General features: G+C 39.2%; 8 protein-coding genes across 12 annotated transcripts in view; 2 read left to right on the forward strand and 6 right to left on the reverse strand.

Moving 5' to 3' along the window:
* Positions 1-10070: 10070 nt before the first annotated feature.
* plxna3 (plexin A3) lies at positions 10071-135879 on the forward strand. Its single transcript, XM_057356344.1, is given in 32 exon segments — positions 10071-10250; positions 17170-18449; positions 23020-23202; positions 56715-56855; positions 63098-63198; positions 74202-74325; positions 74630-74786; positions 78042-78141; positions 85381-85495; positions 100282-100482; positions 110440-110536; positions 112689-112879; positions 113229-113377; positions 114359-114479; positions 115332-115468; positions 115741-115908; positions 116005-116098; positions 116179-116418; positions 117069-117212; positions 119044-119278; positions 120889-121031; positions 121869-122125; positions 122202-122268; positions 125158-125304; positions 127989-128148; positions 128396-128499; positions 128605-128701; positions 129158-129348; positions 130167-130336; positions 130528-130740; positions 131237-131387; positions 131969-135879. Coding segments are annotated over 31 exon segments (5679 nt in total). The 5' UTR covers positions 10071-10250; positions 17170-17264; the 3' UTR covers positions 132065-135879.
* Positions 135880-154352: 18473 nt separating this feature from the next.
* Positions 154353-161474, reverse strand: pnck (pregnancy up-regulated nonubiquitous CaM kinase). Of its 3 annotated transcripts, XM_057356941.1 has the most exons (12): positions 161278-161474; positions 160698-160792; positions 160271-160402; positions 160067-160141; positions 159379-159517; positions 159059-159182; positions 158304-158379; positions 158110-158222; positions 157015-157093; positions 155672-155759; positions 155029-155110; positions 154353-154891 (listed from the first exon to the last, which is right to left on the reverse strand). In XM_057356941.1, the coding sequence occupies exons 2-12, from the start codon at positions 160772-160774 to the stop codon at positions 154881-154883; spliced, it is 996 nt and encodes a 331-aa protein (XP_057212924.1). In that variant the 5' UTR covers positions 160775-160792; positions 161278-161474; the 3' UTR covers positions 154353-154880. The 3 variants fall into 3 exon arrangements, with proteins under 3 accessions (XP_057212924.1, XP_057212926.1, XP_057212925.1); XM_057356943.1 differs by lacking the exon at positions 160698-160792; XM_057356942.1 differs by lacking the exon at positions 160067-160141.
* A 9064-nt stretch (positions 161475-170538) lies between these two features.
* On the forward strand, positions 170539-198798 carry slc6a8 (solute carrier family 6 member 8). The gene is given in 13 exon segments (XM_057355976.1): positions 170539-171520; positions 178742-178873; positions 179736-180000; positions 180613-180745; positions 184155-184289; positions 185114-185217; positions 186119-186243; positions 191510-191622; positions 191754-191891; positions 193008-193110; positions 193229-193329; positions 193634-193804; positions 195034-198798. Coding segments are annotated over 13 exon segments (1965 nt in total). The 5' UTR covers positions 170539-171216; the 3' UTR covers positions 195175-198798.
* Positions 198799-203509: 4711 nt separating this feature from the next.
* Positions 203510-218869, reverse strand: bcap31 (B cell receptor associated protein 31). Its single transcript, XM_057357166.1, has 8 exons — positions 218755-218869; positions 217913-218021; positions 217120-217220; positions 216601-216745; positions 213139-213274; positions 207021-207150; positions 205795-205895; positions 203510-203795 (listed from the first exon to the last, which is right to left on the reverse strand). Exons 2-8 carry the CDS (start codon positions 218002-218004, stop codon positions 203757-203759), a joined length of 744 nt encoding a protein of 247 aa, XP_057213149.1. The 5' UTR covers positions 218005-218021; positions 218755-218869; the 3' UTR covers positions 203510-203756.
* A 348-nt stretch (positions 218870-219217) lies between these two features.
* On the reverse strand, positions 219218-228790 carry slc35a2 (solute carrier family 35 member 2). Of its 2 annotated transcripts, none has more exons than XM_057357273.1 (5): positions 228545-228788; positions 226380-226562; positions 225840-225991; positions 224975-225669; positions 219218-220084 (listed from the first exon to the last, which is right to left on the reverse strand). In XM_057357273.1, the coding sequence occupies exons 1-5, from the start codon at positions 228609-228611 to the stop codon at positions 220051-220053; spliced, it is 1131 nt and encodes a 376-aa protein (XP_057213256.1). In that variant the 5' UTR covers positions 228612-228788; the 3' UTR covers positions 219218-220050. The 2 variants fall into 2 exon arrangements, with proteins under 2 accessions (XP_057213256.1, XP_057213255.1); XM_057357272.1 differs by lacking the exon at positions 219218-220084 and adding an exon at positions 220097-220432 and having other exon boundaries at positions 228545-228790.
* A 3642-nt stretch (positions 228791-232432) lies between these two features.
* pim2 (Pim-2 proto-oncogene, serine/threonine kinase) lies at positions 232433-235971 on the reverse strand. Its single transcript, XM_057356581.1, has 7 exons — positions 235726-235971; positions 235363-235463; positions 235220-235270; positions 234423-234649; positions 234159-234328; positions 233891-234067; positions 232433-233798 (listed from the first exon to the last, which is right to left on the reverse strand). The coding sequence occupies exons 1-7, from the start codon at positions 235787-235789 to the stop codon at positions 233650-233652; spliced, it is 939 nt and encodes a 312-aa protein (XP_057212564.1). The 5' UTR covers positions 235790-235971; the 3' UTR covers positions 232433-233649.
* Positions 235972-236639: 668 nt separating this feature from the next.
* Positions 236640-258638, reverse strand: otud5a (OTU deubiquitinase 5a). 2 transcript variants are annotated; one of them, XM_057356580.1, is made up of 9 exons: positions 257632-258638; positions 256972-257062; positions 243492-243556; positions 243238-243394; positions 242816-242964; positions 240615-240800; positions 239337-239544; positions 238988-239104; positions 236640-237175 (listed from the first exon to the last, which is right to left on the reverse strand). In XM_057356580.1, the coding sequence occupies exons 1-9, from the start codon at positions 258208-258210 to the stop codon at positions 237054-237056; spliced, it is 1674 nt and encodes a 557-aa protein (XP_057212563.1). In that variant the 5' UTR covers positions 258211-258638; the 3' UTR covers positions 236640-237053. The 2 variants fall into 2 exon arrangements, with proteins under 2 accessions (XP_057212563.1, XP_057212560.1); XM_057356577.1 differs by having other exon boundaries at positions 236644-237175; positions 256972-257065; positions 257632-258614.
* An 814-nt stretch (positions 258639-259452) lies between these two features.
* Positions 259453-267500, reverse strand: part of si:ch211-180f4.1 (uncharacterized protein LOC100144405 homolog) — a 19902-nt gene continuing 11854 nt past the window's right edge. The window contains exon 2 of the mRNA XM_057357120.1: positions 259453-263728. Within this exon, the coding sequence (XP_057213103.1) occupies positions 261412-263646 (2235 nt within the window). The 5' untranslated portion in view covers positions 263647-263728 and the 3' untranslated portion in view covers positions 259453-261411. The remainder of the gene's footprint in view (positions 263729-267500) is intronic.

Raw genomic sequence — 267500 nt, forward strand, 5'->3', positions numbered from 1 at the left:
TCTCTCTGTCTGTCTGTCTGTCTCTCTCTCTCTCTCTCTCTCTCTCTCTCTCTCTCTCTCTCTGTCTGTCTGTCTGTCTGTCTGTCTGTCTGTCTGTCTCTCTGTCTGTCTCTCTGACCTGTCTGTCTGTCTGTCTCTCTGTCTGTCTCGCTGACCTGTCTGTCTGTCTGTCTGTCTGCTCTGTCTGTCTACAGTTCTGTCTGCTCTGTCTGTCTGTCTGTCTGTCTGTCTCGTCTCCTGTCTGTCTTCTGTCTGTCTGTCTGCTCCGTCTGACTGTCTGTCCTGTCTGTCTATCTAGTTTATCTCGCTGACTCTGTCTGTCTCCTGTCTGTCGTTGTCTCTGTCGTCTCTTGTCTATGCTTGCTCTCTGTCTGTCTGTCTGTCTCATCTGTCTGTCTGTCTGTCTCTCTGCCTGTCTGTCTGTCTGTCTATGCTGTCTGTCTGTCTGTCTGTCTGTCTACTGACTCTGTCTGTCTGTTCTGCTACTGTCTGATTCTGTCTGTACTGTCTGCTCTGTCTGTCTGTCTTCTGTATGTCCTGTCTGTCTGTCTGTCTGTCTGTTGACTGTCTGTCTGTCTGTCTGTCGCATGTATCGTCTTCTGTCTTGTATCTGTCTGTCTCTCTGACCTGTCTGTCTGTCTCTCTGTCTGACCTGTCTCTCTGTCTGTCTGTCTCTCTGACCTGTCTGTCTGTCTGTCTGTCTCTCTGATCTCTCTGTCTGTCTGTCTGTCTCTCTCTCTCTCTCTCTCTCTCTCTCTCTCTCTCTCTCTCTGTCTGTCTGTCTGTCTGTCTGTCTATCTATCAGTATCTACAATCCATAGATTGTAATGTCACAGGCTGCTTTTCTTGTGCTTTTTTTGTAGATGTTGAAAATCAAGCCCTTCCCTCGTGCTGTTTGGGCCGAAGTGTGTACTGTGAGTCAGAGATGGGCTGTTATGAGAGTATGGAGAGAGTGTTCAGACCTGTGGTTAACTACAGGTTATACTCCCCTAGGGATGCCAAGCGGCATACTGTGCAGCCCGTTTACCTCATATGTCTCTCTCTCCTCTCTCTCTCTCTCTCTCTCTCTCTCTCTCTCATTGGGAGGGCTGCCGGCGGTAAGCGTGAAAGCTGCGTGGCGTAGGCTGAGCTCTGGGTGTTGGCTGAATGGGGTGGAAGACAGACCACAAGCCTGAGCGCTTATGTGTGTGTTTGTGGGAACAGCAGCTGGTGTTGAAGTTGAGATCTCTAAACTCACTCAGCTCTTGTCTTACTTTTTGGGGGGCTGTGTTATATGATGTTAAAATACGTAATCCCAGTTTAAAATGCAGATAACTTGAAGTTTAGTCATTAGGGGAAATGTGAGCGTTTCATTCTCACTTGTGTTTCGTTTCAAGAGATGAAAATTCTGTCATCATTTACTCGCCCTCTTGTCATTTCAAACCTTTATGACTTTCTTTCTTCCGCAGAACACAAAAAAAGATATTTTGAAGAAAGTTGGTAACCGGACAGCACTGGAACCATTCACTTATATTGTATGGACACAAAAACCAATGCAAGTGAATGGGGTCCAGTTTAGAACATTTTTTGAAATATCTTCTTTTGTGTTCTGCGGAAGAAAGAAAGTCATGCGGGTTTGAAATGAGGGTGAGTAAATGATGACAGGATTTTTCATTTTTGGGTCAACTATCCCTTTAACAATCAACTTTGTTTCAGTTCTCCTGAAAACACATGAAGGGTATGGAGGTGTGAAACGAATGTAGATTGGAGAGGTAAAATAATCTGGTTATATTGAGTTCATATAGAGATCTTCAATCATATTGACTTTTGATTGCAGACTTGACAAATCTGAGCTCAGTTTGTGACATTCTTGAGATCTCTTCTGAAACCAAAGGAGATGTTTGAGAGATTTGGAGCAAAAAAAAGTTTCCATTTGCTCTCCATTTAATCTCATTGATGTCTAGTAGAAATAATTGAGATATTAAAGAGACCTCATCTGTTGTTTTTCTTAAAAATTAGGGGATTGTTGAAATCAAACAGCAGTAATAAAACGGTGTTTTCAGTCCAGAGGGCCTTCTGGTGATCTCAGGGTTTTAAGCAATGCTTCATTCAGTTCCAGCAGGCAGCTTGTTCTTATTGAGACGCTCTCAGAGAAGCCCAAGCGTCAGGCCAGACTCAACAGAGTGATGCCAGGACCTGGCACTGCCAACCCTTTCTCTCTCTCTCTCTCTCTCTCTCTCTCTCTCTCTCTGCCTTACAGATGTCCACGGCTCCAGAAACAGACATCTGTACTCATCCACACTGACAGAAGTGCAAACGACTTCATTACCGCACACTTTCACACTCACATCGTCTCCTGTTTATCTGACGGAGTGTGATTTTAACAGGCTGCTCGGAGGACGGGAAGAAAAACCCGGTTTGAAAACCACATTAGGAGCAAAAGCATGCGCTTAAGGCCACGACCCCTTCTGCAAGTCATTTTACATCAACACAAACATGAGTTTGCTCAATAGTTTTGTAACGCTTCGTTTTTCGGGACCTCAAACGAAAAACAGCATGCAGCATTTTAAAAAGGAAAATTCCAATTAGAAATGGGCTTTATGGCCTGATGTCATACCAGAAACATTTCTGAGTTTCACAATGAACTTTTTATTCTTTTTTTTTTTTTAAGAAAACCATGTACTGATGTATTGAAAATGTGGTTGTCAATTGAACACAGACTTTACATGAAAGTAACAGCACAGTATTAAAAGTGTTTATGGTACAAAAGTCAGCAAAAAAGTTCTTTCAATTGTAGTAATAACCCAGCTGTGTCGTCAAGTGTCTCATTTGTTTAGTTTCAAGAAACTGAGGAAGATTTTATTGAAGGTTTCTCTACTTCAGAACATGTTTGTTTCATGTATCAACTTAGAGATGTTTCTCCTAAAATTACCTTGGAGAATTAAATTACAAATTACACAATTGTAATAAAATCCGTGAAGAGTATGGAGGTGTAAAATGAATGTAGATTGTAGAGGTAAAATTTGATAAGAAATGTTTGAGTTCATACTGAGATCTTCAATCATATTGACTTTTCATTGCAGACTTGACAAATCCGAGCTCAGTTTGTGACATTGTCGAGATCTCCTCTGAAACTAATGGAGTTTCTCAAGAGAAACATCTGAGACAGGAGACTTGAGCAAAAGTTTTCATTTATTTTCCATTTATTCTCATGGGATTTATCATTGTTTATTCTCTCTAATCCTCAACCTTTGCGTTGCTAATGCAGTGTTAACCAGTTGAGTTACATGAACACAGAGAAACAACTTTGGCGATCTAAAGATGCTGCCAGCATCACTGAAGAACTTTTATTTGTGAGACTGCACATTTGCAGTGCATCTTCTCGTTTTCAATTGTATTTGTCCTCTCTTATTATGCTGTTACTGGTGGAATCAATAACTGCAGTGGATTCTGCTGACACTGTTTACTCCGTGTGTGCGTTCCAATCACTTCTGCCACGCCGCAGTTCTCTGCATTTGGCACTGTTGCGCGCTCCACCTGTGACACTGCGAGATTTAGAGATGGTGACTGACGTGTCATTTCTCTGCATGTCACATGAGCTGATTACCCACACACCCCCAAGACGGCCCTCTTATCTGGCATTATTTATTTTCACTTCATTGAATACAGACTTCCTGGTGGTTGCTAGGTGACAGGTAATTTTCAGCATGTGTTTTAATTAACAAGGGCGCAGAGAAGCCACATAAAACAGTTGTTCCAATTCTACAACAAGCAGGATATTATATTATGTCTCTGCTTTCAGCTTGTATCCGTCTCATGGCAGGTGCTCAAGATCTACAGTAGAAGTGCTAGTGTGCCATGAGATGAATTTCAGGAATGTTTGATATAAAAGCAATGCGGATAGAAATCATATATTAGAAAAGAGATATAGTTTCAATGGGAACAGCATAAACAAATGTTATGTGGCCCAAAGTTAACTTCCGGTAGACCTCCACGAAGAACCAATAACTGCTGATTAGTTTTAATGTAATTTAATGCAATTAGTACACAATAAAATATTAATATGAATATAAATTAAACATAAAATAAATTGTTATATTAGGCCTATAACCAAACACTCTTTGGGCCAGCGCGTGTGTCCGATGAAAGCGTCTATATCTCAAGTTGCTTTTAGGAATTTTTCAAATTCTTGTGCATTGTTGCGATTCACAATGCGTTGCATTATATGCATTCAATATTTATGAAAGTTCTATCCCTGTTAAATTAGAAACATACATTTGAATTACAAAGGAAAAATGACCTGTAACAGAAACGGAACTATAGACTGTATTCTTACATGTAAACATAGTTTCGTATTCTACATCTGCTAAATGAATAAATATAAATATACTTATATTATAATACACTATTGATGGTATTCCTTTTTTCATAAAAACCTCTTTAAAATTAACATAAACACATTTTCTGTCACTAAATTTATACAAATTTTGACCTACTGTCCTGTTAATGAAAAAAGGATGAACATGTGGTTTATGTGTAAATGCAGCAAATTCATAGTGGGGTCTAATCTTCACGGACCCCATCGAGACTATTGCTGTATTTTTTGGGGGAATGTTCTGTGGAATATTGAGCTCCCGAGTAATTCCCAGAGGACTACCCCACTGACAACAATGCTGTGCAACCTGCTGTTCGGGTACTGTACAAAAAGAATTGTTGCTTGGCAACTGTTTGAGCAGCACTTTGAAGTTTTACAAATGTTTTCCGCAGGATGGCAAAAAGCCATAAAGCGATGCATGAAAATACAGGCCTAATAAACCAGCAACGATACGCCATCCAATGTCTGATTTCACATTCTGCTCTTTATTAGTACTCGCGTGGTTACGGCTAGAGATTTGTTCATGATCCCTGAAACCGTGTGGCTTGTTGAGGGAAGTGATCACAATTATCATTTTCACCGGGTGCAAAATGTGCATTCAATCCCATTGAATGTAGGATTGCAACATCTTGGAATCACAATGGCTAGTTTTGAATGAGTGATAACCACTCTTGTTCCAATTGACAACAATCTTTTTTTAATTATCCCTGGCACGTTGTTCTGTGTTTAGATATACAACGACACAAAATGACTTGAAAGCAGAAGATGAAAGGAGGAATAATATACAAATAAAGCGACAGAGGCAAATGAAGGTCGTTTAATAAGATCCTTCATCAGACACGAGGCCAGGAGAGACCGCCGGTTCCTTGCGGTTCGGACCCTCCAAAGTGCACACATCATTTAGCTAACAGCTGCAGTGGCTTATAGGGGCCAGATGTGCATTCTAAGAGGGTGGAGAGGAAGCCGAGTGGAGCGGTTTGGGGTGAAAAAGGCGTCCCTTGTCAGGGGGCCCGAGTGGCCTGCAGTAAAATGAGAGAGAGAGAGCTATTGTCATGCATGCTGCCTGCTTTTTATGGTGACTTCTGCAAATTACAAGGACGTAGGCATCAATTTTCACATCGGGGTTCACCGCGACTGAATATCTCCATGTGAGGCTGGGTATGTGTGTTGGCTTGTGTGTCGTTCCCGGAAACTTCTTCAAATTTACACTTGCTTTATGAGACCTGGTACGGTGTTTTGTACTTTCACCCCCAGAATTCTTTGGGCCTATTTGGTGGGAATGTGGAAGGCACTTAGACGACGGTATCTTTTAAAGAGGGGCGGCATAAAAATAGCAGAAGGGGACGTTGTTTAAACTTGGAATCTGAAATTAATCCAAAAATAAACCGTCCGACACTGGACTAGAGTAAAAGTGTGTTATTATAGTACTTAGAATGTATACACAGAGTGTTGTTTGAAAATGTCAGTGCAATAGAAGAATATCACAATCTCTACTTTGCTATAATGGGTTTATCAGAGATCAAGAATACTTTGAAGCTAAATTTAGATTAGTGTTGCATTTTTTATTTTTTACAAATAGGGGAACATTAAACATTTTGTCCTAAAGAGCCAACAAAGCTACGTTTACGTAGAAATAAATTAAGAGTTTATTTGCATAAATCACATTTTTTATTATGTTTTATTGAGTAAGCATTTTTGGAGTTATTATTACTTAATCAAAACAACTCAACTGCTGTTTATTTATATTAATCGGAATGCACAAAAAAACAGTTAGAGTTGTCTGTTTTTGCAAATGAACTCGTCAAATAAATATAGCTATAAAAACGACAGTTAGAATAAAACACAAATAGTGTAAACAAGCCAACATGAAAATGCAAACTTTCAATAAAGTAAAAATATGTTATTATTGTTGACATGCCAACAGTGTGATAGAATTATCATTTTTATGTGCAGTTCTATGTAATTATTGCATGATACAGTATGTTTGCATGGTATGTAAGAACCAGAAATTAATTTACATGTCACCAGCTTGTACATGTAAGTGCTATTGTGTCATTTTTTCTTGTTGGGAAAAACCCGAGACACAAGATGATTTTTATTTTGCTTGACAAAATGCAATAAATATCATCCCTGCATGGAGCTTGTATAGAACGTGAAACAATTCTATTAAATGATAGAGAGTTGTATGTATTAAAGCACTGATTAAACCTCTTTATGTTTACATTTCAGTTTACAATGTGATACACTCATAAATTCATGACCTGAGATGCTCATTTCACATACAATGTCTATTAGCTCTCTGACAGGGATGAAGTATTGCAAGCTCTGCTGTTTAACATGAAAAACAAACAAACTCAGGCAGAAACATTATACTGTGATTAGTAATCTATGTCTAAATCTACGTTACCATGACAACCACAAGGCCCTGCTTCTTCCCAGCCATATGCACTCGGTACATTAATGCTACAGCATGAGCGAGAGTAATGAAATAATGCTCCTCCAGCCAGCAGGGGGCAGTGATGGGCACAAATGTGTGCACACGTATGACTGATATGACTTCATTCAAGGCATGCAACTTGCAAAAGTGGCACTGCTGTGTGCCAGAAATGTGAAGAATCTCTCATCCGTGGTTTTACTAGTACCAAACACAGAACACAGCACATAAAACAAAGAGTTACTGCAGCATTTAAGACTTTGCCAGAGTTCAAATCGACTCGCATAAATTAACACTTTAAACCGAGACACAACAATGCTTGCCCATAGCATTAGGATTCCCTCTCAAGGTTAATGAAGTTTGAATGAGACCCGGGCGAGCTCATAAATAGACTGTAAGTGTGGCATCTCTCCGCTGTTATCTTTTAAATATGCTTCACCAGTCTCCCATCTCGACCTTCAGATGCAGCGTGACCTTCTGCAAAAACGTTTTACTGGGAAAATCAAATAACCGAGGAGTTGTAATAAATCAGGTTTCACTGTGGGACTGTATGACATGATAAAAAGGGAGCAGACATCACATTTGATGAAAAAGTTGTTTTATTCCCCCTGATACCGCCGTGCCGCTTGAAATGAGAGGTCATCGCACAAATTAATTAATTCAATTGAAACCCAAGATCAGAACTAGTTTCAAAAAGGGGTTTTGATTCGTTCATTTTCTTTGTTTAAATGTATTGAAGTGTTTTTGAAGTGCGTCTCAAATGGGGGTCCTGTTCTGTTATGATGCAAATAATACACTGCAATTGGCCATATAATCACGTATAGTCAGGATGGCAAAGTAATTACGCATATAAACATTTGAAAGGGTGTAGAAAACGCTTCCCATATGTTTTGTTGTTGACTTCAAAGGCAGTACGGCGAACCACAATCTGTATTTTGGTGAAAATTCATCGGGCACATGATGGAGCCAGCCAAATGCTGGAGCTGCCAACATGGACAGATTGCATGACCTGGTCTTACCCTTGAAAACTGTCATATTTAGAAATGCCGAAATGCCAATGTGTGATGTTAAGGACATTTTTGTTTAGTTTTGTTTTTCGCTTCTGCGTGTGATATCCAAGGTAAAATCTGGGTCTTAAAATGAAGTCTGTTCAGAAGCACTGTTGCAGAACGTGTTAACATGACCAAACTTGGAAGAAATGAGTCACACGAATGACACTGTTAGAAGATAAAAACCTGATAATAAATCAGATTTCCCAATTAAACTAACAGTTAAACATTAAAGGCGTACAGGACACACCCGGAGGAAAATGTAATAGCTCTGTGGTCGCTCTTTTTGGAGAAATGAAAAAAAGGGTTTATTAAAGTATCAAACTCGTGTGTTTTGTCCTTTAAATTCTCAAGAAGAAATTAGAAATGAACACAAATGAGACAACTGTGTTGACATGTGTTGCTCTATCATAAAGTTGGTTTAATAGTTCATTGACTTATAGTTCTGTTCCTTTGCGTTTTCTAAAACCCACGACTTTCTTTATGTCATCTCTTGAAATATCCAAGATTTTTCTTTAAAACGTCATCTTTCAGGAAGCACATGATCACATTATGGGATGTGACAACGCTCTGCTCTGATGGGGTTTAAGTTTTCATGGAAAAGCCACGATCTTCCCTCTCTCCGCTCTCGTGTATTTCTCAGATAGTTCTCCATTTTTGTCTTTTTTTCCGGCTGTGCGATGCAGCTCCGAGCAGCACAGTTCCTCCATGAGCCCGATGTGGTTGAAGAACTGAGGACTACGGGCGGCTGAGCTCAACTGGCTTCAATTACAGATGCTCACAATTACAGAGTGAAGGAACGGGGCCGGGCAGAACGTGCCAAGTACAAACACTGCCTGGATCACAGGAGGAGAAGGAGGGGTAGAGAAGAGAAGTCAAAACGCTACCATCCTCTCCCACCCAACCGCTGTTATTTTGGGTCCTCTGTAGTTTCAGCATTTGGATACTAACTGGAATTTAGGAACTGTAGGGTATCACTACATTCAAGCTTTGTCTTTAAATCTGACATATGTGAGTTTTCCGTCTCTCCTTCAGCTAAATCCGCTGAAAATGTTTCCCTCCAGAGTTGTAAAATGCATATTAGCGAAGTCATTCTAAAGGCTATTAGCGCTTATGATTAAAAGCGCCATTGGCACGGATTGGTAGATTTGCTGTGTTTACATCGGGACGTTTTGTGTTTGTTTACCGCCGAGTGTCATTTTCCCTAAACAGCCATTTGCTGGGCCACATGATTTGAATAAGTGGATTGCGTAGCTATTTGCTTGCAGATTACATCAAACTTCATTAAAGGCAAAAAGCATAGGACAAATCTAATGCAGGCTAGTCTCTCCTACAGAGATGGTAGAGAAGACAGTCTACATGCTCTGAACCACATCATAGACACCCGATGTGACAATATGATTACTGGAAATCTAATGTTAGAAAGCTTTTGACATGTCCAGAATTTAAAAAAAAATGTCACAGCTCAGAGGTTTGTTTTTCACGGCTCCAGAGGCCCATATGGTGTTCTCAGTTTTGCTTCATTGAAATATCAACATTGCCTTGAAAAATTCCTTGGGAGACATAGAAACGGTTGACGCAGAACCTACAGTTCTAAAATAAATGAGGTAAAAGCTCTGATACTTTGGTCTCACTTTAGTATTCAAATATATGCACGATTTTAGTTTTCTGTCTCTGTAAGAGGAAAATGAGATATTAAAGAAGTATTGTTTTCATTACACTTTATAACAAACCTGCCTCTTAATACAATCTGGTCTCCTGAATGCCTATATTATGAAAAGCATTTTTATTACCGTTGAATCCTCATTTTGGGTGGGGATCAGACTGCATTCATAAGCAAAAGCATCCAAACAATATCTGATCTCCCAGTGTCATGACCTTAATTATTCTAATCCAGACACATCAGTCTGTCTTCGTGGTCTGCCTTCACTACTCAACATCTGGGTTGGTGGGAATCCTAAATGAAGGGCGGGGCGATACCACTCATTACGACAGGCGTGATTGACAACTACCCATAAACCACATTTACTGATTCCCGACAAATCCCGTGACATATCGCACAGACCTTAAACACACGAATTTCAAAATACAAAGAATAGTCGATTAGATTATTCTAAGCCCTCGCATATGTTTTATTTTTCACTGAAGTGTCCAAGCGCACCCCTAGTATGAGAGTGGTACGGTCCATTTTAAAGCGATATCAGCCGACTCCACGCTTCCAAAGTAAAGCGAGGCGCTTTCCTGAGGTCGAGATCGGAGAATAACATGCCATCGACGCGGTGAGCGCATTTACGGCGTCGACTGGGTGTTTTGCGCACGAAAACGATACGGTATCTCTTCACTTGCTTGGGAAAACACCGGGCGGCTCTTGAAAAACACGAGCGTGGATGTAACTGTTGCACTTTGAATACAGGTAGGTGTGCGGTGATACATTGTAACGCAGATACATTGAGTGATCCGCAAATAGTCGTGCGAGATCTGGACGTGCGTGATGCATTTTACTAACATCGTGAATGCGTGGACTGGAGGTGTGATGCGTGCTTATTTTGTGGTAAAAAAAATAACAACGCAGTCTCGTAGATGAGAGAACGAACGGTTGTTGTGGAAAAGATTGTATTGGATGTGGTCGTAAAGCAAGCAAGCGAAGCATGCAAGAAAGAACAAAGGAGGCATTAAAACGAGTGTTGTGTTAAATTGTGATGAAATCTCCATGCATTTGTGTTGTGCTTTGAGGAATGCGTTTAAAATTGCCAAACCCTCTCCGTTTCTCGTGCCCAATACACAATAGATGATTATTACGGTCTCGCCTGTTGGTGGTTGGGGATGCGTGGATGTTTCAGCTTCACACATGCAGATTTGTCATTTCTAATGCAAAGTTCATTTGATCAAAGACTGTAGATGCAACGATGGCTTGTGGTGAAAGACAACGTGATCTAGATCTTTTGTGAGACATATCATGTGGGATAGAAAGGTGATGATATGCGGTATACACGAGCTCTGTCACATCTGTAACCAACCCAGTCACATGACTCAAATATTGTTTTCCTCAAGGCAAATGACCCAAATGTTGCATCTCTGACTATTAATGTCTACGGTAAACATCAACCGTACTGGCCCATTACGCGTTTTAACATCGATTGCGTTTATTTCCCATAGCTGGTTTCCGTTGCGTGGGTGATTTGCGCGTGGAGATCCCACGTAAAGGATGCAACTGATGAGTTTGAATCAAATCGGACCATTTCAAGCATTTGGAGCCGGTGTGTTTGATACGCGTGATGGGGAGGATAAGAGGGGCTGTGGCTGCCTGGCAGCGGGTTCAGGGGTGTTGTCACCCGGGCTGAGATTGCCGGTGATTGTGAGATGCCGTGGAGGAGGGAACCGTCAGCAAACGGGCAACACGCTGTTTTTAACACTTTGCCGAAAACAAATGTGCGACGAAATGCCAGACCCAAACATTCTGATCCCCGTAAAGCCATCAGTTTTGTATTCGCACATGCATTACTAAAATAAAAGGTAATGTATGAATAAATGTATGAACAACGCTCATACCCTGCAGTTTATTGTATACACAAATCGTATATAATAATATTTAGTAGAATGCGTAGTTTTAGTTGTGTATTATGCAAATGTATGTGTTCAAATAAGCATTTTGACATGATCAATATTTTTCCCTCTGTATGTGTATACTGCCAAGTGCCATTATTTTGGATTTCTATAATTCTGTGCATCGGAGAAAAGAACTGAAGAAAATCGAGATCTCATATCCATTTGGTGTGTTGCTCCATTGGCTTCTACGTGATTTTCTTCAGGCTAGATGAAACTTCAGCGTAGCAAAACTAAATGGATTCATTTAGGCTGGGAAAACCTTCCCGGATGATTAAATCTGTGCATTAACCGACAAACTGTATAGAAAATTGTATTAAAATGTGAAGACCGTCTGCTGTTATGTTTAGATGGTGTTGTTGACGTATGCATTGCAAGTTATCTGATTTACCCCTCGCCTAAAAAACAGATAACTCGCAGGCACGTTTCCTATGTTTCACCCCAGCACTAAAGCTACATGCACTGAATTCAAAACAACATCGCTGTGTGCACGAGACGTAAATGTGTGCGCCTTTAAAAACAATAGAAAGCCGTAAGTACTGTTCAAGTAGTGCACATGAAGCAGATGAGTCTTTTAGAATTGTGGCATTATTAGATGATGACGGTTTGATTAGATCAGTGCTGGCTTATGAATAACCCGTCTTCATCAATAGAAGCACAGTTCCTCTGACCTTGCTGTGATCATCTCTATATCAACACACACACAGCGTCTGTCGTCTTTCATCAGGGCTCGTGCTTGTTTGAGTGCAAATCTCAGCTGTGATTTGCTGGTCAAAGGTTTTGTTTATTGTCCTGCGCGGTCCGGCCTTGCGGTGTGAAAAATAGTCCCTGTATCCTTGAATGGGATCGTAGTGCCGAATCTCATCCTGTGAGTAAACCATGACTACAACTGCCATGTGGAGTCACTATGGCTGCTAATCGGTGAACAGTTTCTCTCTCTCTAGCGACCACCGCGGTAACAAGACCATCCTGGCGTGTGAGGTCACAGTGGTGTAATCTAGTACTCCTAATTCAGGCAACTGCCCAAAACACCTTAGCAACGCCCTAGCAACCACCCAGAACGCCTTAGCATCACAGTGCGAACCTCTTCATGGGCAGATACTAAACAAATATTTGTTTGTTTGTTGCATGTTTACAGTGGTGATGTCGTTTTGCACGCGTGTTCGCTACACTTTGCCGCCCTAAAAGTCGTTTAAGGTCTGAAAAAGAGAGCGTCAACGGACAATCTGACCCTGACCTCACAGGATGAGATTGGCAACTAAAACAACAGAAAGAGGAAGTTATCAGAGGACACACGCTGGTTCCTAAACTGTCTCGTATGACCCTGAAAGCTCATATAGCTTAGAGTTACGATCTCTAGAACTGAATTGCACAATATTTATGTTGCTGAACTGTATGGAGGATTTGGTCTTTTGTTAACTCTGTAGATCTGTGGTCACTTGAAGACGGAATCGCTTATACACACGGCTGCATGTTGCCAACAGATACAGCATACGATATTTGCCTGGAGGTCTGTCTGTTGGATCGAATTCTCTTATTTCGTTTAAAACAATATTTTTGAAGAGAAGGAACAGGCATGGAATGAATTTTTGAGAGTTCACGCCAGTTTAAAAGCATTTGGTTGGCTAATTGTTTTTAGTGCTGCAGTCTATTAATTGAAACATCCTGATTCAATTAATAATGTCTGTTAAATGCGTTACTGAATAATAATTGTTTATTTGGATGCACCGATACCAAGCTCATGTACTCATACTCGTACACACCGATACCAAAGACCGATACCTCACGTGACATACATAGAGCCCTATGATTTCCGCAATGCGGAAAACGCGGACGGAATCGAGGAATCCAGTCATTTCCTAACAAGAAATTAGCGCTGAACAGCTTACGTAACAGTTAACAAAATATTCCGATACTGTTTAAATATGTATTCTGCTTGTTTTGCGTTACCGTGTGTGAAAGAGTGGTGAGGTTGCGTGTACTGAACGCATTGTGCTTGTGGAGCTTTCAGCGCCAGCGTTTCACTGCACGAGGACACGAACACATAAACAAACACCATTTGCGGCGATCCGTCAAAATAAAAGTCCGGTTGACTTGAGCAAGTTATAATACACTCACATTTTACCACACCACCCCTCTTAAATTTTTTATAATTTGACCACAGAGTATATTGTTTACTTTAGTAAACTGAAGTAAATGTGCCAGTAAAATTGTGCTACTTATCATAAAAAATAGAACTTGATTAAAAAATAGTACTTAAATTTAAGTAGACCTAAAAACAAAAGGAAAAAAGAAAATGTACCAGTAAGATACTGGTTTATTAACATTATTGTACATTATACAGGCATCGGTTATAGGTATCGGTATCGGCGAGTACCAGAAAAAAATATCGGTACTCGTACTCGGTCTTTAAAACATGGTATCGGTGCATCCCTATTTCTATAGCGCTTTTAAAAATGAGTGTTTTACAAAAAGAGCAAAAACAGCACGAGGACAGACATACAATTTACATCCAAAAAAACATCCAGACATCTAAATAACCTCACAGGGTAAAACAAAGTTGGTAACCAAGCAACATTAGTTTCCATTGTATGGACACAAAACCACTGAGACATTTCTCAAAATATCTTCTTTTGTGTTCCACAGGAAAGAGTCATATACAGGTTTTGAACGATGTGAGGGTGAATGTTTAGAGGCGTGGAAATGTCCCCGCAGTAACAGACCGGTGTACATTCACGAACGTGTCAAAAGTTAACAGAAACAAAATGATTATACGTTTATGCAAATTATGCAACGGTCCGTGGGCATGACGTCTGAGGCTGAGACTACGGATGTCCTAACTTACATTTCGTATTTGCAGTTGTTTAATGTATAGCTTCATAGGTCAAAGCCTACAGTTTCCCATGCGTTTCCCTTGTTTATGCAAATGGGATGTGGTCAGCGTGTCCCTTCACATGGAAACCTGAAAAAATGAATGTTTATATGATCTGGGAAACACCGCAGGTCACTGCAGTCCCGAACGGATGAGGAAGCACTGTTATGATGTTTACTGTTGCCTTATGATATTTATTATTTTGCTGTTGGGCTGATGCGTGTCAGTGTGTTATTGTGTGAGGGATAGGGCGAAAAGATTTTGATTGTTTCATCTTTCTAATCGAGAGCTGTTGACCTTCATTACAGACGTGTGCAGGAGAGCAATATTGTGAGTCCTTCATTAGATGGCTAGTGACCTAGTGATGGTCTCTCTCTCGCTCGCTCTCCCACTCACACAAATAAAAGAAACTTCAGCAGTTTCTCTTCCCTTACAAAAGTGTATCATTGTAACCATAATTTCTCACATGTTAACGTGTTTTTTATTAGTGGCATTTTGATGCAGCCCGTGCTTACCGTGGTAAAATGTTATATGGGTATTTTTTACCAGGCTTAGACGTTCAGAATCTTTTAGTGAATTCACAGCAGACAGGTTTTAAAAAACAACTTTCACGGCATAGCTATTAAAATGTGGACAGAAATAAATGGATATTTTGTGCGTTATTGATATTTCATGGCATTTGATTCACCCGACTGTAGCTTTCTCACTTCAGAACCGCCAACCACAAGAGCATTCCTTTGCCTTTCTTTTTCCTTTCTTTTTTAATGTGTCCCATGGTCTAGGTCTGATGGGTGTGCTCATTCAGCAGTGATTAACAGACAAGCTCAAATTAGTGCTATATTAGTCTGGGTGCTGTAAACCCGTACGGGTGCGGTTGTGCATGCGAATCGGCCGCTGGGTTGCTTTATGGGCACGACAGAGCTTGTCTCAATCTTCTTGTTTACAGTTGGGCCGGGCAGAAAGGGCAGGGCGTTTGTCAAAAATATTGATGTTTCTGAAAAATTGCAGAGTGGCAAATCGTCGGTCATGTTCCCAAATAAATATTTGTTTCAAATGGGAAAGGGCACAAGTCTGTGCCGTCCCCGCGACTGCAGGCAGCTTTGATGTGTCGAATGACGTTATTGCTTTAGTTTTGCCTGGTTATCTGATCGCTCTGTGTGTTGATAGGAAATTTAGTAAGAATGATTTCGCATTTGATTTCATTTTGATATTGCTTGGTTCTGGCCCAGATCTGTGACCACCCATTGAGTGGGTCTCTCTCTCTCTCTCTCTCTCTCTCTCTCTCTCTCTCTCTCTCTCTCTCTCTCTCATTCTGCTAGCTAAGGCATTCAGATTTTTCCACTGGCACCAGCCGGCTTCCACTGTGCTAATGAAATTACAGTGATTGCTGTTCAATAGCTTCTCCTGCGTATCAGGGAATATATTACAATACATCATTATAATACAATGAGCAAGGATTTTTGGATTTTAGAAATCTGAAGGCAGCAATGATTTTCCAGCATTGTTTGCCATGTTGAATTACCGGAATCTGAGATTTTAAAGGCGTCAGTTATTAAATAGCCGCTGTGTAATTGACGTCTTTCTTGCTTGAGATTACGGTTGAATTAATGAACAGCTTGTGAATGATTCCACTGCTTATTTAGATACTTTAATGTGTGATTCATATATGATCGAGGATGTGTTTTGAGCACAGACACAAATTTGATGGTGTGAATGCAAAAATAACGACTCGCTGAGGGTTCTCCCCTCCCTGCAATTGGTCACTGAGCTACAGGAAAGCAGCAAAGAAATAGGAAGTCCTACCCCACATTTATATATACAGTATGTATATATATAAATAAATATAGTTTCATAACTTTTTCCGGTATGCTTGCAGACTTGTAGTTGTTTCTGTTAGAACAGAAGAACATTAGACTTGGCGAACATTTGAAAACATCTCGAAATGACTAACTTATCTAAAGGCTTTAAGCTCCAAACCATTGACCTCTTCTTGCGATTTTGCTAAAACCAGTGTGTTCAATTTTCCCTTTCCCTAACCTTTCCATAGGTGGACAGATGGATGGATTTGTAGATGGATAGATGAAAATAGATTATTAAAAATGAATATTGAAGAGATCAAGATTATATTTTAAGCCAATGTTCTTTACATGGTAGTATGAATTTTTTCGTTTTTATTACATGATTATACTATTTATTTGTTTGTTGTGTGATACAATATTTATGGTCTGTTGGTCTGAAATCTGAGAAAAAATCGTAGCATTCGACATGATCGTGTTCATCATACAATAAGAATAGTTTCCAAGCGTTGTCCACTTCTCCCTTTCGTGTTTGTTTGTTTTTTTCATTTCTTTCAAGTTGGTGTTGGTGTAGAACCCCAACTGGAACCAGAAATGTTAAATTGCTTAAATTCTCATTCCTGCTCCTCTTCTTAATTAACAAATGTGCTCAGGATTAGTGCTCGCAATGGCCATAAAGGTTTATTAGCAATTCCATTGAGTGAAAGCATAGGGAGTGACAAGGATTGGCACCAACAGAAGCCACTCGATCAATACGTACCCCTAAAATCCCTTCACCCTGCTATCACACACTGGCTCATGAGTCACTCGTGCTTTCAGATACAGTCCAGGCAGGCGGTGGATTGAGTCCAATGCAAAAATGGGTTTTAAATGGTCGTTGTCTGCATGACGCGTGGAATCAAATTTTCCTTCTAACAACTTTAACTTTTTTGGTTCCAAAACTTCCTTAACATGACATGAAATCTATTTCAGTTAAACTTTTGAAGATAAGAAATTGCTTTCTTTCTCTCTACATAATCTATTCCCAAACTTACTCAAGTGTTTTTTTTCTCTTCTTGCAGACATGAACCACTGAGACGGCAAAAGACAAAAAGCCTGGGATACACTTGAGGGAAGAGCACCGTCTCATCCCCTCCACAACAGAAGGTTTGGAATCATGAAGTCATTGTGGCTGCTGGTATTTTTCTTCTCTGTTTTGACCAGGACCAACATGGCGTTTCCCATGTCACCCACTGAACCCCCTGAAGTCAGCGGGACCTTCGGGGTTAAAGACACGAGCCTCACGCACCTCACAGTGCACCGCAAGACGGGCGAGGTCTTCGTGGGAGCCATAAACCGGGTCTACAAGCTCTCTGCCAATCTAACCGAACTGCGTTCGCATCAGACGGGACCGGAGAATGACAACGCCAAATGCTACCCGCCTCCCAGTGTGCGGACCTGCGCGCAGAAACTGGAGTCCACAGATAATGTCAACAAGTTGCTGCTGGTCGATTATGCTGGCAACCGTCTGGTAGCGTGCGGAAGCGTCTTGCAGGGAGTGTGCAAGTTCCTGCGGCTAGACGATCTCTTCAAGCTTGGTGAACCACATCACCGTAAGGAACACTACCTCTCCGGAGCCAAAGAGCCAGATGGGATGGCTGGAGTCGTGGTGGGCGACGACGACGGTGATCTGAAGAAGAAAAAGGAAGGTGCCAGTCGCCTCTTTATTGGCGCAGCCATTGATGGCAAATCGGAGTATTTTCCCACTTTATCCAGCCGTAAACTGGTGGCCAATGAGGAGAGCCTAGATATGTTTAGCCTGGTCTACCAAGATGAGTTTGTGTCCTCTCAGATCAAGATCCCGTCAGACACCTTGTCTCAATATCCAGCGTTCGATATCTATTAAGTCTATGGGTTCTCCAGTCGCACCTACATCTATTTCCTCACTTTACAACTAGATACTCAGCTTACCCAAGTGGACGCCACCGGCGAGAAGTTTTTCACTTCGAAGATCGTCCGCATGTGCTCCAACGACACCGAGTTCTACTCCTACGTAGAGTTCCCGCTCGGTTGCACCAAGGACGGGGTGGAATACCGACTCATCCAAGCTGCATACAAGCACCGTCCGGGGAAGATTCTGGCCCAGAGTCTCGGCCTGTCTGAAGACGAGGATGTCCTGTTTGTGATCTTCTCACAAGGTCAGAAGAACAGGGCTAACCCACCCAGAGAAACGGTACTGTGTCTGTTCACACTGCGCCAGATCAACCTGGCCATGCGAGAGAGGATCAAGTCGTGTTACCGCGGCGAAGGAAAGCTATCTTTACCGTGGTTGCTGAACAAGGAGCTACCTTGCATTAATACAGTAAGTTCAAATTCATTTTTCAAATATGGCTACACCTTTCCTCTTGACATAAAGATCCTAGTTTGTTCTGTCGTCCAACTCTTATCAACCAATCCGATTGTAGGGGTGGGTTTAGCTGGGCTACAATGGTTATGAAGAATCTGGAAATAGCAGAAAATTGTCAAATTTTGTTTTTCTGGCCTGAAAGAGTCATTTGAAATTCTTGAAACCTTACCACATAGATTTTTATTAATGATCTTTAAACTATATACATTATTTTTGTAATCCATATATCTTTTAAATAAAAGACGTGTTTATCCATGAACATGTAGTCTATTGGTGAAATCAATCTTTGATTTTATTTAGTTTTATTTGTAGCAAACCCACATGAAAAATATTATAGTTCTTACAATACTTGACTGTAGTATACTTTCATATTTACTATGGTAAGATTAGAAAAACACTAGTCTCTTGGAATTTTACTTCAGTTTACTATAGTAATTACTAAAGTATGCTAGAATTTTTTTCAAGAGGGAACCATAGTAACCACAAAATAACCATGGTTTTAGTACAGTAACCACAGTATAACCATGGTATTTGTAGCAAAACAAGGTTATGAGAACCAATTCGCCCAATGTTACTTCACTTTTACTATAGTAAAACTGTAGTTAACTTTCCTACGGGATGCCCAACATCATCAAACAAGCAAAGGTGTTATTCCTGACTCTAGCCAAATCTTGATTGATAGTTTTTAAAATAAGAAAGCTCCAAAACCCCAGCCCTCTTATTTCTGATTTGTTGATGTGAAATTTATAAAAGGATGTTGTTCATCCAGAAAGTTGTTCTGCTAAGTTACTATAACAAAGGGCAATTTAACTCTTGTTTTTGTTGTCGGATGTGTACAACTGATTTGAGGATGCTACACACGATAGCCATCGACCTAATTGTGACGTGTTGCAGACTCTTCAGGAATGCCTGCGCAGGAGAAACTGTCTAACATGATTACACATCTTAATCTGATGTAATGTATCTTTGATGAAAAATCTATTCAAACCAGACAGGGTGGGAAGCAATCGCTTATTACCAAAGAGATGAAGAAGGTGGCTAGACGTCAAAATCAATACGACTCTGACATTTTAAACCAGTCAAGCGTAGCACATGACCTGCCTCTGGTTACACTCTTACACACTTTCTTTAGCACTTTGAATTTGGTGGGCAAAGACGAAGAACAATTATGATATAATAACAATTATGATTTTTTATTATTTATCTGCCTTGAAGCTGGCCAGCGGCTGCTTTGACATTTTGCATAACCCGTTAAAAAGAGTCTGTTGGCAACAAAGAGGTCCAGGGGTTATTTTTTAATAATCCTCTATGTTTAGGAAAGTTTAAGCATCCTTAACATTTTAAAAGATAATTACTGTCCAGTTTGAATTTTAAATGTTTAATGTTTCGTGTTGATAATTTTACCTGCTTTAACTTTTAGTCTTTTGGTTTTTAGTTTTTTTCTGTTAGTTTAAATATTTTAGGGCTAGTATTATTGCATTAAGCAATATTAAAATGTTTAACACTGTTCAATTTCTCAGAACCATCTAATGCTGACTTTACGATAGTTTATATAATCATTTCTATTTTAAAATATAGTGCCTGTCAAAAACGTAAAGCTGCAACCCGTAACTTTTGTCTGTATCACCTTCTGTAGTTAATGTAGTTTTCTTTACATGTGTCAAGAAGTCCTGACTGCTCAAGTTTTAAATCATTATTATAAACTTGCTGTTGTGAATCAAGATAATAAAAGCAGTTTTTATGTTCTTGCTTAAATGTGGTTTTTTTTGTAAATTTTTTTATTAAACTAAAATGAATTCATGGTCATTTTAATCAGTTTAGAGTCATGGAAATATGTTTTTAAGTATAATTTTTGTTTATGTGCAACTGTTGGCAATACAGTAGCTTTTTACCCCATAATATAACCGACATCAGCAGCACAATAAACGTTAATTTTAGGTTGGCTGGAGGACAGATGAGAGGACGGGATTGTGTATGTAATTGCGACGGGAACAATAGCACAGCACCTCGCGGCCCGAGCAGAGCAGATGGGGTGAAGATGGCGTGGTTCGATGACCTCGTTCCTTCGGGGGGGGAGTGGCTGCGGTTGTTTTTATGAGCAGCAACAGGGTTCCCCGTGACTGATGCAAATCTGCTTCTGATTCCAGCTACGGGCTGCTAGGGTGTTATTAGCTTTTCCTCATGCGCGGCGACGGACCTCCGCCTTATAATGAGAGCATGCGTGTCCGCCGCAAGCTCATGCTTCGTTTAATACATTTACCCTTCATAAGCATGCAAAAAAACAAGCCGTTCATCCCCCACCTCCATCATCATTCAGCACCACGCTCACAAGATGCTTCTAAGAATTTGGGCGGAAGGTGCCAAAAGATTTAGGCTGTTATTAGCGCCACAAATTGTCTTTGCTTTGACTCGATAGCTGCTATAGATGGCAAATTGAAACTCATTGGCTGGTAAAGGAAGCGCAAAATAAAAAAGTGCTCCCAAGCAATAATTCTGTCATCATTTATTCACCCTCATGGAGATCAAAATCTGTACACGACTCTTCTGTGGAGCACAAGAGAAGATATTTTGAAAGGTTTTGAGTCCATACAACGGGAGTCAATGAGATCCAATGTTGTTTGGTTACCAATGTTCTTCAAAATAGTTCTTTTTTGTTCTGCAGAAGAAAGAAAGTCCTACAGGTTTGGAATGACACGAGGATACGTATAAACGATATAAAAAATGTCATTTTTGGGTGAAATATCCCACCCAAAATGTTTGTGACAGGTGCAGTTTTACAGAGAAAATATTTACGGCCAATCGATTCCCTCAGCTCTCCATTGGCTGGTGCTTATAAACCCTGAGCTCGGGCACACATCTTGCTGATGTCATACACATTTAAAGGGGAGGTGTGCCCCCTCCCTGCACTTTACAGAGGTGAAAGGATTTTTGTGAGAGGTTGGAGGGCGAGGGTCCAGAGAAAGGCGGGATTGAAAAGCTCTGTGTTTTAACAGCCCAGTTCTGAGACGCCTGGTAATGACTCAATAGTTCACCTCCGGGATGAACCGGGGACTAGGTGGACGCTTGGTGACATCATCATTAGTCAGATTGATATGCTGCAGATGTTACAAAATTGCTAACACAATTGATTTTTTAATAACTCTTCCGACATCTTGAGGAAAATGACATTTTAATATTTTTTTTCTCCCTTCGTGTCAGTGGACACCCATTAAAATGCACTGAAATGATGCTTTGCGGAGACGTTCGGAGGGTAAATTGCGCCTCGATCAGGATAGAGCACATCTATAGTGATAAAGCACTGACGCTAAAGCAAATTGCAGGATGATGTCATGTCTCACCGAACGGTGTGCGTTTAATCCCCCCGAGCTCACTTTCGCAGCCCCTGTTTAGGTGGCTTTTCTCTGCCCGATCTATTAGCTGGCGCTTCCTGTCAGCGATACCGTGATTGGAAGATAGCCGGAGAAAGCTATCTTCAGGGTATTTTTTTGCTTCAGTGGATGTGTTTTTATTTTGGTGATGCATTGAACATGCATAATGCAGGTAAATGCATTGTTCAAAAAGTGCCATTCGCACAGGATGCATTCTTGAATTTTGTCTTTTGAAAGTAGGTAGGCCTACATGTGCTATTTTTGTGCATTTTTTTCCAGCCATTATATTATGAGTGCAAAGTGAAATATATAGAAGTTCAAATAGTTGAACTCTGAACGTACATGTGCAAGTGCTGTATGTGTTTATATTAACAACAGTGTTTGGAACAAAAGTTGTCACAATATCAGATTTTCACCACACTGTTATCATAGCCAAAAAAATGAACAATTATGATATTATCACGGTATCTAAAGAATTTAATAAATTCATATTTGTGACGGATTATGTGCAAAATAAAGTTTTGTTTACATACTACATGTCTGTGCTGTGTATAATAATTATGCATGTATAAATCCACACACCTACATGTATATATTAAAGAGTTATGTAAATGTGTTTGTACGTTTTATATTTATAATTTATATTTCTATATAAATATTTCATATATAAATATATCTTTTTCTTAAAATTATACTTGCATGTGTGTGGATCTGTATACATAATTATTATGTTCACGCACGCGCAATGCAAACAAAAACTTTTTTTTTGCATACGATTAGTCACGAATAATCGTTTGACGGCGCTAAAATCAATGAATAAGTTCATTTTTCATCTTCGTGTTTTCTAGACCATACACGGTATTATTTGCCATATTATCATAAGTGGTAAATCACAATATCATCATTAATAGTTTTATTTATATAACAATATTGTCAGTATCGGTACATTTCGCAAGCCTTTACCAATTTAAGATGCTTATAAATTTGTCCTCTGTAAACATGATTCTGTTGTGTCCTGTGTGAAGAGTCTGTAAATTTATCTAACAGTCTATAAAAATATAATTCATATAAATGACATACAAATATTTAAAACGTACGCCTCTCCATCTTACAAATATTAACCAATACACTTCGTTTTCTCTTGTGTTGTCCTGTAGCCCAAGCAGATTGGTGATGATTTCTGCGGCCTGGTTCTGAATCAGCCTCTCGGGGGGCTGAAGGTCATCGAAGGCACTCCTCTGTTTGACGATCGGACCGACGGTATGGCATCCGTGGCTGCGTACACCTACGGCGATCACACCGTGGTCTTCGTGGGCACACGCAGCGGCCACCTAAAGAAGGTAAGAACGGTTTAATCTCATTAAATTTCTTTTACAGCATATGTGCGTGATCCATGAGTTGTTGGTTGTGTTTTTTTTTTTTTTGATGGTTGGGAATCCACATTGACGTGATTATGCTTTGTATGACTGAGTTTTGTTATGATTGAAGCGCAGTGATGGAAGGCAGAACTGTCGAAAAATAAATCCACAAGGAATTCTACTAATCCCTCAATGATGCGATTTAACCGAAGCTTAGCAATTACCGTACGGGATAATAAACACTAGAGAGACCCTTTTTCCCTTCCCGATTCCGATACCTCGGCTCAGGGTATCGAGTACTGATCCGATACCTGGGTGTGTATCTGTATACTGCTGTATATACATTTATATATACATATATTAATAAAACATGAACAAATACATAAAGTAAACTAGAGTATTTCTATTATCTGACAGACGGTACTGTTTAGCGTGTTGACAAAATGTTTATATGCTCTCCTACTTGTAAGTCGCTTTGGATAAAAGCGTCTGCCAAATGAATAAATGTAAATGTCTCAAATATTTCTGAACGTATGCTAGGCTACAATCGAAGGCTAGTCCGGATTAAACGCTTTCAATTTTGTATATTTTATGTATTGTGAAGTGAATCGGGAAGAAAAACGAAGGCAGGACTAAATGTTTAGATCAGGAGATGTGGGCTGTGTATGACGTGTTGGGGGCGGTTGAACGAGGCATTTATGATGTCAGCCCAGAAAATAGGTTTTCTTAAGCGGGGCGAGCTTTTACTACCCGATTTGATGAAAGATTACAAAGACAAACATGTTGGAATAACATGCACAGTGACTAGGAATGTGCATTAGCTCAAATCTGGACTCCATGTTGATTTTAAAGGGACATCTCGCCCAAAAATGTCATTCATTTACCCTCATGTTGTTCTAAACTTGCTTGACCTTTTATCTGTAGATCACAAACGACAGTCACCATTCACTTTCATCTTTTTCTGTACAACGAAAGTGAACGGTGACTGTGGTTGTCATTGAACCATTCCTTATGTCATACAAGTTTGCGCTTATGAAATATTAACCATGATTTACTATAGTACAAGTGTAGTGACCATGTTTTTTTTGTCTGATTCTTTACTACTTGTATTAGCATAGCTTTACTATAAACATCATGGTTATGATTGTTGTAGTAAGACGATGTACATTTGTGCTTAGTATGGATTTACTCAAAATAAACCTAAAGTTATTATAGTTAAACCACGGTTAAAGGTTGAGCAACATGAGGGTGAATTGCAATTTTTGGGTGAGCTGTCTCTTTAAATTCCTGCATGCACCTTTTCCTTTTTTCCTCGCACACATATAAACCACCAACAAAGCAACAATAAAAGCTCACCACCTTGTGTCTCATTCCATTCAGGCAACAGCTGTGGATGTTTAGAGAATAATGTGCCCACTGGTGAGTTTAAGCAAATTCTCCACAGAAGTTATAATCTTTCTACCTCAAACAACAGCTAACAGCTTCAGTTAGTTGGCTCACATTTAAGCCCATATATGCACATTAAACCTCAAGGGAACCAAAGTGAGAGGGTGGAGTTGTAGGTTTTTTTTAGTCTGTCTGTCGTAAATGGTTCAAGCTGTGAATGAAAAGAGAGAGAGACGGTGCATTTAAAGTTAACATTAGTCAGCAAGCGGCCCTGTAATACGAGACCTATATGAGGTCATCGCAGGGAACGCGCATTCGCCATGATTTCACGATACAGTGGAATCTCGCATTAAAGAAATGAAATTAGGTTCGACGTGGCACAAATCGTTCTGAGAAGACGACTTGGCTCTTTCTCAGCAGACATCATAATTAAAATGAGGTAGAAGGGAGGAAGTACGATACAGTTTTGTGAGCGCGCCCGGTTTTGTCCAAGCACGCAGCTGGAGAATATAAATGCGATCGCATCCATTCCGCAGTCAGAATAGGGGGCCGGGGGTCAGTCCTGTGGGAGCCGTCCTGTTTTGTTTCTGGTTAGGATTATGTACGGGAGTTCGTGTGTAAACATGTTCGGATATACCTCCCATCCCCGGTACATTCGCTGGTGATCAAACTGTTTGGAAATACGGACGCGTTCGGATATTGAATTTTGAGTTGTTGGCAGGCTGTGGTAGTCGTTCTATTGTCTGATGTTAATAAACAGAATAAAGAGTTTATGGTTTTTCTGATAATAACCAGCTCTGTTTGTTGATCGAGATTATATGATGTTACGAAGAAGCTCTATATCCACATGGTGTTCGTATTGACCGCAAATCACAATAAACACGCTGTGAGGGGAAAAGCTTCATGTTTGTATTTCTCGCAAACATTCTGTCAGGATGAAATGCCGAACGGTTTGTGTGCGAATCTGGACAGTGTTAGGCGGAGACTGGATCTGGGTTTGAGGGATGCCGGGAGTTATTTTGTAAATGGGTGTTTTATTAACTTTGGCCACTTTTGTCCTTGTGGACTTTTAAAAGATAAACTGTTGGTTTGTTTAACTTGTCCACTATTTCCAGTGAGTTATATACGTACGTCATGGGAGAAATTAATCATGTTTCGTTTTTTTTCATGTTTTTCACATCACATGTCAACATGTCTGCGGTTTAATATCCGAACATTTTGAAATACGTTTTAAAATGTTTTTAGAATAAAATAGGAGACTTCTTTTTCTTGAACTTGTTTATTTTTTTAGCTCACATTTTATGTATCGTAAAAAGTGTACAAATATTATTAACCATGTATGTTTGTATATTTGTGTTATTTGGCACAGTTATGGCTTGATTTAAAAAAAAAGAATTATTTTTCTTGCCCCTAGTTTTTTTAAGGGATTGTTCACCTTCCGTAACGTCGGATGTCCAAATCAGGAAATAAAAAAAAAAAAACACTGTACTTTTTAAACGATTAAATACTGTGTCGTCAAATTTGACAAGCACTTTTTAATACTTTTATTGTTTAGATATATGTGCTAAACCCATGACAAACATAAAGGGTTACTTATAATAATGATTCATTACAAAAATAAAAATCACAAAATATGGACATAAAATTATATCAGAAAAATGCATGTCGCTATATCTAAAGTGTCTACCAAATGCGTAAATGTAATGTAAGTGCCCACAGGAAAATCTTGACGTTTCTTTTTTTGATGACAGTTTCAGTCAATAAAAGAATGATATCGTTTCTAACAGTTGCCCTTGTTAATTTTCTTTCGCAGATTGTTTTGCCAAGCAATTTTGTGTAACCTGTGTTTTCTATGGTAGAAATATGGTTAGATAATTAATACGCTAACTCGCTCAGCCGCAAGAAAGGGCATTTAGTTGTTGTGTAATGGTGTGCTGTTTGTTGTGGTTGTGTAGAGTGGTTTCGGAGTGTTGAGTACCTGCTATAATGTGTGCGAGAGAATACAGGAGGAGGCTGGGTAATTACCCCCTATCTCCCCTCGCAATAGCTTGTTTGTTTTGGCAGGAGAAGAGAGACAGAAAGCCGCTTTTCTCAAGCTGTACGGAAATCACCCAGGAGTCTTTAGTACTTCCTGCCCCCAGTTGGCTGCGAGTCGAGTCTGCCGGGATGTAGTTTTGACTGCATGAGTCAAAATACTGGAGAGTTTCGTTACAACTCATTTTTCTCTGTCCTACGTAGATTTTTCCCCTTGAATTAATGGTGTTTGTTGAGGCGGGCATTACTTTTATAATCGCTCATATTTAGTAATAGTTAACAGTATCAACTTTCTGAACCTAAATAGTCTTGCATTGTTTGTGCTACAGATACCAAAGCATCTGGCTTTGTGCGGAGAGCTGTTTCATTCCCAAGCAATTTGATTGCTTGGTAGACCATAAAACAGGTGAACCAATCAAATAAACTTATATTGAATGAGGATCCACCTAACAACCGCACAAAACCCCCTAGCAACTGCATAGCAATGGCTTGGCAACCACCCAGAACGCCCCCTGCACATGCACCCGCTCACGTTTCCTTCATAAAACGTACCGATCTAGTTTTACACCCTACACGTACGAAACAGACAGAACGGTATTTTTGCCCGATAATCTACGTCTGGTCTTTGAGGAATTCTGTCCCTCCTGTTGTACTTTTACAAGCCAGCGTTTAACCGGTAGCCTGGCGCTGCTTTCTGGCAGCCGAGATATTAAGCAGCCAGCGCAAAGCCAAATGAAAATAAATACGGCAAGTTATTTTCCCCAGCACCTGTGCTGTTCTCATGCCGGTCACAGAAGCGCCGGGCTGCTTGTGGATTCTGCAGTCTGAGCCGGAGAGGCGGTGCAGTAGAGACGGGCAGGAGATAATCTGACCACTGGGAAATAAACCCAAGGTTGTCAGGTTTTTTATGGAATGCTTTACCAAGCGGGCGGCACGGATGAGTGTCTGTATATCATTGGGGTACACACACAAATGGCTGCCATTGAATCCTTAATCAGGTGCTTTTATGTTGGTTTATTGTAAAGTCTATTTAGCAGCTAAAGGATCTCAAGGTAGCTGTAGTATGTCATCAGAACGGCCCCTTATGCGCTGACCTCCTCGTCTCCATGACCTTCTTTTCTCTGTAGAGAATGGAGGTGGAAATCATCGGCTGTGTTCAGAAGCGGTCTGAAATGTAGTCTTAATTATGTTTTCGAGTGTTTGTGCGGCCCTGAGTTGAACATTGTGCTATTCTACAGTAAATGTTTTGAACGGTAGGCCTAACATGTGACTTCGTCACGTGATCTTGTTGCATTGTGGGTTCTTGGGTTTCGGATATTATCCAAATGTTTTTTTTTGTTGCATTTTTAAAGGGAATGTTCAACCAAAAATGCAAATTCTCCTATCTATTCATTCTCATGACTCTTTCTTCAGAAGAAAGCAAACGAAGATATTTTGAGAAATGTCTCAGTGGCTTTGTCGTCATACAATGGAATTCAATTGGGGTCAATGTTGTTTGGTTACCAACATTCTTCAAAAGACCTTTTTTCGGCGGTAGAAAGTCAAACGGGTTTAGAATGACATGAGGGCGAGTAAATCATGAAACAAGTGTGTTTGCATTTAGGGAAACATCATACTGTACGATATAATACTACGCATACTATATAATGCTGAAATGATAGTAGTTTGCTATTCTACGCATAACAGTTGTGCAATTTCGTATGAAGAAATGGATCCTATTCCGCATGCCGCCGTGATCCGGTGAGATCATGTTTATGTTTTATAAAGATAAATGCGCCTATAGGGTGGAATTTCTCATTCCGTGCCCAGACGCAGACGCATGATACACGATTGAATCCAGCAGATTAGTTTCCCTGTCTCAGTGTTCAAATTGATTAATGCCTCTCAAAATGCGTCAAATCCCTGCGCTTCGCCAGAAACCGCGCAACGCTCCGTTCACAATAAAGGAGGTTTTCTTATGAACATGTTCAGGTGAGTCACCATAATCCTCATAGTTGCACACGAGCTGCGAGAATTTTAATTTCTTTCTCATCACCTGTGTTTTTTATCCCCTGGTTTTTATTATCGGCGTGTTCACGTCTTTGTCTCCAGCCCACGGAAACTCCAGAGCGGAGCTGAACCTTCAAGCGTCTAATGGATTCACTCAAAAGAGGTCAAAGCTGACCACTTGAGCGGCCATTTTGCGCCTGATTTTCGCTCTATTCAAATCCGAGTGCGATTGGCCTGGAAATTGGAGCTAATTTAGTGGCGTAAATCAGCTCGCGGCGAGCGGAAGAGCGAGGCGCGGGCGTGCAAATGGCCGGGAGGCTGATTTACGAGCAGGCTCGGCCCGGAGCCACGTTTGATCATGGCTAAATCTGTTTGCCGTAAATCTGCTAGAACAAGTCGGGGAAGGAAGCGTGTCTTGGGCCGGGCGGCACCGCATGAGTGTCATCCTGCCCGTGACTCATTACGAGCGCTTGATAATGAAGCCCCTTGATCAGCGCTCGCCCCGTGTCGGTAAGAACGATGGCGGGAGCGCGCAGCTCAAGGCATAGAAGTTGGAGTCCTGCCCGAGGTTTTCGCTGTATTACTTTAATTAGATGACTGACTTCTACCTGCGAATCTGATGTGTTTCTGTCGGCGGTGGTGTGATGACATACAGTGGCTAGGAGATGACTTCTGGCAGGGCGCTTGACACCTCTGAGCTGTCGTGATGTGCGGGCCATCTGAGTACTTGTTGAATTTATTTTTGGTGCAGTTTTATTGGGCTACCATGAGTACAAATCATCATTTATAATAACCCTTATTTCACAAAAAGAGCTTTGACTAGTAACACTTTACGAAAAGGTTGTATTTGCTAACATTGGTTTTGTATGTTTGTAAGAAGGCTATATGACATTATATGAATGGGTGAACAGCTTTTGCTTATAGAGATTTATTTATGTAATTATTCTCTTGAAAAAATGTTCAAAAGCCACTGTAACCATCGCGTACAATATTATCCTACCTACAAATAATAAAAGCACCATATACTGTATTTATCTATTTGAAAGCGTTTAAGATGTTACATAGTCAGGTTCCTAGTCAGACAAACAGTAACTGCTTTGTAGGTCTTAAACGTACATATTTATTTGCAAGATATGCTGAAAAACCTTGACCGCATTCACTTGCATTCTTTTACAGTTTTATATTTTTTTTATATTTCAGGCTTTCTTCTAATGAATCGATATAAACTGATTTTCCTTCAATTTCACCTCGCTCAAGATATCACAGAAATGTCATTGGATTTTGTAGAAACCTCTATAATTTTACCTCGTTTAATTTTGACCAAGACCGGGTCAGTTGTACACTGTAATTGTGTCTGGCATTATAATGACATGTACAGGATCACGTCCAGGCGTGAGGTGAACCGTCAAATTTAGACTTTCCAACATGGCTGCCTTTGATCTTTCTGAGGCGTTTGGTTCAATGTGCGTAATGGAAACTTGTCGTAAATGGAAACTTGCCTGTAAATACTAATTTATACTTTCATTAAAATGGCACCCATAGAATGTTCAGATTTTTAACTCTTATTGTGTTTCGTAAAGATGTTTGGTTTTGCGTGCTTCTGCTACCCTTGTTTATGTTAATGCATATCTTTTGACACGGGTTTGCCTGTTTTTCAGTGAGTTTATTGGGAAAATATGGGGAAAGAAACCAGGACACGTTGCAAGCCAGACTCAAACCACAACCACCTGAGCTGCAATTTGCAATCAGCACATTTAACCTCTGGATCCGGAGAGTCTTTGCCTGCCGTTCCAGGCATTCGCAGTAATGGCTTTACCATCTGGCTTGGCTGTCGCAGGTTCAAGCTAATAAACACGAGCGCTTACGTGTGTCGTATTGTAAGATTAAGGGCAGACTGGACCACCTTCTGTGATGCTCCGGCTCTTATCTTGCCTCTTTGTGTCATAATTTAATGGGATGCTTGATCATTTCATTAAAGGTCAAGACAGATGCATCTCATAAACGGATGCTCTGCGTTTAGGAGAGCAGCTCTTAAGCACCTGTCTGCCGGTAAGAGCCCTGGGCATGTGCCCACCTTCCTTCGGATTCATAAACTGGGCTGTGCAGACCCGGCACGTGCTCTCAGAATAGGAAACATTCTATAAACATTAAATGAAACTGAAACGTGAAAAAGACGTTCGCCTCACAGCACCGGTGTAGATGTTTCACTTTTTTCTAACCGCTGTACACGAGGCTCCCATGGGAACACGAAGGGCCATTTTTTTCCTCACGTACCCACCTCAAGTTTGACAGAAAATAACGCGTCGCGTTTCAGTCAGCTGCAGTCTGCCCGCTAGCAGGTCGACGCTTCTTATCATTCAGTTCCCATCCTGCCGTGTCTCAATTTCCGCCCGGCCTCACCCCGTGCCGGAGCTAACCTTGGAGCCGCGTGCTGAAAATGAGCCATAAGATTTGCCATTTGTTTCTCGTCCTCGAGCTACCGCAACCTCGACGGCATTTATTACATCGCCGCTGCCCAGGAGGAAACGACCCTGTTTTCCTGGATGCAGACGCATTAAAACGGCTCATAATAACGCCAGTGGCGTATCATCACTGGAGATTTAAATCCACATTTGGTAGCTTGAGAAGAGGCTGTTATTAGTAACTAATGTTTGTCAGTGTAAATAGTGTTTTATATTCGCAATCTTATGCGTCTCTGTGTGAAATGTTAGTCAACATGTAATTTTATAAGCAGATTGATTCTATTAACGAATTTTGGATTATAAACGTTGGATTGACATAATTATATAGCGATAGATGGATAAAATGAAGATTTTTTTTAGCATTTTGGTTTGCTTTGGAATAATATGCACAGGTGAATCGATAAGACCGGGAACATGAACTGAAGTGTCTTGAAATGCAGTGCTGATGTCATGACCACTATTTGGGTGGGACGTTGAGTGGCACCTCCCACTTTCAAAATGGCAAATAGCGTTTAGTTTACCTCGCAGGCTGAAATCAGACGAGAAGCTAAAGTGCAGGATGATGTCATAAAAATATTTGATTCGTTTGGTAGATGTGAGAGACTTAAAGGGGTAGTTCACCCAAAAATAATAATTCTGTCATCATTTACACCCCAACGTGTATGACTTTCTTTCTTCCGCAGGACACAAAAGAAGATATTTGGAAGAAAGTTGGTAACCGAACAGCGCCGGCAGCCATTCACTTCTATTGTATGGACACAAAACCAATGCAAGTGAATGGGGGCCAGTTACCATCATTCTTTAAAAAATCTTTGTTGGAAATGACAAGAGGGTGGGTAAATGATCACAGAAGTTGTGAATGCTGATGTCTTCTAAATGCAAATTTGTCATTTTGTCAACATTTTCATACGAAACGCCAAAAACCGTTCATGATATTTTTTATGTGTTTCAAATAATTTGGATTTTATGTTGTATTTCAGTGTGGTTTATATTTTCAGCCATACAGTGTTGCGGATGTATTGTATGAGTGAGTGTGGCTGTTGTGGTTTTGGCAGGCAGAGAGTAAATGTCTCTTTCTAACCAGCCGTCTGAATTGAGATAGTGGCACTGTGTACAGTCATCTGAATGCAGACTCTGTCCTGGTAAACAGATCAAGTAGATTGGGTCTCCAAAAACTCCCCTTACAAATAGTCTGCTTGTCACATGATTCGAGGTCAGTTATTTAATAAGGCATTTCACAAAGGAGAGCTCTGTGGTTGACCTGCGTGCTACCATCACACACGCTGCTCTCATTCTCTCGCTCACCAGCTCTGTTCACTTCCCATCCGCTTCTGTAGAGAAATCAGCCACAGACCTGCTGAAGTAGAGAATACAGAGGCGTCTGCGTTTAATGCCAGATAATGTGGTGTTGAGGGGAAAAAAAGAAAAAAAAAATCATATTGCATTTGGTTAGGGGATGTTCACATCTTTAGACGGATCTTTAGGTTTCTGCACCACTGTTAAAGTTCAGCAGTTCACCTAAAATAAAAATGTCATTCTTTAAATCTTAAGTTGTTGACTTTCTCTGTAGCACAAAAATAAGGAAGAATGTGCTGTTTTTTGTTTTCTATGCAATTGCAATGAACTAAAAATAATATTTTCATTTTAGGTCGAACGGTTTCTTGAATGTTTTTACAGCCTGTGGCTCTCTCATCTGAGGCCGCGTTACGAACGACACGTTAAGATCTGCGCTCATACGCCAGCCGAAGTTGCAGATTTTGTTTTTGTTTGCACAGGTTGCATTTCCATCTGCTGGTTCGGAGCTTCTGACTTGACAGCATAACACAGAACATCTGTTATTTTGAAGAAAGTCCTGAGAACGAAGAACTTCCATTTGTTAACGTTTGACAAATAGACACCACCGTAGTTCTGGACAGTCGGCTGTTCATTAGGTTTTCTTTAGTGGACCCTTGAGTATGTGTGATGTGTCCGGACGACTGTAGTTTATCCCGGTGGTTTTTCACTGCTGGTTTGTGGACGGAAGAAAAAAAGCTGTGTTTTGAAGATATTTCGAGAAATGTCTCTGTGGTTTTGTGTCTATACGATGGGGCTCATGTTGTTTGGTTACCAACATTCTTCAAAATATCTTCTTTTCTGTTTGCAGAAGAAAGCAAGTCATACAGGTTTGAAATGTCACGAGGGTGAGGTAATGATATAACGAATAAAAATCTGTTAATAGGTTTACATTTAACACAGTTTGCCCAAATAAATATTGCGTTTAGGTCATGTTGCTAATATTAAAGCATTTTACCCGGTGTTTTTATGTTTATCCTTTATGCTTTTGTTGCATATCCACAATAGCGTTCGTATGTTGTTGATCCTACACAGTTTGTTGAAATGTGCATAAATGTGTTTGTTTTAAAATCTCGGAGCAGCACCAGTGGTTTAGTCTTACTGGTTGCCTCCGGATCCGGTTGTTTACGCTTCCCTCTGTCCCTCTGTGTTGATAGAAGCTTTTCTGCCTGTCCGGCAAGCCAATAATGGAAAGCAATCCGCTGTGAGTATTTAGATATGGATATGGTTTGTCCAAGGTAATTAGCTTTGGCCAACTCAAGGGATCAGATCTGATGCCGTGGAATAACTGGAACAGACAGATGGTGCAAAGACGCGTCATCCTGCCGTGCCCCCCCGCTTGACAGCGGCCCCTTCCAATTCAGTCTTGGTTAGAACCTTATTGAAACGGTACACAAGAAAAACGTTCGGATGTAAATATGCTTTAGTAAGCCGAGAGAACACAATACGCTAAATAACCCCACGTCAAAACAAACCGACCCGCTGCGTCTGATTTCACATCGATTTCGACCGCAGCGCTTTTTCCTTACGGTGGCGCAGATATGAATGTCGTAGATGGCTTCGCTGGAAATATTTCATTTGGTTTTCTCTGTGTTGAATTTTCAGCTTCCAAATGCATTGGTCACGGCAGCTGCCAGACCGAAGTGAGTGTTTAGGTAAAACAAGAAGCCTCGCTCTGCTTTCCAGATCCTGAATGATCAATGGTAGATATTTCTCTGCCTTTTGGAAAAGAGAGACGGGCAGAAAAGGTGAGCGAGGATTCGCAGCGTGCAGGCCGGAGATGTGTTTGTTCTCGGGGGAGAACGATTCTCCTCCATTTTGTTGGGCTGGAGGAAAGCGTTCCGGCTTCTTGTTTGATGGCAGGGCTGAAAACTGTGCGACTCGTATCTGAAGACTAAAACGTCAGGAGGGGTGAAAGTGGATTTTTTCGCACCGTGTGTCAGAGCCAGGCACCTGGAACTAGGTCATTTCTCCAGAAGAGCGCGAGAGAGAGAGAGAGAGAGAGAGAGAGAGATTGAAATGGGGGTTGTGAGGGGGTTCTGCTCGCTCATGCGGTGCATCTCTGGATCTGTCTGTTTATCACTGTAGTTGCTGCTAAAATTGCACTGTATTGGACGGCCTTTATTGGTTTTGCATAACATATTTGCATGAATAAATCCTGTTTGCACTGTGAACAGTTAATCGGTTCACTTTTTTTCAGAAAGTTTTTCTTTGTCAATCATGATTTGCTCCATCTGAATGATTTCCCCTTTAAGGTGATGTCACCAATGGCTGCATAGATTTCGACCAATGGGACCAATGTTTGTTTCAGGAGGGGAGCAGCCCTCAACAATTTGACTTTAAACTGATGTATATAACAAATTCAAGTAATGAATAAAACCTTACCAACATTTTATCTTTTTAATATCCTGGTTTACTCTGTAATGCAACACATTGGAAGTAAAATGGGTTTGTGGTTTTAATTTCATCTTGATCTAAAAAGAAGATGTTTTGGCTGGCTAATATATACTATATATACAGTATATATATATATATATATTTGGCTGATATCTGAAAACATTGCAAATATGATCAAATGGCTCCCATTATGGCGTGCGTTCCATATTTTATTTTCCATAAGCGGCCTCTCATCTGCTCTGAGTCATATACTCTTTATGAATCTATTTAAAGTGTCTTAGTCAAAACCACAACCAAATAATTCATGTCTCAGCACCACCGCAGGTCTGCGTCTGAGAGAATTACAGATTGAGAAACAAATTGGGAGCAAACGTAGAAGAAATGCATCCTTGCTGGGAAAAGCGTCCTGGAAATTGACTGCTTTTGATAATCTTATGAGAGATTGAACTAGAAAATGATTCTCTGTCAAATGATGCGGAGTTGAGGCATTGTGTCTTGCACTGCGCTGTAATTCTATGATTACAGGACATTGTTCTCAGCATCGTCTTGCAGGAAGTGGAAGGCAGGAAAAGGTTCTCAAAAGAACATAATACTGCAGAGTGACAGGACACACAAAGGCCGAGGCGCTTTCCTTTGCCTTCATTAACAGCCGTCGCATAAAACCTGCTTAATGAACTTGTTCTCATGCGGCCTGTTTAGCAACTACGTTGAACCCTCCACCAATAAGAAACTCGCGTTTTATTTGCAGAATTAAGAACCGGCCTGGACCCGTTTTATTTAAGAGGCCACCAGTGGCAGACCTGATGGATGAATAGTGGACAGGTCAATTTATAAATTACTATTATGAGTTTAAGAACCGAATATATATATAAATATAAATTTCGATATTATGTTGATTCTGCACATATTGTAAATTATTCAGAGCCTGCTGAACTGGACTGATAGCAGTGTATATAAAAAAATGCAACCGATATTGCGATAATATCGCTACAGCGGATTAGTCCAGTCGCAATAACCGTGTAGTGAAAATCTGTTATTGTGACAACCTGGATCAGCGTATACGACCGCGTGTTCCAGTTCCTGCCAATATCCAGCAACTTCGCCCAGCCATTGAAGAGGAGTGGACCAGCATTCCACAGCCCAAACTCAACAACCTGATCAACTCTATGCGAAGGAGATGCGTTGCACTGCGTGAGGCAAATGGTGGTCACACCAGATACTGACTGGTTTTCGGACCCCCCAATACAGTAAAACTGCACATTTTAGAGTGGCCTTTTATTGTGGCCAGCCTAAGGCACACCTGTGCAATAATCATGCCGTCTAATCAGCATCTTGATATGCCACACCTGTGAGGTGGATGGATTATCTCGGCAAAGGAGAAGTGCTCACTAACACAGATTTAGACAGATTTCTGAACAATATTTGAGAGAAATAGGCCTTTTGTGTACATAGAAAAAGTCTTCGATCTTTGAATTCAGCTCATGAAAAATCAAAAACAAAACAAAAGTGTTGCATTTATAATTTTGGTCGGTGTATAATATAAAATACTATTACGAGCTACTATTAGGAATACATATGTTGAACTGCCTGTAAACTTTCTCAAGCTGAAACCAAATCTATTTTCTTTTAATTGGATATAAATACTTTTCATCTGCTCAGACCTGGCAAGCTTCAAGTATGACAAGTTATCAAGAACAACTCTGTTACTAGTGTTTGTGTGCTACATGATATACTTTCAAAGCGTTCACAGGGACTTTGTGAGATTGCATCCATCCAGAATAGGAACGAAGTGAATAAACAGAATCTCTTTCTCTCTTTCAGGCGCGTTCATTCTCTCCAGATGCGACCGTGCTCATCTTGCCAGCTGTATTTGGTGGCTGTGCCTCGTTTGTGTCTACAGTATATTGAAATCCACGTTGAGTGACAATGACTTCCTTCCCCGAAAGATAATTAATTACTCTCCTCCTAACCGTGCTCGCGCTCTTTCCGAGGTGTTTAGCATTCCCGCTGCCGGGAAGTGACGGATGCCGTCGCGATTGTCTCCCTATATGGATTTGTAAATGAATTGTGGCCGTTTTCAATAGAATGCATCTGAATGGCAGTTTGCACTGTATCCGAGGGTCCCTCGAGTCGGTTTGTAACAATGCACATTTTGTATACCCCGCCAGCTAAACACAAAGTGCATGTTTAACGTGAGCTGATGAGCTGCCGTCGCACATTTGAGCGCGCGGGCGGAACGAAAATCGCTGCGTGCACCGTTTGCGAATTTTGGTGCGTCCATTTATACTGTTAATGATTTGCGCAGGGATGTTGGAGGCTGTACGTTTATTCTTTGTTGACTTAATCGACGCAGAGACTCACGCAAACCCGTTTTGTTGCGCTGAGATTTGGACCTATTGTTTTTTTGCTGGCAGTGGCCCAGTGCTGTGTACTGGTGAGGTTTTATCTGAGCTGACCAGACGTAGCGAACGCGGCTGCGGAGGGACGTCGACGCGACTCTTTCGCAGCTATTGCGGCAAACCGGCGTGGCCTCTCGTGTTTGCCTGCGTTCTAATCGTTTGTTTGCTCACATGGCCGCTAGTTCCTCTTCGCCTCGGTCGTCTAATGAAATGTTATGGTGTGACCTTGGGGTTTTAATTGCTATATTCAATGATGGGAAAGTTTCACTTCGACCGTGGTGAAGTTCTTTGTTTCGATTTGCTTTTATCCGTGACATCCGCATATCAGCATCAAGCGTTTCTCGCTACGGTTGGTCGATTGTTTGCCGTTTCTTTGCATAGTAATTATGAATGTTAGTTATGGTTTGTTTTCAGGCGAGATGGCAGATGCTACTTTAAAGTGTGCAGGGGGTGATATTCCAAGTTTTGTTATAAAAAGCATCTCTCTCTCGCGAGCGAGAGCGCTCTCGCTCTATTTTCCCCCATCATCCTTGAGTTTAATCAGCCTTGACTGACTGGCAGTCCCTAAGAGTCCATTCTCAGGCACCAGTTCCCAAAGGAGGAAGCCATCAGACCCCCCCCTCACTGTCTCTTATATACAGGCATCAGCCACTGTGCCTATAGATGTTACGTATTCATTTACTTTGAAGACAACTCGTGGATTTACAAAGCTTATGTCATGAAAGGAATATTCTAAATGAATGGCACACAGGGTGTGTACCCGTATTCTGTCGTGTTTTTTAAATAGTCCACACACAGACTATTTTCATCATTGTTTTGCATGATCATAACTGTCTAAGAAGGTATACGTTAAAAATATTTTTTTAGAAACTGACCGGAACATAATGCCAAGCAGTTCAGTGTAAATCAACTGTCAAATGTATAAATGTAAGAGAAATAAATGAACCTGCGGGTGAGATGAACATAGTGTATTTGCATTTAAGTGAATTGATTGTTTACGTTAGCGATGGTGTAAAAGAGTTCATGCGAATTGAACGTTTTTCTTTGTTCAATGCTGATGTTTTTATTGCAAGGACGCCTTCAAATGTGTGGTTTTAAGTATTTATGCTTGCCTGCTATATGTTTATATTATATTTATATTTTAAGCGCATCACTTTAAGGTTAGTTAGTTGTTTTCCGTTTGATGTTCATGAAGCTTAAATTGAATTTAAAGGGATGGTTCATCCCAAAATGGAAATTGTCCTCATTTACTCTCCATCTTGTCGAACCTGTATGACTTTCTTTCTTCTGCAGAACACAAAAGAAGATATTGTGAAGAATGTAGGTAACCGAACAATGGCGGTACCCATTTACTTCTATTGTACAGACACGTAACCGATGTTTGTCAATGGGTAAAAATATCAAACATTCTTCATAATATCGTCTTTTGTGTTCCTTGGAAGGAACAAAGTCATGCAGGTTTGAATTAACTAGAGAGTAAGTGATGACCGAATTTGCCTTCATTTAAGATTGAATGAATACATTTAAGGGTATTCATTTAAGATATTAATATAATATTTTAATATTCTCCCCAAAACAGCGTTTTAGATGTTAGTCTTCATACTGAATTGACTGTGAACATCTCTCTTAATCCAAAAGACTGAAGACAGACACCATGCGACTCGTAAAGCTGTTAGCACGACTGCCTGTTTGTTTTACATCATCGCTGTGTTCTCGAGGCATTCAGACACGGTCCTTCCTGAAGTGTTTGCGTTGCGTCCAATCTTTTTTTTCCAAAAGACCTTCGAAGTGTTTTACGGTTTGTGTATCAGGCTGGAGGACAGATGTACCGGCGAACACATGTCAGTACGTCTGTGAATCAGAGTCTGGTTCTCCTCACGCTGAGATGTTTCAAACCAGACCGAGACGTCCTCAATTAAATGTCCTGTTAACCTAAACAAGCCTTATCAGTGGAATGTTTCGGTCGTAAAAAAAGGATTTGTGAAGGATGACTAAAAAAACTGCCTTGTTCAACAAATGGCTTTTTGTTGGTTTAGTAGTATGGACATTCTTGGCGTTTTCTTCAGATCTGATTGGTTCACAGAAACGCATCTTTTTATTTTGGATAAGGGTTATGCAAAGATCGCCTCCTCACACAGAATGTGTGTATTTACACAGGCTTTGATTTGTCCCTTTCAAAATTCAATAAAAATGAAATAACCCACTCTTTTTTTGACATCAGACACACCTTATTCCCATCATGCCATGCTTCTGATTACACACCGGTGTGAGTTCCACATTCCCCACCAAATCCAGTTACACCCCCCCCCAGACATTTACAGTTCCCCCGAGCCCAACTGCCCCGTGCACCTTCCTCCTGCTCATCTTGATGAAGTGATGGAGGGTCTGGAATCCACATTGACCCCCACAAAAGGCCAGGGCAGCAGTATAAAGATGAAGGAAACTAATAAAAATCAGACAGAAATGTCAAAGGAATATTAAAAGTGTCATAGCTGCTCGGAGTGAAAAGGTGATCGGAAAGGAAATATGTGTCAGATGAGCTCAGGGCAGGTTGCTTTCTGGACATATCCAGGTCACTGATGATTTTGGGAGAGAAATAAGAGCTTTGTGTTTTGCAATAGGATTTATTTCATTGTGTCAAACCCCACCCCCTTTATTTTCATTACCTTAATGCATCCGAATGACTTTTGATGTATTCTTCTTATTTATCGTTTCTTATTTATTGTATTCCTTGTTATGTAAAAATGACTAGTAACTTTTTTTGCATTACCATAACGAGAATTTGGGGAAATAAAGATATTCATAAAATTAATATTCTAAAGATTGACTTTCTTTTAAAGCTGCAGTTTGTGACTTTTGCCTCTTTATCACTATATCCGTTTTTGTTTGTTAAAATCAGACGACGTCAAACTGACATATTCTGCAAAAACCTCTCCTATGTTTTAAACAAAGATTTTTAATGTACTTTCTCAATGGATTATATTGAATTAGTTTAACCAACAACAAAAATACAGATTGCAGCTTGAAATAAACTCAAGTGTCTTATTTTTCTATTGATATTGCGGTGAAATGTGACTTTGATATGTTCTTGACACATTTAGTGAAATCTCCCTTGGGGTTCCGGACATGTGTGTGTCTTCCTCCAACTGTACCATCATGTTTGGTTCGGCACGCCGCCAAGCTCGCTGCCAGTTTGGGAAAATGAAGACCTCGTTGCGTTCTGCTACACAGAGCCTGTTTTACTGTCTCGTTTGGTAAATTGTGGAATCAGCAGTGTCACTCGGCTGCGTTCTCAATTAGCCTCTGGAACGGGGACCAGATAGTTGCCAGCGTCGAGCCTTTTGTTAACAAAAGCGGAATTGAATGTAGCTCATGCTAACCCGAGCGCATAGGCGTTTGAGCACATTTGAATTGATAATGCATTTTCCTCTTTCTGGTGGATTATGAAGATGCGTACGTTCTGTTTGGTCAGCACATTCGAAAACGGCCCGCACCGTAATACGGTTTAAGCTCGTCTTTTCTTGGTATTAATCTGTGTCCGACAGGCAGTTTATCCTCTCGCAATTATAAAAGACAGATTGGAAAATATCTTAATCGATCGGCAAAGTTCTTCTTTGAAATATAGCCCTGCCATCAGGGAGAGAGTCTCAGCCACACGTGTGCGTGTTTATTTGTGCCGAGTTATATAGTAAACATCGCAGGGCTAGTAAATCGTTTCCAGGTTCGGGAAAGCGAAAGCTGTTGTTTAAAATACGACACAGTCATTCTCAGGGGCAGGAAATCTGATATGGGAGGCTGGATGTTGGGCGGTAAATCAATTATTATTCTGTCGTCAAGGAGACGGAAAAACGCAAAAACTGTCGCTCTCCCAGGAGAGAGACTTGTTTCCATTCATCTCGCTGCCGTCTCTCTCTCTTTGAGATTAGATTAGTATTGTCGCGAGGAATGCTCTTAGAATTCTCCCAGAATGCTCTGGGGTGTCTGAAGCAGGATTTGGTGGTAAGGCCTGGGAGTGTCCCAGGCTTTGTTGCACGGCTGAAGTGCGCCTGTTTGGGCTCATCTCCTGGGCCCGGAATAAAACAGGGGACGAAAGCGCCGAGAGCTCCTCATTAAATTATTTAAAGCCCCCGTGAGGGGAAAATGCATCTTCAACACTCTATGAAATCGCACGAATGTGACGCTTCCCGTCACGTTTGAGAAATTAACGAAAACTAAAGGTGCCTAAGCCTTTAGTAGAACCACTAGTCCGTACAAATGCTTCAGAAATCTAAATCGGCAGTGGGTGTGGAGTCAACCAAAACAATACAATGCTGCTTATGTTTTCGTGATTGCTTGTTTTGCTAAAATAGAGATCTGTAATTTAGTTCTGGCGTATTCGGCGAGCTCATTGAAAGAACGAATCATTAGATTCAAACCATTAGCTTGAATGATTCATTCAAAGATTTATTTGCTCTTTAATCTGACAGCAGCGGTCGCACGCTGTGTTTGTTTTTAGTGCCGGAGACGACAGCGCTATTGAAAGACTTGGTTTTTCTAAGCGTGTTATTTTACAGTACCAAGTTTTTAATCTCATCACACTCGATTCTAGAAGCTCGCAAAAGGTAAAAAATTGATATAAATTCTATTCAGAAATCCAATTGGCAAACGCAGTCCCTCCATCAATTATTCTCCACAAAACACGGTGGTATTGATGGCGAGATTAAGCATCTCCCTATCAATCCTTTTATTCATGCAGCCATTGTCTTCGTCGGGTCACGTGACTGATAACATCGCTGGATTTGCAGTCAGGTCACCGCATGTGTTTAACACACTGATAGCGGCCCCGCCGAATGATAGATAAGGCGCCGAGATGGGCGCGAGGGGCTGTGCAAGGTTGAAAGGGGGTCGGGGTACTTGCGTTGATTTCAAGAAAATTCACGAGCCCCCTCCCGGCTCCCATTTCTCACCTACCTCTGTCTCTATCAATTTGGCCCGATGCGGAACCGCGGACGAGACGAGATCATCTCTCCCTGGGTGGGGAGGTGAAGAAAGATGTGGCGAGGGGGAGGGAGGTTGCAGGCATGACTGCGTGCCTCGGAGGCAACTCGCGGTGGTCCCTTCTTTCTGTACCTTGGGTTTTTGCGGAGCATCTTGTGTCTGTGGCGAGGAGGGGGTCGGATGCAATTAATGAGCTTTAAACCTCCCCGGCACGTCAGTGTCTGTCCTCGAGGGTTAATGCTCCACTGAACAGTTCCCTCAGGTCCTGTGATAACACACATATACACACACACTGTGATTTGAGATGAGCAGACAGGATGACTGCCCACAGACACTAGAGTCCTGTTGGCTCTCATTGTTGTGTACATCTATTGTAGTGGTCCTGAGGACAATGGCTTCATTACTGCCGCCCATTCGGTGGTGTTCTGGGTAATATGTAATACAGATAAGCACCCGGGCACCATAATAGCTACCAGAAAGTTCTTAAATGATGCTCTGAAGGAAGTGGGTCAGCGAGAGGTAAAATCCTTAGCGGTTTGTTCCTGTTTTCTTTTTTTTTTAACAGGCCGTTTCATCCAAAAAATGGGGTTTATCCCACATGTTGCCTGGAGCATTGATAGATACATACAAAGCGCTTACATAGAAGTACCGCAGTGGGTACAGCAATCATAGTTTCATTAATAGATGCTTTAATTTCAATTGAAAAGAAAATTGCAATATTTTTATAAATTCTGTTTTCTATATTTTTTAAAAGCTGCTTTGCACAATGCAGAACTGTGAAAAGTGCTCTATACAGCCGTGGAAAAAATTAAGTGAACGTTCAAAATTTTTATTTAATCTGGATTTCTAGATGTATTGTGGCCATGAAAGATATGAAAACTGTGATAAAATCAATGCTATCACATAAAAAACAAGTGTTTAACTTTTCCTAAATACAAATGCAAATATGTATTGCTCGAAAGGGAGTATGATTTTGTTTTCTTCGCAGTATTTGAGGTCTGAAAAAATACAGAGCATCTTTTCTGTCGTGACTCGTGACCTGTTTATCCAGTTTTCATTTTCTGCAAATGAATGCAAACAGAAACAATATTTTTATTTAAAATTTGGTAGAAAAAAAATAACAGTCCACAGAATGAAACAAAAATGATCATTTGACCTAAACGCATACCTATAAGTATTCAATTACATTTTTAAATAAAAAAAAAATATTAAATTAAAATAATTTTGAAATGCTCTCTTAATTTTCTCCACGGCTGAATTTTAAACATGAAATGTATTTTATATGTCATAGTACTGAATCTTTACCATATTCTATATAGTTCTGCCATGAAAACATAAAATGTCTTTTAATGCCAAAAAATCTTTTCTCAACAGGTCTCTTGATTTTGTCATCTTGACCCATGTAGCTCAGGTTCCAACGCAACGGTCGTGAATCAACTATTTAAGTTATTTCTTTTTATAATTGGTACAGTCATTGTGGGATTACAGGGACATGTGTTTGGGAAGCGTTGAATGAGTTGTGTGTAACTGAAGTGTTGTGTAGCTCCAGGGCCGGCGGTCAGCCCCGAAAATAGGCCTCATGTGGAGCGAGCACCTGTTCGGTGGAAATACGATAGGAGCCCGACCGCTGCTCGCAGAGCGACTCGATGTGCTAATAATCAACAATCACACTTCCGTCATAATAATAACAGTTATTAAAATTAATGTTTGGATACGAGCGAGTGTTGCTCTCTCATAAAGGTTTGCCCTTGGACTGAGAGAGATCGAATGAGATTTTCTTGTGTAAATGAATGTTACAGGAATTCCACAGCTGTGTGCGGCTCGACGTTGCTGTGATGCTGAATGAAGTCTCTCGCAGATCCGATGTTGCCCATTTTGTGAGGTTTTCTTTGAGAAAGAAGCCTGTCATTCTGTCTCTTTATCTCAGCTCTCATGTAAAACCTTGTTGGCGGTCAGTGAGGCTTTTGTGTCAGTCTAACGTCGAAGTCAAAGACTTTCAGAAAAGCTAAATGTGTTGACCTTTTAATCCGAGAGAAAGGATGGCGCACGGGAACACACACACCGTGGTTTTAAATCGGATTTGTGAGGGAGTTTGGTGTTGTTTCCTAACTCGTCTGGACTTTTCGGTTCTCAAGTAAAAACATTCATAGTCAGTCAACGTATTTGATTTTTATTGTTTATCAATATGGAATGTGGTTTTGGATCAGTAAGATTTCACCGTGTACATTTTTTTTTTAGCGTTTCAGCTTTGGAGAGGATTGGTTTAGTTCCTAACTTTAAACTAGATTTGTACAAAAAGGAATAAGAAAATGCTTAAGGCTTCCCAGAGGAAAATGTTATTGCTCAGATGTTGCTCTTATGTAGCTCAGGAGATGTGACGGAGTTCTCAGCTGTGTTTCATTTAAGTATCAACTTAAAATTAAACAAAAATAGAAACAATTGTTGAAATCCACAAGGAGCATGGAGCTAACGTAGAGGTTAAATAATCTGGATTTGGGTAAATTTGATGAGAAATGTTTGAATCCATATTGAGATCTTCAATAATATTGACTTTTGATTGCAGACAAATCTGAGGTTAGTTTGTGACATTGTTGAGATCTCTACTGAAACTCTAATGGAGATATTTGTTAGATTTCTGTCTTTTTCTCAAGAAGAGACACAGATGAGACATTTCCATTTGCTCTCCATTTAATCTCATTGATATCTAGGACGAATAACTGTGATGATAAAGACATCTCATCTGTGATCTGTCTTGTGATGTGTAGCAGTTCAGTGATTGTGTAGGTCTCAGTGGAAGCTCTTAGTGAGAGATTGAAGTGTGTAGTATTTTAAGTGTGTAATTAGGGGCTCTGGACCCCTGATGAGGCGCAGCTATTATCACCTTTAGCTAACAGAGCCTGTCTTCATCTGCGCTTGAAGGGTGGGGGTGCTTGGGTTTCTGGGTATGGTTGTTTGAACATTTTCCTTCTCTTACATTTATAGATGGTTTGTTGTGAGTCATTCATAATGTAATCCGTTGTGATGCATTACTTGCACGCTGATTGTTTTTGTCTTTCTTGCACATCTTCAACTATTATTAGCCGTTTTAACACAGTTTATGTGTTGATTCTTTTGTACAGCTGATAGAAAACAGGACATGCTGGCCGTCATGACAACAGCCAAGCGCCGTTTATTCACAAAGAACTTAAGGTTAAAACTTGGCAAGCACTTCTGGTAAATGCAGGGAAACAGAATTACATCAATATTAACAATGGCAAAGTGCAAAATATATATAATGTGCATATCGCTGTGGTTTGCGGTACATTTTGTGATGGCTGAACAATTTTAACACTTAATTACGTGTAGTCAATGTTTTAGGTTGATGCAGATAGTATTTACAGGAAGCAGATTTTTGATTGTGTGTTTGTTTGTTTGTTTGTTTACATCAGTGGTTCTCAAACTGGGGGCCCCCCAGATAGATCCAGGGGGGCCACAGATTTCATGGCATTTTATGAAAAATAGAAATTTATTATACATTTTATGCAATCAAACATCAGAAAAAAATACCACCAACCAAAGGAATTGATTTTCCCGGATTGATTAAATGAATATGCTTTACAATGAAAAAAATTGAGAACCACTGGTTTACATTAAAATGACATTTTCGGGTTTTTTATAAACTGCAAACATGGCTGTTCAGTTTTAGAAGTTGCAGTGATGTTTTCTTTTCCAAGAGAGAATGTGAAGTATGTGTTAGTTACAGTATATAATTTTCAGTTTTTTAATTTTGCATAACGCCTTATTCAATTGAATTCAAGTTCATTTTTATAGCACCTTTTACAACGTTGCATTGTTTTAAAGCGACAGGTTATCGTAGCACATTTTCATATATTTCACATTGATATCAGATATCAGATGTGTGCCATCTTTAAATTCAAGCTACCTCAAAAATACTATGGTTTTACCATAGTAGATAGCCCTCAACTTTTGTTTGTATTTTTGTTTGTTTTTCTTCTTCCTAAACTCTACTACTACCTCTCTCTCTCTCTCTCTCTCTCTCTCTCTCTCACACATGTGGACTTTAATGGACTCTGTACTTAGAAAGTCTGTTGACAAAGCATGTTTTGGGTGGAAGCGGGCCACAGTGTGAAGCTCTTCCGGCCAGATGTCAGTCAGGAGTGCGGCTGCTGTCTAAACTGTGAGCTGATAGAAGGTGTGTGTCGATATTAAGCTTTCTCTAGCTCACAGATCCACCGAGAGCGAGTAAACCCGTCGCGCAGATAACAGTTTCGCTTTTTATTTAAAGGTGCGAGTCATCCGCAAACAAGAGTCTGTCTTTCACATTTCTCTCACCTCTGCGCTTCTTTGGACTTTAAGTGATATAAACCGCTTTCCTAATACCGCTTTTCCATTTCTGTAGGTCCTTCAAAGATGTTGCGGAAGCCGTGGGCATAGCAGCCCGGCCTGCAGAGAAAGGTCTGAATTAGATCACAAAGGTTCCAGATGGCTCAAATTTAATTATTTAGCACACAGAAAACCAATTCGGGTCAGCCGCAAATATATAGGAAGACTTGAAATGGGTTCCATATCGGTGTGCGCTTTTATTAGGGCCAGGAGGCAGTAAAAGTGTTAGCCGGCCACGTTGTAAACGCATGTTCTGAGGGGTTACTGTGTTTTCTCATGTGGGGTTGCAGAGATGGAGACCTGTAACAATGGGGCCAATCATTTGCTCTGCCCGCTTCCCTGTCTGCTCGACAAAGCGGCATAAACAAAAGCCAACCACACTTAGGTGCCAATTTCATTGTGCAGAAATGAAAAACGCTTGGCGCGGTTTTTCTTTTTTCCTTTCAAGGCATAGTCCGTACGGATAGACGAGGAATGACTTGGAAGCAAAATTGTGCCTTGTTCTTCGCAAATCCTAGCGTTCCGCGTTGAAAGCTAATAGAAAGTTTAAGTTGAGCTTAGGTTAGGTTTAAAGCCGCAGGTTTTAGTCCCAGATGGGGACAGCGACAATTTAGTACCTTAAGACACTTTTTAAGATGTATGCGATGTCCTCTCTCAGCCTTTAAGAGCTGTGAGTGATATTTCAGAGGTGCTCAGCTTTACAACTTGAGTGCGAGGAATGTCATCATGTCATTTTATATGTCTGTCGGAGAGCGAGAAACACAGCCACCTGGACACTTTCAGTCTCGCACTAATGGTTTGTCAACGGTTTGGGTTTCAGGGCTACACTAAGCATAACAAAGAGGAAAATCATACGTTTGAATTTGTTTCGAGAAACCAATATGGGACCTAAACGCTGATTTACATGTCTAAGCAACAGTATTTTAATTTGCTTATCGTAAACGGTGATAAATCAAGCTCTGCGTTTCCCGTTATGGTGATCGATGTGCTGTTTGTGACTCGTGCTGAAGGCTTTTTCGTAAAGCTTGAGAAAGAGCATTGAAATATTTTGAATAGATAAGCTAATGCCCATTGTTCATATCTGACGGCGTAAAAGAGGAGCTAGCCAACACGCTACAAGGCTCGTCTGCGTCTTGTTAACCCGAAGGGCACTTCAGCAGGGAGAGAGAGCTATTAATTGTGTTTGCGCTCAAACATGGCGACATGATTATTGTTTGTCCTTCTTGATTCCAAACACTGTTTCGGCACATAATAAGTAGGGCGAGCTGCTGACTTAATGATGTGCGGAAAAAGAAATCGTATACCATTGGATAAACACGGACGTTGAAAGTGAGGTACCAAAATGCGTAAAATACTGTATGTAATATACTTGCTGTCTACTTGTGTAGTACAGTGTGGTCATCTAAGGAAAACCGTTTCATTATTTCATATATAAGGTTTTTTCGATTGTCTGCATGTGCCAATACCTTTCTAGGGTGGTTTTTAGGGCATTCTGTGGTGGTTACTAGGTGTTCTGAGTGGCTAATAGAACGTTCTTCATGGTTACTGGGGCATTCTGGGTTGTTACTGGGATGTTCTGGGTGGTTTCTAGGGCATTCTGTGGTGGTTACTAAGGTGTTCTGAGTGGCTAATAGAACATTCTTCATGGTTACTAGGGAATTCTGGGTTGTTACTGGGATGTTCTGGGTGGTTACTAGGGCATTCTGAGCGGTTTCTAGGGCATTCCGTGTTTGTTACTAAGGTGTTCCGAGTGGCTAATAGAACATTCTTCATGGTTACTAGGGCATTCTGGGGGTTGTGGCTAGAAGGTATACAGCTATGGCCAAAATCTCGCTGGATGAGTGCTGTTTTCATCATAAGTCTACCCCCAAGTGAGATTTTGGCCTTAACCTGTTCTGGCTGGTAACTAGTGCATTCTGGGTGGTTACTGTGACATTCGGGGCTGTTGCTGGGATGTTTGGGGTGGTTTCTAGGGCAATCCGGGATTCTAGGGTCCTGTGGGGGGTTGCTAATGGGTAGGGATTTGAAAGAACCACTGACTCCCAAAGTAACCATTAGCATTGGTGATGCTTTATTACTAAAATATTGGCCACATTGTGATGGTAAGACATTTAGGCTGGGTATTAGCCGCACAGTTGCATTTAAATGAAATGTGAAATGGTTGTATTTCCAAACCACCTTTCACGATAATTGTCTCAGACAACAATTACTTAAGTGACCTGCAGAGAAGAGTACGCTCACATCACACGCACATTTAAACAAGCCTGTCCGTCTTTACAGGAATGTGTGGAATAACAAAACTCCTGTAAGCCCCCTAAACTAAATCACAGTTGCGTTAATGTCAATTTCCTCTTTAAATCTCCTGCGCTTCGGGCTGACGCGTATTCAACGTAGATTTGCATCGTCATCCATCAGCCCTGGATTTTAAAAATTCATACATTTCTTCTCGCCCTGACAAAGCAGCGACTCTGTAATTGACTTCCATCTTTGACTGAAGTTGCTCTCTGATGAGTTGCAGAGAAGAATGGATGTCGCCTTTTAACTTTCACTCTTTTAAATTTTAGGGTAGAAAGGGAAGTCAAACCGGGTTAACACCATGGAAACACTGTTTTATATTGCCCAGGAGTTCCTGGATTTTTCCCTGCTAGCACAAGCCTTCTATTCCAAACAAATCTCTGATAGTGTGACGGCACGTATAGAAAAGGTTTGTGTGCTGTGCGTGTTACAGCGAGGATGTGCAATACCAACACGCAATTTCCTGCACAATTAATTCCGGGATTAAGTTTGGTTTCATGTCGGCTTCTCCTCTGTCTGGATCCGGCCAGGAGGGGTTAATAAGCTTACGTTGGAATTCCAGGCATCTCCAAGGGGTCATTGGCAAACTTTTTGTCTGTGTTTTTCTTTCTTTTTTCACCCCCATGAAATGTCAGTGTAAAACAACAGTAGCCAGAGAGAGGGAGAGTGGGGTCAATTCTACAATACATTCTATATACATTTTCTTTGGTTTGAGCTGAAGAACAATTTACCTCAACTTATAAAGTTTTATAAATTGTATTATTTATATTTTATACAAAGTACATTTTCCAGAGAGCACACATTATGTTAAAATTTCTTTTTTTCAGTGTCTAAAACTATTTTAATAATATTCCTAAAGAAGAATTCCTTAAAAAGGCATTATTCCCCAAACGGTAGCTGGGTTTTATGGTATCATTTCTCAGATGCAGAAATCTTGCAGGCGAAACAGTTTTAAATTACTATTCCATTTTTGATGAAGTCCTTTTTTCATGTTGGTATGTTACAGACTCTTATCTTTTCATTTCAGTAGATAGCAGACATCCTGAAATGTAATTAAGTACTGTATATTAGTTTTACCTCTATCTCATTTCTCCTTGCCTAGAGGACGACTTAAGGACGGACATAAGACCAGTCCTTGAGATGTGTTCTCCTCTAGGATGAGTTGTGAGTTTGCAGACGTTGCCTTGGCCGTGATCCAGCACCTGAGCGGCAGGTCTGTAGCGATCAGAGAAGCCTGGCTGGTCTCTGGCCTGTGACAAGCGTGTGAGAAAAGTAACATTCCTGTCTACACACGTTCTGCTCTGTGTGACAGCCCATGAGATACCTGAAGTCAAATCCCTTCCAGCAGCCGCTCCACCTGTGCACATGCAGGGATTTACAATTTATCCCTCCATTTAAAATGGCCTCTTTTCCTTCCGTCCTTCCTTCCTTTTTTTCTTCTGTTTATTGTTGTTGAAGAGAGGAATGGGCTATACGGCTCATGGCAATGGCAAGTGAATTCAGCCATCGATATTTCTTAATGGTCATATTCAGTTTTTTTATGTGTTTGGTCCTGATGACGATGAAGAAGAAGGAGGGTCAGATTATAGTGTTTAGGATTTAATCCATGTGTTACAGTGTTGCACTTCCTAGCGAAAAATATTTTTGCAAAGAGGTTCAGAAGATTTGGATTTGGAGTTGTGGCTCATTTAATAAAATTAAATTGCTTTAGAGAAATAAAAGCAAAATACAAAATATTCGTGCAAATTGTTATGAGGATTTGATTAAGTAAAACGTGCTGCTATACTTTAAGTACAATTTACTAACCAGAATAAAGTAAATTCTACTTATTAAATACATTTAGTATTTGTTAAAATATTAAGTAAATATTCCTTAAAGTAAACAAAAAAGAAGATTAAGTTGAACAAAAACATGTGTCGAGCTCAAACTTCACGGTTCACTTACTTTCATTTTAAAATATACAATGTTTTACAACATACTGTAGATGGTCGTGGTCTCTTTTCACTGAAAAACACTTAAAACCATTAATCTGGAAAGTTTATCTCCTAATGCAGTCAGATGCAAAGCATGATGGGAACTACAGATCAACTGCCAAGGTAGTAATATCTACAAAAATTATTTATGTAGTCTCAAGTAAACTTAATTTTACCAATTTAAATGGGTTTAACGTGGTAAAATTGAATTGAATTTACTTAATAATTTGTTCAAGTAAAATTACTCTACTACAAAATAATTAAAATCTTAACAACCAAAATGTGTATATTTTATTCCCAAAAATTTACGTTATGTTAACTCAATTTTTTTGTTAAAAACAGTATATAACCGTATATATTTTAATAATTTCTTTTCACAAAATCTACTAAGGCACATAATCATTTTTTTCAGTGCACAAAAGATACATATGGAGTATGAAGCTAAAAAATGTATGTAGATTGCTAAAATTATGGATAAATGTGTTGATTTTCTTTCTTTTTTTTAAATTGAAGATGTGGTTTTTCTGTTTTTTTTCTCCCGGGGTCTTTTGAATAGGGTGTGTTTTTGCTCAATGGCCATTTTCAGTTGGTTCAGTTTTGCTCCTAAATTAAGATTCAGCATTTGCTAAAATTCGCAAATTAAGAAAAACCCCCAAACTGTGCCACTGCCATTTGAACCTTCTCAAAATGTGGGTGTTTTTTGGGCGAGGGGGCTGTAATTTCCTCCATACGGATATTCAGTACCAACAGAAAATGATAATTGAAAGGTTGTTCCCGAAAAAAGCATTCCGGCGATGGAGAGCTTGTAATTTGGGCATTATACAGTGGCGGTTTACATGACTGACTCTGAGTAATTGCTGTTTAGTGAAACTAGGCGCTGGTGGAGGGTGAAGGGCACGGGAGGATGTGCGGCGGAGGCTGTCGCTTGGTCTACACACTAAACGAAAGAGATCTTTGACTTCACCGCCCAGGAAAGCCCTCAACCATATAGGGCGAACAAGTGAACAAGTTATGCAGTAGTGGATAAATCACGGTTTGCGTCAGATGTTTGCGTAACCTTGTTTTAACTTGACATAAGAGAGAGTTGTCTCTTTGTAAAGAACGCATTTGCATTGAGTGGATTTGGAGATTTGGATGAATAAAATGTACATTTTTAGTAATGTGTTTGCTTTGTGAAGTATGTGTGCCTTGTGATGCTGACACGAGCAACCCCCAGAACACCTTAGCAACCGTACCCTAGCAACAGTCTGTTTTCATTCCTTATAATTGATATCTTTTTTTACTAAACCCTGTTAGTGAATTGCATGCATTTCTGAAAGCTTTAAGCCCTCAGAGTCATGTGACCCCCACACCCTGAAAACCAAACCATGTGCAGACGCTCAACGGACCTCCACGACACGAGAGTTCAGAGGTGAGGCCCGGTCAAAGGTCACGGATACCATCGAAAGTGCCCACGGCGGTAGAGGAAGAGGGTGTTGATGGTTTAGCTGGTCGTGTTTGTTAGGTTAAAGTGAGACAAAGCAGGTGTTTATGGTGTGTAGTCTGGACAAACTCCGTCGCTGACGTCCATCTCTCAAGCTTGATCTGAGAAAATGGGATGAAGGCTGTAATTGAATTACACACCCTTTGTTCGGTTCCCAGGGTGCGAAGCCTTTGTCTTCTTTACTCTCCTAAGAGGATGATTTTGCGGCTTGAGGATTTTGACCTCATTTTAGAATCGGTGGAGGGCTTTTTTCATTACTGGGGTCCTCATGTAAAATACGCAGAATGAAAGACCTCTTTAAGGGCTCTGATGTACCCGAAGAGGTTCAAGAATCCACGATGGGATGGATGTAATGTAAATCAACGGAGTGATATTCCACCGTGCCGCTCTTGACAAAATATATCTCATTTACCCATAATCCCTTTTCAGTGTGGAGGGCTGCTGAGGGCGGTAGTTACCACTGATCTACGGGGACCCCAATATTCAGTAGAAGTGGCGTTTTGCACAAGGTGAAGAGCTCAAAGCGGATCATTTTGAAAAGTACAACATCGGCCCTCATTGACTTCCATTAAATGAACACAAAACCACTGAGACATTTCTCCAAATATCTTCTGTTGTGTTCTACAGAAAAAGTCGTTCATATATTATATGACTCTTTTATAGTAGTTTAATAAGTTATTAGGCACAGTGTTTGTATTTTAGTTTGTTAGTTTGTTTCACTTTTATATTTGTCTTTTAGCATCTGCTCTGAAATGCAGTTCTTTACAGAGATAAATCAATAGTTGCGGTTGTCACATGGTCTTGTGTTGTCATGATAGAATAATTGAGATTTCAGAATGCCCTCCTGTTTTATGCCCACAGAATCCTGTTTTATCCCTCGATCCATCACTCCTCCAGCACGCTGCCGTGTCTTTCACACTTTTCCTCCACTATTTTTCTTCCTTTTCTCCTCGCTTTGATCTGAGTGATAAATGAGTCTCTGGTGGGCCGCCCCTCCCTCACATATGTCAGTGTTGTTAGTCAACACTAGTCTCTCTCACTTTCTGTGTCTCATTCATATTCATTCATACACTCATAGGTTTCCGCTTTTTGTTTGAGTGCCTTTTTCTTATATCAGGAGTTTTTTATTTATATGATAATAATGGATTCTTTTGTCATAAATTAATCGAAATGTAAAAGATTAACATGACATGCATATGAAAATATATATGACAAAAATAGAATAAATTGTTATAAGATAAACTTGAAAAACTAGCATGACAATAATTAATGTATACACACATTTCTTTTCTTAAAACTAAGATTTATACAAGTAAAAATATAAAAAAAACATGACACAAATATTTATGTATATATTTTCATATTATTTTCTAAGATTTATATATATGTACACATTTATTGTCATTCTAGTTTTTAAAGTTGATATTCAATTTTTGTCATATAAATATTCAAAATTAACATTGAAAAAAAGAATAAAATATTTGTTTGTCATATATTTTTATTGTCATGGTAGTTTATCTGATTTAATTTATTTTTATTATTAATATCCTTTTGTGCCGTGTTCCAATAAAAGAGAGCTTCCAATTTTTTATCACTTAGTTTGGAAGGTCAACAATAAATGTTATACGTATATGAATCTTAGTTTAAATAAAAATATTAAAAATGAACATGACAAAACATATGTTTATATTTTTATATATTTTTATGTAAAACTAAGATTCATATATGTATACATTTATTGTCATGATAGTTTTGAAAGTTTGTGATAATAATTCACACTATTTTTTGTCATGTTAATTTTTAATATGAATATTTATTTATTTTATTTCAATTTTGTATTTTTTGTCATATTTGTTGTCATGGTAATTTTATTTATTTCGTTTTTATTATTAAAATCCGGCTCTGTTGTGTTTCTATTACTAGTAGTTTGGAAGGTCGAGTTTGAGAAAGAGAGGCAAAAAATGAAGCCAGCTACACTTAAGAGTTCCTTTCAGCTGCTCACATGCACTTCAAATCAATAAAAAGCCCCCAAAGGAGAAAACCCACCCCCCCATTCCATTTTCTCCAGCCGTAGTCATTTCCCCATTCTCTTTGCACCCTCCGTGATCGATGAAGGAAAGATTGGGCTATGATCAAACCCGTCAGTCTTCTGTCAGCTCTCCACAGCTTACAGGTTACAACTCCACGGCAGGTTAATTAATAGATGGATAGGCGGTCGACGCCACCCGGCATCATTTGAGTGGCAGAGAGGCAGAGGGGGGGAAGGTAATATTTATCTAAATTCCAATTACCCTCATCGGAGCTATTTGATGTTGTCGTCGGGTCAGGTCGAGCAAGCACTTTGAATTTCAAACACTCGAGCGTGCCGTGAGGACATCCCAGCCTGGAGAAAAGAGTACACATCTTCAGCGTGCCCTCCTGAAAGCCATTTAAGTTCACCACTGATGTTTTTTCTTTTTTTAGGCTGGCAGAAAAGTGCAAGTGATTACAGGGGAGCAATCGCCCGACAGACCGCTGCTGGGGTTTTTGGACTCCATAGTCCCCATTTATTGAGCAAGAGATTGTCACAATTAGAATGACAGAAGTTCACTTTTCCTCACTGTGTCAATTAAAAATTGTGAACGCGATAAACCAATAAAATTTCGAGTTGATTGTATAGAATCAGCATTTGGATTTGTAGTAAATTCACATGAATCTTTCTTAAATTCTATTTTGATGTGACGACGCCATCCTCAAAGAAACTGTCCCGTAAACAAAATACAGCCGAAGCTTTTCATCAGATTGCCAGCGTATTTTATTGAAGCAAATCGTGCCACAGCAAGCTGTTTTGTTTAAACCGGGACGCACTTTGTGTCATTCTGTTCTGTAAATTTCAACAAGTGCCTGTTTAGTCTCGTCACCGTCTCCGCGCAAATGGACGACCATTCTCCAGGAATTACGTTTGCGTACTGTAAGCGTTCGATTAAAAGAGCCGTGACACAGTGGCACTGCTGGCAGGGGTGTAGGATTGTTTTCCAAGGTACGATACTCAAATTTCCCCACATTCTGACGGGCTTGCGTAACCAAAACGAGAAACAACGTGTATCGTTTACAACTGAACGGCCTGGAATTTATTTAGCAAATTGATCAGATTGTGCAGTTGGCGTCAAACCGATCCACTTAAAGTGACGGGAGCGTGTAGACGAAGACTGCGAAACGTGACACTACAGCTGGTGGCGCATGAATTGACGAAGTGCAGACGCAGTCCGTCTCGTCTCGAACCCTTCTGTCCTGCTGCCCGGAGACACGTGGGCTTTGACTTGGCCGGCAGTACGTGACACCCAATATGGCAGACTTCGACTAATTGATGCCACCTTGTCAACCCTAATTACTGCAACTGCTGCAATGAGAAAGCAGCTAATTAACAGACTAACGATGTTTGTCACTTCAGACCGACCCAGATATTTAGGAGACGGCCCAAGTCCGCTGCCAACGCATCTGCTTGTGTGCTTGTTTTTCTCTCCTTCCTTTTCGTTTGGTTCTCATCATTTTGATCTATCTGCATACCTTTTCCGTGCGAAATGAGTTTACTTACGCCCTTATTTCGCTCTTCTATCACGTTTGCCTCAGAATTGATTAGGACGGAAGCGCCGGCTTGCGGTTTTCAGGTGAGCTCTCTGCCTTTAAATGGGGTTGTCAGGAGCTCTCTGTATTTTTTTTCTCCGTCGTCACTTCAAAGATGTTTGGGATTTTGACACATCTAGAACTCTGTTCCTACCCGGCGAGCTCAACTGCTCTAATTATCAGTGTGAGGAAACAAGAATCATTGGTAATGATGAAGCTGCATGGGGTTCGTGTGTGTGTGTGTGTGTGTGTGTGTGTGCGTGTGTGTGTGTGTGTGTGCGTGTGCGTGTGCGTGTGCGTGTGCGTGTGCGTGTTCGAGTGTAATTGATTTTTATCACACATCTGATCATATACTGTAATCTTTTTTCTCTGATCTCCGCTGCTGGTTTGCGTACGTTAGGCGTTTGTTTTCTAGGTCAGCTGAAGATTTCTGCATTCGTGAGGAAAATGATATAATCCTGCGTGTGTCAGGAAGAATTTCAGATGTGTAAACGTTGATGTGCGGAGCTTGCTGCCAAACAGAAACGCCTTTATGATCTCCATTAGGCTAAAAGTGGCTATAATTTAAAGTCGTACACTGCTAAACGCCCTACTTTTGCTTTTAGAAATTGATGCATTTTCAAGTGAAATAAAAACTATTAGGCGACTATTACCTTCATTGTATCTCTTGGGATTGTTAAAAGAGGCTGTTGCATATTAGAGTAAAGTGTGATTTGTGCTGATTTAAAGTGGCTTTAAAGTATTTTTTAATTTCTTATTGAATTTTTGTGTTTCTTCTCAGATTCGAGTAGATGACACACCACCTTCGCCCGAGAGTGCACTGCTGTACGAGACTGTGAGTGTCGTAGAAGGAAACCCGATCCTACGTGACATGGTGTTCAGTCCGGAGTACCAGTTCATCTACCTGCTGAGCGAGAAACAGGTAAAATGATGGCGCTTTTCCACTGTATGTGGAAAACCGTATACCGTCAGGTTTAGTACGACTCGGCTCACTTCACTTCGGCTTAGTTTGCTTTTCCACTGCAGTTTAATGAGCTTATCGTCATAGTTGCGCCACCTCTACTGCCGTAGCATCATTGTAAACGCGACACAAACAAACGCACAACACAGGATTAATGGAGCGTATCGATGGCGGAAAGGAGCAAAACAAAATACTGCTAGAAACACCAGAGAGTTTGAGAAATCTTACAGCAAAGAGCAGACAACGGTCATTTGGTTTGCTCGACGGCGCACGAGGGTAAGCTTATCTTGCATTTAGCATTGCGTTAAGGGTCTCAATCTCTTTATTACAGTCTATAGGATATATTATTTATTTATTTTAAGGTTTTACCTAATTAATATTACATATAGGAATTTATAGTCCGTTTAATATTTGAACTGTGTTTCTCTCTCCCTTATCTTAAATGTGTGCTTTAAATGTTTTGCTTATAGTCAATGTGTTTTATGTACAGCTGCTTTGTAACAATAAAAACAGTAAAAAGCGCTATAGAAATAAAGTTGACTTGACTTGACTTGACTACACACGAAGTAACAAAATGCCAATATTACGTATTAAAATGCGTATTCTTGTGTTGCAAATCCAATGATGCTGGTAATGATTCTCTCTGCCAAATCAGGGATCTGTTCACATTTTGGTATCGGTACGGTACCTCAACCGAGGTGGTACTACAAAAGTACAGTATCAGGTACTAGGTACTTTACCCAATGGAAAACCCCCAAAAAGTGACCTGTACCGCGCCGTACTGTGCAGTGGAAAAGTGACATTTGAGGACTATTTTACGCGTGTTAGCTTGTCCATTATGTCACTAGTACCAAGAAAATGATGATACATCTTTTCAGTCATTTGTATAGATCTAAATGACTGTATAGAAAATATATTAATATAAATATTTTGCTGGATATTTTTATGGCGGGTAACTGATATGTTATGGCCAGTGTTGGTATTATAAATGTGAAGGTATTAATTCAGATTGATCATTTTTTAGTTCTTTATGAATCTGGGGAACAGAAAAGGTTTAATGCCGATAATGCTATTGCTTTTTTACAGTATCATAGTGACTTATAAATATGTATAGAAAAGATGTAGAATCCTAAATATTTCTTTTCCTTTTACTCAGTTGTAGAATTAAAATTTCTTTAAGATTTGGTAATCCAGCTGTATCACTTTTGTTTTTGATTCACCAGTTGTTGTTTGTCACAAATTTAATCGCCATTAATAACGCCAGCGAGAACATTCACACCACACAGCGAGAAAACGAATAAAGACCCATTTGTGAGGAATGAGTGAGCGACACCCGGGCCCTGTCTCCAAACTGCTTTTGTTTCAAGACCCCGACCAGAATCTCAAATATGTTGTTTTAACATCTGCGAGACAGGAAAACAGAATATGAAACGCTGGTTCACGACTGTGAATGAGAGCCCCAGCTGCTCGACCCTAATAAGAAATGGCGGGGAAGCGTTTCCATCCAGAGCCGTGCGGAATAACAGCCTTCCCATAATGCTCCATTATGCAGCTGAAGGAAAGGAAGGATAAATGGAAGTTCCTCCGCTGAACAGACGCAGACACTCTCTCTCATACAGTACAGCTGTAGACAGAATAAAGCTCTCTCTTCTTGTTCCTTTTCCTTCCTCTCAATGCTCATTTATTTCTCGCAGGAAAAAAGAGACGAGCAGAAATTTGTTGTCCTTGTGTATTTTTTGAATGGCCTCATTTTTGAGCGTTTCGGTTCGAGTGACGCAAAGCTTCAATCTTTTAGCGCAGGGGTATTTTAAATCCTTATCAGTGTGATTCAGTGGAAAAACTGATAGAAATTGTAATGCGCTCCAGGCTTCAGAGGAGTGTGGGCAGGAATTAGACATGCAGATAGTGGTATTAATTTCATGAGCGTTTACGCTTGAAGGTACAACTGTTCCATAATGTGTACTGTAACAAAGATCTGGGACATATAGCTTAAAAAAAGGAATCAGATTTTTTTAGCCTTTTGAAGATATTAGATATTAGATGGAATTAGGTGCTTAATCGCCAGCAGCTCAATTGTAGAACATTGCGCTGGCAACGCAACGGTCATTGGTTCGAATTCCAGGGATCACACGTGGGTAGTTGACAAATAAACCGTTAATTTGTCCTATATGAAAATTTATTTTTTTATATTATAATTTATAATTGTATTATATATTAAGAGAGATTTGTTTTCATTGTTTTATTGATGTCACACCATAGGACACATTTACGGTTCATTTGTCAACTATACCTAAATACAGCTTGAACGCAAATTTCTCATATTGAAAAATCACCATTTTGTCTTGATTTCAAGTTCAAATATCTAAAAATGTTCAAACAAAATGACCCAAGATTTGAAGTCTTGTTTTCTAAAAAAAGGTCTACATTAAATGAAATATAAATTTGTTTATGCTTGAAAACAATCTCTCAATAGGGTAAGAAAAAAATATTATTCAGTAAATGTAATTTTGTAATTCTCTTGTTAATGTCATTTTCTTGTTTTAGGCACACATTTTGACCATCCTTTTTTTTTAGAAAACAAGACTAAACATATTAAGTCATCTTGCTTCTCAAATAAAGGAATCTTGAATCAAGTACTTTTATTTGCACTGTAAAAAACAAGAGAAAAATACCAAGAAAGTAATACATTTCGCAGTGCTATTACAATATTGTTACAATAAGTTTCAAACGTTCATTATATCTCCTAGATACTATAGAAACATGTACATTAGCATGATGTGAACAGAGGGGCCATCGCTCAAGAGAACGGCCGAGTTCAGAGAGGTTCCCGATTTCTCATGGATACACTGCAAACATAAGTGAGAAACTAGATGAATGTTCTCTCTCTCGGTCTCACAAAAGCATCACTCGTGTGTTAAAGTGCCATCGTTGAGCACCACGCATCCAGATTTGTGTTGAGAAGTGAAAGAGATGTTCATGTTCAAACATCAGACAGCTCTGAACTGATCGCTCCATGATCTCATAGCCGATTAAGAGCTTTTCTTTGCATTATGGATCATAAGCGAATAGATTCAGAGTATTTATCTGGAAACACGAGACAAAGGGCTGAACTCGACTGGACCTCCTGAGAAAGATTACCTCTCATCCTGTGGTGTCAAAGGTTGCTATTTATGGGAGAAAAAGTTGATATCAGCAGAAAGAAAAGAGAATTATATTCATATTTGTTGGCTTATAAGCACATTCCTGTCGACACGGCATAAAATTTTCATTTTGTCATAAGCCCGAAAAGCTTCTTGCGTTTGTCAGTAAGTGGAAAAGAAAGATATTATACTGAATAATATATTATACTGAGTTTTTTATGTTCAAAATTACTTGAACATGCATCACGTTGTGATGACTTCTAGGTTTGTAGTTGAACATTTACATTTATGCATTTGGGAGACGCTTTTGTCCAAACTAATGTGAATGGAACCCATGATTTTTTTTGTGTTATTTCCAGGAGGAACAGAAGGCAACATAAACCCATGTGTGCTAGAAACTAAAATGTTTTTTCTTCCAAAATTCTGTTTTGTAGAAACACATTCTAGATGCATTTCATCCGTTGTTATCTGTCACACATGGGGATGTTTCGGTGCAGCCTGTTCTTCCGCTAACTGTTCCAAGGGTCGTCCCGATCACCTCACTTCACAAGGAAGGTTTTCTCTGCCGCTCCGAATAGATGCACAATGCCCCGCGCACTTTATGAAACATGAACTGTGAAGAAACGGCCGTGAGTCAATAATTCATATCTTACACTGACCACTGGAGTTGCCGCATTTGAATATTTCATTTGCCGCAGGTGCACGGAGAGGTGAGAGAGTGTGTTTGCTCAGAAAATGGCCCGCTGCCACTCCGAGCCTTTAGATGGGTGTCAGTAAAAAGGTCCGTGAATGCCAAGTTTTCCGAGCGGCGTCATTATTTACCATCCCGCTCCTCGAATCACATCTGTAATTCAGCCATTTCTTTGGAGAGAGAGAGAGTGAAAGAGATAAAACCTTTCATTTATCTAACATTGTGCTCATCCATCAGAACGCGGCGGTGCGAGTTGCGGCGCTCCTGGCTGTGTTTACCGAAGAGTCATTTTGCTTTATGATTATACGGTAACCAATAAGAGCAGACCCAATGGACTCTTCCTGCACGTATACGTCGGTGTATGTACATGTGTATTTCTGTTCGTGTGTTGGGATCTGATGACTGTGTTATTTAACATTGACACTTGACAAATGCATTTAAAGGGCTAGTGCATCCAAAAATACTTTTTTAAACAAGCCATTTTAGGGGTTAAAAATAAACACAAGACAGTTATTGAGCAAGTACATAACAATATCAGTGTTTAAAACTATCTCACTACTTTAGTTGAAATGGTATAATAATGATAATTTACTTTTACGTTTGTCCATTTTGCAGATGCTTTTATCCAAATGAGGATGCACGCACCTGGTTAACTTCCGGTCTGTGATTGTATATAATATAATTTAATATTTATAATTATTAATAAAATAAATATAATAAAATAACGATATAATATTTTTTGTTTCATTTAAATTATTATTAATTAATATTAATATTTTATCGTATATTAATTGTTTTATATTAAATCTAAAAGGGTAGTTCTTTGCCGAGGTCTACCGGAAGTTAAGTTTGGGTCACATAACGTTTGTTTATGTTGTTTCCGCTGAAACCGTCTATATAGTTAAAGTAACGTGCAATGTTATGTTTCAAACAGAGATGGCGATAAAGTGGCAAAAGTTACGGATTGCACCTTGAAGTTTCTCAAAAATGATGCAGTGAATGTACAGTAAATGGGGACTGAACACCAAAAATAGCGTAAAGTAGTCAGTATGCGTCCTGCATCACACAAAGACATGAGAGTAAATAAAAGATGACAGCATTTTGACGTCATGTTGACTTTAAGTGCCATCAGACGGCTACATTCGATTACAAAACCGTACATTTATGCATAGCAATGTGGCGGAATATATTAGCATGGACTAAACAGACTGCGCCTCACCCACCCGGCCTGACTTGCTGACGCAACACACACACGCGTACACACGCACGCACACACACACACACACACACACACACACACACACACACACACACACACACACACACACACACACACAGAGTGGTGAAGAGCCAGCAGCTACTCACTTGCAAGGCTGAGCTGTGTCCCTTTTGGGTGGGGGTGTTTTTTTGTGCCTCTTGTTTTTCTCACTCTCAACTCTAATCTTGCCAGCGATCAAAGGCGATTACAACTCCGTGGAATGAGCGTTTATAGAACTTCGGCAGTGAAGGCGGTTTTCAAAAACAACTACTTTTGGGTTTCACCTTCTTTTCGAGCTTTAAGTAAGCCAGTCGTCAGGCCCGCCGACAGCCCACACCAACTTTGATCCGAAAACCTCCCTTTAAGGTTTAATATATTCATGTTATTTTTGTCTTAGACCTCCCACTCTCTCAGTCTCCCCATAATCATTTATATAAGCTTGTGTTGTTTTCTAAGCAAGGATGAGATGATTTCTTTTTTAACGTGCCATCCTGTTTGGCGACGCCGCACGGCCACATCTGCAGCGATTATAATGTTACCGTCCTCAGGACGTGCGGTTTTACGAGTCTCCTCTGCATTGTTGTGTAATATTTTCTTTTCTCTGCATGAGTTGACTCCGATATTATAGCAGTCTGGGCATATGAATGTGCCTGGGAATGTTTTTCTCTGTACCGGCAATCCTGACTGTTTGAAAGTGTTTACAAACAACTGAAATTGTTTGCTGCTGAATTCTGGACATGTGCGGTTCAGATGGATGACGGGAGCTTTGAATGAAGACGCGTGTCGAGATGAACTACTGTTTGCTGCGTCATGTGACTTTCAGACGCTCTGATTGGACCTTTGGGGATTATAGCCAAGGGGATAGCAATGTTTTGATATTACACAGATGCACTGTATATTCTTGGAGGAAAATTGTCGTATAAATGACATAACTCCAGTTGTCTGCACATGTTAATCTGAAATACGAGAATGCGTTTAAATGATGGCACAATGATGTACTTCCCCTTTAAAAAGAGCGTCCATTTTAAATCCGTTCCATAAGGCATGACTAGTAGAGAAAGATGTTTGTGTGTGATTATATTAGTGTGACATGAGTTGTATTAATGCGTTACAGGTGAGCCGTCTGTCGGTGGAGAGCTGTTCTCAGTACAGCACCTGTAAGACGTGTCTGGGCTCCGGGGACCCTCACTGCGGCTGGTGTGTCCTGCATAACAAGTGAGTCAATGTCATCTCTCTTTCACAGGTTCCAGCTTGTGCTTTACAATATGTTTGAATAGAGGAGTGGAAGGAGTTTTTTGTGTGTGTGAATCTCATTCATCCTGGTACTGTTGAATACAAATTCTAGTGAGATTTGTTTTTATATACATAAGCTTTCGCGTGCATATTGTAACGCAAAGTTGGGATGTTGAGTGTAGAGAGGGACTATTATTAGGGAAAATAATAGTCGAGAAGCAAAGGCCGTTGTACTTTCCGCAGGTTTAATAAAGATCCCTGATAGCACACATACATCTGGCTTACGTCTGTTTGACGTCTGCAAGACATCTGCAATACATAGTTTGCTCATCTGCAATACGTCTCGGAGACGTCTGCTGTCAGACCTCATATAGACATCTAGAAGATGTCTGTAAGATGTTTATTATTTAGAATGGATGTAAAGCTGCTCTTTCGAAGATGGTTAGCAGATGTTTTTACACAGCAGATGTTTTCCAGATCTTTAGCAGACGTATTACAGACGATGAGACGTCTCCGAGACGTATTGCAGATGTCTTGCAGATGTAAATGCAGACGTCAAATAGACGTAAGCCAGATGTATTGTGCTATCTGGGCTGCTCGCATCATCATACTCATCAGCATACATGCAGACTGAATGACAAAAACATAAGACGTCCCACGGTGGTCACAAAAACAAATAGAAGGAAAATAAAGGACAGAAGTCGACAGAGCTGTTATCTCGTCTCTCGTTCGTTCACTCTCTCGTTAAGTCCATACATGCCGCCATGCGCATGCCCAGTTCTCCCAGACTGTTACAGTATGCGTGGATGGGCAGGTAGGTAGATACATAGGTAGATAAAGGTGCATAGAGGTAGATCAGAGACATAGATGGAGACATATAGAATCTAGATGTAAAATTAGAAACATAGATGTAGATAGACATAGATGTAGACATAGATCCATAGATGTGGATGCACATACATATAGAAAGACATTTGTGTAAATATAGATGCATAGAATATTGATGTGTAGGTTGATATAGACACATAGATATAGATGTATAGAATCTATATGTGGAATTAAAAAACATAGATGTAGATAGACATAGATGTAGAAATAGATGCATAGCTTGGTATAGATGCATAGATGTAGACATAGACAATCTAGATGTAGAAATAGAAACATAGATCAAGATATAGATGCATGTAGATAGACATAGATGTAGATATATAGAAAGAGAGAAATCTAGATGTAGATATAGAAACATACATGTAGATAGACATAGATGTAGATACCGAAACATAGATGTAGATGGACATAGATGTAGACATAGATAAATGGAATATTCAGAATCTGGATCTAGAAATAGATACATATATGTAAGTATAGAGAAATGTTGATGGATCAGTGGATGTGTCCGTTTCTAATATATAATGATTGTATAATGATAAAGATTTCATTTAAAGAGTTCACATTTCAACTATTTTCACAGTCATGATGAATTTGACGTGTCAAATTGTAAAGCTTTGATATGCAATCTGCTTTCGTGCGAGCCATAGCTGTACTTTAGCCATCCCATGAAAACGTGCTCCGAATTCATTCATTAACTTTTCAAGACACCTCTGAGAATTCTGGAGCGCAGCCAGCCAATCGGAACGCGGCGTCGCTGGTGACTGCCATTTCGACTACCTCATGCAGGACTTGGCAGGTGACAGCTTTCCCCGCATGTTTGCTTCTCGTCTCTTTCCTCCGGTTGATCCCCAGGCAGCAGCTGGTCAGGGGGGCTGGTGACGGCCGTCAGGGGAAACAGGAAGCGTCTGGCTATTGCTGGCTTACCGCCACCCCACGTTGCCTATCGCCTGTCATCAGAACGCTGGGCTCTCAACCTGTAATGAAGGAATGCCGTTAGAAAGTGGGCTGTGTTTAGTCCGAGCCGGGGAAGAAGAACATGTGTGATCGTAGAACACGGCGGTTAATTTACGGAGTGTTTGCTGGAATGAAATGAGAAAGGTTTTGACTTAAGTGTGTGCGGGGCCAAGGGGCGGCGGTTAGGCCTTCGTTTAAGAAATAAAAAAAGTTGATGTCTTTTCATCTGTAAAATCTGTACAGTGTCTGGCTTTGGTTTCCTTTGTGTTGCGCAAATTGGAAGCAGAGTCGCAGCATTTCCGAACGGTTTGACAGCGGCGTATAGACACAGATAAAGTTATCCAGAGGTAAATGATAGAACAGCTTTGTTCTGCCTTCCTGTACGGCTTTAAAGACCATTGTTTAGTTTTAGAAGTCAGAAAAAACCCCTCGATCTGATCTGCTTTTGTTTCACGGCTATACGTTCAGCGAGATAAAAATCTTTAATTAAGATGTAAATCTGGAATTGATGGAATAATTAGCGCGAGCCTTTCCTGCGCACGATGGAAAATGACATTTGTTTGCATATTAATAGCGTATCCCCAGACTTTACATGACCTTGTGACAGCCGCTGCACGTCGCAATTAGCAACACGATTTTAATGTCGTACCCGGGATCCCGTCGGTTGCTTTAATAGGCCGTGACCTTCCACCTTAACGTGAGGTCGTCCGGGTGCTTGCGTGTCTATTTTTATCCAAGTTCAGGAGAAACTGTGATGATCTGGGAGTGTAGACGTTCATCAGCGAGCGGTCCGGTCACATGCAGTCTGCCATGCGTCTCCGTGTCGTTCGGACCGCTGAGACCGCGAGTGGATGGAAACTGTTTGCTTTGACAGTGAAAAGACGACCTTGAGACAAACCAGCACAGAAGTGTCTCCGCTGTTCAGGGCCGTCAAGCCGTTTTATTAAAGTGAAGCTCGGAGTATTTGAGTATATCAGCTGAGGTTGGGTATTACGCTGGACGTTTAACTCCCAAGGCTTAACGGAACAAAAAGTGACATTTTATGAGTTCCTGTTTTAACATAATAAAATAAAATACTGGCTCAAAAATGACTCGTGCACGGTTGCATTAGTAGTATAATTGGGATGGCAGGTCGCACGTTTTCTATGCAAAACAATTTAGCAATCTTTGAAATCCTGAATGTAACTCAATGTCACTTATTCACAGACGTTTAAGTGTTTTTTGTTGTTGTTGTTTTTATTAAGACTACGGCTTTGTGACTGAGTTAAATAGAGAGTTTGATATGCAATTGCTGTGGCGTTTTGCTTTGAATGGAATTATACGGATGTTCTTTAGCAAATATGTTTTTAACTAGATTTATTGCTTTTTGTAGACGATGTGAGTGTTGCTTGTGCTGAACTGACCACAAGGGTTTTATGTGTAGGGACCATTAAGTTCACCCAAAAAGAACATTTGTGAATAAATGTTAGCATTCTCATGTCACTCAACCTGTTTAAGAAGATATTTTGAAAAACGTCTCAGTGGTTTGTGTCCATACAATGGAAGTCAATGATGGCCTCTGATGTTAGATTACCAACATTCAAAATATCTTCTTTTGTGTTCTGCAGAAGACATGAGGGTGAGTAAAATGATAAAAGGGATTACATTTTTGATTGATTTGTAACGTTGTATTTGTATTTTGTACATTGTTGCTGGAATGTTTTAGACTACAGGAAACTAGATTGCACATACTTGGACTGGAAATCGGTGAGAGATTGTGCGTCCTGTATTGCACACATTTAATCCTCCTGTGATTTTCATAATGCAAGCATTTATTCTCTATGACATGTAGGTTGAAAGTCTGTAATTTTGTAATTGGGGGAATTAGAGGCATCTATTAGCACGTTATCTTATGACATCTTCAGTGCATTTAAAGGGATGGTTTACTCAAAAATGAAAATTCTGTCATCGTTAACACAACCTCAAGTTGTTTTAAACCTTGATACATTTCTTTGTTCTGTTGAACACAACGAAAGATATTTGGAAGAATGTAGCAACTGAGATTTCTGGTGGCACCACTGACTACCATAGTAGGAAAAATTAAAATGGTAGTCAAAGGTGCCCAAGAACTGTGTGTTCAACAGAACTAAAACAATGATACAATAATTATTTCTACTATGGTAGTCAATGTTGCCCTAGAAATCTCATTCTTCCAAGTATCTTTCATTGTGTTCAACAGAACAAAGAAATGTCTACAGGTTTGAAACAACTTTGTGAGTGAATAAATAATGATGGAATTTTATTTTTTGCGTAAACTATCCCTTTAAACTTTAAACTTGATATTTTACTTTCGCACCCAGTACATTTTGTACAACTATGGTGAGCATAGACTTAAAATGCTGAAAAATGAGAATATGAATGTATGACAACATGCTGGGAAACGAGTTGCTCAGAGTCGGCTCATAATGTACACAGTCACATATGGCTCGCTGTTCTTAGCATTTTTTGAGAATGGTCAGAAAGGGAATATTTAAATGCGTGAATCAATCCTGTGAGGAAATACTTTGCAGGAATTGTTTCCTGTTGTAAGGCGATAAAGCTATATTCTCATTACTTTCGCCTCACTTAGTAGTTTCCAATTACAGTCGGCATTATCAAGTTAAAATTCTGCTGAGAATAATGACATTGAATAGTGTTAGTCTACAGACGGATGAGTTTAAACAGACTGTTTCACAGCTCTGTGTGTTTTAAAGGAAAGATTGAAGTGGAATGAAATGGTGTGGGACGTACGCTGGCAATCCCACAGTGCTCATCGTGTACTTGTGTGTGTGTGTGTGCTGACAGACTAAAGAAAGCACCATGTTTTTTTCTCACGTCTTGTATAAATGGAATAGGTTGAAAAAATGTTTTTATGACTTCATCTCTTTTCCATTGCGTGTAAACTGTTTTAATGAAATCTCTCGTCGTAACATGGAACAAAAGCTTTGAACCTTTTTGTGTTTGCTTGTTTTTTCAGCTTCGCAAATCAAGATAGCCTCCGTCGTAAGTGGCCTGTTATCTTTTATCAACGCACATAATGCAGAATAATGACGGGCACGCCCATGGTTTTGTTCAATGGTTATTATTATGTGCCTTTGTTGACAAAACGGAACCGCTGTGAATAATAATAATAATATTTGGACATGTACACACACTATCTCGACGCCTCCTGTTTTCACCGTGATATAAAAGCTGTGTCAAGCAGATGTATTACAGCCATCGTAATTTCAGCTTTTTGTCAAAAACCAAATAGCGATTTGTTTCGAAACCTGCCTACTGATACAATTATGAGCATTAATGCTTCGGGCGTGTTGGTGAAATTTCTGACGTCGGTCAGGGTTGAGCGACGGGCCAGACGGCCATTCGCGGCGCGTGGCCCACTTTCATTAAACACACATGCACACCCATATTTTCGCATGCTTTCATTGCGTTCCCGGCATTTTTGTTTGCCAGCACCTTCTCTCCTCAGGGAAGGGCGCCGAGCACCGTTGCCATGAGAGAGAGCTTTTCACAAACGAGCATTGCCAAACACATACTTCTTTTTTTGGCTAGGGCAACTCTGACCTGCATCTCTTCTTGTTTTTCTCTTGGCTTTGTGCTCGATTCTCAGAAGGGTCTTTAGCCTCTAGCCACTGACACGGCCGAGCCAAAGAGGGAGAGAGAGAGTCCGTGTGGAAGAAGCAGGTGGAGGGGTGGGGGCAACAGAGAAACGCGAAAAAAGTGTACCTCTGGAAATGGTTTGTGTCCATGGCAACCAGGGGAAGCTGGAAGATGGATTTGCAGTGTAATTCAAATCAGCCCCATTTGTTGATGGAGGTTGTATTGTATTACCGCTCCTGCGGAGGGGCTCTTGTGGATGCTGGAAAATTAGTAGTAGTGTGTGGGGTAAAAGGACTGTGGTTAAAAGCTTTAGCGGGGCTGTTATTGTTCGGGCTTGTCGTGGTTTGGTTCTTCTGAATCTGGCGTGGCGTCCCTGTAGACGGCGGCTCTCGTCCCTCAGCGTGCATTAATGTTCTATTCATAGTTCAGGTTTTTTTTATGCTGTTTACACCGGTTGACCTCAGTGACTGGAAGCAGTATGCTAATGGTAAATTTGGCATGTGTTAATTATGCCGGTGGTTTGCAAGCTTCTGTCCGGATTGCCAAGATGTCTATGTGTGCATTTTCATCCAGGAGATGCCATATTCAGATTGTTTACTCATCAGCAGTGCTAAAATGCTCATGGGCAGATGTTCAAATGACATTTGCAGACATTTTTGTTTATTTCGATTTTTGTGTGATTAGATGTTTTTACATCTGGAACGTCTCATACGCATGTCTATTGGATATGTCTAAAACGTTTATTCATTATATACTGTACATGTTATTTTTTTTAGAGAGTTTCAATATGCGTCACTGAAACATTTCCAGTCGATAAATTTATAATGACATTCAGCAATTTTGTTTCTAGTTCTAAACATTTATGAATTACAATGTTTGTGGTCCTTTTTTTTTAAAAAGCACATAATAAAAATTACAAATGAGATCTTTTTAATGTCTCAATTATTTATCTTAGACATCAGGTTGTTGATGGAGATGGACAGTAAATACAAGTCTGCATTATAGTCTCCTTCATCTCAGAAATCTCACAAAAGTCTCCTTTAAAGTTTCAGAAGAGATTTCCTCAACTATTGTTGTTTCCAGAAGTAAGAGTGGAAATGTGTAAAGTAAAAAGTCTTTTAAGTCCCCGATGATGTCTGAGAAGCTGTAAAGGTCATGTACCAGACAGACATCCTGAAAGAAAAGCAGTCGTCTTGTCGATAGGTTTCCTCTTAAACAGGTGGATGGTTCCTCCATTGTTTCTTTTGTTAATCAAAGTCAAAGACACAATTGACCCAGACTCTTAGAGCACTTAGTCTTTTACGTATATCAATTAATGCACGACATCGATTTCTCTACCTCCGTCTTTTACCCCCTCACTCAATTTCAACAATCTGTCCAGCCTCTTGGAGTCACCAGAACACCGCTATCTGACATCTCCATTATGAAAGGAGTTTTTTAGATTTTACTGCCCTAGTTCATCATTTACAAACACTTCACCAAGCGGGTTTCCATCACTCTGGCTTTATTTGCATTTTGAAGTTCCGCATCAGAAATGGAAATGCTAAGTTTGGAATTAAAAACCCTTAATTTGCAAAAAAGTTTTTACGCTCGCTTGAGGGGTTTTTTCATTTCTGCAAAAAAGGGTTTATGTGAATAATGGAAGATGGAAACGCAATTCCTTCAAAAAGTCACGTAACTGCACTATGAGCAGTGTTGGGTAAGTTACTCTTGAAAAAGTAATTAATTACCAGTTACTAATTACATATTCAATAGTGTAATTAGATTACTGTACAAATTACTCTCTCCAAAAAGTATTTAGTTACTAATTACTAATTACTTTCTATATCCTATATCCATCCTGATTAGATAAGTGATTCAAGGATAGACATGAAACGGCTTATTTAATTCATTCAAATAAATAATATTAAACTTAAATACTTAAAAAAAGTATTACAAATGTGAGAATTATACATTAAAGCACGGATTTTAAAGTTAGACTTGAATTTTGATGTCAATTCCACTATTGCACACACATATATTACACAGAGTATTTAGTTTAATTACATCAGAAGTAACTGTAATTAAATTACAGGAAAAATAAGAGTAATCCCTTACTTTACTTTTTCAAGGGAGAAGTAATTAAAATACAGTAACTAATTACTTAGTAACTAGTTACACGCAACACTGACTATGAGACGGCGTAACCTGACTAACCAGAGGACTGCTCTTGTTACACAGCATCAGAAATGTTATTATGGTCATTCTTAAATGCCTGAGCAAAGTCATTCAAGTAGTTCTGTAATTGCCTCTTAGAACTGTCAAGACAGCAGGCATCCACAAAAGCACCGCATTTATTGTGTTTCGTAATCGTCTGCTTGCGCAAGTATTATTATTTATGAAAATTATTGTATTCAGTGGCTTCTCTTACTTTTCTTACTGATATTTAGTGGCAGTTTCTTAGGGATAGTTCACACACAAAAAAAAATATTCAAAAAACAGTATACGAAACACAAAAGAAGATATTTTGAGAGATGTCTCAGTGGTTTTCTGTTCACACAAAGGAAGTCAATGGGGGCCAGTGTTTTTTCAAAAAATCTTTGTTTGTGTTCTGCAGAAGAAAGTCATACAAGAATAACATGACGGAGAGTAAATATGAAAGAATTTTCATTTTTGGCTAAAACATCCCTTTGAAATATCCTTTGAAATATTACTTGAACTGGAAAGAAGAGATGGAAAACCACTGGAAACTCGCTCTGGAATTATTCTTAGAAGAAAGACACCAAATATGGAGTCATAATGGATTTCTTGGAAATGGAATGGCTAAGCTGGTTCATTCAGTGTGGAGCTCTCAACTGGAGAGAAATGAGTCCATTCAAATTTGGTTTCATAACCCAGTTCAGATGGAGATGCTGGAAACACACAGAGGTTATAGAAGACTGAACTGAATAGAGATGTAGGTGAAGAAGAAATAGTTCACCCTAAAAATTACAGTTCTGTCCTCATTTACTCGAGACATTCTGTACCTGTATGAACATCTCAGAACTGCTGCTTTTCTTACAGTGAAAGTACTTTGTTGTGGTGCTTTGTTTGTTTTGAATGCGTTTATATTTACTGTATATATACACCATGGTCTGTTTGAATACTCGATTCTGATTGGCTGGAAGATGTGCATTAAAAGCCTTTAACGCCCAGGTAGCTCCAGTCAGTTTGATTACATTTGAAATTTAATTTTTTAATTGTTTGCTCTAAAAATTCACTTCGCGTCGAGTGGTTCTTGGCCTCCACGTCGTGCATTAAAACCCTTTAACGCACGGCTAGCTGTGGATTATCCCTTACTTATCTATCTTTATCAATAAACACATCTGTTTCTATGTACAGAACTGGCCAAAAGTGATGCCTGGATTGGGTAGTTGATAAATGCCCTCTCAGGATAGATTAAACCATGAAAATATAAAAAATATGGTACTTATTGAGAAAATACAATTTAAGATTAAGATTAAGAATACTTAAATAATAATATATATTCATATAAATGTACATCTTTCCCCCTTATTCAAAGTTGCACATCTTTTACTATTGTATATTGTTTTTTAAATGTTGTTTTATATAATCAACATCAATATCTTTTTTTAAACTTAATGCCGGAGGTTTTGATGATGTGAGGGTGAGTAAATGATGACGGAATTTACATTTCATCACACCAGAGTTATTATAGTTTTGATTTTAGTTTTTATATTTTTATAATATTTAAAATCGGCTTTTATTTTTAGAATTTTCGTTTTCATGCTAATTTTAGGCACATTAATATTATGTACAGTATTTGTTCATTTTTTATGTTGCTATGAGATTAATTTATTTTTATTTTAATGTAGTTTTTGTTTATTATTACAATGTTAGTGCCTTAAACTTATTTTAGTTTATCTCCCAGGCAACCTTTCAATTCTCGTTTAGTTTAAGGGTTTCAAATAATTTTTAGGCCAATATTTTATATGATTTCAAACAGAACCGTTTTCATAGTTTTCATTTTCGTAAACTAAAATAATCTTTCATCGCGGCCCTTTCCTGTTCCTCCAGGTAGATTGTTCTTGTAAAATGTACTACAAGTCATAAGTACTTGTACTGAGCATTGTTTCTCTTCTGCATGTTTCCTGTCACAGGCGATTTACAGCCTTCCCGTCCCACATTCTGCTCGCTCTACATGACGCGTGTTGACTGGAATCAATACGTTCTTAACAGAAACATCCCCATAGTCTCCCAGCATCGGGCCGCCTTGATATCGCCGAATTGTTGTCACCAGAGTATTTATGTCCTAGTCTATAGTTAAGACCACCCTACCTAGGTAAAGTGGCAACGTATCATAAATCACATTAGTTCCAGTTCACCAGAAAGACAAGCGCGGTGTAATTGGACAAAATCTCATTTCACAAACCGAGGAAAGGGAAGAAAAAAAACCAACGGTGAAAGGCGACGGCGAGTCCTTGAAGGTGCATGTACCGAGAGAGATTTTGTCTTTTTCTGTCTGTTTAATTAAGACTGCTCCATTTTTTTGTCCTTTAAGATATATGGGCATAATTAAGGGAAAACAAATCATTACTGCTGTGTGCATTGCTGGTGAATAATGGCTCCTTGCGTATCGACTGCACTTTCTTCATTTAACAGACAGACGAGCGTGCCGGAGGTAAAAATGCGACGTTTTGCCATCGCTGATGGAAAATAATGCGATCTTGGACGTCATGATAAATTAGGCGCCTGATCCTTCCGCAAATATTTGCCTTGCCCGCACGCACCTGATTTTGAGGCGTTTGATGTAATCCGGTCGGCTGGATGTGTAGTGTGCTTTTAGAAGCTTGTTCTTTCTCTCTTCTGTGCGCGTTTTTCATTAGTCTCTCTGCGGAGCGGCCTTAAAATTAAAACGCGTTTAATTTACTGAACCTCGCTGCGCATCATTGGCTTATACTGTACCGCTCGCTTTTTTCATAAAACTGTAATCAACAATAGCTGCATTTAGGGGCGAAGTTGCAAAATATGAATTTACTCTCAGCGGAGATGACAAGGAATACGTATTTTAATGTGCCGTGTCACGGCTGTTGCGCAAACGTAGTTACTGTCATTATGATAGATGATGTAGTTCGACCACGGGTCGGGTTATGCGTAAAGGTTTGCATTCTCCATGTTTGCAACATTTAACTCCTAAAATGTCTAACAAACATGCCAGTTTAATAAATGTTAATAAAATAATATATAATATTCATCTTACCGGTTCTCTCACACATGGCCATACAGTGGCATTATCATAGCGACACATTCTGTCTGTATCCGATGTTTTTGTGACGGTTTCTGTTGTTGAAAGGGACTCTGGGTAGACATGCACCGGCTTGAGTGAGCAGGGAAAAGCAAAATCTTGCTCACTGAAGCTTGAAGGAGATGCAGCTCTCGCCTCTTATCAGCCGAGCACCGCCAGCCGTGAGCCATTGTGGTGCCAGGATCTTTCCATTTACTCATCCGTTTGTTTGTTTGTTTGTTTGCGTGTTTATTTCCAGGTGCTCCAGAAAGGAGGCGTGTGAGAAGTGGGTGGAGCCTCTGCACTTCAGCTCTGACCTGAAACAGTGCGTTGAAATCACCGTCACTCCTAATAACATGTCCGTGACCTCGGCTTCTACGCAGGTGAGCAGATTTTACATCCCACTCGAGACGCATAAAAATCACAGCAGCGTGTAGCCGTCTTTTATCGTGTTTTTATATCACACATCCACAGCACAGTCTTTACAAGACTATAAATGTTTTGATGGACAAAATTAGGTGTAAAATGTGAATATCAAGGGGCTGAAATGTTTTAATAGTGAACGGTCGGATACGTGACACAACAGAGCAGTGATGAAATCTGTTTCATGTTGAAAAATACAGGCGGCTAATTTTCTAGCATGTCTCATGTCAAAACATGCGGTGGTGTATTTGCTTTCTGCTTCAGCTGAGTGTGAAGGTAGCGAACGTCCCGAGCCTCTCCGCGGGAGTCACGTGTGTGTTTGAAGAGCTGACGGAGAGTCCAGGTGAAGTGTTGGCTAAAGGACAAATCCTCTGTATGTCCCCGTCTCTGAGGGACGTCCCATCTGTCACCCAAAGTTATGGTAAGATACGATGCATCACAGTCATTTCAAATGCATTTCACCTCTGTAATGTAATGGATTTTGAGTGAAATAATCATTTAGCTGTGAACAATGTATTTTAATTTGTCAGTTGGGCCTTTAATGGATCATAAAAGATCAGATTGGGATATTATTGTTTTTAGAGTTGACTTCTGAACTAACGTAATTTACACTTCCATAAAAACAGTAACTTTAATAAGATCACTGCTTGAACTGTTATGTCATGACACAAAAGAAAATTGTACCTGGGATTGAATAAACCAAATGTGCAATTGAACGAGTGTCCACAAAAGTAAAACCACTGTAAATATTGTACGTCCATCTCTCATAGCGTCATCAGGGCTCTAGAGTGCGACCAATTTGGTCGCACATGCGACCTAATTTCTCAATGGTGCGACTAAAAAAAATCCCCAGCCATTCGAGGGAAAAAAAGTCTCTGCGAAAGTCTCCCTGTGGTTCAACAACAGACACATTAGGCCCATATCGTGGTCTAAACCAATCAGAGATAGTGAAGGGCGGACCCTCCTCTGATTGGCCGTCGTCCAGATATTCCTGTACTTGTGTGTACGTTTGAAAATGCTGTGCTGCAGTCCGACAGAGAGGTGAGGAGCCTATAGACCCGTCAGATAAACAGAGTGGATGTAGCCGCGGATGATGAGAGAAGATGAAAAGAACGATTGACAACTTTTTCGTTAAGAATGTTAAGTTAAGGCCTGATCCGTCCGAAAATCATAACCAATGCTCTGACACGCTAGACTGCAACTAAATGGTCTCATTTTGCGATAAATTATGTAGTATGTTATATTGCGCAAGCTGCGCATTCAGTCACTCATTTTCGTCTCCCCTCCTTCAACCATTCGCTTATCTATACAGTGCCCCGCCCCCAAAGACGTAATTCGCGGGTTACGGGTAAGAAGGACCAAAAGAGCAGACGAGTGAAGAGCTCAATCTTGCAATTTAAATAAATATGCAGAATATAAGAATTTCCCCGGCTAAGGTACAAAACAGCAAAGATAACGAAATGTGTTGCAAGTATTGTATGCATGTGAAGCTAATGCAGGAAACATGTATTTAAACTTTATGCACTAAACTATTGTATAAAGATCTCTAACAATACTGCAAAGCATACAAAACGTTATACATCACGCTAAATACTATTTATTTGTAAGTCACTATTGATAGAAGCCAAACGTGTATCAATGCAGCTTTCATGAAGAATAATCACTAAAAGCCTTCCGGTATCGCGGGTTGTTTGAAATATGCGCGCGCCCAGAGAGTCAGAGCACAAAATACTAAACGGAGTTCTCTTTCACGCCTTCTTACTCTGAAACGGACATATTAACACAAAATAACCTAAAAATTCCCATATTAACAAGAAACCTTGTAAAGGTATTCAGTTTGTTTCATGACCAAACAGTTGGGAAACAAAACACGTGTTCCAGTATATTGCGCGAGCTCTTAAAGGGGCAGCAGCATAATAAAGATCTCTGTTTATATTGTTCATCAAACAACAACGGACGGGCCCAAAAACACTCACTGATATTAAAGGAATTGTGTTCTCTTATAGGAGTCGTTCACAACAAATAAAGGAAGAAAGTAGCTTTAAGAAAGATGTGCTTTAAATATGGTAAAGTGTTGAAAGAGAGTTTACATATACAATAAAAATAATTCAATCATAAACAATGATTTGTATTAATTTCTAATTTATTTATTAATGTATTAAACACATTTTAATGAAGTTTTAGTGATTCTTTTTTCTTACCTCACCCCACGACTCTGGTGCTATCAAATTAAGGGCTGGTGCCACCAACTGAATAACTTGGTAGCACCAGTGCCACCTCTCTCAAGTGTTAGTCTAGAGCCCTGCTTTCTTGCAGAATTGTGCTTCAAATAAAGAACTTTATGTTGACCAGATTGTTAGTTAATCATTTACAAGTCAATATTGCCTATATGGACAGCGATTAAAAAAAAAAAGTGAACTTGTAAAACTGCGGTGTTAAATGCGATGCGGTCGAAAATTTGGGTGCACCTAACTTTTGTGCTGGTGCACCTGAGAAAAAAAGTTAGGCGCACCAGTGCAACCGTGCAAAAAGTTAGTCTAGAGCCCTGGTCATTCTTGTTCATGCCAGATTAAATATGCTTTCTACCCTCAGAGGGAATTCTTTCTCGGCGACCTCCTCATGTTATTACTTTAGTCTCTGGACAGAATCAAATCTTTAAGTTTATCTCTTTTGGTTGCGTGCTAAACTGCCAGCTCTAATAAGTTCTTCAATCATCATAATGTCATACGGCTAATATTATACATAATTTAGGGCTAGCATCAGCTCCCCCGCCTGGTTCTCAATGTTTTTACTTAATCTGGTCTCAATATTTCCATCACAGGCCATTTTGTTTTACCACCGTCGACTTTAGACCTTCAGATTTGACTGATTTTTTATTTCGATGTGAACAAAATCAAGACGGTGTTAAATAATAAATTGTCCAATATTTCTTACTGCCTTAATTCTTTTTATTGAAAATTTCTTACGTTTTGGTCCACATTTTCCCTTTTTGGTCGACTAGTTAAATAGACTTTTTTTGTCATTTTCATTACCACCGAATTCTATTCCTCGTCCGCTCTTACGACAGTCTTTTAAGTAAGTTTACTTTTCTGTAAAGCTGCTTTGAAACAATTTGCGCTTTAGAAATAAATTTAATTAATTCAATTTGTTTTCCGTTCTCCTCATTTTGTTCTTGTGCTTTTGCGATGACTGATAATGACATGAATCTTGTCTATATCCGAGTCTCTGAAGCTTCAGGAACGACTTCATTTTCCTTTTTGATTTTTCTCTGTTTTTACGTACTCTTAAGAACCCGAATTCACCGCTGCTAACTTTTAGACTCCGGATGCCTGGTATTCCCATTAATAACAATTATTGCATCTACAAATGGAAATATTATGTCAATTATAGTGAAGTGAGGCCCACGAGTATAATTTGATGGGCAGAGATGTAGTCATTATGGAACTGGAAAGGGTTGCCGAGTTTGAAACCTAAGTGCATTTCTCTCGCAGATGGAAGAAGTGGATAAATGGTCTCGCAATCAAATATATTAGAAAGAATGAACATTGCGGAGTATACATGAGGAGAGGAGGACATCAGGGAGATGGGTTCAAACAGCCCTGGTCACGCTAACCTCATTTCTCTTGCATTTTCACTCTCTTTCACTTCATTACAGTCTCTTTCGCTTCTCTTGCAGGCGATAAACGAGTCGTGAAGCTCTCTCTGAAGTCCAAAGAGACGGGTCTCAAATTCATCACCACTGATTTCATCTTCTACAACTGCAGCATCTTGCAGTCGTAAGTATGACGGTCGAAAATGTGTTTCTGACCTCCTTGCAGGGTTTGATTGGATTGGTTGGCAGGGTTTGAAGTGCTTCCTTAAAGATTCCCTTGCAAACTCCGCTTGGCCGCTTTGTCAGCGTTTTCTCTCTGGATTCAGCACTTTTTGCCCATCCTGACATACTTGCTTTTACAACAGCGAAGCTGAACTTTTCAGCCAAACTATGAGTGATTATATCGAAGAAAAGTTGATTGATAAGAATTTCTGTTAAGGTTCACATTGGATGTTCCAGGTTGTGTCAGTTTAGAAGTTAATGCTTTGAAGAACCCATTACATTGTTTGAGGAGCTTTCCTTCCTGTATTTGAAGTATTTAAAAATAGAGTCGAAATATAGACCGTTTCATTCGCGCCGGGACTGCAGTTAACTTCCGGCCTGTGTTTGGCTCGTGACTAATAATATAACTATTTATATTTTAATTTATATTAATATTCATTTATATTACTATTTTATTGTATAATAATTGTATTAAATAAATGTTCATTTAATAAATAAACAATTTGTGGAATGGGTCCTATAGTTTGGTCGCATTTAAAGAAACCGTATTGTACATTGACATCTAGTGGTCGAGCTTGGTATCGCAGTATAAATTCTAAATATTGGAGAGACAAGTTTAGCAAAGTAACGGTTCTTCTTGGTTTCTTTTGATAGTTATCAGAAATAATCTAATGGCACTTCATTGTTTGTGAATGTGTACCGAAAGTTAAGGGCAGTCCACAAATGTGCGCATGCGCAGTAACGTTTGTTTATGTTATCACTTTGAAACCGTCTATAGTTGTTAGCTGTTAAAGGCAAATGTTTAACGTTATTTGATAGCATAATTTATCTGATAACGTTGTCATATTTTATTGCCAACACAATCTCACTGGAATTCGTAACTTTTTTACGAGGTGGCTAATTCTTATGAATTCATTTGATCTTATTCGTACGTTAGTACAACTTGTTTTCACTCCAGTGACGTTAGGTTAGGTGTGGGGTTAGGGGAGGAGCTCAAGGCTTTTTTCTTATTATCGTACGTTATTGTAAGATTCATATCGTGCAAATTCATACGTATTAGCCACCTCGTAAAATAGTTAAGAATTCCTGTGAGATCAGATTGTTTATTGCCGATATGAAATGTTCTTTAAATGTAATCTTGACAAATGATTTTGAAGAGTTTTGTAACTGAGACTGTTGCTGTCCACGTGTATTACCAAGATGGCCGCCAACCCTACTGAAAAAACAGCTGAAACCAGCCTAAGATGGATGACTGATTTTAGCTGGTTTAGCAGGCTGTTTTTAGAGAGGTTTTGGCTACTGTTTAGCTGGTCAAGCTGGTTTTAGCTGGTCACACTAGAACCCGCCAGCTAAAACCATCTGAACACCAGGCTAGAAACGTGCTGATCTTAGCTGGTTTAAGATGGAAGTTGCTGGTTTAAGCTAGTTTTTAAAAAGTCTGGCTACTTTTTTTTGCTGGTCAAGCTGGTTTTTAGCTGGTTTTAGCCTTTGGGTTGCCTGTCCAGCTAAAATCATCTTTAAAAGTGTGCAGTACCTCTCTAAAACCAGCGTGCTTAACCAGCTGAAACCAGCCAACCAGCTTAGGCTGGTTTTAGATGTTGTTTTCAGTAGGGAAGTGAATCTTCCATGCAACTCATTTTTTCAAATCAAATATCTAAATGTTTTGGCAAAAGTTAGAGGTTTATTGCTATAGCATCAAAGATGCAGAATGTGTAACTTGTTTTGTTTAAAAAAATCTAATTTAAACAAACGGGAATGTCTAGAAGTCTTTCTACGTTAATCGTAATTTTGTCCAGAGAAACTTAATAACTTTCCTCTTTTCTAAAAAGAGAATTCTGGCTGTGTCTGTGGTCAGTAAATGAGTGTTATTACTCCAGAGGTGTGAGTGGGTGCTGATATGTAATTGCTGTGAGGTTCAGTCTTCAGGTGGCTGGATAATATCAGAACTCTGATGGAGTCAAGGGTTCAGGTTTTATTTGTGCTGGAGTTCATGTGTTCTGAACACCCAGATTTACAGTGTGCAGATGGTCGATTCACTTTTTATTCTTGATCCGGTACGAAGTTCTATTAAGGCCAATATATTGCTTATGTTCATACTTCATACCAATACAGAAAGCATTAAGTTGGGTTGAAAATAAAAAAACAAACAGTTATTGGAGTTAGGCTTCTGAGATTAAGTGGGTACAAGATGCAAGGTGTAGTTGACAATTGTATGCCTTAACGGCAAATGATCAGATTTACATTTTTGCTTGTTGTATAACAGTACAGTCCATTCAAACTTCAAACTTGTGTATATATATGTGTGTTCATTTGCACTTCAATCACTGAGGAGTCAATATAGTGAGTGAAGACAAGTCTGTTCGTCCCAGAGGCCAAGCACCCCCATGTTTATTTCCTCCGGCCACTCCCCCATTGAGCCGGGTGCTTTACATCACTTAACCCAGTCAGCGAGCACAATCACGCATTGTTAGCGCCTCCTTTGTTTTTCCGACCAATTTCGGCTGTGATTTGCATCGGAGCAGGAGTGAAATGTGAATTGGCTTTTCAATGGCAGCTAAACAAAGAAAAAGGGCCGAAATACAGCGGTAATTGGAAGGAAAGCACCACGTGGTAAACAGTTCACACCTAGAAATTTTGGACTACACAACGTTTTTTTACGCGAACCCGACAATCTGCTCTCCTGCGTGCGTGCGAGTACAAGGGCCCGTGCTGATGCACCGAGCTGGGCTCGGCAGTTGCCATGGCAACCCACGTCCGAGCGAGGCCTGCTACCTTGCCAGTGGAACTCATGCCAGATTTCCTGTTTCCACAAAAGCCCTGTGGGAATGTTTAGCCCTGCAATTGTTTTCGCCTCTGGTGAAGCCGGTGAGCAGCACTCGCAGGGCTCTGTCTTCCATCTTCATTTCCCACAATTCTTCGGCCACCCTGGCCTGCAGAAACCCAACCCTCGACCTCATGTCCCCCTGTGGGATAATAAGCACCTGTGAAACAAGTGCAAGGGATCTGAGAGCGGGGGCAGGTCTGGCCGCTTGACTTTTGTGCTGTTTGGTCTTGGAAAACCGAAGTGCGTTTTAGGATGATTGTTATGAAATAGCTTATATAAACCTTTGGAAAACAAATGTAGTCCATTTCATCTTCTCATGCATCTGTTTACGGAGATTTCTGTGTACTAGTTAGTTTTGGCTCCGTGTTTGGTCATTCATGAAACATGCAATGTTCTTTTGTGTTTTATTACTTAACCTAGATGTCAGCGTAGCAGGACGGGCTTATCAAAGGACAGTTGTTTGGTTAGCCTTTTTGTTACAGGTTGGATGGGTTTCAAGGGGGAATTGTTGATCATGGGGTTAGATTCTCTGGAGTATAAAATTGAATGAAGAAAACTTTTTGGGAAAAAGATTCACGGCTGAAGCATTAAGTCCAGGTTAGTTTATTAAAGGGACAGTTTTATTTAATGTGCTGTATTTTATTTTTTGGCCAGGGCTGAAGCAGGGTTTGAATTTTAGCGCAGGGTTGCGCATAATTTATATCATCCCCTCAAATCTATCTTTAATAATGTGGGAAATTTCTGCATCGTTTGTATTCGCATTATCTCTGATCAAATAATAAACTAAACTCACTGACGCGAACAAAATGAAATCAAAAGCGAAACAGTGCCCCCTCTGACCATGTCTACAAAATACGTTGTGACAAGGGAGGAGTGACGAGAGCCGTGGGAGGAGCAAGCGAGGCCGGTGATGCGATTGATAATGAGCGTCAGCTGGGCGCCACCGGCCTCGTATCTCCCACGGAGGAGATCGGAAGCATAAAGGGCCGAGCGGCATGAGCATACGGCGAGAGAGGACCGGGCCCGGACATTTAAGTTTTGTTTATGTACGTGTGGCAGTTGTCGGTGAGGGGCTGCCGGCCTTTTTACTGCTGGATTTATTGTTTATTTATTGTGATTAAAGTCTTTGGATTGTTCGCCGGTTCCCGCCTCCTTCCTTCCCGTTTGTTGAGTTTATTACATACGTTTTCACTTAAATCTTTCGCTGAGCCCTGTTGAGCACCTCGGTGTTTCTCGCGGTCAGTGTGGTCTGTGCAGCGCTGCGCACTCGTGCTGATCTCGTCACACACCGAAATTTACCAAAGTGCCGAAGAGTTTATTTATGGATTCAAATTCAAAGGCCTCATGTTTTACAAGCAATACAGAATAAAAATAGTTAAAAGTGGCGGAGTAAACTCTGACCTTCAGCTCACGCATGCAGAATTTATGCGTCCGCCGGTGCGCAATACCTGTGTCGAGAGTTGTAGACGCGACGCGGTGCGTTTAAGATACAGCATACAGAACAAACATAAATAAATGTTATATGTATGCGGCTATAGTCAAAGCACAATCTGCTGTACGAAACTACAAGCTGCGCGGCGGCAGTTTAACATCAACCTGAAATAAACCATTGGCAAACCATTCACGTGATTAAACAAAACTGCACGCTGCACGGCCACAGCACATAGAAATCAACCCGTACACGTATTGACTGTAGACCTCTCAGCCACAATCTCAAATAAATAAATATATAATTGTCTTAATGCTGGCCTGCATGCAAAACTCCAAACGTGGCCTTTCTCTTTCGGGGTTGACTGTGATAAAGTTCCGGCATTAGTGTCCAAGCTGTCCAGTACAAAAACTCTGAAATTTGTTTTTGCACCATGTGGAAAACAAGACCGCTCGTGACACTCGATCTTCACAAACGAATGCCATGTGGCTTACCATTTACAGTGAATTGATTCATATTTTTAATTAATATTAGTGAATAGGCAAATTATTAATAAAAAAAAAATTGCAGCCCCCTCAGCACCCCAACTTCCCACGGCTACTCCCAAAAATAAAAAATCTGTCATGTATTCACACTCATTCAAGACCTGCATGGCTTTCTTTCATTTACAGAACGCAAAAGATATTTTGAAGAATGTTTGTAACTAAAGACATTTATACAGGTTTGAAACAACTCGAGGGCGAGTAAATCATGACAGATTTCTTATTTTTGTGTGAACTGTCACTTTAAGTGAAAGTCGTAACGCACAAACTCATGATTTGATTCTCCACCCCATACTTTTCATCCAGCCATCGATGTTAAAAAACTCACTTCATCAGAGTGTCGCCATTTGGCCGCGCAGTGTTTTCAGCCCACGCTCAAATTAAAGCCGAGTGAATTGATGGGCCTTAAACCCCTGACACAGCATATTGCATATTTCAGGCAAGACTTGCAGGTCCGTTTGCAGTATTTACAGCGTGTTTCAGCACCGCCGCCTCCTCCACCGGCTCCGGTTTGCGTCTTTACCGTGCATCTCATTGAAGAGCGCACCCACGCTGCATGCCTCACGGGCTGTGGTATTAGATTTAATGCCGCCCTCTAACCGAGTTAAAATGCATCCATACAGCAAAGAAACCGCATTAACTTGTTTAAAATGACCCATGATAATACATGCGCTATTTGTGTGGGTGAATTGTATGAAACTATCAAATAAATGTATTTTATATTTCACTACAAAATCAAAGAAAGTCCATTTCTTTAAGCGTGAAAATTAAGCGTGCTTTTTAGGTTAATGCATTTTGTTGGCATTGTGATGCTATAATTGTGACATTTAAAGGGACGGTATTTTTTTTTTTATAATTTGAGAGGGATGTAATGTTGTCATTTAGTGTTGTATGACTGTCTATCTTATGTGAAGCATAATGTTAGTGACTGAAAGCCTCAGTCACCATTCACTTTCATAGTTTTTTTCATACAACGGAAGTAAATAGAGACTGAGGCCGCCAGCGACTAACGTTATCTCTTTTTGTGCTCCACAACGATAGAAAGTCATACAACGCAACCCTATCCAATTTTCTTTCAATCTTCAATTTTCATTGATTATTTCTAGATTATTTTCTTATTATAAATGTATGTACATTATGATATGATTTGATGCACTGCCTTTAATGTATAGTTATTTTAATAAATAAAGTTTAGCAGCGTTGTTTTACTTTAAAGGGATAGTTCACCCAAAAATGAAAGTACGTTGTTCCAAATATTTGTACCAAACAGGAACAAAATGACAGTTTGGTTTCCCACATTCTTCCTTTGTGTTCAACAGGTTATAAACAGCTTGACGTTGAGTAAACGATGACAGTTTTCATTTTTGTGTGAACTATTCCTTTAAAAAAATATTGGCTGCAGTGTATGCACAATATCATTTTATTTTTCATACTCCTTATGTTTTAAGGGTCAAATATGACCCGGACATTTCTTTGAAAGATTTTCTTAAGATTAACTGCGATATTTTTCTAACAGACATCGCTCTGTGAGAAATTGGAGAAGAAAAGTGGCCGCTACCATTTTGCACCGACCAGGAAGCCTGCGAATACTCGCGGCAAACGTCTCGGATGTTTCAAACGTGACCACCAGACCTTCTTTTCTCCTCCCGCGGGTGTTGCAAGAGAGTGAAAGAGATTATAGCGAGCAGTGCACCTCCGGGTCTGGTGTGCCTAGACTGTTGAGTGCTCTCTGAAGGCGATTTAAAGCGTGCCTCTGGAGACACGGATGTGATTAGTATGAGATATGGCGCAGGCTCCCCGCTCACACCCCGGCCTCTGTGTGCCGGTGCGACAGCAGACGAGAGTCAGCGTGTGGCGAAATAACTCACGTCCGCAAAAGGTTGTGCGTTTATGTCACAGCGTGTGCTTCGTGTTGTGATCTGCGCTTCGTCCTGCGAGATCACAGGTGTCGTCCGCTCGCGTTGCTCCGCAGGACGTGACCGTTTAATTGGGAATGTCATTAGGGCCGACGTCTGAAAGGCCTTTTCAGGGTTGAGTTAATGACTAATTGAGAAGCGGCGAGAACGTTTCGGGTGTTCAATGGCCCTCAAGGATTAATTGTGCGTGTTGTTGTGAAAGAGGGGATTTGTGACATATTGACCACTCAGATTTCCACAGCAGCGTCTTCATTCACGCCAAGAGTTCAAATCTGACCCGGGGCTTCTTCAAGAAGTTTCAAAGGACAATGATGGGATTTGTAGGAATGTATTTTACTGTAAGGTTTGAAGTGAAGTAATGAGTCAAATAGTGACAGAATTTTATTTTGGGTGAGCTGTCCCTTTAAATGTCATTCACAAATTTTGCTGACATGTCCTGTCTATGTTCTGGTGGGTTGCGATGTAACTCTTTATTGTTTCTCCTCTTCAGGTGTTCGTCGTGTGTAAGCAGTCCATTCCCCTGTAACTGGTGTAAATACCGTCACATCTGCACTAATAATGTGGCCGAGTGCTCCTTCCAGGAGGGCCGAGTGAGCAGCGCTGAGGTAAGAAGAAACAAAACTTTTGCAAAATGCATGTACAAAGTTGGAGCGGGTGGTAGGACTGAAATCTTAGTAACTTGTATAATAAATATTATATATCTAAGCATAAAATATAAACATAAATATTTATGTTCTGCAATTAACTTTTGACCAAATGCAACCCAAAAATCTGTGTTTGAAACGATGAGATCCAGGCAAGTGAATAATTTGGCATGAAAAATATGGTTCATTTGCAAACAGTTAATTCAGTAATAGAATTTTAATGCATGGTTGCTTAGCAACCGTAAACGTCTTGCTGCACATACAGTTATCACTGTGCAAGCAGCATTGTTTGTTGTTGGGAAAACTCAATTAAATTATAATTATATTCATATTGTAACAATTATTTAACGTTTACTCTTGCAATAGACTTTGTAGCATAGTCTGTTTTAAGTGATTTGACTCGATAAAAATGTCATACCAACATCAGTTGACATAGTTTATAGTGTTGCTTCATATATACTGTAATACCGCCCAGCCCTGGTACCAACCTTTGGTCTCTAGTGATCCAGTAGTAAACTGATCATGTTGTTTAATCAAATCCAGATGTATTATGTCTCGATTTTCATTGTTAGTCATTCAGTGTGTCTCAGATGACTCATTAGCTCACTGTCTCAGATGTGAGATACATTCACATGTTCTAAACGGATCTCCTGTTCTCAGTTTCCTGCATTACTGTGTGATTTCCCCTGAAGGATTGGCATTCTTTTAAGCAAAGCATGCACGCTATTGTACCTCACAGGAAAATTAAGTGAACACAACAGAACCGTTTGTGCATCCGTCTGAAATCCACAATACCCCTTCAGACCTGGAGCCAAACCAAACTCACATCTGTATCTGTCAATCACACAATCGGTTCTTTCAGTCAGAAGGAAGCACGCTGTCCGTGGAACACTGGGAACTTTCTCACACGCTTCATTGTTTGTCTCGCTTGACACTTGCTTGAGATTTCCAGCCAAGACATTTTTCCTCGATGAATGTTTACACTGGACGATAAGGGGAAGAATTGTTGCAAATGTCACTGTGGTTTGGAATAGAAATTCCGTTTTTACAGGCTATTATTTGCAAGAACATTTAACATACCGTGACAGTAGAGTGTTCCTCAGAGACCGTAGGCTTTGTTGCGTTACTTCAGGTGGTCAAAGTTATTTTTTTACGTTTGGCTGTTAAGAAAGGGACTTGGCTTTTTTGACTTTGGCCAGTAAGCAACCACCTAGCAACACCCTAGCAACCACAAAGAAGACCCCTAGCATCATGAGCAACACTCTTTTTCCCCCCTCAAGTTAGAAAGCGCATTTAAAGTCCCCGTGCATCCCCGAAGTTGCGATGGTTTTTACTTCCGTATTGTGACGCATTTCCGAGTGAAATGGAATTTCTAATGAGAAAAATAGTGGGCGTGGCTTTCGTCTGTCTCTGCGATTTGATCGAATGTATAAAAACAGCCGTTGCATTTTGAAATGGAACTGGCAGCAGACTGACAGTTGAAGGGGAGGAGTTAACGGATGCTCCGCCCAAGCCGTCTAACATGCGTCATTTAAGATGGATAGACATTACAGGAAGGAAGTGCATTTTCAGATTTTAACTAAAGATTATGAGGGCACACGCATTTTATGAAGAGAATGACTCACATTGATAAACTATTTACAATAAACGCCGCAATATTTCATGAAAAAACAGGCGTCGTAATGTTTAATTTCACTTGGACTTGAAAAGTGCCGCCTAGGCGATTTCTTTTCACCGTGCACCTCTAGTATCAGTCAATCATGCTTTGTGGTGCAGTATTATGGATGAACAAGCGTTTTCAGGGTTTCGGCTGCGTAATTTCTTTCAGAGTCTCAGGTGCTAATGGCTATCGAGCCAAATAACTTGGCCAACTTTTTGTTGCTGCCTTTTGTTTGTGGTTACTGCTGCTTGAAATTGGCCCAAGTGCTTAAGTCTAGGTTGGTGTCACGTTGCCAGCCAAGATTCCGTTGCGGTGAGGAAAATAATAGTCTTCGCACAGATTTGGCCCAATCTGTGAATAGATTTACATCTTGTATACCCGCCTTCTACCGTCTCTTTCTCTCTTTCTTTCTCCACTGTGCTTTTCATCTCCTTGACTATTTGTGTGAGCACATTACTGCACACTCGACTGAGCCGTGGACCGCTGGCTTTTGAGGGTTGAGAAGTTACTCCTGCGCCTTGTCGGAGTTTTATTGCACCTGATGATTGAGGGGAATGAAAAGAAAACAGCATGTGTGATTTTTAGCTGCGTGGAAACCAGATGCTGGATGCATTTGGTTTATTTATATCTCTTGCGTTTCTTTGCTTCGTGATTACAATTTGCAGTTTTAGTTTGCACGTACGAATCGAAGTGTGAGCGTTAGACCATGTATCATTTTAAAGGGATAGAATAATGAAGACTCATCATTTAATCACCCTCTTGTCATTTTAAACCTGTATAACTTTGTTTCTTCTGCAGAACACAAAAGAAGATTTTTTGAAGAACAACATCGGTACCCATTCACTTGCATTGGTTTTGTGTCCATACAATAGAAGTCAAGGGGCGCCGCCGTTGTTTGGTTACCACCAGCATTCTTCAAAAGATATATTTTTGTGTGTTCTGCGGAAAAAAAGAAATTCAAACAGGTTTGAACTGACAAGAGGATGAGTAAATGATGACGGAAAGTTCATTTTTGGGTGAACTATCCCTTTAAGCAAAATTTGTTGTATAGGAAAGTTGTATCAATCTATACATTCTGTTAATATACATTATTACAAACGAATTGTGTTCCAAAAAACGCTTTTCTTGCAGTGTAAATGAGAACTTTTGCAAGAGGCATCGACCGACATAAAAGTGAACGCTTAGAGAAAGAAATTGTTGTTTTGAAATGTCTTTTCTTTAAATTGGCTGGTCTGTTTGGTGACGCAGCTTTCACATGCGCTCCCAAACACATGAATATTTCGTCGGGTCAGTGCCGCTGTTTCACGCCACCATTACAGCAACAGAAGCTGCCGGGCAACTAAGTGTTTCATATCTGTAATCCTGACATTAGCGTTTTTCAATTAGAGAAATGATTAACCGCGCGTCCTCCAACCGAGGAATGGCTCGGAGAAAACCAGGTTAACTGGATCTGCAATCAGGCCGTGTAGATAATAAGCTTTAATGATAGCCAGATGAAAGATTATTTGATATATGATTTGGACTTTAAATAAGCACAACTGGACAGACAGCCATATAATTAACACCTGCCTCATTTCACAGAGCGAGAGAGAAAGAGAGATGCACAAAAAGCCAAGGCGGAGCTAAAGAGAAAAGAGGCGGTGCTTCCTGTTTTTTGTTGCAGAGCGGGTGAATTCCACACGCCCCTCGGCTTTTGGCACATTTTAATTTTACACTTGCATCAAAGAGATGCGTTATCGGTCCTTATCAGAGCCAGGCAGCAGCACCACGATATGCCCATCTCTATCGGTCGCCTGCTTTCTCTAACTTCCCCTGCAACTGTAGGTCTGACAATCTTCTTATCAAACCCGCTCTCCTCGGTTTGTGAAAAGACTTAGTCAGCGAAACGTGGTGAGTTCACGTACTGTTGATGCTGGAGGGTCGCGTGGTGGAATATCGGGGCGATTGTTTTGAAACACACGCAACGCACGTGCAGACCAACTTATGAAAGTTGCATCTGTGAAAAAATATTTCAAGAGACCGTTCACCCAAAAATGAAAATTCTTTCATCGCCCTTATGTCATTCTAAGACTGTATGACTTTCTTCTGCAGAGCTCAAAAGAAGATATTTTGAAGAATGTTGGTAACCAAACAACATTGACCCTGATTGACTTCCACTGTATGGACACGAAACCGCTGAGACATTTCTCAAAATACCTTCTTTTGTGTTCCACAGAAGAAAGAGTCATATTTAGGTTTCGAACATCGTCAGATGGCATTTCTGGAACCGTTTCTTGGTTTAGAAACACAGTCTTAAGGATTTGCGGGCCTGTTTGGAAACAAGCGTGCTGTCATTTTTCATCGGAAGCATTTGCCGTTGGGCAGAAGCTGGTGTTGATGTGGGTTGAGAGCATATGTGGGCTTTGCTCTGATTATTGCACAAGCTCATTTTGACATGTACAATGCGCAGGAGTTGTGTGATGGGTGCGAGTCAGTGATTCAGACCCTTGTGTGTGTGTAAGAGACAAGCTCAGTGGAGTGTACCTTCTCCAGTGTAAGCTCTGCCCCAGTGCTTTGGCCTCGGCCTTTGAGAGGTGCTTAAAAAAAACAGACATGAAAACACTTTTCACACTGTAAACAGTGCGAGTGTGACGGGTCTCTCCAGATCCCAGCGGCCTCCAGAGCCGTGGGCCTAATCCACTGAACAGCAACCAGCTCTCTCTCTCTCTATTTTTATGAATATAAAAATAGAAATAAACAAGAGAAATAAGAGAGAAATAGAAATAAAAAATAGTAAACATATTTGCAAATTTAAATAACACAATAAAGAAACATTCAAGTCCTTTTTCTCTCTTCTTTTCTCTCTTTCTGTCTCTTCTCCATCTTTCTCTAGTGTCTTCCTTTTAGTGTTTTATGGGAGTATTTTTGAGTGTTCTCCAAAGTCATACTGATTGTAGGTCTTTTCGACCCCAAAATGACATAAGGCTCCCTTTCTGTTGGCGATTGGGTCATTATTGTACGCTTAAATGTAGAATATAACGCTTTAATCTGGTTCAGAGTTCAGTTCTCGTTTAGTTGTTGCACAGAGGTTTCCCAGGAGGTCAAAGCGTGCAACACAAGTGCATTTAAAGGGACGGTTCACAAGAAAAATGGAAATTCTGTCGTCTTCTCATGCAGTTTTTGAACGGTATCATTTTATTCTTCGGTGAAACACAGACAGCAAAATGATGTGACCGAGTGTTCACTATTTTCTTCTATACATTAAAAGTGAATGTTTAATGTACAATAACATTTTTCAGGGCAGTTGTGGCCTAATGGTTAGAGAGTCGGACTCGTGACCAGAAGGTTGCCGGTTCGATTCCCAGGGCCGGCGGGTACCAACTGAGGTGCCCTTGAGCAAGGCACCTTACCCCTACTTGCTCCCCGGGCGCTGCAGTGATAGCTGCCCACTGCTCCGGGGGTACGTGTGTTCACTACTCTCTGGATGGGTTAAATGCAGAGGTCACATTTCGTTGCCTTGTACATGTGCAATGACAATAAAAATTGAATCTAAATCTAAATCTAAAAAAAAAAAAAAACTCAAAATGACAAAAAAAGCGTAATAAATCTAGTCCACGTGACTGGTGCACTGCAATCCAAATCTTGTGAAGTCATAAATTGTGTCCCAAATCATACTACACACTACGCGCTTAAACTATGCACTATGCACTCGACCATCTAGTGCATGAATTTAAGAGGATTAGTGTCGTCCCAAACGGAACACTAAACTGTTTTATACTAACCGGAAGTGTGTGCGGTTTCCAAGACGAGGGCAAATGACGTCAATCTCACAACACAATGCATGTCAATAAAACTCTATTTGTACATCGTACATTTAATGTCACTTTAATCTGTTTTGCTCAGCTTGACTTCTTTCAGCATTAAATTAAATGTTTTTAGAAAACAAGTTAATGTTTAAGAAAACAGGTAAGAAATATTAGTACAATAGTAGACGTGTGAGAGACGTGATGCGAAAGAGCGTAAATGAGCAGCGTTGGGGGAGAAATAATTACGACAAAACAAAAGACTCAATCACAGTGCAGATATTACAGTGTAACAAATACAAACACAAACAGGTGTAAACATTCCAGCAGATGTTTTACCGCGCTGAGGAATATTCCAGTCTCTCAGTCGGTATCTATGACTTAGAATACGATGGTTAGAGAGTTTGATGGCAGATCTGTTTTTGAGAAGAATCGTTGTACTGTAACCTTTTGAGAATCTATCCCAAAAATCTGTTGTTACTGGGATTTAAATATTCAGTCAATTTAAATATGTTGTTTACAGTAAAGATGCAAAATTATAACAACCTAGTCCAGTGTCTGACATTCTCACCAGTCACATTTAAAAATTCCTCGTCTGTTCGTTTAAATGCGCGTTCTTTAACCTTCAGCCAATTAAAACAGCCGTAAATTTGTCCATTCCGGTTTCAACCTGTTCTGAATGCAGTTTGCTGGCGTGTGTTCTAATAAGGGTCTCATTTTCCTGATCCGTTGTATTAAAATGCGTTTCATTATGCCTGTACATCAGCCGCGGATATCCTCCTACACGACGCGTCTGTTTGGCAGTTTTGTCTAGTTGATGAGGCTGCGGCGTGTTTGTTAAGCACATGGTCGGTGACCTCTGGGAACAGATGATCCGCGGACCCCTAATTACAGCCCACCCTCCCGCCCCGCGCTCCTCGGCGCCTAAAACAAAGCATTCCTGCCATCTGTAACCGGCTCTCCATCTGATTGTGTGGTCTCGGAGATGGAACGTTTTTTGAGCTCTTGGGTCAAGCAGGAGCCATAAAACCGCCTCTCTTTTAAAGGAGAAACAGAGCGGTAGAGTAAATATGATGTTCCTTTGGTCATCAAATATAAAACTTTATGACAAAAGTAAGTACTGTGTATATACACAGATTGACATAGAAACAGCTTGTTTTAGGGGATTGTTTTGAGACAGTCTAGTAAAGAATGTAAATATTTTGCTTAAATGTATCTGTTTAGCAGAAAAGTGCACAGTGATTATGATTTTTTATATATATATTTCCATTTATATAGCATGACAAATAGTGCTTGTTTTTAACCATTAAACTTTCTTTTGCTGAGAGATGTGCTGTCACTTTCTAAACAACGCAATTTAAAACTTTGTTGTGTGTTTAAGGGTAAGATTTCTGTTTGGCTGATGCCCTAGACATTCATTCATGGAGGGACCCGAGGCATGTCAAGAGACCAGAATATCATAGAGGCTTGTGTATGGGCTCTTTCGACTTAAGCCTGTAAGCTCCCACCATAGCAACAGCATAGGAATGCCCTGGCAACCACCCATAATACTGTCACTCACCTCCTATATTTGTAGAGTGTTTGTGCATAAACATTTTTACGTTCCACAATATTTGACAGATTTCAAATTAAAGACTTCTATATTAAACATGTTTTTTAAGCCCAAGCCTAAAAGCCCGTTTTAGGAATTATGAATTATATAGTTGGAATCACTTTTAGAACACTTTTTTTCCAGCGCATGAACGATAAAACATTGAGCCAAAGAGGTCACACGTTTAAAATGTGAAACTGCACGCTTACAATACATTATCGTCCTTTGGCTTGAATGCTAATATAGTTATGATTTTAGTTATTTTTATAATTATTATTATTGTTGTTGTGAACGGGTCTTAAAGGACCAGTTCACCCAAAAATCTTCATTTACTCGCCCTCAAGTTCAAATCTGTACAAATGTCTTTGTTCTGATGAACGCAAAGAACGATATTTGGACGAATGCTTGTAACCAAACAGTTCTTGGCCACCATTGACTACCATAGTAGGAAAATTGCTTTATACATTTCTCTGTTGAACACAAAAGAAGATATTTTGAAGAATGTAGGAAAGCAAACAGTTCTGGGCCACTTTCCACTACCGTTGTCATTTTTCCTTCTATGGTAGTCAACGGTGGCCAAGAACTGTTTGGTTACAAGCATTCGCCCAAATATCGTTCTTTGCGTTCATCAGAACAAAGACATTTATACAAATTTGGAACAACTCGAGGGTGAGTAACTGTCCCTTTAAGGTCATTTGAGTCTGATTTTCTGACTCCCTGGAAAGCGGTGTCATTGATTGACAGCTGGCCTGTTATGCTGTAATGTCTCTCTCCCTCCGTAACATTCATCATTACAGAAAGCTTAATTAGCTTATGTATGTATTTAACCTTAAAGAGCAGCACAGCGGGGACACGATTCACCCAAACTAATGACCACAGAGAGCTCGCACACGTTTTCAAACTGTCCCAATTTCCCAACGGGACCCCGGCGCCTCCCCGCTCCTCTTTTCCTTCACAGCTTCCTCTCTCATCCTCACTTTGATGCTCTCCATTCCTCTCTTTCTCCTTGTCTCGATCTTATTTCCAAGATAGCATCTTTCCTTCTCTCTCTCTCGTTCCGTCCGAAGTCTCATCTCGGTGGGGGCGAGTCTTTTATTAAGGAGCCGCGGGCGGAGGTAATTAATTGTCAGATGAGTGACAGTGACGCCATTAGCTCAGCAGGAAGCACGCTGGCTGCCACGGACCTTCAAGCCGGACCCCTTGGCTGCGCAGGAAGTGACACGGGGGTCGTCTGTCAGCAGCTAGGCATTACATAGCTAGCTTGTTCTCCAGGCCGTTGCTGAAGCGCCCCGTGGTGAACGGGCTGGCACGGAGATGCCACTTTCACGGACTGGCCCCGGTTCTTTCTTGTCTTGTGCCAAAAGCTAGTGATAAGCTTTCTTGTTTTGACATTAGCAGACACTTTAGTGTTAAACCGAGAAGGCCAGAAGTGATGTTGAGATCGGATGTTGTTCATCTGATAAGAGACTTAGACTAATAATAGACAGTGAGAGTGCTGATCAAGTGCTTTCTGCATGTTTTGAGTCGTATGTGCCAAAAAAAACAGTTGGTCCACTAAATAGGGTAGTATTTTGCGTGCATCTTTTGTATACCTACGAATACCACGGTGATATAAAAAAATGCTTAATATTACCATGGGTTTTCCGTCGTATACCTTACGTATAAACATGGTATTTTTAGTAAAGTTACTTGTCAACGTGGAAAGACAACATTAATTCGGGGGAGCGGGGAATTCAAGTAAATTACATTTCTATTTTTGGGGGGATTGTTAATTTGGCCCTGTAAAGATCAGTTATAAACAATACTTTGTAGTTTATTTTTTTGCAAATCAGCTAAATTATACTTAGATTTTTTTGTAAAATATGATGTTGATTTAGTAATTTGTCCTCTGTAAAGCTCTGATATGGACAATAAATTGTAGTTTATTTTTTACATGTCAATAAAATTCTGTTTTTTGTATAAACTATGATGTCGGATTATTATTTCGGCCCATGTAAAAATATAATGTGAACTATAATTTGTAGTTTATTTACAAGTCACATAATGATATTTCTTGTATAAACACAACGATCCTGAAATATTAATGCGGCCCCTGTAAAGATCTGATATGCACAATCATTTTTAGTTTATTTATTTACATGTCAACTAAATCATATTTCAATTTTTTTGCGTGTGTAATCTATGATGTTCGATGATTAATTGAACCCATGTGAAGCTCTGACATGGACAATAATTTGTAGTTTATGTATTTACAAGTCACCACTTGAGCAAATTCAAGCAATCGGAGCTTTCAAAACTCACCCGACATCTCAAATCATGCATGCCATTTAAAAACCAGCAGAAGAATAAGGTCAAAAAATATCATGTAACGTTTAATTGGAACGGCTCCCAAGTGATCCGCAGTCTGATTTATTTTCCTCTCTCCCCGCACGGAGGCAAGGAAGCATATTTCATGGATTATGGTTTATGAAGACCGAAAATGGGATTAACAGGGTAGAGGAATGGAAAAACGAGAAATAGGGAGCGAGTGAGTGAGAAACCCACTGCTTGGGAAATTATATATGTAAGCAACAATTCATTTTTTCCTGCAGTAAAAGATTGGATTTCTCCTGCTCTCCGTGTGTGTGTGTCTGAATGTGCGGCATGAATTTCTCAGCCTCGCCCCGCTCGGGCTTTTTATGTTTCAACAGAGAAAAGTGCTTAGCTCTGTGATAAGCTAGATATGCACAATAAGGTTAATGGAGAGACTGTCAACAGGCAGTAAGATGCCAGGCCTCCCCTAATGGGGTGCTAATCAGTGCGAGGGAAAAACCCTACTGGGGAAACAAGCAGCTGCTCGGGTGGCTGGGTAGAGTTACCGTCGCAGCGTACGAGCGAAAAAACAAGGCGTTATGATGTCACGCAGGAAGCTGGCGAACATTGCTTGGAAGCTAAACCTTGAGTAATCCGTGGTGCCAAAGGCATTTAAGTCGCTGCGAACGTAAACATGTGTGCTGTTTCTATTGGCCAATGTTTCGTTTTGAAGTGCATAATTGCGGGTTGCCCTTTTCTGTTTATTTAGGCAATAAGACATGAGAGGCGTTTGAGAGATTTGATCGCGGTTAAAGGTAAAGTGTCTCTATCACATCTGCTCATACGCGTGTGAATGAGACTGGGGAACGTGAGCAATGAAGTTTGGTAGTCAGACCTAAGAAGTTGTATAGCAATTTCTTTGCTTTTAAAGGGATAGATCACCCAAGAATGAAAATTCTGTCATTATTTATTCACCCTCAGATTCCTCCAAACCTGTATACATTTCTTTGTTCTGCTAAACACACAGGGGGATATTTGGAAGAATGTCAGTAACCAAACAGATCTCATCCCCCATTGACTCCCATAGTATTTATTTTCCCTACTATGGCGGTAAATGGGGGATGAGATCTGTTTGGTTACTGACATTCTTTCAAATATCTTCCTTTTATACAGGTTTGAAACAATCTGAGGGTGAGTAAATGATGACAGAATTGTCATTTTTACGTAATCTTTCCCTTTAAGGCCACCCCTATTGTTCACAAGAATATTTGACAGTATACCAAATAAAGTTCTAGAGCTTTGTATAACTTCAAGGCTCAGTTATTGCTATAAAAATAACACTAAATTATCTTGATTTTTTTGTTGTTGTTGTCTTACTTTAAATAAATGCATGATAAATATAAAACGATTTATTTTTTAAACTATTTATTAGATTTTTTATTTGATTTTAATATAAAATAAAATTGTCCAATGTAATATACTTTAATATAAAATTAAATTAATATAAAAGAATTGTATATTAATTCAATTTTGCTGAGGCCCCCTGGTTTAAAAATATTACAATAGAATTTAAAATAGTAGCTCCCGGGTGTGACGTCATATCTTGTTGCCTTAAAAGCAAGGATCGCCCTAAAATAAGCGTCGTCCTTTATTCACCCTCATGTTATTCAAAACCTGTATATGACTCTTTCCTCTGTGGAACACAAGAGAAGATATTTTGAAAAATGTCTCAGTGGTTTTGTGTTCATACAGTGGACGTCAATGGGGGCCAATGTTGTTTGGCAACCAGCGTTCTTCAGATTATCTTCTTTTGCGTTCTGCTAAAGAAAGTCATACAGGTTTAGAATGACATCATTTTCTTTTTTAGTTGTACTGTCTGTTTACAGTTGATAAGCGAGATGGGATTCATGGTTGTTATTGCGTCTGCCATTGTGGCCTCATTGCATGTAGAGTTATGTGCTGGTAAATGCTGGTATTACCTGTCTGCTCTTTAGTTAACAAGCTCTTGGGCCTATCTGTAACCTTTAAGCAACGTTGAGCAAACACTTCATCCCTGGCTTGTTTAATTCATAATGAAGTCGTGATTGGAGCTTGTTAATGAGAACAAGCAAACTGACATTAAGAGAGAGAGAGTGCACGAAATGTCTTCCATTTAAACACCGTATATACTGTATGGGGAATGGCTGTCATTAGTGGCTTCATGAGAATATGGGGTGGGTTATAATGCATGTTAGTCATAGCAGAAAACAATCTGTCAAACAATTATGTTGTGTTTATGTTTGTGCAAGTATAGGACCAATTTGAGTTGGTTTTGTTTTATTTTATATCCCATCCGTCTGTCTGTTTATAAACATATGCATAACTATTCAGCTACATCATCTGTTCTCTTTCCTCAATGAATTGCATTTGAAAAGTGCTGCTTCGGTTCCAGGCGACAGTGTGAGATTATTAGTTATGGTCAGAGGAATTATCAAGAGAGGTTGTTTTTGCCAACGATGGTTTTGGATGGAACTAATGATGTAATCTGCTGAAACTTCTGAGTGCGCACACATGATGGAGCAGCTGCGGCCCGATTGTAAACGGCAAAATCTTGATGAAAAGCCCATTACAGTCCATTAGCAGAATCACCTGTGCTAAATATCTATGACTGCAATCTGTTAGCGCTCCTCCATGGGCTGTAATGCCTCCCTCTTGTTTTCAGCATCTTGAATCAGCCTCTCGTGGAGGTGCTTTGAAACTTTTAAAGAGATGGATTTTTGCCGGAAAGCTCTTGTGTTATCTGATGGAAGTAGTGTCAGGGTCAGGTAATCATGAGAAATGAACGCAGCGCTGGAAATTTCTTCTGTATTTGCCAAAGTTTTCATTGAACTTTTGTAGTTGTGCATATCCGTGTGCAAAACAGTAAACCTCTTCTGTGTTTTCTCCATTCAGGGTTAACGCTAATGTCGATTTGTTACATCTGTTGTGTTGTGTAGACGTATTGGGTAGCTCCGCCCTCAATTCAATCTTATTGGTGCAAAATCCTGTTCCACTTAGCTGTATATTAAACATCAATTGACTGTGATTTTTTAACTTCACGTTACCAATTAATTGCTGACTAGAATGTCATGTAAACGATTAATTTAGACATGCGCAGTTGCGTTGCAACCCTGAGGCATGTGCCACTCATGACGATTCAACAGCCGATGACTACACCCAGATCTCATCAGATACGTCTTCACATTCACTCCGGTGGAAGTGATACAGGACGGTGTGATTTCACAGGCCTCCAGTTGTGCGTCGTCGTTTATCATTAGCGGTTCTACGTTGTCATCGTTTGCCGAACTAAAGGTGATTCATGGCTCTCATTTCGCAACGTGAATGCATGCTACACTTCCCCTGCTGCTGTGCCACCTGTGCACCCTCTGTGCCTCCGCCAGGAGTAAATCCTTCTTTACAAACACCCAATATGAAAATGAGATTTATTGTTGCACTGATACGCAAACCTGTGCAGATGGATGGAGGTTCGGGTTAAGGAGTTGCATCATTGTTAAGCGTGCAGGGTTTTTGGCGCCGGCAGACAGTGAGCTGGGCGGCAGCCACTAGCCGTCCAGCCGCTTTGATTTATGTTTGTTCTGCCTGCAAATTGCTTTTACTGCTACCCTGATTATTGTTTGGTGTTAAATAGATTGCACATCGCTTTGAATATTCTTTAATGCACAGCTGAGGAGGAGAGGACTTCGTAGTTTTTAAATACACTTTTTTTTGCCTGTCCATCAAGAGTTTGGCTCATTTATAATGCCCCCCAACTTTATTGTGTATCTTAAATATTTTCCCAAATATTTAAGAGCATTAAAAGAGTCAAATTTTCTTAATTTGCTTTTTCTTTTTCTTTTTATAATAACATTTTTTGCAATTTACTAAATATTTTTTCACTTCTTTATATTTTTAAATTATATTAATTGTATACATTTTTCTAATATTCAAGCTGCAATCCATAAGTTTTGCCTCTTTGTCGCTATCTCGGTTTTGAAACATAAATTGCAGGTTACTTTACAAATTTTTCTCAACGTGGGTTGATATCAAGTGATGCCAAACTTTACTTTTCATTTTTGTAATAAAATGTATTTAATTTATATATTTTTTTATTCTTACATTTTTTTAATTTTTGTAATATTCAAGCTACAATTCATAATTTTCATCTGTCTATCCCTATTTCATAAAATTGCAGGTAACTTCACGTACTTAGCTTTACATTGGTTGATGTCGGGTGATTTTTCAAATAGAATATTTGTATTTAAAATATTTATAATAAAATAAATGAAATATTAATAATAATAAAACAGTTCGTTTTTATACCATGGTCTGTTTGAATACTCGATTCTGATTTGGCTGGAAGGTGCAAACCATTTAATGCACAGGTAGCTTCAGTCAGTTTGATCAATATTTGCAATTAACTGACAAAAACAACTGGCATTTTCACCTGTCTGATCAAAAATTGCACTGTAAACATCAATAACAGCTTTAACTTGGCAAATGACCATGGTATAAGCGGGATAACCCACGGCTAGCCTTGCTTTAAAAGATTTTAATGCACTTTGCGGAGGGTGGTTCATGGCCTCCACGTCGTGCATTAATATCCTTTACATAATTTATTCAATATGTAATTTATTAAATATTTTTTGTTTTCTTTATATTTTTTATTTTTCATTTTATACTTGGACTTCAACTGATTTAATTTTTACCAAAAAAATGTATGGGTTTCAGTTTTAAAATATTTTATATTTTTAGTTCATTTTTAGTTCATCATATATTTTTTGTCATTGCCAAATAAAAAAAATCTTAATTTCATTACTTGTAAGTTAATAGAGTGATAGCAGACGTGTTAGCAAGCCAAGGCTTAACCAAGGCTACTTCCATATAATAGTAGTTTTATGTTACTGTAGCTTAACTTTTTTCTTTATCAGGTGTCATGTCAATATGAGTGTCTGTGATAAATGCTGCAGTCGGTTTCAGGCAGAGTACACCGTAATGAGCTCTTCTAGCTCGGGCCGACGCGCAGGACTAAAGAAGATATTCATTTAGCGCTTCATCAGTGTGAGAATTTGCCGTGACAATTTGCGCTTCGTAAAACTGAAGATGAATGCAGCTGCTGTGTAACGGGTTTTTAGCTTCAGATTGCTGGAGTTTAAGTTATTTCTTGCAGAATAGCCTCTATTTCCCATCCTGCCATTTCTGGCTTGCGAGCGTCGGGATGAGTATGACATCTGTAGGCGAAGTTTCAGATGAACGGAGGTTAATAACTCAATAAGCTCAATAAGCTGGAATCAGTGTTGTCTTTGAGTGAAAGTAGTGAAAGTTTAAATATTCACGAGCCGGGATTGTTCTTTTCCTAAACCTGTGGATGAATCATAATTTTAACGTTTACATTCTTTTTTTTCAGGGCTGCCCACAAGTTCTACCCAGCAGCGACATCCTGGTACCGGCAGGAATCATTCGACCAATCACGCTGCGAGCTCGGAACCTGCCCCAGCCTCAGTCGGGTCAAAAGAACTATGAGTGTGTCTTTAATATCCAGGGCAAGATCCAACGCATTCCTGCGGTCCGTTTCAACAGCTCCTGTATCCAGTGCCAAAACACTTCAGTAAGAACAACATTCATTTCTCAGACAGTGTTTCTCTGACACATCATAAATAGTGATTATAAATGATACGGCTTCATTTTAAAGGAACAAGCATGGATTTTCTTCATGAAAGAGCTCAATTTGAAGGTTAAGGATCATTTTGTTCTTAAAGGAATAGGCCCTCTTTTTTTTTTAGTCATGTGGATGACTTTTATAGGGTTTTTATGCTTTTGAAAGCTTGACAGTCGCTATGTGAGGAAAAATAATAGCGTTTAAATAATTTTAGTTTTGGCTGAACCGTCTCTTTAAATATATCATTGCTGTCCTTCTGAAACCTTGTATGTCAAAATTTGCTGTTTTTCAAGAACACTGAACTTTTTCAACGATTGCATCCTGTGTTGTCAAAGTTGACAAGCAGTTTTTAATACTTTCTGTTGGTTAGATATTTGCAGAACCCAGCGACAAACATAAAGGTTGACTAATAACAATGATTTATGGCAAAAAAATTAAAATGACGAAATATGGAGATACAAGTTTTTAGAAGGTCAGTTGCGATATCCCTGATATCCGTATTATTTCATGTCTAGCTTCACCCCTGATCATTATTAATATTATTAGATGCATTGTTTTGTCTGATTATATTTAGCCTTGTGACTTTGTTTCATTGTGAAACATTAGCATAAGTCTACGATTGTTGGTTGTAAGACAAAGAGAGACAATGATGAAAAAAGACAAGGTGACTTTTTTAGGGAATCACCGATCATAAAAAACAAGAATCATTATCCAGGAAATCAGAAACGACATCAATTTATAACAGTGAAGATCTTGTTTTCCCCTCGTGAAAAATGGTGCATGTCAACATGTTGACATTGAAAATGTCTCTCTCTCTGTGTCCTTCACTTTCATATGCGGGTGGTGCAGACTGTTGCCGTCTGTGACCCATCTGGTTGTCACGGTAACCTCAGGGAAGCTTGTAAGATAATTAGCTAGGCGCTCATAATTTGGCACAACTGTGTGACCGGGTAAAAAGGAATGCGGTGATCTCGATTTGCATCGGGGGAGGTGGAGTGTGTGACCTTTGACCCCGTACTCTGACGGGGGTCAAAGGTCATTCCACTCGCCCCAACCCCGCGACAAGACAATCGATGTCCCGTTGCAATTTAATAATGAGGATTACGTCCGTAGGCACACCCTGGACAGAATTGATTGTCACCCTTTCAAACACTGACACATGCTCACGTGCAGTTCACGAGCCCCCCCTTCCCAGACCCCGGCGCGCAGAGCAACTGTTGTCCTTCCATCTGTTTTGACTCATCTCCTCCTGTTCATCTCTCTCTCTCCGTCTCTGACCTCCGCCTCGCTCTCTATGCATTTAAATTGGAATTGAAGCGTAGCTGCGCCGGGCGACGTCCGCAGACTCGGACGTGAAGGCATTTAGATGCAAAGCGAATTCACCAACTGCCTGTCAGTGATTATGCTGGTGCATATTGACTGTATAGAGGGCAACAGGTATTTTATTTATTTATCACAGATCAATATTGCCATAGAGATTTATGCGTGTATGTTTTATTTCTAGTCTTGAAAAACCTGCAAATTTTCAGCAGAAACGAAAAAAAACCTGTGACGTGATGTATTTGCATCACCTCTAAAAAATCTATCCGTATGTAAATAGAAACAGCTCATTCTAAGGCAATAAAAACATAACGCTTCATTATGTAAGGTCTTCATATACCTCTGAAGACATAGTTGTGTATATTATATTGCATTTCTGTCAAAACCCCTAAAAAATTACAAACTGGACCTTAAAAAAAAAAAGAAAATGTACGGAATGAATATACTCCAGCATTTACATCTCACAGATAAACGCTTGTTTTAAATCATGAATTGTCTTCTGACAGAACGTAGAAGCATGTTAAATAGAGGATGCATAGCTAAAGTGTGTGCATACATGTGTCAAAATGAGACGATGCGAAACGTTCCGTTTCTCTCAATGATCTCCTCCCTGTTTCTTATGTTGAAGTCTCTTCGTCTCTCACTTCATTGCTCTCTCTCTGGCGGTGAGGGAGGCTGTACAGATTAACTGATAGTATGAGTACCGGTGACACAACATAGAAATTGCACATCATCTCCGGCATGTCCCGCATCTTTTCTGAATAGCAATCGAGCATCTGCGACGGCCTGATACAGATTACACTCAATCCCCGGAGAGCCTGTCATCGGCCACTCCCTCTCCCCGCGCACACGCTCACGCGTGTCCATCGGCCCACTCCCTCTCCCCGCGCACACGCTCACGCTCAATCGATCAATGTGGCCGTCCGGGCGAACGGCACGGAGTCGTCTTCTGGGACCCGACGGCAGGTGACTTTGAGATGACCAGGTCCATGCTAATGAAATTGTGAGCGCCCTTAGATGGGCGACAGCGGATCAATCCGATTCGTTTTCGGTTCTCATGTTGACAGAGAGCATGTATGAAGCGGTCCTCTGTGTTTTTTGTTGTCGCAGTACTGTACTCCAGGAAGCAAGAGGGTCGCTAGGTAGCTAATGTTATTTTATGACCGCTGTAGGTGAGGCAAATGGAAAAACAGATGCGGCTTTAGAGGTCATACTGACTCGAGTATTTTTTTCAGGGTCATCACAACATCGGGTGCCTTTTGTGTCCTTCATTTAGCAGACTCCATCTTTGAGTATGTGTTTTACAATTTCTAAATACTAGATTTGCATGGACGCAAAGGTTTTACTATATTATTTTCTTGTCTCGGTTCTGACGCGAAGGTGGTGAGATGAGATCTGCGTGTGGGTCCAACCATCTGTTGCTGGACATCTTGTTCATACAGTAATTGTACTTAATTATTACAGTTAATGGCTAAAAGTTAGTTTGGAAGTCTTTCTACAGATACACTATCAAGCAAAAAATATAAATGAACTTAAAAAAAAAGGTAAAGCATTTGATGCATCAGACTTAAAAAACTGTTTTTGGAATGACCCCCTTGTGATTTCTGTTACATGTTTAACATTGAGCGTTGCGTTGCTGACATAAGAATCTATATGTTTTTGTGTTGTCGTGGTCCGTGTTGAAGCCTCTGGTGTTGTATTACAGCTAGTTAATCAGCTCTTATCTGATATAACCGCTGTCCCTTAGGGTCCCAGGCTCATGCTGGGATTGAGCGGTCATTATTTGTGACAAAAATCAAGTTAGCCGCTCCAGCATTATCCCCAATTTCTCAGCTGTGTCTCCTTCCTGCCTCTCCCCAGAATTTAGACAGCTGCCCTTTCAGCGTGTCACAATGCTGCTATTGTGTGTCTGACATCTTTTACGTTATAATGGATTTTACTGTACTCAGCTAGTCGAGTAGCGTGAAGTACAGTCTAACAGGAGAATCAGTTCAATAATGCATTGACATGCTAATAAAAGAGCCGCTTCAGTAGACGTGTAGAGGTGGGATTTCGTGGTAAAAGATCAGGGCTGATGATCAAAAGACAGCCAAAGCATCTAAAAACAAAACTAAGACGGTAACCTAGAAAGTTATACTACAGGTGGATTGTCTTGGACCATGTGCTTTTGCACAAGTTTCGTTGTTTATTGAATACATGTTATTTACGCCAAAAACGTTCCCAAATTACAACTTATTTTCTCACCTTAATGTTGTTCTAAACCTGTACGCATTTATTTCTTATGTGGAACACAGAATAATACATTTTTGGAAAATAAAGTATACCGTCACTCTTGTTTTGGACTCCATAGATTTCCATTATTTGGACAAACAAGTCACGCAGGTTTGAAATCAAATGATGACCTAACTTTCATTTTTGGGCCGCCTTTCCCTTTAATATACACTCTTAAAAATAAAGGTGCTACAAAAGTTAGATTGCAGAAGAACGTTTTTGGTTCCCTATGAAAACGTTTGGTCAAAGGACCATTTTTTTTCTAACATTTGTATAGTCTTGTGCAACACAAAGGTTCTATGGATGTTCTTTATGGAACCATACAGCCCAAAATGGTTCTTCTATGGCATTGTGTAGCATCTTTATAAAAAGATTAATGTCAAAAGAAACTAATTAATCGTCAAAAAAATTAATCGCGATCAATCGCATCCAGAACAAAAGTTTGCGTTTACATGATACTGTATATGTCTGCGTACTGTGCATATTAATTTAGCATTTATAAAAACATACACATACATGTATATATTTTTAGGAAATATTTAGTTGTATTTATTTATATTTACCAATAATTGAAATGATACATAAACGCTTATTCATTTTTATATTTTTCTTGCGTGTATACAAGCATGTGTATGTGTTTATAAATCCAAAATTGAAAGTCTTGTGCAACAGAAAGGTTTATAAATCCAAAATCCTTGATTCTGGATCGCGATTAATCATTTGACGGCCCAAATCTTTATTTTTATGAGTGTATCTCCTCAGTTGCGTGTATGCAGTACACCCCACTTCTTTACTCATTGAATCCGCACAGCGCTGTGATATTGCACGCTGCTCGCATTTGACAAGAAGAACAGATGTCGAGTCATAAGATACTCATCTGATACTTGACTTGCAAATATCTCAGAAGATTGATTTGTGGCCGTGTCAGCGGAGTAAATGAGAATTCTAATCCAGGTTAAAAGGCAGACGGGCGATATACACAGCTATAGTCTGAAAAGTTGAGTTTGATGCATAACCTGCTCATTCCTCGCCCTTTTAAACAAAAGATTAATGTGTTGTTCTGTGCTGGAACATGTTCACGGTGGAACACAATGAGGACTTTCTGTCTGTGCGTACTTTTAGGCATGAAATACGTCTGCACAAGGTGTGCCGAGATGAAATCCAAAGTAATTCATCCTTTTTCCTAAGAACACTGGCGTGCAAAAAACTCCAAATGAGTCTGCGAGCGTAAGCGTTGCTAAGCGCCGCTGACCCCTTAGCGACAGGCACCGGCCGTGTTACCGGGGAAACGTACAGCGAAGGCCTTTATTTCACAATGGCCAAGTTCTGAACCAGGCTCTTGATGGAGAGCATCCAAAGGAACCCATTATCCTCCGCGCAGGGTAGCGGAAGCTTTTTGAATAAAACACTTACGTGTTATTTTTGTCAGGCATTTTTTAAAACCTTACCCTCATTATTCTATTATTCTCATCAAGTGCTCAATCAGGCATTAGCCGTTGTCTGCCGCGTTACCGAGAAAAACCTGTTTTAACCATCAGCTGGGTGGCAGGCGAACAGACGAAAACGGAAAGTTCCTGATGTTAGTGTGATGAAAAAATGATTTTGGTTATTTGTTGCCACATCAGCAGAGATTGAGATTTGGGTGCGGGTCGCCCTCTGCCCCTCATGCACACTTGGCAACAGGTGTGCCTTTTACCACATAAGTTATTAACTATTCATTTGTGTCACAATGTAGCATTAACTGCGATCCGACCTTTTTTCATGCATTAAGAATCTCATCTGTGCTCAAAAACGAGACGTTCGAATGTTCTGCTAGAGATCGACGCAGTCCTCACAGGGAAAGAATGCTTTGGTTTGCCTTGGATCGGTGCGCCCGCCGTACACGCGTCTCTAGATTTGTTGCATATGTGTCCACGTGGTGAGCTCACATCATAGTTGGAGTGATGGACATCGACAGCATGCGCCGCGGCAGCTTTTTTTATCACGACCCAGAATTCCCCTCTCCAACCTAGAAATGAAGCAATGACGTACCGTATGGAGAAGTGAATTATGTAGTGTTATTGCTGGGCTGTCTTTAGTAATAAGATAGCCGTGATTCAATAATTAGGTTACCGTAATGTGCCCGCACACACACCGGGCTCATTTTACGTGTAACGTTGATGCCGTTGTGTCTTTCTGCGGAGTCTGGTCCAGTTCGTAACTTAATTAAATGTACGGGACCTCCATCATTAAGTTCTATTGATTTTCATTTTGTCATGTGAAAGAGGCGCCATCGACGGAGCCGAGCGCGCACGGAGACGAAAACCTTGTTTTAAAACAATATAATCCTGCGAAACAGTTGGAACGCAGTTCCGGCGAGTTGCACTCGAATTAATTGCAATCACTTAATTTCGAGAGAAGGCTCGGTTTTTAAGAAGCAGCAATTTCCCCCCCGAGTCAATATCTGCGTGCGGTTATTCATCATAGGCAGGCCCGTAAACGCTGCGCTGTATCAACTTTGCTGCAATAAGTGGATTATTGAGCGCACCCATATTTAAGAGTGGTTTCTTTAAAAAGCCACGTGTGGCCAGTCTGCATTACACTCTTTGAATAAACACGCAGACAAGATGGAAATACACCCCGGGGATGTGCGTCAAGCTAAATCAAATCTCTGGAAATGGTTGTTATTCCCGTTTGATGGGAGCTTTCTTGCGTCGCGTTTGGGCTGCCGATAAATTGAGGACGGGTTTTAGAGGTAAGATTACCGCTTTGTCGCTTGCCAGTCGTTTCCAATGCGGCCTCTGACAGAACCAGGCCAGCCCGTCTGCACATACAGCAAGGAAAATCAATTCACTACTGGCAGAGATGAGCGGTGTTGTTTGGACAAACACAAAGCCTTCCACCCATTACACATGCAGGCTAATCTCCTCAATGCTCAGACCTTCACCGGAGGAAAGAAAACGCATCACGCTATTGTTCCAAAATACACCAGCGTATGACCGCCGTGCGTCGATTTATTTCACGTCATATGTTTTCAAGTGGTTGTGGGACTTTCTATAAAAGTCCAATTGGAATGCAAAAACGTTGAAGCTCAATTTCTCAAAAATATGCAGATAGAACATTATAATGGACTCTGTGCACAAGCGTAGTGCGATGTTGTCAGAGGTCAGGATATCATTTTCCGGTTTAAAACGACTTAACATAGCTAAACAACGACTGGGGAATGCCACATTACTGTCAAATTTGACATGTAATAAACACTAGCTGTTGTGTAAAGAACGAGCCGTTATTCCACCGATTAGATGAATAATCTCACATTACACGTTTTCTTCTCCATATAGACGTCCATTATAAGGAAACAGCTCAGCTCAAGGCAGCGCAAACTCAGTACATAAAACTTTTCTGAGATCATGCTGATCTTTGATATCAGTGGTAAAAAAAATTATACTTTGGTTTTCCCTGGTCGTTGTTCAGCTACGTAAAGCCTTAAGCAATCTCTTATAATGGACTCATGTGGGAGAAAAGGCGCAACGTGAGATTATTTATTTTATCCGTGGAATGACAGCGGTTAGTGTTTATTAGAAGTACATTTTGACAAAAATGTGGTTTCCCCACTCATTGTTTAGGTACGTTAAGTAGTTTTAGAAATTAAACCGGAAACTGATATCCCGACCTCTGACAACACCGGAAGTCCGTCACAACACTTATGCACCATTCCAAGGCAGCAAAATAATAAAATAACTTAAAATAACTTTTTAGATGTTATTTATCCATGCTACTACTTTTTTACAGTTTTTTGCTTTTTATTTTGTTGTAAGCATGGTTAAATTGTTTCATATAACATTTTTATTCATAGTGTATTATGTTTAGTCTAAGTTATAATATTGTGAGTTTGCTATAAATATAGTCTTTGTTGCTGATATGGCATTAAAGATAAAATAATTATATAAATCTATTAACTTTATGAAACACAGGAAAACTCATTTATTTGAATCCTTTATTAACCATTTTTCGTTGTGAAACATTTCTTTGTACAGCTCTTTGAATTACCTTGTGTATGAAACGTGTTATAGAAATAAACTTGCCTTGCCTATTTGATAACCTAAATAGTTGGCTTCTTATGCAAATTAAGCCATTGACAATTGAAAATCATTCTTACAAACTGTTGCACTGAATGTATATGAAGGTAATCAGCAAGATTGTTGCATTTTCTACATTTACAACGAATTTACGTTAGTTTGTGTTTTGTGAATAAAAGCCCATTGTGTGAATTTAACTAGAAATAAGAAAGACATTTTTGGGTCCCTCTGCTGTACCATTTGCCCATTCCCATAGTCGTTCTTCCAAAAGACACATTTCACAAAATGCATTCGTAAACCCAGCCACCTTATAGCTCGGGTTCAAAATTGCCCTACAAATTCCAAGATAACGTAATGATGTTACAGCCGTGACCTCTCTGACCCAAACGGGCACCCAGGACATCCACAATCGACCCCAATTAAGTTGCCGTGGAGCCCAGCTGCTGTGTCACAGAGATGTGTGGCTGTTGTGTGCCTGGCGTCAGCAGGTTGACCGAGGTTTAGTGCGGCCTTTCACCGCTTATTTTCCACAGCCAAGCACGCTGGAGTTCCTCCTGGACATTTCCCCGCGAACAGCTGCGAAAGATTCCAGCTCGCCACACGCACGGCCGTTTTCCACTCTTCAGGGCCTCTCGGACTGCCAGCGAATGACTGTGGCTGCGCTTGTTTTTCCCTCCCGTGATTTAGCCGGCCTGTGCGGATGAATAAACGCTGATGTAACAGCTGACGTTTGAGTTAAAGCTGATGACTGGCTGAGGATGGGGGTTTTGTCAGGTCAGGGTGTTCGTTTGCCTGCTTTTAAAATAGATGTCGCTTTGGCCGTAAATGGAAGTAGATGCGGCAGTTTGACTGCTGTGAATTTGTTAAGAATGATGCTGCGGTTTATTTGCGAGCATCGTCTCATTGATTCGTTTTTGCAGACCTTTGGAGGATCGAAAACACAATGGGTTAAATGATGAGAATGTGCTCATTTGTCCTGGTTTTTCGTCGACGTGATGCTGTGTATTTTGTGAACGTAACCTCAAGGTGCAGTCGCGGCAGTTTGTACTGCTGAATCCGGAGCCGTTTCCTCTCCTTCTCTTTACTTTCTCATCTCACCTTGAAGTCTCTTAAGCAAGTGGCCTGCGATCGATGAGCCCGATCAGCGATATTCTCTCAGGGTTGCGTCGGCTAAGTACTCGCAGTGTTGTTGCTAATTAAAACCCAGACAGTCAAAACCACCGTCACCTGCTTTCTGCTCCACCTGACCAACAGCGGCCGCATGCTTGGTGAGATGCCATACTGTATGTGCTGTCTGTATCCGACTGTGTGCTTTTGTCTTTCTCTCCGGCAGGGCGTCTCTGTGTTGGGCATAGTCGTCGTATTGGTCCTGCGCTGTGTTGTGTCTGTGTTATTTGTTGATAGATCGGGCGCATTTATTTTCGTGCAAACGTAAACAATTGGGTTGGTGAGATTTACTGTGTGCTGTTGTTTTGAATTCTGCTGATGTAAATGTCACCAGGTCAATATTATTCTGACTGTGAAGAACGGATTTGGTTTTGGGGAAATTACAAGACTGATTGTAATTCTGTTAATCGGTCATGGATTGTGTCATATGCCATTGTTTTACTGCAAAAATATAGCAGTAAAAACAAAATATTTTGTGTGTGTATAAACGTTTTTTTAAGTAATCTGTTTCTTTATATGATGTAAACACAGGAAATAATTTCTAGTAATATCTAGTGTTTAAACAACGTTGAACTTTTTTGCATTAAAACCACGGTTAAATTTAGTAAGATACTGCTTACGATGAGCATGAGTAAGGTCGTGACTTTAATTCCATCCCGTCTGTCAAATATTTAAATGTAAATTTAAGTATATTTTCGCGTATGCACAGTACACTTTTGATGCTAAAAATGTATGTAATAGGGCAAGTAAATATGTATCCAGATTCTCTATATGTCTGTCAAGTTCCTAGTAAAATAATTGCTTGTAAAGCGAACAAGACGCTTGCGTAGTCGTCATCGCCGCTCATGCATTTGTTCACTGATGTTCGGATGATGTCAGTTGTGATCGGACATGCGTTTTCAAGAGCGCCGTTGTGTTCAGCATCATTTTCTTGGGTCAGGAAAGATGTCATCATCACTGTTGAGGAATGTGCGATGACATCATCGTGTGCTCACGACTGTCGTGCTCAGATGATGTCGAGTTTCAAATCAACCGTTCCGCGTCAGAGACCTGTGAAAAGTAATTCATGTTTTTTGGTTGTTTCCTGCAGTACTGGTACGAGGGGAATGAGATGGGTGACCTGCCTGTGGATTTCTCCATCGTGTGGGACGGTGACTTTCCTATCGACAAGCCGCCCTCCATGAGAGGTGAGGGTCACCACCTCCATTTTGTAACTTTGTAACATGTCTGTTTTCCATTTTAGCCATAAGTATACATAAAAACATATAAAATACTGTGAGTTTATTGTTAAATATTTGGACTAATATGAATGTGTGAATTGTTTAAAAGTATATGGAGACCGTCTCGATTATGTGAAGTTCTCTAGCTGTGATTTTCCTTTCCACGGTAGCAGTAATTAACAGAGAACAGACGTATGGCTTCTACAGATGCCTATGTCATCACATTACTATTTCAGGGTTTATGCTAGATCCGTCTTGATACGCTCATACATTATCAGTCTCGTTTTTGAAAATGAATGGAGTTTATTTTCGTCCCCGAACCCGGCGGTTTAGCAGAACAAGTGACATGCATGTGCATCAGATTTCCGAGAAGAGCAGATTGTCGCCGTCCCTTTAAGAACAGATTTTCGTAAAGACCTCTAGTGATGTGTGAATAGCGGCCCTCAAAGAAAGATTGAGGTTATCCTCTCCGCATTCATATTTTATAACCGTGTCCCCTTCATGTTGGAGAGCATTACCTTTGCATAAAGTGGAACTTAATACGTCTTTTATTTGATTTCGTCTGGATTTCGCGATCCGTTCAAACACACTCAGTCTGTCGGGTGTTCAGTCAGTATGAGCTACATATTTTATTGAGAACAAGACGTCTGTCTGTTTCAGACTTATATAACAGCGCATTAGTGCAGAGGAAACGCTCCACAAAACATCCGTTTATATTTACCTTCACCACTTTAAGAAAGAACCCAATGATCTCCAGGAGTCCATATATCTCTGGAGAAGTTTATTAAGCGTTCTATTATCCAGAGTTTCAGACGATTGAAGCGGATAGAGAAGCTCAAAGCGTACATTGTGTCTGCAGATACCATCTCTGTGGTAAATGATTGGTTTTGTGTGTATATTAGACCACGATGGTGTTTTCAATGGCCTTTCATTTGAAGCTCAGACGGGCAATTCGTTCTCTAACCCGTCGACACAGAATTGCTTGATTCTCAAGATCGGTTTCAAACCTCAGTGAGCGACCTACCTACACTTTTTAAAAGAAAAATATTTTTGTTGTCTTACGTTTTTAAGCACCATCAAATTGGCTTTTGGTCAATCGTGAGATGCTGTAACTTTTAAAAACAAGTTAAAATTGCTTAATTTGATGAATAATTACTGTCTAAAGTCAATTTTGTACTTCAAATTTATAATTCCAGTGATTACAATTCCAATCATTTCCAATGTAGAATTCATTTTAGTTGTCAAAGGTCCAGAAAAGTATGCTGCTTTGTCTTTAAATCTAAACCTTTGTACTAAAGGTACAAAGGTTTTTGCAACAAAGTCCAGGAATGCATTGCAATGGCAAGAAAAGCTTTATGAGCATTTTTTATTTTGCATTTAAATATATCAGTGGCTTCCTAATAGACGGTTTCCCTTATTTTTCTGCTCCGTGAATTTTTATGCTTATTGAATCATTGATGTTATGGAAGTGAGTGACCGTGGACAATAACTAGAACTATGAAAATCAAGTTTTAAACGCTTGTAAAAATGTACTTTGAAAAGAATAGTCACGTTCTACACCACAAATACAACAATAAAGATGCAGAACTATATTGCTGTGATTATTTTGAGATGATGAACGCAAAAACATTGGTAGACAATCAAAATATTTTCTCATTTAAAATGTGAAACTGCAGCACATGAACTTAGAATAAACAATGTTATCATCCATTGGTTTGGACGCTAATATAGTTATCGTTATAGTTTTTAATATAAACGGCCCTTCGAAAGCGTTTCATATCATTTACTGTACGAGCCTCCGCTTTCATTAGGATGTAGATGTTTAACAGCGAGGCAGCTCACTAGCTTTTTATGTAAAGAATTTGACCTGTACACCCACACCAGAACCGCCTTGATTCCTCTCATCTGCATGGCCAGGGTCACAAGGGTGGGAAGCGTACCGGATCACGGTACAGTAAACGCTGGCGTGGGTTTCTCATCCGCTCCCTCTCCCTTACAGTTCAATTATGGATTGGCACCGTTCAGTTGGCTTCGGTTCAGACATGTCCTGTGTTTAACTGACCAGCTGAGGGTGTCTCACTATCATTGTGTGTGTGTGTGTGTGTGTGTGTGTGTGTAGCTCTCTTATATAAGTGTGAAGCGCAGAGAGACAGCTGTGGACTGTGTCTGAAGGCAGACAGCACGTTTGAATGCGGCTGGTGTTTGGCTGAAAAGAAGTGTCTCTTAAAGCAACACTGTTCCGCACCTGAAAACAACTGGATGCATCAGGGACGACGTAACATACGCTGCAGTCATCCTCGCATTATTTCGGTAACACACACACACACACCACACCACACCTGTTTATCTACCAGAGTGTTTTCTTTATTTGCTTTATTTTACTTTATACAAAATTTTATTTTATTTAATAAATAAAATAAAATTATATAATACTCATTTTTAATTTAATGTTTTTTTATTTATTTATTTTATTTAATAAATAAATATTAATTAAATGATATGATACTATTTTTTATTTTATTTTAACAGAAGATGATGAAATTATACATTACATACACTATTACTCGATATCATTTTATGCACATTTAGGACCAGGAGCGTTGACTTAAAGTGAAAGTCGTTTAAATCTAACTGTACCTGTTCTTGTCTGTTCCTGTAGATCCGTCCACTGACAGGTCCGAAAGAGGGCGGCACACGTGTGACCATTGAGGGAGAGAATCTGGGGCTGCAGGTTCGAGAGATCACGCATGTGCGTGTGGCGGGGGTCCGCTGCAACCCTGCTGCTTCTGAATATGTCAGTGCTGAGAGGTGGGAGTAACATGAATTGCGGTTTCATCTTAACAACATAAACAAACGTTACTGCGCATGCGCACTTTATAAAGTGATCAAATGAAAACCTTGAATGCGCAAGATCAAAGTGTCTGCCAAGTGCAACAATCACATTTGATTGGTTGGCACAAACGGCATGAAAACAAAATCCTTGCATAAAATACAAGTATAAAATTGTATAAAGATTGTATAAAATGTGACCCCAACTTAACTTCCGGTACACATTCACAAACAATAGAGGCCCTGTAGATTATTTCAGATAACAATCAAAAGAACCGTTACTTGGCTAAACTTGTCTCTCCAATACCCATTCAATCCATTCAACAAATTGTCTATTTAATAAAATGAACATAAAACAAAATTGAACAAATCGTTTATTTAATACAATTATTATTCAGTAAAATAATAATACAAATTAATATTAACATAATTTTAATAAAATATAAATATTTATATTATTAGACATTAGCCAAACCGGAAGTTAACTGGGGGTAAGGCGCGCGCGTGTCCGATGAAACGGTCTGTAGAAGTACCAGAGTATACCCTCTGATGCCATTATCACCGCAGTACTTTTTTGTATGTACTTCTAAGAACCATGGTTTTCCAAAGTGCCATATCCGAATCATGACCAGAGTTTTTTGTAGTTCTTAACGGTCCAGTGTATACAATTTTGCAGCATCTAGTGGTGAGGTCGTGAATTGCAACCAACGGCTCGCTCCCTTTCGAAGCACTATGACGGCTGACACAGGGCTAAGATGTCGTCACGTTTTCGCTTCTTTACTGAAGAAGATAACGTATTTACACAACGTGACATTTCTGTCAATAGATCCTCACCAAAAAAAACACACTGGACCTTTACAAGACCCCACATGTTGGTGGTCGGTTTGCACAAGGGTGATTCGTTTTTTATGTTTGGGGGCTTTTTTCATCATTCGTATTTTTTGTTTTCACATTCTACAGGATTGTGTGTGATATGGAAGAATCACTGATGTCCAGCCCACCCGGTGGCCCGGTGGAGTTGTGTATTGGCGACTGCAGCGCCGAGTATCGCACGCAGTCTTCTCAGACATACTCTTTCGTGGTAAGTCCTCTCTTATTTCAAAAAGAAGCGATTAAAAAGCACATTATTAAAAAAACGAACATGTATACGTAGGCAACCTTATACTAAAATCCCATCTGCTTAGTCATCGACTGACCGCCCATCGATGTATACGTCTTCGGTTTTGGACACATCCATTATATCATTATTGTATCGATTTTTTTCTCTCTGTTAACATTTTGTTGGTGGTGATTTAGGCACAGCTGATCAATAAGCGTCCATCCTTTGAGACTCGCAGCCAATCAGACTTTGCACTCCAAACCGTTCGAATCGTTAAAAGCCCACTTCTACTACCTGTTAGCCAATCAAATCGTCTCTAGGTCCCCATGTGTTTACATGGTTCACTTTAGGGAAAAGGGATGTAAAGAATGACACAATTACCTCCTCCTCCCTGCTGAATTTTAAGCGGTGCCCAGCATGAATAGGGCATTAGTCTATTATCTTGAGCTCAGGGATGTGCACGTGTACACACACACACACACACACTTAAATAATAACCCTGCTCGTATTCCCTGAACATCTAATCAATAGCGTCCAGGCAGCTTCAGTCAGGCAGAAGGCTAAAGCGAATGAAATCACGCACCCCGACCAATTACATCCATATGCAACTAATTACTGTGAAAGGACAGTAGCGCAGCGACGCTTGACACGACCTGCGCCGAAACAAACGAGCCCTGAGCGCGTGCACACCCAACAGGACATTTCTATTACAGTGCTGTGTAATCTCTCCGTGTAGTAGCGGAATAGAAAAAACAAGCGCGCCGAAGTGTTTGCATCACGCTGCAGCGAGCTCCATCTGTTCGGAAGTAACCGCGCTGTCTCTCGTCCCTCCAGACTCCCAGTTTCAGCCGGGTGCGGCCGGATAAAGGACCCGTGTCAGGTGGGACCAGGCTGACTATCTCAGGCCGACATCTGGACGCCGGCAGCGCCGTGACTGTGTTTTTGGGCCAGGAGGAGTGTCTGTTTGTCAGGTGAGCAGCTTTTCGTTGGGCGTCTGCCAGCGCCGGATCTTCATGTGTCCCGTGACATCTGTTGGATGCGGTTGGACTTCAGGGGAAGCAAAATGTGTCATTTCCGCATCGGATGAAATGAGTACACTCGAAATGTCCACATGCTGAAACTCGCAGTGATTTCTCATGCTGGTGGAGCCAAGAAACACGACGCACGTCTAGTCAGAGCAGATGGGTTGGAATGAACAAAATGATATCAACATATCTTAACGTCCCGTGTTTTTGGGTGACAGGAGAACGGTGCGTGAGATCGTGTGCGTGACCCCGCCGTCAGCATCAGGCTCCGGGGCTTCATCAGTTAAGCTGCTGGTGGACAAAGCGGAAGTCACCGGCGATACACGTTACATTTACACCGAAGATCCAACCATCTCCAACGTAGAGCCCAACTGGAGCATCATAAAGTATGAAAACAAACACACACGTTTACTCTGTTTCCAACCCCTAGTAATGTTTTTTTTGTTTTGTTATTAAAAAAGTTGTTGATTTTTATCTAATAGTGGAAGCACCACCCTCACGGTCACAGGAACCAATCTTCTAACCATCCAGGAGCCTAAAGTCAGAGCCAAGTATGGAGGAGTGGAGACCACAAATGTAAGTTCTCAGCCAGATGTCCTCTTACGAGACCTTGGTTTCTCCACATCTCCAACACATGTCTCAATGTACCTCTACAGGTTTGTACTGTGGTGAATGACTCTGTGATGACATGTCTGGCTCCGGGCATCATCTACACCAAACGGCAGGCTCCCGAGAGCGGTATCCACCCGGATGAGTTCGGCTTCATCCTGGACCACGTTTCTGCCCTCCTTATACTTAACGGAACCCCTTTCACGTACTACCCCAACCCGACCTTTGACCCCCTGGGGAATGCTGGGATACTGGAGGTCAAACCAGGATCACCAATAGTTCTAAAGGCACGACCTCTCTCTTTTGATCTCATTATCTTTAGGTTTGAGTTGACATTTGACATTTTGTATAATTTGCTTGTGGGTGAATCTAATGAAGAAATGTACAGATTATATTTCACCTCAAAATCAAAAGAATAAAAACTGCATTCTATATATATATATATGTACATATATTTTTATATATGTAAAATAAATAATTTTTTTAATGACTATTAGCCTTAGGAACATTGCTACTCAAAAATCGTATTATCATAATTCATAAAAAAAAATTTCTTTTTATCTTTTTTCATTTGTATTTAAAATACATCTTTATTAAAAAAAAACATTTAAAAGAAAAATATAAAAAAATCTATTTTTTAGATATTTTAAAAATACATATTATTCTTCGTTAGTATTTGGAAAAAAATCCATACTGGATTACTTTTTTGCATTACTGTATGCTACTGATAATTAACGAAGGGTGGTTTGAATATTTTTATTTTAATATACATTGTATATATGTATATATCTTTTTTGTATTAACATTTTTAAAATTAGGCTTAATTTTCTTAGTTTAATAAAAAACGTAATATGAAATTTTTATGTATTTTTTTCTTTTTTTATACTAAATTATACAAAAATTACCCCTAAATGTCTATGGCTTTATCTCACAACAGGGAAAGAATATCATCCCTCCCGCCCCTGGAAACGCCCGGCTCAATTACAGCGTCATGATTGGAGAAACGCCCTGTCTGTTGACGGTCTCTGAATCTCAGCTGCTCTGTGATTCGCCGGATCTGACAGGAGAACAGCGAGTGATGGTGAGCTTCCCTCAACTGTGACATTTCCCATCATGCATTATAAACAGCCTAATCCATAACAAACCTCTCTTTCCAGTGAACCTTGCCTTTCCATACAGCGACTCAGACTTACGACCCTTCATTTATCTCAACATATATCAGCTAATGAACGTGCCACTAAATGAAAAGCTGGCCATAAACTCGGCAAAAATGCTGAATGTTTCACGTGGGCTATGCGTGCATTATGCGCCTTATTTAATCAATCTGGTAATAAATCGCTGGCACGCGCGGGACCGTTTTGCCTCACGCTGAAACAGAAAGCATAAAGGTCAACTGGAGGAGGCCTGTCATACATTTAAGTGCTTATTAGGATTATAGGGCCGAGCTGATACAAGCAATTTTCCACGTAATCTAGGTCTCGGCTCTTCTGGCGTCTCAGAAAATTATAACACGCAGCCTACAGAAATCCTTCATAACCTTCATGAGCCCCGACACACGCTTTGAACGTCTGAGAGATGCGTTCAGCCTCCTTCATTGATGATGATTACTATTATTAGTGCATCTTGCGAAGGCAAACATCACTTTTTATTGCTCAGAGTTAGGGTTAGAGATTTAAACAGACCCCTGTCTTTGTGTATTAAACCTAAGCACAAAATCGCACATCATTCATGTGCCAGATGGGATTGATACCACAATCGTGCGACTCGCTGAGGAAAGACGACATGTTATTTATGAATGAGATTTTGATTATTTAATTGCTTCATATTTTTATTAGCATTTCCCAAACGGAAATATATCTATATGTACAGTTCAGCGTTGTGGTAATTTTCTTCTGCCGAACACAAAGGAAGATATTTTAATTAATTAATTTTGGTAACTGAACCACGGCGGTACCCAATGACTTTTGGTAAATGGTCATTTGTGTGAGTAAATGACGACAAGAGTTTTCATTTTTGGTGGTGAAAGTCTCGTCTGGACGCGTTGAAATGAGGTCTACGAAGTTGGACTCTTACGCCACCAATCCAGTTAAATACATTTTCCAGACCGTATAAAATGATCAAATGAAAACCTTGAAATGCGCAAGATCAAAGTGTCTGCCACGTGCAAAAATGTAAATGTGAGCACCATCACATTTGATTGGTTGGCGCAAACGGCATGAAAACAAAATCCTTGTATAAAATACTTTGGGGTTTTTTGTAATTGTAAACGTTGAGTTGGATGATACTAGTCGAGCATTATGGCATCCTCAACCAATATAGAAAAACCAAAAGAATGAAAAGCCGAGGTGAAACTGGGAATGCTGGGACATCTCCGATAGTAATAATAACACATATCGACAGCTCTCCAGGTTTTACTTTGTTCCCCTCTGTTGCCGAGCCTCAATAATTCATGCATCCATGCAGGGCCGATCAGCTCCGGAAAGGTGAAACTCGTTAGGACGGACGGCAGGACGCCGCACTTAATTGGTCCGCGAATACGGTACAAGGCCAAGCTTGCGGTACCACGCCTGACTCGAACCAAATCTCTAAGCAGACCTCTGTTACCTGCTGATTTCAAAGTAATTGCCGTCACACCTGTGCCAAAGTGACTTTTCAAGTAATTTGATGAGGATTAGCGGTCACGGAGGCCCGGCGGAGGTACTCGACGTGAAAGTGTCAGACGAGCGCATAATTCTCAAGTAATTCTAATTGCGATCTGATTTCATCCAAGAGGAAACAGTGTGAGTGCCCTTAGCCAATCAAAAGCCCTCATTATGACCCTCTGAAGCCAGCGGGATTCGGAGACTGGAGGGCGCGTGCTTGTAAAGAAAATGCTTTGTGGAGCTCTAATGGTGTCTTTTGTCGTTGTGTAGATTCTGGTGGGAGGTCTGGAGTATTCTCCTGGAACACTTCACATTTATTCCGACAGCACCCTCACGCTGCCCGCCATCATCGGGATCGGGGCGGGCGGAGGCGTCCTTCTCATCGCAATCATCGCCGTGCTCATCGCGTACAAACGTAAGACGAGGGACGCCGACCGAACGCTCAAACGCCTGCAGCTCCAGATGGACAACCTGGAGTCCCGGGTCGCGCTGGAGTGCAAGGAAGGTAAGAGTTGGAGTCCGAACCAACTTGCTGTCGAGTGATGTTAAAGTCCCAGTGAAATTCCTATTTTTTCATGAAATATTGCAGCGTTTATTGTAAATAGTTTATCAATGTGTGTCATTCTCTTTTTACAATTTGTGTGCCCTCATAATCTTTAGTTAAAATCTGAAAATGCACTTCCTTCCTGTAATGACTGCATCTTAAATAACGTACTGTATGTTAGACGGATGGGGCGGAGCATCTGTTGACTCCTCCCCATCAACTGTCAGTCTGCTGCCAGTTCCATTTAAAAATACAACAGCGGTTTTTATACATCCAATCAAATAGCAGAAAAAGACGATAGCCACACCCACAATTTTTTCTCATTAGAAATTCCATTTCACTCGGAAATGCGTCAAAATACGGAAGTAAAAACGATCGCAACTTCCAGTTCACGGGGACATTTAGAATTGAAGCTGAAATTTTTGCCTCTCTATCGCCATCTCTGTTTGAAACATGAACTTACAGGTTACTTTACGTATTTATCTGGTCAATCGAATGGCCAATTGAATTCTAATTCTAACTCTAGAATTTATGGTGGCATTTTCTTAAACTCAAAAGTTCACCTACCCCTGCCCTGCATGGCCGGCTGTTTTATAGTTCAGCATCTGCTGTACATATGGCCGTGCCAGGCTGTTTCCGACAGGTGTGTAACGTGCTTTAATTGGCTACTAATGGTTTTTAACCCGTAGGATAAGTCAAATGGCACTGTAATGTATTACTTTATTGTACGCGAGGTTCCTGCGGGCACCCGGCCTGAGGTGTTGAGTTAGATGTTCTGTAACACTGCAGATCCGAGACTCTTGCGAAGTTTGACGCAGTGTGTGTGGAGAGACTGAACTGGGTCATGACATCATCACATCCTCATCCTTTGATGCCGGATCCGGAGCTCCGGCAGAAACAGTGCTGTTATTCTTGCATTCGTTAATAAGATGACATGTGAAACTGGGAAGAAATGCAACTTTTCTGCTTGGTTATGTGATCTTGTGTCAAGTTCATGTTTCATATGGAATTCACATGCCCTTAGGGCCATTTTCACTGGAAATGTGCAGCAAGGTCTGTAGGGATCATTGTTATGATGTCAATTTTAAATCGCATTATGAGTCATTTTTATACTGATGTATATAAATCACAGTGTGGTTACTTTTATGTCAATTTAACAAGAAATGGTTTGCACCGCAATGGCAATGTTTACATGAAACATTCAAGTTAAAAGTACTTTTTTTTATAATATTTTGTATTTATATTTTATACAATGATTATTTATACTGTATGACTTTCTTTCATCTGCAGAACACAAAAGAAGATATTTTAAAGAAAGTTGGCGCCTCAACCGCATTGGCCCTCATTGACTTCCATTGTATGGACACAAAACCACAGAGACATTTCTCAAAATATCTTCTTTTGTGTTCCACAAATGAAAGAGTCATATACAGGTTTTGAATGACATGAGGGTGAATAAAATGATTAAAATGGTGTCATTTTTGGATGAACTATCCCTTTGCACGACGTATAGAAATGTAGATACCACGTTTTATATCTGATGGTCGTCTGTCGATATTATTTCTTCTCAGCGTTTGCCGAGCTCCAAACAGACATCCAAGAGCTGACCAACGACATGGACGGCGTAAAGATCCCCTTCCTGGAGTATCGTACCTACACCATGCGTGTGATGTTCCCCGGCATCGAGGAGCACCCCGTTCTTAAGGAGTTAGATGTAAGGGGGCTTTAGAACCCACTGGTTCACTTTCTCCGTCTCCAGGTGCTTTCTGTCACTCGCAAGTGGCAATAAGTAGGTTGCCATAACTCGCAGACCGTTTTCTTTTAATCCGTCTGCCAAAAAAAGAAAGCAAAATATCCCATAGAAGTGCTCGAAAAAGCTCTGTAGCTCCCGTCTCAGTAGTGTGCTTCAAACCATACGTCCCTCTTTCAGCACGCTTTTTAATTAAAACCTCAGGCAGAGTGAAATCAGCAGCCCTGCCAGGCCCCGGTGGAATAGCCGTCTGCAGACGTGCCGTACTAAAAATGTTTTGAAAATAGTCAGCAAGAAAGAACAATCCCTTCAACAATTACATTTTACAGCTACTGTTTTTTCCAAGCGTGCGTTCGGGGCAAATTTGTTGTGCGCGTTTCTTTCATCTCCTGTCTCCTGTCTGCTTTTTTCATTCTCATTTTGTTCTGTGCGTTTAAAAGGAAAGCTCATCCAGAAATAAAACTTCTGTCATCATTTACTCCATCATTTTCCAAACCCATGACTTTCTTTCTACTAGGAAACGTAGATGTCTAGCAGAATGCCCAAGGTTTTCTTTTCCATGCGATAAAAACGATTTTCTCTTTTGCGTATTTGCATATGCAACGTTTTTCTGTATTTCTTTCGAACACGTAAAATAGTCTGAAAATCGCGCGGAATGCTTCTACGATGCTTTTCGTAGCTTAAAAGGTCAAGTCAACATTCATTTTAATAGCCTGAGAAAGCGTGAACATTTGACAAAATTCTGTTTTGGCATTTGGAGCAACGTGAGGGATAAAAGAAGTCTTAAATCTCTCTTCTCAGTCTCCGGCTAATGTGGAGAAAGCGCTGCGTTTGTTCAGTCAACTTCTGAACAACAAGATGTTCCTGCTGACCTTCATTCACACGCTGGAGGCTCAGAGGTCGTTCTCCATGCGGGACCGCGGTAACGTGGCCTCCCTCCTCATGGCGGCGCTGCAGGGACGGATGGAATACGCCACCGTGGTGCTCAAACAGCTGCTGGCCGACCTGATCGAGAAGAACCTGGAGAACCGGAACCACCCCAAACTTCTGCTTAGACGGTGAGAGACGCTTGATCTGATCGTGTATAGCATTTATCGATCACATTTGTACGAATCATCTCGTATGTTTTGGCAGAACTGAATCTGTGGCCGAGAAGATGCTCACCAACTGGTTCACCTTCCTCCTCCACCGGTTCCTAAAGGTTAGTTCATCGTTTCTCATTTAATACATTCATAAAAACACACCGTCTTGATTTGTGAGAAGATTTCGGCGTGCTGACGTTTTTGCCTGTTGACTCTCGCTAATAAATCCCTCCGAAGCCCACGCTCCAGATAGCGACTGTGGAACGCCGTGGCTTGCACCCAGCCCTGACATCACTCTCCTCGCGAGGCCACGACGGCCCCTGCTCAAACCCACATCCTGTCAGGTGTTCAGGATCCGACCGAGATAACCAGCTTGTGTCGCTCAGGCCTGCGTTGTGTATTCTGGGCTGGAATCGTCCCACAGAACGTTGCCCTGGCCAGCCGCCCGGTGTCTTTAAGTCCCATCGGTGCAGATGTTAAAGCATTTTGGCCACCACACAGAAGTAATTACTGTGAAACGCTTGCTCGGGCTTATGGCTCTATTGCACAGCCCGCTGTGGATACTTAATAATGCTTTTCATATTATGTAAGCCAAAGCGTTCGCTATGTCTATATTCGTTGCATATAATATAGCCGTACTGTATATATTGATATGTACTGTAGAGCTTTACTCTGAAACGTGAGGTGATTTTGACCAAATATGAAGGCGTTTGGGTCTTTTTGGGATGCTATTTGTAGATTCACAGTGTTCACCTCATGGTTCATAGTGTATGTCGATTTTAGGAGATATTTAAAGGGATACTCCACCCAAAAATGAAAATTCTGTCATCATTTACTCGCCCTCGAGTTGTTCCGAACCTGTATAAATTTCTTTATTCTGTTGAACACGAAGAAAGATATTTGGAAACAGGTTAGCAACTGACATTTCTTGGACCATAGTAGGAAAAAGTATTGTTTCATTTTTTGTTCTGTTGAACAAAAAAAGAGATATTTTGAAGAATGTAGGAAAGCAAACCGTTCTGGGGCACCTTTGACTACCATTCAATTTTTTTTACTAGTCAATGATGTCCCAGAAATGTCAGTTGCTAACATTTTTCAAAATCTCTTTCTTTGTTTAACAGAACAAAGACATTTACAAAGGTTTGGAACGACTTGGGGGGAGTAATTCATGACAGAATTTTCATTTTTGGGTGAAGTGTCCCTTTAAGTCTGTCTTGACCTGTGCTTGCCAAGTTATTTGCATTGCTTTCTTAACTATAACTATATAGTTAATGGGATAATTTACCCAAAAATGAAAATTCTTGCATCATTTACTTGTGTCATTCCAAACATGTATGACTTTCTTTGTTCTAAAGTACACAGAAGAAGATATTTTTAAGAACGCTGGTAACCAAACAACATTGGCCCACATTGACTTCCATTGTATGTACACAAAACCACGGAGACATTTCTCAAAATATCTTCTTCAGTGTTCCACAGAAAAAGAAGTGTCATATACAGGTTTTAAATCATGAATCTTGATCAATTTTGGACCTTTAAATAAAATTTAAAAATCTATATTTGGATATTAGAATTTAAAGGGCTCACACATTTAAAATGTGAATCTTCATTGCACAAGCTTAGAATAAACGCAACCTTGTCATCTGTTGGCGTGGACGTTAATATAGTTATCGTTTTTGGTTTGAGCCGGCGTTAATGCACAACCTGTGAATCCCACCAAATCGACAAGCACTGGAAAGATTGAACGACTGTAAGATGCCGCTTGTTTAGAATGACTTGCTGTCCGTCAGTAGTGCTATGAATGCTGGGTAACCCGCTCCTCTTGTGTTAGAAGAGCACAAATCAGGATGTCACGCTGTAATTAATAATGTCAAGCAGATCTCGCCTAAGAACTAAATAATAGCCTCCCCTCTGTATCGCTGTTTAGTCATCAAACGCTTTTAAATGGGTAATTGGAGACTTCTGCACACTTCACAAATGCCGTCTGAAAAGAGGCGCAATCGGCCTTCTCGCTGCCGCACTTACTTTCTCCGTATCGCTTTCTCGCGGTCCGAACGTGTCTTTTTCCTCTGCTTTTCACGGACACGTTTCGTCGGTTGTTAAAGGTGCAATTAAGCGTTTTCGAAGTACATGAAAATTACAGCTCGGTGTTATTTATTGAATTGCCATTCTGTGGTATTTGCCGCAGGAAGCGGGCTGGAGTTCTTTCATGTGTTTTTTAAAGGTAAAAGGTTTTCAAGGAGACGTATAAATGGACAACTAGATTGTCTTGCTCTTTTGAAATGAGAGAGATTCGCAGTGCAAATTCCGTTTGTTGAAATCAAGATGCAAAACCGGGTTGAAAATCTTCACAATAATTTAACGCCAACCACAAAACCTTAAAGAAAGCGATTTTTAACAAACAACAAAACAAAACTCCAACAAAACTGCTGGATGTTGCACCTTTAAAACCTCTCTCTCTCTCTCTCTCTCTCTCTCTCTCCTCTCTCTCTCTCTCTCTCTCTTCTCTCTCTCTTCTTCTCTCTTCCCTCTCCCTCCTCCCTCCCCTCTCCTCTCGCTCCCTCTCCCTACCCCTCTCTCCCTCTCCCCTCCTCCCTCATCCCTCTCCCTCTCTCCCTCTCCCGTCTCTCCTCTCCCCCTCTTCCCTCTCCTCCTCTCTCCTCTCTCCCTCTCCCTCTCCTCTCCCTCTCCTCTCTCCTCTCTCCCCTCTCTCCTTCTCCCTCTCCCTTCCTCTCCCTCTCCCTCTCCCTCTCCCTCTCCTCTCTTCTCTCCTCTCCCTCTCTCTCTCTCTTCTCTCTCTCTCTCTCTCTCTCCCTCTCCTCTCATCGCCTCCCTTCGCCCTCTCCTCCCCCTCGCCCTCTCCCTCGCTCTCGCTCTCTCTCCTCCTCTCTCTCTCTCGCTCTCTCGCTCTCCTCTCTCTCTCGTCCCTCTCGCTCTGTTCTCTCTCTCGCTCTCTCTCTCTCTCCCTCTCTCTCTCTCGCTCTCACTCTCTCTCTCTCTCTCTGCAGGAGTGTGCTGGGGAGCCTCTCTTCATGCTTTACTGTGCTATAAAACAGCAAATGGAAAAAGGGCCCATAGATGCCATCACAGGAGAGGCGAGATACTCCCTGAGCGAAGACAAGCTCATCCGGCAACAGATCGACTACAAGCAGCTGGTCAGTGTCCCCACGGTTACGCTCTCTAACATATCCCATAATCCCTCTTCCAGCCTCCCAGGACTCATTGAAGAGCACTTGGCAGACCCAGTGTTTAAATATAAAAGTTACAAATATTTCACCCTGTCCAATGTGTCCTGCTAATATTAAGACACCAATCACAGATGATCTAATCTGCCCTTCGGCCAAGATTGGATGCAATTTAACGTTTTAAATGCAATACATGTGTGAATGCTTTCTTTTGAGCCATATGGTATGAATTATGGTATGTTTAGTCACTTTGGATAAAGTATTTTGGGGGAATGTGCTGACGCGTTTTTTTGATAATGATGGAAACAAATCGGATCATTTGTCACGACACAAATTCAGACAACCTCAAAGCTCCCCATTTATCCACCAGACAGCACAGAAACAGCTCCAGATCTACACTGATTTATCTTTTGTCCGTACACGCGCATTTAAAAACATCCACACAAAAGAGCGGTTAATGCACAGCCACCTGTTACGCCCAGAACAGAAATACTGACACAAATCAGAGGCAGCGCTCGGGCCATATTTACTGTCTGTACCGCCAGAGCATTGATTTTGAATAGAACAATACGAGCCGACCGATGAATGAGCTTTAATTTATTGCTCCTCGATGGTAGTTAAAGCTACAGTATAAGACAGGCCATCAATTCCACGGTGTTCAGAATAGTTTAGCTCAAAGAGATCAATACGTGGCACAGTTATTCGGCTGTCAAGCCTCCACCTGGAAAGGTCAGACTCACCTGTGTGCACATATGGGTTAATGTGTAGTTTACGGGTTTATTAGGGGTGTAAATGTTTGCTCTCCCTGTGATTTGATTGTGATTGTTTACTAAATGTTGCAAAGCTTTATGAATTATAAAGATCCTGTCCTGGATGCTGATTGGTCGAAATGAGGGTTCTTAAAGGGACAGTACACCCAAAAAAGAAAATTTGTGTATCGTTTACCCGCCCTCATGTCATTGCAAACCTCTATGACTTTTTTCATCTGGAGAACACAAAAGACGATATTTTAAAGAAAGCTGCTAACCAAACAACACTGGTCCCCATTGACTTCCATTGTATGGACACAAAATCACAGAGACATTTCTCAAAATATCTTCCACAGAAGAAAGACTCGCATACAGGTTTTGAATAACATGGGAGTGAATAAGTGATGGCAAAATAATGCAACTGAGCGCTCAGAGAACTTGCATACAGTAGTGTGTGTGCGCGTGAATGTGCTAAAGTCACCTTTACACCCTCCACCTCCTTTCCTCACACAGCCAGCAGGCGATGAGCTCCGGTTCTTATGCTGTTAATCGTTCATAAACCCTCATTTCCTCTGTGCTCAGAGTTTCAGCCTGATCCAGTTCCTAAACCAGCGCCGGGCGTCCTAAATATAGCTCGATAATTTACTGTGTAATTGGGTTTTAATCGCAAATTCCTCGCATGATTCTCACTGGTGGGAGAATCGGCGTGAGTTCGCGATCGGCGAATTACCATGATCGAATATGCACAGACCCGCAGCAGCTGCATTGTTTTAATCACACAATTAGCGCACAAAGGGTCGCCTCATGAATTTATAGAATACATGAAGATGTATTGAACTATTTATTCATCCTCATGTCATTCCAAACCTATATGGCTTTTTTCTTCTGCAGAATGAAAAATATATATATTTTGATGAATGTCGATAACCAAACGACACTGACCCCCATTGACTTCTGTTGTGTAAACCTACTTCTGTTGATATTTCTCAAAATATCTTCTTTTGTGTTCCGCAAATGAATGAGTCATATGCGGGTTTTAAAAGACATGAGGTGGAATAAATGGTGCCAGGTTAAAAAAAAGGATCCCTTCAAGTTTCTCAGTTACATTCAGAAGTGTCACATGATACCGGTCGGATCAATCGCTTGTTTGTTTTTATGGACCGTTTTATCAAAACCACCACATTTCACATATTTTGAGCATCGCTTTGCAGGGGGATAAATATCTCACCATCGACCGAACAGTTAAACGTGAAAGCCAAAGCAGGGAACAAGATCCAGATTAATCTTTGATACGCTGGCATATCAGGGTGAAATAGAGCTTCCAATCTGACGGTGTATAATAAAAATGTGTCTCTCGATCCTTCCACACCATTTTAAGTGTAGTTGTACGTTTATACTGTATGTGTGGGCTGCGTATGAGATTTAAAGTGTATGAAATTTAGCGGCATCTAGTGGTGAGGTTGTGAATTGCAACCAATGGCTCACTCTACCGCTCAACCTCCCTTTTCGAAGCACTACAGTGGCTGACACAGGGCTAAGATGTCGTCACGTTTTCGCTTCTTTGCCGAAGATGACGACGTATTTACGAAACTCTGTAGAGCAGTTTGTCCATTTAGGGCCACTGTAGAAACAACATGGAGAATTCCATGCAAGGGGACCCGCGGTGTATGTAGATAGAACTAGCTCATTCTAAGGTAATAAAAACACAACGCTTCATTATGTAAGGTCTTTATACACCTCTGAAGACACAGTTAGGTTTATTATATTGCATTTCTGTCAAAAGATCCTCCAAAAAATTACACATTGGACCTTTTATGAGACATTTTGATTTGACAGGGATGGTTTGTTTCGATTGGAGATTACATTTTCTCTCTCTCTCTCTCTCTCTCTCTCTCGCTCGCTCAGACACTCATGTGCATTCCTCCAGAGGGCGATGCAGGTACGGAGGTTCCTGTTAAGGTGTTGAACTGCGACACAATCACTCAGGTTAAGGACAAGCTGCTAGACGCAGTGTACAAGGGCATCCCGTACTCACAGCGACCGCAGGCCGATGACATGGACCTCGGTAAATAACTCATATCAACGACGACTGGTTTTGGAAAATGCACGATTCATAAATGCAACATGAAATCAAAATGGATCCCTTTACCTTCCTTAATAAAGGCGATTAAAAAAAATAGAATTTAGAAAAATTGTATTGCATAATAATATTTGTTTTAAAAGTTACTTGATGCTTGTTATGGAAGAGTACCCAAGACATTACAAAAGGAGTGAAAATCACATGAACTCAGACCGTCATGTTTATTGTCCAGAATGGCGGCAGGGTCGACTGACCAGAATCATCCTCCAAGACGAAGACGTCACCACAAAGATCGAGAGCGACTGGAAGAGATTAAACACGCTGGCACACTATCAGGTTGGACAACATTTCCCGGCAGCTGCTCTGTTACACAAATATCATCATCATAATATTCACAGAGGAATGAAGATGTTTTTAATAGTTCTGCTTTTTTCGTCTCAGGTGACAGATGGTACTTTGGTGGCTCTGGTTCAGAAGCAAGTATCTGCTTACAACATCGCCAACTCCTTCACGTTCACCCGCTCGCTCAGTCGATACGGTAAGCCACGCGATCCTCGGCTTTAGCTGTGTTTGTTGAGCGTATCATGGTGACTTAGAGTGTTTTGTGTCATCTGAATCTGTCGTGTTCTGTCATCGGTTGTGTTACAAACCCTAGTGAGCGAAGGATGCATTTAAGTTAGGATGCTGTTTATGTAGACAAGTACACTTGTGCGTAGTATGCATCAGTTCTGTTCAAGAAGGTTCGAATACCTGGAGTTTTAACTTCGAAGGTGGCACACAGGAACAATTTAATATTTCATTTCAAGTCCATTAGTTTCATCAGAAGTCACAGCGGCTTTTGAACACATGTCAGCAGAGGCTTCTTGTTGCCCTCAGAATCGGATTTGTTTAAGCATTAGTCTGATAACTCTGCATATACTGCCAAGACAATCTAAGCTGTGTTTATGTAAGTAATGGGTTGATAATGAATCTTGATTGTGTCGCTCTGGTTTAGAGAGCCTCTTGAGGACATCCAGCAGTCCAGACAGCCTGCGGTCCAGAGCTCCCATGATCACGCCGGACCAGGAGACGGGCACTAAACTCTGGCACCTGGTGAAGAACCACGAGCACGCGGACCAGCGTGAGGGCGACCGCGGGAGCAAGATGGTGTCAGAGATTTACCTCACACGCTTGCTGGCTACCAAGGTATATCATAAAGTTTTCTTTTTATTAAAACCTACTGTAATGCACGGCTTCAGGTGGATTCTTGTTTTTAATGATAATTTAAGGTTTTATTTATTGGCTCCTTTTACAGCACTCAAGGACGCCGTAAAGCTAAAAATGGAAAACGCAATACGTACACAAAAAATATAAAAAATAGGGGAAAAATAGGAGTTCAGTTTTTCTGAATTGACTATTTATAGGTGTGTGTTTAGGTAAAGTGATCGTTTTCGGTTTCATTCTGTGAACTGCTAACAATATTTCTAACAAATTTCAAGTAAAATATTGCTTCTATTTGCGTTTATTTGTAGAAAATGAAAAATGGTGCTCTGGAAAAGATGCTCTGTATTTTTTCCGACCTCAAAAACTGCAAAGAAACAAATTCATATTCGCTTTTAAGCAATACAACAGTCATATTTGTATGTGTATTTAGGAAAATGTTCAAGTATTTTTTTATGTGATAACCTGGATTTGTATCACAGTTTTTATGTGCCTTGTCATGCTGTCCGTCATTTACATTGCTGTCGGGTGACTTTTTGTCACTCCTGAGGTTTGATTCCGTTGAAATTCAACAAACACTTGACTGGAATGGCCACAATACATCTAGAAATGCTGATTAAATGAACATTTGAAATGGTCTCTTCATTTTACGATAGTAAAAATGGCTCATCGAATTGGATTTTAGAATCTGAAAGGTATATGAATGATTTTAAAAACTTTTCTCAGTGCCCAATAAAAGCAGAAATCTATGAGAAAACTATGTAGTGCCTTAAAACAGACATTTGATTTGTGTGTTTTTGCAGGGCACGCTGCAGAAGTTTGTGGACGATCTGTTTGAGACGGTGTTCAGCACGGCACATCGCGGCAGCGCTCTTCCACTGGCCATCAAATACATGTTTGATTTCCTGGACGAGCAGGCAGATAAACGACAGATCACCGACCCGGACGTACGGCACACCTGGAAGAGCAACTGGTGAGATGCTCAACACTTCCTGTCTTTGACCTCATTTCCTGTAATGTCCATGTTTTGAAGCGCTGCTGGATCGGCAGCTCAGTTCTAGTTTGATAAATGCAGGAAGCTCTCGGTGCAAACATTGCGTTTCCCTAAAAGCTTTTCGTTTTATTTTGGATGTGATCACATTTCTCTCTCTGTCTCTCTCACAGCCTTCCTCTGCGGTTTTGGGTCAATGTGATTAAAAACCCGCAGTTTGTCTTTGACATCCATAAGAACAGCATTACAGATGCCTGTCTGTCTGTGGTAGCGCAGACCTTCATGGACTCGTGTTCGACGTCTGAACATCGCCTGGGCAAAGACTCTCCATCCAACAAACTCCTCTACGCTAAAGACATCCCCAACTACAAGAGCTGGGTGGAGAGGTGAGAGAGAGAGAGAGAGAGAGAGAGAGAGAGAGAGAGCGAGAGAGCTCTGTGCTGAGCATCTGTCATCACAATCTGTCAGAGATTTGGTGTTTGAATCCTTCAAGGATCGTAACCCTAAAAGAATAGTTTACACAATAATACATCATTTATTTACCCTCCTGACATTCCCCTGAGTGACTTTTACTTCTGTGGAACACAAAAGAAGATATTTTGAGAAACGTCTATGTTGTTTTGTGTTCGTACAATGGAAGTCAATGAGGTCCAATGTTGTTTGGTTACCAACGTTCTTAAAAATATCTTATTTCGTGTTCTGCGGAAGAAACAAAGTCATACAGGTTTGAAATGACATGATGATGGAATTTTCATGTTCGGGTGAACTATCCCTTTAAACCCAGCTTACACCAAATCAATTAGCTTGGCATTATGATGTACTGTATTGTTTTGCATTATTTCTCTTATTATTATAACCGGGATGTCTCTGTCTGTTTTCAAGATATTACCGAGACATCAGTAAGATGCCTAGTATTAGCGATCAGGATATGGATGCCTATCTGGTAGAACAGTCTCGTCTCCATGGCAACGAGTTCAACACGCTGAGTGCGCTCAGTGAACTGTACTTCTACATCAACAAGTACAAGGAAGAGGTGAGACATGTGACCGTTGTTCGTTGACCGTTTTGGCCAACGTCCATGTCGGCAAATGTTTGATACAGGCTCGTTCGAATATAGTTTGAATTAAAACTAGTAACTTGGTATTAGCACGTTATCGTTTCCTAAATTCTCTGTAAGTCGCTTTGAATAAAAGAGTGTGCTAAATAACTAAATGTAAATGATTATATATATATTTTTTAAATAAAATGTAACTAAATTTCATGCAGTTCAACTACGATGAATCAAACTCGCTCACAAAATACGTATGCAAGTATTGAAGCCATAAATCCAGCAGTGTTTGGACTCGTGACCGGTAGCGTATATCAGACCATCACTGAGATCTGAATTGAATTGCAAATGTTGTTTCTGTATTAGTGGTTTTGATCTTGATGAATGTGTAGCGCTGTATCTGATGAGGTCATTTATCATTGTCATTATGAGCTCTACTGAGCGTCTCCAACTCTCATGCTCCGAAAGATGGAGAATATTGAATTATTACACGGGTTCAGCCCTCACTTAATGGCCTCTCTCTCTCTCTCTCTCTCTCTCTCTCTCTCTCTCTCTCTCTCGTACAGATTCTGACAGCACTGGACAGAGACGGCTACTGCCGCAAACACAAGCTGCGACACAAACTGGAACAAGCCATTAACCTGATGTCTGGCAGCAGTTGAGGGCAGTGAATGATTGGACAGGAGGGGAGGTCGAGCGGTCCGGGGTTGGGGAGGGTCGACACGCCATCCGACGGACTGATTCACGGCAGAACATCCGCAGCTTGTGCTAGCATGAGGCGAAGCTAAAACACTGGACAATCAAAAAGGAACCACAGCACAGCATATGAAGCCCAATGTTTTTCCGGACCACAACCTGTACGCCCGAACGCCCTCGCTCCCTAATGCCCGAACCTCTCTTCTGCGCTGACCTCTCCTCACACGCCCCTCGCATCGACGCAACTGCCTAACAAACTTTATCAGATCGGACTACTGTGGATCAGACACATTCCAATGAGAAAGGTGCACGTGCCAAGATGGCGCCATGGAGAAAAATGACCGGCCTTGATTCTGGGAAAGAAACGATTCACATTGACCCGCAAGATTTCAGGAACGGACGCGTGCATGGACGGCGAGCTCTGTTCATAGCAAAAAAAGACCAAATGTTGGGGAGAACTGCATTGTGGGTAGTGTTGAGGCTGGGCAGAATGGGTGGAACCTTCACCTCCTCGTCTTGAAAATGCCATAGACGTATAAAGAGCGCCTTTTCTGTCGTTTATTCTTTCTCTCTTTTTGTCATTCTGGGGCCAAATGGACCTCTTCTGGAGAAGAGGGTGTGGATCGGCATCTTTTGACCCGATGGGAAAGGTGATACCTGAAATCCTGATTCGGGACTCCTTGTACCCTCCTGCGCTCTTTGCTTTTTTGTACACCGCTGTGTTACTGTGAGGTTTGGAGCGTTGACTCCGTTTTCTGTGCGTCGGCGAGGACCAGTCGCTGTCCCTTGGTCAGGCATCTTTACTGTAGTAAATCCATCTAGAGCAATAACTCTCCGATTTTCCTGCAAGCCATGAGTTTTAAGTTCCCCGTGTGTTCCAATTCTCCGTCGAAATTCCCGACGTTTGTTAGCCGAATCGTTCTCATGTTCCTGTTGTTCTGTCAGATGGACAGCCAAACACGTTCAAGATGCCAAGCACAATGAAGGGGCGACTGTTCAACTGGCTGATCGTTTTAGCGCCGTTTCATGAGGCCGATGCAATTTTTGACATTGTAGAGTAACTGCAGGAGTTCACAAATCTCGTCCGCACTGTTGTTGAAACGTTTCTCAGTCATCCGCATGAACCTTACCGTGAACCCAGAGGTTCTCGCTTCATTGAATATGAAGATTGTGTCAAATCTGTCTGTATACACAAACAACAAGGCCTTAACTCATTTCCTCTTATCCGAGTTTCGTCGTCTTTGCGACGGCAGCGTTGCCCCCTGCTGCCCCGACGGTGAACTGCTATCAGTTTTATTCCAGGTACTCTAGGTGGGCGCTCCAATCGCGATACGTCGTTTGAAAAATTTCTCAGCTGTTTTCTATTTCTTGCTGTATGTGGTTCTGAGTTCTGCCCCGACTAACTGCGTGTCGATTGCGTTTTTGAGTAAATCCACACCACGGAGAATGTACAGCATGTTCCGCTTTTAAACACGAAATAACTTCAGATCACAGGCAGGACTACAGGGAGATCTATTTGTTGTCAACACAGTTTTAAAAACATATCCTAATTTAGACTCAAGCGAGGTCAGTCCAGGCAAATAAACACCCACCAAAGCATTGATAATGTGGGTTGATGAACAGTAGGGAAATCCATTGGGGCCTTATTAGTTATGCTTTGAGTTTACATGTAGATATTTAATGATCATTACGCTTCGATTAGTAACCCAATAAGTGTGTATTGTTCTGAACATTTTTCAAGTATTCATACTTTTAAGTACAGTATGTCGGTAGATTTTGCCCTTTTTCCTCCTGAAGTTCATGTCAAAGGATTTAATGTTTGCCTTTATTTTATTCATGAAGAAAAAATGATGCTTTTATAACAAGGATAGATTTTTAAACATTTGGAAACGCATTAGCTAACATAAACAAACAACCAGTAATATATATATTTTTCTTTGTTAGTTAATGCCAACACAATTGTTCATGTTAGTTCATTGTGCAATGAATAAATTGAACATTACAATTTTTGAAAGATATATTAGTAAATACTTAAATGAACATGAACTAAGATTAATAAATGCTGTAGAAGTATTGTTGATTGTTAGCGCATGTTAACTAATACAACCTTATTGTTAAATGTTACCCAAAGTCACTAAAAGGGGTCAATTTCAGAAGCGTAAAGGGAGTCTAAAAACTTGATCTGGATATAATATACTACAACGGTTCATTGAATGTAATCCATTCTGCCTTTAAATTTAGATTTTTTTTTTTTTTTAAGTTAATACTACTAGATGATAAAGCAAAAGTTTTCGCTCGGATTAGCTCTAGATGTGGCATCAACAAAAGGTTTTTTTTAAGTCATGTTTTTGTTCGTCTCAAGGCTAAAAGTGTTGAATTATGAGGGCTGGTTGTTCTAAACTAAATGTGGGACTCATTTACATATGAAAAAAGTTTAGGATGTTAATGAAGCCGTATCCTTTTGAACATTTGTTTGTGTTTTTATGTCGCTGTGTTTTGGGTGGGGGGCAGATAGGGTCACCTCGGCTCATCTTTGGCGTTTCAGCCTCGATACAACACGATACGTATCCATTAGGAATTACTCACGGCCTGTTTGCCAAAGCTGCGCAGTCAGCAGCGCAGGTGTGGTCTGGACAAACCACTCTGAAAAATTGAACACAATCATAAATCTACATAAAACATGGAAAAATAAACATTGGCGGTTTAATTTTGATTTAGCACCTCTTGGTTGAAACCACGCCGTCAGGTTTACAACAGATTTTTCTATACTACTGTGAGTTAAGCCAAACGTACTGTGGGGAAATGAATTTAGCTCGGTTGCGAACATACTGCCTGTAAGAGAACTTTACTATTGTTAAGTGCAACTGCCCACCGGGGTGTATTCAGATCAGACCGGTCGAGAGAGAGAGAGAGAGAGAGAGAGAGCTAATGATGCCTCGGCCGATAGCCATATATCAGAAATCATACAGCAGAACTCAGAGCCAAATGAGGCGCTTTGCGGTTTGTTTTCGTCGTGTGGTGAAACGGTATATTATTAAAAGCACCTGTTACTTGTGAGAAAGAGAAAGGAGCGAGTGGAAAATTACTGTGGTGTTTTTTCAGTAGATACAGTAGAAGAAAATGTCTGTTTTAGATCCATAACTACATTTCAGTCAGTGTTGTACTTATAAAAGAAGAAAAAACGTTGTCTCAGATGAATTACTTCTAATTTATTTGTCGGTTTGTCTCTTTATCCCAAATGTTTTAATCGATTTTATTGTAACAGACTTGTTTACAGTTTCAGAAATATATGAAGTTTATTAACGCGTCTGAAGAGCTTTGTGACTGACTGAATGACTGGTCATTGGGCAAACGCTTTGCCTAGTCCTTAATTCTATATAAATATATAAATATATTTTGTATAATTATTGGACTGAAATGTTTTTTTGTTTTTTTGTTTAAATTATTGTTTTAAAATGTGTTTATTTGTTGGAGGTGTGCGAATGAGTCTGAAACGCTGGCTGCAATGAAGTGTTTTGTATATATTTGCATCTTTTTTTTACTCAGTGCGAGGTTTTTGAAAGTATGGATTCTAACTTAACGTTCAAAGGACAAGCATGGTGATTTTATTTGGATTTTTATTTAGTTTTTTGATTTTGCTGATTAAAGTGTATGTGGATGATGCTGTATATTTCTTGAATGTTTTTTTTGTTTTTTTTTGTATATATAATCATCTGCAAGGCATATTTTGTCTCAAGAGCTTGATGTTTTCATTCAAATAAAGACAAGTGTCTTGGTGAAATCTACGCAAATCGCACATGTGGTGAGACCAAACACTTTTATTTATTTTTTTGATAGTGTGCCTGCAAACAAGATGGGAATATACTGGCTCGGAAACAAATAGAGCTAACTCTTATGTGTGTTGTTAATGATGTGCAAGACAATATTTTGTCTGTGGAATCACTTTGTGATTGTTAATTTCCTTTTAAGTACTTTCAATTGTTCCCTAATGAAAAGAAGATGTGAAGCGCAACAACTGAATTTGATTTCCACCTACAGATATCACATCATATATATCACCTCAGAGTAGGCTTGTTCAACGTCTAATCGCGTTGTAAATCGCACCCAGAATAAAAGTTTGTGTTGGCATAATATATGTCTGTGCACTGTGCGTATTTATTTTGTATTTATAAACACGTACACATACACATACAGTACAAGTAAATATTTAGGAAATATCTGCATGTATTTATATATGATTTAAATTGTATGTAAACATTTATTCATTTTTATTTTTTTCTTAAATATATACAGTATGTGTGTGTGTTTATAAATACAAAATTAATATGCACAGTGCACAAACATATACTGTATAATTGATGTGATTAATCGCGATTAATCGTTGAACAGACCTACATCACAGCAACAGAAATGCAAACTAAGTTATTGACAGTGACTTAGTTGTTACGTCGCATTTCTGTTGGTTTAAAGTTAAACCGTTCTGGTTGGCAGCGGTCACTATCACTTTATTGCGTAACATGCCACCTCTCATTGAAAATGAAAGACATCCTGTGGTTTTGTCACTGCTAATTGCTGTCATTGTAAATATGTCTAGCGCAGGGGTGAACGTGGCGCGTAACCTTACGCGATGCATGCTAACAGACCTGCGCTGAAGTCGTCTTGTTTTCAGCTCAGTTAATCGGAACTGATTAAATCAAAGACGTTTCGCCATCGGGCAAAGTCTTAAAAGGTACAGACAGAGTTCTCAGTCTTCAGGTAATTACAAAATGACAGTTAGAGTGTTATAAATATTAATACAGTCATTTACATTTTACAGGCTTATAGGCAGCCCTAATTTTGGGGGGGGGGTGAGGAGTTAAGAACCAGTTCACCCAAAAAGAAAAATTCTGTCATCATTTAGTCACCCTCGAGTTGTTCCAAGTCCAAAATGTATTTGTTCTGATGAACACAGAGAAAGATATTTGGAAGAATGCTTGTAACCAAACAGTTCTTGGCCACCATTGTTTACCATGGTAAAAAAAATGATAATGGTAGTCAAAAGTGCCCCAGAACGGTTCTTCAAAATACCTTCTTTTGTGTTCAACAGAACAAAGAAATTTACAAAGCATTTTTTCCTACTATGGTAATCAATGGTGGCCAAGAAGTGTTTGGTTACAAGCATTTTTCCAAATATCTCACTCTGTGTTCATCAAAACAAGGAAATTTACACAGATTTGGAGAACCTTGAGGATGAGTAAATGGTGACAGAAATTTCATTTTTGGGCGAACTGTTCCTTTAACAGTTTTTGGTGGCCTGGTCAAGTTGAGCACTAATGTGCACTCTAAAAACTGCAGGGTTATTTTCAATCCAGCGTTGGGTCAAAAAGGGACAAGCAGCCATTGGGTACAATTAACCTATGGTTTAAGTTTGACCTATGTGTTAAAACAAGACAGCATAGGTTAATTTGTTGGGTTCGTCCTTATTTGACCCAACAGTGGCTTGAAAGTAACTACACTTGAAAAAAAAGATGGTTGTTTCAACCCACGGCTGGGTCAAATATAGACCCAACCGTTGGATTAAATTAACCTAGACATGTCTGAGGTGTAATGATTTAACCTAGCATTTTTGTAAAAATGTCTAGGTTAATTTAACCCAACGTTTGAGTTTGTCTTAATTTGACACTCACCTTTTTTTCACGATGACTCTGATGTGTGTTTAGTTTTACTGGTTGTTATTGGGGATAACAAATTTTAGAATGGCATGACTAACCAATCGGAATCGAGTATTCCAGAGAACATGTTAAAATCGTAGCCTTGCTTTGACATTACACTTTTTTTTATTTCAACCCAACGCTGGGTCAAACATGGAACTGAACTGTTGGGTTAAATTAACCCAGAATATGGTTCTATCTGACCCAACAACCCAGAATAGGTTCATTTGTAACCCAACAGTTGGGTTTGTCTATTTTTGACTCGACGTCGGGTTAAAATAACCCAACAATTTTTTAGAGTGTAACGTGTATGAGAGTGAATGTAATTGTGCTATTATATGTATTACGTCTGTAAGATCACAAAATTCTGTGACATTGGTGATCGTTTGCAAGAGTTCGAGAAAAAAGTAACCTAAAGTTACAGCGAAGTTCTCTAAATGAAAGACTCCAGCAGAATGGCCGAGCGGATGACGTAATTTCATTCCTTTTAGTGAAACTCGAGTTCCAAGCCTTAATTAAAAAGAACATGTCGTTCTTGGAAGCATGAGTAACGTCCATTTATTCCACCAATACCACAGTCTCCTGTTGGTAAAATACATCAATCTGTCCGCTCATCTGCTATATGAACCCGTTCCATCATTTGTTTGCAAATCTCTCTTTATCTTTTAGCTGGCTGCTATTTTGGGAAGACAAAGCAGCAGTGGTAGAATATTGATGCCGTAGAGAGGTGCAGCATCTGAAGGGGATAAACAGGGAGAGAGATCGGAAACGCTGTTCCCCGCAAACAAAAAAGAAGGATTACAAAAACAGAGAGAGGGGGAAAGCGCGCAGGCAAAAGGCAGGACGCCTCTGGGGTGTGAAGCTTATAAATAAATAATACATACTGATGGAGGGGGGATGCTCATTAACACGGCTCTCTCTATTCTAAAGGGACGTGAAATGTGTTCTTGCATTGCGTGACTCGCAACTGCTGTATGACACACACTTTGTCTGAAAAATACATACAGTATACCTACAGCATGCAAATGACTTTTCGTGTGTTTCCTGTTGAAGCGTAAAGTTTGGGTGGTATATCGACTTTTTAAACATACGTACATAGCAGACATTACCCAATGTTTTCTGTTTGCAGGTGGTTTTAGGAGGAAGGCCATTCTCGTTCTAGAGAGCATTTGATTGGACAAAATCTGTGTAGTGCAACATGAGTCATCTCTGGGTCCATTTTCGTAGAAGACTGTGTATATGTGCTAAATGTCCATTTTGACGTGACTGTTGCTTTCAATAATTCGTCTTATTGAGGAGAGGTGTGCTGTTACTCCCTTTTTCACTTAGTGGATAAAAGAGGAAAGAATCCCTTTGGATTTGAATTGAAAGAGGGACCTGAGCCATATCCTGAATATCAGAGACTTGGTTGAGTTCCAGCACAACAAACCCAGAACACTTCAGCAAAATAATGGACTGGCATCATGACCGTTTTTGCACAGGCAAGCACTCGTGGTTTCTTCATTTAGAAAATATATACAGTTTGCACTGAAAGTGAAAAGAAGACCTGGAGATTCAATTCTCAAGGAATTGTGGGAGATGCTGAAATCTGTAAAAACAAAATTATATTTTGTCTCTGGCCTCTCAAAAAGCTTTTCATTTGACCCTTTCCACGACCTGCTTTCCCTAAGTGTTTAAAAGCAAATCTTCAGAGTTCACAGAAGTAGATATAATATTGGTAAATTATTTTTTTTAAAACATTCGCAGCAATGTATATTGCTGCGAATGCAAAGGAAGTGAATTGACCAGGAAAAAAATCATGACCCCATTTATAATCTCCAAAAATATCTACCATTGCTCATACAGGGTTGAAGGGGCTGTTTTTTTCCAAACGCACGTTACAAATATACCGTATTTCCTGTATTTCTTTCTCAGCAAAATTTAAAACCAGCGATCAGAATAGAAGGGGGGTCAGAGACTTTCTACCAAAGCACTCCATCATTGCGATATAATTTAATCCCAATCCGAAGGCGTCAGACACTGCTTTGGAACCACTTTGGAAAATTAAAAACTGCCTCTTCCAGTAATATCTCTTTGCCAACCTTTTGCCTCGGACGCAAGCATCAGCCGTTTCAAATATTTTGCATTTCATTGATTTAGCTCGAGTTTCCATCTCTCTCCCATCTCCTTGAGATTCTCGCTCCATTGATTTTCTGATTAATGAAAGTCGACCCTTATGAGCGGCACATAGAAGAGGAGCCCGAAATGGAACCCCCCAAAAACCAGGACATGTCTGTTAACAGATTTGCCTATCATATTACGTTTAGAGGACGGTTGCATCCATTTAGGTAATTGCATTTTTAAAAGTCACTTGTCACAGGTATTCTTGCTCACTCTTAATACGCGCATATGATTCTGTCCACCATCAAAGACATTCCCGGCTAATTCATGAAATGAGCTTCACAGACAATTAGTGCAAATTGCATAAAGGGAAATGAAAGTTAAATTATGTGTGTGCTGACAATATCCAAAATAAGTTCTCTTCAGGTCGTGCAGGTAAGCTTTCTGCTGGTCTCACAAACAATATAGTACATCAGCATGTTTCACAATTTCCATTTGTACAACTTCACTGATTTATAGAACATTAATATTTGTTTTTCCTCTTTTTTTCTTTGGAGATAACCCAACCCTGAGAGACATCGGAAATAATAATGAAACTCCAAGAACAATCTTAGAAAAAGAGGTACAGAATTTAATATTCATCATCAGAGGGATAAACATATTTTCTTTGCATAATTTAGTAAGTGTGTAAGCATGTATTTAAAACCAAAAAGGAGTATGCTGTCAGTCTACTTTTTTATGTACTTTATACTTTTAATTTACACTTAAGTATCCTTAACCTCTACTGATAGAAACTTGGAAGTATTTACTTCTGTTCAATCCTTTGTTCAAGATAATGTACACATAATATACTGTAATATTCAAATCGTTTTCAATGTTATCTTAAAAATGTACAAGTTCAAGTCAGCTTTAGGGCACAGTTAAGCGTATTAAACAATAGTATACTTAAAGTGCAAAAATAATAGTAAACTATGTAAGTATGATGTCAAGCAGAGTTATTATAGTTTTGTTTATTAATTTTATAAATTAGCTTTTATTTTGAGATATTTCATTTTTATGTTATTTTTTGTGAAATTTGTATGCTTTTTATTATTTATTTGTTTATTTTGTTTGCATTTATGTTTCTATATAAGAATATATATTATTTTAATTTTAGTTTTATATTAGTTTTTGTTTATCATTTTAATTTTAGTGCCTTAAACATATTCTAGTTTATTTCTGAGGCAACATTTCAATTTTTCGTTTATATCAAGTTTTTCCAAAAAAAATGTAACCCAACATTTTATTTGATTTCAATAAACAGAAACGTTTTCAAATCTTTCACTTTAGTAAATAACAGTGCAGTTAAAGGAAACTTGCAGTCTGAAAGAAGTAGGTACTTGAAAGTGTTCATTTAAAGAAAATGTAACATACTTTTAAGTTTAACATTTACAGAAAATGTCATTCATAGTATAATATTGATTGACAGAGAACATCATTTCTACCCATCTATCAGTTTACATAGTCATTCTTAAATTGCAGCTACAGTAATCTTGCAATGGAAATAGGACATAATAATTCGGACTGGAATATCAAAGGGTTTCAAAACTAAAACATGAAGCTTGTGAAAGCACATCTTTTTGGGTATTGCTGTAGGTGCAGGTTGCTTCATGTACACATTGCTGTGAGTACTGTGGGACTTTGACCTCTAAATGCTGGATTGGGTTACTGAGTACATGAGTTTCTTAAACACTGGATGCAGTTGAGAGAGCAGCGCTGGGCTCTAGGGTCTTTAAGACTCCAACGCTCTTATCGCTCTCCAAGTTCTGCCACGGTGGAGTCAATGAACCGTAGCTGGAAGAAACCGCTGCCAAATCTCCCCCACGTGGTCCTTAAGCTACGTGTCACCACAACTAGAGGTGCCATCGAAGGACCTGAACCATCCCAACACACCAACTGGCCCACAGCCATGAAATAAATGGAAGTCAATGTGAATGCTTCTTTGGTCTAGCTAACACGTGAGGAGATTTCAATTTAAAAAGATTTTGTGCCGATTCTTTGTAAGTTTGCAGTTTCTTATGAAAGTGATCAGCATGTGTAACTCGTGTCTTATGGATGAGGATAAATGTGTCATTTCGGTTGTGGTACCAAAGAATTAAGAGTTAGATCGAATTGAAAATGCAGTCTGTTTTCATCAATTAAAATTGTTTCTTGTTTTAATATAAAAAATAATGGTGCATTTAATATTATTCATTTATTTATATAATTTACATAAAAAATGTTTCATGTCCAATTTACAAAGACATTTGTTCTGCTTATTGTCTCATAAGACCATTTAGTGTTTCTCAAAATGTAAATAAACGCAAACAATTCTTGTCATTTTTGACCCTGGCAAACACGGTCACTGGATTTTCATGCAACTGTTTTACTTCTCATTTTTCTAACAAGCTCCAGTGATTAATTATTTTGTCGTTTTAATACTGAATGATAAATATCTTTGGGTATATTTGTGCTCCAATAACCTCGGCGCTGAAAGCATAAAATTGCCAAGGAGATAGATCTCATTTATCAATTAATGTCTTCTTGTAGGGCAGTAGGAAAAAATCATTATCTCCACACACTTGGATAATGTACCTTCCAGTAAGTGTCCAGTTCCTCATAGGCCTTCGACGTAATAAGCAAAAGGGCAAAATATAACCGTAGGACAGTATAAAACATTAGCACACACAGTCTTTAAATGACACAGGGAAAAAAACATTTATCAGAGGGTAAAGGGTGTAATTGGCCTTTCTACCAAATCTCTCACCGTTTGATAAATGATGTGCTTCGTATTGTGGGAGTTGGGTGTGCGTTGATATTTTGGGGTTGGCTGATCTTTAGGCCACTTTTTAAATGGCTTTATTGGTGTTATTTTATTATTATTAAAAGTTTTGATAGTGGCACTGGTGCCTTTATTTCACCCGTTTATGCTACGGCTCAAACTCCACAAAACTTTCATCGTTACGTTTGAATGTCCCTCGAATGTGAAAATACACTGTTAAACATTCCAAGTTAGTTCACATGCTGCCTTTATACCGTGAGTATACTGAACTTAAACATATGATTTGTTTCAACTTAAAATGATGATTAAATAATGATCATTCGTTGTTCCAAACATCTTGCTATGTTACATTATTATTACATTACTGCCGGCTCTTCCTCCTCGGACGGGTTACCGGGACTGTTGACTGGTGGTGTGGCTGCTGTAGGGAGCGTGGTAGGTCCAGAAGTGGAAGCGTCGGATGCCGACTCCTACGACTCCCTTCGCCCTTGCTTGCCACACCGCGTCACTGGCAGGGCTGAGATGATGGAGGCGGGAGGTACTGTGTCCGTCAGCCTGGTGACTGCCACAACGCGCCCTTCTGGAATAGGGGACAATGAGGTGGATGGTGCCACTCTAGCTGAGGCCCCAGACTCCTCCCGGTTCATGGTGAACCTAAGCATGTCAATGAAGTCCAGGGGCCTGAGCATCCTCATCTCCCGGGGATCAAGGGGCTCGTTGAGGCAGCTGTTGAACAGCACCTTTACCTCCGCCTTGCAGAACTCTGTCTCCCGTGCCGCCATCAAGAATTCCACGGCGAAAGCAACTCCCTCTGACGAAGCCCCAGGAGCATGCAGGCTTGACGGCTTCGCACGGCATTGCCGTCTGCTGGGTTCTCGAGAAGGCTGGTTCGTTCTGTCATGGGGCGGACAGGAGAACCCAATTGCAGGATGGCGGTGGAGGAAAACAAAACTTTATTTTAACAAGAAACACAAAACAAAAACCAACGATGGGGTGAAACAAGGACAGGACTAAATGACAAAACAGAAAATAAACACTTCCCTCGAGGGGGATAAAACAATGGAACAGAATAAACTAAGACTTACTGAATCAACAAGAACCAAAACTAAATAACAGCTGTAACGTAACGTAGAGAACAGACAAGGTAAGACAGTTCAACGGGGCAAGGTATCCAATGGGTTTAGACAGCAAGGCGATGAACAAGGCAAGGCAAACAAGACATGTAAGCAAAACGAATGAGCACAGGACAGCAAACACAAGGGCATTAAACAGGGAGACTAACAAAGGATAATAAACAAGGGACAGGTGTCGGGAATGAAACACTAATGGAAGGCTAAACAAGGAAACGAGAGGGGCGGGGCCAAAGACGAGACCGGAGAGAGAGCATGTTATGTCAGAACCAACAATAACATGCCTCTCTCCACACAAAACATGAGGCTCTGTCATGATTCTGCCACAAGACCAAGAAAGACATGACATGATGAGGCAGAATCATGACAATTCACACTGAATCATTTAAAAAATATACAATTTATTTTCTTTTTTAAATTTTATTCTGTATAATTGGATGAAATTAGTGGATGAGGTAGAACAGATTGACAAGAAAATGGTTGGAAAGAAAGAAATCACACATGTAATTTACAGTATGTACAGAACACAACTTTAAAGCTTCAAGAAGTGTTAACCGTTTTTAAAACCGATTAGAAATCCCAGGGGGAAACCCATGGCTCAAAATGCTAATGCACTTTCATGTTTAGGTCTACAAACTGATCATCTCTATTTCCACAGGCCATTGCCTTCTCCCTCTACAAAAGGCCCTCACGACCCGAGCATCAGTTCATCCGTCAGTCTACAAAAGAGTGTCAATGGTGTAATGGAAGCATAAATCACAAAATAAAGGTGTGTCTACTGAGGCCTTTCACCCCTCCCACATTCTTCAGTGTGAATGCGTCGCCACTGAAGGTTGTGGGTCTAATTAACCTAGCGGATGCGCCCTGACATGACTGAATCCGGATTGGAGTGCCAACAATATGTTTGGTGTCACCTTAAAGATTAGCGGGCGTCTGCCTGGAAGTTAGCAGTGTGCTAATCGCCCACACCCTTTGATGTCGCCCTCCTCGGCGTGTGCAAACTCTGGGTAATAATTGAAACCATCAAAGGCTTTCACAAGTAATCCCTCACTATGGCAAATCCCCTACTCTACATCCCTCTCTCTCTCTCTCTCTCTCTCCCGCTCTTCAAACCACACAGAAAAAATAGGAAAGTCTTAAATGAATGTGCTTATAGCTTTTCCATCAAGACATGACAGATCTTTGCAAATTATTCCTTTGAATAGGTCACGGTTTCACAGTTTTTCCCAGCTGCATTTCTTCCACTCCTCCCCATCTTCTTTTCTTTTTTTCTGCGTTCCTCTTTTCATATTTTCTGGGGTTTCACTTGAACATTGATTTGAGTGCAATCCATTTTTGTTTCTCTAGAAGCATTAATACTCTCTGGATTTGTCGGAGAGGAGACGACGGCACTGTCTAATTAACGTCTTTTGTGAGTGGCAAATTTTGCATGATTAATGACCTAACAAGTGAAATGTGCTTTGACAGGCACAATCCTTCTGTTTGATCTCGGCCGAATTATATGTTCGTCGACACACGTCAATCATTGTCAGTTTTATGCTAACGTGTCCGCCGCATGTTCATTTGTAAATTCTTTGGCATGGATTAATTTCAAACTGGTTGTTGATTTTTGAAGACCTTTAATGTAAAGAATCCTTAAAAGAGAATGATGATATCAAACTTTTGTAGTAGACATTCTTGTGTCTATGACTTGTATGACTTTATTCTGTAAAAAATAAACAAAGATATTTGGAAGAAATGTGTTGGTAACTAAACGTCATTGAACAGCCTATACGTCCATTGTATGAACTACTGGGCTGACGCGATACGATATGCTACACGGTTATTGTTGCCAACGTAATTACCGATACCAGTATTATCACGATAATGGCATTTTCGGGTTTTTTTGTTTAATGATGCCATCACCCAAATTTGTTTTTATTTTGTGTTCTTTTTTTATTTGGTCAATTTACACACTTAATATACAAGTGTAAGGAGAAAGAGAGAATTTGTTGCCACTCTTAAAAGAAAATGTGCTAACAGTTTAGAATATTACGATATGTGTAGAATTCACACGGTATCGATGAACGTTGCTTGTTGCGGTTATTGGCAATACCGGTACAGTGTATTGTGACATCCCCAGTATGAACACATGAGACACAACCGAGTCATTTCTCCAGATATCTTCTTTTGGACAGGTTTTGAATGACGCGAGGGTAAATAAATGATGACCGAATTTTATTTTTAGGTGAACTGTCCCTTTAAGGCAGATGTTCACACTGCCTAGATATAGTATATCCTGTTGTATTTGATGAAGGAAAAACGTTTGAATGAACCAAACTGATTTTTTTGGGGGGTGGGGGGTGAATAAACCCTTTAAGTAAAACATATGAGTAATATATCCTTCAAAATACATTTGTTATTGTATCATCCAACACAAGCACCTTTAATATGTGTTCCAAGCATATGCTCAGGATTAACCTCTTAAACCTGGATTAAACAGGTCGCACTATTAATAAACTAAAACCCAAAATTACACCGACACTGTTGTCACACGTCACCCATGTGACTCATTTATCTCACAGCCGCCCGGCGTCATGTCACACCGGCGTGCGTTCTGAAATTGCATTTTCCTAATCCTTCATTTCGAAAGCTATTCCCCCAAAACCACAAGCAATTATGATAATATCGGGTGAATTTATCATGGTTTTCAGCTTGAATATCTTACAGTGAAATGTGAAGTAATGATGCTGATTATTCATGAAAAGCTCGTTGTAAATTGGATCTCCGTGTGTTTCTTCAGCATTTTCCATCAGATCTGCTTAGAGGATTATGGCCATATGGTCAAAATCAGAAACGCATCATACTGTATTAACTCAAAACACAATTGGCTCCAAACGACCCCACTGAAAATCTGGGATTGAGAATCTAATTTTTGGCATATTTCACTCACCTTTGTATTATTTGTAATGATCAAAGTGTATAATAACAGTGTAAAATAGAAGATTTTTGAAACTGAACTAGGATTTAAAATCTGAAAATACAGGGTGAGAAGCGAATCTATGGTGTTCAATTACCCAGTCTTGCTGTGTTTATACTTCCTAACCTTAAATTGTTACCCAATTATACTGTTTGATTAAATGAGTCGATGTATTTGTTCATATTGCTAAAGTGCCATTCCCAAATGTCAATCACGTGCTTGGACACATAAGTGCATCGATCGCACGTCGACAAAAAGAAAACCCACAGGCGCGCCGTTTGATAGACTCGAGGCTCTGAATGGACCTGATCGATAAATGGGCAGAAAAATATCCAGTTCAGTTTTCCCACAACAGGACATCGCAGTTGCGCGTCTGCCTCGGCATAAAAACAGACAAAACCTTCTTTATCATCCTAACTCGACGACACAATGGCCCTGCTCTCTGCTCTCCTCGCTGGAGACTCGATGTCAGCTCCCTCCCCCCCAACAAAAGCTGTCTCCAACACCTCCCAGACATTTCCATAATCACTTCATCCGCGCGATGTGATCGGATTCGGGTACAGAAAGGAAGACATTACCCCCGTTTTGAAGCGCTAAAGCTTTGCCAGAGTGGAGGGCCTGTTTGGGGCAGATAAGAGGTTTTGGCAGGACAGGGACGGTTGAAAGTGTTGAAAACTCAACCAGCTGATTCTTACAGCTTCTGTGAGACGGGTCTTTCTGTTTGTATGATGTGATTGTGCAAAACGGTGGGGTGCGCTTTTGTTTCGTTGTATTAATTCAAACCGCGCGACTTGCGTTGATGTGGAAGTCAAAACACGTGATTTTGTGTGATCATAACTCGATGTGCGTTTATTGTTGCTTTTGTTGTTTTGAATGAGTCAGTCTGTGTAGATTCTCTTCGGTGTTAAATCTCTGGATCTCGAGCGTTAAATGCCGAACACACGCTGCTCGCCTTGAGCTGTGCAGTACGTATTCTGTCGTAATATCACAAAAACATGCTGAGCTCTTATTGTCTTTGCTAATGTTTTCAGTTTGTTGAATTCGATGGAGTATTGTTGTTGCGTCTTCAACATAACATTGTTTTTCTTACTGTTCTTCCTTCCTTCCTTACTTTCTTTTATCATTTATGACCCTTGTGTCATACCAAATATGTATGACATTCTTTCTTCTGCAGAACACAAAAGATATTCTTCAAAATATCGTCTTTTGTGTTCTGCAGAAGAAAGAGTCAAATGCAAGTTTTGAACGACATGAGGGTCAGTTTTATTTTGGGGGGAACTATTTTTTTTAAGGTTTTTAACACTTGATTTGAATTTTAGTTTGATTTCATGCCTTTAACCCTTATAGCCCCCCCCCTTCCCTTAACGTTTTAGCACTGTAAGTAGGCAACAACTCAGATGATGCTTTACTTTAGGATGTATTACTCATGTTTTTGTCATTTTTCTTTAACTAACAAAATGTAAAGATGTTGTAAGCTTAAGTTCAACCTAACACCGCCTCTCCAAAAGTATGCCCCCAAAGACAGAGAGTATTTCTGATTGGCTAAGTTTTGAATTGCTAAATAATTATTAATATAATACGTAACAATTCGTAGTTTTTTATTATATTATAACTGTGGTATACTTAAGTATTTTCTATAATAAACGGTTGTACAATTTTTGGATACTAAAGACCACTTTGCAAGATGTAAACACTGGTCCAGAAGCACTTCTGGTTTCATTTTGTATTAATTCAATTCAATTTTATTTATATAGCGCTTTTCACAATGTGCATTGTTCCAAAGCAGCTTTACAAGAGAAAATAAGAAAAACAGAAAAACACAGAAAAGGTAAAACACTGCTGGTGTTTATAGAACAAGCAAGATCATTCTAGTAAATAATATCTAATAAAAGCAGTCTCCCGGTGAGCAAGCCAACACTGCCCTGTGGCGAGGAACCCAAACTCCAATGATGAATAAATGGGGAATAAAAACCTCGGGAGAAACCAGTCTCAGCCGGGAGGGCCAGATCTCCTCTGACGTGTCACAGCTGCACTCAGTGACTTTGATTAAAAGTTACTGAGTAAATGTTTATGAAAAATAGGGAGAGCTTATTAGTTGAAAAAACAAATAAGCTCTCTCCTCCGTTTTTTTTAAACTTTTTTTCGTTAAAAAAATGTTTCATGTTATATATATTAAAATCTTGAAGATGTTTATTTAACATTTTGATTCAGTTATAAGTGTTTTGTTGTTTTCTGTTCAAACGTGTTTAAAAAATGAAACAGGAAGTTCTTCTGGACCAGCGTTGTTTTTTCTGAAGTGGTCTATAGTGTTAAAGTATTAAATAAGTAATCAAATTAAGAGTTCATTTGAAAAAATAGATTTTTTAAATCATGTTTTTATTGTGTTTTCTTGTGTTAGCTGTATTTTTTTATATATTAGTACTTGATCAAAACAACCCAACTGCAGTTTGATATTTTTTTGGAATGCACAATAAAAAACATGATTTTTGAAGTTTTTTGCAAATAAATTCTTCAAATATTAAAGTATTCTGCAGTATTTACCACAGTGTATCAATTTACTGTACTTCAGTATGCATCTACAGTATAGTATACTACAAAATACTATACATAATACTATATATACATACTATATTCAATGTAATTACGAAAGTATAGGACAGTATATCTTTTCATTTGAGTATCATTGTTATTATAACTGGATTGTTTAAGGACTATGCCAGAAACAGGTGTGGTCTATTTTTTCTGTATTCTATATCTGTCAGGTACATTAGACATTTTAAAATCAAAACCCATTAGGGCCTATAGATGCATTAAAGCTTCTAATTCTCTAATTTGGCTTAAAAAAGCAATTACAACACAATTCATTCTCATGCTTTTTCTTTTTGGCACAAATGTGTCATTTTTGCCACTTTGTGACTTGTAGCTACAAATGAGTTGTCCACCTACAGTATTTATTCATACATCTATTTAATTATTAGTCAGATTATTAATCTACATAATAATATTAAATGGCGTTCATAAGAACACATTTCCGGTTCGGCTACATGCCTGATGTGTCTTTGACAAGAGATGTTTTTGGAAAATGTTCACCATGTTTTCATTCCCGTGTCACTTTCTCTCTTTCATCAGTGATTATTAAGAACAACTTGGGAAAGATTTTGCAATTGGTTGCATCAGATGAGCCTGTGTTCCAGCAAGACGCCGGTGCATTCGGTCAAGTCAAAGTGTGTTTTCACACTCTTCCCTGCTCTAGAATAAGTGGATTGTTATCCGCCAAAGTGGCCACTCCAGAGAGATTACCTGAGCACCGTCTCTGAGACCTCTGATGTGAGATTTCAGAGGCCAAGGAGGACAGAGCAAGCGCTGTTTTTCTCTATTGTTTCGAGCATTAATGGATTTTTCTGTTCGCGCTGTCATGTTAGAAACATCTGGCTCTGTTGCAGGGCAGTGAAGCATTATAGCGGCTACGGCGGGCTGTCAGAATCGAGTAACGAAGCGGCGTGGCCTGCTGGAAGTAGTCATGAAGATGGACAGTGGCAGGTGTTCTCAAACACACCTCAGTTGCAGTTTCCATTGTCATCCACATCCAGAAACATGAACTGAACATGACTAAGATCTCCCCCAACTTTTCTCTCCGCTCTTTTTTTTCTTAGGAAACTCACCAGCATCTTAATTAAACTGAGTTATGCAAGATGGGTAACAGATTGTGGTATGGAAGTGGGCCAAGATAGCAGTAAACACGGATCTGTTAACCAGACTGAACGTTTATGACTAACATCTACTGCTGTATGAGCCCAAAATAGGGCGTCATGGTGGTGTTTTAAGACCTTGTCTCGGGTTATGCGTCTGAGATTCTGTGGTTTCGCATACAAGATCTCTTTAATCTCAATTATTTCTCCTAGACATCAATGAGATTAAATGTTTGGTTAAATCTAATATGTGTCTCAGACATTTCTCCTGAGAAAAAGACAAAGAAATCTTACAAATGTCTCTTTGTTTCAGACAAGATCTCAGCAATGGCACAAACTGAGCTCAGATATGTCAAGTCCACAATCAAAAGTCAATATTAGTGAAGGTCTCAATATGAACTCAAACATTTCTCATCAAATTTACCCAAATCCAGATTATTATATACAATCAACAAACATTACACCGCCAGACTATACTTAAAGTCACCATGAAATGAAACAGGGAAATTGGAAGTGTTTTACACAGTGTTGCAGTGATTATTATAAATGATTTATCCGTGCTACACACCATTATATATTTTTTATATTAATTTGCACTCGTAATCTTTAATCAAAAACGTTAAACTCCTCTCCCCCTTTCAACAACAACTCTTCACCACATGACGTCAGCAACTAAAAAGAGGTAGGACTATACTGATTGTCCAATGGCCAGGCTTTTTTAGCCCTCTCCTCCAGGCCCAACTTACAACAAACCAATCAAAAGGGAAGGGCGAAATAAAGCCCCGCCCTACATTCCTTTCTCATTTCAGAAGCCGTTTCACTCGGATACACGTCACGATACGGAAAAGAAGTCAATCGCAACTTCCGTTTCATGGTGACTAAATAAAACACAATTCAGAACTCCATCAAATCTATCAAAGAGAAATCGCTGAGCAATAACAATTTCTAGAATAGAATCAAAATTGGACTTCATCTTATTTTTCTTTTTCGAGGTTATTTTAGACTCGCACAGACTTCTGGTAAAACAGACAAAGCTGTGAACCACGTTTAAGTGGACTAGACCGTTTAGGTGTCTAAAGCTGTTAGTGGTAATCCAGGTCACACGCCACTTTCCGTATTTCCATTCCTCTCAGACTAATGAAAATCCTCTACATTAGATATTTATTCACTGCATTAGCTGTGGCTCTTCTGGTCGTATGCATGCAGTTTAAATCACATTTCCCGTGCGCTGCGTTCCCATTGGCCAGGAACAAATTTCCTCCCACCAATCAGAGAGATCGCCCACATTCTCTGCCGTTGTAAGACCTGACAACACATCCTGACTGGAAGAGCGTTTTAAAATGGTTTTAATATATAATTGCCTGCGGTGCTTCCACACATCTAAATTGCTTCCACATGCTTTCTGCAAAACCAAAATACCTTAAGATGTATTATGCTCAACCGGGAGCTGTTTTATTAAACTGCTGTCCCTTGATAAATACGGAATTTGTTGATTTATATGCTTTCCATTTCATAAAAGTCATTTTCACTAGGTAAAAGAAGTGCGATTAGGAATATGTGTGCACTCTCTGAGGACCACAGCTGCTAAAGTTCACGGGGGCATTTTTCCTTTATATTTTGTGTAAAGTATAAAGCTTTTAGGGAGCTGTTTTGTTAGAACCAGGATGGATGACTTGTATATGGCATCTGTTTTTTGTGTGCTTAGGTTGATTGTTTTATATTCTCATGGTGTGAAATAGTTGGTCTGTCTGTTTGACGTGTATAGTAAATCATGCTGATCTCATTCAATATAAATAAAGCATTAATCTCTAATCACTTTCCATTCATCTGACAATTGGGTCAGACATCCTTAAATGGCAGTAACATCACATATAGGAAGTGGACTGTAATTGTTGAATACTTGCTGAAGTTTAAATATGAATTTAGGTTTAAGCAAAGCATTACAATAATGACGTTTTTTCAAAACAATAATGTGTATATTTGACAATATTTGCCATCAAAGTTTATCATGTAAACCAAGTTTTAAATTTGCATAATTATGTTACCTACACAGCAAAATCGCCAGTGTTAAAAACGGTCAAATAATCTCTCACAGTGTTTATATAATCCACACTTTGAGAGTGTGGATTAGGCTATATATACACTGTGAGTGTTAATTTGACTTATTTTAACACTGGCGATTTTACTGTGTATTAAAACACTAATTGTTATTCTTTTACTTTTAATTATTTAAAAAAAACATGCGTTTTATAATGTTTGGAAATTTGCTTATTACATATCTACTAAAAAGAGACCTACAGTGCCTCCTATTGGACTAAAGCGTTCCAGCTTTTTTAAATAGCACAAACATACAGTACATTAATGCAAAAAAATGAAACTCTATTTGGCAAATTTGAAGGTGAAACAATCTATTACGTTTGGGTTATAATGGGTTATACTGAAAGAATAAAAATAGTCTGAGGTTCAGTGTCAGCTTTGGTTAACTAACAACTGTACATGAAGGATGTGGTGTAAAACATGAACAGTAACCTTTTCAAATCATTTGCTATTTGCAAAAGGCATTTATTAGCGGTTTATGATAAGGCAAGTGAAACTTTTACTGTTGCTCATACTTTTGGGATGCGTGAATTTTGTAAAACCCTAGGCAAAAAACTTAAACTTTAGCATGTAACTCACCCTTTTGTGTGCTTAGATTGTGAAGCTTGTTGAGAAAAAATTCGTTTTTATTTTGCCTAGTGAACTATTACAAATGCCACTTTGAAGAAATGAAGGAGGGACTTAAAACATCAACTGATGATAACATGATAGCAGTCACATGGCATCACTCGCATCTTTACAGTAAAAATCCAGTCGACTGTTTCTTTATACAGTGTTGGGTGTAACTAGTTACTAAGTAATTAGTTACTGTAATTTAATTACTTTTCCCTTGAAAAAGTAAAGTAAGGGATTACTCTTATTTTTTCTGTAATTTAATTACAGTTACTTGATGTAATTAAACTAAATACTTTGTGTAATATATGTGTGTGTAATAGTGGAATTGACCTCAAAATTCAGAGTCTAACTTTAAAATCTGTGCTTTAATGTATAATTCTCACATTTGTAATACTTTGGTCAGTTAATAATACTACTTTATGTAGTTTAATATTATTTATTTAAATGAATTAAAAGAGCCCTTTCATGCCTATCCTTGAATCACTTAACTAATCAAGGTTGATGTAGGATATAGAAAGTAATTAGTAATAAGTAATTAAATACTTTTTGGAGAGAGTAATGTGTACAGTAATCGAATTACACTATTGAATATGTAATTAGTAACTAGTAATTAATTACTTTTTCAGAGTAACTTACCCAACACTGGCTATATATACACAAACATCATTTGCATGATGTTAAGATCATTTTCAAAGAGAATGAATTGAATTATCAGCCTAGAAAATATTTCATTATGTTGATGGCTGGTCTATGTCCATGAATAAGAGGGGGCGGCATATCTGTTGTATGAGCCTGTAATTATAGTCAGTGCTGGATGTCCTCAGTTGATCTTAATTAATGCAGTGTGTATATTTCTGTACATTTACATTTATGCATTTGGCGGACGCTTTTATCCAAAGCGACTTGCATTGCATTATACAATACATTTGTTTTTGAGTATGTGGATCGAACCCATGCTCTAACCACTGAGCTACATCAAAGCTGTTTCTGTAAGTTTGCTTAAAGTCAACGTGATATCAAAACTGATCCTATTCTTACTGTAAGCATTGTTTTTGTAATGGAAATGCAATATTCTGTGCGGTAGGTATACATCAAAATATGATCTTTTCCTTTGGCTTGCTCTTATTCTCCTCAGCACCTTTCCAAATAACAGAATCAGAGCCCATCAGCCACATCTGTGTATTTATTTATCATGAACACAAAACAACAATGACTTCTTATTTACTTCATTTATAAACTATATGTTCTCATGCTGTGGAGTATTTTTTCCTGTAAAGGCGCTTGATACGCTCGAAGGTGACAGCACTTGACAATACTACATGACTAAATATTCAGTTCCGTCAAATAGCAGCATGCTGTTATACGTCAAATACAAGCGCATGGGGAGCAGAACACGTATGGAAACACGAGTTGTGATGGAACGGTTCTCCACGGAGGATATTTCTACAGTGGCAGCTCAGCGAAGTGCAACAGAATGATCACGGGCAGCGTTTCATTTAAAGCTCAGGTGCGTTTCAAAATCCTGTTTCTGTCTTTTATGATCAGAGATGGATATTTGCTGCGAACAACTTTAATTTCGTTCTGTTCCACACAGCTATCATATGGCTTCAGGACACTTGGACCAAGTTGGATGGGTTTGGAACATGAGGGTGAGTAAATAATGACAGAATTAACATTTTTGGGTGAACTCCCAAATGGAACGTCAGATGGTCCCTTAAGAAAAAGCAAAGGAAAAAACATTTTCAGCAATAATTTATGTACAAAGATGAAACATTTGGGCATGACATACAGTATGCTGTCATGCATATGTCAATACAAACACATAAACAGTGACCTTTCCTCACGTATACCTGTGGATTGATCTCCTTCATCATCCTCCGGGTGGGTTTTCTTGGTTAAATGACGGACGATGATTGTGGCATTAAAGGCTCTCTGAAACACAGGACAGATTTAACTTTATTGTTGTGGTCTTTACTGGATCTAGTGAAACTAAGCAAATATCATGAGCAAAGGACTCAATGTAATGTTTATGAGTCATTTATTGTACAAGCGCTAAAAGCCTGATCGCAACATTAATTACGGTTTTGCCCTTAAAGATACAATCCATAATCACAGGCAGAGCTGTTATTAGGAGCGACACAACAACCGCCGTCAAAGAATAACAAAACATGTTTACATTAGTAATTCTATCCTTACATGCAAAGTGCTGTATCAGAGATCATTGACTGCAAAAAAATCATTTTTTTATTTAATATTTCTGTCTTGTTTCCAAGCACAAATATCTAAATTCTTAAATTATACATATTTTTTCAAAGCTAGTTTTGCCAATGCTTTATGAGTATAAGAGGATGTCACACAACTTGCCTATGTTGACATTTTGGCTATTTTCTACCCCCCGGGGAAATTTGTGCCAAAATATGTTTGTTTGGACACATGTCATTTCAACAGCAGAAGAAATGCAAACTGTTTTTGTTACATTAAAGTTAAACTAACCTTCCACTGACTCTTGGCAAAGATCTTCTGGATCTGTGCTGACACTGAGCCATGAATGTTCTTGTCCAAAGCCGCGCCCCCTGATATCCTACCACCACAAAACATAAAACTTTCAGGAGAGATCTGAATAATACAACAAAATGCCTATCTGCCAAGAAACCAAAGAAGATTTAAATATTAACTTAAAGGGATAGTTTACCCAAAAATGTAAACTTTTTTTATCATTTTCTCACCCTAATGTCATTTCAAATCTGCAGAACACAAAGAAGATATTTTGAAGAATGTTCAAAATAACCAAACAACATTGACCCCCATTGACTTCCATTGTACGGACACAAAACCACTGAGACATTTCTCAAAATATCTTATTTTGTGTTCCACAGAAGAAAGATTCACATACAGGTTTTGACTGACATGAGGGTGAATAAATGATGATGATGAAATGATTTTTTTTGATGAACTATCCCTTTAAACCTTTATTCAACAATACTTAAACAGAGAGTTCACCCGAAAAAGAAAATTCTGTCAACGTTTACTCACCTTCGAGTTGTTCCCAATCTGTATAAATGTATTTGTTCTGATGAACACAGAGAAAGATATTTGGAAGAATGTTTGTAACCAAACAGTTTTGGGCCACCATTGACTACCATAGTAGGAAAAATAACAATGGTAGTCAAAAGTGCCCCAGAACGGTTCTTCAAAATATCTTCTTTTGTGTTCAACAGAACAAAGGAATTTACAAAAACAAGAACTGTTTGGTTACAAGCATTCTTCCAAATATCTTTCTCTGTTTTAATCAAAACAAAGAAATGTATACAGATTTACACAAACTTGAGTGTGAGAAAATGAAGATTTTCATTTTTGGGTGAACTGTTCCTTATTATGTCTATGGTTCCAATAAAATAGCTAAGCTATCCACATTCAGTTTAGGAGTTATGCAATCTGAAATTGCATAATTTGTGATTCACTTGATGTCGTTTTAGGGTGTTTAGGATGAAACAAGTCTTGTGTATAAAAGAACAACCTCGGAGCAATACAAAGCTTCCGTGAGTATACCACAGAAAATCAATGCCTCAATTATTTATCTGCGTTTCTCCTGTATTGTTGTTCTCAGAATATGTTCCAATCAATTCCTGCCCAGAAACACAATTGTTATGCTTTTTTCAATCCCACAATCGCAAACTGTTTTGCAGGTGAAGAGACATCTGTTTATCCTGCATTTCATAATCCAGTTTCTGTCTGCGCACATCCTCCTACACACAGCTGCGACGCCGCTCTTCATCTGTTTATCAAGGTCATCTTCAGTTCTGCGGCTGCCTCTCTGCTGCTATTTATGGACTCACCAAGGATGCTGCAAGGCCTGGTCACCATCGAACCTCTCGGCCGGATCTTTCTGCAGTAAGTGAAGTATGAAGTCTTTCGCTGAAGCATTAGTGGGCAGGAGAAAGCAGAGAACACAGAGATCAATACCACTTAATGTGCCTGGCATGTGGCGTGTTTAGGGCTGCATTATAAAACACTGCGTTTTAATTCAATGGGTGAAGTTTTCAAACCACTCCTGAAAGCAGCTGTGCACCAGTTGCTCCACTTAGCATCTCGGCAGCGTATCTCAGCATATAAAATGATTTTTAAATAATGATATAAGTAAATGGATCAGAAGGGTGTGTAGATGTAAATATACTGTATGTAGTGTATAGTAGATATCTCATATTATTGATGGAACATACAGTAGTGCCAAAAGTGATTTATTTAATTGACATCTTTGCTCTTCATTTAAATATTACTTTATTAAAAATTATTATTAAATATTATAAACTGAAGCTCAGCTTTAAGAAGAATTTAGGGAGGATGGCCACAAATGACACATTTGCAAAGTTTAAGTCAAGGCCTAGGAGAATGACTAATGAAGTCGAAAACAAGATGATCAAAAAAAATATGAATAACTGATCAAATTATAGTCATATTCTGTGTACATCCGTGGAAAAATTATTCCGTATTTAATTTAATCACCATTTCTATAGATGACAGCATGACAAGACACATGAAAACTGTGATAAAAGTTATCTCATATTTTTTTTTACTTTTCCTAAATACATGTCCAAATATTACTGTTGTATATTGCTTATACGTGAACATGAACTTGTTTTCTTTGCAGTATTTGAGGTCTGTACAAATACAGAGCATCTTTTCTGTTATTTTGACCTGTTTCTCCAGTTTTCATTTTCTGCAAATGAATGCAAATAGAAACACTATTTTTATTTGAAATTTGGGAGAAATATCGCTAGTAGTTCACAGAATGAAACAAAAAAATGATCATTTTACCTAAATAGTACAGTCAGAAAAACTGAAAATAATTCTGAAATGGTCTCTTAATTTTTTTCTGCGGCTATATTTTGGGTTTTGGAAACAGCAGGAGTCAAATGTGGTTGTGGTCATACCTGAATCTGAAATGTCATCCCAATACGGCGAATCAAATTCATATTCAGCCTTCATGATCAGTTTGTAGAGTTGTGTGTCATTATCGTCGTAGAACGGAGGATAGCCACACAATCTGTCAGACACATCACACCACTGATAGACAGTGTATTCTGAGCAGTGTGTATTTTATTCAGACTGATGTATAAATACTCACAGAATGAAGGTAATCACCCCGATGGCCCAGATATCCACCTCTTTACTGTATGTCTTCTGCTGTAGAAGTTCAGGAGCTGTGATCACATGACTGGCATCACAATCAGCGCTAAAGTAAAGACTTTTATAAACAAAACGTTTTTTGGTGGAGCTTTGTGGCAGTTTGGGTTCAACAAAGAATCTTCTTGAGTTGCTACATGATTCTTTGAGATTCAAGAAAAAAACATCCTTGATTTTACATTAGTGTTCTTCAGATAGGGGTCTTGGTTTCTTATCGATCATCATGCTGTTGATTTACTGCATGTTTTATATACATATATCAGATAAAATGAGTTTTAATAGCATGAACTTAGACCATAATTATGACGTCATGGCGACCCCGAAAGCCACCAAATTATTTTTTAATGGTGTATTTATAAGTGCACTGCTCTTTTTTTTTGCTCATATTTTTTCTAAATGTTGGGTTATTTGAACCCACCGTTGGGTCAAAAATGGACAAACCAAACCGTTGGGTTAAAAATTAGCATGCCGGGTTGGTTCATATAACCATATCCTGGGTTAATTTAACCCAACTGTTGGGTTTGCCCATTTTTAACCCAACGATGGGTTCAAAAAACCCAACATCTTTAAGAGTGTATATTGCTTGACTTTGGTCAAACTAATTTGCTTATAGTTGTGTTTTGGCCACACAAGTAAGATACAGTATGTTATTAACAGTGTATATACAATAGTATTAGTAAAAGATTTTACTCTTACCAACGTATGCTGGTGTCCCACAAGCAGTGGACAGAGCTCCTTGATCTTCCATTTTAGACAAACCAAAGTCACTGATGACAATTTTGGAGTCTTCTAATGGAGTCTCATACAACAGGTTCTCTGGCTGATGGAAAGAGAACTAGCTACGGTTATAATAGACTCTTATCTGCAAACCACCCACATTGAGAAGCATTTTAGTCGATGTTTTATTCAAAATGTTCCCAAGGACAGTCACTACATCACCAGAAAATGTTTTTCAGCAGGAGAGCTCTTTAACGTAAGCGTAAAAAATTAAAGTGATAATGTTTTTTCTCGGGTACCTTTAGATCCCGATGCACGATGCCCAGCTGGTGGAGATATTTCACTGCATTCAGCACCTGGAATATCACCCGACTGGCATCTTTCTCAGTGTAACTGCCTCTCTCCAAAATCCTGTCCAAGAGCTCTCCACCTGTCAAACTACATCACACATGACAAAATAATCAATCATCTAATACATGATCTGTCTGTTTCTCTGTCTGTCTATGTCCAGTCAAACAGCAATTCTTTAGATGAAATACATTTTATAATTATATCTTATACACTATATTCACAAACACTATATAATAGAATGTTCTTAATATTGCACACATTATACATATGCATTACATAATAAATAATTTTCACTATACAACATAAGTAGCCTACACTTGAATATTTTCAGTATACATACACACACACACACACGCACACACACACACACACACACACGTCTGGTTTATTATCTATGTGTGGGGACAGTCCATAGGCGTAATGATATTTATACTGTACAAAATCTATATTTTATCCCCTAAACCTAACCATCATAGAAAGCTTTTTGCATTTTCAGATTTTCAAAAAATTCCCATGGGGAACTCAATTTTGGTCCCCATAAATTGGTGTCCCCACCGGGATATAAAAAACAAGGGCACACACACACACACACACACAAACAGTATTTTACATTATTCTCATTAACATTTCACTCACAGTGTCATTACCAAATACAGTTTTGTAGGCGTCTCAAAAGTTTCCTCCAAAGAAACTATATTTTCATGGTTTATTCTGTGCAAAAAAAAAGAAATAGAAAAACATTATGCTGTTTGGATCATTGACATACCATGCCTGCAAACTGTCCACCTAACCAAGAAAAAACCTGCTATAAAGTCAAATAATCAATCAAAAAGGGCTGACCTGCGTAAAACAGCGATCTCATTCTCCAGCATTGATTCTTTGCCCTTCAGCGCCCTCTTGCGGATACACTTGACAGCTACAAGCTTGTGGCTGAACTTATGCTGAGCTACTCGAACCTCAGAAAATGATCCCCTAAGACATTATAAATTCATGTTATTCATAATTTACTGTTTTCATATCAGTGTTAAAAATGTGGATAATCATAAGAATAATTAGGCTATGCTTGAAAGCCACGATACTTAGTCTTTTAAAAGCAATTTATATTTGAAGCATTTAAGTTTCTAGAGTGTCAAATATGTTTGGTTTCCACTAGACAAGTCTTTAAATTAGCTTGATAACGTAAATTGTTACGATTTATTCTGTGGTGTTTAGAATATTTTGAGATAGGCCTATTGAATGTAAAAGTCTATATAAATGAAATACTAACTCTCCCAGTTTCTCTCTGAGCTCATAAACAGCATTGATGTCATCTGATTTTCTCCGAGGGTCTTTCAATAGTGGCATTCTGACGCAGGGTGAGAGCTGCACATTACACACAAACACACACACGCACACACGCACACACACGCACACACACACACACACACACACACACACACACACACACACACACACACACACACATATGAGCTGCAAACAAGCACCTAAAATCATCAGCACTTTCATTTTTCTAAAGTATAGTGACACATTTTGCCCTCTTTCAGCAACAAGCACTCAAGAATGTTTTGACATGCAAATGATGCAAAATCTGTTCTTTCCAGGTTTGAATGGCTCACAAAAAGGTATGATCGATTTTCTTTTCCCTTGCAAAATTTCTCTCAGAGAACACACCTGATGCTTCATATTTGCTGCCAAAATGAGCTTCACTTTTCACATGCATAATCAAAGCAATTCAGTTGTGTATGAATGAAGGAATAAGTGACACATCTCTAACTCCAATATTTATCGTTACAGTTAGATCAATAACAAGTAAACACTTTAGAAAGGGTGTCAAAGGAGAAGCATACCTGATAAAATCACCTGCCGACTGCTGCTGTAAAAACTAAAAATCTTCTGCAGCAAACTCCCAACAGTCTCTCTGCTCTTCAATCAAACATCACATTCATTTTACACCGACTACAGAGAGGAGAAATGATTTCTGAAAAAAGGGACAACAAGCAAGTATAGCACAAAAAAAGAAAGGCAGATGTGAGCAGAGAGTTACACAAATAAGTCAATCTGTGAGAATACGAAGAGAGGAGAGAGAAAAGGAAAGGATGAGAGAGAGAGAGAGAGAGAGAGAGAGAGCTGGTCAAGCTAAGACTCACGTCGACTTTCTCAATGTGATGCTGTTGCATGATAAGGAGATATATACTGTACACTGTTTCAATTAAAGGAAGAGTTCTCACATCATTTATTCCTTTAGCACATTAAATAGGTATTCTTCATCATTACAATGACTGTTTGCAGAAAGCGCTACTGTTTAGAAATACCTTCAGATTGCAGAGACCAGAAGCTACAGTCTCTGTTTATATTATTGAATCTGTTTTCAGTAGTGTGACAGTGGCAGTGATCCAGAATTCTCTCAGACTTCCTTGTACGGGCAAAGGAATATTCTTCATGAGTATTACATTCCACTGCTTTGCCATGTAAACACTGCGCATCGTAAACCACAGACTTTCTCATGTGTTGTAAACCGGCTAACATCAATGTAACAAAACATCAGAAGTACATTGTTTCAATTTATTTTATTACATCTTGGCTGTTCTTTTTGTGGTGGCTGAATGTTACGTTACTTATATATAATGTGACATCAAGTAAGGCGTTAACATTAAAAAGTATAATCAGAATATGATTGGTATTAAACGGGGTTGATAAGCTTGATACAGCTTGATGTGATCAATAGTGATGAAGTGTAAATCATTTAGGATTTGATGGTACAAAACAAGTTAACAAGCCTGCCATAGATTTGTAACAAATTTCTGCTGATGTTTTTTCTCTGACCTTGATGACACACGTGTTGTAATGAAGAATCGCCACTAGAGGGAAGCCTTGATTTACTTTTGTTTCCCAGTAACAAAACACTTAGAGAAAACATTAAAAAAGATATATCATGGTTTTAGTATTTCATATTATTAGTATTATTATTTAATAATAATAAAATGTAATGCATTATTATAATATATAATATAATATTAATATATATTTTTATGTTGTTTACACTTTATGAGTCATTTTTAGTTATGTTTTTGTTGTTGTTTATGTCTTAGATGACGATTTTTATGCTGTGAATGTTTGTGTTTATTCATTTTGTTTATCATTGCTGGCTAATTTTAATGTTCTCGGCAAAGCATTTTTTTGTGACTGCAGGGTTTAGATTTTAACAGACGGCTTTTGCTGCTGTGTTTTGTAGGATTCGTATATTTTAATTACCATTACTTTATTGACTAACGTCGACATATGCTGGTTTAAATTAACTTTGGTTGTATGGTTCCATAAATAACCTTAACATCCGAAGAACTTTGTTGTGGAGAAAGAAAGAAAGAAAGAAAAAGAAAGAAAGAAAGAAAGAAAGAAAGAAAGAAAGAAAGAAAGAAAGAAAGAAAGAAAGAAAGAAAGAAAGAAAGAAAGAAAGAAAGAAAGAAGGAAAGAAAGAAAGAAAGAAAGAAAGAAAGAAAGAAAGAAAGAAAGAAAGAAAGAAAGAAGTGGTTCTTGGGGGGTTCTTCTATGTCATCGCTTTGAGGTACATTACAAATCACCTTGTGTTGCTCACCAGAGAATCAGAAAAATCCTGATGACATACATTGCCCCTCTCAAGTCACAATCATTTGGGTTTTTAGTTGAGTGATGCCTCATTTATTGACATCCCATAATTCAAATGTAGCTGCAAGTCGTTTAACCTTCGAACGGAGTGTTATGTTCACACAAAGTTCTGGCATGATGAAAGTTTTTAGTGTCGCATGACATGACCGATATGATGAACAAGATGTTCATGGTCTGTCGCCAGTCACTAGGCAATAATGTGAACGAGGATGATAAGGTCAGATGGTAGAATGGACTGCTGTCTATTGGGGCCTATAGACAACGCTTTAGATTTAGATAAGAAATCTAGTTGTTATGATGCACAAATTGATGTCTTCAGAACAGTTCATGATGCATAACAGGCTTCAATTAAAATGATCCGACAGATACAGGCGGATATGGAGGAGATGGGGATGGAGGTGGGTTTAGAGTATGGCACGATTAAGCAGCTTAAGGCAACTTAAATAGGACGCAGTATGTGTTGTATATTGTATTAGCTGCACATGACGTGATCGGCTGATGCAAGCTTGACTCACGTGACCTGCAAGAACTGACGCTACGCTTGATTTCTCAAACGTTTTCGTTGTAAGGCCCCCTTTTTGTAGAGAGCATGAAATCCACGGCCCCCAGTTTGAGAACCGCTGGTTTAAACAGTTACTGCATCCATATGAGCTAAATAAATAATGGAATTGGCCATTGAGGAACAGAATCTCACGTCATCCAAATCCTTTCTGCATCTGCTGGGTGTTATCCCTCCCCGGCAGGGCCAGCTGTCATCGCTATCACCCTCTCATTACACACACACAACACATACTGTATACAGCCCATAATGAGACTATTACAATTGTCCATATGGAACACCATCATGCGACCATAAAGAACTTCTACGGTGACTATTAACAGCAAATAATAGAAGAACTCTTTCTTGCGAACAAAAAGCGGCATCTAGCCGTCAAAGTTTTTGTCTTATTAAATCTTGTACTGCATGCGGATCCGTTTCCTGCCTGGTTACTCTGACTATTTGTTACACTTTCGAAGCACTACGGCGACACAGGACTAAGATGTCGTCACGTTTTTACTTCTTTGCCGAAGGAGATAACGTATTTACAAAATGCGCTCTGTAGAGCAGTTTGTCCATTTAGGGCCACTGTAGAAACAACATGGAGAACTCCATGTAAGGGGACCCACGGTGTATGTAGATAGAAATAGCTCATTCTAAGGAAATACAAACAAAACGCATTACGTAAGATCTTTATACACCTCTGAAGACATAGTCATGTACTGTATATCATATTGCATTTCTGTTAAAGATCCTCCAAAAATGACCCACAGCACCTTTAACCTTTGTGGCCTTTTCTAGTTACAAGAATGTATATTTGAAACACATAAAATCACAACTTTACAGAAACTAGTCTTGGCTCCTTAGAGGCTGTTCAGAAGGGCAAGTGGGATTTCAGTAAACTGCAAAGGTCAAAGGGTGAAATATATGAGAAGTGTGCTGGTAAACATCTTACTGTAGAATAAATGACCCTCTGTACTGTTCAGGGTGTGACTGTACACTTGTGAATGGCAGTATTGGTCATTTGCCAGCTCTTATCTGTAGCACACTAAACGTGTGACCTAGATTGAAACAAGTTGTTCCCCCACCTGTTTGCTCAAATAAAACCACACAGCAACCTCTGCATTGCTCTGTAACTGCAAAATGATTTTCTAAGTGATTCTCTACGACTAGTTTAGATTCAAGTGAAGTCCTGCTGCTGTCGGATTGACTCGGAATGCATGAATATGCATGAATCTATGGACGGTCAGCTGGCACTTGACTGACAGGTCAACTCTTGTGACATGTGATGCGAAGCGTATGACTTCATCTCACGTTGTGAGAGTTAGTCATATGGTAAAGTCCTCAAAGAATGTTCAGCATATGGCAAGTAAAATTATAGGCGACTAAACATACACCCATATCAACGTTCATCCTTGAAGTCTCAGAAAAGTACTGTACTTTAGTCACTGCACCAAAGATGCAAAGTGCATTAGCTGTCATTTGTGCCAAATGCAATAAGATATAAACTTCCTTTACTATTATTAGGATTATTAAAGTACTGTATCAGCACTCAGTATTGACAAACGTACTGTACTGTGAGGGGTGTTGGGGGTAAGAGTTATGCTCGGGTTATGACTCGACGCAGCTGCTGTTTCGGAGGCGCTATAAAAAAGGGATGTAACCTTTGGAGGGCAGCTGCTCCTGAAGTCACGGGGTCTATTCTAAACTAAACTTAGATTGATAGAAACGTGAAAGTGCAGTCGTAGCAGGGCTGTCCCGTATGCTCTGACGTCTCACATTAGAGTCATATACATTGACTTTAACAAAGACTTCAAAGGGCGATGACGGCCCCTGTGTGCAGGCCATATGTTTCTTTCTCTCTGCGCATTTACACGTAATGCTTCTGGCCATTAACAAAAGAGAACAGTCAGCTGTTCTGGGAAAAGAATCAGAATCAGATGAAAAGTACAAAAAAATACATTCATAAGGCTAAATGGTGCACTGACTGAGCAAAGATGACTAAACTAAAACAGATTTAGTCAACCCCATTAGATCCATTGAGTCCATTAGAATATTTATCGCAAACAAATTCAGTGTAGTGATAACACGCCCTGTCTGAGTTTATTTTGTGATAATGACCAGCTGACTGACTGACAAATGCATAAATGTACATTTAACATTGATTGGAGTTTAAATGGTTTTGTTATGTGAGGAAAGTAATGTCAGAAACTGAACAAAACTGAACACCCTCTCTATTTTTTGTATAGTTCTTTTCAGTTTTGTTTTATAGTATAAAAGCTAAAACTCTCCTTAGCATTTTAAAATCTAACCTAAAAACGAGTTTTCTTGATAGTTTGTGTATTTGTCATGTTTCTTCTTGTTTTTTTATTGTGCAACGTGTCTTGAGAAGCTTGCTTTAAAGGGATACTCCACCCAAAAATGACAATTCTGTCATGAATTACTTCCAAATCTTTGTTCTGTTGAACACAAAGAAAGATATTTGGAAGAATGTTAGCAACTGACAGTTTTGGGCCACCATTAGTAGAAAAAACGAAAATGGTAGTCAAAGGTGCCCCCGAACTGTTCGCTTTACATTCTTCAAAATACCTAATTTTGTGTTCAACAGAACAAAAAAATGATACAATCATTTTTTCCTACTATGGTAGTCAATGATGTTCCAGAAATGTCAGTTGCTAACGTTTTCGAAAGATTTTTTCTTTGTGACTTCACTTATCACTTTCTTTGTGTTCATCAGAACAAAGAGATTTATACAGGTTTGGAACAACTTGAGGGCGAGTAAACGAGGACAGAATTTTCATTTTTAGGTGGAGTATCCCTTTAACACTATATACAAAATTGAGTTCAACTCTAGCTATATTTGCAGTATGCAAGGAGCAATGATGCTGTCTAACTTTAACACATGTGAGGCTTGTATTTCACCTTGACCTGTGAGTTAACAGAACCCTGTAAATTATATTTATGACCAGGCCTCTTTATTTCATTTCTCAGCTTCTGAGATCAACATTTACAGTTGTGTTATAAGGTTGTGTTATAAGATTTAGGATGTCATAATTCCAGTATATCCATGTCTGGAAAATTAACATGTTACATAATTTAATTCCAACAAATGAATAATATCTATTCACCTGAAGTTAAAATAAGTCTTATTTGCATCATGTTCAAGCTCATCGTGTAGATGTGTGTTTTTTCCCCGAACCCATACAGGCTTCCATGAACATTCACACCCATCTGGCATTTCGCAGAAAATATACTGTAATGTGCAGTGATTTTATTGGCAATAAGATTTACAGGTGTTGTTGAGGTCACCTTGTAAAGGACTACTGATTAAATATACTTGTCGGTTTCAAAGAATGTGAGTTCCAAATTTGATGGACAAAAACTGTTTGTACACATTTTGGGTTGTGTTGGTGGTACAGACCCCAGACCAAGACAAGATGAGCCCAGTTATACCTTAAACAAACCTAAGGTGCTCACCCTCATGTCCTTTCATTCCTGTATGAAGAACGCAAAAGAAGATATTTTGAAGGGAGAGAGATTTCATTTGATACTCCATGTAAAATGAAAATGTTCATATACTGTAAGTTTTCCAGAAGGGAAAACAGCATCTCCTGTGGTCAGATTGGGGAAGGACTTTGATATGCAAAAAAAAGCCACGAGTGAGCTTTATGACTAATAGACCTCACGGCTCTACATACCCTGAGAGGATATGTTTGGAATAACATACCATAATACTCATACTACCCAGCCCATCACGTGCTTTACTGGCCCTCCCCCCTTTCCTATTATCTGCTTTTCTATTGCCAAAAACAAAATATGTTTGAGACGTGGACGTTTTTAGCGCTGTACATATACAGTTCAAGTCTGTATAATTGTACAATTAAAAATGTATTAATTTAATGTAGCAAATATGTGAAGGGTGACGCCAGAAGAATACCCGAAAATTAAAATAAATGGCCTAAATTTTGCATGACGCAAGCTTTAACAACCCCTCATAAGAATAAACAGGCCTACTATACAGTACTATACTAAACTTTACTGCACGCTACATTATAGCAATCATAGTTACTGCTTATATTAGTTGTACTAGTGGTGGTTACTATATAATACTCATTAACTAAAAAACTGCTGTAAATGCTGTATTTTAATATTTACAATAGTAAGGTTCTGAAAGAAAAGTAGAACGTTGGATTTTTACCACAGTTTACCATAGTGTTTATTTTTCATGTTTTAACCGTAATACAAAAAACGTAAAAAAAAATGTATACGTAATGCTAGTGCTTTTGAATACAGAATTTTATTTATGCTGATTTTAAAAGTTAAACGTTTTCGTTTCAGAACCCAAAAAACACTAATTAACTTTTAATTTCGTTTTCGATTTCGCAAGAATTGGGGAGAAAACATGTCCATGGCTGCATCCGAAATGGCATACTTCCTTAATATATAGTAGGCGAAAAGCAGTAGGCGAATAAATAGTGTGTCCGAATCGTCAGTATTCATAAAAGAGTAGGCGAGAAATACCCGGGTGGTGGACTATTTCTCGCGAGATTTAGACGTGCGTATACTGATGTTGCGTCCGAATACCTACTACGTATGAGAAAACAGTACTTGCACAGAGTAGGCTAGTATGTCCGAATCGTCAGTATTAAATAAAGAGTATGCGAGAAATTCCAGGATGGCTTACTGGTTACGCCCACAGTCTGAAGCACTCAGCGATGGATACTTGAGATGCTCTATATCCCATGAGCCCATGGGACCGAAAACCGCCCACAGCCCGCAAAACAGTCTCAGCCGACTTTCATGTACAATTAAACATGTTGTTAATTATTGTAAAGCTAATGTAACAATAACATTCACCTTGCTTTGTTCTTAAATTGACCGTGTTTTATATTGTGCATATAGTTTTAATTCATAGAATTGAAATACGAAGCAATAATATTGACTTTATTTTCAGCAGTTTATTTACGTTTGAGTTTTATATGTATATTTGCCCGTTACAATATTATATATTGCTTAAATGTTTTTGTTTAACTCGCAGATATAACAAAATAAATGATAATTATTCACAATATCATTTTAATCAGGTGGTTTTACACTTTGGCGCATTTCAACGTTCTAATCACCTTTCATGAACGAATAATTACAAAACACAAATAAACCCTAAACCAATTAATTACTAAAATTAAATTACTTATTTATCCAAACGGAAAATGAAGAGACGTGTAAAAATGGTGTAGTTTTATGGACAAGGAAAGAAAAGAACAGATGAGGAGAAAGTGTAAGTAAAACGAGAGCGTGGTCGGATAAAATTTGGATAAGGTCCATTTTAAAACATACTTGGCACATAAAAAACATCACAGAAGAGATTTTCTCAGGTTGGTTTTAATACTACAATAGAATGTATATTAGAGCCACATGGGTGTACAGTATCTACGTGAGAGACATCAACCGATAGGCAGAAAACAGACAAAAGAATAATTAGCAGCAGTTTACAGTCAATAAGCATTTTTTCTGTTACAAAAAGAACATTTCATTGGCATAATCATTCTTCACAATGGGAAGTGTGAATGGGTCTGTTATTGCCGAAATTTAACTGAGAAAACACATCGCAAAATCACAATGCTGCTGTATTCCTTTTAATTTTTTACTTTTATCAAAAGCATGTAGCCCTACAAGATAAAAAAAAACTAAAAAGCTCTGAATGTGCTGTACTTGGAGAAAATTGAAATCTTTGTTTCATGTGTTGTTTACTTGTACAAAACCCATAGTAGGTAAGGTTATTAATGCAAACTGTATCTCATAACTTAAATTGTTGCGATTGTCATTACATCACATGGCTAATCTCTGGCCCACACTCCAGTAAAGTAGGTGGCGGATATGCAGATAAAACGTATGTTGCCACCCACCGTTAAAAAGGGAAAGAAGAAGAATTACGTCACATAATCACGTCAATATGGTGGACAACGGCCGAGCGCATTCATGCTACGGCACTCCACTTCACATTTAGACAGACCCTAGCAACTTCCCTAAGCACTTCCCCTCGGGTTAGTCCCCGCCGCCATTTTGAAGTGCGTTCCACTTCGTGAAGTGAACAAGGGACGTTTATATGGATAGACCCTCGTTCCCTCGATTTTCACCGAGGGAGCGATTCTACTTCACATGTACACTTCAAGCTGCTCCATATCCCACAATTCAACTTGATGTGACGTCACAGCAGATCGCTCAATTGTAGTCTACGTGTATTCATTTTTTGTGAATGAAACGCATAATAACGTGTATTACAGATATTGTGAGATTTAATTGCATAATACGTCTAGCTAGCTTTGCCTATGTTTACAGTCAAAGTTTATACTAATGATGTTATGAATGTGTAATTCATACATAGAGGATATTTTTATATTTTCTATAACAACTGACGTGAATTTATTTCATGCACCATTCTATATACATAAGCGCGGGTTTATTTAATAATTCAGCTTCAAAATGAATACCAAGTGATCAAGGGCTTAGTGCGTTCCATTTAAACCTTATTCACGAGTTCCGCCTGTAGTGGGCACTCGTGCACCGTAAGCAATGACGCACATCCGAGTCAACGAGACTGAGGGAAATTTGCGGCATAAAATTTTGGACTGGAACGCACCCCAATTCAGGCAAAACAGTACGTACCCATTTAGCCCTCGTAAAGTACATATTTACTTGTATTAAGTACGTACTCATTGAGTATGCCATTTCGGATGCAGCCCATCTCTTCTAGGGGAAGTACTTGAGGCAGAAGCGCCCTTGTTGTCTAGTATACATTGTGTAGTATGCAGGAAGCAGCGAGTATGTACGTGAGCGTTTCGTTCACTGTTTCCAATAACGGGACGGAGGGGGTGGGATGAGCCGCACGTGACGTTAACGATCCTGTTAAAACGCAGAGCTTCTGCGCACCGCTACAGACAGTCCGTCCGCGCTCACAGAGTCAGAACCGCTACCGCCGCACCTCCTGCATACATCGAAACCCGTCTCTCATTAATCTCATATTCCGAGTGTGTAATACCGGAGAGAACAATGATCTGAAGACATCTAGACGAAAGATTCGTGAATGTAATTCCATTACATTCATCTATTAAGCGCGCGTCAACGTCCGCTTTGGTTTTCTCGTCTCCGCAGTCGTCTTCTCTTTAAGAGATATACGTGCTCATGCGATTCTTCAGACTCACATTTAAGTGTTTCGTGGATTGTTTTTGAAGGTGCTGTTTAAATCCAGTGTCTTTTTTCGTTTGCGACCTATTATTTATTTCTCAAACGCGCATTTTGATTAATAGACCCCAATACCGTTGCCAAATTCGCCGAGAAAATCTCACTGCCATCCGCTATAAAGGCTTGACATTGAGAAGAGGAAAAATCATTCTTAAAGAATAACACTGTTGATTTTTTATTATTATTAAAAAGGGTAAAGGACCAGATCCTAACAGGATCGTCTGACGAACAAAACGGACATCTTGGTGTGAATAAGAGACTTAAGATAAAATAATAAGTCAGAGATATCAAATATTTATTTTTTGACTGCTGGTTAAAATCCTTCTGGTGACAAGGTTGAGGGTTGCTTTTGTTTACAAGTGTGATGGAGAAGACCTCCTTAGACGCAGACTGCTGCGCCCTGAGCGTGGTCCTGGTGGAGGAGAAAAAGGGTCATCTCATTCCCAATGGAAACGCGCATCAAGGCGTCAATGGGAACCTCATCGGAGGGGCCAACGGGGTGCCTATCTCAGCGTCCACTGGAGTCATAACAGCTGCGGAGAAAGCAGGTTACCCCGAGCGAGAGACATGGACCAGACAGATGGACTTCATGATGTCCTGCGTGGGGTTTGCCGTGGGGCTGGGGAACGTCTGGCGCTTCCCGTACCTATGCTACAAAAATGGTGGAGGTAAGACATACACATCGCTCTCCCGTACATTAAGATACCTCAAGATCGCCCCCCCTCCCCCATATCTGACGTCACTACACGGTGGAGGACACCTCCTGGCTGTCTGACTTGAATCATTCGTTCATTCATTCATGCCATTTTCAAGCATTGTCTATCTATTGACATGTAAAAGTCGTTTTTTAAAACTCAATGTAATTGATTAAATCACATTATGTAATGCTGCTTTATACATAGTTAAAAACATATTTAAATATGAATCCATGAAGAACTGCGTAAAAACAATGGATATTTATTTTAAAGAAAGATAGCACAAGCACAATAATCAAAATATGTCACTCTTTATGTTTTAGTTTAAATGATAAAACAGTAGATGCTATGTAAAGACAAAAAAGCATTACTGGTACATTGTGGCCAATGTGATGAAATGCTTACTCTCCCACGAAGCCAGTGTGAACTTGGTAATACATTTTTGGTAATACAGTCCAAATGCCGTCTACGAAAATAAATATATTATAAATGTACATTATATATCTTATATTGACGTTTTGTGATGTTTCCAAATGTAAAATCATAGTATAGTTTATGATTGTATACTTTGTAGTTTTAAATGGCATTCCTATATAGAAGGAAGCCTTGAGCTACGTGCTGTATGGCAGGTTCTTAAAGTGATCTCCAATGTTTAGGTTTTTTCCTTTAAACTCGGGAGGCGTGTCTTAATCCAGCGGTCATTTATTGCTGCGTACTGAGTGCGCAACGGCATTGCGCAACACCATGTGCGCGCTCCCCTTTTATATCACAGCATCAAATACGTGGATAAAATGAAATGCATGGACACAGAAGAGGAACTGCGACGCTGTTCTAATCTTAAATGCGTCGAATGCAGTTCACGATAGCACATGTAGAGGTCACACATTCCCGTGCCACCCTTAGAGGTCATACATTCCCATACAAAACGGCTTTGAGATGAAACCATTTTAATGTTATATCTAGGCAGCAATTGTTCAAAGTTACATTAATGGTCAATGTTTGATGATTCTTGATGTGCGTGAACACATCTACCTAAATAATGGGATATACAACTACACAGTTCAAATGACTCCTTCACATCCTAGCTCACACTTTATAGGACGCAATTACAAATGATTGTATCTAATGACAAAAAAGTGCTCTTTATGTAGGCAGCTCACTAGGTTTTGTGTCTGACAGCTGATTCCAGTATAGCATTCTAAAAGCCTGGTGCACCTCTCATCATCAGCCTAGCTGTTTCAACACTCTTGTGCTGTATGAGTCATCCTTTGATGGCTATAAAATGAGGCCATGTCTGCCTTACACTTTAAGACCCCATTAAAAAGAGATCCATTGTATTTGCCTGAATGACAAGGCTGTCTCCCAGTGTCCTCCGAACCCTGGATGCTGTCCAGAATTTGCTGAATGAATGGCCATACGTTAGCAGTGCAGTTTGTTAAAAGAGTTTTTGTCATCACGTCTGGAGGTACACTATGGGGATATAAGCAGACCCCGATAGAATCTGTAGACTTTTTTCTGTGATATCTGGAACACTTGTGGAGTGGATTTAAACTTAGTGTAGTAATAACTTACAGAATGCATAACAGTATTCAAATGAAAATTGAATGTAGTCTCCCACAAAATTAGAACTTTATTTTCCTGCCTAATTCAATTACATGTCAGGTCATAAATACAGTATAACGGAAGACGGACATCTTTTCTTATGTTATGTAACATACACAGAACGTGTGAACTGTAACCGTGATCCTCGTACCTTGTCTAAAAACAGTATTTGTCTTTGGCACCTGCTGGGTCCCCGCAGTGAGTGAAATGTCAAGACTTGGTCAATGTTGTGTTAGGTTTCATTTCCATTCACACTTGATGGCTAACTTGATTTAATTCCCTCCGGTTATTTAGACAGAGAAGATGTCCGTGTGTTTTGGACCTAAAGACTCACCCACCTGTGGTAGGGTCATGGAAACAAGCCGATGGGAACGTTTCACGAAAAACATCAATTCTTCTGAAAACAAAAAGCGATTCAAATGGGACAAGAAAAATGAGACGCATGAGCGTCTAGAGAGAATTGGCTGAGCCTTTGAGCTCCCCTTCACCAAATACTTGCTTTACCCCCAACAAGGAGCTCTAAGGTAACAAAATGACTCGTCTCCTGGTGGGTCGCCAAACTCTATGTGCCGTCTTTGTGTGTAATACTGATAGGCCGCCTGAATTGTTTTGCCAAATAAAATCAGGGCTCTCAAAGACGCAAAAGGTCTCGCTGGCAGGCGAAGAGTAAATACGTATCATGTCTCACATTCTTGTACTCTGCGCTCGCGGTGTGTGAGACACTTGTGATATTTACCTTTCCATTTCAGGAGACGAGTTTAGATGCAGACAAATTCTTACTTATTCAGACACAGAAGCTTTTGTTTGTGGCTTTGTGCATTAGCAGGCTTTCTTTGTCGTGTTTCTCAATATATCTCAGTGACAGCTAAAGGAGCTATATTTTTTCTAAATTCCTCCAACAGTGTTTTTATATGAGATTACTAAAAGTGAAGTTCACCCAAAAAATTCTGTCATCATTTATTCACCCTCGTGTTATTAAAAACCTCTATATATGACTCTTTCAAACCCAAAGAAGATATTTTGAGAAATGTCTCTGTGGTTTTGTGTCCACGCAACGGAAGTCAAAAGACATGTTGTTCTTCGAAATATCTTCTTTTGTGTTTTTCAGACGAAGAAAGAAACGCCATGATGAGTAAATGAGTTTTCATTTTTGGTTGAACTATCCCTCTTAAAGGAAGACTCGAGCAATATCATAGCGCTAATCTGTACTTTATTAGGGTTTATGGTGGGGTGAAAGGTCACATTATCTGTTCTTTATACAGCTTTGCCGTCACAAAGACCTGCTCTGCTCTTGCTGTGCAATCTGGGGTCACAAAACCTACATTGAGATGCGTTGACTGACACGCTGTGGCATCAGTAAGACAGAGTCTACCTGTGAGACAGTTAACAGTCTGGTCTCTCTGTTGCCGGGTTACCGCCTCTTCACAGCATTAGTGGTACATCAGTGTTGAAACAATCCAAGCTGAACGGAATGGCCACATAGTCTGTAGATTTATGATCTCTGCAGTCCTCTTCCTGCCCTTGGCTGTTGGGTCCGCAGTATTATATCGCATCTGGGCTATAGGTCGCCCATCCAAACGAAATCTCTGTATACTGAAGCATTGTGTTGCGACACATCTTTATAATACCGTCTGGTATTGCGCTTCCAGTAAGCGTATGGACAAAACTTTTCTGCAGTAATTTGCAAATTTACAATGCGAAGCAATGCATTGAATTTAACCGTCACTTTCTATCTGAAGAATGAACAAGAATGAATATTAGCTATGACCAAGAATTTTACACAAAATGGCAACTTTCTCTTCCAAGATGAGTTAATACTACTACAACTCATTTTAAAAGCTGTAATGATCACAATGTGCTCCATTGTTGTCTAAATAAAATGTGTGGAGGTAACTGCTCAATGTTGATTTTCAACGGTTAAGGCGTGAGAATGTATGTGAGGCCAATACAGTGATGTAAATGTTGGTATTTTGCCCTGACTGACATCAGTTTCTCGCTCCACGTGGACTAGAGATTAAGAAGAGCGTCTGTTAATCTTTTAATCCCTTTTTTCTGACTGCAACCCAACACCGGGCCTTTTACGGTTCACCCATTTGAATGTAACTTTACCTTACAGTATATGTTGACAAAAGTAACAGTTTTTGTAGCATATTTCAGTGGTGCTTGCTTATAAACATAATCACTTCAATTTTTGCAACAGAGGTTTGGATTAAACGTTGCCACGTAACTGTCCTGTAGATTTGAATGACATCATGTGACCTGGTTTAGGTATTTTGTGACCATCAGAGCATCAAAAAGACTTTGGGGGTGGACACTGTTAAATCAGGCAAGTAAGCTACCGACAAACATGTTGACAAGTCTCTGAGGTAGAGTCTGAGTCAAGTTTTAAGTCAAGTCTTTGGTCCCAAGTCTAAATAAAATCACACATTTTTCTTTATCATTTTTATATCTCGGTTGTCCGCTGCTTTTGTAAACAAAGTACAAATCCATTCTTAAACTGTGTTGTACGAAAAATCTTCAAATGTGGGAATGTAAGAAACCAGTTACCTTTTCATATTCATGTTACCATTCTGGGGCAGATTCACAAAACTGTTCTTAAGACAAATGATAGGAAGCTCATATAGAATGCTCCTTCTTAAGACGTTCTCAAATATTTTCTTAAGAACATCTTTATTTTTTCATAGGAATAAAATGACAAATGCGTTGTAAATCGATCTTGAGAAAAAAATGTAAGAACAGTTTTTTCGGGAATACGAAATATTCCTAACTTTTTTCTTAAATCAGAATTTAAGAAGAAAGTAAGGCAGTTAAGAAGAATTTTCTTTCTTAAGAATGATCTGTGAATCCCCCAGAGATTTATAAATCCAAATGTTAATAAAACGAAGACAGCACTATCGCATGGTACTGACGATTTCATGAATAAATACTTTTTTAGGGTTCGTCCTTTGGAATTCAAACCTGTTCACAGAGACTGATCTCATGGTTTCGTAATATTTTCCTTGTGGTTATGGTTGATCAACTTGAGGGAATTTTCTTTCAGTTAAATGTATATCTTCCTTTCGAATGGGCGTTGCAGTAATTACAGGTATAACCACATCTTTTCTTTGTATCACTAAGGTCAACTGATTTTCCTAATCCACATGATTGATATAATATTTTGAATAATATAATAATCATGCTGACCAATATTCAGAGATTCGACTTGCAAGGAATAAAGTGAGCAATTGTTCTGAAATGTCAATCAATGTCGTCACTATGTGATTCATCGCATGACATGTACAGCGGGTGCGATTGGCTTCAAAAGTTCAAAGTGGCTGGTTTCAAATCACATTTTCCAAGAGGTCCTGTGGCAAAAACGAAAATAAATAGGTATCTGTTATGTCCAAGATTACGCTAGGAACATTTTCCTTCAATGAAGTGCATGTGGTCATCTTCATTTTCACCTGCTAATACATGAAAAATGTCTTTGGCTCATGAGCTGAGCGCCATATGTGTTCACAGAGCGTCTACGTCCATCTGCGGTGTTGGGGGAGGAGTGGGAATCTATATTTAAATGATTGGTCCTCTCATCACCCGAGGAGCCAATCAGATCTGTCTGTGTTTTGTGGTTTTAGACGGCTCTTCAGACAGGAATAAAGATGCTGCTGGGATTGTGTTAAAGGATGCTGTAAATTGCTCAGCCGGTCTTCACATGTCAATTTCGCTGACTGGAAAACCGGTTTCATCACCCTCGTACTGTTTTTAGCCCATCCAGAGTTGAAAGCTCGGACAAACTTGAGATAGCTGTCTTGTCGGTTAAAACTGTATATTGGCTTGACTTTGTGCTAAATTAAATCAGAGGTACACATGAGACAGCTCAGCTAATGTTACAATTTTGAGTTACTGTATGTGTGCCTTGATGCATTTTATATTGAATTTCATCGGAAAATGTGATGTACGATAAAGTGTAAGCATGTTCAAAGTCAAGTTTTTTCATCTTTTTTAAAGACAATTCAAAACCAATTTGACCGATACCATCTATTTACTTAAAAAAGAAAAAATGTCAACGAGACGGTGAAAATGTGGTTATCGTGAAGTCTTGTGTCCACGATAACCGCGTAGTAAAAATGATACCGCGACAGCCGTTGTATACTGTGCACAGATCAGCGCAAATTAGCTTTTGTGTTTGAAGTGAGTCGGGTGAGATTTTTCATCTCTTGCGCAGTCACGACATCAACCGCTGCAGTACGTGCCGGACGTGCATGTGTGTATGAGTCACTCTCGCTCTTATTCCGCGCTCTCGCGTTGACCCGCAGTCACATTCTCATGCACCATCCGTTTGCAGGCACTGCTGCGGCGTCCTCCCTTTTGTTTGCAAATCCGCACAACCCACGTTTGCATATTTCCTAGCTGGCTTTACTCAGTGAAACAGACTCACGTCAGGATGCATTTCCAGACATGTCCGTTGTTTCCCAACGCACCAGAGATGCGTGTTGTGCAATGTGTTTGGTGTAGGCGGTTCATCAAAAGTCTTCTTTCTGTACAACGACAAAAGCTCTTTTATTGTGGAATAGAGAACCGGCAAAGCTCCAAAAGACATAATCATTTTTTAAAAAGGTTTTAAAGCGAGAAGTGGACATTTAATATATAGATTTATTGTTATTACTGTTTTTTTCTGTAAGGGACATTTAGGCCGTGTTTCAACTCGCCTGCATAGTTTGTATTGCGTAACAATGTCACTTTGTATAACGACTCGCTCTCCATCACCATCGCTGTCACTTCTCTTTACTCTTTGCTCTTTTTTCATTCGCGCTCTCTAATCTCCCACAGTCAGCCTGGCCTTTGTGTGACAGGTGACATCATCAAGAGTTTCATTGAGCACGGTTTTTAGCAGAGGCTAGGAAACCCGTCCACCTCCATCCCCATCAGTCGGCTTAGCTGCTACCGCAGATGTCAATCTCAGATCTGTCGGGCGAAGCTTCATTGCCACCGACGCGTCTGTGGGCTGCCGCGCAGAGCGTATGATGAATAATAATGCGGCCAGCAGCAGTCAAATCTTAAGTGGCACGCCAACGTGTGATAGTGTTAGTGCACAAAAAGCAGATAAATCCCTGGGAGACAACACCTACGGTGCATTAAAACGCTCTCTTGCATTTGTTTTTTGTTGGGTTAATGTGCAAAATATACATCATGAGACCTCGGTTTATATCGTCAGTGGATTATTTTATTGGACAATGATACATTATGATGCCTCGTGACTCGTTTGCAGTTATGTTATTGACCCTATTTACTCTCTTGACCCTGATGGTAAATCTGGCTTAAGCTGGTTAGCTGTGTTTTTAAACATGGTTTTCATGCTGGTCTGGGCTCGTATGAGCAACGTGTGGATGGTTTGTTGTTGGTCTGAGATCACCAGCCAGTTCTTGCATCAGCTACCGTTTTACAAAATAAAGCTGCAATCTTTGGTCAACATCATCAAACCCCTCCCGCCAACCACCTGCCATAACTTGAGAGACCACTTATCAGCATCCGATCAATTCCCATCTTATCGCAATAAAATGCCCTGAATATGTGTTTTGTAACATTTGTCATTGTGTTTTCATGTGTTTGCAGGGGTGTTTCTCATTCCATATGTGTTGTTCATATTTCTGGGCGGCATTCCGATATTCTTCCTGGAGATTGCGCTGGGTCAGTTCATGAAAGCTGGAAGCATCAACGTGTGGAACATCGCTCCACTTTTTAAAGGTTTGTTCTGTTTTAACACACTTTGACGCTTTTTTAAGCTGTTCTGCTCATCAGCTGGACTAGATTGTATTCTAACCAACTGCATTTGCATTTCTTATTCATAATTGCAGAGCAATTGATGTCAAATGTCCTTTATGTTTTTGATTTGTGACGATGTTTTCTGGTCTTACCAACTTATATAATTCTACAGTATACGCCGGAAATTGTCTTGTTTTCCAGTACAAATATCTAGACTTCTTAAATTGAGATAAATTTATACTGTATGAGAAGCAAAATTACAAATTAAGTCTTATTTTCAGAAAAATGTAAGTTCATGCTTAAAATTAGAAAAAATATTTGCCACTGGGGTAGGAAAAACAAAAAAGAATAATTTTAGGGGGAAATAATATTCTTTTTTAACCTCATTGGCAGATATTTTTTTCTTGTTTTAAGCATAAATTCTCTTAATTTTGATACAGTTTGCATAAAACAACACCTAATCTCTTACGTCATTCTGCTTCTTAAGTAAATGTACCTAATAGATATTTTTAGATAGTTTTACTGTGAAGACGACAAAATACTAAGAAATTAATTTTCGCAGTGTGCCCAACTTCTGTAGGTCATTATTTACAAATCATTGCAACGATATCTGACAGCAGAACATCAAGTATCCCCAAGCGATATTTCATTTAATACAAACACAATTTCATCACAATGTAATATAATAAATTACTTTTTCTTGTTACGTAACCAAGGCCATTTGGACAGAGAAACATAATATTAACCATACATCAAGAATAATACCGAGGCCAAACTACATTTTACAATCAAATCCCGATTTAATGCGTCACATTACTGAAGTTAAACACATGATTTCTTCTAGGACTTGGTTACGCCTCCATGGTGATTGTGTTCTTCTGTAACACGTACTACATCATGGTCCTGGCCTGGGGTTTCTATTACTTCATAAAGTCCTTCAACGGTACGCTGCCCTGGTCCACCTGCAACAACCCGTGGAACACAGAACATTGCATTGAGATCTTCCACCATGGCGACTGCCATAACGGAACCATTGGCAACTCCTCATTTGGCAACCTGACATGCGAGGAGCTCGCAGCGGGCCGTTCGCCTATCATTGAATTTTGGGAGTGAGTGTTTGATTTGCTTCAATCATTTTATATTAAATGCGAAGTGCTTTAGAAGAGTATACTGTAAAATATAAAGTCCTGTAGCATACTGTACTTTCATTTATTATAGTAAAGCTCAAACACTATATTATTTAGGAACTTTACTTGAGTTTACTTTACTTTACTTGACTTTTTTTGAGTTTACTGAAAAAAGTACTATAGTATACTACAGTATTTTTTTGTGTTTTATGAGGTGTATGAATACACAATTACTATTTTTTTACATGATATATTATTCAAGGCCAAATCTCAGCTTTTGGAAGGGCAGAAATCTGTTTAGAGTGTACCAAGCTCAGGGATTCACTGTTTAAAGCGGCTTACGTTGTGTTTTAAAAGGGTTGACGGCTCACATTTTTCTTGATATTTGGGATTTTAAAGCTTCAAAATATGGCAAAGATAGCTCGTCCTCAACTTTATGACATCAGGCAGACGCATCGACACATGACCGCTGATGTTCACACATTACTGAGTGATCAAAAACTAAATGCTGACTGTTGTCGTGATTGTAAACCAAACTTACACCGGAGGATATGGGTCTAGTGTTTTCATTCATGAATGTCATTTCCATCTCAGGAACAAAGTTCTGAACATCTCAGAAGGGCTGGATAAGCCAGGTGCCATGAACTGGGAGATGACGCTGTGTCTGCTGGCCGTCTGGGTTATGGTGTACTTCTGTGTGTGGAAGGGCGTGAAATCAACTGGAAAGGTAAGGACACAACGGCGAGGTCATGGGTTTGAATGCACATACTGATAAGATGTTGATTTGGATAAAAAAACTCCCGATATATAAATGTAAACACCAGTGTTCGGTGTAACTAGTTACTATGTAATTAGTTACTGTAATTTAATTACTTTTCCCTTTAAAAGGTAAAGTAAGGGATTACTCTTCTTTTTTTGTAATTTAATTACAGTTACTTTTGATGTAATTAAACTAAATACTTTGTGTAATATATGTGTGTGTAATAGTGGAATTGACATCAAAATTCAAAGTCTAACTTTAAAATCTGTGCTTTAATGTATAATTCTCACATTTGTAATACTTTGGTCAGTTAATAATACTACTTTATGTAGTTTAATATTATTTATTTGAATGAATTAAAAGAGCCCTTTCATGCCTATCCTTGAATCACTTAACTAATCAAGGTTGATATAGGACATAGAAAGTATTTAGTAATAAGTAACTAAATACTTTTTGGAGAGAGTAATTTGTACAGTAATCTAATTACACTATTGAATATGTAATTAGTAACTAGTAATTAATTACTTTTTGAGAGTAACTTACCCAACACTGGTAAACACACACTATTGTGTGCAAATAGCCTATTAAATCCAAACCTTTTATGACAAATGAAACTCTAGCTGTCATTCTTAAAGGGACAGTTCACCCCCAAATGAAAATTCGGTCATCATTTACTCCCTCGTGTCATTCCAAACCTGTATGAGTTACTTTCTTCTGCCGAACACAAAAGAAGATATTTTGAAGAATGTTGGTAACTAAACAACGCTGGCCCGCATTGACTTCCTTTGTATGGACACAAAACCACATTGACATTTCTCAAAATATCTTCTTTTGTGTCCACAGAAGAAAGAGTCATAAACAGGTTTTGAACAACGAGAGGGTGAATAAACGAACTATCCCTTTAAATACGTACATAATGCCACCTTGCTATTCTAGCAGCACATTATGTTACAGTTCATAAAAACGCTGGTTGTAAAAACCTCATCTTTTTTTCATTAACCTCTATAAACTCATGTTATCGAATGCAATGTGACTTTCATTTGTAACCTTGATTCGCATAGCTCCTCCCACTGCTGCTTTCACGGTAGTGCAGAGGTGAGGCAGAATGGTTCCATAGCAACATTATTTGCCAAGGAGGTGTGGCGTGAAATATTACAAAGTGCCCTGTCAGGGAGCTGCCGTGTGATTGGTCAGTCACGGCCAGTGTCTGCAGTGGGACGTGATAAGCTGCTCGTGCAAACAGCCAACAGTCATATTCTGTGTCTGGGAGGCGGGCTAACGTGAACTTTAGTAATATAATAACTTTATTTAATTTCTTCTGCTCTATGCAAGGTCATCCTGGCACTGTTTTTCTGCATCACAGTGTAAACTCGTCTGTGTATTCAATGGTAAACAGTGGAAGTTACACACTGGCCAGGTTGTTTGAACTGGTATTTACTGTAGTTGCCAACTTGTATTTTTCCATAATTGTGTTTTTTTCTGTGATGCAAAGGACAGCTTGAGTAACCACTGAGTCAGACTCATTCAGAAGGAACGTTAACTGGCACACACACACATACGCAGACAATAAGTCTGTGTTACAGTAAGCTAATTGGCTATTTCAGAATCTGATTCATTATTACGGCCGCAGATACAAAGCAGCAGATTACCTCAGATTCGCAGGCCGCTTGGGAGTTGAAAGCGAGTTTGTTTACTGGTGGTATTTTTAGTTCAGTTACTGCATCTTTATGGTCTCTTAAAGGAAAGCGGTACAGACTGAAGTCTGAGCTGATTAAGGGGCGATTCACATTTCGCGTCTTTTGCGCGCGCAAAGTTCGTTATTTTAAATGTAGACACGCGGCAGGCGCGCGCAAATTGGAAGCGAAGCGCATAAGTTGCGGCACGCACATTTTTCTAGGCGCGCCGCATCGAGATGGAAATAGTTCAACTTTTCAGAGTGCCGCGTGTTTTCCGCGCATTTTTAGACGAGAAATGTGAATCGCCTTTTAAGGGTGTAGGAGCTAAATCTAAAACTTTAAGATACTAAATTGTTTAATCCCGGGATTGGTAAATTTACGCGCTTTCCTCATGTACTGTTGTTTGCTTCTTTGTTGTTGCCATAAAGAACGAACATACCATTTCTCTTTTGCATCACCAACGTAACAAACTTGCATATTCCAATTTAATCCATTGTATTTACAAACATTTGAAGCTTACAATGTCCACGAGTTACTTGTGCGAATGCGGTAAAAACCTTTTTGCCCTTCCGGGTCAAACACCTGCCTTACAACAGTAGCTAAGTCGCTTAAATACAAAAATGCACCACCGTGTTAACAGCGCCACTCAGTGGCTACAATGGAAATAACACACCATAACACAGTTTCGCTCCTACAAAGGGGTTATGGCCATAGATTTTAAACTGTTGTTCATCTGACAAGCTCATGAAAGATTTGCAAAAGTAACAAGTGAAAACTTTCATTTGCAAAAGTTACACATGAAAAGTCTTGGAAGAAACTTCAAAGAACTTCGCTGCTTTGGTGCCAGGACTCTTTAGAGTGTCATGTTGTTTCTTACGTACATTTTCCTTTACAGTATAGGCAAAGTTTTAAATAATTTGATATAATTTGAAAATATATAGATGAATACATTGTTAATATATTTCCATATATATAGGAAAATATAAGCACTTGGTTCCAACATTCAATATCATTTTTTGTGTATTCCCATTGTGGGGGTGGAGAAAGTACTGATAAAATAGAAATAAAAAATTCTAAACGCTCTCACTCCACAATGCGGTTTAGAAATAGCGGCCACGTTTCTGGTTTAACTCGGCGGCTTTGTACTTTTAGAGCTCGTTCTCCTTGGGAATTTAGGAGTTTTGTAGCACAAGTGAAGGTGAAAACTATGTCTGATAGTTGCTTTAACATGATGGGTTTGATCTAGAATGGCTGTCCTATTTTCATATGTGGAGCAATCATAGAAGGCTGCCAGAAATACCAAACAGAGACATGAGAGCCTAGCCGCTCCTGGTCTCATTTACATCCCCTGATAACAGCCCGTCTCGCATCGTCGGGGTTCAAAGTTCAAAGCAACAGCTCATTCAGTAAACTTCTTGCTGGAGTATCAGTGATGATCTGATAGCAGAAGAGTGTGAGACGTGTGCTACATGCTTCTCGAAGCTGTGCACATGACAGAACGCTCAGCACGTGACTCGCTTTGAGCCATAACAGATAACAAGTATTTAAAAACTGCTGATAATATTCACATGAACTGTATTTCATTAACTGGGATATATGTTTGTAGTTAAGACTGGCACACTTTCTACTGTCAGTATCGGTATAACAAATGCTGTCTGAACTAAACATGTCAACGGCTTCTCTCTCTCTTTTCTTCACAGATTGTATATTTTACTGCCACATTCCCATATGTGGTCCTGATCATTCTCCTGGTGAGGGGCGTTACTCTGCCCGGCGCCTATGACGGCATCATGTACTATGTCAAACCTAACTGGTCCAAGCTAGGAGAACCGCAGGTGAGATGTTAAAGAAGTCAACAAAAATCCCCTTGAATCCTCAGCCATCAGAGGTAGGCAGTATGAACAAAAAGCTGTGTCACGGTATGAGTATGATTTTATTTTGTGGTAACAATACATATCACAAAATAGTTGGATAGTTTGATATAAACACAAACCATGGTCAATACAATTTGGGGTCCACCTGATTCACATTTTTATGATGTTTCATGTTTCTTCATCCTACATCTTAAGTCTCACATCCACTCAGTCCTTATGATGTGTGGAAGTGATACACATGATTTAGCCACGCCCACTTCCCAAACTGCAGTCAGAGTTATTATTATTATTTTTTAGTTTTTTGTAGTTACGGTAATATTCGGAATATATATATTTTTATATTGTTAGTTTTATTTTTAGCAGTTTTTAAGTGCTTTTGTCATGTTATTTTTGGTCATATATTAATTATTTATATTTTTAATACAGCTAGATAGATATTGGTTTTTGTTTTTAATTTTTAGGGCCTCAGGTTAAACTTATTTCAACTTATTTCTGAGGCAACAATTTTCATTTAGTTTGAGTTTTTCAAATAATAATAATAATTAATTAATTGTATTATTTTATTTTAATTAACAGATTAATTTTAGAAACAGATTTACTAACTTTATCAAAAATTATAGTGCCACTTTTAATAACTCTAATCTCCCAGTCTGTTGTTTTGGAATAAAGCATCTCCTAAATTGATCCTAAATGGATAAATTCAACCAGACGCATTGAGTTCAACAATCATTTAAAAGTTGCATCTGTGCTTCTCTGACTGTAAAACATATCTGTGTCTTATTCAGGTCTGGATCGATGCTGGCACGCAAATCTTTTTCTCGTAAGCTATCGGCCTCGGGGCTCTCACCGCCCTCGGCAGCTATAATCGATTTAACAACGACTGCTATAAGTAAGTCATCTCAGCAACCTTGCAGAGACGAGGGCACATTTTGTTATGACGTTTCGTTAATGTTGTGTGCCACTGTGTTTTTTGTTTTGAATAGTTTTGTCTGTCCATTCATGCAGTCAGTATGTCCTGGCCTTGTCTTATCTGAAGTTGGATTTGAATGACGTGGCAATCCATCAGAGTGAACTGCATTCATTTAATACGTCTCATATTTCTGGGTCCATTAGTAGTCAGAAGCGTTGAATCAGCAGTTCTTTGCTTTGGCTTTGATTGCAAAACGCACTTCTGTAAGGCTTACAATATTCAGAGTAGTAATAATCAGCAACATCTACCTCTTTTTTATATGATGTGGAAAATACATAAAAAATATGGGAATTTGTTTAATTTAAACATTGAAAAGAACAGAACAGTTTACAATTTTATAAAGCAAATTTTACAACGTAAAAAAGAAGAAATTCTGCATTTCTGCATTACATTTCTTGGTTACAAACTAATTACACTTAGTTAGGGTAAAGGATTGCATAACAATCTTTTTTCAATACATTACATGAGGTTTAACTTGGAAAAAATGTTACTACTACTACAATTTTTATTTTAACTAAATAATTTTTTTTTACAAAAATCATAGGATAATAATTAAAACCGAAATTTACAGTTTATACTTTTTATTTTATTATTTTGTATTTTATTTGATTTTAAAGTTAAAGGTATTTGATTATAAACTTTTATAAAAAGTTGATAGATTACAGTGAATTACATGTTTAACTGTGGAAGGTGCAAGATTCAACTTTGAATTTTTTTTTTACTGCATAAAATGTTATATTTGTTTTTTACAAGAATTAACCGAATTGTATTGTGTAACATGTATTGTGTTTAACTGAGCTCTAATATCCTCTTCCATCAGGGACGCATTTGTACTGGCTTTTATCAATAGTGGCACCAGTTTCTTTGCTGGTTTCGTGGTATTCTCCATCCTGGGTTTCATGGCGTCCGAGCAGGGTGTAGACATCTCTAAAGTGGCTGAATCAGGTAAGAGTCCACGGCGCCTGCTGTTATATTCTTCATTACATTATGTGCGCTATAGGATTTCAATGGTAAACTAGCATATGCTTATAAAGAAGCAAATATATGTTCAGCCCTGATGTTTGTGCTGTACCAGACCTGAACACGTACTATATCTGAATGCAAGTGTTTAATAATTTACATCAGATCCACTTGATTTTACTCAATGCCTTTTTGACCCAGGGCTGCTTACGGTACATTATTTATGTAATCAATAATTTATTACTTGCTGAAATGAGTGAATGCATTGTGAGAAACATTAACATATGTGATATGATGATATTCTACAGTAAATGAATTTCAATGCAGCATGATATGTGACTTGCATTGTGTATTACTGTTAATGCTTATTGTTGGTTTGATATGTTATTGAAAGTGGGTTATAAATGAAAATCATGTTTTGTTTATTTGCTCTTAAAGTCATATTCTTGTAAAGGGGACCTGACAATTAGCACTTTGTTTTATGTCAGTTTGTATGTATTTGTCTGGATAAATGAGTGAGTGAGCGAGTGAGCGAGCGAGTGTCTGTCTGTACTCTGTATGTGTGTTAGTGTCTATTCTGAATGTGGTCACAGTATGTGTGTCTGTAGGAAAGACATCAGTCTGACAATAAGAATTAGACCAGTTTCACTGAATCCCACCAACTGTAGCCTCCATACACGTCAACATTTTTCCCAGAATGCATTGCATTTATTTGCACACGTAAAACATTTATCTTCAGTATTTGTTTTAATGCATCCAATTGAGACTAGACTAGAGTATATGATTGAATTTAACACCCAGCATGTTTCATTCTGATTCGTTTATGCATGCAAATTGTGTAATGTAATAACGCATGCCCACATGTGTCACATGCAAAGTGTAAATAACACATGTAGGCTTTCTATCATTCAAATTCTTTGAGAGGTTTGCTAATGTATATTATAACCATCTACCAGTGTATGACTAGTTTTATAAAAACAAAAATTAATTTGCTTGATGCTAGTTTGTAATGTATTCTTAAAATTCAGATAAAACGTAGTACATAGAAATATTTAAATGAGTTTGCTGAGAGCTGCACCCTTTATAATATAATATAATATAATATAATATGAATATAATATATTTCTCTAAATGGCCACATGTGCAAACACACACATGTACTTATATATTTCAGTACTGTTATCGTACTGTACATTTGATTTGTTAAGATGTTTTCTAATATTGAATATTCTAATGTTAAGATATTAAGATTATTAGATGAATATTTATTTGCATTTTATAATATTTATAATCTTCTAAACGTAAAATATCTCTATATTTATGTACTTTTCTGGACAATAATGTGCAGCAGTTTATTATAGCAGAACATTTACTATGACTGTTCTAGCCGGTTGGTTAAAGGTCACTTACGTATGTCTAATATATAACTGTCCAAAAGACACGTAGACATCAGAAAGATTCATATTTTATTCCATGGCATGACATAAAATGTTTTAAATCTTCATCATGATACATTACTATTGTTACACACTAAAAGTTTTTATAATGGAATTATTTCATGCAAAACAAAACATGACCGGAACATCTTTAGATCTAAACAGTCATTTCATTCAGAATAAACAAAAAACTTCACCACCCCATCCACCCATAAACCGCATGCTTATGCTACATTTAACAGTGTTTTGTATCAGTAAAATGATTAAACCATGTCATCATGAATGCCTTGATGTAAACCCCAGAAAGTGACAAATGAATGTAGTTTAACCTCATCATTGAATATGAATTGGTTATGAAAAACAAGCTGGGTACGTTGATTTTTATTGTAAATGTAGTCCATTTAAAGTTAGAATATATGCATTCTTTAAAAAGTTCCACTCCTTTTCTCTCTGGATTAAGATCAGCGTGACCTTGCGGCGCTGTAGCAGAGCACCAGAGCTCCTGTTTGTTGATGCTCAGTAGGGCACAGCATGTTCTTCGCCTGAAGGAGAGACAGCGAGTTAGAGGACACGACAAAATGATCATAGTGATAATATTTTTAAATGACCTGCTAACATGAGTTCATATGAGTGGCCTTCAGGTCTTCCAATGTCTACAGTAAGCATTGAAGTCAAAAACAGCGCTCAGGTTCAGAGAGGATGAGAATTGATCATATGATGATCATATGACTAAATCGAAATATTTAAACTGAAAACTGTTTTAAGTGAAGCGTAGGGAGAGCAATAAATAGTAAGGTTTATGATTTTTTTGAGAAAATATAAGAATATACACTCACCTAAAGGATTATTAGGAACACCTGTTCAATTTCTCATTAATGCAATTATCTAATCAACCAATCACATGGCAGTTGCTTCAATGCATTTAGGGGTGTGGTCCTGGTCAAGACAATCTCCTGAACTCCAAACTGAATGTCAGAATGGGAAAGAAAGGTGATTTAAGCAATTTTGAGCGTGGCATGGTTGTTGGTGCCAGACGGGCCGGTCTGAGTATTTCACAATCTGCTCAGTTACTGGGATTTTCACGCACAACCATTTCTAGGGTTTACAAAGAATGGTGTGAAAAGGGAAAAACATCCAGTATGCGGCAGTCCTGTGGGCGAAAATGCCTTGTTGATGCTAGAGGTCAGAGGAGAATGGGCCGACTGATTCAAGCTGATAGAAGAGCAACTTTGACTGAAATAACCACTCGTTACAACCGAGGTATGCAGCAAAGCATTTGTGAAGCCACAACACGCACAACCTTGAGGCAGATGGGCTACAACAGCAGAAGACCCCACCGGGTACCACTCATCTCCACTACAAATAGGAAAAAGAGGCTACAATTTGCACGAGCTCACCAAAATTGGACAGTTGAAGACTGGAAAAATGTTGCCTGGTCTGATGAGTCTCGATTTCTGTTGAGACATTCAAATGGTAGAGTCAGAATTTGGCGTAAACAGAATGAGAACATGGATCCATCATGCCTTGTTACCACTGTGCAGGCTGGTGGTGGTGGTGTAATGGTGTGGGGGATGTTTTCTTGGCACACTTTAGGCCCCTTAGTGCCAATTGGGCATCGTTTAAATGCCACGGCCTACCTGAGCATTGTTTCTGACCATGTCCATCCCTTTATGACCACCATGTACCCATCCTCTAATGGCTACTTCCAGCAGGATAATGCACCATGTCACAAAGCTCGAATCATTTCAAATTGGTTTCTTGAACATGACAATGAGTTCACTGTACTAGAATGGCCCCCACAGTCACCAGATCTCAACCCGATAGAACATCTTTGGGATGTGGTGGAACGGGAGCTTCGTGCCCTGGATGTGCATCCCACAAATCTCCATCAACTGCAAGATGCTATCCTATCAATATGGGCCAACATTTCTAAAGAATGCTTTCAGCACCTTGTTGAATCAATGCCACGTAGAATTAAGGCAGTTCTGAAGGCGAAAGGGGGTCAAACACCGTATTAGTATGGTGTTCCTAATAATCCTTTAGGTGAGTGTATATGAAGTTCATACACACAATCATGTTTTGAATTTGTGTGTGTGTGTGTGTGTGTGTGTGTGTGTGTGTGTGTGTGTGTGTGTGTGTGTGTGTGTGTGTGTGTGTGTGTGTGTTTGTGTTGTCTGTGTTTTAGTATACAACGTTTAGAGTTTCACTAAGTTTTTCTGCGCGCGTGTGTGTGTGTGCGTGTGTGTGTGCGTGCGTGAAGAACAATGTCCGAGTGGGTCGTGACGTGACAAGAAACTCAGAGGAGAAAACCATTGACACATTATTTGTGGCTTTTCTTATTTTTCATTTTCCTACAGCACACAATCGGTTTACAGTTACAGTTAGAGAGAACGAAAAAGTTTCCCCATCGTAAATCTGATGCTATGACTAGTTTGAATGTCTTCAGTCCCGTTCTATATCTTGTGATTCATTTATATCTCTATATCTATATTTTGGCTTTATTTAAGTATTAATTTAAGGATTATTTAACCAGGAACTTTGCCTCTTGAGATGTGCACATCTCGATTTCAAGAGGGGTCCTGGAGCAGTCTGCCAATGCAGGTAAACCTCTGATATCTAATGTTAGCATTTACACCTCTGCTACAGTCAGCACCTGTACTGTACGACTGTCCGCCCCACATGTGGACCTGACACGGGCAGGCCGAACATAAGTCCAGAATTACCCTCATCCATCTTGATCTCGGCTAAACTGAGACAATATGACGTAGGCAGTTTGGAAAGCAAACTTGACCCAAAAAGTGCCAGTCATGCGCCGACGAATCAGTTTGCACCCCAAAGCAACAAAACACGGTAACCTCTAGCTTATTTGAACATATTTTAAACTTTATCCATTGAGAGTTTAGTGTTGAAACGTATAGCAAAGTCGTTCGTTGGTAACTTCTTTTTGACTATCGCAGCATATTTCCGTATTTCATGATGATAATTTCAGTCTTAATACTTTGTGTGATGCAATTCACATTGAGGTTGTTATTAAATCATGACTTGAATGGACTTGCCTTCTGTTTATAATTCATATGTAACAAGGGGGCGTTTTAAAAGCACTGAAGGAAAAACGTTATTAAGAGGTTGGGAAATTGTCATCATTTAGCAAATTGATGTCGTTTTTATCAACAAAAAAAAGAATAATCTCGATGTGACCCCTTAATGTGATGTTACGTTATTTAGTTATGAAAGACATGAACAAATAACTGACATACATTTGATCATTTGAGATATTTGCAACATCCGTCGTCTCAGTCCAGTTTACATTGACATCTATTCATGCACAATTCACTAAGCTTATATTAAACCCATAGAAATGTAAACGAAGGCTTTAAATGTGTCTTGTAAAACTAGAATTCATCTGTGTGCTGCCTGTGATACTTACCAGTATTATGGCAAATTTAACTGAATTAGTTTGACTTCCTAAGTATTAACCCGCTTCATGAATTAAATGCTTTACAAAAAGTCCTAAACAGCATTACAACATCATTTATTAAACAAATGCAGCAATTCATAAACCATAACACAAAATTCCAAACGCCAGTCGAAAACCTCTAAAAAAATACAAATCAAATCTCCCTCGCCCCTTTTTCCACAAGCTGTCACTCGTTCACCTCATCCAGGTGCTTCTCTCTCTCTCTCTCTCTCTCTCTTTCTCTCTCTCTCTCTCTCTCTTTCTGTTCCGTTGGTGCTGTATGTGTGTATGTGCGTCTGAGTAGCGGTCGGACTGTGGCCGTGGTGACACGCCTCTCATCTTCCTCTTCTTCCTGCAGGCCCCGGTTTGGCATTCATAGCGTACCCGAAAGCCGTGTCTATGATGCCCGTGGCTCCGGTCTGGGCCGCCCTGTTCTTCATCATGCTGCTACTGCTGGGATTAGACAGTCAGGTTAGTTTCCATGGCAACCGTACAGAGAAATGTAAATTCTGTCTCCACTTCCTACCGCTCTGTGACACAAAAGTGAAGAAGTTTCTTTTCACAGTAAAACCAAAACCACACTGATTTGCTATCTCCTGCAGTTTGTCGGTGTGGAGGGCTTTGTGACTGGCATTCTTGACCTTTTCCCTGGAACGCGTTACATGCGCTTTCAGCGTGAAATCGCGGTGGCGATCTGCTGTTTATTGTGCTTCATCATTGATCTCTCCATGGTTACACAGGTGCGTTCACCTAGTTCGTCAGCGATCTTTTTCTCATGTCAACCTCAACGCTTCGTGATTTAATAGTCCAATATGGCCACGGGGCGTATCTGGCAGTTGAGGTTTATTATCAGCATGTGGGAATCAAATGAGTCGGGAAGCTTGCGACACGTAATTATACCTCACGGGTTGCATATGTCTGGGTGATTTATGGCTGTTTTGCTTTCAACCAAAGATATCAATATTGACATATGCGCCACTGACGTTACAATGAATGGCGAGGAATGCAGCGGTTAAACGGCCGCTATAGCGACGCAAGTCCTGCGTTCCAGTAAAACGAGCCAATTGTCAATCAATATAGACTGACGGTTCTATGGGGCGGGGCTCTCGTGAGGCGCTTGCCAGCCTGCACTCAACCGCAGGAGGCGACTTTGAAAAAAACGGTGATTTTAGCGCAACTTAAGCTTAGCAAACCAAAGTTATGATGCAGTTCATGTCATGTTTAATTAGAGATCGGATATATGCTGTTTAATTGTGATTTGTGCCAGCGATTTTAGAAATATCTGCCTTCCCCCATGCAAGTAGATAGGACTGTGGACTTACTACGAGGTAAATAGCTGCCCAGAGGCGTTGCAAACATGGCCGCCGAGTGGCACGACTTCCGTAAACGGACTTTGATTGAACTTCCGCAAAGTTACAACGTGCGAAACAGCATTCAGAGGGAGATAATACAGGGTGGGACTTATATATTTTTACTGTATTAGGATTTGATTGGATTGTGAAAATGGCACGTTGTTTATGTTATTATTAATTTATTAAGAATAAATTAAAATAAAAGAATTATACCAACGTTCTCAATTTCTAAACAAAATCGATTGTTTATTATATTAGTTATTCATACATTATGTAAACATGTTTTGTGTATTTGATGTATTTTAATTTTTAAAAACGCAATGAATCATGGTTCATTTTTCAAATAGGCATTATTGTTTTATGGTAAAGGTTAAGGAAGTTGTAAAATGTCTGACGATACATCATTTATGAATAATAATCATTTGTATTTTTACTAATATTTTATATATGATTTTTGCTGAAATTGGGTAAGTATTTTTTTTAATGATTTCTTTGTCTTTGTAGGGAGGGATGTACGTCTTCCAGCTTTTTGACTACTACTCAGCCAGTGGAATGACCCTACTGTGGCAAGCATTATGGGAATGCGTGGTTGTCGCGTGGGTTTATGGTGAGAATTGCTTCTGCCGTCATGATTTCTCTTCTACTTTTATAGACATTCATTTCACAATTATTTTTGCAATCAAAGACAAAAATAGAATAACGATTTAAATTGTTCTTGCGTGCAGGTGCTGACAGGTTCATGGACGATATTGCTCGTATGATCGGTTACCGGCCATTCCCGTGGATAAAGTGGTGCTGGTCCTTTATAACTCCATGTGTTTGCATGGTGAGTGCTCGAAAAACCCTCGAAAAATCTGTAGACCTGCTTCAGTGTCTTAATAGTGCATGACTCGTATGGCTTTGATTGGCTGATATATGCAAAAGACAAGTTAATAATGACTATTCTGTACAAAAGATAGATACACTTGTGTTAGGTTAACAACACACATTCTGGTCTCACTATTTAATATTATGGTTTATGCATTGGCACAACTAGGAAGGAAAGTCTTCGCCTCCTCACCTTCCCCTCTTCTCACTTTAGCTTCTCTTATTCTATCGTTTTAAACACGATCTTCTGTTATGTGGCTCAGGGCATCTTCATATTTCACCTGCTGAACTACAAGCCTCTGACCTACAACAATGTGTACGTGTACCCGTGGTGGGGAGAGGTGATCGGATGGTGTCTGGCTCTCTCCTCCATGCTCTGCATCCCTGTTAGCCTGGTGTACAAGCTCTCGGGAGCCAAGGGAACATTCAGAGAGGTATGCAAAGCAGTTACATCAACTTTTGCTTCAAGTATTATGACAGCCGTGTTCTTTTTTATGACACGATCCCAGACAAACGTGGAACCAACAGCAATTCATGCACATCGGTAAACACAGAAGTTTAATTTAGCCGTTGGACTGTGGGTCAGTTACCTCACATACAGTAAGAGCGTCAGAATTGGTCATGAGAAAACGATGTGTGTATTTATAGTAACTAGGCTAATGGTTGTCGTTTGTCGTCATGAAGACAGGCCACAAATGCTTTATCCACCTCAACGTTTGCTTAAAAATACACAAGCAGGGCATTCAAATACATACATTAATGCATATACAATATGAGGTGTCTAGTGTAGGGTGGTATATATATATATATAGGAAGATCTACTGACTCTTAGAGGAATATCAGTCCCCACGAGATTTTTTTGTGATGCGGCAATGAATGCTTAATTTTTTGTTTCAAATTTCGCGATTTCTTGTGGGAAAAGTAAAAATGACTACTTGAATTGGCAAGCAGGGTTCTTCTTTTAAACTACCACCTGTGATAACATTAGTTAATCATTTCCTATATGATTAAAAGATGCAGCAGACAATGTTTACTTCACAATAATTTACTTTAATTGAAAAACATCCCAAAATTCAACAAACATTGCATCAACTCATGCAACAACATTAAGCTAGTTTCGCGAACTGAAGGTCTGGGAACACCCAACGCCCGCCCACGAGGTCATAGGACTGACAGGTCAAGCAACCAATCACTTTACTTTCATGCCGCTTCATGTTTATGGGCTGGGAAACGTCTCCGCGAATACTTTAAGGTTTAAAAACGTAAATTTGAAACTTTAATTGATGCAGTGAACTTTGCATTGTGTTGTTTCCAGGCGTATTGTTCAAGAAAGTGACACACACGTGTGTGAGAGCAGGTTTTGACTGAATGTGTGATGTGTTGATGTCACATTGTGCGGAAAATCTGCGGCAATCTCTAAATATTGCACGTTGCCGCAAATTTTGCAGAGTTTTTTTTTTCATTCAATTCTGCGATCGCAAAATCCTGCAGGGACTGAAATATGCAAAATATATATATATATATATTTTTTTTTTTTAAATGCACATTTTATTGTAATACATAGAGAACCCAAAACGCATTTACGTGTATTTACATGTTTGTCTTAATAAGCAAAAGTATCAAAAGAGAACTCATCGATTCATTGGCTTTGTTTTTCATGCAGCGCTGGGATAATCTGACCAAACCAGTGTGGGGGAACCATCATCTGGAATACATGGCCCCTGACACTGATATTAAAAGCCTTGCCTCTCTGTCTCCTGGAACTGAAGAGAACAAGGTGATCATTTTCGAGAGTGTTATGTAAATACAAATCAAAGGGAGAGCCTTCAAAACCCCTCCTAAGGCAAGCTGGTTAAAGAAATCATCAGTATTTCACAGAGTTGTGACCATTTCTACAGTCTTAATACAAATGTGTACATGATCAGATTAATTTATCCGTTCACCAGTTCAGACTACACACTAAACAATGTTTTGCACATACCGTATCAACACCTGGCTGGGTTAAATCTGCTTGTCTTTGGAGGGCAAAGTGTCTAACCTGACAACTCATAGTTTTGTGCCTGGGTTAACCTGGGAGTAGTACATCATTTCAAAGAACGGGGCACAATTCCCACAGGCCGGTTTACTGAACGAAAGGGTCTCTAACTTGAATGAAAATTAACCATGCTTTTACTACAAAAAAAAAATGCTTACTATATTTAAACCATGGTAACCACAAATTAACCACGGTTTTACTACAATAACCATAGTTTATACGAAAAATCGTGTTTATACAAATGTGACCCTGGATCAGAAAACCTTAAGTAACCGTCTTAAGTAGCACGGGAACATTTTTAGTAAAAGACAAAAATACATTGTGTGGGTCAAAATGATCGATTTTTCTTTTGTCAAAAATCATTAGGATATTAAGTAAAGATCATGTTCCATGAAGATATTTTGTAAATTTCCTACCTTAAATATATCAAAACTTTATTTTTGTGAGTGGATGGTCTGCCACAGTGCCCCTGATTAACAACTTCAAAGGCGATTTTCTCAATATTTTGATTTTTTTGCGCTCTCAGATTCCAGATTTTAAACGGTTGTATCTCAGCCAGATATTGTCCTATTCTAACAACTCATATATCTATAGAAAGTTGATTTATTCAGCTTTCAGATTATGTAAAAATCTCAATTTCGAAAAATTGACCCATAAGACTGGTTTTCTTGTCCAGGGTCACAAATGGTAATCGATACACCAAAAGTACGATTGCTTTACTTTTACTATAATAAAATCATGGTTAATTTTCATACGGGTTTGCATTGACAAATATCAAACAAATCCTGACCAGAATCACACACTTAAAATGACAAAGTGTTCAAATGACCTGCAAATGTTTTTAAAATATAACAACATCCAAATGACTCAAAGGACTACAATCTTATGGAGATGAAATCTTATCAACTAAAATAATGTATTGCAATAAACAAATATGAAACATATACTTACAGTATAGACACATTTTACTGATCATTCAAAAGAGAATCTAAAAACGTTGAACTGAATGTGTCATTGCAGATTTACGGCCACCGGTAGCTGCCAAACGCTGAAAATAAATTCTTGTAAAGTTTCAGCTTTTGCATGATGCGTCTTCATTTAAGACAGGTGACCTTAATACTCGCAAGATAACGTCGTGTGCCAAACAGAGCAAGATTTCCATCTCTGTCTGCAGAAGATGGTTTTGGTTGCCATAAGAAAATGAGTAATATTAAATCTACCTAGTGATTTGTGTCTGGAAACCTCTAGAGAGTATTGTAGACATGACGGGAACGTTTAAAAAAGAAAAGTGGCACTTTCTTAAGGTGCTTGTAAACCAAAAGTTGCATCAAGTTTGGGCTCAATATTTTGAATTTAAGTGCCAGTATTATGATGTTTTCTGCTATTTTTGTAGGATTTGAAATGTTAGTTTAAAAAGAACAATGCAAACAAAACCAAAAAAAAGATGTTAATGTGTAGCTTTAAGTAACCGTAATTAAAATATTTCACGGTTTAAAAGCAGATTGTCTTGTCTCGACTTGAAAGAAACAAACCCCATTAAAAATGTTAACAATTTGACAAAGTCAAAAATATCTTTCGTAGAAACAGCAAGGTATTATTAGTAGTAGTAATATTATTATTATTTTTGCCAATGCTCAACACAAGAGACGTACTGCTGTAATGCCTGTGATTGTGTTTTCATTGCACAAGAGGTACATTTTAGGATTGACACATTGCCAAACTCTGCCTTTAATTGTCTTAAATTGAGAAGTCATCCATCAATAGCCAAAGTGTCCCAAAAACCCCCGCCTCATTGTGACCTGTGGGAATTCTGCCCTTTAGAAATATCACTTTGTTCACTAAATCATCGTGACATCGTAGATGTAATAAGAATGTACAAATTAGACGACATAACATAAGGCTTCAGAATACATTTGCACATTGTTGTAAAATAATCTGCTAGCACTTTTTGATCGTGTTAGAATGAGTGTTCTCGTTGTTTATTTGTTTTATTTGACATACTGTAAAATAAATCAGAGATTTATTTTGTGAAGGCTTTTATTTTGCTTATATGCATATGAATACCTATTGAATATATGTGTGGTCTATTTGAAATGTTTGAAGCTGTATGTACTTTTGATAAAGATTGAAGTATGGAGTGGGAAATCTTCTTGAAAAGCTGCAATGCAGTTGCAGAACGAGTGTGAGATAGCACATGAAATGAGTTTATTTTAAATAAAGTGCTACAGGTGTTAAATGTTTTAGAATGTGTGTGTAAAACTCCAGTATTTTTTGCCGACCACCTAGAATCCAGCTCGGTTTGGTTCATAAAGAGAAGACTTTGCACCATTATTTCACTTGTGTCTGTGATTTTATGAAAGAGAATTTGATCAAAAAAGAACAATTCAATATTCTTAAATTTCCATTATTCTTTTCCAAAGTATTACCCGCAATGTCATTCAATCTTAAAAAGATTGACAGCTGCCCATTTGATGAGAATAAAGTGCTCCTTTTACGTAGATCTAAGGAAAGACGAGACTTTCTTGACTACATTGGACAATTTCGAGATAATCGTCATTACCAGCAGCCTTAACATTTTTATTCTAATGTGACTTGAACCAAACTGCAAACAAAGCAAAATGAAGGACAGATGGCGACGATTTCAACCAAGTTCAAAGTGATCCTCAATCTTCATTTTTTCCCCATCCAAACACGAGCTTGGGTTGGTCAATAGATCAGTTATTATATAGTGATCATGTGTAGAAATGTTTATGTAGAAAAAATTGTTAACAAAAGAAGAAAAAATGTTTTGTCATTTTATGTGCTCTGCCAAATTCCTTCTCGACAGTATCTTTGCACTAAAGGTTCATTGAATGTGGCTGGTCGAGATGTACGGAGCAAAATCTACATAGAGGAAAGGGAACGAGAAGCACTGTAATATAAAATGACCTTCAGTTCAGAATGCAGTACAGATATTTCTGGATCTATGTTTACATGGACTCAATTAGACTCAGTTCCTAGCAAGATTTCCAAAAACGGATTTGGAGAAAATGTTGTAGTTTAAGAGCAGATGGGTTATGTTTAAAAGCAGCCCCTGACGAAAGAAAGAAACTTTTTGGGTGAGGATACTGTCCTGAAATATTCTCACTGATGACCTGGTGATTAGATCATTGACCTCTTTCATTCCTGCGGTAAACTGTAACGTAACCATGGATTTCCATTTTTCACTGTAGTCATAATGCAGCTAATGTGACTGTAGAGTAAATGTGAGTGGTCCATCTAACAGTATCCCTCTCAATGTCAGAAGGGCATCGATGCTGAACACCACTGTGATGTCGTGCTAATCCACCTGCCCCAAATCAAAGCAACAAATGGCAATAAACTAACTCCATGAACAATGTCTCGTTCTTTTTTCAGATCAAAGGTACAGTATATGTGACCCTGCCTGTAAACCCAGCTAAAGTCATATTTTTGTGATTTACTGTTTTCTATCAGTGAAATTATAACCCTGATATATGTAATATTGACTGAGAAAGACCACTTTAAAAGTTCAGTGAACTGAACGATTTAAGTCAAACTGGAAGCTCCTTAACTAGTAATTACATTATAAGAGAGGATTTTACAGGCAGGGTCACACATACTGTACGTAAAGTTGTGTTTAATTAAGAACCCCACACACGTTTTAAATAAGCAATAGTAAGATTACTTAATAACAAACACATAAGCATTATTCTTTTATAAAATGGTCATATCCAAGCATGATAATGGAGGACTTAACTGATGCGAGAATCTCAACTTTCTTGTTACCAAAATGCCATAAGACAGTCGCCACAAAAAAAAAGTGTGAACTTGATCTTAGCCACTACTGCCATTCAAAAAGAAAATATTGTTTGAAGATCTTTTCTTATATTGTATTATATATTTATAGGGGTTAATCCATTACTAAAGGTAAATAAGATACTTTTATTCAGAATATTTAAGCCAAATTGAAGTTTAGGTTTCAAGTGTATTTCATGTAGTTCATACTAGCGTACTACTTTTTCCATCCAAAGTGGGACTAAAGTGTTTAAAGGATAGCTCACCCGAATAAAAAACGACTCCTCTATAATTCAATCACCATCATGCCATTTCAAACTTGTATGACAGAACACGAGATTTTTTGGTAAGCGAAAAACATTGGACTCCATCGATCGTATAGACACAAAACGGTCACCGAGACATTTCTCAAAATATCTTCTTTTGTATTCCAGTCATATACAAGTTTTGAAAAACATGACGGAATTAACATTTTCGGGTGAACTGTGCCTTTATAGTTCAACCGTTTTCCTGAGAAGCACATACAAAGTCGATTAAAAGTATGTTCTTTTTAGTTAGAAAGAAGTACAGTAAGTAATAGCAACTTTTTTCGGAAGGGATTGTAGTAACAATAGTTGTAATGATGATTTTTGTTGGAACGGAACCTAAAATAACCATTAACACATTTTGTGAGGGCTGTTTGAGCCAAGATATTGCTGTTTACTGTCCTGCAGACAATTTTCCTGGCCGTGCAGTTGTTGGCGGATTCAGACCTGGTAACCGGGGCGGGTGGGAGTCTTTACACCCATGCGGTTCAGACCGGTTTTAAAGACAAATGCTGGGTTTGTCAGGAGAAGCGCAGCTGCCATATTAAGCCGAGGCTGTGGCTGGCAGAAATGTGTTGACTATGTTTAACTGAACTGCTCGCCGCTATTCCTGTCTACAGTTGAGAGCAGACAGACGCTCGGGCCTGAAGCACGACAGCTGAAATCAACTCCCACTTATTTAACATCAGCTAGTAAACAATACGGACAAATATGAATGTGGAATAACATAGCAAATACTGTAGCCGAGTTTACACCGGGCCAAACAGGTTTCATGAATCAACTGAAGATTTGCAATGACGATAATAGAATTCGTTCAAGTTTCAACGTCTGATATTCACATCTCAAATTTACACCCATTGGTTAAACTAATGATGATGTGCTGGTCCAGAACATCCAAATGGCTTATTTATGGATGATGTATATTTTAGCTAAGCTTTAATGCGTGGGAACGGACAAATGATTGATTATCAAAAGGGAAGTGCTCTTGTATTGTATAGAAACACTGCATTGCTCAGACGTTACATAATACGTGGTTATGTAACACAGGTTTGAAAAGGCCTCAAAGTGTTTTGACAACAGACCACTGGCAACAAACTCAACATTGAAATGATTTTCCTGTGAATATATAAAGCCGTTTTTCATTCATTAAACACTTCTAAAACACAGAATAATAGAATATTGGTGTTGTTTAGCAACTATTGCAGGGAGTTTTTAACAGGCACTGTATCAGGTAGCTTAGAGCTCTTAGAGACTTCGACCCAAATGTTCAGTATTATGATGTGTGAATCAAAGACCGGGCAGCCACATTGTCTGTTTAATATCATCATTAATATCATCATCTTCATACTGCACAGTAAAATCGCCAGTGTTAAAAAAAGTCAAATTAACTCTCACAGTGTATACATAATCCACGATTATATAAACACTGTGAGAGTTAATTTGACCCTTTTTAAAACTGGCGATTTTGCTGTGTGGTGACACAAAAACTCTCTCAACACGTGCAATTCGTGTAAACATTTAGTCGGACCTCATTTCAATGCTTTGAAACATTTAACCAGTTCAAGGTCAAATTTACAAAAAACTCAAGCAAGTAACTCAATATATTACTGAACTGAAACCGACTGAGCTCAAAGGCGTTTCCTTTCGGTCTTGATTTATAATCCTTAAAAAAAAATACAAACATCATTTATATACCAAATCAAACATTATTATTTCTTATTTTTAAATGGGTTAGTTAGTACAAACAAGTGTACTGTACATGAGAGCTCATACTATTTACAAAGCATCCCAGAATGCACTGCATGTGACTGAGAGAAAGAACAGAATGCACAGAGCAGTGATCTCGGTTATTTTAGCAGGTTTGCATGGTTTAACATTGACTCATTTAATGTGAGTAAATGTTAACAAATCTGTTCAAATGAAGTGCTAGGAACTTTTAAGAGACCTTAAGCAATTATTTGGAGGCTCTTTTGACTAAAGTGCCATATAATATACATACCCATGTCTTCAGAGGTGTATAAAGACCTTAGAATGAGCTAATTCTATCTACATACACCGCGGGTCCCCTTGCATGGAATTCACCATGTTGTTTCTACAGTGGCCCTAAACGGACAAACTGCTGTAGAGAGCGCATTTCGTAAATACGTTATCTCCTTCGGCAAAGAAGCGAAAACGTGACGACATCTTTAGTTCTGTGTCAGCCAGAGAGGAAGGGGTGGAGTTGGTTGCAATTTGTAACCTCACCCCTAGATGCCGCTAAATTTCAAACACTGGACCTTTAAATGTTTTTTCATCGTTTTAGTCACATCACAGTTTATATATCTGCACTATATATCATCAAAACGGTTTTCTCTTCACACAGAAGTCAGTCTCTCTCGTTTATATTGTACAGTATTTTTGCACTTATCTGAACCTGAGTTAGTCCTTGGCACAGCACATGGAGAGAGAGAGAGAGAGAGAGAGAGAGAGAGAGAGAGAGAGAGAGATAATAATGATGAGATCAGAGCAGTTTTCCTTCAGACTAAACGACTGATACCCCTAAAAAATATAAATAATACAATCATTCAAATATGTAACTAATACAATACAAACACAGCATTTAGGATGACTGACTTTATTTATTTTGTTTTGTTCAACATCCCAACTTGAGCACATCAAAACACAAGATACTCATGAAGAAAGATGCAGCGTCAGTTTCCTGAAGACAATGGAGGAAGATACGGACTATCGGAACGGCCCCATTACGCAAAACTGACACAACAAATATTGAACAATTGCAAAGTTTTCATAGCAGTGCTTTTTTCCCCGCAAGACACTAGAAACACTAATAAAAAGAAGAATGAGCTACATATGGAAATGCATATAAAGACGCCCTTTACAGGAGTAGTTCACTTTAAAATAAGCCACCGTTGACTTTTCATAGTAGGAATAGAAATTACTATGGAAAGTCAATAGTCAGTTTCTAAACGGATTTGGTAAATACGCAACATAATATCAAAAACATCTGTTGATCTCAAAAATCGAAACGCTTTGCTGCTTCAAACGCCTGCTTTCATAGTCGTGCATTGACATCTTCACTGAACCTCTCTAGTAAATGTTTCACTAATATAACCACATGTAGAGCGAATACAGTCGTAAACTATCGTCATGGCAACAGACGGCATTCCTCGCATTTTTATTATCGTTAACAGTCAGGGAGGTCTGGAATAACAATTATCAAGCATCGCGTCACCGGCACACTATGATGTCATTATGATGTCATTGCCGCAAATCCAAACGATCTTTCAGGACTCTAACTCTGGGATTGCAAAGCTTCCTGCTTGAGCCGCAAGAACCCTTGCAACACATCCCATCGTATTTGTACTGATGTTTTAATTTGTGATGACCTTAAACGGTGGCCAATTTTCTTTTCTTAACACGACGTTGATATCGTTTCGAGACCTAGAAAGAGAGAGATACAGCGTGTTGTGTTTTGAAATGTAATATCAGCTGTGAATGCTTTACTGTTCCAGCCAAAGTGGTGTTATTACCCACTGTAACAGCTCTGCCAGGCTCATATCCGATTATACCGACTCTGTGGCCTCAAACAGGACGGGACTGGATAGAACCCGTTCTCTCCGCTCTACACCAGCCCAGAAGAGAGGGGTTCTATTCCATACAGGGCGAACAACAAAGATAAATCGTAAACGTTCTCAAGAGCAGCGTGTATCTAATATGAACCAAAACATGCATGTGTACCGCTACCATATATACATATTCATATACATTTCCTCAAGGAAATTAAAGCAGAAGTTTTAAACGCAACTATTAGGAATTAAGAATGAACTTCAAAGCATTCAATGACGTGTTTTTTTCTTGGTCCTTATATTCAAACTGTTGTCATTATTCAGAAAGCACATTTTCTCTGTATATCGTTTGCAACACCGTTCTTGCATAAACCATGTACGAATGTACATTTACATAATTGTTTTACTACAACAAAAAAATCACACAACTCTGGAAAGGACATGTTATGTTGTCTTTATGAGCAACGCTCTGGAAATAAAAATGAAACACCAGAAAAGCACAGCAACAACAACAAGAAGAAACCATTGTACAATGTTTTTTGTAAGCTTGAATAGAAAAATCACGTTTTTTGAGGACCAGAACCCTGCTTACACTCAACAGCCAGCGGAGCGACACGCAGCCCGGCGGATCTGCTGTCAGCCAATGTGGATGCAGGAAAGAAGCCAGGTGCATTATGGACTCCGTTTAGTCGAATTTTTTATCCTGCTCAGCTTCATATTTGTCCTGCGTAGAGACAGAAAGAGCTTGAAAATTCAACAGAGCCGCAGATTCGCACAATCCTGTGAGATTTGGGAAGCTGTGCCAGCAGTGTCCTACAGTTTGACCTGTTAGATTTACCTAATACCACAAGAATTATTCAAGCAAGTTTGTATTTTTATCTTAAAACTTAAAGGTGCCTAAATGTCACAAAAGCATCTGTTTTCTTTTCCTTTTTGGAGTGAGATAACCCTAAAAACACATCAGAGTCAAACAGCACACATATGTCTTTTGATAATAGCGACAAAAATAAACCAGTGCATGCATGCAGGAAGCACCTTATTGACATGCCTGGTGTGTGTTGAGTGTAACGTGTATAACCAGAGCACATGCTCATGAGTCACGGCCTCTCACGAGCTCACGATGTGGCTGTAAACCCCCTTGCACACACACACATGCATATGCACTTGCACACACACACACCTTTCTTTGCATTTTCTCAAATAAACAATTTAGTTTGATTTATAAGCTGTTTTTCTCATGGGAACCAAAATGTCCCCACAAGGTCAAAAATGACTGACATCTTTGTGAGGACATTTGGTCCCCACACTATAGGGTTTACCAGGACCACGCACACACAAACACACACACACACACAGAGAAGGACCCCTGCAGTCATTTGATATGATGTCTCCAGAGGAGCAGTTCAGAGCAGGTGCACCGGGTTCAGAGAAATCAAGGCACATCTATGACATCTGTGAGAGTATAGATTACAGTATAGTTTATTACGTCTCACAACTGAAAAATAGACTAGATTTTTTGCGTTGCGACGCGCGAGTATGCACGAGCCAGGCCAGTTAAACCTCTGCAGCATGAAAAGTGCTGGGACACAACTAATACCGAATATCTGCTGTGTGTTGAAATGTTTGTTATTTTGATTCGTTGTAATATTATGTGATGTTATATTTATAACCCAGAGCTGGAAGACGGAGTGTGAACCTGAGATGCAGCTATAGTTTGAAATTGACTCTCGGTCTATAATTTTAGAAACAGGCCGATGACAACACGTATGGGATTTCCAACTTTACTTGGTACCAAAACGTCAGACCTTCCATGAAGGCTAACATCCGAAAACTTCTTGCCAAAATATAAAAAATAAAACATTGCCGATGGTCGGGTACACTATGTGCCTGTATGCCAGTATCGGGACCAGGGGTGCCTCACACGTCCTGAAAAGTGAAGCTGCGGACTCTTTGATCGTCCCCTGGTGGCTGGCTGCAGTACAGGTCATAAACCCCGCCCTCTCCATGTAAACAAATGGGGCAGGAGCCAAACTATAAAATACAATTACGCTTCAAATGTTTGTTTCCAAAGAGGTTTACTGTTATTTTAGTCCGTTTTTATCAAGTTAATGGTTCAGTTTTTGAATAAGTTTGGTTTTAGTAAGTCATCAGGGAATATGGGCCGGACCTTGATACCGCGCTCCACTTCCTGCTCTACTGTGCAGACTCTGGTTCAACTGACATTTTTGCGTAACCTGTCAGCGCCCATCGTCGGATGTTTTACGTTCGATTCATTACAATGGAAGGAAGCGGCGTCACGCTGTCCATCATTTTTACAGTCTATGATCGGGACATACTACAATATCATAAAATTGAGTCTTGATACCGATGTTTGTGTGTGTGTGTGTGTGTGTGTTCATGTTTGTATATCCCGGTGGGGACCTAAACCTGAATACACACCAACACATGGGGACTCGTGTCACCGTGGGGACCAAAATTGAGGTCCTCATGGGCAAAAAAGCTAATAAATTGTACAGAACAATATTTTTTACAAATCTAAAAATGCAAAAAATGTTCTATGATCTTTAGGTTTAGGGATAGGGGATAGAATATACAGTTTGTACAGTATAAAAACATTACGCCTATGGACTGTCCCCACGGGGATAGTCAACCAAAGCCTGTGTGTGTGTGTGTGTGTGTGTGTGCGTGTGTGTGCGTGTGTGTGCGCGTGTTGAGGCACTGACCTGCAGTCTGGTGTGTTCCTCCAACAGACGGTCATATTCTGTCGTGAGGTTCTCTGCTTGTTTCTTCATGGCCTTCACGTCACTGTCGGCCTTCTGATGTGCTGTAAACACAAGCAAACAGAGTCAGAATCAAAGCAATAAAAACTACCTCAGAACTACAGATGAATATTTCCGCAGGACCCTGACATTTCATTAGAGCATCCTCACAAAGTCACAGTCAACAAATCAGACCGCCGCTTGCGATTCAGAGATTATGTTTCTCAAATGATTTGCTAGCAGCATTGCGCAAAGATGCAAAACCGGCATATAGACCTTTTTGCCAGATGTAAACACCGCTTTTTTTCTTACATATGTAATAAAATCTAAAAATCTGCAAATGTTCAAATCTTTAACATTTCGATTCAGTTATAAATGTTTCGTTGGTTGCATTCTGTTCAAACGTTTTGTTCAGTGTTAAAAAACTGAAACAGGAAGATCTTCAGGACCTGCATTGTTTACGTCTTGAGAAGTGATCTATAACACCGTGTCTACACCGGATACAGCGCAATGACGAAAGAACGCATTAGAACCCATTATAATTTGACATTTTGACCAAACTGGATGCGGCAACACTGTGTAAAATGTCAACATGCTGTATGTGGGTTGTCAGAGGGTCGTGACCTTCAGGTTTACTAAACTCATTTCTCAGTGAGGAGTTTCATTCTGCTGCTGTTATGTTGAGTTGCTCACCACTGGTTTATCAAAACCTTATAACACTCGCTATCTAGATTTCCTGCCAACTGACTCTACATCAGCTGTTAGGAGGAATGTGAAGGAGATTTAGGAGTGATGTCAGATTCTTCCTCCCTGTTCTGCTTGACAAATATCAAAACTAATTTAATGAAATGCCAATATTTCAAGGGTCCGATCAGTAAATAGGGGCTTTCAGACCACAGGAACGATTTCGTAGATCCGGAACGACTTGCCGGAAGTACACACTTTTCCGCAGGAACCGTCCAGAATTTTTTTTCGGACCTTTTTGGAGGAACACTTTAGCTCCTTCTCTGAGGCAGGGACTAAACCAGCAGGAATAGGACCGACCGAAATCTTCTTTTGTGATCCACAGAAGAAAGATTCAGATTTGGAACAACATGAGGTGAATAAATGTTGGCCTATCCCGATAACCCTAAAAGAAAAAGGTCTCGCACACTGGTTATTTTATGATGGCTTCAGTGTTTATATTTCACCTTTCTTAGTTGCCTCGAGTTCATCCTTCAACCGTCGGACCTCTTCAGCAAGTTTCTTCTTATCCTCCTCTGCATTGGTCTTGGCCTTTCCGCCCACCTCAGGCACCTCCACGCCTGCCTCCCGCAATTTCTGCATAAAAACAGTCAGACTCCATTAGTCATATCATGAGATGGATGTGTGATTATTTCTCAAACGTGTTATTTAAAATGTCTCGTCACGTCCCCAGTTGCTCTGCAGAATGCATCCTCAAAAACGTTTGGCCGAGACCCTTGACCTTTCTAACACCCGTTTCATACTGCATGCGTGAGCCCGAGTACCACAGTACAACAATGCAATTTCTCATTACGTTATTTACATACATCAAAGAGCAAAATATCTTCCAGAACTTCATCTAAGCGTTTTTACGTAGATTGTATAACTATGATTTGTTATATCCCTTTCATGCTCTTTTAGATCTACGTAGTACAAGTTATAAATAAAAAGCCATCGGATACGTAGTCACTAAAGGGTGTCAATCCATTTTTGTCCGTAAAGAATGCACTGTCGCTTTAATTGAGCACTTATGCGCCGCTTCTGCTCGCGCGTGCCATCTGAATGCTCTCATCTGTTAACATGTGCGTCAAAAAAAAGATGCGCTGCTGACGCGTGCCGTGTGAAACGGGTGCAAGTCATTGAGAACATTCAACACATGTTCCTGGTATTGCAAATCATTCGTTTTTGTCTCTGTAACCTTTAATCTTCTTCTGAAATATCTTTCCTGGACTGTTGATCTCACCTAGGCAGCACAAACTACTGAACAACGTTAACCAATAACCAGAAAGCTGCCGTTTTAAATTCTCATTCAGGTACGGCTTCGTTCATAAAACCTTTACAAGCAGTTCTCGTGGGTAAAATCAAGCACCTACAGCTTTTCATAACACTAATAAACCATGAGCTGTCGTCTGTCACATCTGAGCTGCCCATCCCGAAGACGGTCTCGCGGACGGCCAGCGACCAGGCGCATTCAAATTCTACAGGATGCATGGCTTTGAATGCCACAGCTCACGCTCGTGTTTAACACGAAACGTTATGTCAGAATTACAGAGGTAGTCAATAGACTTCAAAAAACAACATCTCGTTTTGATTTAACGGCAGGTAAGAAAAAGTGTGCTCTTACGTCACTGAGCTTACTGAACCTGCTGTCCTCTCCTACTCCTTACAAATGAACATCATGTCAGAAGGAGTACTGCGGTAATCCTGTCAAGGGTCATGACATTTCCTCGTACGTGAAACGAGTCCCAGTACATGCTCCAGAAAACCATTCGAATGTGACCGTGTGAATATTTTGAGGCTGAACTGCCCGAGCTATTCGGACATTCTGCAATGTAACAGGACATGAACAACAGGACATACACAGGGGGAACATCCATCAAACAACAAGCTTTTGGATGTGGGTCAGACGTTTTAATGTTTACTGGAGATATGATAAAGCAAAGTTAAAAATTATAACACGTTCGAGCTGAAAAGAGTGGATTTAAATGGGACACAGAGTTTTAAAAACAAATTTACCTAGGCCAAAAAAAGAAGAGTAAATTGGATTGCCAATGTATAAACCGCATTTCACAGAGACGATGTAAAAAATAGTCATGAAAATATAAGACACATGGCCTGTTTAAAGGTGCTAACAACCATCAGCAAAGGAATCATCTTAGCTAACAACATCGTCATTTAAAGTATTTATAAAAACAATGTCACATAACCAGTGTTGGGTGTAACTAGTTATTAAGTAATTAGTTACTGTAATTTAATTACTTTTCCCTTGAAAAAGTAAAGTAAGGGATTACTCTTATTTTTTCTGTAATTTAATTAGTTACTTCTGATGTAATTAAACTAATTACTTTGTGTAATATATGTGTGTGCAATAGTGGAATTGACATCAACATTCAGAGTCTACCTTTAAAATCCGTGCTTTAATGTATAATTCTCACATTTGTAATACTTTGGTCAGTTAATAAGAGTACTTTATTTACAAACCCGATTCCAAAAAAGTTGGGACACTGTACAAATTGTGAATAAAAACAGAATGCAATGATGTGGAAGTTTCAAATTTCAATATTTTATTCAGAATACAACATAGATGACATATCAAATGTTTAAACTGAGAGAATGTATCATTTTAAGGGAAAAATAAGTTGATTTTAAATTTCATGGCATCAACACATCTCAAAAAAGTTGGGACAAGGCCATGTTTACCACTGTGTGGCATCCCCTCTTCTTTTTATAACAGTCTGCAAACGTCTGGGGACTGAGGAGACAAGTTGCTCAAGTTTAGGAATAGGAATGTTGTCCCATTCTTGTCTAATACAGGCTTCTAGTTGCTCGACTGTCTTAGGTCTTCTTTGTCGCATCTTCCTCTTTATGATGCGCCAAATGTTTTCTATGGGTGAAAGATCTGGACTGCAGGCTGGCCATTTCAGTACCCGGATCCTTCTTCTACGCAGCCGTGATGTTGTAATTGATGCAGTATGTGGTCTGGCATTGTCATGTTGGAAAATGCAAGGTCTTCCCTGAAAGAGACGACGTCTGGATGGGAGCATATGTTGTTCTAGAACTTGGATATACCTTTCAGCATTGATGGTGCCTTTCCAGATGTGTAAGCTGCCCATGCCACACGCACTCATGCAACCCCATACCATCAGAGATGCAGGCTTCTGAACGGAGCGCTGATAACAACTTGGGTTGTCCTTGTCCTCTTTAGTCCGGATGACATGGCGTCCCAGTTTTCCAAAAAGAACTTCAAATTTTGATTCGTCTGACCACAGAACAGTTTTCCACTTTGCCACAGTCCATTTTAAATGAGCCTTGGCCCAGAGAAAACGCCTGCGCTTCTGGATCATGTGTAGATATGGCTTCTTTTTTGACCTATAGAGTTTTAGCCGGCAACGGCGAATGGCACGGTGGATTGTGTTCACCGACAATGTTTTCTGGAAGTATTCCTGAGCCCATGTTGTGATTTCCATTACAGTAGCATTCCTGTATGTGATGCAGTGCCGTCTAAGGGCCCGAAGATCACGGGCATCCAGTATGGTTTTCCGGCCTTGACTCTTACGCACAGAGATTGTTCCAGATTCTCTGAATCTTTGGATGATATTATGCACTGTAGATGATGATAACTTCAAACTCTTTGCAATTTTTCTCTGAGAAACTCCTTTCTGATATTGCTCCACTATTTTTCGCCGCAGCATTGGGGGAATTGGTGATCCTCTGCCCATCTTGACTTCTGAGAGACACTGCCACTCTGAGAGGCTCTTTTTATACCCAATCATGTTGCCAATTGACCTAATAAGTTGCAAATTGGTCCTCCAGCTGTTCCTTATATGTACATTTAACTTTTCCGGCCTCTTATTGCTACCTGTCCCAACTTTTTTGGAATGTGTAGCTCTCATGAAATCCAAAATGAGCCAATATTTGGCATGACATTTCAAAATGTCTCACTTTCAACATTTGATATGTTATCTATATTCTATTGTGAATAAAATATAAGTTTATGAGATTCGTAAATTATTGCATTCCTTTTTTATTCACAATTTGTACAGTGTCCCAACTTTTTTGGAATCGGGTTTGTAGTTTAATATTATTTATTTAAATGGATTAAAAGAACCGTTTCATGTCTGTCCTTCAATCACTTAACTAATCAAGGTTGATATAGGATATAGAAAGTAATGAGTAATAAGTAACTAAATACTTTTTGGAGAGAGTAATTTGTACAGTAATCTAATTACACTATTGAATATGTAATTAGTAACTAGTAATTCTTTACTTTTTCAGAGTAACTTACACAACACTGCACATAACTTATAACTGCTATATGTGACCCTGGACCACAAAACCATAAGTAGCACGGGAATTTTTTTGGCAATATTAAGTAAAGATCAAGTTCCATGAGGATATTTCGTAAATTTCCTACCGCAAATTTATCAAAACTTGATTTTTGTGAGTAATATGTTATGCTAAGAACTTCATTTGGACAACTTTAAAGGCGTATCTCAGCATTTCGATTGTTTGCACCCTCAGATTCTAGAGTTTCAAATGGTTGTATCTCAGCCAAATATTGTCAGATCCTAACAAATCATACATCAATGGAAAGCTTATTCATTCAGAATGTGAAAATTTGACACATAATACTGGTTTTGTTGTCCAGGGTCACATATTGTATGAATCAGATTCTTGTAAAAATAATCATCCTATTTACACTTGATTAAATGTGAATGCATTGTTTGACATCGAAGTGGAAACCAAGACGCCTACAGACGGTTTCATCAGACGCACGTTCCTGGCCTGAAGTTGGTCATAATAAAACAATTGATTTTATATGCAATTTCTATGAATATGTGATATTTCTGGTATATGAATTGTATTAAATTAATTTAAAACCACGAAACAGTTATTGATTATTTGCAGAGGTCTAATGGAAGTTAAAAGAAGATATTTTGAAGAAAGTTGGTAACCGAACAGCACTGGACCCCACTGACTATTGTATGGACACAAAACCAATGCAAGTGAATGGGGTCCAGTCAACAACATTCTTCGAAATGTCTTTTCTTTTCTTCTTTTGTGTTCTGCAGAAGTCATACAGGTTTGAAATGACAAGAGGGTGAGTAAATGATGACAGAAGTTTTATTTTTGGGTGAACTATCACTTTAAATTTGGGCCACATAACGTTTGTTTATGTCTATAGACTTTCAGACGATGTATAAACCTGTCAGGGTTAGAACGGTGCTTCAGTAAGTCTATTTTTAAAAATTCTTGTTTTTCAAAAATAACTACCCTTAATCCAAAAAAGCCAACCAGAGATGTGGCCACTGTTACCATGGAAACAGAAATCATGGAGCGGCTGCCCACTTCCGTAATGCAGTGTGAATCAAGTCCGTCTCTACACTTCCTTGACTTGCATATATCTTCTAAAAATAAAATATTAATGATTTTCATTCATATATCAGTAAACATTTAGTTTTTATACCTACAATCCATAAGAGAGTTTAACATCATACTACATACTAACAATGCTTCCTTGTGTTTAAAACGTTGCGATTTATTACGAAACAGTCAAGGTCAGGCAGGTCATCTCATCCTGCTCACGTCCGGATGACCCGTCCGACCGTTTCTGACGAGCCGAGCGGCCACACGCTCTGTCTGAGGGAGATTTACACACATCATTCTGCAAGAGTCAAACTTCATTTACTAAATTGAAATATTTCACCATCTGTCGTTCGGCACGGCTTGTGCTCTTGTTTATGGTTCTCTGTGTGCCATACAATATTGACGGACATGAATTATGGTGAAATGAAAGCATGTGTGCGTGTGTGTGATAACCACGTGCGTCATGCCTCTGTGCGGGGTGACACCATGCAAAGATCAATGCAGTGACTTACTGCACGTCAGCGCTGTAATTGAGCCGCCCATCACAGCGTGGCCCTGCGGAACTATCCCAGCATTCTCCTCGGTCACACTTTAACTTTTTGCACACCACTTGACCTTATGAAAAGGTCTTTTTAAAGGTCAGTTTTGACCCGAGCAAAGTTTCGTGTTTGGTTTTTGCTACTGATTTAATTCATAAAGGAATAATAGTGTAATTCTTACAATGAAATCAATTTAACTGTATTGATTTTGCTTGCACCTTTTTGATCAAATGAAAATCAATCATTAAAGGGAGATTTCATTCAAAAAGGAAAATTCTTGCATTATTTACTCTCCCTCGTGTCTTTCACAACTTGTATCACTTTTGTCCTTCTGCAGAACACAATAGAAGATATTTCACTAACCCGAGTGTGCATAAATGACCTTTTTATTTTTAGACGAACTATCCCTTTAATTTGCTGCCCTCTAGAGGTAGACATCAGCTGGCATGAGTTCAGTGACCCACTTTCACTGATATGTTGATGCACTATATTTCTCAGAGGAAAACAGAGACTTTCCTCGTAAACCGGACTGATTTACAAGGACACGCGAAGTTAAAGCATTACGACGAAGTTCCTTTTGGGATTTCAAATGAAACACGCTGACAGTCATCAACCAAATACAAGGGCGATCTCTGGCAGTCCTGGTAAAACTTGAGAATTGCGTCTCGATCTCTCTCACCTCCTGCAGCGTCTCATTTTCCTCCATGTATTTCTTTGCGGCATCATTGGCTCCCTCCGCCTGCTTCTTAAAAGCTTCATTAGATGCCATCAGCGTGGCCTGCTGGGACAACAGCGTGGCCAAACGTCTCAACAGCCTGCAGGAGAGAAACAACAACTATTTTATTACAAACTAGAGCGTGCGCATGAGAATGTTGTTAAAGATGATTTTTACATGTTTATAAGAATAATCGGAGACATTGGTATGTAACTTCACCTTTGTAACTTCAAATCCTTCCATTTACTCACCCTCACGTCATTCCAAACCTGTATGACCTTTTTTTATGTCTAGAGAACACAAAAGAAGACATTTTGAAGAATGTCAGTAAAATATTGACCACCCTTTAATTTACATTGTAAGGTGATAAGACATTTCTCAAAATATCTTCATTTGTGTTCTGGAGAAGAAACGTCACATACAAGTTTTGAACACCACGAGGGTGAATAAATGATGACCGAAATTTTGAAAGATTATGGGTCTGCAATCTGCATGAGATTTATCAAGAATGGTTTTCCCCACCTAAACCTTGAAATTCAACTGCAAAAAAAGCTTTGGCGTATGTGCTTAACTCGAATAGCATAAGTCTCACTCTTGGCTGCAAACGGAAAAAACAGGAGTCAAAACAGAGCCTTCAGGCCTTCATGGAATTTGGAAATGGATTGCAGGAATAACATCTCTCCGGTTCAGAGCAGAATGGTCTGGTCCAAATGCACAAAGCAGATCAGAGATTGAGTTACGCAGCATCGCGGTGTATTTTAATCACCTCCGGCCGATGGCATGACAAAAAAAACCAACAGAAACAAATGACTCACTCAACCATAAGCAAATACATAACCACTTGATTCCTAAAGGCTATTTTTCTCACGTTATGCAATCATTTCTATGATAAATGTACTTTTATATTTTCAGATTAATTGAGATATTTTAGCTTTTGCGTGTAAGTTTAAATCCAGAGAGCATGAGCCGTAGCTGTCGCTTTCGTGTTTTTGCCCACATGTGTATAAGAGTTCAAGGTTTTAGAGATGTCTGTCGTAACTGCAGATGGGTTTGGTGGGGTTAACCACGGAGAGCCACAACTTGCAAATATGCAAGATAAAAGACACCAAGGTCAAACCCTCAGTATGAGAGGTCACCTTAGGTATCATTCATTCACTTCAACACGTTTAAAAATATTTGTATTCAACAAATATAAGACACACTAAAAAACTGCTGGTAAAACGACTAGCACATTTCAGATATCTGAAAAATTAAAAAAACATTATCAAGTTAAAAAAAACAAGTATTATTTTATTGTTTTAAAGAAAAAAAATATTATTATTATTGCTGTTATTAATATTATTATTATTAGTAGTAGTATTAAAACGTTATGAGGAAATTTTGGAAAACTTCTTTAAATAAAAAAATCTGCATAATTAATCATTATTAATAATAAATAAATAACTTGTCTTTTTTAATTCAACTGAATGAGGGAAAAAAGATTAAATAAAGTATGAATATATGAATATATATATATATATATATGTGTGTGTTGCACAATAATCATTTTAGCTCGATTATTTTGTTTTCATAAATGTTGGAAGCCAAAAGTTAAATTAATAATCGATTACGATTAATTGCACAGCATAAACATAACATTATCGTGATGTGGAAGCTTATATAGTAATATCTTTATAGTTATAACTTATATATACACCACAAAACGGGCATTCACAATAAAAATTTTAGGGTGAATACCATTTAATTATTTATTAGTTATGATGACTTATTATAAGATAACACCAGACGCACATGAACAAAATATCTTAACCCTTCCTAACACAAAGGTGCAAAACAGCAGTTTCCAAAGCGTTATCAGATCTTTCTCAGCTGAAATGAAACGGAAACGGCTGTGCGTCGACAGCTACATCCCAACAGCTCTGTAGCAAAAGTCAAACTGTCACGGGCCGCTGCAGAGGTGCTAGCGGTCAGTTTTGTAACAGGAGTTGTGACCTTTGAGCCAGTTGGAATGCCATGTTCACGGGCTAAATATACCAGCTGTCATCATTGGCTTGATCACATGTCCTGCACCTGTCCGCATGATTACAAAAATGACACTCGGATCTGGCAGTCAAGGGAAGTAGTATCGCTAATGATGTAGCAGCCATCCAGCCGGTTATAAATAATATTACATTCATAGAATCACGGTAAAACCCCTGTAAGGAAAAACTATGCAGACTAGACACCCCAGCTGGGAGACACTTATTAGTTACGTGCTGTACGCAAAGGAGAACAGACCTATCGGGCCGCAGGACGTTATGTATCCATGTGCTCTGTGAATGGATACAGTGTGGGGGACCCACGGCGGAATCAGCTTCTTTTTTTTCCACACATTCACCTTCATAACCATAAATAATGAGGCTGGCTAGATCCAATCTAATATCCAGTAGAAGTGGTAGTGTGGTTTCCAGAACACAACCTGCTGGTGCACACCTGACCGTTCTCATAAACCTCATGGGGACAGAATGTGCACGACTGCAGAACCCCAAGACCTTGATAAGTGCCAGAGAAAAGTTCACTCCAAAATTCTGCTGGGTGCCAGATTGTGAAACTGATCGTTTTCAACTGGGGCCAAAGGTTCATGAGGAGACATGTTGTGGTGAGAAAGTGAAAGAGATGGGGAGACGGAAGCGGTTTTTACTCAGAATGAACTTTGCGTTTTAAAAAACAGAACCAAATCATTTTTATGACTTTCAGTTCTGTTAAGAGTTCTTAAATGTGCATTCTTCTGTCGATGCGAGCAGAACCTCATTCACTTTGCCTATAAATAATCTTCCTATAGTACTATTCAGCAGTCTGATTCAAACATACGACTCTTAAAGTCCCCCTATGGTCGATAATTGTATCCCTTAAAACTCAACTCTGACCATCAAAATGACATATTTAAACGTTTTTTTTATTTGAAAATGTTTTTTCTCCCTTAGTTTGAATGTAACTTTACACCTCGCCTTCATTAAGCATAGGCAGACACATGAATATGCAAATTAGCCCCGACTCCACTCATTCGCACTCGGCAGTTCCAGACGCTGCTAAAACTGAAACTGAGAGCTGACTCGGCACTGCAGCGATCATTTTATCTTTGCCGGTTTATGCCTCAAACTGCAGATCCACAGGGATCAAATGAGTTGATATGATTGGTTACAGGTTTATGACGTCATTAACCGGAGTAGTTTCAAACCACGTTTTTTTTTACTCCCTTTGGTAAACTGCAGTTTTATGGAGAAAATGCTCTGCAATGGTTTCAAATTATACATTTGCACATGGGTTGGCTTAAAGCATATTAAAAACACTACACAGACATATAAACAACATTAAAAACTTGATTTTCACCACGGGGGGTCTTTAACAGGCGGTTCTCTAGAGGAAGAGCGAGATTAAAGCACTCACAGACACAGCAGCAGAGCAAAACCAGCAATGTATTCATTTCTTTGAGCTCTGAACAGCTTCATGTGGATGTGCTCGATTGCCACAGGGTTGTTGCTCAGGTCAACCTTCTCGGTCACACTGTACTTTCTCACTTCTCTAAAGGCATCTGTCAAAAGCAGAAACATAAACATCAGTTCCATTCATTCACATATTCTTCTAATTCTATCAATACTTCCAGAAAGAAATGGCAGAAATGAACATGCTTTGGCTGGTTCTGGTAAAAAGGAACATAAATATTGATGACTCATCCTCCAGACACTCTTTAGAATCTAGCGCTATTCGTTTTTTCATATAAATACATTTAAGTCATGCTGATTTACATGTCACCTAGTATCTAAATGGCTAACATAAATGTGATTGTCCTCTCTTTCTAGTAATTCCTTGACAACATCAGTAAGAATGAGTTGAATGGGATCAGTCATGTTTTACATTATTTGCCACTGTTCCCCAGTGACACTGCATTACTGACTTTAACCTCACCTATGAGCAGAAAGACGAGGATACAAATGATCACAATGAAGGCTGTGTTTCCGTACGTCGTAATGACAGCGACCAGCCGGGATTTGAAGAATTTACTCCATCTAAAATAGACATGATGATAACGTGATACAACAACATGATAAACGGAGGCCAAAAGGCACATAAGATAAGATTAAAGTTTCTTAACAAGACCAAAGAACAAACATCATAATTTGAATTTTCTTTCATACAATGATAAACTGGCGTCCAAAGATGAAACAATCAAGCATCTGTCCTTTTTCTGAACAAACATTCTTCGCATTTTATTGTGATTCTAAGAAAAGGTTGTTTACAGTCCCCATCTTTATATAACTTGGCAAATCCATTAAAAGGTCATATGAATCTCACATTTAAGGAATTACGTGTGAAAGTTTTGGGTGTTGAGCTGAATTCAATTATTGTTTTGGTAGCAGTGGAATCAAAACATCATACGTGTTTGGGGCTTCGGGAAAACGAATGATTTAGGAAAACACAATGATGGCTCAGCAGTCACACAGAACTTGAGTTGGAAAAATCCTAAAAGCATTCCGCAGTGAGGAAAACGGGTGTGGATGAATATCATAAATCTGAAATGACACTACGCTTTAAAAGCTCTGTCCCCAAAAACATATTTAATTAAAGAGACTATTTCAATCTCACAGGGTTACTCTGACAAAATGGGGTGTGGCCTCAAAACATTATTCAATTGTTGCCCCTTTTAACATGTGTTTGATAAAACTTGACAGATGCCTTAACAGAAAAGCGAAAAACTCACCTTTTCGGGGATATGAATGGGACACACAGTAGTAGTACAGCAAATACTTCTGCATAAAGAAATGTAGCCACGGCCGTCCACTGAAGACTCATGGCAGCAACCTGCTAACCTATGAGGCCAAAAGAAATGATCAGTCAGACTGGAAAGTCCTGAAACAAGACCATGTACACGGAAAAACATGTCAGATTAGGAGAAAATGCATTTCATCATGGTTAAAGTAAAACCTTGAGGCACAACACACTGCAAAAATGGAGACATTCAAGTTGCATCCATTATAACTGAAACAACAGCACCATCTCGTGTCTACAGCAGAAAACCATCAAACACGAAATAACTCCACATTTGAGGCCTTGATAAGAAACACGGTATGGCTAATTTTGGGAAGCAAAACTTTCTCTCCTAGTTCTCTAAATTGTGTATTTATTCTCCCAACTGAACAAATAAAAGACTCACAACTGGTACAGAACAACAGCTTTTTAAGGTTTAAAAGAACAGAAAATCAAGAAAGACTAGTTCCTAACATCAGGTTTGTAAATGAAGGTGACGAATATTTATTACTGATCTGAGATCAGATATAAGGTAGGAATCATGCATTAATAATTTAATCCAAGAACACATAAACGTGGGCGTCCGATTTTAAACCACTAGATAGATAAAACACATCTAAAAATATATGTACAAACAGACGAAATACGTTCGTGAACAAACATAAAGAACGAGTTTTTCACAGCTTTACAATAAGCAAAATCGCTTTCATTACAGTACACGCCCACTTTATGGCGCTTTTTAAAGTGCGAATTATGGTTTAACATTACACAGATCAAAAAATGTGTTCAACTTACAGAAACTGAAGGAAAAGCAAAATATTTCACAGAAAGGCCTGTGAGAATGTGTCAAAACTTCTGCTGTTGCCTAATTCCTGCTTGTTTCTATCTGCTTCCGGTATGCGTGCCAACTCACGCTAATGACAGCGTGATAACTTCCGTTGTTATACTAGAGTAAAAGTCCCCAAAAATAATATAAAAAACGAAGTGAAATGAAGAGTCAACGATAATTTGACATCGGAAATGAATAAACGTTTAGACACATAGTCTTTCAAACAAATATAAACATGTTTATTATTATTACTAAAATAGTTACTGTACATTTAAAAACATTATTACCTATTATTGTTATGATTCATAATAATATAAAAAACGAAGTGAAATGAAGAGTCAACAACAAGACCATTTGATTCCAAAATAATGTTTATTCAAAACACAAACAACCATATGAAAATTAGTACAATAATTTGACATCGGAAATGAATAAACGTTTAGACATAGTCTATAAAACAAAAATAAACATGTTTATTATTATTACTAAAATAGTTACTGTACATTTCAAAACATTATTACTTATTAGTGTTATGATTCATAAGAATGCAAACCAAAGTAGAAATAAAAAAAATATTGAAATGATATTTTTAACAGGATGACACATGCACGAAGGTTTATTTTTGACAGACATTTAAGACTGTCCAGCAGAGGGCGCTTATAAAACAAAAAGCTAAACAATCAGAATCCTTCTGATCTTGCACACAAGAACGTAGTTTTTCAAAGTACTTTAGTTCACAAAAGAGTGTATATAACATATATTTGCACCTGAATTGCATTTGAAATAAATAAGAACCCAAGGCATATCAAAAATGCCAATGAACACATTACAAAACACTTTGTTAAACTGTAAACTAATGAAAATCAATTTCATAATAAGGCAGCACCTTTGGAAATCAAGATTTGATAAGGCTACTAAATCACATGCATAATAATAGCCTACAATTTCTTTCTTTTTCAGTTCCTGCAAATAAAACATAAAGCTGCCTTGCTGATCACATTAGTATTATAACTTCAGTCAGTCACAGTGTAACCACTGGTATAACAATGTATAACATTAGTGAGGTATGCTAATGAGATTCCATAAAGTCAGTAAGGATTCATAATTTAGAGATTCAGATTACAGAGTTTAATTCAGTCATCATAACAAATGCTTTTGAAACGTATCCCTCACGGATCTTTTGTTTAGAAAATGGGGCAGCAGCCTTGGTCTTCAGTCACAGAGTGTTCTTCTTATCTCCTCTCGTGTAGACGTTTCATATATCAGTTTCCTTTCTTCTGTCCTGAAAATTTGGGACTAAACGTAACAGAGAAGAATGAGGGAGAGAGAGAAAAACTCATTAATTTTTTAGCTAAAGCATAAAACAAGAAGAACCATATAATATCATTTTGGGCTATATAATTCTTGACTATACAGTGTACACACATGGAGCCGCTCACATAATGTAAGTCTGTGTGTGCTATACAGAAAGGAATTAAATATATTCTGAGAGGTGTGCATTCACACTGTTTAGCGAGATTAAAATGAAGGATTTTTTCAAATTGTTAGTGTTCTCACCCAGGCATTGTGCAAAACCACTTCTGATAACCTGTTGTGGTTGATGTCAGCATGTGCCCCAAAAAAGCCTTTTTCTTGTTTGAATGTCTGTACAGAACACAACATTTGACTGAATGCGTTTAAAAAGCTAAACTGGATTTTACAGTGAGAACAACCAGCCAATCATGATTAACGAGTTGAACGCTCAATGATGTAAGCATAATACCAAAGAACTTTAGGAATATGAATGAAGTAACTTTACATTTGTAGCTTGTTAGCTTCTTTTATATGTTTGCTCTTATGTTTGCTCTGCAAACTTTAATACTCTGGCCTGTTATAGGGAAAGTTCACTCAAAAATTTAAATTCTTTCATCATGTCATTCCAAACTTGTATGACTTTCTTTCTTCTGCAGAACACAAAAGAAGATATTTTGAAAAGCGTTGACAACCAAACAACATTGGACCCCGTTTACTTTTATTGAACCATTGAGACTAAATATCTTATATTAAGATATCTTAAGATATTTTGCTAAATATCTTCTTCCGAGTCATAAACAGGTTTTAAACGACGGGTGAATAAATGATGACAGAATTTTCATTTTGGGGTGAACTATTCCTTTAAGAACATGACATAAATATCGCTCCAAAAAACAACAGACAGAAATTGTATTATTTTTATAGTGCGTCTAATTCAATAAAAGGGATAATCACCGAGAATATAAAAAAATGCTGAAACATAAAAAAATTCTAGCTTTCCTGTAGCTCAGTGGTTAGAGCATGGTGCTAACAACGCCAAGGTCATGGGTTCGATTCCAGGGATTGCACATAATTTGAAACAAATGTATAGTATAATGCAATGTAAGTCGCTTTCAAAGCGTCTGCCAAATGCATAAATGTAAAAAATAGACAATATGCAAATAACTTTTATGGGCCATGGGCTTTATTGTTTTATGCAAAAAAATAATAATTTTGGAATAAAAATGTGACCTTCACATTTTCATTAGCTTTACGTATTTGTATTTTGTATTATAATTTGTGTAATTGTTCGATACAGACACACACATACAAGATTCACTTCATACCAAAAAAACAGAAACTCTATTCTCTATTCCATGTTTATTATTAACCTCAAGAAAGAGGCCACTATAAGAAATCAGCCACATGGGCTGTATTTTTCAGACTATTTACAATATTTATCATAGTGTCAAAGACAGAGTTCAACAGAGGCTGTACTTAATGATTTTTCAGCTGTTATAAAATCTTTGCAGTCTATTTCTACAATTATAGTATGACATGTTGACAGTTGTCATAGAACATAAAATTAAACAAATCTCATGTGCAATGTTCTGTATTTCCACATGCAAACACCTTCAGCCAGAGTTATAAAATCTGCTCTATTCACCAATGAAGAAAAAACACAGACAATATCTTCAGTTTACATGGTAAAGCTGGATTTCCCAGAATGCACTTGTTTCCCATATTTTGTAAACCTATGTATTCACGGTGATGAATTAGGTCTTTTCTGGGCCATGTTCTGACATACAACCACATGCTTGTTCATAATCATCATAAAAATCTCCCATTAACAAACATGAAAGATTTACATAATGGTCAGCATTGCACACAGGCGTTTTGTGTCAGAATATGGCTTATAGTAGATTCTCTCATCCCCAAACACACAGACAGACATACTCATATATATCTATATAACATACATCACACACAATCACTGTAGCTGCCTGAGGCCGTGGGCTCATACATTTCAGACAATGACTTTAAAAAACATATAATGATGATGTTTAAATGATGTTATAGACAATCAACTTGAAGCCCCCTTCAAAGCTGTAAGGATTCAGGGACTAACAATGCTACAAGTTGGAATTAAATACATCCACATACACATTCTGTGAAACAGGATTATTGTAATGTAAAAAAAAGAATGGATGGGATTTTTATCCACTGAGCTGATTGGATTATGAAACAGTGTGCAGCAGCCACTTTTGAGGTCAGCTTTAGAGAGTTTGAAACAAAGTCTAAATAGCCATTTTATCCAATAGTCTACGCAGCCTATGTGACATTATCCAAAAACTATGTTTATGTTGAGCTTATGTTGACTAAAAAAATGATTTAGTGCCAATGACAAGCAGTTTTGATGGCCTCTGTAAACAAGCAAAAAAACCTAATGGAATTACTTCCACCCCATTTCTTCGTCCAAAATATTGAAGAAACCAACCAACATCATCCATCAGCAGCGCTAAACAAAATCCTTTTAAAAAGATATCCAACATGCATTCTAACCCTTTAAGAGCAATATAAAAGTATACTATACACTTCACCAACCCATAACGTGTGTTCCATCACCTTTCCATCTCCACACACAGAAAGCGCTCCAAAATAATTCAAATGTTTGATACCAGTATGCGCTCCTAAAGTGTGTGGGGATTTACCAGGAACAATTTTGGCATATTTCATATTTGTATCAAGTATTTGAACAAAATGATTTGTACAACACATAACATAAGACAAACCAACAAACCTCGATTCATGTTTGCGTCATAAAAAGAAGATATATTTGATATTATATACAGTGTAAGAACTATATTAACATTGGTAACTACCATTCAGTCACAAGGTGATAAAAAAGGCACGGCGTAACTGGTCCCCCTCAGACAAACTGACAGTATCATACAGATACAGTATGCACGAGGGAGAGAAACAGCCCAAACAGTACCATTAGATTAGAAAATGACCAGGTTAGACAGTTCTTAAACAGAATAATCTGCATGTTAAAACTGTCAAAGATAAAGGTGATAAAGCAAGGATTCCCAACTTAACAGCAACTATCAAACTGGTTCTGGGGTACGTCATTAGATATTGGACTTATAGATTTATAAACGGTGTAGCATGATATAAGTTTAGTGTTTATTTTTGACATTTTGGGAAAGTAGGAGATAAATGTTTGAGATTAACTGATATAACTGGATATTAAGTATTCTACTGCTTGTATAACATCCCAACATCACATAATATGAGACAGAACTCAGTAAACATGCAACACATTGCTGCGAAAAGCTAAGAATGAATCGAGACCTCTTTGTTATACTACGCAAAATGATACCTCATGAGGTATTGCCATGTTTTCCTTCCTTCATATTCTATAACTGTAAACAAGGTGGACATATACATCGATTTTCAGCATTCGTTTCTTATTTCTCTTCTACCAGTGGATAAATCTTACAAAACCTGAAAAGAACTCCCCAGAAATGAAAAGAAATTAAAATAGATTTCTATTAGAACTGATAAACATTTAAAGTATTATAAGTACTAAAAAATATGCTTTTTAAATACAAGTTTAAATCCTTTCTATTTTACATAAAGAAACCTCTTTACAGGAAAATAATGATTTGAGTTGTGACAATTTAATGATATAATAATAATATCTAATAAAATCTGATTCAGACACATTTGCCTTAAATATGAATTTTTAGGTGTCATCCATTAGCTTTCCAAACAGCCCTACAATATCAAGAAATTCTTCTGCTCAGTATGCTAATGTTCCTGTTAATCTCATCCTAAAAACCCTGGTGTACCAAAGCTGTTTAACAGGAAAATGCTTTTTAAAGGGACAGTTCACCCAAAAATAAAAATTCTGTCCTCATTTACTCACACTCGAGTTGTTCTAAATCTGTATACATTTCTTAGTTCTAATGAACGCAGAGAAAGATATTTGGAAGAATGTTTGTAACCAAACAGTTCTTAGACCACATTGACTGCCATAGTAGAAGGAAAACTTGCTTTATAATTTTTTATGTTCTGTAGAACACAAAGGAGATATTTTGAAGAATGTAGGACAGCAAATAGTTCTGGGGCACTTTTGACTACCATTGTCATTTTTTCCAACAATGGTAGTCAATGGGGTCCAATAACTGCTTGGTTACAAGCATTCTTCCAAATATCTTTCTCTGTGTTCAACCAAACAAATTTCCATTTATGCATTTGGCAGACGCTTTTATCCAAAGCGACTTACATTGCATTGTATTATACATTTCATTATGTGCAATCCCCTGGGATCGAACCCATGACCTTGGCATTGCTAGCCATGCTCTAACCACTGAGCCACAGGACAAATACATTTATATAGGTTTGGAACGACTGGAGAGTGAGTAATTCATGATTTATTTTGGGGTGAACTGTCCCTTTAAGGCAAACAGGGAAATGAGACGAAGGACAGAAGTGCTTAATGGATCTGCAGAATGTCACAGTTTTTGGTATAAAAATATATATATAACACATTGCAGCCTCAATCTACATCTTTCTGATTTGTGCTTTCCAAAACCTTAACTCAACTAAAATTAGGGCGTAGAAGCCGCGCTCATGAATGATCTAATCTGTGAACACTTGAGGAACTGAATGGTTTAGTGTCCTCAGAAGCACCAAAGCCGCCAGACAATTCAGCTCTATGAGAAAACGGCATCAAAACCCCACAGCAGCAGAGAGAAATGGGAAACAGAAGCGGAGATAAAGGAAAATAGAAGTGGAGAGTGTTAGGACTTCCAGGGTCAGAGGTAAAGAGCAATTAATGGGAGATGCAGAAGAGGACACAAAGATGCCGGTAGGTGGCTCGATTTATTTCACTTCACCAGCACTGACTTTGGGAGAAAAGCTTCCAGTTCCGAGTCGCCTCCTTTGCTGTGTTCTGATGAAGTCGTGCTAATGCTGGAAACGCCGGTGTTCGGTTTGGGGAGACTGTACATGTAGACGGCTCCAATGACCAATCCCGCACCCAGCGTAAACATCAAGTCCACGTGGAAACCGAAGAGGTAGACGGACGTGATGGTGGACACGATGATGGAAAAAGAGGTGGCAAAGCCTTTGAGAATATTGTCCGCGTATTTTACAACTACGGCCACCAGGAGGCCGCCGAAGGCCTGGTTAAAAATAACGCCCCACACCAGAGACGTGTAGCCGAACAGGAAACCTTTCTCAGCGATGGCAGCTCCGTCGCTCCACCACAGGCCCAGAAGACCCAAAAGAATTCCGAAGATCCCGAGCTGCACATTCCTTATCCACACCGAGGCCGAGCTGCCCTTCAGGATCTTCTCGAAGTAAACGCCGGCAAACCCTGACGATAAGCAGGAGATGACCACTGATACCAGGCCTTTGAAGTAGTTCTGGTTGGGGCTGGTCAAAGTCTCCTTCTGTTTTCCACTCTCCTGCTCCACCTGGACGATGGCCACGCCGGCGAAGAGCAGCACCAGAGAGATCCACTGGATCTTAGACAGGCTCTTCCGCAGCATGAGCACAGAAAACAATGCTGTGGTCAAGATCTTCAGCTGATATGTTACCTACAGAAAAAGGGAGAAAAGTACGATGGAAAACAAACATCGAACAAACTGATAGATGTGTCAACTGATAAACGAACAGGCCGATGCTAACATCAACGTGTAATGTAACATGCAAAAAAACAACTAAACTTACCAAAACGACCAATACGATAATGTGAAAAGAGACTCACCTGGAATGTGGCTGCTGGTAAATTGGAAATGGCCACATATTGCAAGTTGTTCTGTAAAGTGTAGATGAGGGATGGAACTGCTAACTTCAGTGTGTCCAAATACTGCACGAATATAGAGTTGTACAGTAACATTGCAAAGTTCTTTACATTACCTGTATTGCAGGAAAACAAGAAAAAACACCAATCACAAACAAACTACTGAAAGCGGGACAATACTGATTCCTAAAGAATGAACCCAGTCATCTACACAAGGTGGTACAGTGCTTTTTACATTTTTTCCTAACCACTGCGAATTGATTCATCCTTAATTTACTGTAAACAACACAACAACTGCTTTGTGCCAAAAAGGAACTTCAGTAATAGCAGTAATCATAAACAATTCTTCAACAATGTCCTAGTTTCATGTCTCTGGTATCACTCCATCCGAGTCATAACTTTCCATTTAATTATTAACAGACCGCCTGATATTGGAGTTATACTAAGCGATATTACTTTTTTAATCATTAACCTTTTGATTGAGAAACTAAATAAACAACACACCTCTCTGCTGTATGAGAATTATAACCAGACAGGTGAGAACTTTGAGAACTTCTGCCATGACCACAGCTGACGTGGTAAAGAAATGATCTCCCGGCAACGTCCGCACGTAACGGATGCTGAGGATGAGCGATGCATTCTGAATCACCAGAATCGCCAAACTGATGTACTTCAACTTCCTGTTAACTGCGTGGGAGACAAGAGAAATTCATTTAACAAAATAAACGTTTAATGTTGTTTTAATAAACACAATAACATCGACAGTAATGCACTTGCAATGGAAGTCAATAAGGGAAGACCAAATTGCGTTCAATTTGAAGAATAACTGGTAAATGATAATATGCCACAGTTGCTCCATTGACCGCCACACAAACATTTCTTTACTGTCACAATTATGTCTGTTAAGACTTACTTCAGGTATAAAACCTGAAAAACGGGCTAACTTTTCTGAGCTTTTAGATGTCAGAAAAACACTCCTATGAATGAAGCTAGTGAACGTTTAAGACACACCCACATAAGCTGACAGCAGAAGCGTGTTTACTCAAGAGGCAACACCCCTCTATACAGATGCTTCATTCATTCACACGGATACATGGTATAAAATAACTTTCCTGGCAAACAAGCCAATCAGGACACGGGCAGTTACGCTGTGCGTTACATATTTATGCCAATAAGGTTCATTTATTATTGCAGATAAACCAGTGTTTAATCATTCTGAAATAATACTGCAAAGTTACTACAAAGTAAAACACGATCAAAGTTAGAAATACTGATCAATGAAAAAAAACTATTTTCATGCACTGCAAAAAATGTCTTTTTTTCTTGTTTTCCAGTAAAAATGTCTAAACATTCCAGAATCAAGAAGCATTTTCTTGATGAGCAAAATGACCTAAGAAAACAAGTCTAGTTTTTAGTCAAAAATATGAAATTTCAGTGAATTTGTGCTTAAAACAAGCAAAAAAAAATCTGCCAATGGGGTAAGAAAAATAATCTTGAATTGAGTGACTAAGAAAAAGGTAAACCTTAATTCAAGATTATTTTTCTTACCCCGTTGGCAGATTTTTTTGCTTCTTTTAAGCACACATTCGCTGAAATTTCATATTTTTTGACTAAAAACTAGACTTGTTTTCTTAGGTCAGTTTGCTCATCAAGAAAATGCATCTTGATTCTAGAATGTTTAGACATTTTTACTGGAAAACAAGAAAAGAAGACTAAGTAAGAAAGTCATTTTTGTAGTGTGTAAATATTAGAGTCACTATGAATATCACCAAACCATGGCAGATTTTACATACAGGACGGCCTCAAGTGTGCAGACGGAGACAACAATAAAAACAACCTTATGAAAACGAGCTGTGATCTTGTTTTGCGGGTCTTTTGTTCTCTGTAAGAATGCCTTGGTGCCTGCACCTAAACTGTCTGCGGTCCCACCCAAGCCATTTCAATTCTTTCCATGCCAAGCATGTGATGTAAGCATACACCTGCTGCCACAGCATTACACTATGGACTGAATTCACCTGTAAAAAAACTGCGAAAGGTTAAATGAATGCTTCTGTGGGTAAGATACAGACAGGCAAAGTCTATGAGCAACCCTTTCTATACTCGCTGATAACTGAAAGAGCTTTACATACAACTTCTGCCAACAATGGGGAATGTGTAGTCATCCAATCCGAAAAAAGTGGGGGAAAATAAACTGAAAATGAATTTCAAGGTTGATGAGACATGCTATGCGTTTTTTATTTTACTACTTGGTCTCGGATTTGCACTTTGACGCCATGTTAGTGATTTACTGGGGTATATTTGCATGGTATTCTGTGGTACAAACTATTACAGGTCAGGTACTATGGCGAATGTGTGATCTCGGTCTTTTTTTCTTAGGCGGTAACAAGTTGCAACGTTGTATTTGTAACATTGGTCATACAAAAGTACTGAGACGTTACCATGGTACAGTAACGGTCCTCGGTGAATCTAAGCAATATTCTAAGCTAATGGTAACCATATGGTAACTATAGTTACCATAGTACTGTTTCTATGCGGATCTGATTTCTACTGTCATTAGAATGACATGCATTTAATCGGACAGCCACAGCAACGTGACACTAAGAAAGCAACCAATGGCATTAACATAGGTATTTTTGCAATCTCAAATAATGAACGTGTGCATTTCTTACCCTCGTTCTGTCTGTGAGATGATGTTTTATCTTCACTTCTGTTTGGACTTTCTCTACCTGCTGCCATCGTCGTCGAACATGGACCTGATTCTTTCCTCTCAAACTCCTCTTCTCGGTCGATCTGTGATGATAACGGAGGTTAATTTTTACTTCCCCAGCTCTGCTCCATCAAACGGCTCTCGGACACAGTAAAAAAAAACGTAAAAAGTGTTGACGTCCCCAAAAAAACATTTCCCTGGTCGCGTCAGCGAGAGCAGCGACCAGTAACAAGCGCTGTTACTGTCTGTGAGAGAAGCGACCAATCACATACGCTGTTAGCGTCAGTCAGCGGAACGCAGGGGTCCGTGTTCTGGGCTGCGTTGAGCCACGACAAAACGTTGCAAAACGTTTTTTAAACATAAACTGTTATTTTTATTTTATTTTATTGGAGATCTTGAAAATGAAGATCCAACAGAGGACCGTACAAAGAGGAAAAGAAACAAGAGGGAAAAAAAACAAAAAAACATGTATTTCTTCTCCTTCCTATGGACAAATTCTAAATACAAAAAAAGAAAAGAACGAAAAGAGCATACATAAAAACACTGTATGATAAAAACAGGCGAGATATTAAGTTGAAAAAAAAAAACGTCTCCATAAATTTTAACAAAACGTAAACGGTGGTGCGATATTGAACACGCTGTTGTGATGACGCAAGAGTTGAACTATGGCAGCTGAGAAGGCCATTCTTTGAGTTATTTTTGAAGAATTTTCGGAGCCTGATGAAATCGGTATAAATGCGTGTTTAATACTGTAAAATAACGTTACATGTATTCTAATATCTTCACTTGTTGCGTATACCGAGCTGCAGCAGACACATTTGTAAACAAATTTACTTCCCATTGTGCGAGCTGTCGCTTTAATACCGCGTGGGTTATACACATGTTGCTGCTGATTGGGCTGAAATTCTTGACACACCCACCAAACAAGAGAAAACGTATCTCAAACCCCATTGCAACCCGTTTCCAAGCTTTTGTTCGTATTTGCACTTTAAATATTTTTACATTTTATACAAAATGTATCTGTTTATTTATTTTAAAGCTTAGTGATAGAGAGGACATGAAGCGAAGGGGGTGGGTTCGAGAAAGGACCACGCGACGGGAATCGAACGCGGGTCGCCCGATGCGCAACTGCGCCACGTATCTGAGCACTGCCCACGAGGCTATCGGCTGCGACTAATACATGTGCTGGTCATATAATTAGAATATCATCAAAAAGTTGATTTATTTCACTAATTCCATTCAAAAAGTGAAACTTGTACATTATATTCATTCATTACACACAGACTGATATATTTCAAATGTTTATTTCTTTTAATTTGATGATTATAACTAACAACTAATGAAAATCCCAAATTCACTATCTCAGAAAATTAGAATATTACTTAAGACCAATACAAAGAAAGGATTTTTAGAAATCTTGGCCAACTGAAAAGTATGAACATGAAAAGTATGAGCATGTACAGCACTCAATACTTAGTTGGGGCTCCTTTTGCCTGAATTACTGCAGCAATGCGGCGTGGCATGGAATAGATCAGTCTGTGGCACTGCTCAGGTGTTATGAGAGACCAGGTTGCTCTGATAGTGGCCTTCAGCTCTTCAGCATTGTTGGGTCTGGCATATCGCATCTTCCTCTTCAAAATACCCCATAGATTTTCTATGGGGTTAAGGTCAGGAGAGTTTGCTGGCCAATTAAGAACAGGGATACCATGGTCCTTAAACCAGGAACTGGTAGCTTTGGCACTGTGTGCAGGTGCCAAGTCCTGTTGGAAAATGAAATCTGCATCTCCATAAAGTTGGTCAGCAGCAGGCAGCATCAGAAGCGTCTCGCCTGGGCTAAAGACAAAAAGGACTGGACTGCTGCTGAGTGGTCCAAAGTTATGTTCTCTGATGAAAGTAAATTTTGCATTTCCTTTGGAAATCAGGGTCCCAGAGTCTGGAGGAAGAGAGGAGAGGCACAGAATCCACGTTGCTTGAGGTCCAGTGTAAAGTTTCCACAGTCAGTGATGGTTTGGGGTGCCATGTCATCTGCTGGTGTTGGTCCACTGTGTTTTCTGAGGTCCAAGGTCAACGCAGCCGTATACCAGGAAGTTTTAGAGCACTTCATGCTTCCTGCTGCTGACCAACTTTATGGAGATGCAGATTTCATTTTCCAACAGGACTTGGCACCTGCACACAGTGCCAAAGCTACCAGTACCTGGTTTAAGGACCATGGTATCCCTGTTCTTAATTGGCCAGCAAACTCGCCTGACCTTAACCCCATAGAAAATCTATGGGGTATTGTGAAGAGGAAGATGCGATATGCCAGACCCAACAATGCAGAAGAGCTGAAGGCCACTATCAGAGCAACCTGGCCTCTCATAACACCTGAGCAGTGCCACAGACTGATCGACTCCATGCCACGCCGCATTGCTGCAGTAATTCAGGCAAAAGGAGCCCCAACTAAGTATTGAGTGCTGTACATGCTCATACTTTTCATGTTCATACTTTTCAGTTGGCCAAGATTTCTAAAAATCCTTTCTTTGTATTGGTCTTAAGTAATATTCTAATTTTCTGAGATACTGAATTTGGGATTTTCATTAGTTGTCAGTTATAATCATCAAATTAAAAGAAATAAACATTTGAAATATATCAGTCTGTGTGTAATGAATGAATATAATATATAAGTTTCACTTTTTGAATGGAATTAGTGAAATAAATCAACTTTTTGATGATATTCTAATTATATGACCAGCACCTGTATAATTATTTTTTATTTGTTAATTTAAATGTATTCCTCACAGATCTATGACTGTGTTAACTGATAATTTTATGGCTTAACTTTTAAATGTGCTTGAACCACAGGTTACCGTATTCTGGATTCTCTACTTGTTTGTGTTGTAGAATGTATTCAAGCAACAAAAAACACAAGCAGATGAACTTTTGAAGTCTCGAAATGTCCACAGTGGGCAGTGCACTAGGGGGCAGCATTACCACAGTGTATGAGCATTACCCAGCTGAATCTTCATTGGCCTATCTATTTATATCAAGGATAAGTGCCATTCATTTGAATGTGTTGGAAAACACATCTCAGTGATTTTACTTTCAAATTCAACCTTTAAATGTACAATTTCCTGTCAAATGTATGGTATAAATGTGTTATATTTTAGTTTATCTGTTAAAAGACGACTTGCTAAGTAAATAACATTATGTCAATGGTGTATAGTCTGTATGGGTTGACTTTGGTTGCTAACAGGGGCCAAAAACATTACAGCTTTAAGGAATTCTCACTCAGCTGCTCAACAGTGAAAACATCATTTTCCTGCCAAACTGCTTTCAAATGATGTGCGTTAAGAAAAGCACTTTACATATAAAAATATCTTGACTTGACATCTGATCAACATGTCTGGTGGTTAACAAGGCCAGCCTGTGACAGGTGCTTTATTAGTTTCAGGTAATCTGGGCAGGTTTGTTCTGTCTTTACGGTAAAGCAGAACAAAGCATTACAGGCATGTGAACAAGTTAAAAATAGTTTTTGTCTTGTCAAGACATACTACATGACTGGAGCACCCTGTTCAAAATTTCCCATACAAATTTTTTCAGGAACTATTACTAATTAGCAGCAACTATGATCACTATTCACACTTAGTGACCCTTTTTGCGCATTGAATTTGAAAGACAAGACAGCTGATGTTTCTTTTAATATAGACTTTTCACATCTATACTGTATTTTATTTATAATCTCTTAAATTAAACATCACGTGACAAGTGCCACATTACATCAATCAATACACAAGTATTTGCATCAGATCTGCAACCCAAGCCAAACTGCGAGGATTTTTCTCACAACAAAAACAAAAGAAAAACGTCACTGTTTACAATATCAAAAATATCCCAGTGTTTTAATGGGTGCATTAAACAATATGTTGGCAGAGGTCCAGTTCCAGTACATTTGAAACATGTTAAGAAATTAAATTTCGAACAGACGTGAATCGGGAAAAAATTTGTAAACATGGCAACACATTTCACATCCAAAGCAAATTCCACATAACACCTCGTAGCAAATTTAAAGTGTTTATACAAAAAAATGCTGTTTTGCAGTATGCCTTTAAACAGAAAATAGACATTTTGCATAGGGAATGTTTACATCAAACAAGACAGTTACATTCTTTGGTGTTGACAAAATCAAACAATTAGAAAAAGTTTGTTTGGCTCTTTTAGCAAACACAGATGCTAGGTTAGTGGTTAAAGACCTCGTGACATTAATCAACACTCATTCTCATCTTTCCAAGCAAATGATATATATCTATAGATCTTTTGAAATAAAGTGTCCTGACAACATTTTTTTTTAAGTTACAGCCTTGACAACAAACAGTGCAGACAGAAACCAAAAGCCAGCTGGCTGAAAGATTTCAGGAATCTAACTAGCGAAATGGTTCATTCCAAGTAAACAGGATCAACAGGAATGTTTCTACTCTGTTGTGCTTCCTTTTGAGAGTGTGTGTCAATCAATGGAAACGGATCCACGTGAGGCTAATTTATTGTTGTGCTCCATCAATTGACTGGAAACAAGATCCAAAGTCTTTTTATCACCCCTTAGAACGGGGAAAGTATGTCACTGTACAATGAAAACCTGTAAAACCAGGTCTCATCATAGGCTGATGGACTAAAGTTCACTCATTTCTTAAGTCAGTTAGAACTTAAAAACAAAACAGAGGAACAGTTTACTGCTTCTGAAATCTCAAAAATCTTAGAGTGCAAAAATAAGTTAGTATACGGCTGTCAAAATAAATAACCAGGAATAAATATAAATGAAAATATCCAGTCCCAGGGTTGCATGGTACTATGCAGGCTGTGGATGTTGAAAGCATTTATTCATAAAAGAACTCTGCAGCAATCCAGGGCTAAATTTGGGGATTCTAGACGTAGACTGTAGATCCCAGGTCCATATGAAACAAAACGAGGAGTCGGCCAAACAAAACGAATAAATTAGGAAATTTCCAGAAGGCAGTAACTAGAGTTCAAGAAGTCCAGTGTAAAATGAAACAGTGTATATGGAATTCCTTAAACAAGTCCAAAGTCCTTCAGGATTCAAAGGCTTGGCTTAATATTGCTTTTCCCTGGCAAATCTACAATGTCTTCCGAATTCTCCATCATCCAAGGATGATGCAAAATCTGCTCCAAAGTTGGCCGATCCTCTGCCCTGTATGCAAGGCACCAGCGAATCAGAGACTGGCATTCTGTTACACAAGAAAATACAGTTCTTTAGTACCAAGTCTTATTCACAGCATCCCTTTGTCACTGCAAGATGAGGTGATATTTGAGAACTCACCTTTGGAAATGCGTTTAGTAAAACTTGGAGTGGCCTGTATGATGTCTGCGTCCCTCTCGAAGGGAATGTCTCCACACACCATGTCAAATAGAAGCACGCCCAGCGACCACACAGTGAGTGGACCGGCGTTGTAACGTTGGTGAAGGATCCACTCAGGAGGGCTGTAAACTCTGGTTCCTAAAAATAATTTTAAAAATGAGCATTAAATACCAGGAAAGCTTCCATTTTGAACTCGTGTCATACCATTACTATCTTAGAGCTCCCTTACCTTCAAAATCAGTGTAAATTGGGTCCTTCAGTAAAGCACCAGACCCAAAGTCGATGATTTTGATGTCACCAGTACGAGTGTCAACTAGGATGTTCTCATCTTTGATGTCCCTGTGCACAATGCCCTTGGAGTGGCAGAACTGCAAGGCTTCAATAACCTGCTTAAGGAACCTTAAAAAACAAAAACAGCGCGATTTTAATCAATATTCTAATTTAATAACAAAAAAGAACGCAAGTATAAAATAAGCATTTTGTTTTTACTCACCTCTGTGCAACAGGCTCCTCCAGTGCTCCACGTTCTGTGATGAAGTCAAAAAGATCCTGGCAGGGTTGGGGTTTTTCAAACACAATAAGGTAACCCTGACCCTGACCCTGCACCTCAAACCAGTCCAACATCCTGATGATACCCCGATGACCGGGTACTGACCCCATCCCTCCTCCAAGAGACAAGAGAAGAGCGATCTCAATAGGGACCATGTTTACTTCACCAGGCTGTGAGGAGCAGAAAAAAAGACACATTTTAAGTTTATATTTTCATTGTAGCCTTATTCTACATTAACAACACAGAATAATTTGATAATGCTTCTGTAGAAAGGTTCGTCATTTGGTACTGCAGGTGTATATCTAGGGTTTCTCCCAAGGTTTGTTTTGACCCCCCCATAAAAGGGGAACTTTTGATTTTTAATAACGACCTACTCGTTAAAATACTCGCACTGATGTTTTGAAACCAAATATATCATGTGTGTCAGATCTATTTCTTCTATCAAGCTTGTTGTCACACGTATGGGAAAATCCACCAAGTTTCCCTTTCGAGTTGTTTTGAAAAATCCGTAGCGTCATCACTGCGTCACTTTCTGTATTTGGACGATGAGTTCCGGAACAATCAAAACAAACCAGTAGAGGGCACTGTTACTTCTATGTCCATTATTTCATGTTGAATTCAAATCTTTAAAATTAACGTTCCCAGTGAACTTAATGTTGTACGAAATCCCTCACTTTATAGATAAGGACAGAATATGACAAAGAAATATGTATTTAAAAAAAAAGTCAAACATAACTCACCAGTCTTGCCCATTGTTGAACTCTGTCACGGGATATTTGTTTAATAGCAACCTGAAGTAAATAATAAGGGAATCATTTGGAGGAGGCTTTATAAGATAACACGTTTTGCATATGCTTTATTTGAATTTTATTATCTTTATTACCTGTTGGCCGTCTGAAATGCGCTGCCCGGCGAACACGGAGCCGAACCCGCCACTGCCCAAAAGCGCTCCATACGTATACTGCTTCTCAAAGGGCTCTTTTACTGAAAATAACCACAGCAGAACGGTCAACACAATAGTTTTAAAGAAATAACACAATATTTAAGAACATATGTGATTTGTTTCGAATGTGTCTGAACTATTCATTTAAAACTTGAACTACACCCAGTAGTTTGATACGTTTAAATTCATGTAACGTTCACTTGTTATACGTTATAATATAGTTAAAACCGTTTCAAACCTATCTTACATCAAAATACACTTGTAACTTACGTGTTGTTGTTCAGTATTTAAAAAAACCCTTACCAGTTTTTGCTCTCGGGTCTTCCAGCTGATCCAAGCGCAGATCCACAATGCGTTTGTCCAACATGTTTAATAAGCAGTTAACTCTAAAAACAGCGAAAGGTTAATTTCAGCTAATACACTAAACCCCCTCAGCAAAATACGTCCATATCCGTCTGTTATTGTTTGTCGATATCTATTGTTTTAAATTCCAAAGTGGCAGTTTTGGTGAGTAACTAAGCGACCGTTCCTTCTCTCACACCGACTGATTCAGTCAGCCTCGCGAGTTTGTTGATGTTGTAAGTGTACGTGTGTAAACACGCCCACTCTGACGAACGCAGCCAATCGCGGGCGACACGCTTGGGATGTTTTGAACTGGGAACCAATCAGAGAGGTGCAACATTTAATCTATGAATATTGATAAAATGCGGTTAAAATTCTAAGAACTTTAGTTTACCGCCTTCACAACGTCCAACCGAGCGAGCGCGCGGCGCGCGGATTTTGTGCATGCTTGAATTTTAAATTTAAATAATATCTAATGTGTGCATCTGAAAGATCAGCGATATATCAGTATTAATAAACAGATTTTAGCACATGAAACTATTTTCGAGCAGTCTGAAAACGTTTTAATGACTCATGCTTTATTTTGCACGGCGCTTTTGGGACTGTCCCAGGTCAGCGTCATCTAATGTGGTTTGTGAGTCAGTAATCTCCATCTTCATGTTCTACCAAGAAAAACGGAACTTTTATTAGCTGAGCGATGGTGTTTGATAATGCCTCACCATGGCGATATCAGGTCAGATCGTGCTAAAGATATTTTGATACACAGAAGTGAAAACATGCATTCAAGACCTCTCTGTTTTATTCCCAAATAAAGTATGTCGTTCCACATCAAAATAAAACACCAACAACCATTTACGTTTCTTCAGAAAGTTCTCCTTTTTTATTCCAAGGAACAAAAGAGTATTTTCATCCCAAACAAGAAAATAAAATAAAACAAGATTATATTAATCAATTATTAAGAGGATAAAGTATGACTTTTTCAATCTCTTTTCGTTTTCCCATGTCTTCTATAATGATATCAGTCATGCACCTAAGAAGTCCAAAGATGGCGCGAATGGCATAAGAAAGAAAGGAGTGGTAAGGCATGGATCACAACAATGGGACATTACGTTTCGATGACTGGGGCCAGTGATGGAGCGATGAATGGATAGATGGATGAAGAATGGAGAAGAAGAGGGAAGACGGTGCGGATTGCATGATGATGGATAGAATGTGATCGGGTTGATTCCCATTAATCTGCCTTCTTCGTGATAGGGAGAGAGAGCAGATGGAGGCTGAACCGTCCTTTATCAACTGCTGTCCGGGGAAGGTTCTCTATGCATGGCGTTTTTCTTCATGCTTTCGAGGTATTCCTGTTGTGACACTGCCAAAACGGAAGCCAATATCTCATCGTCTTCCCAGTCTGTAAGACCTGTTGCAAAACAAAAGAAACAAGATGTTCTGACCACACTGATGTAACCATGGACTATGTGATGTAAATATGGCTACCACTTTAAAAACTGTAACACTGTGGTGCTTTCAAAACATGACTGTTTGTTTGAGCCTGGTATAAAAACATTGGCTCAACCGATGGCTTAAGTTTGAGGTGGGATGGTCTGTTTGGTTGGCTAATGGCAGGGGGGGAGTGCTACAGAAATCTGTTTGAAAACAGTCATTACTTTTGCACGTCTGTTCGGTGCTGCTCGTTGCACAAAATTAAACGCTTCACCTTTAACAATTCACATTTGTGTAACAATCCCACAAGAGCGGGATAAATTGAAGCCATTCACTCCCTCTTTGCACCTTCCCAAATCCAAAACAAAACACAACTGATGTCAACAGTAGCCGGGGTGTGCCGATACTCAACTGCTATCAAGTGTATTTAACAGTTCATAACAACGACACACGTGCAACTAATTGAGTGATTTACACACAATATTTACTGGATGAATTTCACACAGTTGCACACTGAATCACACAGGAGGGATATGAAATAAATGTGATGAAAATTGTTCGAGTTTTATAGGTGGGTCAATCCTATTTGTTTACTTTGTATTTTTGAACGTATATGCGAACCCTTTCGAATTAGTTTCAGGTATACTTTAGTTTTAAAACATGTACATTTAGTACTCCTCTAACAAACCAGTTTAACATGGTGTTTCTGAAAGTGTTACTTTAAAAAGTAACTATTACAATGTCCTTAAAATGACATTTCATGCGGTGTGTAATGTTGCTGTGTGTGAGTGTAAGCAGTCTGGCTTGGGGGAAAAAAGGAGGTGACTCTGAATCCCACGAACGAGTCGTCTGCAGTTTTAATTTCAGTTCCGTGTCAGATTTGCGTCACTCGGTGTAATGCCCGCCTACGTTCTCAAAATTTGCGACACTGCGATGCTGTACGCGGTAGACCAATCACAGCAGACAAGACCATCTGACCAATCAGATCAGAGTAGGCTGATAAACCAAAGTAGGACCTTAAAAATCTGAAGATTTTTTTACTCTTAAACCTTTTTATACTGTGGGTCCAGAGTCTGACTAGAGCAGTGGTTCTCAAACTGGGGACCGTGGCCCCCAAGATGGATCCAGGGGGGCCACAGATTTTGTGGCATTTCATGAAATATAGAAATTTATCATAGATTTTATGCAATCAAACATCAGAAAAATGACACCACCAACCAAAAGAATTGAGGTTCCAGCATTGTATAACTGAATGTTTTTGGTTTAATTAAAATTCTAAGTTTAAGATTATACGTCTTTATATGGGGGCCGCAAAGCGATGCACTTAACACAAAGGGGGTCTTACAACGAAAAAGTTTGAGAACCACTGAACTAGAGGGTCCTTGAGTCTCTTGAAACAACAACTAACTAACTAACATAGCGCAAATTGTTCCATACCTATAACACATACTACATTTTATCAGAAACTTAAGTCAGATTTTTCTGCATCAATTACATTTACCAAAACAAAAATGATGAATATACCCTCTGAAAAGTTTGGTTTTTGCTTTGTGGTTTAAGTACATTTATAGCATAAGTTCAGATCACCTTTTTAAACTCCCATTTACATTTTCGGATTGTCAACAAAAATGTATACTTTTACTTTTTATCTTCACAATAGTTATAGTTAACAACAATAACCATGCCGCAGGCATAACATCATAGATGAATCAGAGATATGAGAGAGAACCATTTTAAACATTCCTAAATTCCTCAACAATGACGCAGGCAGACGGTATAACTTCCTCACCAAAAGCAGTAGGGGACATCTCTTGCATAATGGCCCGATAACCCAGTGCGGGATACAATGATACCAGGGAGGATGAGGTGGGTCTGTCTGGTCCAACACAAGCCTGGCTACTGGGACCTAAAGAGAGTTCAAAGTTCAAAGATTTAGTTTCCTAGCTTCCGCTGAAGCAGTTTTAAATAGATCTATTATCTTATTTCGCTTGTATTTATAAAAGCGTTTGCTAAAAGAATTAATATAAGTATCTATAAACGCTGTGGGACATACAGAGTTTACATTCAGGCTGCATAGTGGCATCCATAGAGGAAATGCGTCATACAGTAAAACTCATTATGAAACGCAGATAAGAGACCTGGTGTGCATGGCGATGGGGGTTTGGATAACGCATGGGCCGCTCCGGCCGGAGAGGGCGGTTTAGCGGTTGTGTCTGAGTGCAAAGGATCTGGAATCTCAGGAGAGGGGGCGGAGCTGCGTTGCCGCGGGGATCGTGCATTCCATTCTTCCAAACCACTGGAGGCTGCGGCCGTGGCGGAGCTGCACGTCGCGCTGGCCTTACGAGGCTGACAAAACGAAACATTCGTTCATTCACAAATTAACTGGCATCAGACTCTTCCAACATTGAATTTGCTTTGTACCTGAACACCTGTACTGGTCATTCAAAACACTCAACATGCTCACGTAACACATTTATATATACGTATAATGCTTGTTCATCTTTAACACTTTCTCTTTTGTTTTGCTGCACGGCTGATTTATAAGAAGACCTATTGTTTCTTTTAACAAGGGTCTTCTTGACAGTTGGTTTTAAGTGTGAAGACGCAAACCACGTGATATTAAATAAAACAGAATCCTATAGGTATGCGCATCTTAACCAACACAGCGTTCACCATGAGATGTGTGACTTTCAATATCAAGCCATGTGCACAGAGAAAGTTTTTATCGCTCAGAGGTTGCTCTTTCATAGCTCTGGGGATTCTCAGTTGTGTTTTGTTTAAGTATCAAATTTGTCTCAGATGTTTCTCTGGAGAATTTGTTTGAATCCACGAAGAGTATGGAGGTATATTGTATCGAGTAATCAGAATTTGGGTACATTTTATGAGAAATGGTTGAGTTTGAGATGTTCAATAATATTGACTGTTCAATATCAGTTTGTGACATTGTTGAGATCTCTTCTGAAACATTTGTGAGATTTCTGACTGTTCTTCTCAAGAGAAACATCTGAGATAAAAAGGTGCAAGCAAGTTTCAATTTGCTCTCCATTTAATCTCAGTGATGTCTAGAAATAACCGAGAGACCTCATGGTTTATATTAAACAGTAGTAATAAACATTTGATGACAAGCGCACGTGCGTTGTTCAGCATGTGTTGTTCATTGTTAGTTCATGATACCTAATGCATTAATGTCAACAAATTCAATCTCCTAGTAAAGTGTTTTGCATGACAGAACAGGCTTTAAAATCTGTATTAAAGCTGCTCTAATTGATGCAATTATGACACATCAACTCAAGGACTGCTTTTAAATGTGCAATTTGTTTTCAGTCTCTCGAAAGATTCTCACTGTATTAAGATTTATATACAGTTGTATTAGTTAGGCAGGATTAGAGTTTGAAAAGCTGCTGGCATTTCCACACCTGTCGCGCCTGTTTCTCTTGGTCTCTAAGCCACTGTAAGTAAGACTCTCTGGCCACTTGCTCCTCTATGGCCTCATTGGTCGCCTCCCAATCCGTGGCCCGTTTTTTGTCCTCCAGCATCTGTTGCTCAATCCAGGATTCTTCTGACGTTTTAATGGCATTCTTCATAAGTGACTGGTCTGCAAACTGCTCAGAGAGCGAGAGATAGACAGAAAAGGTTATAAGTCCCCTTGCGTTCCCCTTGAGGCAGCAGGTGAGAATGCTTTACCCTGAAGCTTCTCACTGCGTCTGAAATGTTATTTATAGGCCTCTGAAAGTGGACTGAACTTGTAAGAAAAGCCCAAGCATTGGTAGTCTATGTGCAAATTCAGCAAACATTTTTAAAATGCACATTTTTGAGATGTTTTCCCAGACCATGCTGTGCATGCACGGCAAGCAAGGTTAATACATGGTTTGGATAGGCTTTGATGTTTTTGTGTCGTAGCTGTTACTACATTGTGCATTTTATTAAAGATGGAGTGCTAAATAAACCGATCATAATCTAGGACCGGAATCTTTTTTTTTTTACAAAATGTACAGTATCTCACAGAAGTGAGTACACCCCTCACATTTTTGTAAATATTTTATAATATCTTTTCATGTGACAACACTGAAGAAACGACACTTTGCTACAATGTAAAGTAGTAAGTGTACAGCTTGTATAACACTGTAAATTTGCCGTCCCCTCAAAAAACTGCAGCTGTATATATTAAACTGGTTAGGAAGGTTTGATGATAACAGTGTAGCATAAATAGGGCCGTTTGCATTCGTCCACTGATTTTTTGTGTCTTTTCTTACTCTCTTTGTTCTCACTGTCCTCTTTTCTATCTGTAAGAGGGACATACCTCATCTTCTGATCTGGAACAATATGCCCATGTTCTCAGTACACTGTCCTTCTGGTCTATTCTTCATTTGGACACACAGATTGTTACAATACAGTCAAAGAATGTAATATGGGGGAGTGCTTGGATGATAAGACCTGCTGTCACACATCGAGTGCCAGATACATCTCATTAAACCTCTCATGGCCAGTGTGCCATCACCATTCAGTATTTTATCATTCAGTTTTGGTCTTCTTCGATGTTTTCTACAAATCATACATTCATCTGAATTACAAATAAAAATAGAGTATCGTTAAGCAATGTTTTCTCTATGTCTCTCTCCCACATGCTTGTAAATGTAAAAAGCAGTTTCGGTTCTAAGCAGTAGTCTTGTTTCTATTTGGCGGCGGTGTATTAACGGAAAACATCACCAAGCTATTAATCCACACGTTGCTTGAAGAGAAATAACGGAAATAATCACATCCGTGCTTTCTCTTAGTCAAAGTCCCCAGTACGTACACACTCTGTGTTTCAATTTTGCAGTCTTTGATGCTGCTCTGCCTAAATGATCAACAAATAAACAAACAAAACAAAACAGTGTGCTGTTAATAGGGCCTCCCCAAAAACCACAGACGTGTGGAATGTGTCCCCCCTCCTCCAGCAGGGCAATCTGGGAAATGGGACACTGCAGGTCACACTTTGTCGTCTCTTTGAGTTTTGGAGTTGTCATCAAAGCCACAGAGACCGGAACAGCTGACGGCGCAGCCGGGCTCTGAGCGAACGGGAGGCAGGATGCCATTTTTAATGGACTTCCCAATTCACAAAACCACAAAGATTTCACTTCACATATGAGAGACTGTATTATAAAGCATTCATGTAGGCAATCAACTAAAATGTAAACAAGTAAACAAACGTGAGTTCTGCTGGGGTTCTTGCAGAGACAGACGGAGGTGTGCGTGACGGTATTCACATACACAATAGTAACACCAAAGTGTTTCGAAGCAGTCGAGTTCAGCGAGGTCAACCAGAGCAAATTAACACTGAAAATACACCGCAGTCACGAATCACCGTCAGCTATTCTCACTTAAATGACACACTTATAAAAAAGACTTCCTCTCAGCTAAGGGTCAGTTTAACGTACGAGAAGTCTAACTGTGAAGCTTATGTTGTTTAATAGAGTAAGAGTCAACAGAAAACTCAAATTAAATTACTTGTTAGTGTTCTTACTGTGCACGAATTTAGTGCACATATATTTCTTAACTTCATTAAGCATTCTGTGTAACTCTGAAAACAGGTTATAAAAGTCAAACAGGCAGCGAAGTGCATGTCACAGGTACCCACCCCTGGTTTGAAAGCTGGAAGTCCGAGCCCAACTCCAATCGTGGCTTTGTTGGGGTTCACCACCGAGTTGTAATGAATGTTTCTGTGGTAACTAACTCTGATTGGTTCGTCGTTATTTTGATGGATGCCATGGAACGTGTTGATTGGTTCTAAAAGAGAACATTGTAATTTTGTATAGACCAATTTTTTTATCAACAGATTTGTTGTCAAGACTAATCAGTAAAACACTAACTTCATGACAACTTCATGCAGCTAAGGCCTGTTAAATGCACAAAAAAAAAAATGTTGCATGCGGCTACGTCAGCTTTTTATTTCATCTTAAAACATGTCTGCAGGACTGCAACAATTTGCATCAAAAAGTCTGCAAAACAAATGAAATCCATTACAAATATAATGTACTATAATATGCGTGCAGCGCTCACCTGTGCCGTACTGATAAACTTCCACTGGACGATTGTACATCTCCGCCATGGCCTGCATCTCAATGTGGTTCCCATGACAGTTGTTCTTCCTCTTTCTGTTGATGTATGTAGTGAAGTCCTCCGTGACATAGTTTGAGAAGTAGTCTGCGTTTTTCGTCTAAAGTAAAACATGACAAAAAGCACAAATGCATAAAAGATCCTTTTTTAAAAAGTCATCATAAGGTTTAGGTAATGTTGGAGGAAACATCACATACCAAGTAATCCATGCAATGTTTGCGGACGACTTCGTGCATATCTTGGTCTCCGTAAACTTGATCAGCTGCAGAAAACAGAAGATATCGATGTTTTTTATGCAATTATTATTGCAAATGTACAATATTATTGTTGTTTAACTGTAGTTAAAAAAACACGCATTTATCTTAAAGTCTTTATCCTCAGACCATAAAATATACAACAACGTAATTACATTTTCAGAGTAAAGTAGAAATAAACACAAAACGATGCTTTTAGCATTTAATGGCGTTTAAGTCTAGTTAAGTTTTCTTTGGACCATATAATGAACACAAATGTAGTTTTTTATTCATGTATGCATGTAGCAATAAACACACTATGATCTTTGCACAAAATAATTTCACACCACAGCAAAGAATTTTTTATTGCACTCGTTGCATTCATACCAATAATAATTTATTGAATAGAATAGAATTAAAAAGAAAAGCTTACAGAGGACACGGACATGTTAGTTCTCACTAATGCATGAAATACACAAATCATTTTTTTTATCGTAGAGTCTAAGGGGTCTGATAAAAGGCATATACTGTTATGCATGCTTGCACGGCTCAGAACTTTTGGCGGGCTTTTTCATACTCATTTATGTGCCAGATATGACTCAAAAACAAAACCAGGGGCCCAGATGTAAACAAACGGGTGTATGAGCTGCTCTCCGAGGCGACACCTTTTCCTCCCAAAAGCGGCAATATGCAAATGAACCGCAGCCTCAAAGCGCATTCCGGCTAGTCACATGATCATTCCCCGCAAAGATTCTCAGAATCTCTTAGTCAATTTCCTCTTTCGCAGCATTGGCCCACTTCTGTTGTGACACTTACGAAGATACTAAGGAAGTTGCCTTTTGCCGCGCTTAAAAAAGGTCTACATAACAGTTCAGACCAAACACATCTATTCAGGTGCAACTGCTTTATTTAAAGACGCTTTGAGTTCTGCGAAGAGGCCCCATAAACCCGCATTTAGTTATCTGATACGATGGAAAGCTTTGTTGGAAGGAAGAAGAAATAGTAACTTCAGGTTCAGAGACTAAACCAAATGGCTGATAGAATACGCCGCAGCAAAAGTGTCACAAAAAACAAGCGCCAAGATGATTTTATTATTGCAATTATTCTCTGCAACACGCATTACAGCAATGACTGAACACTGTGTTTCTTAGAAAATGTATTTGATAGGGGTTTGAAGGAGCACGCCGTTCTGTTCTCTACACAAACTATGGTTTGCATTTTCTGGCAGGTTCACGCTGTTAGCTATAGATGTGACTTTGAATGTTTGTTTGTTGTTTGTGTAAATTTGCTTTTGGAAGCCGCGTGGAAAAATGTGAGGCTAAACGCCGCGAGCTAAAAGCGTGTTCATCTGCAGGCTCCAAGTTGACTTCCAGTCTGTGTTTGGTTTTAATACAACAATTTCATTTATATGAATAATAATTCATATTAACATTTAATTGCATATCAATTGTATTGAATTAAATGAAACTACTCAACAGTTATTGATCTTAGCGGACGTCTACCTGAAGAAGGTAACGTTTGTTTATGTTGTTGCCGCTAAAACCGTCTATACGCAGATGCAAAACTCCCTAAAAAAAGATTTATACAAAAATATAAGAAAAGTTATATACGTTGGCCTAGTTCATTGTTATTCAGCTTATTGAAGTGAACCGTAGTGTAAAGTGGTACCAAAAAAAGGTTTCCTGAAGTCTTTTCAACTGTTGTGAATAGGTCAAACACACCAACAACAACAAAAAGAAAAGAAAAGAAAAAAAAAAGTGGCATGCACTTCAACACACTAAAATGCTGCGTTGTTTCAACCAATAGTTGGGTAAAATATGGAGAAACCAAACCGTTGGTTTAAACTAACCTAGCAAATGTCCATATTTGAACCACTCGTGGATTGAAAAAGCCCATTTATTTTTAGAGTTAAGACAAACAGCAGTCCGCAGGTCACATGTAGGTGCCGAAAGTTGAGTTTGTTTTTGGTTCCCCATCTGGACCTGTTGTGTGTATTTTCCATCTTGTCTTGCCCTTACCATTCATAACAGCAGCGTGAACATGGATCTTCAGTGGGCGCTTTGGGGGAAAATCAGGGATTCCCCTCAACTCCATTTGCATGTTTCTGACTCATACATGTTAATAAACACTGCCTTCGTTTCTTTCCTGATTTCGACCTGAATTTGAATAACAAACAGTTTTAGTTTGGTGGTGCTGTCATGTGGGCCATGAAAGAGTCTTAATGCACAGGCTTTACTGCACATGTGTTTCCTGAGATGAATGTTTGTTGACCTAACGTGCATTAGGGGTTTTCCAAAACGTGTTTTTCCTAATTCAAGAGTTGTTATATTTTGGTCTCTATATATTTAGGTCCTTCCTGCAAGTCTATGGGATTGTTTTTGCAAGCGCCACTAACTTTTTGTGGAATAAATGACTTTCTTTCCACACCGATGTTGGTTTGATAGACTAAATAGAGAAAATTTGCATCGCCCATGAGACTAGGGTTTCCAAGCTGACCCCTCCCCAGAAGAGGCAGACATTACTGTCATAGCTGCAGGAAAAAAACACAGAAAAGCCCACCGCAGCGATACCGCTCATAGCGTTGACATGCACATCTGGTCACCCAGCAAAAGTAAGTTGCTCAATACCAAAAATGGGCGGTTGACCTTTCTGGTCGCAGCGGATGACTTGATGAGAAGTCAACAACAAAAAAGCGGAATAGACATTCGCTGGGCAGGTCTACCATGAAAAGCCGATAGCGCTGATAGAATTCTTGAGAAAAGAGAAGAGCAGAGGTCCACCGAGCAAAAACAAAACCACAAGCGTGCTTCCACTAATGTAGGCCGCAGATAGCGTCTCGATGGTAACCAGAGAGCTTACTTCTAAGAAAGGGGCGTGTCCAAATTTCATTTACGGAGGGGAAGACAGAGTTCACACCTACACTGGTGGTCTGGGGGCCATTGATAAGGTTTATCCTCGAAAAGCAAAGCCACAATTATATTAGTTAAAAGAATCTATTCGCTCATATTTCCCGGGAACACTTCCTGCACGCTTAATGAGTTTGGAAGCATCATTTGCATATTTCTGCAGAAGGAAACCTATCATGAGACAACAGCCAACAGCAGGCTATGAGGAAAACTAGGCATAATAACACGCATGTACGGTTGGATCCAAACGTTTGCGGCCACATTAAACATCTAGAATTTTTACCCATTTAACCCTAAAACAGATTTAAACAAAGATGTAATTAAAGATCCCGTGCCATTTTAATATTTAAAGGTCACTTATCAAATGTAAGCAAAATTGTGATACCATGTTAAATCCTGTGTACAAAATGAAGCATTTTCTTGCTTAAGAAAAAAAATCTCACAAGAAAAAAATGGGTTTGGAAATCTTGGGTCAATAGTTTTTGCGCAATTTTGTGAAGACCATGCCAGCTTAAGTGCATGCTTCTTACTAAAGTCGGGGGACACACGGAACCTAAAAAAGCTCATTCATTTGTAATGCTGTATTGCATTCGAAAAAAGCTAAATATAAGCAATATATCAAGTGGTCTTGCGATACCCCATTAAGACCACAATGTATTTTGTGTAAGTGTATTATAAAAGCAACGAACCAAAAGATGCTGTGCATTACAGTTTTACCACGGCAAACAAGTTGCACTTACATAGCTTTCATAAAAGATAAGAAAAACTAATATCGGACATAAAAAGTGCTAAAACACATCAAATAATACTAAACATAAGGTGACACTAATCACTTAAAATAGTTCAACTGCTGCGTTTATGCTTGGCGCTCTTCCTCCAAGTGTGACCGTGTGGAACATGAGTTCATCCAGAACGCTCCGAGGTCAGCACTCTGACCTCCATTACTATGTGCTTCTGACATCTGACAGGACACGTCCACCTCGACCCGCCTGATCAGTAAATACTCCTTACAAACAAGTAAATCGATCCTGCAGTCTAAACAAACAGAGTCACAACAGATTCAAAGGTAACTCTACTCAACGGCCTTATCCACGTCTTCATTCATCACTGTTCTCTCATTAGACTATGCATTTGAGATTATGATCAAATAGACCAATGTGTATTGATTTGCGGGGTCGAATCACAACTGTACTTTCAAAGTGTACTGTTTGCTTTCTCCTGCTAAAGAAGTCTAGTTATAGTTCAAAAAATGTTTAATTCATTGGTCTGCAGTGTCCTACGATTGTGCCAGCAAAAGCATTCGCTGATCATGAGAGCGTTGAGTAAGACAGAGTTTCCTATTGCCCTAGAAAGACATGCTGGAACCCCCGGCCTCTGAATCACTCGTTCAAGCTCACAAGACATCACTGCAGCCGGGCACGCCGTCTTGCAGACGTGTCTACTGGCACAATACGTGCAAATCCAGGAGGCCCGCTGTACTTTCGAGTTCACGCTCTGGCGTAAACTCCAGACTTATGGGTCTAAACTATTTCGTCAACAGACAGTTTTGTAAGAGACGTTGCCAGGAGTCGACCATTATGGGCTTTTCATCATCAAAATAAGCCAAATGTGGTCGTGGTGGTGTCTAGGTGAAAGGCTTCGAAAAAGTCTTCTTTTTAAAGAGAAAGGCAGTACGTACTCCAGATGTGCCAAAGTTCACGAGTCACTTATGAGCAAGAAACTAGAAAACTATGCGAAAGGGTGCAGACGGTCTTATCACAATCAACGTCTGTCATCAGGTCCAAGTCTATGTTAGGTTAAATGGGCATTATTAAGAGTGTTGGCTATTCTGGATCTATAGTGATATCAACCAAAAAGCTGTAAAAATCGAATTTCTCCTAAAAGGGATCCTTCACCCAAAAATGAAAATTCTGTCATCATTTACTCACCCTCAAGTTGTTCCAAATCTGTATAAATTTCTTTGCTCTGATGAACACTAAGAAAGATATTTGGGAAAATGTCAGCAACTGTCATTTCTGGGACATCATTGACTACCTTAGTAGGAAAAAATATAGTATAATAATGAGAAAATTATTAAAAACAAAATGAGATATTTTGAAGAATTTAGGAACTTGAAGAATTTGACTTCCATTTGTATTCTTCCTACCACGGTAGTCAACGATGTCAAAGATATTATACAGGCTTGGAACAACTTGAGAAGAGTAATTCTTCACAGAATTTTCATTTTTGGGAGAAGTATCCCTTTAAATTTCCTTTAAAATCAATCCAGACACCGAAATATGCAAAAGTAGAAGTACACGTCATTTTGACCGGTTCACGTCGGATCTAACTAGTCAACATCCTTCAGTTCTATTCCATTTCCCATTTTACTGAAACTATGCCCTAAAACGTTAAGATGTTATGTGAACAGCTCTGGTGTTGTAATCTGTGCTTTCCTGTCCTAGCAGAAGTTGATCAATGTAATGACAAGGAATCTATGTGTAACCCTTGATTCCAGCATGGCTTCAAACTTTGGCTCGTGTTTGCCACAAAGCCACAGTACAAGATGTCAAGGAGTAAAACATCATTCTGGACCAATAAAAAACCTAAGACAGGTAGATAGCAACAACAGCTGGCCTCTGCTTCCTCAACACACAGACACTTACCTTATTATCCAACAGAACCCCACTAATCTAGAATGTTGACCGGCTAGTGATTGATCTTAAGATTTATGTAACTTACAAGGGATGCACATTTTACCATTATTTTCTTCGAGAAAAGACACATCAGAGAAGACACGTACAGAAACAAATGCACAGCTTGTCTTTGGATAAATACTAATCTGCCAACTACACGCATGTAAAATGAACAATTTCAAGAAAGACTTTCAAATAAAGCTTGACACTATATTGATCATTAATGATCAGAAAACAACATTCCACGACTAAATACCCTGTTCATCACCCTGCAGTTTGCAGATGCCAATTAACTAAGCACTAAAATCAATCAAAAAGTTTAAATCGCTGATTATCCAATCAGAATGTAGTAAATGTAACCATCCTTTATAATTGACAGTTGACACTTGATTTTTTTATACACTTTCTTTTTCAAAGAAAACTTTCCTCTTACGGTCAACCAATTGTTTTTCAAGTTTAAGTACCCAAGGGCAAGGTGTGGAGGTGCCAGAGAGGAATTTGGTCAACACCTTCGCTTTAAGACCGGCCCGCATGTGCCACTCCGTCAAATCATGTTATGGCATTCGTAGCATGCGCCCTACAATCACAACAAGATGACGAACAGCGAAACGAGAGGAATGCAGCCCAGCTGTCTGTTCCAGGTTCACGACAGGGCACGGGCTGCTTTGTTGGAAAAAACCTGCAGTCGGTGCGTGCAGGGGAAAATAAGCCGGGCTTACACTGGAATGTGATTTGCATACGCTGTGGATTTTCATAAACAGGTTCCAAGTCATTGGTTAGTCTGGTCTTGGCACAATCTTGACTTGATTTTCACCTAGCGGACAACGAAACAGGAACACGACGATCCTTGATAGTGGGCTTTTTAGAAAGGGCCACGAATAACGATTTCTCCACTTACAAAATCCACTTTAAAATATCGGTAAGGTAACACTTGACAATATCGTAAACATTAGCAAATGCTTTGAGCAAGATTGTTTTTTAGCATTTAGTAATCTTTTGTACTCTTAGTCAATGCCAAACGCCATTGCAGTAGTTCATGTAAGTTCATTGTGCATTAACAAATGTCAACATCTCCAAATTCTTGTAAATGTTGAAATTAACATATACTAAAATGAATAAATGCTGTAGAAGTATCATTTATTGTAAGTTCATGTTAGCAAATACAACCTATACAGTACATATTTCAAATAGTCTCTGTCCTTCTGAAACCATGCATATCCAAATTGGCCATTTTTAACAGAGTACTTTTTAAATGATTACATTTGTCAAAGTTGACAAGCACTTTTTAATACTAAAAATTATTTAAAAAATAAAAATCACGAAATATGGAGATACAAGGTTTCAGAAGGACATCAGCAATATATTTATTTATTAACATAATTATAAGTATTGCTATATTTATATAAATAGGTATATTAAAATATTCTTTACTAGCTATAGAATTTAAATTATGTGTGGTTATTTTTTATTTCAATGCTAATATTTTATTCAAAGCAAAATGTTAACACCACAAAATGGACAAGTAAGCTGATTGATAAATTGATCATCAAACACAAAATCATTACAATCCAAGAATTTGCCCTTTTTACCAGGTAATCTGTATCAAACAATTCAGGGTATATCGAGTGTCAAGAGTTTCTATATATGGCTAAATAGAGTTTGTTTAGTTGGCTGGGTCAGGTCACCCCACTTTCAAGTGTGTGCGCCAGTAACGCTGCCAAATACTACCTTATCCACCAGAGACCAGGTCGAGCTTGAGAGAGGGACGGTGCTCTGAATAACCAGCAGAACAGCACTGGAAATGAGAACAAATGCTGGGAGCCAGGGCTGGGGCCGTCCACATGACACCACTTCCCACTTATGAAAAGAAAAAGCACATTCCAAAAGAAACTCTCCCGACACAAAACCCTGCACAACAATGACAGAATACCATACCGAAAGCTTCTATCAAGGATGTGGTGATTCAGACTTCATTCAGGTGTTCATAACAAAACTGTTTTTGATGATTATGACATGGCCGTATAAAACCACACTAAAGCAGGTTTTACAACTGTTGTTTTTAAAGGAACGTTGTAGGCGGAGGGCTTGATTTTAAACCTGGGCCAATCAAACAGTCCCCGAAACCACAAAACCTTTCGAAAGTTTTTCTTTGTAATACCAAAACTGAAACCACACATGGCAAAATTCTCACTACCAAAACAACGACACAGGTGTGCCTACGTGTGTGTCGATATATGTGCTGGATTCTGCAAAAATGAAACGCACACCCTATGATGCTGTGAAATGTGACGGGTCATCTTATCAGAAACTGAATGAAAGCAGTATGTGACCTGATGGCATAATCTTTTTACGTGCACTTCAGTCAAAGTCATGACAAACAGAGCAGCAGTCAGACATAATTCTGATCGTTATTAATAAAATTACTTTAAAATCCTTCATGAATATTTCTAGTCATCCAGCTAAACATTTGGACACAATTTACAGAACATAAAGTCACTGAAACAAATTAAGAGACAGGTCTGAATTGACTATTTAAAGGTTTAAAACCGTGTCTACACCGGATGAGACCGGCGCGACGCGACACGAAACGACACGACAAATGACATTAGAAACGCACGCATTAGAACCCATTAAAATGTTACATTTTATCCAAATCGAATGCTGCGCGACAAATCCATTAAGAACAAGCAGGTTGCCATGTCGCATCGCGCCTGTTGCATCCGGTGTAGACACGGTGTAAGTAAAATAAATCACTTTTATTTCATTCTGTGAACTAGTGACGTTTCTCCCAAATTACAAATGAAAAAAGTTTTTTATCTCCATTTGTTTGTAAAAAATGTAAATGGGACAAACTGGTCAAAAATAACAAAAAAAGATGCAATGTTTGCAGATCTTGAATACTTCAAAGAAAACAAGTTCATATTCATGCTTAAACAATACAATTCTAATGTTTTACGTGTACTTTAGGATCAGTAGGATCAAACGAATATATGATGGAACACGCCTGATTTTTCACAACTTTCATGCGTCTTTGCATTCTTTCGGTCTTTCACATTGCTGTTGGGAGACTTTGACATTTGTTTCTGTTATAATTAAACAGACGCTGGCCTGAAATTGCCACAATACACACAGAAATGCAGATAAAAGGCAAAAGTGGTCTCTTAAGTTTTTCTGTGGCTGCATCTGTTTCCTATAACTTTAAGGTCTTTTGATAAAAAATTTTTTTTAAAGATTAATTTTTTTGGCCTTTATTTACAGTACAGTAACGATGAGAAGACAGAAACGAAGTGGGTGAGGGGGGGGGTGGGATCGGGAAAGGACCACGAGCCGGGACTCAAACTCGGGTCGCCCGGAGCGCAACTGCGCCATATGTCGGAGCACTAACCACAAGGCTATCGGCTCCGACGTCTTTTGATAAATTGCATGTTCTTAAATAATTGAGTTAAGCAGACTAATGCAAACTCTATGCATGAATTTCTTTGTTGAACTAAAATATTTTTAATGGATGAGTTAAGAGGGTTGTAAAGGAAAAGAAGCCGCCCAGGGTACATGGGAACTCATTCAATACTGCAACATCCCAGCATGCACTTTAACAACATGACTGAGAGAAAGACCACTGAGAGATTAGGGCTGTATTCTAGACAAAGCTAAAAATGTTATGTTATTGTATGGTCTCTATACTATTCACAAATTTCCGATCACCTTGTTTTGATGTTCGCTATTATTGTAACATGAGGAAAAGAACAATAAAGAATAAGCAGGTGTGGCCGATCTATAGACTGGTGTTGTATAACGCTACCGCAAATTACCATTGATATCCCTACCACTGATGATATAAACCCCTGTGAGATAAAATACCTTGGAAAATCATTTGCATAACACTGCACGAACATGTGACTTCACCCTACTGCCATTTGCCTCTTCGGGCGAGCGGAGAGCTTGCACCGCATATGGCAAACTGAACTACAACATGAAGAAAAAAGCATTCAGGCAGTCATTCAGGGTTCAGAATGACATGCAAAATTCATGCAATTCTTCAAAAGTTGTGCTTCTCGTTAGTGAAGCTTGCTACACCAAACCATTCGCCGATAAACAATGAGTTGCAAAAAACATGTTTAAAAGGGACAGTTCACCTGGTCAATTCAAAGCTGTACGATGTTCTTTCTTCTGCAGAACAAAGATATTTCAAAGAATGTTGGTAACCAAACAACGTCCCATTGACTTAGGTTTTGCGTCTATACGATAGAAGTGAAAGGGATACTTCACCCAAAAATTTCATCATTTACTCACTTTTTGCCCCCCACTGACTCCCATAGTATGAAAAATTACTTTATTATTATTGTTTTTGTTCTGATGAACACAAAAGAAGACATTTTGAAGAATGTAGGACAGCAAACAGTTCTGGGGCACTATTGACTTCCATTGTTTTTTTCCTACTATGGTAGTCAATGGGGGGCAAAATCTGTCTGGTTATAAGCATTCTTCCAAATATCTTTCTCTGTGTTCATCGGAACAAAGACATTTATACAGATTTGGAACAACTCGAAGGACAGAATTTTCATTTTTGGGTGAAGTATCACTTGAATGGGCACTGCTGTTCGGTTATCAACATTCTCTAAAATATCTGTTTGTGTTCTGCAGAAGAAAGTCATACAGGTTTAAAATGACAAGAGGGTGTGTAAATGATGACAGAATTGTCAGTTTTGGCAGAACTATCACTTTAACGTTAGTTTGTTTAAACTTAAAGGAATAGTTCACCTTCAAAATGAACATTCTGTCAACATTTACTCACCCTGTTGTCATTTTAAACCCGTGTGGTTTTCTTTCGTCTGGAAAACTCAGAAGAAGATATTTTGAAAAAAGTTTGTAACCGAAAACCCTTGGTCCCCATTCACTTCTATTGTATGGACACAAAACCAATGCAAGTCGAAGATGACCAACGGTTTTCTGTTACCAACATTTTTTCAAAAAATCTTCTTTTGACGTCTGCAGAAGAAAATCATGCAGGTTTGAAATGACAAGGGGGCGTGTAAATAATGACCGAGTTTTCATTTCGAAGGTGAACTATTCCTATAATTGGATTCATAAAACGAAAAATGAATATTCAAAAATCAACACTATGCATCAATAACCAAACAAGAATATTTATATTGAATTCGCTGCGAACATCTCTACAAAAACCATTAAAGCCCACAAAATGCTCTTTCAAAGATTCTCAAATCATGCTGGGATAACATGGATCATCAGTTCTGCACAAACTTCTGGACGTGCTGTTGTGCACGTCCTTCAAGAAATCTTAAAATGTAAATTTCTTAGTTATGTTTTTCACTAAAATGGCTACGCAAATAACATCATTTGTGATAAAAAATCTGTACTAAAAAAAATGAAGCATTTTCACAAGTGGACTCAGACTTCTGAAAGAACATGAGTGACTGTTAATCAACAGCGCCCCCTAAAACAAGATTCTAATCCTGAGATATCCAGATCACACAGGCCGCAAAAGAATCAAAGCCGCAGCCTCCTTACCATTTGGGCAGTTATATAACGTGGATTGTTTGACTCGAGCGATTGTTTGGAGATGGATAGTTTCACACCTGCAGTGTGTCCCTGATGGGAACGCTACAAGTAGGCTAGGTCAGACTCAGCACATAACATGTCTGTCTTACGAAACCTGTACAAATCTCAAACAAGGCCCGAGATAGATGTGTGATTGTGTGTACAGGTTTGGCTACACGTTTTTTGAATAATCTTTCAAATCTTCAACACGTGAAAGAAATCAGGGCTCGTCCGGGACAACTGAATATTGTTTGTATGGGCAAGTGAGAGAGAATTTTACCTGCCCGACGGGAAAAATAACAGTGCTACTACAGTTATTTATATAGACATATATACCGCTATTGTGTAGTAAAAAAAAGAAATACACAGAACTTAGAAAAAATAAAACAAATTTAGGTAAACTAAAAATGATATGGCCCTAATTTATCCATCTGTATGTAACGTTAATGTCATTTGTCAGTTACCTGTCTATTCATGCGATGAACTGCACTTGCATATTTTTTTAAATGATGACAACAGATGTTTTATACTTGTGCTGCAACTGTTTGGCCTGTGCTACAAAACCTCTCTAACACCAGTGCTATGTGCAAAAACACTATGGGTAATTAATAATAATTACTGCTTGCCTTTGTTCTATAACAATCATGGAGAGTATTAACACATGTAGGTGGCCGCAGCAGACATTAGGTAAAACTCTTATAAGCGAACTTGACCAATCAGGATCCGAAACAATTATATTGACACTTCAAATGAAATATCATTTTTTATCTTCGGACAAGTAATATGACAAAGGACAACCACATGACAATGCTTAATGTCAAGCCCTGGAAATATAAGCTTGGAGAGAAACAGAAAGTGACAAACATTACAAAAGCAACAAAGCAAGATAACAGAGAAAGAAAAATGTAATACAGAATGATTCATGAATGAGGGTTTGCGGAAATCCGGCTCATGCAACTGAAATATGGTATATTGGGATATAGTTGCTAGAAGTTGAGATGAAACACTATCCATTCAAAACACAACACAAATAGGTCAATCGCACAGGTCATAGTAACACTATACAGTCAGCTTTTATACTGTATATGCCGCTAACCAAAACACACTGGTATTGGTCTTAATTCAAATGATTTGTCTTAAATGTTACACAAACAAAAGAAAATTTCGAGTCAGGATTTGAGGTCAAAACACAAAGTTCATCTGCACATTTACAAGCTGAAATGAACGTGTGAAAGAACATCAACAGCTTTCACAGTATGGTGTCCCCTCTCACAGCACTTCATGTTTTGATTCGAGCACCTGCCTGCAGAACACTACAAATATGCAGATGAGTAGCGCCACCTAGAGGAATGTTCTGGTAGTTTCTCATGAACTCAACACAGTCTGGAATGTCCAGTTTAAATAACAAATTAATTACATATTTGGCTGACTATTACTTTTACTATTTGGACAATTATTCATAAAATAAGTATTCATGTATTATTCATGCACAACAGAATACGATGTATTCTATAATGCAATGTATTGTAAAATGTACCTATTTTTTTCCTTCCTTACTTCTAATTTTATGCAAAAATTTTATTACTAAATCTATATTTCTTGTCTGTTTCCACAATGTTTTTTCTGTACAGCTGCTTTGGAAAAATGCAAATTAGAAAAAGTGCTATGAATTAAAAAACTATTTTAAGTCACCCTTAAAAATGTATGAATTTCATTACATTAAGTAACACAATATCAAAAAGGAAAAAAAACTTTTTCACACATTTTGAGCAGAACATTCAGCATTAAATCACGAATCAACAGACCATTTGTTTGCAGATATATTTTGCTTTGATATTCTGTTAGTGCATTTACATTCTGTTAGTGCATTGATATTCAGTGCATTAACAGTCATACATTTTTAGGTATAGCTTACTGTACTTTTCTTTAGACGGTTTTAGCGGCAACAACATAAACAAACGTTATGTGGCCCAAACTTAACTTCCGGTAGACCTCTGCAAAGAATCAATAACTGTTCAGTAGTTTTAATTTATTTTAATACAATTAATATACAATAAAATGTAAATATAAATGAATATGAATATAAATTGAATATAAAATAAGTTACTTTATAACCAAACGCAGACCGTAAGTTAACTTTAGCCAGGCACGTGTATCCGATGAAACCGTCTGTAGAAGACGTACAGATAAAAAACCAGGTCTGATTGTAGAACAGATGATGGCTATTTGATGTAAACATATGAGACATATATGAGTAAACATATATACTCAATCAATCTTGCACCAGTGGTTGGTTAATGTACCCACCGACAGCTCTGAAGAGGCAGGCACCGTCTTCCTTCATTTTTTTGATGACGAATCCTTTCTTTTCCCCGAGCGCTTTTTCGAACCAGTGTTCCTGCTGTAACACAGGCAGAACATCAGAATTTCAAAACAAAACCAGCAGGTGTTCAAAATCATGTGCTGGATAAACAGACAGGCATTTTATGACGAAACTATTGCTAAAAGCAATCACGTATGTTGTGTCAAGAAGACACCGAGACATAGACTGTAAATAGTGAACAGCATCACATTTTTTATGTAGATTAAAGCTCTTTGTCCAACCACATCATGTCTGAAATATTCTACTTGTCTAGACTAGCCATAAATGATACTCCACATCTTATTACATTACATAAAAAGATTTGATTTTTTTACCTCTAATTACAAGTACTGAAATAATGCACAATGTAATAATAGTACACATTTTTTTACAGTAAGCTGTACGTAAGTGGTCTACCAACTGAGCTACATAAATTGGTTTGTTCAATTAATTGTCTATCTGAGATACTGTGTCTGTCTTTTTCATTTATCTAAATATGCATTTTTTGTATCTATCTGTCTGTACCAATGTCAGCACGCTAACAATGGGTCAAGCATGTAAATAAAGACGTAACGTGCTGTCCGGTGACGTCATTCATCACACACCTGTTCCACTGTGGCCGGGTCCTCTGACTGTAGTCTGGCAGCATTCTCATACTCATCCTCGCTGTTGTACCCGGCTCCTTCCTCCCGCTCGGGACTGGAACCCCCTCCTCCTCCAACACCACCGCCGCCTCCGCTTCCTCCCCCCGACGCCCCGGGTCCGGTCCCTCCACCGGCTACCCCACCGGAGCAGGTCGCCTGTCTCCGCCTCTTACTGAGCCCGGGCCCCGAACAGCACCCTCCCATCCCTCCTCCGCATCCCACCCCGCTCGACAGCTCGCCTCGAGCCCCGGACACGCACGACATACCGCCCGCATCCCCCTGGCCGACCGGGGACCCGGCGCCCACCGGCGGAGGAGAGGCCTGCTGCGGCCGGGCGCTAGATTCATTCCGCCTGTCCTCTCTAGACGCCGGTGGAGCGGCTTGATAGGACCAGGGCGGCGGAGAAGCCCTGGGCCTCGTACCCGGCCGGACGCCGTGGGAGTGCTGGTGCGGGTCGGAGCCGGTCCGGCGATCGGAGTCGTCGGGGTGATCCGACACACCGACCGACGAGCTCGGCTTCTTCTTCGGCAGGATCGTCATGCTCGGGGAGGGGGGTCAGGGGTGACGCTTCCTCCGTTTTTACGACTCCTAACGCGTTTGAACGTCCGACTCGAGCGTCTTTGACGTCGTCGAAATCGCTCCCGTCACCCCGGAGCGTGTTTAATTCAACGCGAGGCGATTCTACCGTTAAAAACGGCTGATAACAGAACAAAAACAAACCGTCTTCCCGTCCCTCAGTTTTTCTGTTGCCACAAAACATCAACATACGGATGACGATACGATCGCGTCACTTCCGTTCCATTCTGCTTCCTCTGCTGGGCTCAGTTTTTTGAACCTCAGTTTTTATTTGACTTTTTTTTATTTTTGGACATTAGTCATTAAATTGTTAATTCATTCATCTCAGCAGGTGCATGTGTTTGGTTTGGTTTGTTCAGTAACACTGATCCACTGCCCTCCTGGTATTACTAGAGCAGGTCATGTTTATTATGGGAGCATATGGACTGAATAATTGTTTTCAATTAAAACCAATATACATTTTTTTGGACAAATGTTATTCTCAAAAGTGTGCTTGTGTTATCTTTCTTTAAAATAAATGTCACTTGATGTAATATTAATATTGTGATGAAATGTCGATTCAGTATTGTGACTTGAGTGTCCAAATACTATTTGAGACTGCATGCATGTTATATATGGTAGTCTTACACGTTATATGAAAAAACACACAAAAAAATCACCTTTTCTCATTTCAGAATCATAAAGTGTCATTATACCAATTCATAAATAAGTCTTTGCTAACCATAGTATACACTCTGCATTGTGTCTTTTGGAACAGGGGTTTGAGAACATTTTTGAGAAACAAACGTCAGCAAAAGTTGTCTAGCAGTTTAAACACTTCTTTATACAAAAAATGGAAATGCATTTTAGAAAGGGGGTCCCTCGCCAAAGGTTTATCATATTTGGGGGTCCTTGGCATGAAAACCCCCTACAATGATAAAGTGTTTCTGGATTTGCAATTTTATGTGTGAACTGTCCAATTAGCATCAAGTCTCATTTTGCGTTGAGGAAAAGGGATTTCATGCTCTTTGTATATTTGTATGTCATTTGTATATTTAATAGCTTAAATGAGAGACATCACATTTCCCCCATGATGCATCTGAACCGTTTCATAATGAATTGATTTTATTAGACAGAAAATTGTGTGATGCAGCTGAACGGTAATAAATGGAATCATTTCCCAAGAGATGGAGGAGAATTTAGCATTTGATGATTAAATCCATACATTGACACTCGCTTTTAGACATGCTTTTAGTATTTGAACAGACAATTCAGAAAAACAGAGGCTGTAGTGATATTGTGTTTATTTCTTTCAAATGTTTCTTCAGACAGTAATTTCTCCTGAACTACTCAGCACGGACGCCACAACACGTCTTAAGAGTGTAAAACCATTATTGTTGACTTAATCGAAATATAACAATAATATTCTTCTATTACAAAATACCCTGCTATTCACTGAGATACAGCAACTTGTGTAAGACGTCATTAGTGTTCTCCGCCACTAGAGGGCAGAGTTGTAGTGATATAGTTTATGCTTAATCTAAAGTGACATTTTCTGTGTTCTTCTTCCAATAATAACACACAATTTGATCTACAGTCAGTGATGAAAGAACGTGTTAAAAACATATGACAGAAGTATGACCATCTTCAACATTTCACATCAGAACTGACTACTACATGCCAATTCTACTCTATGTGTTCTATTCTATATGAATTGAATGGCAATTATGACCTCAAATTATAAAATAAATTACAGCATAGACGTATTAAAATATTTCAAAAAGACAACAAAAAGATACACAAAACTGAGCAAACATGTGAAGAAAACATATATCATGACATCTTATTGACTGTTTAACGATGAGAGAGATTTAATGCGTCTCATCTTTGGTTCAAAACATACGGTTTTCAAAGGTATATTTGGAAAAAAAACATATATCAAAGCGTAATTTGGTTATATTTCATTAATATCTGGACAGATGTCTTAAGGCTAGAATCCATCCCCTAAATAGTCAAATACCAACAAATTCCAATGGTTGTAAATCTATTGGTGTTTACTGAACACTTTAACAAAGGCTTGCATAACATTTGTATTAATACAATATAAATACAAACATTTGTATAAACCAATATGATCTAGCATTGTCAAAATCTCACAGGTTTAATGTAACAGCAACAGATCTGATGTGTGACTATTGTTTTGAGGGAAAGGTTACGGCTGGAAGTTAAACTAGGCGAGGAAAAAATTACACTTGATTTATTTTCAGTTTTCTCACCCACCACACACTCCTGTTACCTAACACACGACATCATGCTTTTAACAAAAAAGACCTGTGTGAATATTGAATTTGGCAACATGTTTAAATGAGACCTGAAGCAATTTCTCTGTAATGAAAATGCCAAATGCATGCGGTGCAAAACAGACTCAATTATAGATGGGACAGTAGCAACGATAAAAGCCTGCAAGTAAATTTCATTTGAATGCAATGATCATTATGATTTCTATCAAAGGTGGAATATATTTTCAGTCAATACAAATAAACAGTCAGAATCGAGCACTCTTTAATAAATAGATATTTAAAAGTTATATTAAAATGCAAGCACAGCTGTGTGTTGTGTTCCAGAATTTAATTAATTTAATAGCACCTGGCAGGTTTGGTTTAAGTTGAATTTTCATTACAACGCAGGTGATAAAACGTGACAGAATGAAGACAATTGAGGGCAATGAACACGCATTTCCGTCACGTTTTCGCACCTGTGTATTTTTAGAAGTGAGAAAACGAAGAAGAAAAAAACTCTTGCTGTTAGCACCAAAACATCATGCAAAGATTTCATGCAAAAGCTGTGATACTGATATCATTTGATTTGATATGATATGTGTGAGGTGATATAAATAGTGTAGATCTGTATTAGCTTGCTATAAAATGATATGAAATAACATGTTCGCATGCGTAACGTTGAATTAATCGCAAAAAACACAATGCAATGCAAAAGCATAGACTGTGTTTCGCTGCCCACATCTGTACATTTGAACAAATCACAACTGCAACCAAGTGTGCTCGGTGTCAAAGGGTACTATCTAAAAATACATTTATCTCTCACGATGACAAATCAGTAATACATGTCATTTATGTTCAAGACAGTACACGCACTGTTTCAAACGTCTCTCTACTTTCTGTAGCGTAGCTACCACATGTATGTTTTTGAGGTGTCTATCTGTGAGTTTTGAGGGTCGACCGGTCCTTCTTTCTCTTTCTCAGTCTCTGTCTCCCAGAGGTTGATGAGAGGTGGGTAGAGCTCGTTCAGAGGGATGGAGGTGGTGTGCTGCATATATTTCTTAAGAGAGTGGTGACACGATTTCTGCTTCATGCGCCGACCCATGTAGAACACCAGCAGCGCCATGATGCATATGGCGAACATCGAGCCCATGACCGCCGCCAGTGCTACGTTGGTCTGCTGGGCGACCATCTCCACGGCAAAGCTGGCTTCTTTGGTGGTCACGTTGATGCAAGAGTGCTGGGTTTGCTCCGTGGCGGCCATGGTTAGACAAACTTGGTACTCTGTGGAGGGAAGCAGGTGTGTGAGGTTATACTCTTGGACATCTACGGGAACCGTCGCGGTGTAGCTAATCTGTGGATTGTTGATCTTAACGGTAGCGCTTAGCCACTTGGGTTGTGCCACCTCGTGGGTGACGAAGGGGGCAGATGGGTGGACCTTCCATTCTAGCACCACGGACTGGGCATGGACGATTTTCGCCAGGACTATTAAGGATCCCGTTCTGTTCACCACCCCATGATGACCTGCACTATGGCGTTTCCCATCAAAGTTACTTTTATCAACATACACCGAGACGCTCCGAGTGTCCGCCCCCTCCGCGTTCCAAGCGACACACGTGTACAGCCCAGCATCCTCCGGTTCAATGTGTGGGATCTCCAGAGTGCCTTGGTTTTGCATCCGGTGCTTCTTCTTGATTCCCTTACCCTCGTTCAAGGATGGTGAAACGGCTTCGGATGTAACTTTGTCACCGGTGGGCGTCACCCAGTAAAACTGTGGCGCAGGATCGGCCACAGCCCAGCAGCTGAGTGTCAGAAGCTGACCTACGGTGACGTTCAGCTGTGGAGGGAATGCATGCTGGGAAATCAGAGGCAGGCAGGTATTGCTCGCCCCATTCCAACTTGCAGACACCACTTCCTGTAGAGACTGGCCAATGAGATGTGGAGGTGAGGCACAAAGAGTTATTTGTGGTTCTAAAAGTTTGAGACTCGATTGGTTGCCCAGGATGGGGCCCCAGTTTGCGAGACAATCGCACCTGAGTGGGTTGCTATGGAGACTGATTTCGTCCAGACTGGGGAAGGCAGATGTAATCTCATGGGGCAATAACGTGAGGTCGTTGTTATGAACCAGTAAGGTGCGCAGGCTGCGCATGTTCCCAAAAGCAGAGCGGTCTATAAGAAACAGGTGGGGGTTGTTGTAGAGCTCTAGTTTGGCCATCTGTGGAAGGTTGGAGAACGCCCCCTTCTCCACCGACACCAGTTCCTCCATGTTGTTCAGACTGAGTTCTTCCAAGTGAGGAAAGTCACGGAAATCACCTTCCTGTATGCGGGCGATGGGGTTCTTATTGAGGTCAAGAAACTTGAGGCTGGGTAGAACACGAAGGGCTTTTCTCGGAACGGCCGTCAGCTTGTTATCGAAGAACGAGAGACTCTCAAGATACTCTAATCCCTGGAATGCACCCTCAGGGATTTCCATGAGCCCCATTCCCGCTAACACCAAACTGTGTAGTTTAGAAAGGGGGTGAAAGTTCATATCCTGAAGCCCAAGAATCGGATTCTCCCCGATCATCAGGATCTCCAGGTTGGGTAGGGCCTCGAACCAATGACTGTCTATGGCCACGAGCTTGTTGGAGTTGAGATGGAGCCTCAACAGGTTCCCCAAGCCTGAAAATGCACTAGGACCAATAGAAGAGATTTGATTGTGGTTAATATAAAGCTCCTCTAAGTTGACTAGATCCTTCAAACACAAATCAGGCAGCTCCTCTATTTGGTTTTCCTCAAGGTAAAGCGTGACCAGTTGGGTTAGGTTGGTCAAGCCGACATCTTTGATCTGCGTGAAGTGGTTCTGTGAGAGATCCAGTTCCGTGAGATTGACCAGACTCCGGAGTTCTGAGTTCACCCTGGAGATGTTGTTGCTCTGAAGAAGAAGCACCTGAGTATCGGCTGATATGTTCCAGGGGATTCTGCTCAAATGGAGTTCGTTGCAGTCAACAGTCTTGGCTTGATGGTAGACCGACTGCGGCGTGTACCATGGGCGGGTCTCGCAGACACACTGGGCAGGGCAGAAGGGAACGGCAAGGGAACAGCGACACGCGGCCAAAAGCAAACAGACTGTGAGCAGTGAAGTGGAAATGGCAGTTCTCTCCATATTGAGGATCTCTGGAGTGCTGAGCCCAGTTGGTAGCTGACAGTTGGAGGGAAGATTTCGATGGGAACTTTCTCATCCAGCCCTGCAAAAAGCAAAACATGAAAAGGTATTTAATTATACATGGCTTATGATGTCTGCCGAGTGACAATGACATTAAAGGAAAAGTGCACCTAGAAATAAAAATCTCTCAAAAGTGAAAAAAAATCATCACAAAGCTCTTTTTCATGTAAAAACAAAACAAGCAAGCAGCCAGTTCACATTCAAAGTCCTTTTCTTATCTACAGATCATTTTTCAGTCTTTATTCGTTCACTAGTCAAATGCAACTTTCAAACAAATATGATTGGGCAGGTTGGATGTCAATAGCAATCACAACCATTGGTTCTGTCACGACAAGACTTCATATTTGATTGAGAGAGGTGCATGCTAAGTTGCATGAATTATTTTTCAGTGAAAAAAATGTTAAAACTCTTTCCGTTCATCTCTCAAAGCAGTCATATTCAGACTTGAAAAATGTCATGCACAAGTCGTATTGTCTACGTTTTCAATGATGTAAGACAGAGTGGCATTCTTTTATTTTCTCAAAAAAGATAACAGTATACAGATTTTAAAAACAAAACGAAGGAGAATTAATGATGTCAGAATTTTCCTTTTTTTAGGAAACTAGTCTTTACCAGTTACTTTTACAATATACAACCGCAGAAAAAAATAAGAGACATTTCTAAATGTTCATTTAATCAGCATTTCTTGATGTATTGTGGTCATTTCAGTCCAGTGTCTGCTGAATTTCAACTAAATCAAACCTCAGGAGTGACATTACAGTTTTTCTCAGTTGCTTCGGTGCATTTCTCAGATCAGAAATGAATGTTATTCAACCTTTACATCACCTTGTCACTTGTGCGCATCAGAAAAGTAGTTTCTTATTCTTTTGAACAACTTGCAATTGCTTTAGTACAGTGGTCACCAACCCTGCTCCTGGAGATCGACCGTCCTGCAGACTGCAGCTCCGAATCAGCACACCTTCAGAGGGCTCAGTTTCAAGATCATTTACAAAAGCATGTGGTCATTTCGGATATCGTTGCATTTTACTGCTGCGTTGCAAGAGTAAGACATCCCAAAGCCAAAGGGACAGTAATTCCTCATACAGCACTGCCTGAGGGGCTCTCCTATGTTTCTCTTTTCTTTTGCAATTTTTCCCATTGTGCTGAAAATAATGTTGTATTTTCTTCATCACAGTTACTTTTTCAAGCTTGATGTGTAATTTGTTGACAGACCAACAGAACAAGTGTAAAGTGAATCCTGTTCAATCTTTTGCTTTCAGTGTCGCACATACAGTTATGTATAACTTTGTACTATTGAAAGTGAAATAAGTCAGTCTTGTGCATTATCAATGAGTGTCATTACAAACTGAAGCCATAGTTTACATCCGAAAATACTCAAAAAAATACAAAATAAAGCATCCGTTATATTGACAACATGGCTAAACATTTTGACTGTCTTGTTCATGAACAATGACACATGAAGGACTTGCCATTTTCATAGGACGGACATGTTCACTGATGTAAAAATGTAATTTTGAGAGATGAACTAAGGATTTTGAACAAATGACACGCTTTTGCAGGAAATCCATGATGTTGTGCAGTTTGTAGAAATTGTTCTGAGAAATGCATATATTATTTAGGTAATTTTAAGGACGATTTGAGAAATGCTCCAAAGCGACTGAGAAAAACTGTAAGTCATCCAACAGCAATGTGAAAGAATGACAGCATGACAAGACACATGAAAACTGTGATAAAAATACTAAATACATGTACAAATATTACTGTTGTTTTGCTTAAAAGTGAATATGAATTTGTTTTCTTTGCAGTATTTAAGGTCTGAAAAAATACCGAGCATCTTTTCTGTTATTTTGACCCGTTTGTCCGGTTTTTATTTGAAATTTGGGAGAAATATCGTTAGAAATTCACAGAACGAAACAAAAATGATCATTTTATCTAAACGCATACCTATACTGTACATTTAGTCTCTTAATCGTTTCTCCGGCTGTATATAGTTATTTTTAGCATCAGCTGCTGCAGATGCGTAAAAAAATCCTTTTTGCTCTCCTTACGATTACTGCAAAACAAATCAAAGCAAATATTGAAATAAATATATGAATGCAATAAACATCCCGAACTGACATTTTTAATATCCCACAATTTTCTCCCCGTCGTTCCCCTGCCAGTGCTCACGGATGCTCTCTGATAATTGATTATTCAGTCATCTCTCATTCTAGTCAAAGGGGGAGCGATTGTTAGCGAGCACGCAGCATCGTTGCGGCCTGCATGCAAAAATACACCTGCCAACGTCTGACAAACACATGAAAGGAGCCACACATCAAAGACCCGAGCGCGCCGCATCGCCTGTCTCAATAACATCTTCCCGTAAGCGTAAGTCCACCCGAACGAATCCCAAGATCTTGTAAGCGTTAAGTGAAACAGCTCTCAGAGGGGCTGTAACTGTAAGGCAGGACGGGCAAAATAAACAGCAATACAATAAACCAGATCCCGAGCACTTTATCACACTTTAAACATCCGTGGATGCAATATTTCCAGAAGCGTTTCGGGTCTCAGGGGCATTTAGCCCTGAGCATTTTGACCACTTTAAAATTCGCTTACCAACAACCGACACATATTCAATCTCAGGCCAAAGAAACTAATACATTTGCCCTAAAAATAACCTACGTTGATGCATAGTGACATTTGTCTTTGTTCTTTTTAACAGGCAACAATCTGTTTTGTTTCAAGAGTAATGCCCTGGTTTCAGATGGGAGGCTTTGGTGATGGACTAGCGCTTGATCCCCCTCCACGCCCGGGTCTGTGATGCATCGCTCCCCTGATTGCCGCTCGGTGCTAATGAGCTGATCTTAACTAGCAGGAGGTGCGAGAGAAGAAACGGAGACTGTGAGCTGTTAATGGGCCATGACTCATACAGACACTATACCAAAACCTACGAGAAAAACAGTATGTCTTCTATCGCTATTCTGTGCGTAAGAATTAAGATCAACAGCATTGAAGGAACTGAAGTTCACCTTATTCAAAATTTTGCCATTTACACACCCTTATGACTTTTATTTTTACGTCGTACACATTTTTAGCATATGATAAAAGTGAACGGGGGACTGGGCGGGCAGGTTTTAAAATGAAGATCTTACCATCTCTAATGAATCAAATATGGTACCATTAGACGCGATGCATCATTTATGATACTTTCTGGTGATTTTCTGTCATTTTGAAAGTCAACAGCCCAAGTGCACATTTACCTTTATTACATTAAAGAATACAAAATTGATACTGAATTGATAAAAAACTCATATAGGTTCAGAACAATTTGAGGGCAAGTTAAAGGGATAGTTCACCCAAAAATGAAAATTCTGTCATGAATTACTCACTCTCTAGTTTTTTCAAACCTATATAAATTGTTTGGTTTGGTTGCACAAAGAGACGAATGCTTGTAACCAATTTTTGGACCCTATTGACTACCATAGTAGGAAAAATGAAAAGTGCCCCAGAACTGTATGCTTTCCTATATTCTTCAAAATATCTTCTTTTGTGTTCAAAAGAACTAAAAATACTAAAGAGTACATAACATGAGATCATGAAAATGACATTTCATGCAGTGCGTAATGTTGCCGTGTTTGAAAGTAAGCAGTCTGCCAAGTTATAAATCCAAAGGTGAATGAATCACAAAGTTATTGGCTTGGATAAAAGGGAGTCGACTCTGAATCACGCAAACGAGTCGTCCCTAGTCCGATTCGCGAACCACCGCGGATTTACGTCACTACATATAGTCCCCGCCTACGTTTTGCTAGGACTGC

Source organism: Triplophysa rosa, linkage group LG17, assembly GCF_024868665.1.
Source record: "Triplophysa rosa linkage group LG17, Trosa_1v2, whole genome shotgun sequence".
Classification (NCBI taxonomy): domain Eukaryota; kingdom Metazoa; phylum Chordata; class Actinopteri; order Cypriniformes; family Nemacheilidae; genus Triplophysa; species Triplophysa rosa.

What these genes read in the sequence shown, in the direction of transcription:
- bcap31 (XM_057357166.1), bottom strand. Translation starts at nt 218,004, where the DNA reads ATGAGTCTTCAGTGGACGGCCGTGGCTACATTTCTTTATGCAGAAGTA. An exon ending in CCATTCATATCCCCGAAAAG is followed by an intron (nt 217,221 to 217,912) that starts GTGAGTTTTTCG and finishes TGTCTATTTTAG; the next exon opens with ATGGAGTAAATTCTTCAAAT. An exon ending in TTTGCTCTGCTGCTGTGTCT is followed by an intron (nt 213,275 to 216,600) that starts GTGAGTGCTTTA and finishes TCTCTCCTGCAG; the next exon opens with GCTGTTGAGACGTTTGGCCA.
- slc35a2 (XM_057357272.1), bottom strand. Translation starts at nt 228,611, where the DNA reads ATGGCAGCAGGTAGAGAAAGTCCAAACAGAAGTGAAGATAAAACATCA. An exon ending in ATCTCACAGACAGAACGAGG is followed by an intron (nt 226,563 to 228,544) that starts GTAAGAAATGCA and finishes TCTCCCACGCAG; the next exon opens with TTAACAGGAAGTTGAAGTAC. An exon ending in TACCAGCAGCCACATTCCAG is followed by an intron (nt 225,670 to 225,839) that starts GTGAGTCTCTTT and finishes CTTTTTCTGTAG; the next exon opens with GTAACATATCAGCTGAAGAT.
- pnck (XM_057356941.1), bottom strand. Translation starts at nt 160,774, where the DNA reads ATGCCACTATTGAAAGACCCTCGGAGAAAATCAGATGACATCAATGCT. An exon ending in TGGGACACCAGCATACGTTG is followed by an intron (nt 158,380 to 159,058) that starts GTAAGAGTAAAA and finishes ATGTGATCACAG; the next exon opens with CTCCTGAACTTCTACAGCAG. An exon ending in GGGGTGATTACCTTCATTCT is followed by an intron (nt 158,223 to 158,303) that starts GTGAGTATTTAT and finishes TGTGTCTGACAG; the next exon opens with ATTGTGTGGCTATCCTCCGT.
- pim2 (XM_057356581.1), bottom strand. Translation starts at nt 235,789, where the DNA reads ATGTTGGACAAACGCATTGTGGATCTGCGCTTGGATCAGCTGGAAGAC. An exon ending in AGACCCGAGAGCAAAAACTG is followed by an intron (nt 235,464 to 235,725) that starts GTAAGGGTTTTT and finishes GGTTATTTTCAG; the next exon opens with TAAAAGAGCCCTTTGAGAAG. An exon ending in GCATTTCAGACGGCCAACAG is followed by an intron (nt 235,271 to 235,362) that starts GTAATAAAGATA and finishes TATTTACTTCAG; the next exon opens with GTTGCTATTAAACAAATATC.
- otud5a (XM_057356577.1), bottom strand. Translation starts at nt 258,210, where the DNA reads ATGACGATCCTGCCGAAGAAGAAGCCGAGCTCGTCGGTCGGTGTGTCG. An exon ending in AAGAGAAACAGGCGCGACAG is followed by an intron (nt 239,545 to 240,614) that starts GTGTGGAAATGC and finishes TCGTTTTGTCAG; the next exon opens with CCTCGTAAGGCCAGCGCGAC. An exon ending in CCCATCGCCATGCACACCAG is followed by an intron (nt 239,105 to 239,336) that starts GTCTCTTATCTG and finishes AACTCTCTTTAG; the next exon opens with GTCCCAGTAGCCAGGCTTGT.